This window comes from Acomys minous (assembly GCF_964271855.1).
Source record: "Acomys minous genome assembly, chromosome: 9".
Taxonomy (NCBI): Eukaryota; Metazoa; Chordata; class Mammalia; order Rodentia; family Muridae; genus Acomys; species Acomys minous.
This window is the reverse complement of record NC_140490.1, coordinates 91,353,628-91,597,420: the sequence shown is the minus strand read 5'-3', so window position 1 is coordinate 91,597,420 and position 243,793 is coordinate 91,353,628. Positions and strand designations below refer to the sequence as shown.

Below are 243,793 nucleotides of genomic sequence, written 5' to 3'. Positions count from 1 at the left end.
AGAATATGCTAATCATCCCCAGTTAATTCCCAATCAAGATTTTCTATATGAAACCACAGATGACGTTTCTGGACTCCCTGAGGGATGTGCCTTACGAGGCGTGCCTTCATGCTGGGGATAGAACCCACATGGAAAGAAAGGCGGGGATGGGCGGAGCTGAGCGACAGTCCCTCCCGGCTGGGTACATTCCTCAGGGGTCTCTAGAGGAAGCTCTCACTGGTGCAATGGACATATATTCAAGGCTGGGATTGGTTAGATTGGCCTACACCATTTGCTCTGGGCCATCCCACAATGGCTGTCTGCAGACAAGGTTATGAGGCTGGGTGCCTTGGCAGTAGTTCCAGCGTGGCAGTGAAGGCTTGGCGGGGGTTGGGGGTGGCATCCCTGGAGGGCCAATGGTCTTCATCTATGTCAGAAGGCTGAAGAAGCTGGCCTCAGGTGCCAACAAAGGACAGTGCAGCGGCAGTCACAGTGCACGAGAGCTCTTGACACGGCAGACACACTCACCAGCAGGGGCGAACCACAAGCCAGCAAAAGAACAGAGTTTCCTCCCCCCCCCCCCCCCCCGCTGACTTCCTTATATCTGGGCTGACACAAAGGTACTGCGCATGTGTAGGATGGATCGCCCCACTCCAGTTACCTAACAGAAATGATACTGTGCGCAGAGGCTTGTCTCTTGAGTGATTCTAGATCTTAACAAATGGACAGTACTAACTGTCACATAGAATAAGTCACTGGGATTCCTCTGTTTAAAGGGCTTTAAGATTCCCCTGTCCCTTGCAATCCAAGCATGTTTCAGTGCCACAGAATGAATTTCACGGAGACTCTCTTTGTTTTTCAAGACAGGTTTCTCTGTGTAGTCTTTGCTGTCGCGGACTCGCTTTGTAGACCAGGCTGGCCTTGAACTCACAGAGACCCGCCTGCCTCTGCCTCCCAAGTGCTGAGATTACAGGTGTGTGCCACCGAACGCAGCTTCATGGAGACTTTTGAGGAGAAAAACTGATAGCGATTTAATAGAGTTTTACGTCCAGGCTCCCGACTTAGAATAAGAGGTGACCCACGCCTTTAAACCCAGCACTTGGGAGGCAGAGGCAACTGGATCTCTGTGAGTTCGAGACCAGCCTGGTCTATAAAGTGAGTCCAGGACAGCTAGGGCTACATAGAGAAACCCTGTCTTGAAAAACAAAAAACAAAACAAAAACAACCCCCCCCCCCACACACAAAAAACCCAAAACAACAACAACAAGAAAGAGTAAGGGATAGAATGGAAGAGCAGTTCTTGGGTAGACCTTGAACTTACTATCTTCCTGCTGTAATCCCTTCAGAATCCTCCTCCTGGGATGACAGATGTGTGCCGCCAGGCCAGTCTGGAAAAATACATGAACAGGCTGGTAAGGCTGCTCAGCAGGTAAAGGCACAAGACACCAAGTCGAAGGACCCGAGTTCGTTTCCCGGGATCCGTATCTCTGGAGAGAGCCAACTCCTACAAGTTGTCCTCTGGCCTCTGAAGGTATGCTGTCATGGGCACACAGCCCTAATCCCAGCACTCGGGGAGGCAGGTGGATCTTTGTGAAATGTACCCCCCCCCCCCCCCATGTAATGTTGCTAAACGGGAGTGATTTAAGTCACCAGGGCAGAAGAACCTTGGTCACCATGATCAGTTAATGAAAAGGACTGTCCTTTTGTCTTTCCACCTTCTGCCTTATCAGCGCAAGGTATTATTTCACTTCTGGGGGCGGAGGCAGGGTGAGGTGGGGTGGGGTGTCACAACTGAACCTGTCAGCAACTTGACCTTGACCTTCTCAACCCCTAGAATTATTAGGAAATGCATTTCTGTTATTCATAAATTACTCATACTTAGGGGCTGGAGAGATGGCTCAGAGGTTAAGAGCACTCACTGGTGGCTCTTCCGAAGGTCCTGAGTTCAATTCCCAGCAACCACATGGTGGCTCATAACCATCTATAATGAGATTCTGGTTCCTTCTCTGGTGGGCAGGCACTCATGCAGACAGGATGTTGTATATATAATAAATAAATCTTTTAAAAATTACTCATACTTGCATATTATTCCTTACAGTGGTGGTGGTTTTGTAATAAGTTCACATTGTTTTGTTTGTTGGTTGGTTGTTTTGAGACAGGGCTTCTCTGTGTAGCCTTGGCTGTCCTGGACTCACTTTGTAGACCAGGCTGGCCTCGAACTCAGTGATCCGCCTGCCTCTGCCTCCCGGGAGCTGGGATTAAAGGCATGCGCCACCACGCTCGGCCCATAAGGTCTCTTTGTTGCACAGGGTACCTGGAACTCACTATGCAACTCGGGCTGGCCTGGAACTCATGGCAAATCTCCTCTATGCCGGCCTCCAGAATGTGGGGATTACAAGCCTATTTTTAATTTGTATGAATTAATTTTTGTTGTTTTAATTAGATAGATGTGGGGATGGGAGGTGGGGTTATGTGCATGTGACTGCAAGTGCTTGTGGAAGTCAGAGCTGTCAGATCCTTCTGGAACGGGGATTACAGGCTGATGTGAGGCTGGGAATTGAACTCAGGTCCTCATGAAGATTATGTGCCTTTAACCACTCAGCTATCTCTCCAGCCACAAGTATACTCTATTTCATTATCACAAATGGACTTAAGACACATTCTGACTTTTTATAGAATTTCACTTGAATGAATGGTTCTGAGGTTTTAATATTCCTGGCCACTGACTGCTCATCAAATTCTGTTCCAATGACCTGCTAAATTATTAGATAAATGATTTTTGACAAATTTCCCCTTCCATAAAGCAGCATTCTCCAGTATGTCATAATACTAACCTTTCTTTACATTACTTCATAGTGTCCATTGTAGAACCCGACAGCCGAACCACGTCACATAGACAACCATCCAAGTGACTGCTGAACCTAGACAATAGTAACACCCATCTTCAGAGACTTAGAGCTCAAAGCACAGAGCTGGAGAGATGACTCAGTGGTTAAGAGCATTGGTTGCTCTGCCAGAGGAGCCGGGTTCAATCCACAGCCCTCACATGGTGGCTTGCGACATTTGTAACTCCAGTTCCAGGGGATCTCAAACCCTCTTTTGCTCTCCAGGAACACCAGACACATGTGTGGTACATGCAGGCAAAACACTCATACACAATATTAATAATAAAATAATAATGACAACAAACTCAAAGCATCAATAAATGTGATTTTTTTATGAGACTCCAGTTTTTGAAATACACAAAATTTACAGCACAAACACAGTATTTACATTTCAAGTTCTCCTTACAAAAATGTGCGCCCGTTTTGGAGGAATCCCTTTGAGATCATGATCGAAGACATCTGTCAGAATTCAAAAAGGCCTCATGGCATCAGGGCTCCACAAAACCACCGCAGAATGACATAACGGAGCACAGCTAAAGTCAGGGTTTGCTTACTCCTATGTAAAAACCAGGCTGATTCTCCAGTCTGCCAACAATGGCCCATGGGTCAAGTCTGCCTGGGGCCCTGCTTTTGTGTAGCTGCAAACTAAAGCAGGGTTTTTTTTTCTTTCTTTCTTATTGAGCTGTCTAAAAATAAATAAATAAAAGAAAACCCCCCAAAATCAACAACAGAGAAGACCGTGTGATGTGACAAAGATGGCCATGTCTCGAGTTATTTGTTCTTTTACGGAACTTGGCTGACCTCTGCTCCATATAAACTGAGAGTGAGCTGTTGGGAAATACGGTAGATTTTCAAGTGGACGCCACAGTCATGTGCTGGGGCTGTTTCTGAAATGAGGCACTTTTGTTTGCAAATGTACATTTCCAAGACATAATTACATCTGGTGAGTAGCAGCGCTGCTTGACACTAGCCCTTTGCGACCAGGCCCGCACACACCACAGTGTCCTAGGAGACTGAGCCGAACGAGCGCAAAGCACTTTCGACGTCAATCCCCGAGCTCTTCAGTAGCTGTTATTCAAGACCACTTGAATGTTAATAAAAATCAATAATTTAGATATGCTAGGAGGACGTGGCAGTTCCACATTATTCTATCCAACATGTTTTGACATCCTGATTCATTATTTTCAGAAGTGAGAATAACTAACTTAGTAGCTACTTTTTTTTTTTTAAATGGGAAGTGAATAAAAGGAGGAGAAAAGTGAAAATTTATGCCAAGAGCTTTGGAATGCAAACACTTGCCGTTCCCCAGCGCTTGCTCCTGAGCTGGCCTGGCTTCTTAGCCTGCAATGATTGGGGGAGGAAACCAGCAGCTTGCCAGCGAGGGCTCATCAACAAGTTGGCAGGTCCTCCAGCAAAGCCTTTAAAAGTACAAGCTGAACAAGCTGTCCACACAAGTTCCCAGAGCACTGATCAACTCCAGGGCAGGAGGCTCTCTTCATGCTGCGGAGGAACACGCACTGCATGCCGTCCCGTCTTCCCACCAGGCTGTCTACGTGCCACGTCACGGGCAACACCCTGTGATGTCGAAGAGGTGGGAAATGCTCAGATGACGCTGAGGTAGGTGGTGACTTTCTAATGAAGACCTTCTACACCCTGATCCGGTCGGGACTAGCTTCCTTGTGTACCCTCCTTCTGGGAAATATCTTCCGCTTCAGAGCAATTATCTACGGGATGGAAGACAGAAACTAAATAGTGGGTTTCCATAGTGATGAAAGACTCTTAGTGAGGCCAGCTTTCCTTCTGTGACCCACATGTTCTTGATCATTGCCATAGTCTGATACAATGACAAACAAAACAAAAAACACCAAAACAACAACAACAACAACAACAACAATTTCTTTCACACTTCCCAAGACAAAAAGCAATCGCTAGCTTTGCTTATCGCAGTACTTGTGCTTAAGCATGTGCCCACAAAGACACAAGACTAAAATTATGCTGGCCCACAGCTCACTTTTGGAAGAGCCGTAACAACAGATTTTATATAGCCATTGCTAAAGCTGTTTATTTCCAAGACCTTTACACAGTTTTGGTTTTGGTTTTGGTTTTAATTGAAAGGAACTACCTCTGCTTAATTATTAGAACACCGATTCTGGGTTTGAATAGACTTTTTTGTAAGACAGTTTTTTAAAAAAAGCTATGTTATTAAAATTCTATCATTTTTCCCCCTATACTTATCAACAGTCATTTGAAAATAAAGCTAATGGTTAGGAATGGGTTGCAACACAAAATGGTCATTTGTAGGTGCTGGAGAGACGGTTCAGCACTTAAGAGCCCAGGCTGTTCTTGCAGAAGACATGGGTGGGCTTGATTTCCAGCACCTGTATGGGGGCTCACTACTGTCTACAACTCCAGTTCCAGGGAATCCAATGCCCTCCTGTGGCCTCTATTGGTATTGCATGCACATGGTGCATAGGAACACACGCTAAGGAAACACCCACCTACACATAATAAACAAACAAACAAAACCCCACCTTCTTCTTAAAGTTCATTTCTAAATTTGTTGTTCAGAACCTGAACAAATACTTCTTTTCTCAAAGACACATGTGCTATACCTGACATGGAAAACCTATCCACCACGGTAAAGCTGCTCTGAGGAAAAACCCAGCTACCCTTCTAGTTTCCATTTGGGTCCCTCATGTTGACGTTACCTTTCCTTTCCCCATCTATGCAGGACCCAGCCCTGACATCTGTGCATTTTCCTTCAGAGGTGGAGACTGGCTAGGCCTTTTGAGCAGTTCCATCAAGGAGCTGGGACTGGCTGCTGAGGGAGGAACAGAGCTTTCTATCTGTCTGTGAGGGTGGTAAGCGGTGGGGACAGAAGGAAGGATGCTGATTTGAGTAGGAAGGCAAGGGGCTGGAGAAGCACGGGAGGGAATCTTCCTCCTCCTCCTCCTCCTCCTCCTCCTCCTCCCCTCCCATTTTTCCAGCTCCCTGCTCTCTGCTAGTACAAAGGATGCAGGAGGAGGCTCGGCCCTCATGTCCCTCAGTGGCTCGGCTCAGCCAGGCCGCTCTCCTTCATCTTGAAACAGATGAGAGCAGATTGCTAAGTTCCTGGGGGACCCATATTCTAGAAGCAGGTGGGGTGTGTGTGTGTGTGTGTGTGTGTGTGTGTGTGTGTGTGTGTATTTAGTTCTTTCCCCCCTACAAGATCGTGACAACAAAGATCAAGAAAGGTCTTGGCACTTGGGAAGGTGGATGGATTTTATTCTGTCTGTGGCAGGAAGCAACCGTGTCTCCTCAAGCTCTCAGTATTTATACGCCTCCTTGGCAGTGCGCATTTCCTGGGAGGGACAAGCATCAGTCACTTCGCTGGAGGCTGAGGGGGCCTCTGGCCTTACACCAGCCGGTGCCCACTTCTCTTCTCTGCTCCTCCCCTCCACCTTTTTTCTTCACAGTGTTTCCCACCTGTAGCCCAGTTCCTCATCACTTTATTATCACCCCTGACGCCTTGTTCTTACTTCTGGACCCTCAGCAAAGAGCCTGGCTGGAGCCCAGGTGTAAGAGGGCGATGGCGGAGGAAGAAGGACAATGCGAAGGGCCATAAGCAGGGGCTGCTGGTGCGTGTGGAGTGACACCCGGGACCGTGGGAGCCTGAGGAGAAGACGCTGTGGCTTCTTTAGGAAGGCTATAGGAAGAAAGCTCAGGACCAGATAAGGACTCTAGGAAAGGTTTGGGTTGGAAAACCAACTTTTCCGCTATATTCTTTTTTTTTTTTTAAAGATTTATTTATTTTATTTATTGCATATGAGTACTTTTATCTGCAGAAGAGGGCATCAGATCACATTATAGATGGTTGTGAGCCACCATGTGGTTGCTGGGAATTGAACTCAGGACCTCTGGAAGAGCAGGCGGCGCTCTTAACCACTGAGCCATCTCTCCAGCCCTATATTCTTAAATCTATGAGTTAACCCACTGAGTTTCTAAGTAAGAAGGAAGACAAATGAAGAGAAGGTCGCCAGGCTAGCTGAATACTGCATGACTTTACATGCTATGACATGGAGCTATAAGGCAACAGGAAAACGTAAATGCTCTGTGTGCACTGATTTTCCTTACTTTCCCTTCTTTGGGGGTGGGGAAGAGAAAGGCTGGTGGTGCAGATTTTCAATGCAAGTTCTGCGTAGCCCAGGCTACCCTCCAACTTGTGATTCAACCTCCTGAGCACTGGGATCCTACACCTACGTGTGGGTGTGAGTTTATATCGTTTTCTAAAAGGCCACATGAAACAGAAAGCTTACCTGTTCAGCAAAGAATGAGAATACAGTAAATATAATCAATGTTGCTAGCACGCAGTGGGTCCAAAACTTCAACTTGTCTCGATAGGCCCTCCTGTTCGGAAACAGAGGAGTTACTCACCGCTTGTTTTCTACAAAATCACACTGTGCATATTGTAAAGCAAACAGGAATTATCCGGTCAGTGCTAAAAAAAATAGTACAATATACATTCTTAACACTAGTTCAGATCTGTTATTTTATAATAAATGCTGTACTACAGGTAGTAAAAGTTTCCTCGGCTTCAAAAGAAAAGTACTTACGCCTTAAGATATCATTTATTTTCATTTTATTTTATTTACTCATTCACGTTCACATATTCCAGAACACAATTCCTGTGGATACAGAGGGATGAACAAGACTAAGTTTCTACTTGAAAATGTTTAGACACTCGGAGAGTCACTGACATGCTGTCAACCAGGTGGCTGGAAACACGTGTTAAAAAATTTAAGTCTTGTAGAAAACCCCTAGAAACAGGGACAGCTGTAGAGGGTTTTTCCTTCGTCTTGAGTGAGAAGCAACATGTCTGGCTGAAAAGGGTAAAATGAGTGGCGGAGGCCAACAGTCACCCAGAGTCCTGCAGAACTGACGGGCTGGTGAGGCTCTGGGAAGAGCTGAACGACGGGAAGGCAGTTGGCAGGACCCGACGCTACTCTGGAAAGGAGGTTTGCCTGGGAAACTCTAAGAGGAAAGGAGATGAACCATGGGGGTACTGCTGTGTCGCACAAGCAAAGTGAGAAAGGAGGCGGCGTGAAGGGCAGACGGGTGGACAAGCAAGGCACACAGCCCGGTTTTAGCTGAGGCGTGGCACGGAATGCGGGGCTGCTCCATGAGAAGGAAAAGAAATAGAGCAAAGGTCATGTTCTGAAGGTAGGAGGAAGGGGACCTGGAGTTGACAAGAGCTGGGGACAAAGGGAGGGAGGTGCAACAGTTTCTCATCTGTTACTTGGAGATAATGAACTGTTAAGAGCACTCAGTGAAAATGCTTAACATACAGTTAAATTAACTACTACACTCGGCTTTTTACCTAGTCCCAGATTGTTGGAGGCTGGTCTGGTGTATTTTGATGCTAATTACTGCTTGCTGTCCCAGTGGCCCATCTGTACCTTTCCTAGAGACTAAACTGTTTGACCAATAACAGGCCATCACACCTGGGCAGGGATAGGCTAAGGTTCCCAGACTTGGGGAGACAGAGAGGCTCTTGGGAGGGAGAGACCAGAGGAGAGAAGAGAGGAGAGGAGAAGGCTGCACCATCATGGGTTAGATGGAAGAGAAGCACATGGCCGGCGTGGATGGAGGATTTGGCCCAGATGAAGAACATTAGCAAGTATATGGGATTATGGATGGGAGGTAGCTTCAAAGACATTATTAGAAGAGGATGGCATGGGATTGGGGCAGGGATTCCATACCTGCCCCACTATGGGAGGGAGTTTAGGGAATTAACATCTGCCCTGCCCCAGGTTAACTAAGGCTATTTTAAAATATAACAGGTGTTTGTGTCTTGATTGATTGCTGGTGGGTTAGGAAATACTGCCATAATAATAACTTAACCGCAACACCAGATTCTTACCGCTCTCTGGGAATATAAGTCTCTTCTAGTTTAAGTCATAATTTTCCACGCAGGGTATTCCCTATGTTTCTAATATCTGTGACCAGACACAGCCGGCTCAGTGGACTCAAATGTGTGCCGGGTCATGCGGACTCTGCGTGGGCCTCGGAGGTACTCGCCACAGCCGCGCCTACCGCTGTACTAGTCAGCAGCTAAGCCATGGAAGCTGCCCGGGTGTCCATTAGCAGGTGAGGGGATCAAGAAGGTATGGACCATATGCACAATGGGATTTACTGAGCCATAAAGAAAAAAACAAATGAAATCATGATATCTGCAGGGGAGTGGATGCAAATGGAAATTACCAGGTTAAGAGGAAAAAAAAAGCCAGACTCAAAAAAGACAAATACTGCATGTTTTCTCTCATATGTGGGTCCTAGATTTTAATCTCTCTATATTCCTGTGTGTATGCAGGCCATGAAGCCAAAAAGCTACCAAGAGAGGGAAAGAAAAACTCCTATAGGAGTTGGGGGTAGAAGCAGTTGGGGAATATTCTAGAATGTGTAAACAAGAGCCAGGCTTGACTACCGAGTTGCCAGCTACTTCAGTGTGATCAAATTACTCCCAGTCTTCATGAGGCCGAGGCAAGGATCAGACCACAAGTGAGACCAGCCTGGGCTGCAAAGGGAATTCGAGACCAGCGTGAACAACATACAGGAGCCCTGTCTTTAAAATCAAGGGCTCAGGGTGTACTCTGGTCAGAAAGCACTTGCCTGGCACGCACAAGACCCTGGGTTTGAGCTTGTCACTAAAGAAAATAATTCCCCTGAAGTGGAAGAAGTTAGACACAGGAGGTCACGTGGCCCAAGCCCTTACCTAAGCAGTATTCAGAGCAGGCAAATTCACAGGGAGAAGGCAAATAACCAGTCACCAGGGGCTGAGGTGATGGGAAAACGACTGCTCAGAGGCTATGGGGATCACTTCTGGAGGGACCAGGAAGTCTTCAAACGAGAGCAGTGCTGCACAGCGAGCACCATGAAGGTGTCAGTGCCCCGGCACTGTATGCTTGGAGATGGTGAGGCGTATTTGGTGACCCCCCACTTCAATTTTTACTTGTCTTCATCCTTCCCAGTTACAGCACACAATTTCTACACAACGCTGCCCAGAAGTCAGCCTTTCAGACAGTCTCTACCAGGTTCCCATTGGTTCTGAGAGCTGGCCTGACTGACGGTCTGGTCGGCTCACGCTCACTTCACGTTTGGCACCGCACAACTAGATCCTTCCACGTTAGTGCTGCTGTTCACTTAGATATTGGTCAACAAACAATGGAATAAATGACGTTTCATTTAGCAAAGCCGGAAAAAAAAAACAAAAACCAGTTACGTATTTTTTTTCAAATCTCTTGAGATGCCAGTAAATGTCTTTTAAATGTTTAATAAAACAAAATTGTTAATGTTTTCCTGAAGAAATTAGACAGCAGACAGCACACTGAAGAACTGTCAGCAATCCAAAATCCAGATACAAATGTATACGCAGATACACAGGCACACACAGACACATGGGCACACACACTTACTTTTGCACACACATGAACGCACTCACGCACAAAAAACAAGAACTTACCATTCCTGCAGCTCGTGCATGTGAAGGAACCGGTTCCGATACTCTCTTGGCAGCTCAAACTGGGAAGGTACGGGGAACATGGATTCATAGAAGTCCCTGAGGACAGCCTTCACTGTCTGGGCGTCTTTATGATTGTGGTCAATGTTATCATTCAGACAAACGAACTTCCTGAAACAACAGAGACTCATTGGCCATCACACACAGGAGCCTGAGCTAATAAAATCTGCATTCTGAAAAAAATATTCCAACGCGTCAGCTCCCCGGGTTGGTACACTCGCTGATACTGTTCCCTGGAGGAGGAGTGTGTTGTAAAATTTCCTTGCAAATTCCTTCCCTGTAAAGGGAGAGAACCAGGCCAGGTAACTGTGAAAAATCCCTGTTACCTATGGGAATAAATAGGCGAGTTCCAGTGAGTGTGGCTGGATGTATGTGCTCAGTGCGTGTATCTGACTGGCTGCACAGTAGGGGGAAACTTAGTAAGCACCTAAAACAAGTCCTGTTATATCCGGCCCATGGATGACTGAAATGCAGACGATGTCCTACAGTCAGACGCTCTGAGTTTTGATTTAACATATTCCCAACCAAGCGGTGAGAGGCTGGGGTTCAGCAAAAGCAGGTTAGGATCGTGCGACTGTCTTGTCTCAAGTTTTCTTTAAGGGAAAAGTCACTAAACCATGGTCCCATTAAGATCATGACAAGTTGTGACAACAAGACTTTTGAAAACAACAATTAAAAAAAAAACCAAACAAATTTAATAAGACCTTCAGATCCAACTACCAATTCTTGGAAAAACAGAGGGTATAGGAACAACTTAAGAACTTCCAGAAAGAGCCGGGCATGGTGGTGAACGCCTTTAATCCCAGCACCCCGGAGGCAGAGGCAGGCAGATCTTTTGAGTTTGAGGCCAGCTTGGTCTACAGAATGTTCCAGGGCAGCCAAGGCTACACAGAGAAACCCTGTCTGGAACCCCCTACCCCCTGAAAAAAAAAACAAACCTTATCCAAAGAATGAAAGAGGGAAAGAAATTCCCTAAACATAGTGGCTGCTGCCTGTATCTCAGGACTCAGGAGGCTGAGGCAGATTTGAATTCCAGGCCAGGGTGGATTAGTGGGAACTAGTCCTGTCTCAAAAATAAGATTAAATAAAAACAAAAACCACAACCACAACAAGGGCTAAGAAGCCTCAGGCTACCAAACAGCCAATGAATTGTCCTAGCAGTTAGCTGGTCCCTCTTGCGTGCTAGGAGAGCATCAGAGCCTAGGTCTAACTGCCATGGCAACCGCTCAGGAGGACTCTTTTTAGGGATACTGAGCGGAGACCCCGCCTTGTGCCCCACCCCCCACCCCATCCAACCTGCTCTGGGCCTCACTGAGCAGGGAGCTGGTGCCACCAACCCTTGGTAGTCTGGGTGAGGCCCTCTGTGGGGAACTCAAAACTTAACTCACAAGGCCCTCCCCTCCCCCCCCACCCCCCCCACCCCCCCCCACCCCCCGCCACTTCTGTTCAAACCGGGCTGAAACACCATGCCCTTCTACCACGGGGTTTCTCTGTCCACTCCTTACTGAAGTTAGCCGCCCACTTCTCGCTAGTCCTGCTTGTTCCCCTCTAAGTCATATTTATTAAAAGCCCACAGTTTTATAATCAGTCAGAGAAAAATTATAAAAAATTGTACCTGGGGTTTTTTCTTATGTCATCCAACTGGCCGACCACGTGAGAGACATTGGTACGAATCATTTTGAAAGCAATTTCTTCTTCTCCCATGATTTCAAACCTAATTGTCAAACGCGTTGATAAGAGTTTACTGAATACATGGAAAGGAAAAGCAACATCTCAGTAGGAAAAGCATTCTTGCAAACCCCGGTGGACTCGGCGTGAACACAAGTGGATTATGATTATGAGATTCTGAGAGGAAATCTCACGTAACCTTTAAAGGAATGTACAATTAACAGAACACAGTAGAGGCATAAACATCCGGGACCTTTATGACTACTTTTTCTTTTCTTTTTTTTTTCCCCGGAGACAGGGTTTCTCTGTGTAGCCCTGGCTGTCCTGGAACTCACTCTGTAGACCAGGCTGGCCTCGAACTCACAGAGATCTGCTTGCCTCTGCCTCCTGAGCACTGGGATTAAAGGCACGCGCCACCACGCCCGGCTGTCTAACTACTCACAAGCTGAACAAACGCCCGGGCTGCTTACCTGTACTTGTTCTTGTCTTTATACGCTTTGTGGATTTTGTCAGTTACCGGTTTACAGTTGGTGACAAGACTTTTAGTGACTGGGGGCTGTGAGAAAACACAAGCAGGTCAGACGGTCCTTCGAGGGCAAGACAAGAGAGAGCAGGTGAGGCCCTTGCCTTGGGTGCTGAGGTTAAGGGGTCACCAAGAGTTCACTGGACTAAGGCCATATTGAAGGGGAACCAGCACCCTTTCCCCTCTGCCACCATCTTAGTCACACTCTCGAGGTACACATAAAGATATGTGGACAAGTGATAGGGCTGGCTTTCCATTCCACCCTACATGCAGAAAAGGTGTGCTGATGAGCACACGAGTGAAAAATTAATTACCCATCTTTGGCCTAATTAACTAATTATTCTTTTGTCTTCTTAGCATTTCCTGATGAGGTCTTTGCTGACCTGGAACTCACTAAGGAGACCCAGGCTGATTTCAAACTTGTGACTCTCCTGCCTCTGCCTCTCATGTGGTGGGATAACAGATCATGTACCATCAGGCCTGGCTTAAAATAGATCAAAACAAACAAATAAACAAACAGCAGGCAATTAACCTGTAAACGTCTTTGACTATATTAGCTTTGTTAGAATTGGTATAATTAAATCTGGGGAAACTTTTTAAAGGAGTTATTGTCTTTAAACTCTTCTGAAAACGTTCTTTAGCCTGTACAATTTAACTTCTCTGTTTTAAAAATGACTTTGTTCTCTCTAGAGGCAGAAAATGCCTACTGTGACTATACAGACACACACACACACCACATACATACACACACCACACGCACCCCTTTCACTGATTAAGAACATCCCATGAACCGGCTGTGTTTCTTTTAGAACTGGGGTTACAGATGGTTGTGAACCACCATGTAGGCGCTAGGAACAGAAGCCAGGTTCTCCCTGAGAACAAAAGGTGTTCTTAACCACTGAGCCACCTCCCTATCATAGTTATTTATTTTTAAATGGAATTTTATTCTGATAATTCATTGTACAAAAATACAGAACATACAAGTAAGACAACAATACTAACGTTTATGATTCAGGCTGGGTGTGGTGGCACACACCTTTAATCCCAGCACTTTGGGAGGCAGAGGCAGGCAGATTGATGTGAGTTGGAGGCCAGCCTGGTCTACAAAGTGAGTCCAAGGTTACACAGAGAAACCCTGTCTCAAATACCCCCTGGACACACAAAAGTTTATGAGTCAATCTCTCTCTTTTTTAAAAAAGATTTATTATGTATATACAATGTTCTGCCTGCATGTACACCCGCACACCAGAAGAGGGCACTTGATCTCATCATAGATGGCTGTGAGCCACCATGTGGTTGCCGGGAATTGAACTCAGGTCCTCTGGAAGAGCAGCCAGCGTTCTTAACCTCTGAGCCATCTCTTCAGCCCGCCTAGTATATCTCTTGAAGTACGCATGTTCTGTGTACTCATATAGGAAGTGGACTGTAGTTGAGAATTTTTGATAATTCAACTCATAGTGTATGCTGTGATTTTCTAAGCATTTTCCCATGTATCATATGCACTACTTATAAAACCATGTTATATACTGTATAACACATTCCCTTTTATCAATTCTGAGGTGCACTTATTTTCACTACTCTATAATGGGGATGTCTCTTGTAGTTAACACGCTTCTGATGACTCTGGTCAGGTGACGTTACAACAGGTGTTGGAGCTCATCACTATTCCCCATAAAACCCAGGAAGGGCCCTGAGGGCCCCATCTGACTTATTTCTCTGTCCAAAAGAGAGCTCTGAGGTTCTTCCGTCACCAGAATGTCTGTTTATGGGATCTAAATGACCAAATGAACATTATTAGCCCACATGCTCACAGAGTGAAAGACGGCCTAAGGCACGATGTGAGTGAGTGATCTGAGCCTCTGCTCCACCTCTGCTTTGGAAAGGCTGGAGACACACCTGATACGGAGCAACATGACACTTACCAGATTGGGATCATAGTATGCTTCCTGAGTTGGTGGAATACTGTTTAGTTGAGTGAGATTAGCAGGGAGCGTTTTTGAGCAATTTATTAACATGTGTTCCAAACCTGTCAGATCCTAACAAAGAAAAATACAAATCCATTATATACAGCATAGATAAAACTGTGGTTTAAAAATAAAAGGTATGTGCACACAAGAAACATTTACACACGGAGCAGGTTGTATTTATGTATTTAGAAATATATGTGTATATCCATATACATACATGCATCTAACAAACATTAAATGGGGGGAGGGGCCGGCATGGATTTGAAAGAGCATGGAGGGACATACATGAGAGGACTTGGAGGATGGAAACGGACGGGGGAAATAATATAACTATGTTATAATCTCAAGTAATAAAAGGAAAAATCGTGCTGGGCATGGTGGTGCACATCTTTAATCCCAGCACTTGGGAGGCAGAGGCAGGCAGGTCGATGTGAGTTTGAGGCCAGCCTGGTCTACAAAGTGAGTCTAGGATAGCCAAGGCTACACAGAGAAACCTTGTCTCAACAAAACAAAACAAAAACAAACAAAAAAATGAAAAAAATCATAAAAAAAGTATGAGAAAGTCTAAAAATGGCTATTTTAAATGGCTCAAAACCAATAGAATTCTTATGTAAAAAATAGAAAAATTTCAAAAGAGCAGAGTAAGACAATACAACAATTCTCCAAACATTATACCAAACCAACTTTGAAGTCATGTTTTCTGCAAATAATTTTTGATGCGCACCTGGCCTAGGACTCAGCTGCAGTCAGTCACATCTCCAGGCCCTGAGTGAATTTGTTACAAGGATCATATATGCAGCTATCTACCACCTGAGTCTCCCCTCAGATAACAGACAGCCTCAATGCAAGGACACACACACACACACACACACACACACACACACACACACACACTCCATAAAACACAAATTTCAAATATTATTTTAACTCTGGCACTAATAAATGGATGAGTTACTAGCCAACACATTAACTATTCAGAATGATCTTCACTTGAAATACAGTAGAAAAAGAGGTAATATTTTTCACTTGACATGTCAGAAGGTTAAGGCTCAAATAATGTTACCTGCAAGCTTAAAGGCAAATCGTGAATTCTGGTAGCCAGCGTTCGGATTTCTCTGTCAGACAAGATGCCAGATTGGTCTGTATCTACTTCATCAAAGACTTGAGAAATATTCAGGGGCTGAACTGCACTCATGAGGTAATAAAAGTAGGAGAAGGCGAACTGCATGTCCTCGGAGTGGCGCACCTTGTGAAACGACGTCTTGTCAAATTCTTCAGGGAACCTGCCCAAATACAACACACAGAGCTAGGACATCCCCAGGACCTACTGTATCGGGCATTTGTGAAAACAGGAAGTCTGTTCATGTCGTATTGATATGGCGTCTCTGACACATCAAATACGAAGGCCATAGGCTCAGCAAGGCAAATCTGCGGATGCCGGGTACACAGGCAGGCGCCAAGGGCACAGCGGGAGACTTACATATCTTGTAGCTCGTGCATGACGATCCTGTCAATCATGTGGGGCATATGTGCGGGGACTTTCCTGGAGGTGAATCCAAACTTGCTGTTCAGGATTTTATTGACATATCGGAGTGAGTCTGCAAACGTATCTTTTAGTTGCCTCCCCGTATGCTTGCTATCTGTAAAGTATGCCAACTGTGTCTTCAGCAACTCTTCCTCCTGAAAGGAGAATCCGTGTAACTCAACATTGTGTTTAGTCCAGCCTGGGTTCTATTAACAGGAGATAAAGGTGCCACCATGCAGCGTTACAGAATGTCGGCTGGTCACTACCAGTCCTTGAAGGGGAGTGGAGCGTATGCTGTTGGGTGTCTCCAAGGATCTTAAGGACAGCACTGGCTTGAAAATAACAGTGATAAGAGAAGCATGGGAAGCCGGGCGGTGGTGGTGCACACCATTAATCCCAGCACTCAGGAGGCAGAGGCAGGCGGATCGCTGTGAGTTCAAGGCCAGCCTGGTCTACAAAGTGAGTCCAGGACAGCCAAGGCTACACAGAGAAACCCTGTCTCAAAAAAAAAAAAAAAAAAAAAAAAGAGAGAGAGAGAGACGCATGGGAGAATGGCAAAGTTGAAGGATCCAGAGGATCCTAGAAACCTACAAGAAGAAAATTACGATAGGTAGATTTGGGCCCAGGGGTCCTGCTCAAACTGTGGCACCTGCCAAGGACAATACAGGCCGTAAACTTCAAACCCCTACCCAGATCTAGCCAATGGGCAGGACATTCTCCACAGTTGAGTGGAGAGTGGGGGCTGACTTTCACATGTAATCTGGTACCCCATATTTGACCACCTCCCCTAGATGGGGAGACCTGGTGGCACTCAGAGGAAGGACAGCAGACTACCAAGAAGAGACTTGATACCCTATGAGCATATACAGGGGGAGGTAATCCCCCTCAGTCACAGTCCTAGGGGAGGGGAGTAAGGGGAAAATAGGAGGGAGGGAGGAATGGGAGGATACAAGGGATGGGATAACCATTGAGATGTACTATGAATAAATTAATTTAAAAAAAAAGAAAAGAAAAAAAGAGAAAATAACAGTGACATCATGGGCCAGGAGTGCACCAAAAACTAGTTGCGGAAAACATGACTTCAAAGCTGGTTTGGTATAATGTTTACAGAAAATGAATTAATACAATTTTTGACGTGCCCTAAATGGCAAGCTACTTTGGCTGGTGACAAAGGAGTGTGTATTTGAGTCTTGAATAGGACTCAAAGAAACTGAGCCCACCGTTATGATAGAGACGAAACCAGCTAGGCAAAGAAAACTGGCAAAGAATTTGTGTACACTTTAATAGAAGAAACTTTCTGTGTCCCAAACTGAAGAAAATGACCAGTGCTGGTTGGCGTGTGGAACAGCAAGCGTTCCTGTGCGTGGCAGGAGTGTAAAGTGGTGCCACACTTCAGGACACAAAGTTTTCAAGGATGAAACCTACCAATTCTACGTATGGGAATACAAACTCAAGGGTGCAATATGTGAGAAAATGTGTTGAGCTGCTAGAGCTGTAAAATACTGCAAATGCCCAGCTGTTGGAAAGAACAGAGAGGAACTGCCAAGGGCTCCTTTCTTACAGGCAGGGACACGTGGGTGGTGTGGTCACCACTGCAGGGCAGAAACCCCATCAGTGGCACGCTTATGCACCTACAGAAAAGACTGGAAGGCCTCCCATCCATCGTTCTCAAGGAGGAAGATTCAAGAGCTTCCCTGGCCGCTTTTGTACTGCTTGAAAATTTCACTGGTCTACAGTCAGTCAAACTTCCATACTTTTAGGAAAGCGTAAAAAGAAAACACAGGCAAGTACCCGTCACCCTCTACTCAATTAGTAAGCGCCCAGTGTGCAAGGCAAACAGATACCTCCCCGAAGCTGAGGAACAAGACAAAGAGGCACCACTTCATCTTCTTCTTCACTGTCCAGCCTCGGCCACACAGCTGTTCTTGGCCTGTCTGTCAACCCATCTAGGGTCAGCTAACGGGCCTTGGCTCCTGGAAGCCTTCCCTAATGCCTTGGGCAAAGCTGAGGCCGTCTCCTCGCGAGGTACCTCACGACTACAACTATCAGCTTTAAACCTGTCCTTAGTGGGCGTTCAGTCTTCCAGAGCAGCGTGACTGTGGCTGTATTCCCCAGTGTTTATCACTGTGGCAGCACCCGGAGGAAAAATGACACCATGGCCCCTATGACACCGGGGGTGGGGGTGGGGGCAGAGAATGGGACGGGACGGGACGACTAGATAGGGACACAAAAGCCCTAGTTTTGAGGTTTGGCTTACACCGCTGATTGCGTTGATGTTGGAGATACTAACCAACTTATCAGAACCTCAAGTTTTCTCAACAGTAAAGCTGGACTAGTACCAGAGTTACAGGCTAAGGAGGGACAGGATGTCAGCCCTGCTCTCCCACTTGCCAAGTCTCCATCTCTAGCTAAAATCCTTACACGTTTTAAGTGGCATTTTTATTATTAGGGTTACTCGGAAAAATTAAATGAAATCACCCAAGAAAAGCACTTACTTCAGTTGTGTGGTCACAGAAGAATGCTAGGTAAATGGCAGTTACTATTATATTATCCCTTACAAAAGTTATTTCTGTTCCTGGGCACGAGAAAGAATAGGGCTGGGTCTAACTTACATCAAGAAGGTCTTGGAAATACTTTTTTTTCTCCCAAGGTAAAAAGCCTGGGTAACTCTGTGTGTGCTGCTGCAACCTTCTTCCGGGAACTATTTCATTCACAGCTACGCGGCTGTCAGCGTTGCCCTGCGCTCTGTCTCTCTCCTCTTCTACCCCTGTGAGCTCTGCTTTTGTCACGTGGCTTTCCGGGGGAACGGCCTGCGGTAAGAGGCTTTCTTTGGATACACCCGTGCCTGGTGCACGTTGGGCCTGAGTTTCCAACTTAAATCTTGCCCTCGTCTCCAAGACCAGGGGTGGAGTCAAATCATGGTCAGGACCATTCATGTTCACTGTCCCCGCTGGGGACGTCCATCTCTCTGGTCTGTGTCCAGCAACAAAGCCACGTGGGCTTTCATGAGAGGGCTTTTCCTGTGAGACCTCCAAGTTGTCGCGTGTCTCATCAGTCCTTCCGGCTTGCCGTTTTTCTTTAGCTTCTGGTGAGTTGCCCAGGTAAGAGCTCAGCAGGGCTGACTTGGACACGTTGTATCCTTTCAGAGTGAGGTCTCCCTGCTGTAGCTGCGAGTCCAACTCCCTCAGTTTCACCTGGGCCTCTTTTGGGAGGAGTGAAATGTTTACCAGAGGGATTTTCACCTCCTCTTGGAGTCTCCCTGTTGCATTTACCTCCCGTCTCCTGACCTTGGGGAAGCGTTTCCCTTGGGGTACATCTTCGAAGGGGATTTCCGCCTGGGGAAGAGGCGTCACTGGGCTAACCAAACTTTCATAGGCCTTCTGGGTTGTAGAATTCAGTTTTGGCACCTCCCTCGTGTCCACCTCTACTGTTATCTGGACTTTGAACTCTTCGTCGTTTGAGTTTTGCAGTGTGAGATTAAAATGTATCACGGTCGCATTCATCCCACTGTGCAATATGAGGTGTACGGTTTTCCACTTGTTTGCAATGGATGCGTGTCGGATTATTGGATTGTCACTGTAGGTACCTTCGAGTCCTCTTCTGGCTATTTTTGCAAAGCTGAAATAAGACAGGTATTCACCTTTGGGGATAACGTAGTGAGTCTGGTTTGGGAGAAGAGTTACTTTGTACAATTCGTGAAAATGATCTAGAGGGAAAAAAAAACACACATGGTATCTTTTTAATTAGGCATTTTTACTCCCTTTCCTTAACTCTCTGGGTTCAAGTTCTTATTTTCTAAGGGCGGCTTTAAATTCATTTTAAAATGCTCACAAATTTTAATACAAGGTTTGGATATGCACACATACATGCACACACATGCATGTACGTGTGTGTGTGTGTGCACGCGCGCGCGCTCATCTTACCATTTGAGGTGTCCACAGCAATTTGCATGGAACGTTTTCCCTGACTCACTTAGAGACGTGCCATGATTTTTATCAATAAATTTCAATGACTAATTTCAAACTTTTTTGCCTCGCTGAGAAGAACTACTTTAAACAATGGCGGGCACCAAGTGCACCTCTATTTGTGGGCTGGGCCCTCTGCTTCTAATGTTCCCACTGCAATAACCATACCTTGTCCGCAGTCACCAGCATCAAACCCACAGGACAAGACGTTGCAGGCTTGGTCGCAGAACTTATCAGCGAGCCAGGAATTTGCACATCCTTGGTTACAGTACGAGACACTGTTTATCCCTCCACCGAAATGCCAGGGCTGTCCGACTCCGATATTCCCGGTACCCCCACCTCCTCCTGCGTAGCGACTCCCCCCACTGTTACCTGGAGAGAGGAGGAAAGAGGAGTATTTGCTGGGCTTGCTGCTGGGAAGGAAGGCAGAAGCAGCCTCCCCGAGCCTTACGGAAAACCCCCAAAGGGAGCAGCATCAGCTGGTAGAGGACAGGCAGTGTGGTCAAGACAGGAGAGCAGAGCTGGGAAGGGGAAGATATGGTTCCAGGGACCATGACTGTCAGAACTCCCCAAACCACATCCAGACACAGGCATTAACGCTCTCAAATGTTGGCGCTGACCAGGGCTACTTTGTACACCTGTGTCCTCTCCCTGCGGCTGCTTATAGTCTACAGAAGCCCACCTGCCGGAGAACACTGAAGGACAGCCTGGACATTTTGTTTCCTCTGATAATTGGACACACTCACAAGCCCATTTCGTCATCTGGAACACCAGGATGATAACGTCTATGCACTCTCTTCCTCAAAGCCCCGGATATTCAAGTGGGTAATGAATAATGTTCTAGGATTTAGTGCCTTAATGAACTGAAAGGTAGCGAGCAAACATTTTAAAAAAGCACGAGCAAACATTTTAAAAAAGCACCAGCATCAAGTCCAAAGGTGAACCGAGATGTGCAGGGGCGGGCTGGGGTTGGGGAGGGGGAGGGGTGTGCAGGGGTAGGGTGGGGAGGGGTGGGGTGGGAGTAGGATGTTGAGTGTTGTATAGATAAGAGCTGTTTATTCTGCAACTCTGATCACTTCAGGGCCTACTGCAGTTTCCTGCTGAAAGATCCTGCCACGGACCAGTGAGAGTGATCCTGGGCTTTATATAACTAAGAGTACTCTAGATGCTTTAAGTAATAAGGAAAGATACTTCCAAGTGCGTGGAATTTTTCTGGGCAGAGGTCTGAGTCAGCCCCTCTCTGGAGAAGCCAGTTTTACCTGCTCTGGATAAGGAGAAGCAACTCCTTCCTGCTTCCAGAAAGAAACCATAACATCCCACTGGCAGAACAGTGTGATTATTTTGGCTCCATTTGGACACTTCAAAGCAGCCCTGCACTGACAAGAGGCCCGGGAGACAGGTGCCCTACTTTAAAAGCCCAGGCTCCCATCGGAGAGCTCTAGGACAGAGAAGGGGGCAGAAGGCTTGGGGTCGGGAGGACAGAGAAAGGGCTTTTCTTTATTTTTTCTTTTATCAGTTTAGCTCTGCGTGAATTAAAGCCTAGTTCTCTGTTTCTCTGCTGTCTTAATTTTGGCTAACAGCGCTCGGCTACTCTATACTTTCCCAAGCCTAGGGCCCTCTTTCCATTTGGAAGGGCGCAGAAGTGTAGAGCTCCCTCCCGCCTGAGAACCAGCACAGGCGGCCACATTCACCCACCCCACCCTGTTCGACTTTCAGTGTGACCACCGGTTGGTTCTTGGGACAAGCCTTCCCCAGAGCCCTGAGGAACAGAAGCTGAGGAAAACCACCACAAGGAGGAATGAACCAACAGGTGGTCTCCTCCATTTGCTCCTCCCTGGGGGTGGGGTGGGGGGGTGGGGAGAGCAATCTGTCTGTCTGCCCTCTCCTCATTCTTTCGGTCCTCCCATCCGCAGGACCCCTAAACTGAAGAGGAGGACCAGAAGGCCCTACATCAGAGGCATGTGTTCAACAAAGCATCCCATGAATCATCTGGGCCACGTGGACACGCTGACCAGGAATGCCTGGATGGTCGATTGTCAACCCCGTATTCTTAGGACTAAGGATGGGAAAGTGAACAGGCCACATTTAGCGGGTCCTCACCAGAGCAATCACCACCATCCCAGTCACAGGCTGAATTATTACAGGCCTTGTCACAGTAGCCATCTTTAATCCAGGAGCCTGGGCAGCCCTCTGCACAATTTGGCACAGGCCATGTCAGATAAACCTGTGATAAAGTCAAGGAGACAAACACAATCATTTTTGACACTTTTTTGACTCTTTTTGTTTTGCTTTCTTTTTTGAGACAGGGTTTCTCTGTGTAGCCTTGGCTGTCCTGGACTCGCTTTGTAGACTAGGCTGGCCTCGAACTCACAGCTATCTGCCTACTTAAAGGCGTGTGCCACCACTGCCCGGCTCTTATTTCCCGCTTTTTTTTTTTTTTAAAGATTTATTTTTATTATTTATACACTATTCTGCCCACGCGTGTACCTGCCCACCACAGGAAGCTCTCATTACAGGTGGTTTAAGCACTATGTTAAGCTAATTTTCTATGTTGGTCGTTTTGCTGTCACTCTTAGCTGCACTTCTGTTGCAAAGTGACTTTGCTATAGCAGAAAATAGAAAGGTTCAAGGAGAAAAAAAGGTGTGTGTGTGTGTGTGTGTGTGTGGTGTTCTGTTTATCTGGCACTGCAGGAAAACAATTTCCCACTGTAGTTTTCTTACTGCCTAACTGCTAACTTGGAAGTCATAAATGCGTATTTGCTAACACTTGGATACAGATATGTGCACACAGATTTCCTCATCTCCTAGGGATTGTCTAGCTAGGTGGCCGCCCATCTTAGCACTTACCTTTTGACCTTTGGAGTGACTGTAAAAATCATCCGGCCAAACATCCTTACCGAACATGACATCATCGTTTAGATAAATAAACTTCTGTGACAGCCCTTCGATGCGATGGATGTGGCTTTCAATAGCAGGTGAGCTGAAAGTGGGGAGGTGGCTCAAGTTTCGGAAAATGTCCTTTTAACAGAAAACACACACGGAGGGTAGCTATGAGTTGTGTTGGTTTGGCCGGGCGTTTAGAAAGAGGGAAGGGGACAGACTGTCATCATTCAGGAGGCACACGTGGAGTCGGAGAAGGTGCGGGCCATGAAGAGGTCACCCACTGTATCACACTGGAGGGGAAGCCACAGCTTTGTGATCCCTGCAAAGTCACCCACCTGGTGGGTTACTATTGTCACTCGAGGGTTGTCAAGGTTCAGCCAGGATGGAATCTGCCCGTTGGTGACAATGAAAATGTTCCGTACCCACGGGGCGTGCCTTTCGACAGAGCGCAAGGAATACCTCAGCTCTTCGTTATCTTCGAAGCGGCTGGCAGACACATCTTCATCCTGCTTGGACTGCGGGGGGGGGGGGGGGGGGAGAGGTACTTGACACATAAAGTCACGAAGTATCTACCCTAAACCTGCAGCTCTGTTCTGACCCTCGGCCTGCTCTGCTCTAGCCTGACACAAACTGGGGTCATCTGAGGAGGGGACCTCAACTGAGAAGACTCTCCATAAGATCAGGCTACAGGTAACTTTGTTGGAAATTTTCGTCGACCCCCCCCTCTCTCATTTTTTCCGTTTGTTTGCTTTTCAAGACAGGGTTTCTCTGTGGAACCTGCTTTGTGGACCAGGCTGGCCTCAAACTCACAGAGATCCGCCTGCCTCTGCCTCCCGAGTGCTGGGACTAAAGGCGTGCGCCCTTCCCCGACCCCAATCACTATCTTACAGGACTTTTCTTAATTAGTGAACCATGGAGGAAGGTCTAGCCCAGTGTGGGTGATGCCATCCCTGGGCTGGTGGTCCTGGGTTCTACAAGAAAGCAGGCTGAGCAAGCCATGGGGAGCAAGCCAGTAAGCAGCACCCCTCCATGGCCTCTGCATCGGCTCCTGCCCTGATTTCCTTCCATGAAGAACAGAGTCTAAGGCAAATGGGCCCTTTTTTTCCCTAAGGTGCTTTGAACATGGTGTTTCATCACAGCAGTAGAAATCCTAATTAACTAAGACAGGGGTTCTGGCTGACCTCTGTGCACTTGTGCACCCATGGGTGCGTGTGCTCTTTGTTATGTTACACAAAGGGTCTTATCCCGATTGGTCTTGTGGGCCTGGAACTCACTACATGGACCAAGGCTGGCCTCACACTCACAAAAATGTGCCTGTTTTTGCCTCTAGAGGGCTGGGGTTACAGACACATATACCATCCGGCCTGGCCAATGCTTTATTTCTATTTACATTTAATGTGTGAGTATGTGTGTATGTGGGTACCCTTGGAGGCCAGAGAAGGCGTGAGATTCCTTGAGGCCAGAAGGTTTTAAGCTGTCCAGTGTGGCTGCTGAAGCCAAATTTGGGTCCTCTGGAAGAGAACAGGAAGTGCTGTTAACAGAGGAGCCATCTCCCTAGCCTTGTTCTTTTCTTTTTTCTTTTTTTAAAGGTTAATTTAAAAATAAATCTTTTTTTTAATTTTTATATATGCCAGAAGAGGGCACCAGACCTCACTATAGATGGCTGTGAACCATGTGGTCGCTGGGAATTAAACGCAGGACCTTTGGAAGAGCAGCCTGTGTGCACTTAACCTCTGAGCCAACCTTCTTCAGCCTACGGCTCTTACTCTCTCAACGGAGCTACTCTGACAGAGGCAGGCCTTCTGAGTCTCTGAGTGGAGCAGCAGAAGCCTCCACCCCTTACCTGGCTGATGGCGCTCAGGTCCCACAACAGATAGGCAGGGCTGATGGTCAGCTCCTTCCCGTTGATGGTCATGTTCTTCTTGGTTTGCTTGGTCAGTTCTTGGAAACCTCTGGGGTTATTCAGTTTTAGAAGAGCAACACTGGCCTCGGAATACAGCTGCAACTGACAGGGGACAAGAGACTCGCATGGGCACCCAGACCTCAACAAATAAACACAGATATGCCTTTATCTTATTTTATTGAGACAGTATGAGAGGTCTAGGCTGACCTTAAACTCATGGCAATCCTCTTGCCTTCCCAAGTGCTGAGATTACAGGTGCGAGCCACCATGCCCAGCTTTTTAACTTTTAGTCTTGAGATCACGGGTCCAAAGTACTGCCCAGGTGAATACAGCAGGGAAGAGGAGGGGACACTGGACAGGGCGCCTTGGGCGTCACTGGACAGCTGTAGCCACTCTTCAATGCCACTCTAGATCTCCTGAGGTCAGACTCTTTTACGAAATCCTCCTAACTCTTCAGAGTTGGCGTAAATGTTTTGTTTTGTTTTTGGCTTTTTGTTTGTTTTATGAGACAGGGATACTCTGTGTATAGCCCTGGATGTCCTGGATTCACTCTATAGACCAGGCTGGCCTTGAACTCAGAGAGACCTGCCTGCTTCTGCCTCCCAAGTGCTGGGCATGTACCAGCTGGGCTACACAGAGAAACCCTGCCTCTAAAAGCAACAAACAAATAAAACAAAAACAAATAGACAAACAAACAAAAGGCATGTGCCACCATGCTCATTAAATGTTTGATTTTTTGGCAGGGCATGGTACACATTCCTTTAATCCCATCACTCAGGAGACAAAGGCAGATTTCTCTGAGTTTAAGGACATCCTGGTCTACAGAGTGAGTTCCAGGACAGCCAGGGCTCTGTAGAGACACCCAGTCTCAAGGTTTAAAAAAAAAAAAAAAAGGCAGGCGTGGTAGCACACACCTTTAATCCCAGTACTCAGGAGGCAGAGGCAGGCGGATCACTGTGAGTTCGTGGCCAGCCTGGTCTACAAAGGGAGTCTAGGACAGTCAAGTCGAGAAACCCTGTCTCAAAAAAAAACAGAAATGGGGGTGGGGGGTGGTGGTGGGTGGAGGGGAGGGAGAGAGAGAGAGAGAGAGAGAGAGAGAGAGAGAGAGAGGGGAAGAGAGAGAAATCATCGGCCAGTGTCAGAGCAAGAAAATTACTCAGCGTGGCTGGAGAGCAAAGCAGGAGCCAGGCTTCCACCAGGTCCTGTGTGGAATTTTCATGGCACGCCTTCTACAGAGTCCCAAGCCACCCCAGAGAAACACAGTTAACTATCCCTGAGAGGCTGGGCATTTCCATTTTCAGACGAACAAAACAAAACACCATATCTTTTTTTTTTTAAACACTGTTAAGCCAGTAAATATATGTGTTTACTCTTGCTGCTGCTGTCTTACTGATAAAAGGAGGAACCGAGCAGAGTGTGTGGCTCAGGCTCAGTGTGTGACTCTCGTGCGTAAGACCCTGGCTTCCAAGCCAGCCCCAGCAATGTACAAAGAAAGATGGTTCACAGAGTCCTAAGACACCTGAGAACTGTAGTAAAAGAGCCAAAGACTCACAGCACTATTTCAAAATGATAACTAATTTTATTTCATAATTTGTATTAAGAACTGCAACAGGGGGGCTGGAGAGATGGCTCAGTGGTTAAGAGCACTGCCTGCTCTTCCAAAGGACCTGGGTTCAATTCCCAGCACCCACAAGGCTGCTCACAACTGTCTGTAACTCCAAAATCTGATGCCCTCACACCAATGTACATAAATTAAAATTACATAAAAAAAAAAAGAACTGCAACAGGAAAATTATTTTTAAATTATCAACCTTTAAAAGTGCACTTTAAAATCAGTAATTTTCTTTATTTTAATAATTTTAAAAATGTCATTCGTGTGTTTTGTGGGAGGGAGGGGGGTGTGCCACAGTGCAGTCAGAGGACAACTTGAGGGAGTCTGTCCTCTCCTTCCAGCATGGGACTTGCTAAGAGGACCAGATTTAGTCCTAAGATCAGGCGACAAGTACCTCTGCCCACTAAGTCATCTTGCCAGCTCATACTAGCAACCACCTAGGGCTGGCTTCTAACTACCTCAGCAAAAACCAGAAAGAGGTTCTTTTACCAAAACCACAGAATAGAGATTAAAAAGGAAGAAACTTTAAAAGAACATTTTAAAAGGGGCAGGGTGATGAACATGCAGTAACCTCAGCTGTCCACTAGGTGGCAACCCAGTCCTGCTACTCCTGATTCCTTGTAATAGAAGCCTCTTTTGCTGGGAAAGGATCTGCGATTCTCCTCAACGCTAGATTATTTTTTGTTTTTGAGCAAATGTCATGTTGATTTTTGGTATGGGTTAAATAGCTGTGGTTTCTAGTCAAGGATGGAGTTCTTAGCTGGAATTCCTGATGGTTCTGCTACCAGCTCTGAAAAGCAGGACCGCGGCCCTCTCTGTGTGTCTACTTTGAGCAGTGTTAGGGACCCAACTCCAGGCCTCTGGTCTGCTATGCTGCCATCGACCTATTGAGCTCTATCTTCAGCTTTTGAAGATTTCTGAAATATCCCTAAACACGTTTCTGCCATTTGCACTATTTAGAAAGTAGAATTCTTAGCACTTGTGACAGAGAGAGAAAGAGAGAGCGAGGGGGTGGGGGAAGAGAAATCAAACAAAAAGCACTGAAGACAATAAAAACATTACAAGAGATGGTGGTGCCTTTAATCCTAGTACTCAGCAGAGGCAGGAAGCCCTCGTGAGTTTGAGGCCAGCTTGGTCTATAGAGTGAGTTCCAGGACAGCCAGAGATACACAGAGAAACCCTGTCTCAAAAACAAAATACTAAAAAAAGCAAAACAAACAAACAAACAAAAAGAAAAACACAGAAGGAAGATGATGATTCTGTAGTACCAACTCTGGCCAGAATGTAATTATTTATGACCATCTCAATAGTATAAAATTGGTTTTCAAAGCCGGGCATAGTGGCACGTGCCTATAATCCCAGCACTTGGGAGGCAGAGGCAGGCGAGTTCAAGGCCACCCTGGTCTATAAAGTGAGTCCAGGACAGTCAAGGCTACATGGGAAAACCCTGTCTTTAAAAAAAAAATTGATTTTCATCTTTGATGAAAAGGTAAAATTACATGTATACCAAGAAATTATTTGAAAGTGAATTTCCTGGGCTGGCAAGATGTCTTAGTGGATAATGGCACCTGCCAGCAAGCATGTGTGACATCACAAATTTGATTCGCAGGATCAAATTTTTTCCTTATAATTTATTATCAGTAAACATATATCTATTTCCTGTATCTATATATGTAGACTCATGTACAAACTTCACAGGTCACAAGGGTTGTGGGCGGGAAGGTTGAGGAGGCTCTAATGCAGAGATCGGAGGCCTAGGTGCTGCTAACATCTTCGGAGCGCGGGACACCTGCACTGGGGTAAGACTGTCAGGCGGGCAGCAAGCAAATCTGTTCCAGAACAGCACATCCCAGAGCAAGGCAGAGCTTTCCTGTAAGACGTACGCCCCCAGTAACTTTTTAAAGGACTCAGAATCTCTCAAGATACAGCCTGCCTTTAAATTTGGGCTGATTTGATTTGTACGTTATTAAGAAGCCTTTGGGAAGCTAATTTTGCCGTGGTGATGACAACTAAAGACTCACAGTTGGGGGGGGGGGGAGAGAAGGCTTCAGTGACAACTCCTACCCCCCGCCCCCCCCGAAAAGTGAAGCCTAGACAAAAAGGAGCCATTGGAAGAGAACTCTTGAAAATTATAAGGATGCTGAGGTGGAGCTCTCCATGGTTGATGGCTTCTTGTGGGATGGGGAAGGACCCAGTTTTCTTTTCTTTTTTGTTAAGACAGGGTCTCTGTGTGTAGCCTTGGCTGTCCTGGACTCTCTTTGTAGACCAGGCTGGCCTCGAACTCACAGTGATCTTCTTGCCTCTGGCCCCCAAGTGCTGGGATTAAAGGCGTGTGCCACCACTGCCCAGCTTGACCCAGTTTTCTTTAAGGCGCTGGCCACTGGCAGTCTGACCATGCTCCAGTGAGTACGGGGTAACACCAATAGAACTTGGGTTTTGTTGTTTCTCTCTCTCTCTCTCTTCTGGGGGTGTGGGAGGTCACAGGATGGTGGGGGGGCAGTTGGGGGGCAAACCTAGGAGGACAGGGACGTGAATGTGATCATGGGGTGTATTACACAAATATGTTGAGAAAAGAAAAGAAAGTCTTCAGGATAAAATCACTTCTGCTACTGCTAACTGAAAACCAAGCTGGCAGCACCTTTTACTGATTTGATAAACGAAGGCTGCTAGGCTTTAAGATGCCCAGAGGGTTGTCCCGAAGCTAAAGCTAGGTCCATGTTGTTCCTTCAGCTGCAAAAGGGGAGGTTGTGCATTGAAAGCCATGGAAGTCGCTGTTAGCAATAGTATTGCATGGCCAAGATTCTTCTATCTAAAATGCTTGGGACCAAGCAAGAGGGCTATTTGTTTATTTTGGGTTTGTTTGTTTGTTTGTTTGTTTTTGAGACAGGGTCTTATTGTATAGCTTTGGTGTGGCCTGGAACTTGCTATGGGGTCCAGGCTGGCCTTGAACTCAAGATTCACTGGCCTCAAGGTGTGCGCCACTATGCCACCATGCCTGTCTTGTTTCAGGACTGGCACGATGGCGTACGCCTTTAATCCTAACACTCAAAGAGGCACAGGCGGTGGATCCTGAGTTTGAGGCTTAGCCTGGTCTACACAGTGAGCTCTAGGCTAGCTAGGGCTACATAGTAGGACCCTGTCTCAAAAAAAAAAAAAAAGTTCCAAACATTTCCATCTATGTGCGATGAGCTATGTGGGGGCTGAAACTCAAGTCTAAAACTGAAATTTATGTTTCATAAACCTTATACACATGGCCTGAAGATAATTTAAGATGTTCTAAATAATTCTGTGTGTGAAACAGTTTCATATGAAGATAGGTACCCAGTTTTACACTTGTGGTGGTCAAGTTGGTGCTCAGAAAGTTTTGAATTTTGGATGTTCTGATTAGAGGTGTTCAGCTGGTGGCACAAATTTTGGTGCCCGTAAGCAGGTCCTGAATAGAACTGGGAAGGGGCAGAACGTGGCGAGTCACTAGGCTGTTAACATCTGGTCTGCCCTCCCTTCCCTCCCTACCTGATCGGCTTAGGTAGCCTTCAGAACAGAACTAGTGCACACTTAGTCTGAACCACGCAGGCCTCACAGATTCCACGTGTGCACTGGATACTTTTTGTGTCACTGTGCCGTGATGCCTGACGGGAACATCTTAAGGGAGGGAGGAAGGATCGACTGTGGCTCACTACTTGAAGGAGCTGTCCATCGTGGTGCAGAAACGATGACGTCAGGAGTGTGAGGTTGCCTGTTCCCCGTCTCAGCAGATCAGGGGGCGGAAACAGACAGGAAGCCAGGCTGGCCCGTGAGCTCCCTGGTTACCCACCTCACCCATCTCCTGAAGGTACCACAAAGCTCACAATAGCGCCACCAGCTGGGACCAGGATGTTCAAAACACAGGCACCTTTGGGGTACGTTTCTATCCAAGTCATAGTGGGCCCCTCCGTGGTTATTCAGTTATGCATTACTCACCACTCAGGACCTGCCCAGCATGTGACTCCTGTGCTTCCAAACAAGGTTTAAATACCAGAGGGCAGGGCGCGCATGCGCGCTCGCACACTCTCAGGCAGGCAGGCAGGCACGCACGCACGCACGCACGCACACACGGACTCCTGCATACCCACTCAGCATTGCCATCACTGGCTTACTGTGAGCACTTCCTTGTGAACTCTGGGATAATTTCCCATCCGCCCCCTCACATGTTGTAAGGCAGAATAAAAGCAAACCCAAGAGTAAATGGTCGCACCCCAGCGAGCATGAACACGCCCCAAACCACAGAAGGATTGGTAGTGGACAATGGGTGGCTTAGCAAGAGAAACCTTGTATTTGTCACATCTAAAAACTCCACCGATAAATTCGTAGGTAATTATAAGAGGACTCACCTCAAGGCTTCTTGAAACAGAAAACCCTAGAGAGGGCTGTTTGTTAGATAGGATGAGAGTGGATGCAAAGCTCGTGGAAATTCAAATCCATTCTTCCTAGTCCCACTCCACCCTTTAGAGCCACACAAAGCATGGGCCTTCAAGCAGGACACGTGAAGGCGAGGGTGTGTGCACATGTGAACCACTGCACACGGCATCATCACAGGACCCACAAGCTTCCCCTCCTGGCCCAAGGCCTGCACACTATGAGTGCCCTCAGGAGTGTGTGGCGGGACAGAGATGGACCGGACGATGCTCCAAGATGCAGTCTGTGATGCTGGACACAGCTGGGCCCTCCCTGGCCGACTCCTGGACCACAGGCCTCAGCAAAGGTCTCCTGGGGGCGCAGCTCGGGAGCATGAGGCAATTAAGCTGCTCACATCAAGTCCAGTGTCTTAGGTGCAAAGCTCCAAACCAATCTCGTTTTCTCCCACCGCATTCTGTGTGGCTGATGCCATCACTGCCACCTTCGCTGTGTCCACCCGGCTCCTCTCTCCGTCTTCCTGCTTCCCAGCGGCTTGTGGACATATGCTTTTGAGTACCTTTCAGATGTTTGGGGAACTACTCCCATCACTGGCATCCCATGCAGGAGGCCCTTGAACAGGACTGTCTTGCAGGACGGAACTAGTTTCCTTGCTTCCAGCTTCCTCCTGCCTAACACCTTCCACTCCTGTCCCTACTCTGCGCCTTACACAGAGACCAGATTGTCATCGTCTTCTTCCTGCCACAGCTCCCCGTGCCTCCAGGATAAGGTCCAGCAATCTCGCCTGACCTCTCTTCCCCATCCCCACCTCTATGGAAACCTGTGACAATCTGGCTCTGACACTCCCCAGACACGCTCTCTACTTCTAAGACTGGGCTGTCCTCTCCGCACTGGCTTCTCAACCCAAGAACAGTGGCTGTGTTTAGGGCCCAGCTAAGCTGCACCACCTGTCCTAACTCCTGATGTGCCTAAAGCCCAGGCGTTCTTGGGCACTTTATATTACTATTTGGAAATGATCACGTCCCAAGGAAAAGCTTTAATACCCTCGGTTCTCCCTCACGCAGTCCCGGGCATATAGGAGATATTTGACAAAAGTCATCTGGATGGACTAAGAACCTATGATAGGAAACACCATTCTCAGAAGAAACATAATACAACTAGAAGGCAGAGCCTAAGGGGCTAGGAAACAGCTCCACGAGAGAATGAGGACCTGAGTTCAAATCCCCAGAGCCCATGTACAAGCTGCGTGTGCCTTTAATTCTAGCACTTGGTAGGGTGCTGGGAGACAGGCAGACTTCCCTAGAGCTTGTTGGTCAAGCAGCCTGGCCACGTGGTGAGGCTAAAGACTTAATGAGAAATTCTGGCCAACAACACAAAACACCAGAGGAACAGTGATCAAGGAAGCCGTCTGATGTCAACCTCTGGCTTCCACATGCACCCACACCCATACACGTACACGTACACACACTCACACTCACAAGAACAAGTATTGCCCTCTCGCCACAACACACACAGATCTGAAGAACTGGACTCAAATGTCACCACATCTGTTCTTCCTGGCTCTCAATTTCTCTGGCAACTCAAGTCACCAGGACACTTTACATCCACCTGCATGCACCACGCACCTGGCCACCCAGGAATAGTTTGCGGAGGCCCGCCGCTATTTGGAATTGTCACCTTTGTCAGTGTATACCAATCACCCACAGGCACGTCAAGTGTTGTCAGTGCTGAGGGGCAGGTGGGGTACAGCACAGCAGGATGTGACGTGTCCATGCTGAGGGGCAGGTGGGGTACAGCGCAGCGGGATGTGACGTGTCCATACTTGAGTATAAGATGGAGAGGCAGAATGAATTCCTAATTTCATTATAAAAATTGATTAATGTGGACTTACAGAAAAATAATCAAGAAAGTCATTCTTCTTATAAAAGGAAGATGAGCTGGCTGTGAAAAGGACAAATGTACACGTGTCTGTAGTCTGAGACTAGCAACTAAAAAGCCACAAAACAAAAGTTAGTCTATGGTTTTAATTGCTCAAATCAGTACTGAAAGTCCCTTGGGGGAAGCAGGAGGTGTGGTATCTATTTTAGAGTAACTGCAGATTCACCCCAAATTCACCCCAAATATAGCCGAGTGCTGTTCCAATCCGTACAAGTACAGCATACTAACTGGTTGCACTTCCGGAACGCCTACCATATAGTTCGAAGTGCAAGGAAGAAAAACTACGAGGGACAGCCAGGCACAGTGGCTCACTCCTGTAACCCCAGTACTTGGGATGCAGAAGTGGGAAGCTTCCAAGCTTGAAGACAGCCTCATCTACACAGCAAGCTGCAGGCCAGCCAGAATGACACAGCGAGACCTGTCTCAAACAAAAATGAAGAGGAGGGGGAGGAGGAGGAAGAGAAAAACGGACAAACACATAAAGCAAGCTAGCTATGAGCGAGATAGGAAACAAAGAAAAACGAGGCGTCATTCACATCACCATTTTCTTACAAACGCGACACGTGGCACCTTAACCCGTAAAACCCAGTGAAAGGAAAAAGCAGTGACTTAAAGGGAACTTTGGGGTGGAGTGGCTGATGTAAGAACTGAGTAAGAACCCCCTTACTCTATCACCCCACCTTCTCCATGCTCTCACAAACTGTTAGATGGCCAAAAAAAAAAAAAAGGGGGGGGGTGGGGAAGAAGTAGGAATCAAGCAAGCTAAACCTAGTGGCAGAATTCCACAAATTCAAGAGCCAGATCCCAACACTTGCAGAAGCAAGGACTCTATGGCCTTTTCTCTAGAGAGAAGATGCTCGCGTTTATCCCTTGGAATGTTACAACACCAAGATAGAAGGCCAACTGGAAACAGAAGACGCATCCGCACGGACTGTGTCCTGAACCTACCAGGCAAATGATTCAGAGAACAAGAAATGTTCAGGAAAAGGCCAGTCACCAGCCAAGTCAATCCTCAGAAACAGAATGGTCAGAGCTAAAGAGGGTAAGAAATACATTTACATCCTAAACCTATCAACGGCTGGATTTGCTATCAATCAGAGTGTCATATTATCAAACATTATAAATATCAGAAACATGACCCTTTATGAATGAAAGCTTTCACAAATATGCAGTTCGGAGTACTTGGTACTTTTATGACTTTCCCCAATACACACACACACACACACACACACACACACACACACACACACACACGTTAATGACAAATTATAAAAATAGTAATTTCAGAGCTTGGTTTGAAGGTACAGATCTGTACTACCAGCACTTGAGAGGCTGGGGCAAGAGGACGCCACAAGTTCACCATCAACCTTGCTGTAGGGTAAAACCTAGTCTCAAAACACAGAGTAGGCGGGCTGGAGAGATGGCTCAGCAGGTAAGAGCCCTGACTGCTTTTCCGGAGGTCCTGAGTTCAATTCCCAGCAACCACATTGTGGCTCACAACCATCTATAATGAGATCTGGTGCCCTCTTCTGGTATACATGCAGGCAAAACACTGTGTATCTATGATAAATAAATTTAAAAACAAACAAACAAAAATGAGTAAGCAAGGAGGACCTCCTGTGCAGATTTACCTTTCTGACAGCATACTGTGGCAGGGCAGAGTTAGCCTTTTGTAACTGCTGGCTAAACTTTGGACAAAGTGCAAAGTGAGTTGTGACAGAAGGGTCACACGTGAAACGAGATGTGCCATGCTGGTGGCTCCGGTTCTGTTCTTACCAGTTTTATTTTGGAAGACAGATTTTCTGGCAGTTTTGCCTTCAGTTGGCTTGTCTCCTTGAATGTGGGTGGGAATCCGCTCAGGAACACCAAGTCGCGCATCAGCACTAGGCCTGGGACTTCTTTGTCTGTTGTCTAAAATGAAAGGTAAAGACATGGCTTGCCTCCCATATCACGGAGCTGGGAGAAGCTGGTGCGCTCCTGCTGTGCTCCATGGGCTTCAACTTAAGAGTACCACCTTAGCTGGGCACTCACCGGGCTTCAAATTAAGAGTACCACCCTAGCTGGGCACTCACCAGCACCCATAAGCTAGCTTCAGAGAAAACGTTCTTAAGGAGCAGAACACGGTGGCCCAGACTGCAGTCCCAGCATTCCCAAGGCTGAGGCGGGAATATTTCAAGGTCAAGGCCAGCTAGGACTACTCTGTGAGACCTCAGGTAAGGAGCTTTCTTATTCATACTTTTATTCTAGTCCAGTGCAAAACGGGCAATTAGACTTAAAGTGACATACCAAGTAGGCTCTCCAGACTGTCTGCTTGCTGTTCCCCTTAATCAGTCCAGCGTGGGCATCTTCAACTATAACAGACAATGCAAGAGGCAAGCGTACGTTTAACAGATACTCACCTATACTCCCTGGCAGAACACTGTACAGAGCATTTAGGGAGCTCTTAAAGTAGCATAATACATGGTTCAAAAAAAAAAAAAAAGTAGTTAGAGAAGGTAAAACCATCACATTTGACAAAGGCAGCACCATGGAAGGAAAGCTGAGCATAACTACACACTAAATCCTGCATAGCCATGAGATCCACGCAGGCCGTGGAAACACGTAGTGCTCTGTGGGAATAAACAAACTTAAGCTGGACCACAAGGAAGAAATGGAAGTGGGGGACATAGAAAAACATCCCAGATAGAAGAGCAAACCTGGATGAGAAAACGGAAAGCGTCATTTGACTGACTACAGTAAAACCTCTGGGGCCGTCAGCACCAGCAGATATGAGCAGCCAGATGAGGGAAGGGGCCTTGAACAACAGGCAGAGGTATTTACGGAAAAGAAAGCAGCTGCCTTACACGCCACGCTCCAGTAAAGAGCAGCTTTCCCACAAGGTGCTGTGGAACACCGCTGGGGCTGATGGGCTCTCAGCTCCAAGAGGAATATGAGGACACGTGACCCAGCGAAGGCGCTGCTGACACCCAGCATCTGTCTCCTGAGTCTTTAGTGGTAAAAAAATCGAATGGTTGAGATTTTCATTCTTTTTTTTTTTTTTTATAGCAACAGCTGGGAAATTGGAGAATTCGAACAGGTTTGGTACATGCAAAAATATATACATGCACATAAAATCTCACCAGAGTCTCCACAGTGTTCTTACACCACCTTTATTTTTAAGAGACATACAGGCTAGAAACTCAGGAGAGAGTATGACTGCCCTCTTCTGACTGAAGGACAGGAATCACTCAGCTGTAGCCAACCTGGAAAAACACCTGAGTGCTTTGCCACGGTTCTTGTCTCTACGAACTCGACATCAAAACAAAGTTTTGAAAGATATGGGAAACGTGTTTGTGAAATTACAGACAAAGCTGACAGGGATTTTTTTTTTTCCTTTCGGGACAGGTGTGACTGTTCCGGAACTCTCTCTGTTGACCAGGCTGGCCTCGAACTCATGGAGATCTGTCAGCCTCTTGCCTCTCGAGTGCTGGGACTAAAGGTATGCACCACCATAGCCCAGTGTGATTTCTTATCCTAGATGACAGACTAACAACTCTCCAAACTTGTGGTTGCTTACAGCAGTGCATCAAATCTAGCAAAATACAGTCTTCTACAAAGGTATAATCTGTAAATGGGCACCACAAGCCAATTATACAAACAACCATCGCGAGAGGTATTCACCAAGAAAGCTGGGTGGGCAGGCCTTCAAAATCGGCCGAATCCAAACGCTTGTCACTTCCCACGCACTTCTGCTGAGGCACACTCACTCCTGCCTGGACTACGACAACTGTTCTCCCTCCTCAGTCTACTCTCTCTACCCACAGCAAACTGATCTGTACAGAACAGGAGTCAGACTGTAGCTCTGGTGATCCCCATTGCACTATGGGCTAAAGACTCTGGGTTCAATATGGCTACCGTGCCCTTCACCCCAACTTTCCAGGCTCGTCGTTCTGCCTATTTTTTCTTGTGTGGCTTCTTTCACTCATGCTGGCCTCCTGCGCCTGCAACATGGTAGCCACATTCCTGCCTTTGTAATAGCTAGTCCACCTCCCTGGTAAGCCTTTAGGCAGTCGTGTTGCTGGCACCTTCACCTTCCTCACATTTCACTAAAAATCACCCTTATCACAAAGCCTGTCCCTTCCACTCCGTTTAGAATTTTCACCCTTTTCTGACTGCCATTTCCTTTTCCACTACCCCCACTTCAGTTCTTCTCCGTTCCAGGGTTTTTCTGTCCTGAACTAATTTTTGTAGACCAGGCTGGCCTCGAACTCACAGCAATCCACCTGCCTCTGCCTCCCAGGTGCTGGGATTAAAGGCGTGCACTGCCACCACCTGGCTTGTAGCATTATTTTCTACAGAGTATATGATTTACTTATTTGTTGACTATTTGCCAATTCAGGGCAGAAAATACTGCCACCTGCTCATCCGCTGTATCTCCATCACTGAGGACAGTACCTGACATGTTCTAGGCATGTAACAAAACACTGTTAAGTGGGCAGGCCTGCTCTCCCTGCAGAGCAAGACACAGGAAATACAAAGGTCATGTCCAGGTGGGCACTCTTCCCATAGTGAGCTTACTATATCCACCAAGAACTCACAGCTCAAGAATGAAAGGAGCATCATGGGAAGGAATTAAATCCCCGCTCTATGTGCACTGGAAACACATTTCATCTGTGTGTGAGAGAACATGAGGGAGCCATTTGTAGCTCTTCCTAAAAGCCAGTTTAGTCCAGACGTAAAATGAGCTGCCACAAGAAGGCATTGGTTCTTATAACTCAAGGGATGTAAACTTGACTGGAAAAGCCACTTTGCTTTGGAGTCCCAGGAGCAGGCTGCAGGGCTGGACTGAGACACGGCTGACCACGCCTCCCGTCTGCAAGGGGAGGGGCTTGTACGCAGAAAGGTCAGAATTTCCTTCCACCGAAACACAAACTAGGAGCCAAGTTGTGGCGCTCTTTCCAATATAGACTGGTGTGTGGCAAAGCTTTGTCTCAAACAATAAATTACTCAGAATGCCGTAAACTCCCACGCAATTGTAGTTAAAATATGAGATACATCACGGATACCGTGGAGGTAGGAAAGCAAGGATAAAAGCACCATGAATGTCCTAGTTCTCCCTTGGAAGAGATGGATGGGGAAGACCGGGAGACGGCTAAGAAAAGGCTGTGGCCGTAGCGCTAGCCCACCACCTCCGGCAGCCGAAGCGTGAGGAAAGATAGACGGGGAAGAGAAAGGAGGGCACAGCCAGCAGAATCTACACCACCAGGGACAGGAAGGAGTTCACACCCATACGAAGAAGAGCAAATGCACTGTCACTGAAGTACGCTCCTCTAAGGGCGAGTGAGCCAATGAGATGGGGGTTTTCAGTCTATCTGCCAGTCTGTGCTACGTAGGGTACTAGACGGAAGGAAAGAACAGCTCCTGCGTCTGTTTCAGGAGTGTGTGAAGGACATGAAACAGATCCAGGGGTGGGGGTGGGGGCTAAGAACTGTCGGCAAAACAAAAGCAACTGACAGGATGGGGCTACCTATTACGTCGGAAGGAAAAAGCAAAGCTAAAAAGCGGGGCTGCAGTGGACGACGTGGGCAAAATGGCACTCCATAATTGTCGAAGGAGCTTGCGAGCCTTCGTGGTATCCACATGAAACCCACAGCACCTCCTCCAAGTGGGGCTGTCTGATGAACAGTTAGGCTGTGAGAGAAGAGATGCCAGGGCTGGGACATGCGTGTGGCCTCAGCAGCACAGGGACAAAGCAGCTTCATGCAGGAACTAGTTCCACCAGCTGCTGAGCAGACTGACGGACGCCTCACAGTTGTGGCGGTAGGAAGGCCAAGTGCAGGCTCCAGCGGAGTTGGGCTCTCGGGAGGACCCTCTTCCCAAGTGCAGTTAGGGATCGGCTGGTTAACTCCCCATGGGGAAGGGCTGGGGTCCTGTAGTACTACTTGTGAAGAAGGCTGAGTCTTCCCGCCCTGATCACCTCCCAAAGGTCCCACCTCCCGCCTCCCGAGCCATGCCTTTGGAAGTCTGAATTCCACTGTGTGTGAAGCAGAAGGAATCTGAATAAAGAGTATGAATGCTCTGGTATGTCATATGGTTAGGAAAAAAAAAAGTCTCCAGATGACTTTGAGCCAGGAAGAGGTAATTCTGAGTACCAGATTGAAGGGACTCATGGGAAATTCAGAACACAGGGTATGATGTGTCTGCGAGATGGAAGGAGTGTTGTGCAGTCCTTTTCTGAGATGCGGATGGTTTACAATGCAATACAATAGTGGCCCTTTGGCTTTTCTCTAAACATTTTTAGTTTATCAAACCGTTTCTAAAAACTGAATCATTTTCGCTGGGTGCAGTGGCGCACACCTTTAATCCCAGCACTTGGGAGGCAGAGGCAGACAGATCGCTATGAGTTCGAGGCCAGACTGGTTTACAAAGCAAATCCAAGACAGCCAAGGCAACACAGAGAAACCATGTCTTGAAAAACCAAAAACTGAATCATGTGTTTCATTCAGAATTTTGTTATTCTGAATATCAATGATAATAACATGGTTTAAAAATACATGCAGGAGCCGGGCGGTGGTGGCGCATGCCTTTAATCCCAGCACTCTGGAGGCAGAGGCAGGCGGATCGCTGTAAGTTCAAGGCCAGCCTGGTCTATAAAGTTAGTCCAGGAAAGCCAAGGCTACACAGAGAAAAGAAACCCTGTCTCAAAAAACCAACAAACAAACAAACAAAAACCACAAAAAACACATGCAGGGAGCTGGGCATGTGGCTCACACACTTAATCTCAGCACACAGGAGGCAGAGGCAGGTGGATGTCTGAGAGTTAGAGGACTGGTCTACAGAGTGAGTTCCAGGACAGCCAGGGCTACATAATAAAGAGACCGTGCCAACAACAATGAAACCTCTAAAAAATAATAATGAAAATAAAACAGACACAGGAGCTGGAGAAGGTGGCTCAGGAGGCAAGAGCACTGGCTGCACCTCCAGAGGACCTGAGTTCAATTCCCAGAACCCACATAGCAGCTTACGACTCTCTATAGCCCCAGTTCCAGGGGACCCAACAGCTCCAAGCATGAGGTGTACATACATGCAGACAAAACACTCATACACACAACATAATAAGTAAATCTTTTTTTAAAAAAGGAAAAAAAAAAACCTCTTACCATCCTTAGTAGTGTCAAAAACGACAACTGACACGTTGGTAGAAGGGTTTTTTGGTTTTGCGACATTGAACATGTCGCTGGCAGCGTGAAAGGATGGGTACAGGGCCGGCAGGTCCTTCAGGGTGCTGTTGGCGGGCAGGGGCGGGTCCAGGACGAGCATGGGCACCTTAACGCAGTGTGTCAGCAGACACTCCAGCTGCTTCTCGCTGCAGAGACAGACAACACCCCAGACAAGGAGAAGCTTGTGGCCCCCACTCACGGAGGGGGGATTTAAAATCCCACAGCCTATATAAAATTACCACACCTTACTAGCCTCGTTCATCTCAAGGATGTAAGCCTAAACCTTCTTTTGTTGATGTTAGTAAGTATGGGATGAAAAATAACAGGACACATTTTAAAGATACAGTTTTCAAACTTTTACTAATTACAGGAGTAGCAATCGAGTGGTGATGTCTCCTACTTGAAGGATGAGGCAAGAGGGACGATTATAAATTCTAGGCCACTTTGGAGTACATCGTGAAATCATGTCTTAAAAAACACAAATAAAGTAAGTTTGGCACCAAAATTTACTAACTCAAAATTCATGAGATATTAAGTACTTCAGTGCTACCATTAAAAAAACTATTTTTAAGTCCACTGAAGCCCCTTGTTAGCATATTAGGAGAGAGATTCTGGCTCATACAGTCTATCCACCCCAATTAGAACAACATGAACTACAGTGGACATTACACTGACACAAATACCAGCAACGTAACCTGGTTCTAATGTGTGCACGTAGGAGAGCTTTCTATCTGAGTGAGGGCAGTGGACACATAACATGGCCAAAAAGTTCACAAAGCTGGAACCACAGCTAGCACAATGATGTGTTAAACCATTCAGCCTTCTTAGCTAGTCACAGAAATGCAGAAGAAAGCACCCTTGGCTCAATCAGCACGCCTCAAAACTGATGACTCAGGTTTAATCCAAGCACTGTAAATCTGTCCCTCTCAAACATTTCTGGCCTCAGAGCCTCAGAGGTATGAAAGATGAAAGTAAAGCAGGAGACTTCAGGTCATGACTATGACTGACAGTTTTGAGCTGGGCGTAGCCGCACACTCCTATAATCCTAGCACTTGAGGAGGAGGCAGGAGGGCCGGGAGTTCAAGGCTACGCTCAGCCACAGAGAGAATGTGAAGGCCAGCCTGAGTTAGGAGACCCTGACTCAAAAGACAAAACTAAACAAGCAAAAAGACTGTAGAGGAGCGAGGGGGTCACAATCATCTCCACAAAAGCCTTATTTTAAAGTCTAAGTGGGAAAGGAGCAGTGAAGACGGTTCTGTTTGTCAGTCAGAACTGTTTTAAGGACTCATCAGCACCGTGCATGATTGAAATCAATATATTTAGCAAAAGAGATGCATCGTTGGGCTAAATCACCTTCCAGGTCTTTAAATATATACAACGTGACAGCTCCCAAAGATAAGGACAGATTACGAATGTACAAATAAATGGTGGGAATGAATTTTATAGTCAAAACACAGGGTATAATTAGTTTGAAGAGGCCAAGGGAACAATGCATCAGGATGGATAAATGAGCACTTCTCCCCTTGCCAAAACCGAGCAGGACTGGGTTGGCCAGCACACAGACGCCACGAGTGCTCAGTCAGTACGCTGTTGAGCACTGCAAATTCTCTCTAATGCATGCACTTAACTGGGGTGTCAAAAATCGTGGGGTAGGGGTAGGGGCACTGCATCTGAGCGGTAGCTTAAATACAAAACAAAACAGTGTATGCCCACAAGTGATAATCTGGACACTTCGTCTCCTCAAGCTCTATTCCCGAGAAGAGACCAAAATGCTTACCTCTTCTTCGTTGGCTCTGTTGTGTTCTTCCCAAGGATTTCCCTAACAAAGAGCAAACACAGCTTGTTACACAGGCACCAGCCAATGCAAGCCCCAGGTGTGGACAAGGGAGACTTTACAATGCCGACTTTCTTGGTGACTTCGCTGGGACTAATATGCCAATGGGACAGGTCACAGCACTGAAAACGTAAACAAGTCATATGCTCCTGCAGTGCACTGGTGATGCTTATAAAGAGGTGGGGAAAGACATCAGCAAATCTTCCAGATGAGAGAGTAACAGTGAACCAACCCTGAGTGACCACTTCACCCATCTCAGATGTGCACCTGCGTGTCCCCGCAACCATACTATGGCCTTCTTTTTAAGCTGGTTTACCTCATAGCTTTCTGCTCTTCCTCCATTTGCTCCCGGACCTGCTGGAGTTCCTTCAGCAGCTCAAGGTCTGTGCCGTTCACCCAGGTGTAGACCACATCGATTGGCATGGGCAGACAGAGCCTAGGGCACACCACAAGTCCTCTGGCTTAATTGTGGGTTTTTCAGAACACTTGAGGAAAAGATTATAGCACAGCTTATATTTAAGAGTGGTGGCACACCTTTAATTCTAGCACTTGGGAAGCAGAGACAGGTAGTTCTGAGTCTGAAGCCACCTTGTTCTATAGAGTGAGTTCCAAGACAGCCAGGGTGAAGCAAAAACCAAAACCAACCAACCACTACCACCACCACAACCAACAACAACAAAGAGTTTAAATGTAGACATTATCAACAAAAAGGCCACAGGACTATGGCATGCCCGTGTGACAGAACTGTGTGCCGTCCAGGGGCCACTGTTGAAGGAGTGATGTCTATCAAATACCATCTCTGTGAACTGCACTGTGTTAGAAACGTCATGGAATTTGGATGATTTGATCCTCCTGTAAACAGGTTGAATGTCTTTCCTTCCTAAAGGTTACCTGAGGGGCTATTGAGAGAGAGCTCAGTGAGTTCAAGGTGCTTGCCACACAAACCTAAGACCCCAGTTCGATCCCCGGAAAGGTAAGGAGAACTAAATTAAGTCCTGGATGTTATCCTCTGCCGTGCCACCCCCACCACCAGGCATACACACGACGGTGGTGATGATGGTGATGGTGGTGGTGATGATGATGATGGTGATGATAGTGATGATAAATGAAAGATTAATGGAGGAGACTCTAATAGACAAAAGTCGGTCCTTGGAGACCCTAGAGCTCCGGTGGAGCAGACAGTGACTGGTCATCAGGCACAGGGTTTCTGCTTAGGGTGATCCAAGTCCTGGGACCAGACGGTGACCACAGCCCCTCAAACAACTGTGAATGAATGCCATGTGGTGCTGCTCTCAACCATGCACTTTAAAAATGGCGGAAATGCTAACTTTCGTGCTATGGTACGTTTTACTTCAGGAAGATGTCAAGCAGAGTGAGAATAACTTCTTCCCATTGAGATTAGATAATCTATCACTCATACAGTCCACAAATACGGGATCAGTAGGACAAGTGTGGCAAAGTACAGAGGGTACTCAGAAGCTTAAGGAGCAAAGACAGTGATGTTATCAAACAGTCCAGGCAGGAGGCTTGGCCTAAGAGAGCCGTTCCAAGTCGGGCCCTCCTCTTTTCCTTTGCTTCAGAGCCCTTCAATATCTTTCTAATAGTTAGATGACTATCAGTGACATATGTCCAAGAAGGCAGGCGACCTTCCTGCTTTGCCGTGGGGGTAGGGTAGGGTGTGAGGTGTGTTTTTTCAAGCACCTGCTCTTGTTTTCAAATCATCTGCAAAATAAGGAATGAGGGAGGCCCAGCCTTGTTTCTGTTCGGGTTTAATCCCTCCAAAAGAATGTTTCTCCTCTGGCTCACCAACTTACCAAACCAAACCAAACCAATGCCCGCCCCATCCCCAACCACCACCTCTCTGACCTATGACACAGACTTCCTGTCTGTTTGGGTTGTTGGCATTTTAGATTTCCAAACAAATGGACATGTTTTGTTTGTTTGTTTGTTTGTTTTGTTTTGTTTTAGGGCAACTCCCAAAGCCTGCCCTTTGTGGTAGTTAATTCTGATTATCGACTTGATTAGATTCAGAGAAGGCCATCCCCGTTGCCTGGGGTGCCAGACTGAACAGAAATGGCTAGGAGAAAACCAGCACTGCATTTCCTGCGGTTGTTTCCTCACCCACACCTGCCCCACACCTGCCCCACCTGTCCCACACCTGCCCCACACCTGCCCCACCTGCAAAGCCATTCAGGCCACCCTGCCTTCCCCACCATGAATCAACAGCCAAAATAGGCAAATAAATCTTTCCTCCCGTAGGGCGATCCTGGTAAGGTGTGTAGTCACAGCTACGAGGAAATACACGCTCCTGTTCTTCTTCTTGCAGCCTGGGCACAGGATTAGACTTCTGGCTGCAACTACATTTTTTTTGTCATCACGGATTAATTACTTCATGGGAAATAAATCAGTCGAAGTAACCACCACCTTCTGCTTTAAAGATGTGAGCGTGAGATTGGTGGCACGTACCTGTAATTCCAAAACTATAAAGAGGTGTAAGAAACGAAAATACAGGGCTGGAGAGATGGCTCAGAGGTTAAGAGCACTGGCTGTTCTTCCAAAGGTCCTGAGTTCAATTCCCAGCAACCACATGGTGGCTCACAACCATCTATGATGTGATTTGATGCCCTCTTCTGGCCTGCAGGTGTACATCCAGATAGAGCACTCATATACATAAAATAAATAAATGTTTAAAAAAAAAAAAAAAGGAAGGAAGATACTGAGTCAGCCTGGGTTATGCTGAGACCTTGCCCCGACTCTATCTCCAAAATGATGTGGTGCTTATATTCTAGATGAGTAAAAACAGAAGCAGCTGGGTGTGGTGGCGCACACCTTTAATCCCAATCAGGAGGCACAGGCAGGTGGACCTCTGTGAGCTCAAGGTTGGCCTGGTCTACAAAGCAAGTCCAGGACAGCCAAGGCTACACAGAGAAACCCTGTCTCGAAAAAAACAAAAACAAACAAACAAAAAAACAGGAGATAAACTAAATAGATACGAAGCCAGAGATGTTAAATGTCACAGAGAAGATAACAGAAAATTTAGAAACCATTTATATAGGACTATTTTTAGATACAGATATCAGCTGGTCTTACAGAGCAAGTAGGTTTGGGTAGGAATGTAGCTGGGTGGTAGAGTGTTTTTTCAGGATGCAAGAGGTCTATGGTTCTAACCTCAGCTCTGAAGGGAAAAGTGCTGGGGATACAGCACTGTAGAAAAAAAGGCGTAAAGTGTGGGAATGAGCCAGTTTGGAAGCTGGAGGAGGAAGAAGGCTGGGAAAAGGTGTTTTCATGTGTCCTGAGACACGTGCATATCTGGCTTGGCCAAGAGATTAGGAAGGACCAAGCAAACGGGAGACCCTAACTAGAAACAGAGCTCAGAGACACCAGGGGTCCCAGCGCTGTCAGGAAAGTGACGTCACCTATGTGATAGCTGAGTGGTGACCGATCATCACTGACCCCAGCACAGACGAGGCCTCACAATATGTTGTTCTTGGGACACCCTGGCTGCTTCCCCTCCCCTTATATGATTAAGAACTCACAGTAAAAGCCAGGCACAGTGGCACATGTCTGTAATCCCAGCAGTCGGGAGGCAGAGGCAGGGGGAATCTCTGTGAGTTCGAGGCCAGCCTGGTCTACAAAGCGAGTCCAAGACAGCCAAGGCTACACAGAGAAACCCTGTCTCAAAAAAACCCCCAAAACCAACCAACCAACCAACCAACCAAACGAACGTGGAGGATGCTTTGGGTTGGTTCCACTTCTGCCTTCCTGCATCCACTCTCCCTCGTTAGCCCTATTCTCTTGGAAGAGCGTTGACTCACAGTAGGCACCTTCCCCAGCACTTTATTCTTGAGGGGGTTGTTACTCCTCTTAGAACTTCCTACCTACTCTCTTCCACGTGATAGCCAGGACCCAGGGCACGAGTGGAGCTATGCATCCTGGGTCCTGCTTTAACTACACACTTATTTTTCTCTCCAGCATCTCCGGGCGCTCTCTCTTCCCACTGAGACAATATCAGAAACGTTCCCTCTAGGTTTCCCTGCACACATCCTTCAGTGATTCTCACACGGTAACTGGCAGCTACAAGGAGGACTGACTCATCAGCAGGCTGCGGCTCTCCGTCAGGCTCTAACTGGGCAGTCAGGGTGGGGCCTCAGAAGGCTCTCCTCCAAGTTCTCAGCTAATGCGGCCACGGTCGACCACACAGCTGCGTTCTACGGAGCTAGGCTACACTGCCAGTCCTGTACGGAAGATTCATGAATTCTTCTTGTTCACTGCTATCCACCTAGGGTCTTGAAAATGCTGTGCATAATCTCATTAAAGTTATTATCGTTGTTGCTGCTGTGTGTGGGTGTTTTGCTTGCACGCATGTCTGTGTACCCTCTATGGACCTGGTGCCTGCAGAGGCCAGGAAAGGCTGTTGGGTCTCCTGGAACCAAAGTCTGGAAGAGGCATCAGTGCTCTTTACCGCTGAGCTATCTCTTTAGCCCCAGGAACTGTAATTCCTTCGGCACATATGTATGTGTGTTTCCTGTTAACATCTATCTGACTCAGTATACCCACATACAACTTATCCACGGTCACTCCGGCTCCCGGTCTCCCAAATGCTCTTATTGCAGAGTGTGGGATGGGTGTTTGTGTTGATGGGGGTGGCTTGTTTGCGGCAGGGAAGGCACATGCTCGCGTGTGGAGGGCAGAGAAGAGCCTTGAGGTGTCAGTTCTCACAAGTCATTAGGTTTGTTGTGTCAAGCATTTATACACTACCCTGTGAGGAGGAGGAGGAGAAAGGGGGAAAGAAAACAAAAGGAAAATTAAAAACCCTGCTTGATTTAATACACTTTTCAATGGAAATGTGGAAAAGGAGGGAAGAGACTGCATATTCTGTGGTTTTCCTGGCAAAGTAATTACTCGTTCTTAACGTTTTTTAATAGATTCAGGAGATATAGGTAAATGTCCAGCTGAGGAAAACAACTCAAGTTCTTCAAATGAGCCTGGTGTCACATGCCCAGTTATCTCATGGGTTAAACTGAAAGCCCGAAAGACATCACATGATCAGCTCATGGCCGTGACTCAGCTGTCTGGCTATCAAGCATGGCAGAGATGAGGCTGGGCCTTTAGTTTTATAACCACTAGACCGTGATCTTGGTTTCCAGATGACGAGGAAGCCTGTGACTCAGAATGAGAAGTGATGGTGACAAAGATGTGATACAATTTGCACTCAAGTCACGATGTAAAAGGAACTCCTACGGCCCTTTTGCAGACCCTTAGTTCTACAGTAGAAAAACAAAAGAACAAAAAAGAAAACAAAAAAGACAAAGCAATCCAGAACTTAAGTAGTTGGGATTTACAACTTAATACCCATGTTTTAAACATGATAAAAATCCCAGAACTTAGGAGGCAGAAGCAGGTGGGTCTCTGAGCTCAGGGCCAGCCTGGTCTACAGAGCAAGTTTCAGGACAGCCAGGGCTACACAGAGAAAGCCTGTCTTGAAAAAACAAAACAAAGAAGTACAGAAACTAACAGAAGAATAGAGGCTTTTAATAAACATTACAGTACTTAGTGAAACCCCAAAATGGCTGACACATCATTCCCAAAGATCTTAGCCTGCAGTCTCCCTGCACTTGGGAGGCTGAGGCAGGATTCTGAATGTGGAGCCGGAGTGGGCTACATATCGAGACCTGTTTCATAAATAAATACGTAGTCAAGATTTATAAAGTTCTTTATAAAGGGGCTGGGTGTGGTGGTGCACACCTTCAATCCCAGCACTCAGGAGACAGGGCAGGCAAGCTTGCTTTACACAGCAAGCTCCAGGCCAGGCAGGCCTACATAATGAGAGACTGTCTCAACAAAACAAAAATCCTTCAGAAAGGAAACAAGAGTATCTGATTAAAACCACTGAGCTTGGGCTCAGGTCTAGGACACACGCATACCCTGCTCTCAGGGAGGATGTGGGTTTGGCTCCCAGCAGCCAGATAGCTAGCAACTGCCCTTAATTCCAACTCCGAGGGATCTGATGCCCTCTTCTGGCCTTTATGGGCACTGCATTCACACATACAACCCTTCTACCCACATACACACATAACTAAAAATTAAGACAAACAAATTAATTAAAAAAAAAAATTTTAACTACAGCCGGGCATGGTGGCACACGCCTTTAATCCCAACACTCAGGAGGCAGAGGCAGGTGGATCGCTGTGAGTTCGAGGCTAGCCTGATCTACAAAGCGATTCCTGGACAGCCAAGGCTACACAGAGAAACGCTTTCTCGAAAAACAAAACAAAACAACAACAACAAAAATTAACTAAATTCAAAAATTCACATTTTCTAACAACTTAGTTTTCTTAAAAGTCTGGCATTTCTTCAAAGCAGAGACATATTGATCTGTGCATTGTCACAACAAGACGTACATAGTAGGTGCTCCATAAATGTTGGGTCGGGAGAGAATCAACTGTTGCTGAAGGGCAAGTCAGCAAAGCATGGAAGTCACTCCATGATGGGCACTTTCATGAGGACTCAGCTGACCTGCAGCCTCAGGACCTCCAGGAAAGTGCTTAGAAAGAAACTCGAGTTCCAAGAGACACTCCGAGACCTGCAGACTCAGCAACTCTGGGGTGGGAAGAAACTGCCCTTTGCTCACACCCTCCACTGCACACAAAATTGAACAACCATCACAGGGAATGTTTAGCAGCCTTCCCTGAGTCTGCTGGCTGTAAGACTGAAAACTACGGAGGCCCACAAGACCTTTGGCTCATAGGTTATAATTGTTCATGGTCTCCATATTTGCAACATAATGGGACGTCTTAAAGCAATGAGCTTCCTCGCCTGTTAATGGTTATAGCTTCTCCAAAAAATTAAAATAAAAAAAGATAAAATAAAGCCAGGCGTGGTGGCGCAGGCCTTTAATCCCAGCACTCGGGAGGCAGAGGCAGGCTGATCACTATGAGTTCAAGGCCAGTCTGGTCTATAAAGTGAGTCCAGGACAGCCAAGGCAACACAGAGAAACTGTCTCAAAAAACCAAACCAAACCAAAACAACAACAAAATAAAACGTTTATAGCTTGTCATGAAAAGCACAATTTTCTTGGGCCAGGGGATAAAATGACTGCTCTGCCAGCACAGGGGGTTTGATCCTCAAAGCCCCAAGACCAAACAATTAAACTATTATTTTCTTGTGTATGTGTGGAGGAGGTGTGTGTGCACATGGGCCAGAGAAAACCAGGGTCAGGTGACAGTCACTTTTTTTTTTTTTAAAGACAAGGTATCTCACTGGCCTAGAGCTTTTATCAATAGGTTCAACTTGCTGCCAGCAAGCTCCCTACACCTGCTCGCCTCTGCCTCCCCAGCACTGGGGTTACAAGGGTTCATCCGGCTATTTTGCCCTGGGTTCTGGGGTGGGGGGGCGTCACTCTGGGTTCTTAAGCTTACTTGCAAACACTTTATGGACAGATCTATCTCTGAAACCCAGAAGCTGTATTTTCTAGGCAACAACAGCAAAACTTAGATAGAGGCGTTACTGTGGTTTCTGAAAATTTCTGTTCGGCTTAACAGAACCAAGCTGGCATCTTATAGCTTCCAGTTTCAATGTGTTGACATATGACACTTTGGTTAGGCAACCGAGGGAGAAAAGGGTTTTGGAGAAAAGCCCTGATCACACAGACATGGGAGGGGCATCGTTTGCTAGCCTTTTCAGACAATAGATTATATATATATATATATATTCTCCTCTGATACTAAAACCAAAATCAGCCATAGCGACTTAAGGGTTGCCTGCAGAGTGGAATCTGAAAATATACACGAATGCAGATCTGCCAAAAGCTGATACCTTTTATTGATCTTTTTACATGGTATTAACAGGTGCGATTTCAGAGATGAGACCAACGCTAACCAAAAAGAACTGTGAAGCTGTTAGTGTCTCCATGTTGGAAGCAAGTCCTATAACCCTGAAAACATAAATGGAGTCATCACTAACAAATACCATTATGTGCTTTCCTTGAAATGACAAGATGACCGTGTTCACTGCCTAGAAATAGAAGTAATTAAGTCTGAGTAGTCATCACACTGTCGTCTGCTCTATAAAGTAACAGGAATTGCCATGAAAAAGATGGCTGGTTGGACTTGTGACTCAGCCGCCTGAGGGCCTTTTACTTAAGCAATCAACAGGTAGCTAGTGTGCACATTATCTAAAGCAGTGATTCTCCACCTTCCTAATGCTGAAGTGCAGAAGATCTGATATCCAACCCCAAAGGGTCTTGGACCACAGCCGCTGATCTAGGGTATTAGCAAGATACGCACTCAAGGGTCAACCTGTCATCAGGCTAACAATTGCTCTACTTCATCATGAGCATTTGTGAATACAACCTTCCTGTTCTGTTCCCTTTAATTAATGCAATGGTAGACTATTAGTGTGTAAGCAATTTTACACACTATTCCTAGACCATTCACTAATGCATATAATTTTTTATTTTTATTTATTTATATATTTTTTTTTGGTTTTTTTGAGACAGGGTTTCTCTGTGTAGCCTTGTCTGTCCTGGACTCCCTTTGTAGACCAGGCTGGCCTCGAACTCACAGCGATCCACCTGCCTCTGCCTCCCGAGTGCTGGGATTAAAGGCATGCGCCACCACACCCGGCCTGCATATAGTTTTTTAAAAAGCAAATTCCACACAGGCATTTGTTATAGAAAGATCTTTAATTCCACTGGACCCCCTGGGTGTCTTTGAAAACTGCTGCTTTAAAGATTCTAAGAGGGGGCTGGAGAGATGGCACGGTGGTTAAGAGCACTGACTGCTTTTACAGAGGACCTGGGTTCAATTCCCGGCACCCACATGGCAGCTCACAACTGTCTATAACTCCAACTGACACCCTCACACAGACACATATGCAGGCAAAACACCAATGCACATAAAATAAAAACAAATTATTTAAAAAAAAAAAAAGATCCTGAGGGGTCAGTGGTGGCACACGCCTTTAATTCCAGCACTTGGAGGGCAAAGGCAGGTGGGTCTCTGAGTTAGAGGCCAGCCTGGTCAACAGAGTGAATTCTAGGACAGCCAAGGCTACACAGAGAAACCCTGTCTCAAAAAACAAACAAACAAATAAATAAATAAGAAAGATAGATTGATTGACTGGACCTAAGAGATGGGTGTCTTTTCCTTACATTGATTACATCTCTCTCCCACTACTGTTACAACAGATACAAACATCTCTATGTCTAGAGAGAGTTCATCTTTGTGGAAGATGTGCACTAAAGACCAAAGTGGGAGCTGAAGGCTTGAGCTGGAGCATTGGCTCAGTGGTTGAAAGCACTTGCTGCTCTCGTAGAAGACCTGGGTTCGGTTCCCAGCACCCACTCAGGCAGCTCACAACCACCTGAAACTGCAGTTTGGGAGAATCTGATGCTCTCTCCTGGCTTCCATGGGTCCTACATGTAATTACACATAGCCATATACAAGTACCTAATTAAAAAAAAATATATATATATATATAAAATAAGCAATAGTTTTCTAGACCAAAAAGAAAGGGGGGAGGGCAGGGGTATGTGACTAATTTTGTGCACAGGAAGTATAATATTGGGGTAAAAATTGCTTCTGAGAGCCGGGTGTGGTGGCTCACGCCTGTAATCCCAGCACTCGGGAGGCAGAGGCAGGTGCATCGCTGTGAATTCGAGGCCAGCCTGGTCTACAAAGTGAGTCCAGGACAGCCATGGCTACACAGAGAAACCCGGTCTTGAAAGACCAAAAAAATCAAGCAAACAAAAAGACAAAAGAAAAAAAGAATAAGGATTTCATCAGGAAGCTTGGCCTAAACAGAGAGATGCTACCGGTACTTCACAGAGGCAGGAAGATGTGATGACCAGGGCTGGAGAGATGGCTCAGAGGGTAAGAGCACTGTCTGCTCTTCCAAAGATCCTGAGTTCGATTACCAGCAACCACATGGTAGCTTACAACCATCTATAGCCTCTAATGTCCTCTTCTGGACACTATATAATATATATATATATATTTGTATCTGTTGTAACAGTAGTGGGAGAGAGATCAATGTAAGGAAAAGACACCCATCTCTTAGGTTCAGTCAATCAATCTATCTTTCTTATTTATTTATTTATTTATTTATGTGTGTGTATATATATATATAAAATGAATATATATTCATATATAATATATATTTTAAAATGGGATGGGCAAAAGTGCAAGGACCAGCCTGGCAGTTACTGTGGGCATGCCTTGGTTGACATGGTGATGTTAAGCTGGCCAATGTTCCCAACTAGCTGGGTAGTGGCTACCTGGTTCCCATATCCTGTACCTCAAAGGACTGGAGAGATAAAATGAGTCCATGAAAACTAGTCTATTCAACACTGCAAGGCAAGATTATTTCTTGGACATCAAGATTTTTCACCTACAAAATAGAATGAACTAGAAGGTTTCTTCAGGTGGGTGTGTATCCTCTGAAATATATGAACCAAGTCACACCTCTACTAAAGCATCGACATGGATAATGAGTGCTTAGAACTTGTAGAGGGTTAGGATGTTGCAGATTCAGAGCCAAATCCTCTTGGGCGATTTCCAATATCCTTAACTGCCATCCAGTGCTCACCTCTGTGTCACATCTAAGATCCTTGTCACTACCAGGTAATATGTGCAGGTAAAAAACATTTAAAATGTGTTAACAGCTGGGCATGGTGCTAAGTCTAGGACAGCCAAGGCTACACAGAGAAACTCTATCTCAGAAAAAAAACAAAACAAAAAAATGTATTAACAGATCACTAGTTTCCATCAATCCAAAAGCTAGCACTGCCATCATCTGAAACCGAGAGCAGAGATTCCCCCAGTTTACTACAAGCCCTGTGGTGGTTTGAATAGGAGTGGCTTCCCCCCCCCCCCCCAGACTCATGTGTTTGAATGCTTGGCCCACAGGGAGAGGCACTATTAGGATCTGCAACCTTGTTGGAGGAAGTGTGTCACTGTGGGGGGCGGGCTTTGAGGTCTCCTATGCTCAGGCTCCACCCAGTGTGGTATACAGACCCCCTTCGGCTGCCTTCAGATCAAGATAGAGTAATCTCAGCTCCTTCTCTAGCACCGTGCCGGCCTGCATGCCGCCATGCTTCCCGCCGTGATGATAAAGGGACGAAACCTCTGAAACTGTAAGCCAGCCCCACTTACATGTTGTCCTTTGTAAGTGCTGCCTCGGTCACGGTGTCTGTTCACAGCAATGAAACCTGAACACTCTCACTTACCCAATGTTCCCATCAATCTGGTTGAAAAATACATTCATTACTTCCTTTTGCTACATAACTATAAAAAAAATCATAAGTCATTTCCACATAGGAGTATGCGACTTGACAGTTAGCATCCATGCTCCTGGCTACTTATATCTGCCTCAAACAGTAACCAGTTTATTTCCTCGGAGGTGAGAGACATGTTTTGTATCGACACAAACAACCTGGAAAGATCTCGTTAACCAACCACCATATTTAAAACACGACTCGTTATTTGCGTTCAGATAACAGAAGCCCTCCAGGCTCACTCTCATCTTACCGATTCTGAAAGGATTTGCCAGCAATATTGTCTCTGTAGGAGTCAAACAGAACGTGGTACTGATCGCGGCTCCATTCCAGAACCACCTAGAATAAAAAGAAAAATACCAATACTTTCTGTGCATCAAAGGCTAACAGATCAATACAAAAGCCCACTTCAATTCATGAGCAACTGCTGAGGGAGCAGATCCAGCAGTCCAAGGCGCCCACCCACACCCGACACCCTGCTGAAGCCAGTAAATTAGCTAACATTGTGGCTTAGACACCTGAGAAGACTGAGGATCTCACTGACTGTGGGGCAGGGCCTGGGAATACAGAATGTTTAAAAGGAAGTGATTAAAAAAAAAAAAAGATTTGTTATGTATACAGTGTTTTGCCTGCATGTACTCCTGTACGCCAAGAGGGCATCAGATCTCATTATAGACGGCTGTGAGCCACCACGCAGTTGCTGGGAATTGAACTCAGGATCTTTGGAAGAGTAGCCAGTGCTCTTAACCTCTGAGCCATCTCTCCAGCTCTTGGAAGTAATGCTTGAATGGGGTCTTGAACGAGGATGAGAAAGGGAATGGGAAGGGTGTTTGGAGCAAGTTGCTTGAGGGCACCTATGAAGTTGGATTTTTCAATGTTTTCTTTTTTTTTTTATTACATGTGCATTGCTGTTTTGCCTGCATGTGTGCCTGTGTGAGGGTGTCGGATCCCCTGGAACTGGAGTGGCAGGCAGGTGTGAACTGTCATGTGGGTGCTGGGAATCGAACCCCGGTCCTCTGGAAGAACAGCCAGTGCTCTTAATCCCTGAGCCACCCCTCCAGCTCCATGAGGTTGGCTCCACTACCCCTACCCCTTCCCCAGACAGGGTTTCTCTGTGTGTAGCCTTCCTGTCCTGGGCTCGCTTTGCAGACCAGGCTGGCCTTGAACTCATAGAGATCCACCTGCCTCTGCCTCCCTAGTGCTGGGATTAAAGGCGTGTGCTACTACCACCCGGCTTGTGGTTGCCTTTTTCTAGCACAGAATGGGTAGATAGAGAAAATCAAAGCTAGGACAGTAAGCTGGACCCCGACTATGACCTGCCTGCCACGCATGGTTTAGCAGGCGTTCTGGAGGGCTGTAAGGCAGCCTGTGCGCCACCTGAGAACACCAACAGCAAGAGAAGACGCTGACATCTCCTGGGTGATGATGACCTCACCACCTGAGGCTTCCACTGATGGCCTTGCCACAGGAGCTTCCGGTGGGTGCTCCACAAACTCACCATACACAGATCTTGTTTCCCCTTCCACTTCCTGAGCACTGAGGAAGTGCTCTTGCTCGCAAACACCCTACCGCTGCGCATCTGCTCTAGGCCTCATCAACTCTCAGCTCCCGGCCCTCCCTTTCTCCTTCCTCTCAGTAGGATTTTGCCTACATACATACACACATGACGCGCTCCAGGGGCTCTGGGAAGCCTTCCCTTTACAGCCTTCTAGCTGATCTCCCACTCTATCCCAAATCCTCTATAGCTTTCAACGGCATCCACATTCTTCTAGAACCCTCAGCCCTCTCCACCGCATCTGCCCTCCCCCATCTCAGTGGTCTATGGAGGCTCTACGCTGTAGAGTCCAATGACATTTGCCGGACCCTGTCATCGTCATGGTGAATGAAGTTAAAGACTCACGCAGCCGTCCTCCAGCTGGACTTCAAATTCCTAGAGGAGGAAGAAAGAGCTCTCTGTCTTTGATATCAGGCAGAACCAAGCCCGTGGCTACAAAATGTCACCTGCCCTTTGAAATGCAGGTGTGCCCATTTTCAGTCGTTGATGCCAACTCACTGAGTACAGACAAAGCAATTCTCCACCAATGTCTCTGTGTGGTCTGCCATGGGACAACTACTTATCACTCTTGAAAAACAAGCCACAAAAAAATTAAGCTAGGAAAACTGTGCTAGCTGGCTGTCCAGGAGACGCAATGGGGGAAGGGAGGGTGTATGACGTCACCAAGGGTCATGCTCAGCTGATAGGCTTAGCGTTCCCTCACCAGAAAAAACCAACCTCGCCGGTTCCAGAGTGCTTCGGTAGACTAGGAAGAAATAAGGAAACCCCTTGTTTCTTGGCTCAATCCAAATGCCCCCTTCTTTCTCCAAGCAACTTTTACCTTGACTGCTGACTTGGAAATTAGCCGCCCACTGTCTGTAGTATTCCACGCCTGTTAGCATTGTTGTTTTTATTTATTTTTATTTATTTCTGCCTATATCTATGTCTGTACACCACATGTATCAAGGCCAGAAAAGGGCACAAGATCCCTCGGACAATTGTGAGCTGCCATGTGGGTACTGGGAATCGAACCCAGGTCCCCTGGAAGAACGGCCAGTGCACTTAAATGTTGAGCCACCTCTCGAGCCCCAGTTTTGCTGTCCTCATTGACTTTTTCTCCTGTGTTAGCCAGGCATACTAGACACTGCATGGTTTCTGGAAATTTCATTGTTGTAATGGCATGATAGTTGAAGCATTATATGGCACTAGTGCAAATTAAAAATTTTTATATGGAAATTAGTATCACTTAAAAATATTGTTATTTATTATGTATACCAAAAGAGGGCACCAGATCTCATTATAGATGGTTGTGAGTCACGAAGTAGCTGCTGGGAATTGAACTTAGGGCCTTTAAAAGAGCAGTCAGTGCTCTTAACCTCTGAGCCATCTCAGCGTCACTTTTTTGTTTGTTTGTTTTGCTTTTCAAGACAGGGTTTCTCTGTGTAGCCATGGCTGTCCTGGACTCACTTTGTAGACCAGGCTGGCCTCGAACTCCCAGCAATCCGCCAGCCCCTGCCTCCTAATGTCACTTTTTACAGATGAAATGTACTCAAAACTTTCCCTCCAGACACCACCCTCTCACCCAGCGGTTCTTAACCTGTGGGTCCCCTCACATCAGGTACTCTGCATACCAGATGTTTACATGAGGATTCATAACAGGAGAAAAATTACACTTATAAAGAGGCAACAAAATAATTTTATGGTCAGAGCAACAGGAAGAACTGTATCAAAGGGCCGCAGCATTGGGAAGGTTGAGAACCACTGCTCTAAACCATTTTCCTCAGAATAATGTTTATTGTTAAACGATTTCCACTCATGAGGGTGGCTTGTTGGTAAAAAATCTGAGACTAGATGAACTATGATTCCATTTTTGAAAATGATCTGCAGTGGCGCACGCTCTGTAATCCTAGTACTTTGGGAGGCAGAGGCAGGTGGATCTCTGTGAGTTCGAGGCCAGCCTGGTCTATAAAGTGAGTCCAGGACAGCCAAGGCTACACAGAGAAACCTTGTCTCAAACAAACAAACAAACAACAACAAAGTATAAATACCATTAGAAAGAAACTTGTTATATTAGTTAAAAACGCTTTTGTGTGTATGTGTGTGTGTGCGTATGTGTTGTGCACATCTGCATGAATGTGTATATTTGTCAAAGAGCAACATGGGATATCTTCCTCAGGTGCTCTCTGTCTTGTTTTTTTGAGGCAGAGTCTCTCATGAAGCCTGGAGCCCACTGATTCTGCTAGACTGGATGGCCACTGAGCTCTGGGATCCGCCTGTCTCTACCTTTCCCTCTAGGACTGAGACGGAAGAGCCACGCTTCTGCATTCATTGTTAGTGTGGGTGCTGATGACAAGAACTCAGGGTCTCGGGCTTGCGGATTGGGTCCTTCACTGCCTGAGCTAACACCCACGTTCCTAGAGCTGCTCCCTACAGCCTTAGCCACAGGGCCACACTCACCTGGCTGTACCTTTGCCCAGGCTGCTTACTCAGGCACACTTGCAGCTGGCTTGTTAAATATACACGCAGCCACTCACCAGTTCTAAAACTGGTGTTTACCCAACAGACCAGACATCCAGAGACCCCAAACTACTTCCCTGAGATGGCCATAAACGATCACAGTTAAATAAAAAGAACATTTTCTTAGTCTGGCCTTATGGTTGCCTTTTTTATTTTTCTTTCTTTTTTTTTTTTTTTTTTTTTTTTCTCCAGACAGGGTTTCTCTGTGTAGCCCTGGCTGTCCTGGACTCACTTAGTAGACCAGGCTGGCCTCAAACTCACAGCGATCCGCCAGCCCCTGCCTCCGGAGTGCTGGGATTAAAGGCGTGCGCCACCACGCCTGGCCACCCTTATGGTTGCTAAAATGCTCAGCTCAAGTGAAGAGTTCCTCCTGCAAGTTGTTCTCTGACCTCCATATGCATGCCACGGCAATACCTGCATATGGACGCGACACATGCGTGTGCACACGAGCACACATACGCATATGTGCACACACATACATGTACACATACAGGTGCACACATATACACACAATAAATTAATTAAAATGTAATGGAAATTTTAATGTAAAATGAGAATATAGTTTTATTGTTTTTTTTTTAAGATGAAATGCATGCCACAGTAGAGTAATGGTAAGTGATAGGGAACTTCATCTTTCTTTGTATCAGAGGAGGGGCTAGGTGGGCTGAAGAGACAGTTCAGCAGTTAAGGCAGCCCCCCACTGCTCTTGCAGAGGAATGGACTTTGGTTCCCAGCTGTCCTGTAACCACTGGTCCGGTTACATCCTCCTGTGTAAGTCCAGTTCCAGAGGATCACATGCCTCCAGCCTCAGCCAGCAACTACACTCACCTGTAACACACACACCTAGACACTCATATACAAATGCACATAATTAAAAGTAAATACAGAAGAGGAGGAGGCGGAGAGGAGTCTGGAAGGATGGTGCAGTGGTTAACGGCATCCGTTATTCCTGCAGAGGACCTGGATTCAGCTCCCACACCTACCCGGCAACTCAGATTGCAGCTCTGGTTTCAGGGAAGTCTTCTGGCTTCCTCGGCATCCACGCAGCCACCTGACACACGCACACATGCAGGTGAAGCGCTCTTGTAAGAGTGTTTATATGCAAGAGTGTTTTAAGTGTATATAAAATAAAAACGATACGTGTTTTTTAGTGGGAAAAGGCAGAAGAGAACTGGGGCTGGGTATAGCTCAGGAGTAGAATATGTGCTTAGTATGTACAGAGTCCCGCATTCATCCCACATGATACAAAGGTCAAAAGATTTATTATCAGAAAATTTGAACCTGATACTTAACCGTTGTATAAACCTAGGACACTTTCCTACTTTCAATTTCTCTTTCTGTGTAATGACAATATTAATGCCACCTGCTTTATGAGACTGTCCAACATATTTACAGACAAACAGTTCACAGACTCTTCTCTCGGTCTCTGTCACTGTCTCTCTCTGTCTCTGTCTTTCTCCCTCCCCCCTCCCTTTCTCTGGTTTTTTGAGACAGGGTTTCTCTGTGTAGCCCTGGCTGTCCTAGACTAGCTTTGTAGACCAGGCTGGCCTCAAACTTGCAGTGATCCGCCTGCCTCTGCCTCCCAAGTGCTGGGATTAAAGGTGTGCGCCACCACACCTTGCTAACAGGACTCTTACAATGGCACTTATAATATTATAATTTAACTCTTATAGAACTTGCCAGAGCTTCTCCACAATGTATACATTTATCAAAACATCCCACAGCACCCCATAGATTTATGTGCAATTTCCATGAGTCAACTTAAAGACAGGATAAAGGCTGCCATGCCTGAGAGCCAGGGACTTGATTTCCAGAGCCTTGCCCAATGCCTACCACACAAATCAACAAACACGGCTAACAGATGAACAAGGGTGGGGCCTTGGAGGTGCTCACCACCCCCACGTTTCCTTCCAGAACTTTCCTGCTTTGGACCCACTTCCACGGAGTTATAGTGAAGCCGAGAGCCAGAACTTGAAGAGGCAAGAGCAGGCTTGAACACACGGCATATGGCATTCTCTGCAAAATGACGGCGAACTGCCCTGTGAAGTGAGAGGAGACTATAGCCTCCACACAACAAGCGTGGAGCCCTGTCTGCACAACACAGCTAAGGCTCTTCCTAGTGTGACACCCAGAAACCCAGCTCAACTACATTATAGTGCAGTTTTCAGTTTCAGACAACAAAATTTAGTTGTGTATTAAGAGGAAGTACAGGACCAAATGACTTTTTTAAAAAGATATTCTGGGGGCTGGAGAGATGGCTCAGAGGTTAAAAGCACTGGCTGTTATTCCAAAGGTCCTGAGTTCAAGTCCCAGCAACCACATGGTGGCTCACAACCATCTATAATGTGATCTGGTGCCCTCTGAATACTGTATAAATCATGAATAAATAAATATTTAAAAAATATATATATGTTCTGGCCTAGAGATGTATGGCACTTGGTAATGCAGCACTTTGCCCAGGTAAATAATCCTGGATTTGAGGACACTGGTTGTCCCGGGGCTTTTACAAAGCGTTGTACTTCAAAAGTTATAGTACTAAACCAAGCATGGTATTGAAACAAAAGCAGACACAGTGATCATTGAATTAAACAGAAGATCCAGAAACAAATCCACAAATCTACAGACATCCAATTTCTGATTAAAAAAAAAAAAAGGCAAGTATACATAGTATAGAGTCTGGGTAAAAGACATTTTCAAGAAATGGTGCTCATCAGACTAGATGTCAGCATGTACAGGAATCCAAACAGGTTGGGTGTGGTAACGCCTTTAACCCCAGCACTTGGGAGGCAGAGGTAGGCGGATCTCTGTCTGTGAGTTCAAGGCCAGCCTGGTCTACAAAGCAAGTCCAGGACAGCCAGGACCACAAGAGAAGCCTTGTCTTTAAAAAAAAGGTGGGGGGCAGGGGCTGGAGAGATGGCTCAGAGGTTAAGAGCACTGTCTGTTCTTCCAAAGGTCCTGAGTTCAATTCCATAGCAACCACATGGTGGCTCACAACCATCTATAATGTGATCTGGTGCCCTCTTCTGGCCTGCAGGAGTACATACAGGCACAGCATTGTATACATAATAAAGAAATCTTAAAAAAAAAAAAAGAATCCAAACTATTCCATACTTATCGCCCTGCATAAAACTAAACTCCATATCTTTCAAAGACCTCAACATAAAACCTGAAAGAAGAAAAGGGGAACCGCTTTGAACACATTGGCATAGGAGACAACTTTCTGAACAGAACATCGTTAGCACCAGCACTAAGATCAACAATTAATAAATGGGACCTCATGAAACCGAGACACTTCTGCATGTTTGGACAAAGTAGCAGCCTACAGAATAAGAAAAAAAAAATATATATATATATTTTAATCAACTACACATCAGATAGAGGAGTAATCCAATTATATAAAGAACTCCAAAAACTAGACATAAAAAAAAATAAAATAACCCAATTAAAAGTGGGGTACAAATCAAAACAGAGGCCTCAAAAGAGAAAACTCAAATGGCTGACAAACACTTAAAAGAAAGGTTCAACATCCTTAGCCATCAGGGAAATGTAAATCAAAATTACTTTGAGGTTTCATCTTACATCTGCCAGAAGGGCTAAGACCAACAAAACAAGTGACAGCTCATACAGCCCGTACTGTATGAGCTCATTGCTGGTGGGAGTGCAAACCTGTACAGCCACTATGGAAATCAGTGTGGCGGTTCCTTAGAAAGATAGGAATACGTCTACCTCAAGATCCAGTTGTACCACTCTCAGGCATATACCCAGAGGACACTTCATCCTACCACAGAGACACTTGCTCAACTATGTTCACTGCTGCTCTATTCATAACAGTCAGGAATCAGAAACAATCTAGATGTCCCTCAAAAGAACTGATAAAGAAAATGTGGTACATCTACACGATGGAGTAGTACACAGCCATTAAAAATAATGACATCATGAGCTTTAGAGGCAAATGGTGGGAACTAGGAAAAAAAATCATTTTGAGTGAGGTAACCTAGACCCAGGAAGACAACTTTGATATGTACCCCCCTTGTGTGTAGGTACAAGCTGTTAAGTCAATGACAGACAAGCTACAATCTCTAGAACCACAGAGGTTGGGTATAGGTAGCGTAGGGGACTAGGGGAGACAGATCTCATTAGAAAAGGAAGTAGACTAGATATTTACAGATGGATGAGAGGGTTGGAATAGGAGACTCGGGTGGGCATCGGGTTAGAGACCGCACTGAGGGAGGGAATACAGGGAGAGATGGCTTTGGGGAGGTATTGTAGAAACCTAACACAGCAGAAGCCTCCTGAAATATATATATATATGAATGCAAACTAAGTAAGAATCGCCAAATAATGAGGGAGTCAGAGTCCCAACTGGCCATCTCTTGTCACCAAATGTACGTTACAGTACCAGGATTAGGTCACATCTAACTGAGCTGTTGGCCAAAGGGGTCCCAGGGGAATCCGTAAACAACCCAGGCTGTTCCAAAGCAATAGATTGCTGAGGACGATGCCTACACAACTCACTGAACACATACACACACACACACACACAGAGGGGGGGAGGGAGGGAGGGAGGGAGGGACGGAGGGAAGGGGAGAGAGAGAGAGAGAACCTGTACTCCTGTGTCCTACAGCATCAGTTCGAAACACGCGGGTTGCAACTCTGGGGGGGGGGGATCACATTATCAGCTATCCTGCGTATCAGATATTTTCACTGCAGCTCACAACAGCAGCAAAATGACAGTTATGAAGCAGAAACGAAGTATGGCTTTTGGTTGGGGGTCGCCACCTCACGAGGCGCTGTACTGAAGGGATGAAGCAGTAGGGAAGCTGGGAAGCGCTGCTCTAGTGCCTTTGGTCCAGGAGGGCACTCTGCCTGCTGCCGAAGGAGGACCGCAAACACCGAACCAGGCCACAAGCCTTTGCCCTATAGCGGTGGCCCTGCCTGCGAGATGTGCTAGGGCCATGGTGGCACAGAGCTTGTGGGAGTAACCAACCCCACTCCGTGAGCTGGAACCCATACCCAGCAACTGTTTGGGTGACCAAAACCAGAAACTAGACAGCTCAGGGGCCTAAGGCAAAAACAAAGACAAAAACAGTGCCTCGTTCAGTCACCGTCAGAGGAGTTTCTTCCTGCAACGGATGGGGAGAAATACAGAGACCCACAACCTGCCATTATGCAGAAAGACTGATTGAGAGACCTTGGAGCCCTCAGCTGTAAATGGGATGTCTCCATCAAATCTCTCTCTTTGCAGCTCAGGGAAGCCTGGGGGACACCAAGAAAACCAAGCCCTCTAAATCAACATGAGCAGAGCTCATAGGAAGTCAGTCAGAAGGGGCACGCTCAGGACCTGGGACAGCTGTGCTGCGGGCCCTCTGCGTATTCATCACAGCCTCCACTTTAGTGTTCACATGGGACTTGTGTGTGCGCAGATGTGCGCGTCTCTGATTCTTGTGCCTTCCCTTGGGTCCTTTTCTTCCTATTGGTTTGTCCGGTCCAACTTTGACATGACAGTTTTTGTTTTATCTTTCTTACTGTATTTTATTTTGTTGCATTTTAGTGTTATCTCTTACGAGTGTGTTCTTTTCCAACGAGAAACAGGAAGGGGGTGGATCAGGACAGGAGGGTTGGGGAGGAGGAACTGGGAGAAAAGGAAACCGTAATTATGTGAGAAAAGAATCTATTTTTAATAAGAGGAAAAGAAAAAACACAACTTAAGAGGAAAACCTAGCTGGCCGTGGTGGTGCACGCCTTTACTCCCAGCACTCGGGAGGCAGAGGCAGGCGGATCGCTGTGAGTTCGAGGCCAGCCTGGTCTACAAAGTGAGTTCAGGACAGCCAAGGCTACACAGAGAAACCCTGTCGAAAAACTAAAAAAAAAAAAGAAAGAAAGAAAAAAAGAAAAGAAAAACCTAAATCATTAAAACTGGAGTGATTTTCCCCTGCTTCACACAAATTTAAACAAATGATCCAAATCCAAGGTAAACAACCACTTTTTGCTGTAACACTAACCAAACGCAACCTTTTCCAGATCTTGTCTGCTAAACAGATTTTTAAGGAGCACAAATGGAAATCTGCAAGCCGGTGGCCCTGCTAGGAACCTGTCACGCTCACATGAGGTGCTGCAGAAACACTCACTCCTTAGTGTTAGATCAGTGCCAGCTGAAGTACGTAAAACACACTCAGAAAAAAAGGGAAGAACTGTGGCAGCCTTTCCTGGGAGCGGAAACTGAGGCGCTGGAGGCAAAGCCCACAGGATAAGCCAAGCCAGGCTACACAAGCCTTCATTGCAAGAAAAGAGCGAGTTGGGGGGAGGAGGAGGAAGAGCGGGATTCTGCTGATTCTGAGTCACGGCAGCCATTTAGGTGTTGTCACCTGACTCCTGCTATAATCCATCACTTTGCTAAGTCTCTTCCTCCAGCAATGCACTGTCTACACTACTGCCACAGCGGTTGTTCAGGCACAGACTAGATTTTTCTTTTTCTTTTTCTTTCTTTTAATTTAAAAGACCAGGCTGGCCGGGTGTGGTGGCCCACACCTTTAATCCCAGCACTTAGGAGGCAGAGGCAGGCGGATCTCTGTGAGTTCCAGGCCCACAGGCCTCTCTCTCAAGGGCTGAAATTCATGTGTAGTGCCACATCTGGGGATTTTACCACACATTTATTTATTTTGGTTTTTCAGGACAGGGTTTGTCTGTATAGCACTGGCTGTCCTGGACTTGTTTTTGCTTTTGTAGACCAGGCTGGCCTCTAACTCGGTGATCTGCCTGCCTCTGCCTCCTGAGTGTTGGGATTAAAGGCATGTGCCACCACACCAAGCCTGATTTTACCACTCGTTAAAGAACTTTTTCTTTACGTTTGTTTACTTATTGTGTGTGTGTGTGTGTGTGTGTGTGTGTGTGTATGTGTGTGCACACACTTGGGACTTTTCCAACTTCATACCATAATACAGTTTTTTTTAAAGATTAGTATCAGCACTCTGGAGGCAGAGGCAGGTGGATCGCTGTGAGTTCGAGGCCAACCTGGTCTACAAAGCGAGTCCAGGACAGCCAAGGCTACACAGAGAAGCTAAATAAATAAATAAATAAAATTAAAAAACAAAAGATTAGTATCAAGTGATCTTGGCTAATATTTTACTTGCTGCTTTTTTTGTTTTCCTGAGACAGGGTTTCTGTGTGCAGCCCTGGCTATCCTACCCTGTAGACCAGGCTGGCTTAGAACTCACAGAGACCTGCCTTCCTCTCTCTGCCTCCCTAAATGCTGGGATTAAAGGCCTGTGCCACCACACAATGCTCTGCCTGCACGCATGTACACCTGTATACCAGAAGAGGGCATCATATCACATCACAGATGGTTGTGAGCCACCATATGGTTGCTGGGAATTGAACTAATGACCTCTGGAAGAGCAGTCAGTGCTCTTAACTTTTGAGCCATCCCCCAACCCCTCACCCTCAATGATTCTTAAACCACTAAAAGCTTTTCCAGTAGCGTATCAACAAGAGACTTGATGACAGTGGACTCAGCAGTAGTACCATCTAGATAGAGAGAAAATGGTCGTATCCCCTTCAACTGTAGGTTCTAAAGGTTTTGTTTGTTTGTTTTAAAGACTCATTTATTATTAATGTATACAGTGCTCTAACTGCACATACACCTGCAGGCCGGAAGAGGGCATCAGATCATATTATCGATGGTTGTGAGCCACCATGTGGTTGCTGGGAATTAAACTTGGGACCTCTGGAGGAGCAGTCCATGCCCTTAACCTCTGAGCCAGCTCTCCTGCCTGGTTCTAAAGGTTTTGAAAAGGCAGCAGCCAGGGTCCCACTGTGCATGGTGCTTCGACATTGTCAGGGTGTTCTGTATTCCATGATGACGTGAGGGTGTCAGATTCAGACTACGGGTGGCTGGCCAAAGGCAGTGTTACTCCTCACTGAAATGATGGCCAGCCTAGAAGTAGGCAGACGCCAGCACCATGGACTGCCTCCTTCACCAACAGTTACTCCCCCTAGTGGCCAACGTGAGATTCCCCCAGTGCTTGAGGGCCAACCCCTCATGCAGACAATCCCTTGCTACCATTTCCATTTGCAGTATCCTTCTTTGAGGAGATGAAAGTCACCATGCCTGGCTTGTATCGTGTGGCTAGCAAACCTCCTACGCGGCTCTCGAGAGACAGAGTTGCGTTCTTGTTTGGTATTCTGCTCACGGCTCTGGGTTGGTGGCGCAGCCTGTGGTGTGTGTAGCTGTCGCAGCTCTGTTCACTCTTGTGTCATTTCAGCCTTCCGCCTCACCTCCCTCTACAGCCTGGTTTCTTAGTCCTGACTGTGGTCCCCTCTGTCAACTTCTTTTGAACTTACTCGGCCTCTCTTTACCACTGTTGCCCTGCATAGATTTCAAGTCCACTCTGGCCGTCTCCCCGCTGCATTGTGAGGTCCTCAAATCCAGAAGGAGGCCTACCCACCGAGGACCTAACCAGAGCAAGCACCTCCGTCAGTCCGTCATGTGGACAACTTCTGAAATCTTGGTGAAGAGTCTTTATTAAGCAGGAATAAATGAGGAACAGAAATAACGCTAAAGGAGTGAAGTAACAAAGGATTAGCCGGGTGTGGCGGCGCATGCTTTTAATCTCAGCACTCAGGAGGCAGAGCTTGAGGCCAGCCTGGTCTACAACGAGAGCTCCAGGCCAGCCAGGGCTATTACACAGAGAAACCCTGTCTCAAAACAAAACAAAACAAAACAAAACAAAGAAACATAAAGGAAAGAAAAGCAGCCATGTAAGGGACAGGAAAGATGGATCCATGGTTAAGAGCGCTGGCGGTGTCTCCGGGAGCCCTGGGTTCAATTCCCAGCACTCACGTGTGGGCTCACAACTATCTGTAACTCCAGCGCCAGGGAATCTGATGTCCTCCTCTGACCTCCAAAGGGCACCAGACACACACATGGTGGCATATATACATGCAAGCAAAAGACGCAGACACATAGACTAAGTCAATCTGTCAATAAAGAGAAAAGGGAAAACAGGCAGAGCGAGGCAAAAGAATTAACTAGAGTCCTAAAAGAAGAAGCACACTTAGAAATTAAGCACACTTAAAAGTGGGCCATATGGGGGCTGGAGAGATGGTTCAGCAGCTAAGAGCGCTGTCTATTTTTCCAGAGGTCCTGAGTTCAATTCCCAGCAACCACATGGTGGCTCACAACCATGGATACTTCGATCTGACGCCCTCCACTGGTGTGCAGGTGTACATGCAGATACAGCACTCGCCTACATAAAATAAATAAATCTTAAAAAACCAAAACCTATAAAAAAAAAAAGGTGGGCCATATGGCTTTCTGTCCGATCTCTGAATGCTGCTCCCTCTGTCTGAAGGAGACTTAGTCTGCAGGATGTCTCTGAGAGCCCTTCTTCCTGTTTAATGTGCTGCACGTATGAATCACACCCACGGGCTGAATGATCACTCGCTAAAGATACTGCCATCTGCATCACAAGACTGGAACAAACTGTCCCAAGACTGGAGAAATTTAAACCGGCAAACTGTGAACAGAAGTCATCTGCCCCGAATACCGGCTGCCTGCACTCTAGGAGGAACCAGAGAAGCAACATCCACATAGTGATTATGGAAGCGCAAGCCGCATTATTAAAGTTCTTGCCCCTCTGGTATCCTATAATACAGCACATCCGGGCAATTCTCCTGGGCTTTTCCGCTGGGCCTAGGGAAAAACTGACACGCATCAGCTGAGAGAGTGGGTCTCCCGCTTTTGCCTGTGCGAGCATCGCAGCTGGAGGAGCTCCCAAGAGGAGACGTGTAAGCGCTTAATTAGTATTTGTTGGACTCTTTCCACCGGGCATTTTGCAAGGTGCCTTGTGGGCATCTGGCACCTCATTTAACCCACCTGGCCTCACTAGGCTTAGTCACAGCCAGTGTCTCCGTTTCTGTTGCGGCGACAAGACACCATGAGCAAAAGCAACTTGGGGAGGAAAGGGTGAATTCGGCTCACACTTCCACATCTCTCTGTTCTTCATCAAAATAAGTCAGGACAGGAACTCAGGGCAGGGCAGGTACCTGGAGGCAGGGGCTGATGCAGCGGCCATGGAGGGGTGCTGCTTCTTGGCTTGCTCCCCATGGCTTGCTCCTCCACCTTCTTACAGAACCCAGGACCAGCAGCCCCAGGGGCGGCACCACCCACGATGGGCTGGGTCCTCCCACACTGTCCTACAGTCTTGCATAGAGTCCGGTCCCTCAACTGAGGCTCCCGCATCTTGGAATACTCTAGCTTGTGTCGAGTTGGCATAAAACTAGACAGCGCAGTCAGTGAACGAAAACGGGTTTTGGTGCTCAGAGTATCCCTTCAACAGATGCTCACGGGAACACCTACCATGAGGGACTTGGAGCGAGAGCGCCAACTGGCTGTTTTGCTGGCTTTGGTTAATGGGAGATGTTAGCGGAGCGGCTGGCAAACACGCAAACACACACACACACACACACACACACACACACACACACACACACACACACGACTGAGTGCTCCCATTCTCCCTGCACCTCTATGCTCTGCCTCCAGCCTAGTCCAAGACTCCTGCAGACAACCCACAGCCACGCGCCTCCTCTTACTCGGGATTTCTCAAACCTCACACCACCGGGAAGGAGTCCAGCCAGGTTTTTTGGTTTTTTGTTTGTTTGGTTTGGTTTGGTTGTTGGTTTGTTTTTTCTTAGGGGGGCTGGCTTATCATTATTCAGCAGTATTCCAGGGCCTCAGCTACTAGATGCCAGAACAAAACAGCCTTTAATGGTTCCTCCAGGTGCTGGGGAAAAGGTCACCACAGCTACACCCAGCACCCTTACGTCAGCTTTGTCTTCCTTTCTATCTCTAGCCAGGAGGGCCTCCGCTGTCGCAGGCACAGCCCTCTCCCGGTTTATCTTTTCACTGGCTTATTTTGTGGGTGGCAGGGGCACGTGAGATCTCCAACATGTATGTATGTAGGGGGAAGGGGGGGCAGAGGGCAACAAGTGACGATCTGGGGGTGTGCTCTCTCCCTTCCACCACACACAGTCCTGGGACTCACACTCAGGCCCCCAGATTTAGTGACAGCCACGTTTATCCACCGACCCCCTTCATTTGCCGTTTTGATCGTTCTCCCAATGTCAAGGAGGCCTTTACTCCATTCCTTTGGCTGAGAGATGGTAGTTTCTCCATATCGGCACCACCACCGCCATTGGGCCTGGAGAGCTCTTTGCCGTGGGGGGATTGCCCCATAGAGCAACAGAATCCCGTGGCTTCTCCACAGTAAAGCCAGTAGCAGTACTATTTTCATTCCATGCCTAGTGTGATGTTCTGAAATGTCTCCAGATGTTGTGAAACATCCCCTGGGGGACATCTCACCGCCCGGCTGGAAGTGAACGCCAGACACAGCCCTGCCCTCCTCCTCTGTCCTCTGCCTGAGCTCTGCCCATTGAACTCACACGGCATCTAAAGAGCCGTCGTGATATGCCACGGGACAAGCCTGTTCTCACCGCTGGCCTCTCCCACCACGCCCTCTGCATCGTCTTCCGCCTTCGCAGCACTGCTCACAATCTGATGAAGGAGCATTTAATGAGGAACTGCACAAGCTCCTTGTCGGGGGGGGGGGGGGGGGGAACAATGTCTCCTTGACTGCTGTCTGTGCACCCCGGGGGTGGGAGTGGGGGCCGGGTTAAGTATTTCCTAACCAAATGAGCGGGCCAGTCATTCTGTGGGTACAGCGGAGTTTTAAGGTTCCAGAGAGAGAGAGAGAGATAGCATCTCTAAGCCTAGATCGCTGGGTACAGAGTGGGAAGCTGGGTTCTGATCTCCTGGGCAACAAGCTAGGGGAACTGGCACCAAGGAGCCGCTGTGAGGAGAAAAAGTAAGCATTGCTTCGGAAGTATCAAATATGAGAAACCACATTCTGAGGCCAAGTAACGGATGGAGCAAAACACAGCGTTCCCTACAGAGCGGAGAGGGAAATCCGTCCCAGCTGTGACATAAAGGTCCACGGGCTAGGAAGCTTTGCAGGAGTGCTGGGCGTTCGTTCTGTAACTGCGGCTCCACCCCTGCCCACCCCACCCCTACTCCTCCTACCCCTCACCCCTACCTCCCACCCCTACCCGCTACCCACCCCTAACCAACCCCCAGGCAGAGGCTAAGCAACCCATCTACATCAAAGTGACATTTGGTCTCCCCGGGGATGACCACGTGACAGCTCCAAGCATGGCAGAAGCAGTGGTCTCGGAAGGTGCCCTTTGAGGGTACTCGGGAGAAAACTAACTTTGACACTTGCCATATCTGAGGTCTTCACGCTTACATAGGAAGCACTTCCTGCCCTCCTTTCTCGCAGCCTTCCGGGTGCTCTCAGTGGAAAAGAGGCACACTGGGCTAGGAAGGGGAGGGGACCACAAATCCATCTCCTCTCCTTAATTTTGGGTGTGCTATCTGACGCAGGCCCAGCTAGGCGAGGCACAAAGGGTCAGCTTAGGCTCTGGGATCTGTTACCCACTGAGACTGGCCACTCTTATGCTGGAGTCATATTACAGTTTGTAATCTGAAGTGACTGCAGAAGTGTAACCAGGCTGGCCTCGAACTCAGAAAGATGTGCCTATTCCGGCTCCCCATTGCTGTAATTAAAGGTATACACCACCATGCCCAGGCCAAAAGGGAAGTTTTTGTTGCCAATGAGCAACACAGGTCTTGGGCCCAACTGACAGCCTACTATTCAGAGGCAAACACAGTTAATGGCCTGTGCTTTGTTTCTTATTCGTCTTTCATAAAGGGACCTCATCCTGTACAGGACAGATGTCTGGGTGCTCTTCCAAGCACGGTTCTGTGATATAACTGCTGACGATGCCAGGGATGAACTATATATGACTCAGACAAGTCGGCCTCCATTTCTGGGAGAACTCTGGCCCAGTGGTGGAACCCCAGACCGCTGCCACAAGGGGGCAGTGGGAGATATGTAACTAGGGTGTCAATCCCAGCATTTAAGACTAAGGAAGCCGGGCAGTGGTGGCGCACACCTTTAATCCCAGCACTCTAGAGGCAGCGACAGGTGAATTACTGTGAGTTCAAGGCCAGCCTTGTATACACTGGGAGTCCAGGACAGCCAAGGCTACACAGAGAAACCCTGTCTCGAAAAACCAAATAAATATATAAATAAAATAAAATTCATTAGTAAAAAGAATAGACCTAGCTGGCGTGGTGGCCCACGCCTTTAATCTCAGCACTTGGGAGGAAGAGACAGGCAGATCTCTGTGAGTTCGAGGACAGCCTGGACTACAAAGTGAGTCTAGGACAGCCAAGGCTACAGAGAAACCCTGTTTCAAAAAACCAACCAAACAAAAAACCAACAACAACAAAAAAGGATAGACCTCCATTTAAGATGCGGAGGCAGGCGGATCTCAGTGAGTTCGAAGCCAGCCTGGTCTACCGAGTGGGTCCAGGACAGCCACAACTACATAGAGAAACCCTGTCTCAAAAAAAAAAAAATAGATCTCAAAAGTTGCTACATATGTTATATGCATTCAATCACTGCTGGAGGTTTTATGAGGTACCCTTGAGCTGTACTTAGCAAAGCGCCAGGATAATGTGCCCATACAAGAATTTCAACAGCTTGCTGGGTGTGGTGGCGCACGCCTTTAATCCCAGCCCTTGGGAGGCAGAAGCAGGTGGAACTCTGTGAGTTCGAGGCCAGCCTGGTCTACAAAGTGAGTCCAGGACAGCCAAAAAAAAAAGATTTTCAACAGCCATGGCTGGTTACATCCATGAGGTAGAAGGCAAACAGTTATCACGGGCACAATACGGAGGCCAAGGGAAAGAAATGGGTTTGAACTGAAGCTGTATCTTTAGACATTTGTTGCTTCCGGCCAATCCTTCCACAACAGTCTGGCAACTATTCTCCAGGAGGCCGGGGTGGGGGTGGGGGGGACACCCTGGGGGCAGCAGCCCTCTCAGACCTTGTGGCTCAGCTCTGACTACCAGGCCTGCCCACTCCCAAGGCTCTGAAGCTGATCTAGGTGGGGTGACAGAGGTATGACAAGGGCACTCACCCCCAAGGCAAGGCAGGCAGATGGGATGTGGCCTGCCTTCCTGAGGAAGTCTCTGCAGTTAATAGCTGGAGGCCACAGCCATTTGGAGTAGACTGCCTGAGGGAGTCCTGACGTCACTCAAGCACCTCAATCCAACCTTGCCAGAGCTTTACCCCAAGCTCATAAACTCCCTTTTGTTCTTAAACCAGATCTGAGGTGGGATCTGTCCCTTGTCACCCAGTGCTACGGATAACAACCAGCAGCCACTGGCAGTGACTAGAGGTTCACAATGCAAAAGGGAGCACACACCGAGCCTCAACTCAGCCACTCCCAATGGTCTTACAGTCCAAATCATGCTTTCCTTCCGTCTGTCCACACGCCTACTCCTTTACAAAGTCAGCCTATAGCCTGTGCCTCCTGCAAAGGTCTCTGAGGTTCTTCTAAAATGCTCCAACCAGTGATTTCCTTCACCTAAACTAAGTTATTTACCTATCCACAGACTGCACTCTGTTTTTCCCTTAAACTATGTATTATGCAGTTCTTTTTGTTTTGTTTTGTTTGTTTCTTTGTTTGTTTGTTTTTCGAAACAGGGTTTCTCTGTGTAGCCTTGGCTGTCCTGGACTCACTTTGTAGACCAGGCTGGCCTCGAACTCACAGCGATCCACTTGCCTCTCTGCCTCCAGAGTGCTGGGATTAAAGGTGTGTGCCACCACGTCCGGCTATTATGCAGTTCTATCTCTAACCTGAAGGCGCTTCTGCCATACTGTGTGCATCCTAACTACAAGCCTCGGGTTTCTAAGAAAATCTTCCTAGAACAGAGATGAATTTCGGAACATGAAAATGGACACATTACAATCACATTGACCATGTTTGTAAAATACAAAGTAACCACACATTATATCAGAGTAGAGAATTTACCCTCATTGAAACTGTTCAAAGGATTCTAGGTAGAAATCCCCCACAAGCCAGTCCTCTTCCCACTGAGCTCCAGAATTTACTTGTTATCTTTTGGTTAATAAGCACTTTTCATTTAGCAAGAGTTGAGCAATGACTTAGACAAAGTCTTTGCTTTGCTAATTAGGTAGGCTCTGACAGTAGTGTCCCCCAAACAAAGTTGTTGGGTTTTTAAAGAAGATTTTATTTATTTTATGTGTATGAGTGCTCTATTTGCACACTAGAAGAGGGCACCAGATCTCATTATAGATGGTTGTGAGCCACCATGTGCTTGCTGGGAATTGAACCCAGAACCTCTGGAAGAGCAGACAGTGCTCTTAACCGTTGAGCCACCTCTCCAGCCCCAAGATTTTTTTTTTAAAGAAAATTCTGTGATCCCTAGCATTTTCTCCATAGTACAAATTCCATTTACATATATTAATAATATATAATAGCTCATGTTTCTTTTAAATTTTGTTTTGGGGCGGCGGTACACAACACACACACACACACACACACACACACACACACACACACGGGACTTCCTTCAGCCTGTCCATGAGTTCCAACTGTCAAGCATAGTTCAGGTTTCTTACGCACCAATACAAGAGTCCAATAATGTACATTCTTAAACATTAAAAATGGGAGGAAGGGGGCTTAGCTATGTTGGCTAGTAGTTTTGAAACCATTTTGTTGTTGTTTTAGGTACTGTGGTTTTGTAAGACAGGTTCTTACTACATAGCCTTGGCTAGCCCAGTGATTAATTGTAAATCTAGATCAGGCTAGCCTACTGCTGGTAGTAAAGGCTATGCAAAACCACTACCCAGCAAAACAATTACTTTTTTAATACACTTCTGCAGCTGGCTGGGCGTGGTGGCCCACACCTTTAATCCCGGCACTCGGGAGGCAGATCTTTGTGAGTTCGAGGCCAGCCTGGTTTACAAAGAGAGTCCAGGTCAGGTAGGGTTCCGTGTAACAGAGAGACCCTGTCTCAAAAAACAAAAACAATAGCCGGGTGTTGTTGGCCCACACCTTTAATCCCAGCACTCGGGAGGCAGAGACAGGCAGGCGGATCGCTGTGAGTTCGAGGCCAGCCTGGTGTACAAAGAGAGTCCGGGTCAGCCAGGGTTCTGTGTAACAGAGAAACCCTGCCTCAAAAAATAAAAACAAAACAAAACAACAACAACAAAAAATTTCTGCCAAAAATAAACCATAAAGCCATGAGAAGTAACCCTCAACGCATAGGATCAACCCAAAATTATGATGATAAACATGGAAGCAAAAGGGGCAGGAAAGTGGAGGAAATGCTCACACAGGAGCAGAGTTTAAGCTAGCCTACTGACTTTCTTTCTTTCTTTTTAAAAATATTTTTATTTAGTTTTAATTTATGTGCATTGGTGTGAGAGTGTCAGATCTTGGAGTTACAGACAGTTATGAGCTGCCATGTGGGTGCTGGGAATTGAACCCGGGTCCTTTGGAAGAGCAGGCAGCTCTTAACCACTGAGCCATCTCTCCAACACCCTCCCCCTACTCTCTTAATGTGGGTTAGTTTTGTTTCCACACACAGTTTACACAGAAAGTGAAATATTCCATGTAAGAGCAGGCACACATACACACATACTTGTGCACCAGTAACCTGCAAAGCCTTTATTCACAATCCTAAATCAAAAGAGCTCCAAAATACCAGTTCTGTTGTTGCTCCTCACTTGGCAGCACACTTGACCTGCCCTGAACTCATCTGGTGGTAAACCATAACCTAACTGACACGGGACTATTTATAGTCAGTATTTTCCTCCAGGAGGATAAATATTCATGCACTTCTATAGAGAGAGAGTGCACGCACTGGATGACAAGATAATGCAGGATCTGCAGAAGTTCCGGGAAACAGTGTGTAGACTTGTATATAAATGATAATGGCCTGAAATACATTTTCCCCTCAAAAGCAGGCCTTAAGACAGATAATAGCAATTTCTAGCACTTGAGAGGCAGAGGCAGATCTCTGAGTTCGAGGCCAGCCTGGTCTACAAAGCTAGTCCAGCACAGCCACAGCCAAGAGTAGGCAGAAAAACCTTGTCTCGGAAACTGAAACAAAAACAACAACAACAACAAAGACACACAACAGCAACTATAATAAGACAGAATAAATATTGATGTTAAAGCTAGAAGTCTCTTTCTTTTTCCCTTGGGTCAATGGGTCACTGTGTAGCCCAGGCTAACCTCTAGTTCAACCCTCCTGCCTGTCTTCCTGAGTGTAGTTATTACAGTCACGTTATACCTTACAAAACAGAATCAAATGTTTCTGAATTAAGGCACAGCTGCTCCAGAGTCCCTAAAGGACTCTAAAGGACACTGTCTAGCGCTTGACTTGTAAGAAAACCCAGGCTCCCAGACCCACATGACTTCCAACAAACACGGGTTTGTCCCTGCTGCCCTCACCTCAAGGTCACAGCAGCTGGGTCCCAGGGAGACTGGGGACAAAAAGCTAACTGTGGTGCTTATTAGCATACCAAAAGCATACCAAAGAGCTCCCTGGCTTCCAGGCTCTCTCAGCATCACCAGTACCTGCTAGAGAGTCCATGGCTCCCCTCAGCCTGTCTCAAAGGTCCCCTACCCTAAACGTCTGCTCATGGGCTTCCCTTCCCCAGTTTTCATTCCTACAGAAACCTGCCATTACGGCCAGGGCTCTCTCGGTTTTCCCTTCCCTTCCCACCTCTCCTCTCCCCCTTCATCTCTCAATTCCAATTCTTGGCCCCCTTCAGTCTACTGGTGGGTCACGTCTAGTGCACTACTTTCTCTCCCTGCTCTGGACCCTTCCAGATGCCTCTGGCAGTGCTCTCCCTCACACCTACAATAAAAGCCGTCTCTTCAACTACACCTCGTAGGCTGTCCTGTCCAACACCCTCACCTTCACCTTTGGATTCAGCTGTATTTCAGTTTTATCAGAATTCCCGAGGGTTTTCCCAGAAAGTACCTGGCTCAACCTGTGGGGGGAAAGCTAATTATTTAGTAGGTCCCAACCTCGATTCCATTTGTCTTCAAAATTTGGACAAGTGTTCAAATGGCTTATTAAAAAGCAACACCCCTACACAGAGAAACCCTGTCTCAAAAAAAAACAAAACAAAAAACAAAAAACAAAAAAGCAACACCCAAACTGGGCCTTTAATACAAGCACTTGGGAGGCAGAGGCAGGTAGATCTCTGTGAGTTCAAGGACAGCCTGAGCTACAAAGTCCAGGACAGCCAAGGCTACACAGAATAACCCTGGCTTGGGGGGGGTGGGGGGGAGGCGGTAAGCAACACCTATCAGGAGGTGGTGGCCCACACCTTTAATTCTAGCACTGGGGAAGCAGAGGCAGGTGGATCTCTGTGAACTCAAGGCCAGTCTGGTTTACAAAGAGAGTCCAGGGCTATTAAAAAAAAAAAAACCAAAACAACAAAAAAAAACCCAAAACAAACAAAAAAGAAACTCGGAAGCTGAGAGGGGTTAATTTCTTTTCCCAGACTGGATAAGCAAAGCCCGCCTAGGCTGCTTGAGAAACCACCAAGAGCTCTTGCCTAGGATGTACCGGGTCACGGGTTCAGTCCCCGGCGGTGGCAGTAATGAGATAGCTCCCGGGATAAGGGCCGCTGCCAAATCCCAGTTTAATCCCTGGGAACCACAAAGGGAAGAGGGAGAAGCACATGTACAGTGTTTCCCATGTGTACCCAAGTGCGCACACAGCGTAAGCAAATGCAATGTAAACCTATTTTACAGAAGAGGCGTTATTATGACGTGGGCATCAAAGCTAGTTGCTTCCGTTTGAAGCACATGTCTGCCACCAATGAACTGAGTTAACTTACGCAAACAGCTCAGTTGCATAACCTGTGAGGTGAGTAAAATAATACTGTGCGTATCAGATGATACTGTGAAGACTCAATTAGCCTGTAAGGCAGTTAGGAGAATGCCTGCTAAGTTATTATGTTCATTGCTGTCAGGGTTAGTAGTGACTGGGGCCTCCCCGTCAAATCCAAATTAGATCTACCTGGCTCTCCGGCCCACCACAGGCCACCTGCCACCTGCCACCTGCCACCTGCCACCACCTCTCATGCTACCTTGTGACACCCTTTACTCTTCATTTCTCTTGTTTGATCTAAATGTTAAGATATGTGCCCACAAGCCAGGCATTGTGGCATACACCTTGAATCCCAGCATTCTGGAGGCAGAGGCAGGAGGATCGCTGTGAGCACGAGGCCAGCCTGGTCCACAAAGTAAGTCCAGGGCAGCCAAGGCTAACACAGAGAGACCTTGTCTTGAGAGAGAAAAAAAGAAAGAAAGAAAGAAAGAAAGAAAATATTCCAGCCTGGCGTGGTAGCCCACTCCTTGAATCCGCCCAGCACTTGGGAGACCAGAGGCAGGTGGATCTGTAAATTCAAGGCCAGCCTGGTTTACAAAATGAGTCCAGGACAGCCAAAGCTACACAGAGAAACCTTGCCTCAAAAAAACAAAAGAAAAGAAAAAGAAGAAGAAGAAGAAGAAGAAGAAGAAGAAGAAGAAGAAGAAGAAGAAGTCTATGGTTTTCATTTTCTGTGATGTTGTCATTTTCACCTACAAGGGTGTTTTTTTTCTAGACCCTAGAATCACATGCACACCCAAAAACATACTTAGAAACATGCCGTATCATCGTTCAGCCAGTCACTAAACAAATGTTAGCAAGCATACAGTGGCAGTGCCTGGCACTGGGCTTGGGTTAGAGGTACAGCATTTAAAGTGATACCAACTCCTCTACAGAAGACCACAATCGTGTATGGCATCATTTTATAAAAGCATTCTGTTATACAACCCTTCAAACTTCTAACTAAAATATAGGCAAGAAATAAAACAGGGCCAGGCATGGAGGCTCACGCCTTTAATCCCAGCACTCGGGAGGCAGAGGCAGGAGGATCACTGTGAGTTCAAGGCCAGCCTGGTCTACAAAGTGAGTCCAGGATAGCCAGAGCTGTTACACAGAGAAAACCTGTCTTAAAAAAAAAAAAAAGAAAAGAAAAAAGAAAGAAAGAAAATAGGGAGTCATATTTCAAACCCTTTCAAAGCACATGTTTTCTTCCTGTTTCTAGAAAGTGTTTTGTTGAATCACATGCACGTGCCTGCACATACATTTTTTTTTACCTGCTCATAGCCCTTTGCATACTTAAGATAGAGAATACCAGCCCAGAGCAGTGGCACACGCCTGTAATCTCAGCGCTCAGGGAAGCAGAGGCAGGCTGATCGCCGTGAGTTCCAGGCCAGCCTGGTCTGCAAAGCAAGTCCGGGACAGAAGACTACACAGGGAAACCCTGTCTGGAAAATAAAAATAAAAATAAAACCAAAATAAAATACAATAAAAAAATAAAGAGAATACCATATCAGACTACCAAGAATCAAATAATTGTGTGATTTAGTTACAGAGAGTAATTTCAGTCCAAAAACATTCAAGGCATGTCTCCAAAGGACGACAAATTCATTTCACCTGGTGCTTCCCGCCTCCCCAAGCCGGTTGCCTGTGCCCTTTGAAGAGTTTACAATCTAACCAAACACCTTTCCTGCTTCCTCATGGATTAAGTGCAGGTGTCAATCCAAGAAAGACCAGCGACTTGAACTAAAAAGTATTAGCGTATCCCATGACGCAAGGGTCGGTGCTGGCGTCCAAGAGGTGCGGGGCTGGAGTCCAAGATCGGCCGGCAATCCTAGTCACCTGACAAGTGCCCTATTCTCAGCTCATCTGAGATAAGCACTTGGTGCTTTCCCATAAGCGTGTGCAGTAAGGCCTCCAGCCGGGGACATACAGCTGTACAAAACTGCAGAGTAATTTTGAAAAGGGGGAGGGTAAAAGTTTAAAAAAACAAAACAAAACAACAACCCAAAACCCTTACACTCTGCAAAATACACATGCCAAACCGCGCAATATTCACATGCAAAACCGCACGCGCCTCTTAGACAAACTATGCGATCCAGCAGAAACGGGATTAAGAAGACAAGGCGTTTTGTCAAAGGTGAAAGATCAATAGGGTGGCACCAAGAGGATTGGGTCTGAAGCGGGGCCAAGGAACGGAGGACCTCTACAGGGAAGGGGGGAAAAAAATGCAAACTGCCCATCTATCCTGGGAGGGAGTTTCACCGGCGCAAGGCCTGAGAGCGAAAGCCAAATGACTGAAGGACTCTTTGCGGGGGACAGCCCCGGGAAAGAAGGGGACCCACCGGCACGCCGACATGCTGTCCAGCTGCTGCAGCCCAGCCGGGTAGAGGATGCGCGCTCTCCGCCCGCGCCGGGGAGGCAGGGGCTGCTGCAGAGTGCCGGTCCCCAGGCTGCAGGGACGATGGGGGAGACCGGAGGGAGACGCGGGGCGCCTGCACCGCGCGGGGCTCGGCCACGGAGGACTGCGCGCGCGGCTCCGGGTCTCCGGGCCCCGCCACTCACCTCTCCGAACTGGAAAGCCGAGACGATGGTGACAACGACGCCCACGAAGCAGACGTAGAGCCCATACCTGTGGGATAGGCAGGTATAGGTCTGTCTCTGCAGGAGCTTAAGCAGCATCACCCCGGCCCCCGCCGCCCCACGCCGGGAGGAGCCCGCGCCGCGCCACCGCCTCAGCGAGCCGCCATTCAGGGGCCCCGGCCGCGCCGCCGCCGCCGCCGCCGCCGCCGCGCACAGCTCACAACCCCCGGCGGCCGCCGCGCATGGTCGCTCCGGCGACCGACAAGCCCGCTGGGCTCCACGCCGCGGCCGCCGCTTCCGGGAGCCCGGAGCCCACGCCCTCTCGGCACGGCGGCGGAGGCGGACCCGCGGCCCGCAAGGCGGCCGGCGCCGCCCCGGTTGGCCTCGGAGAGGCGGCGGCGGGTCGCCAGCGCCACCTGGAGGGCGGAGGGGCGAGGGCAGGCGCTCTCCCCCTCCTCCGCTCTGCGCGTGCGCCGCGGGCTCTGCCCTCTGCGTCCTACCCGGCAAGACCCACTAAATTCAACAGGTGACCGACTGACAGGGCTGTCCCCTGCAGTACCTCCCCGATGGGCAAAGCTGTTGAGTGAAAAACACAGCTCTTGCCTTAAGTTTATTCTGGAGAGAAATGTGAGTGACCGTGGCTTGGGACCACACACACATCAAGCTTGCTCCAAATGACTTAATCAATGCTGGACATTCTTAATGAGGTTTAGTTTTAGGAAAAATGAAAGTCACCAGTCAATCACAGCATTTCCCAAATACATTCTCTTTTTTTCTTCTTTTTAATTTGTTTTTGTTTTTCGAGACAGAGTTTCTCTGTGTAGCCTTGACTCTCCTGAACCCACTTTGTAGACCAGGCTGGCCTACACACAGTGATCGGCCTGCTTCTGCCTCCCAAGTGCTGGGATTAAAGGCGTGCGACCACCACCTGACTCCAAATACATACATACATACATACATACATACATACATACATACATACATACATACTTTTATTGAATGTCTATGATTTACACATTGTGCACCAAAATCCCTCTCCTCCCCCCAGTAAAATAAAACAAACAAAAAGTCTTGTCACAGAAGCTGTAGTGTATCACGCAGTATAGCCTTTTGTCCACATATGTTTACTTTCAAATGTTCATTGCTACGAGTCATGGGTCTGGTTGGAGGCCTACACTATCGTTACAGGATCCTGACTGGGACTGCTGTCGGATATCCTGTTGTTGCTGTGTGTCAAGGAGATTCTTAATCTTTGAATCTGTAGGTCTGGCCCCTTCATGTGTTCCAGCAGGTCATACGTGGGGTAGATGTTGGGGTGAGGTTGACTCAGAGCTCTGGATCAGGGCCCACTCACTCCCTTGTCCTCAGGGCAGGGCCTGCTCTCTTGCTCCCGTGTCATCATGGCAGGGCCAGCTCCCACGACCCCCAACCCCCACACGTCATCAGTAGATTTTTTTATTTTTTATTTTTTTGAGACAGGATCTCTCTGGGTTAGCCTTGGCTGTCCTGGACTCGATTTGTAGACCAGGCTGGTCTTGAACTCACAGCGATCCACCTGCCTCTGCCTCCTGAGTGCTGGGATTAAAGGAGTGCGCCACCACCAGTGCCCGGCTATCTCCCTCCACACCCCACCCCCACACATATTTAGTTATGTTTGTGTATGCACGGCACTCCTGTGTGTGCTCGGGGTGAGGGTCAGTTGTTTCTGTCCTTCCGTGCTGTGGGTTCAGGGAATTGAACTCAGGTACTCAGGCTTGGAAGCAAGCACCGTAACCTGCGGAGCCAGTTCAGGGACCCTCACATACCACTGAGCAGTTGTATCCTCACAAGGTTACTAGGTCAGGCGTAGACACTGGAATGGCTTTCTCAAAAGAACCAAAAATACCCCAAGATGGCCTGGCTCCGGCTTGCAGCAGTGGTGACTCTCCATAATGATAAGGGTCTGTCATGTTGGCCTCGTGAAATCTCTTAACACTGGCACAGCTTTTCTTTCTGGGAACTGCAATTTACAGTGCCATGGATATTTTTTTTGTGCATACGACTTTATCTGGACTGGAATGTAACTCAGTTGTAGAGTTTTTTTTTTTTTTGTCTAACATGGATGAGGACCTGTGTTCACTCCCAGCACCAGAAAGAAAAGGACAAAGCAAATGTTACCAACAAAATACCTTTTCTGTACTTAAGTAGGAAATCATGATTTATACAGGGCACTTAAAGAAGAGGCTGAAGGAAATTCCATCCTGACCCCCTTACACACTGTCATATTGTTGGAGGGACCTTTTGGGCTAATATGTAAAACTCAACTTCACTCATTCACTACACATAGATAGATAGATAGATAGATAGATAGACAGACAGACAGACACCTGGCATAGTGGGAAAGTATCCATCAGGTATGGATAGAAGTAGAGATGGTCAGCCGGGTGTGGTGGCGCACGCCTTTAATCCCAGCACTCGGGAGGCAGAGGCAGGTGGATCGCTGTGAGTTCGAGGCCAGCCTGGACTACAAAGTGAGTCCAGGACAGTCAAGGCTACACAGAGAAACCCTGTCTCAAAAAACCAAAAAAAAAAAAAAGAAGTAGAGATGGTCACTGTTACCTGGGAGGATAATTACATAAACCACTAGATAAAAAATAAATGTTATGGAACAAACAGGGTATGAACAAGAGGGAGACCAACAAAGGCATGGCCAGCTTATACGTTAGCATTACGCCAGCTCCAGACCCCAAAGTAAGGGGGCAATAGGTAAAGGGCTAAAACCTCCAAATATATGAGTTGAAACAAACTTTTATGGCTTTATTTTATTTTATTTTATTTTTGGTTTCTCCAGACAGGGTTTCTTTGTGTAACAGCCCTGGCTGTCCTGGACTCACTTTTGTAGACCAGGCTGGCCTCGAACTCACAGAGATCCACCTGCCTCTGCCTCCCTGACTGCTGGGATTAAAGGCGTGCAACACCACGCCTGGCAAGCCTTGAACTCTTGATCCTCCCGTCTCTACCTTCCAGGCTACAGGCACCTGCCACCAACCCAACTCTTTCTTCTGACCTTCTACTTTGATGTTTTGTGCCTTTATCTTTGACATCTCTGTTCTTCCCCTCCTCAGTTTGTTCTGATGTTGACTGTTTCTCAAACTTAGTTTATTTCCCGCCCCCCCCCCCAGTACTGAACCCTGGGCCTCCCTGCATTGGTTCTTATAAACCTTATTAAAAGTACAGATTTCCAGCGAAGCACTGATTTTATTGCATCTCACTGAGATTGGTATGGAGTGTAGCTCCTCAATGAAAGTTAGGGATGGCGGGAGGTGGGGGTAGGGTTGGGGGGGATGGAGTGGGGAATTCTACATCAGATGTCGGGCCTGGGGCACCCTGTGTCTTATGTGTGTCTCTATCAGATGGCAGGGAGGTCAGCAAACCCACACCAAGATGGCAAGGTCATGAGGACGTGGCTAGGGCAGATCACCACAGCCGCTGAGAAACAGCAAGCAAAAAAGCCACACACTAGAGTCCCCAGGAAGCAACTGCTTCGTTCCTGCAGTATTCCTTTACTGCCCTCTACTGGCCAATCTTAATACCACATCCACAGCAAAGGTGATCGCCGTGAACACACAGCTGGTTTTCAGAGGTATCAATTTGAAGCAGATAGATCAACAACTGAAGGCCTTTCTGGTCTATACAGTCAGAACTTGTCTCAACAAGCAAGCCACACCCTGTTTCCCCTCGGCTCTCACATGGTAATCAACACAGAAGACTTGTGAAGTCAAAACATGTGACCTCGGGCTGGAGAGATGGCTCAGAGGTTAAGAGCACTGACTGTTCATCCAGAGGTCCTGAGATCAATTCCCAACAATCATATATGGTGGCTCGCAACCATCTATGATATCTGGTGCCCTCTTCTGGCCTGCAGGTGTATATGCAGGCAGAACACTGTATACATAATAAATAAAAACATTATGAAACAAAAAACATGTGACCTCAAAACATGTGGGGATTTTGGCCCACTGGCAAGCATAACTTCCCATCCAGGCATCCTCCACTCCAGTTAAATTCTGATACTAGCGTAGTGGCGGATCCCAACGGCTCTGCCCAGGGGGCCGTCTATTCAGATGCCAGTCGAAACCCCAGGTTTATCCGCACTTATGGACAAGGTGCAAACGGGAGTCCACACAGCTCGTGCAGCCCGTATCTCCCCAGGTTCAATTAATTTGCTTGAGCGGCTGGAAGAACTCAGAGAATAGTCACTCACGCTGCTGCTTTATTTCAGTGTGTTCATAGTGTGGTTGCGTGTAGCCTTTCCAACCCAAGGGTGCAAACCAGACATAGGCTACCATGACCTAGGAAGAGGGAGGTCTCCATCAGACTGGCTTGGGAGCGTGTCTGCAGGGCATTTTCTTGATTAATAGTTGGTGTGGGGAGGGCCCTGACACTCTGGGGGCAGTGTGACCCCTGAGCAGATAGTCCCATGCTGCCTAAGAAAGCAAGCTGAACAAGCCATACAAAGCAAGCCAACAGAGGTTAAGAGCACTGGTTGCTCTTCCAAAGGTCCTGAGTTCAAATCCCAGTAACCACATGCTGGCTCACAACCATCCATAATGAGATCTGGTGCCCTCTTCTGGCCTGGGGGAGTTACATGCAGGTAGAACGCTGTACACAGCATAAAGAATAAATAAATATAAAAAACAAAGCAAACAAACAAACAAACAAAAAGCAAACCAATAAGCATCATTCCTCCAGGTTCCTATCCCGAGTTCCTGCTGTGGCTTCCATGGCTGATTGACTGTGACCTGTAAGGTGAAATAAACCCATTTCTCCCCACATTGCTTTTTCACCGTGGTGTTTATCATAGCAACAGAGAGGCAAACTAAGGTACCAGGTGTGCTGGTTCACACCTGTATCATCTCATCCCTCAGGAGGAAGAGATGAAGGATTACAAATGTGAGGCTAGAGCTGGAGAGATGGCTCAGTGGTTAAGAGCACTGTCTGTTCTTTCAGAGGTCCTGAGTTCAATTCCCAGCAATCACATGGTGGCTCACAACCATCCATAACGTGATCTGATGCCCTCTTCTGGCATGCAAGTGTACATGCACACAGAGCGCTCATATACATAAAATAAATAAATAAATCTTAAAAAAAAAAAAACCAAACAAACAAATGTGAGGCTACCCTGGTTGGAGAGTGAGACCGTATCTCAGAAGACCAGGGTCCAGGAATAAAGTGTTTGCCAACTGTGTGCAGGTCCTGACCTTGATAAAAATGAAGAGATGAGCGGGGAACGGGGTCTGCAGTCTTCTTGCCCTCCTCTTCGGGTGTACCAACTTTTAGGAGCCAGAATATGTTCAGCCCTTGGGGTTTTATAGAGATTTCATCACACAAGATTTCTTCTAGACTGGGAGGGGAGCCCTATAAGGTCCATCTGTTCTGATCCCCCTTTCTCTCTCCAGGTATCCCCTCCTGGGTAGGGAGAGTCTGTGATCTAGTGTCGGACAGCACAGGTCAGAGAATTTCTTTTTGTTCCTTCCCTCCTTTCTGTCTTTCTTTTTTTAATATTTTATTTAATTTTAGTTTATGTGCGTTGGTGTGGGGATGTCAGATCTTGGAGTTACAGACAGTTGTGAGCCGCCATGTGGGTGCTGGGAATTGAACCCGGGTCCTTTGGAAGAGCAGGCAGTGCTCTTAACCACTGAGCCATCCTCAGCTTCTGGAACTTCAGAATTACAAGTATGTGACACACTACCCATTCAAATAATTATTTTTTTAAGAGTAGCTGTATTAGTTGACTAAAATACCTGACCAAAAAAAATTTCAAAGGTGCTAAAGTTTCTTTTCTTTTTTTCACTTTTGCTTTTTCCAGACAGGGATTCTCTGTGTGGCTGTCCTGGACTCGTTTTGTAGACCAGGCTGGTCTCTAACTCACAACGATCCACCTGCCTCTGCCTCCCGAGTGCTGGGGTTACAGGTGTGCACCACCACACCCGGCTTTTTGGCTAATATTTCTTAAGAGTCTTCACCTTTAGCCCTCAATGCTATCTCTAGTGAGATAGTGCTGTCTCTGTCCTCTGTGCGCTGTTTTAGTTATCACCACAAAAGCCAACCAATCAATGATCCCACCCTACAAACTAACTCTCCCTATTGTTTTTCTTGGTAAAAATCCAAACTCTTCTCCCAGCCTTTGTGTGTTCCTGCCACACAGGACCACTTAGCTTCTCTTAGACAAATAAGGTTCATCTGAACCCCATGACATCGTTTTCAGGCGCTGGGTGCTCTCTTTGTGTATCCTTAATCAGAAAGCACAGTGTTTGGCAAAATAAAAATCCTCAGTCGACGTGTTTTTAGATGAACTAATCTTACATACTGGGTTATTGCCTACACAACAAAAACATTTATCGTGACACAATGTATTTTATCATCAGTAAAGAAATCTCTCCATCCAAAAATGGTTTTAAACATTTTAGATTTTTGATTTGTGTAAGCCCTATTTGCACATGTGTTTTTAGGTGCCCATGGAGGCTAGAAAAGGTGAGCATTGGATCACCTGGAAATGGAGTTTTAGGCAGTTCCTGTATAAGCTGCCTGATGAGGGTGCTGGGTACTGAACTCTGGCCCAAGTGCTCTTACCTCTTACCCTCTGAGCCGTCTCTCCAGCCCCCCAACCCAAACTTGCTTTTGATTTTGGAGATGGAAGGCAAGCAGTTGCTGCTGGCCTCATGTTTCTATCATTTTCTTTCAAGTATTTAAAAGTGTGTGTGTGTGTGTGTGTGTGTGTGTGTGTGTGTGTGTGTGTGTACCCAAGCACACATGGAAAATTTGTGCGAATCAGTTTGCTCCATTTTCCACATGGGTCTCTTGGGACAGACTTGGGTCTCAGGCTTGGAGGTAAATTCCTTTCCCCCACAGAGTCACCTCCCTAGCTTTTTTTTTTTTTCAAGTGTCGCTCAATGCTTACAGACTATCAAGAGAAGAGACAGAGGCCCTGACTTCCTCTCTGTGAAGTCTGCGTGACATAGAATCTCTCATGGGATACCAACAGGCAGATAAGTCAGTGTTGTCTTGGTCTTTATAAATGGTGATACTACCCCCTTGGGATTTCAATAGATAATAACAACTGAACATCATTTTCACCTAAAAAGAAAAGCACTATACTATATGCACCAGTGCCGAAGCCAGTAAAGATTGGAGGTTAGCCAAACTGAGAAACGCAGATCATGTGAGTTCCTATATTTGTGACTGAATCTAGAAAGTGTGCATAAGAGGAAGGGGGTTGGGGGGGGGGGAACTGACCTCTTAAAAACTTTCAAAAATTTCTCAGTCACTGTCATAATGGAAATCCCCAGATTTCTCAAAAATACTTTTTCTCAGCTGTAATAAAAAGCAGTTGCTAGAAATTTTCCTGGAAGTGAGTAGGTGCCAGATGACAATGATGTGAACAATTCATTATCGTTACCATGGTCACTAAGGACTTCGATGCTTTGTCTCTTCAAACAGCTGACATTTGCAAACCACCTGTGTTTCCTTTGAACGTATTTGTTGTTACTATTTGTGTATGTGGGTGTTTTCCCCTGCATGGATGTCTATGTACCACATCCATGCCTCGTGACTGTGCAAGACAGGACAGACAGACAGATCTCTTGGAGTCACAGATATTTGTAAGCTGCCAAGTGAGTGCTAGGAACTGAACCCAGGACCTATGGAAGAGCATCCAGTGCTCTTAACTACTGAGCCATCTCTCCGGCCCTGAAGATCTAGTTTCATTTTATTTCATGGGTACGGGTATTTTGATTGCATACGTATCTATGCAAACATGAATGCAGTGCCTGTGGAGGTCAGAAGAGGGCGCTGTATCCTCTGTAACTGGAGTGACAGATGGTTGTTAGGCATCCTAATTTCTATGCTCAATGCCATAGTACCTCTTAGGAGATACTAACTGGCAGCTGGTGTGTACAGATGTAGAAAGTCAGGTTATCTTGGTAACACATTAAACTGGTATCAAGCATTCACTTCCATATATTGTTTTAAGCCGGGTGTGGTGGTACATGGCTGTAATCCCAGCAGTCAGGGAGGCAGAGGAAGGCGGATCTCTGAATTCCAGATCTCTGAATATGCCTGGTCTACAAAGCAAGTCCAGGACAACCAAGGCTACACAGAGAAATTCTGTTTCAATAAAACAACAATAACAACAACAGCCCCCAAACATATATTGTTTTAATAAGTATTTATTAATCAATTAATCCGTGTCAGCTACTGGCACTGGACACAAAAATATAGCAAGTTCAATTTTTATTCTCAAAGACTTTAGTTTCCAGTTGGTAGGGTGCCATGGCAACATTGTGGAATATGAGACAGAAATAGAGCCCTGGGGTGCAAAGAAGTGGCTCAAAGGGCAAACATCTGTGTTGGTAGGGAAGGTTTCTGAAAAGGCTATTTCTGAGGCAAAAGGCTCAACACAGGGCCATGAATCTCCTGCGTCAAGCACGACATCTGGAAGCATGGCCATGAATGAGCCTATGCATAGGAGAAGAGACCCGAGGAAGAGCAGAGTTAAGCAGAGCAACATTAAAAAAAAAAATCCACATCTTTGGGGGCTAACTATAAAAAACAAATGAGTACAGACAGTTTAGATGCCAGAAGAAAAAAAAATACATATCAAGCTTGCTGTGTAATCTCTGTTGAGGACATGTTGAAATTTCCTGACTTTCTGTATTGAAGAGCAACTTCCCTGAGTATCTGGGAACGGAGCCCAGAACTCACTCACATCTAAGGGACCTCACCATTGGAAAATATGTACAAGTGTGTGCATGCAGGGCCATGTAGATACAGACAGACCCACACAGACAGACAGATAGACAGACAGACACACACACAGTTAGGCAGACAGACACACACATACACACACACAGACAGACAGATGACAGATACACACACACAGACAGATAAACAGACAGACAGATAGACAGACAGACACACACAGACAGATAGACAGACAGACAGACACACACACACACACACACACACACATGCACAGACAGACAGACACACACACACAAGGGGAGAGAGAGAGAAAGAGAGAGAGAGAGAGAGAGAGAGAGAGACAGAGAGAGAGACAGAGAGACACAGAGAGAGAGAGAGAGAGAGAGAGAGAGAGAGAGAGAGACAGAGAGACAGAGAGAGAGAGAGAGAGAGAGAGAGAGAGAGAGAGAGAGAGAGAGAGAGAATGAATATCTGTCATTCACATAGTAATTGTTGGCAGCCTTGCCTGGCCAGAGTCTTGACTCCCTACTTTGATTTGGGTTCTTTTTGTCGTTTTTGTTTTTGTTTTGTTTTTAGTTTTTTGAGACAGGGTCTCTCTGTGTAGCCTTGGCTGTTCTGGATTCACTTTGTAGACCAGGCTGGCCTTGAACTCACAGTGATCCACCTGCCTCCCAGGTACTGGGATTAAAGGTGTGTGCCACCATACCTGGCCTCTTTTTTTCTTTTCTTTCTTTCTTTCTTTTTTTTAAAGAAATTTTATTTATCAATAATTTCATTTTATCAGTCTGCCATTCTCAGGTCTAACTCCCCCAAACAGTTCTCTAAGAAGCAATTTGAGGCCGGGCATGGTGGTGCACGCCTTTCATCCCAGCACCCCGGAGGCAGATGTAGGCTGATCTCTGTGAGTTCAAGGCCAGCTTGGTCTACAAAGAGAGACCAGACCAACCAAGGCTGCACAGAGAAACCCTGTCTCGAAAAAACAAACAAAACAAAACAAACAAAGAAGCAATTTGAGAAGCACTAGTAACCCCCCCCCCAAAAAAAAACCCCAAAACCCAAGAATACTCAGGCACAAAATGACTCATAAAGAAAGGTCACAAAGTTCACTGAGTAAAGCAGTTAATCTGAGCACCAGGAAGGCTGAGACAGGAGGGACTCTCCAAGTTCCTGCCTTGCCTGGGCTACAGAGTGAGATCCTGTATCAGAAAACCAAATCAAAAGGAAAAGAATGGGGGGGGGAGGGGGGGAGGGGTTGTTTGGTAATATATATAGGCCTGAAATCAGCCCCTGGAAAGTGGAGGCAAGTTGACTCCCTGTTTTGAAAGCATCCGTTTCCAGGAGTCCCAGTACAGGTGAAGGATTCTATGCAATCCCTTGTCTTCAAGAGCACGTCTTAAATTTCTTCTGACCACAAAAAGACAGCACGCACAAGGCCCCAGGTTGGAGTCCCAGCACCACACACAAAAGGAGAGACTAGCATATACGGTTTAGGACGGATAATATTGCCAACTGGGTAAGGTCTAGAGTCACCTGGAAGACGAGTCTCTGGACGGACCTGTGTAGGACTGTCTAGATTGAGCTGGGGAGGACCTACCCTGAGTGTTGGGAGCACCATCCTACGGGCCCGGGCTCTGGACTGCGTCAAAGGGAGAGAACAGCCAGAACGCAAGCATCTCTTGCTTTGTGGATGCAATGTGGCCAGTTGCCTCAAGCTCCTGGGGCCATGACTTCCCAGCTGTGCTGGACTGTACCCTTAAACTGTGAGCCGCAATAAACTCCTCCTTAAGTTGCTGTTTAATCAAAGCATTGCATCACAGAGCCGGCAAAAGAAGCCGCTACCGTGGTGCTCTCTAAAGACACTTGGGCGTGCTACTGTGTAAAGTTATTCATGTCAGAGCAGTGGCGTACACACACCCAGATATGTGTGCTTCACAGGACTCTCTGGAGGAGAAATAACTTGACAGTACTTGAAAAAGGCTATTTTGCTTTTTTTCTTCCCTTCTTCTTCTTCTCCTCTTTCCCCCTCCCCCTCATCCCTCCTCCTCCTTGTTTTTGGTTTTTCACAGAGATCCCCCTGCCTCTGCCTCCCAAGTGCTAGGGGGGAACGGTGTGCGCCACCACCGCCCAGCTAAATATATTGCTTAATCTTTGTAAATTTCACATATGCATTCCAATCCCACTGATTTCCCAGTCCTTTCATATCTGTCCTCCACCCTTGCAACCTCCCCACCAAAAGAAAATAAAACAACAACAACAACAACAAAAAACCCATCTGCGGTGGAAGCTGCGGTGTGTCATGGTGTGCCACACACTATACTCTATTTTTTTTTTCCCCAAACAGCTCTACTTGCAAATGTTTATGGCAATGAGTCATTGGTCTGTTCGAGGCTTTTGGCTTCTGCTACACCATCAATCCTGGATCCTCACCAGGACTCTTCTTGGATGTCCTGTTGTTGCCCTGTGAACACGGAGATTCTGCAGCTTTGGTTCTGCAAGTCTGGCCCCTTCACAGGGTCCAGCAGTTCAGTGGGGCGGGGCAGGGTAGGGTGGGGTGGGGTGGCGACATCACCATGGCTTCGGGTGGCCCAGACCACGAACTTCCGCTGCACTTTGGTGGTAGCGTGGGCCACAGACATTGACACAGACCCCTGTTGCGTTAGGGGCCACGGACCCAGACATGGCCCTAGATGGAAGCTTGGGCCAGGTCATCACCACGGCCTCAGGTGGCAGTGCAAGCTACGCACATCGGCCTGTTCCTCGTGGCGTCTTCGGTTCCGACTCTCTCCACGGCGCGCAAACCGCTCCTCTTTCTCTCTCATCTCTCCATCACATACTTGCTCAGCATAGTGCCACCAGTCCCGCCCGCCCACACCGAGAAACAGCAGGCTGCTCCTTCACAGTAGTATTAGCATCCAATTGATGCTGTGAATCTAGAGGCCACGTGATAGTACAACCCTGTCCAGCTTCGCTAGACATGATCAGTCAGGTGTATCCAAGTGAGTGGTTTTGTTTTTGTTTTTGTTAGTGGCTTGTGAGCGGGGTGCCTGGCCTCACACAGTCCTTCAGGGACCACGACCTGTGACTTCCAAGGAACCTGGGCATGAGCATTATTCATCCAGCAGACGAAGGAAGACAGGTGAGAAAGGTACAATCGCTTTTTTCTCCGCCCTTTCCGGTCTTCTATGGGAGAAGTTCGGATCCTCTGGGTCTCAAGGGCGCATGGGAAATGAAGTCCTGGCTGGAAAAGTACCATTCCTAGCAAGCAGTCACAGGAGAAAGAAAACAGAGTTTTTCTTTTCTTTTTTTAAAAAAATTATTGTAGGTGGCCATCTCCTACAAGGGATTGGATCTAAAACCCTCCACACTGAACACTGACCCCCGCCCCTGCAGCTTCTAGTGCTATTTTTTTTTTTTTCGAGACAGGGTTTCTCTGTGTAGCCTTGGCTATCCTAGACTCACTTTGTAGACCAGGCTGGCCTTGAACTCACAGCGATCCGCCTGCCTCTGCCTCCCAAGTGCTGAGATTAAAGGTGTGCGCCACCACCACCCGGCTTCTAGTGCTATTTTGAAGGCGGTGGAAGGCCCGGCACTAGGGCTGTGTGGTTGAGCCCCTAGTTTCGCGTGCTTACTCAGTTTCCTGGTCTGCTGCCATATGAAGTCTTCCCACCAAGGAGTGACCGAGCCACGCTGCTATGTCTTCCCTACCACAGTGCCTCCTCCCCTGAAACCATGAGCCGAAACAAAGGTTCCCTCTCTCAGGTGGCTTCCGTCAGGTATTTTGGCTGCAGCAACGGACAGAGTAACTTAATACTGTATGTTTTCTGCTTATAAAAAGCAATATGATTGCCGTAGTGTGACTCTTATGTAGTCCATGCTGTGCCCTCCTCTCTAGCCTGAACCTTCAGTGGAATGGTATTAGAAGGAAAAGCCAGTTGGGCGTGGTGGCACACGCCTTTAATCCCAGCACTCAGGAGACAGAGGCAGGCGGATCTCTATGAGTTTGAGGCCAGCCTGGACTACAAAGGGAGTACAGGATGGCCAAGATAACATAGAGAAACCCTGTCTCAAAAAACAAAACAAGCCGGGCATGGTGGCACACGCCTTTAATCCCAGCACTCAGGAGACAGAGGTAGGCGGATCTCTATGAGTTCGAGGCCAGCCTGGACTACAAAGGGAGTACAGGATGGCCAAGATAACATAGAGAAACCCTGTCTCAAAAAACAAAACAAGCCGGGCGTGGTGGCGCACGCCTTTAATCCCAGCACTTGGGAGGCAGAGTTAGGCGGATCGCTGTGAGTTCGAGGCCAGCCTGGTCTACAAAGTGAGTCCAGGACCGCCAAGGCTACACAGAGAGACTCTGTCTTGAAAAACCAAAAAAAAAAAAAAAAAAAAAAAAAAAAATGTTATCGAAAATAACCATTAAAACCATGATCCCTGGTATGAAGCTTCTTTTTCTTGAACTTTTTCTTGAAGCCCCAATCAACCAAAGAGGACTTGAGTGCCTGCACTCATGAGGCCCACTGACAGTGCATCCCTTTTTGGTTTATTATTGTGTATTTGCTGTTGTTGTTTTAAGATTTATTTATTTATTTTATGTGTATGATTGCTCTCTGCATGTAAACCTGCAGGCCAGAACAGGGCATCAGATCCCAGTATAGATAGATGGGTGTGAGCCACCATGTGGTTGCTGAGAATTGAAGTCAGGTCCTCTGGAAGATAAGAGCCAGTGACCTCCTGGTTCTTTTGTTTTCTTTCTGTCTTTCTTTCTCCTTCTTCTTCTTCTTCTTCTTCTTCTTCGTTTTTTTTTGAGAAACGGTTTCTCTGTGTAGCCTTGCTGTCCTCGACTGCTTTGTAGACCAGGCTGGCCTCGAACTCACAGCGATCCACCTGCCTCCTGAGTGCTGGGATTAAAGGCATGTGCCACCACACTCGGCTTGTTTTCTTTTTGTTTTTCCTTCTTTTTCTTTTTTCTTTTTTGAGATAGGGTTTCTCTGTGTAGCCCTGGCTGTCCTGGAACTCACTCTGTAGACCAGCCTGACCTTGAACTCAGAGACCCACCTGCCTCTGTCTCCTCAATGCTGAGATTAAAGTTGTGCGCCACCACACCCTGTCAGTACATCCCTTTTTAATTTTTACTATTATTTAGTTCCAAATAAATTTATTTTGTTTCTTTTGCAAATTTGCATGATTCTTTAATCTTTTTTGTTTTGTTTTTTTTTTTTTTTTTGGGACAGGGTTTATCTGTGTAGCCTTGGCTGTCCTAGACTCACTTTGTAGAACACGCTGGCCTCGAACTCACAGACATCTGCCTGCCTCTGCCCCCCAAATGCTGGAATTACAGGTATGTGCCACCACCCGACGGGTGAGTAATTTTTTTTTTGGTTTTTTGAGACAGGGTTTCTCTGTGTAGCCTCGGCTGTCCTGGACTCCCTTTGTAGACTAGGCTGGCCTCGAACTCAGGTCAATCCACCTGCCTCTACCTCCCGAGTGCTGGGATTAAAGGCGTGCGCCACCACGCCCGGCGTGAGTAATTTTTTAAAACTTTCCTCCATGAACCTGGAAACACCCGTTCCCAACCCCAAGCCTCTTTTCCTAAGGTCAGGGACTTTGTACTCCAAGATGGCTGCCAGAGTCCATTGTAAGACAGCACCCCCAAAACAGCATTTTTTATAGAGATTGTGAAATGCTTCTTATTTCACTCATGGGCCCAAATCAAGTCAAATAGCATCAGAACTGCTAGGGAGGCTAAGATCTAGTGGTCCTCTGGAGAGGTGAAAAGTAAGTAAAGATTCTATCACTGAAAAGGGGAAATTAGAAACTTCAGTGGGTAACAAGTAAATTAATACAGCTAAATAAGCAATCACCGACTTTAAAAGGGAGTAGAGGTTAAACCTTAAAGCCAGCAGTCTGTAGTTCCAATGGAAATGGAAGTGACATTTGACCGACACACCCATGCTAATGGAGGTGAGTTAGGGTGTTTACAGAGTTTAAGATGCTTGTTTGCTCTTTTGGCAGGGATCTAACTGTTGGGAATATAACTGAAATGTTCAAAGTCAAAATATCTCATGCCATTTTAAATACAGCAGTAAGAGAGGGACGCCCTGCCACACATCTGTAAAACTAGTTCTTGGGAAGATCTCTCAGAGCTGTTTGACACCATATGCTGTACACACACACACACACACACACACACACACACACACACACACACACGGTTGTTATGGTTATATACCTATGTGGACATCCAGCTTGCCATAACTGCTGTCACGTGGGTAATGACTGCTATCTTGCCTGCTAGGTGGGCATGGCATGCATTCTGTTTAGTTTGGTTTCTCTCGCTGTGATAAAATAGTGACCAAAGCCAACTTGAGGAGGAAAAGGGGCTTCATCACAGAGGTCAGTCATGTTCTAGATATTTCCTAATAGTATTAAGTTGGCAACTGAAATGAACCATTATGCCGGCAATCCTATTTAAGAAATATATAGGTGCCGAGTATGGTGGCCCAAGCCTTTAATCCCAGCACCTGGGAGGCAGAGGCAGGTGCATCCCTGTGAGTTCGAGGACAGCCTGGTCTACAAAGCGAATCCAGGACAGCCAGGGCTACACAGTGAAATCCTGTCTCGAAAAACAAAAAACAAAGAACAAAAAACAAAAAAAGAAAAGAAAAGAAAAAAAAGAAATACATATACAAATGTATTCATTGTGATTAACAAAATGGATGACTGGTAAATAGTCTACATTTGTCCTTGAGTGTACACCTTTACCTTGTAATAAACTTCATCCATATTCCTTAAAACAGCAGCATCAGCCAATATTGTTGCCACCATGGTCAGACTATTCCTTATATTCAATATTTGAAGTGATTAGCAAGCTGGCTGTGGTGGTACATACCTGTAATCTCAGCATTCTTGAGGCTCAGGATTTTAAGGTTTGAGGCTAGCCTAGGCTACATGGAGAAACCCTGACTCAAAGACAAGCAAAAAATAAGAGAAAAGCCCCTAAACAACAGAAATAGTACTCAAATTGGAGTTTGTAGAGAATTTTGGTTTTTGGTTTTTTGAGACAGGGTTTCTCTGTGTAGCCTTGGCTGTCCTGGAACTCTACCAGGCTGGCCTCGAACTCACAGAGAGTCACCTGCCTCTGCCTCCTGAGTGCTGGGATTAAAGATGTGCACCACCACACCTGGCTTGTGTGTGTGTGTGTGTGTGAATGTGTGTGTGGGGGTATCACAGCACGTGTGTGGAAGTCTAAGACAGCTTGAGGCAGTCATGTCTGGCCTTCCATTCTGTGGGTCCATGGACTGGAACTGAGGTCATCAGCTTGGCAAGCAAGCACCTTTACTCTCTGAGCCATCAGAGGGTCCGGGTTTCTATAACCTTGAAGTCACCAAGGGACTGGTGCTCTGGAAGATACAGTGAGTTCTGGCTGAAGAGTTATAAACAGGTCCAGAGAGTCTCTCAGAAGTCATGACTGAGTGATATTTGAGACAGGATCTCTGTAGCCCAGGTGTGTCTAGAGCTCAGTGTAGCCTCGACTGGTTCTGAGCTCTTGGCTCTCCTGCTCAGCCTTCCAGCTACTGAGACTGCAGATGTGAACTCCACATCTGGCTAAAACCAAATCATCCCTTGCCTTTCTTTTCTTTTCTTTTTTTAAATTGTCTTAAAAGTCTTAAAGAAACAAGCATTTTCAGTCTGTATATTTATGCTATTTCCTTGGCCTGACAAGGAAGTCTCTCTCTTTTTCTCTGGTTAATTATTTCCTTTTGGAGTTGGGTTATGTGGCATGGTGCTGGCTGGAGGTCCTGTATTCATGCCCAGATTTCCTCTGGAAAATTCTGTTGTCTCAAGACCTCTCTTGACTTTCATCTGAGTCCTGGTTTTAGGTCCCCAGTTCTGATCTGGTTTATTTCACTTTAAAAAAAAAGATTATTTATTTGTTATGTATACGTGTTCTGCCTGCGTGTAACACCTGTGCACCAGGAGACACCAGATCACATTGTAATAGTTGTGAGCCACCATGTGGTTGCTGGGAATTGAACTCAGGACCTCTGGAAGACCAGCCAGTGCTCTTAACCTCTGAGCCATCTCTCCAGCCCTTATTTCACTTTTTAAATCCTGTTCTACCCAGCCAGTATATCTAATTCTGATGGTGCTCTTTAAGCCCTGTAGGCTGTGCCCTAGCACAGTGTGGCACTCAAGACACGTTTGTGTCGCTGATATGTACCCATATTAGGTCATTTATGGCCCAAAGTGGGGCTTAGAATCCCCAAACTATAGCTCAGATCCCAAAGGGCTGGCCTGTGCTTCAGCTTTGGTGGAGTCTGCGATGGGTCTGGTCATCTTGTCTTACAGCTAGGAAAGAAATACTCCGAATAGAACCGTGGGTAGTAACCTGGGCAGTCTAGGCTGGTCCACTGGATCCAACTCTTCCTGGAACTTGCCATGCTGAGGGACTGAACCAGTGCTAGGCAAGTGCTCTACCGCCGAGCTACATCTCCAGCCCTTTAGAGACCGTCTCAATAAGCTGCCCAGGCAGGCCTTGAACTTTTGATTCTGGTGCCTCAGCCTCCTTAGTAACCAAGCCACGGCAGACAGACCTGTACTATCAAGCTTATGCGATTTTGGTTTCTCGGTGCTGATCACTCAGGCATATGTCACATCCATGGCCAGTGTCACAAACATCACTGAACCCCTGCATCCACTGCGTGTGACCTGATTGGGTGGGCATCACTGGTGGGCAGCCCCAGGGGGTGCTGGAAAGAGGCTCAGGGGTAACCTCCTCCCCTCCCCGCCTGAGGGAATGAGTTGCTGGGAATCAGGCTAACCCAGCAAGGCTTGCGCAAGAGCTGGCCAGCCTCGCGGGCTCCGGCGTCTCCCGCTGCACCCCAAGCAAAAGCTGTCCCAAGCAAAATCGAAAGGAAGCCGAGCGGTCCTGCGTGGCGTGGGCGGGGAGGTGGCCTCGCGCTCGGGACCAGGCTGTGGCTTTATGACTTCACCGGTTTCGCAACAAGCCAGGACGGCCCGAGCCCCACCCACCCAGCTGCCTGTCTGCACTCCGCCCTCTGGCTTGTGAGCGTTTCCCTCCCTCCGGGGCTGGGCCTGCCTGGGCTGTCCCGGAGCCACCTTCCTGCCGCGCGCACGTTAGCTGTGTCGTGGCCACCGCCTCCAGGCAGCCCGCAGCAAGCCAGCTTCGCAGCCCTACAAGCGCAGAGCCCTCTCACCGCGATGCTGTGCTTCCTCAGGGGAATGGCCTTCGTCCCCTTCCTGCTGGTGACTTGGTCCTCCGCAGCCTTCATCATCTCCTACGTGGTCGCGGTGCTCTCTGGCCACGTCAATCCCTTTCTCCCCTACATCAGGTGAGAGGCAAGCAGGGGCGTCAGGGACGAGGGGAACAGATCGAGTGCATGGGACAGTGATACCGAGAAGGAGGGAAGGCGTCCAGGCTAGACAGAGTATGGTCTTCTTGAGGTGGGGGCAAGGTGTGACAATGAGAGATTATCTCTGTCATCCCTGGCATGTATAGAGAGGCTTGGAGCACGTGTCGGTTCTGCCTTTATAAGAAACAGTGCAGAGAGCAGCATTAGGGGGGCCGCCAGACAGCCTGTAGCACTTTTAGACCTGAAGTATGGGATAAAATCTTGGGACAAGCCTTCTTTGGTGACACTGAGACAAGGAGAGTTCCTAATGGATGCCAACCATGTGCCAAACTGCTCACCCGTTTCCCTTCCACTTCCCAACAACTACTGGCTCCACTCCTTCCCTCTGTCTTCCTTCTGTCTCTAAAACTACATCTCACGACCTAGCCTTGGCTGGCTTGAACTTGTAGGCTGGCCTCGAACTCACTGCTTCCCTAGTGCAGGGAGTAAAGGCCTTCACCACTACAGTGGGATGCACTCCTCAATAGCTAAGATTATTTTCTATGAAAAACAAACAAAAAACAGTGGATGTTTAAACTGGGCACGGTGGCACACGCCTTTAATCCCAGCACTCTGGAGTTCAAGGCCAGCCTGGTCTACAAAGTGAGTCCAGGACAGCCAAGGCTACACAGAGACACAGAGAAATCCAATCTTGAAAAACCACACACACTGGAATGGAGAGATGGCTCAGCGGTTAAGAGCACTGACTGCTCTTCCAGAGGTCCTGAGTTCAATTCCCAGTGACCACATGGTGGCTCACAACTGTCTGTAATGTGATCTGATGCCTGTCTCTGGCCTGCAAATATATATGCAGGCAGAGCATAGTAATAAATAAATAAATCTATAAAAATAAAAAAAAGGAAAAACCACTCACACACCACACACACACACACACACACACACACACACACACACACACACCCCAGAAAGAAAAAGAAAGAAGGAAAGAAAGAAAAAAATGGAGGTTTAAACCAATGAAGATACATCAGTAGGGCATTAGTGTGAAAGCTACCAAAAGACAATAACAGAATTCACATCCCAGTTGGGTTGCCTTGTGTCAACAGCAGGAGCTGCTACCAGAGCCTCAGGAGTCAAATTTAGAATGGACCCGCCTCAGACTCCTCTGGACCTGGTGTGTCTAAAGTCAGAGCCTTCAAGCTGTCAAAAACTGACATTTCTTGGGCTGTTTTTACTACTTTCTGTTTCCTACTTAATCTCTGCCCTTCCCAGGGTCACTTTATTCATGGCAGAGACAACAGCTTGATCCTCTTTAATGTCTATGTAGAGATAGGGGTAGCTGTGTCCTTTGAGGAAGACTTTTTAACAGCTGGCTTCTCGTCCCTGAAAACACCTTGAGACATGGTTTTTCAGGGCACACCTCAGTCCCAGGGGCCAGCATCTGTCTCACTTCTCTCCTGTCTGAATCAAGATACACTCCCTGTTACCCTTGCCTACCCTCACGAGAAGATAATAGCTGTGGTTTTCTCTGCATCTGAGGATCGTCCCCAGCTAGTAGGTGATACGGATTGACCAGGCTGTCAAGAGGCAAGGCTGGGATCTTTTGTGTCTGATGTGGTTATGATTGGCTTTACCTTAAAGTGACCCGCAGATGGGAGATAACCCAACTGGAGCAACACGTGTGAGAGGCTAAAATCACAGACACTCCAAGGAAGGGGCTTACACATTAACGAGGAAGGCTTTGAAGAGGACTGAAGTATGCGACTTCCGCGTCACAGGACGGGACCCCTCATGGCTAGGAACCATAAGCCAAGACAAACACACGATTGCCCAAGCGTGCGTGGGGCTTGGGGTTGTCTGTGTACTCTCTTTCTAGGAGTGGAGGCACTGGACTGTCTCTTAAGCCTCTGACATAAGGGCCAGACGCTGGCGCTGGCTGTAAGCTACACATTGGGAAGTGATGTGGGGTCAGTGGTGAGCGCCTTTAGTCCCAGCACTCTGGAGGCAGAGGCAGGTGGATGTCTTTGAGTTCCAGGACAAACTGGTCTACAGAGGGAGTTCCAGGACAGCCAGGACACCCTGTATCAAAACAAAACAATCAAAAAATCATCTGCCCTCTCAGTTTACGATTTATCTCAGTGGATCTCTTCCCCTCCCCCTCTTCTTCCCTCTCCTCCTTTCCCCTCCCCTCTCTCCCACCCTTTTTCTTTTTTGAATCTGGCCATCCCCGCCCCACCCTTTCTCTCCCCCCCCCCCCCCCCAGCCCATGCTGGTGTCTCCATCCTCTTGACTCAAGCCCCCCAAGAAGCTGGGGTGAAAAGCCGTCGTCCAACTCCTGAGTCCGTCCTCTTCATTTTTGTTGTTGCTTTTGGTGCTGGGGCTGGAACCTTGCAACACACAGCAAGCGCTCTCGCTAGGCGATGCCTGGAGCCCTCCTTCCTATGTTGAAGACACATGTACACCTCTTCACAGTTATCACACTGGCTGCCTAGATTTTTCTACTTTCTTTATGTGTCATCTTAGCAAAGCTTGGCCTTTTTTTTTCTTTTTTGAGACAAGGTTTCTCTGTGTAGCCCTGGCTATCCTGGACTTGCTTTGTAGACCAGGCTGGCCTCAAACTCACAGGTGGCCTCTGTCTCCCTGAGTGCTGGGACTACGGGTGTGTGCCACCACATCTGGCTAGCAAAACTTGTCCTAATAATTTCTGAAAGGGTAGCTCAAGATTTAAAATTATGCGGGGCGGCGGTGGCACACTCCTTTAATCCCAACTCTTGGGGGCGGGGGCAGAGGCAGGAGGATCTCTGTGAGTTCGAGGCCAGGCTGGTCTACAAAGTTAGTCCAGGACAGCCAAGGCTACACAGAGAAACCCTGTCTCAAGAAAAAAAAAATTTTTTTTTAAATTACACCCTACTACTCTTGGGTTCCTATAAGCAGTCTGTGTAGTGCATGTGTATATTTGTGCACACATGCGTTCCAAGGCATACAAGTAGACACAAGAGGAGTCAGTTGGTTGAAGTCAGTTCTCTACTTGTGCTGTGTGGCTTCCGGGGTTCAAACTCAGACTTGTCAGGAAGTGTTTTGGCCCACTGAAACATCTTGGAGGCCTTGTGCTTGCCGTTTTAATATGCCCGGTTCACACATGTGGTTTAAGGGCCTGTGGGTCTCCAAGGTGTTTCTTCCGGCTACTGAGTGGCGACCACAGCTGTGGTCCTATTGCTTGAAGGTGTCAGAGGTCACCCCCATGCGCTGTCCCAGTGCATTACTCACCCTAACACCCACTGCCTTCTAGGGAATCAGGAATCTAAGAGCCATGAAAGCTCTGAAAGTGGGATGGAGGCCAGCGGTGAGAGTGACTGCCTAGGTCTACAAAGCGAGTCCAGGACAGCCAGGACTACACAGAGAAACCCTGTCTCAAAACAACAACAACAACAACAATAACAGTGACTGCCTAGTATATTCAAGCTCCCATGTTTGCTTGTTGTTTTTAAAGATTTATTTATTTATTTCTTATGTAGCTGAGTGTTCTGCCTGCATGTACACCTGCAGGCCAGAAGAGGGCATCAGATCCTGTTATAGAGGGTTGTGAGCCACCATGTGGTCGCTGGGAATTGAACTCAGGACCTCTGGAAGAGCAGACAGTGCTCTTAACCGATGAACCAGTCCCACTAGTCTCCAGTCCCCCCACTTGCTCTGATTCCCAGCTCAACATAAATACACGTGGACACCACCCACCCACCTACCCCCGCGCCACAGCCACAGTCTGTTTACCCAGGTCATGGTGGATCTCTGTAGGGCAAGACCAGTCAGTCAGGCATTTGATGCTCAGTCCCTCACGATGAGTTCCCTTCACTGTTGGGCCATTTTGGTGGTGGTCTGGTATTTTTAGCACATTTATGAAGTAAGAGGGGAAACTGCTTTCCAGGGTGACCTTAAAGTTAGCTTCCTTATCAGATGACTTCTCTTTGTGATACTGTGGGCTTTTCTTTCTTTCTTTCTTTCTTTCTTTCTTTCTTTCTTTCTTCCTTTCTTTCTTTCTTTCCTTTTGTTTGTCTTTTGAAATCAAGTCTCAAGTAGTTCAAGGTGGCTTCAAACTGGATATGAAGCCAAGGATGATTTTGAACAGTTTACCTTCCTGCCCCCTCTCAAGTGCTTGGATTAATAGGCCTCCTTTTTCTTTGATATGTTGCTTAGATGTTCAGATGATTCTGAGACATGGAATGATACTCAAATTCACACATAGAAATCATTCCAATTGGAATTCACTGATGCTGTTTTTCATTTGTTAACACTGTTCTTGAGGTTTGGGGCAGGGAGGGGGTAGGGGTGGGGGCCAGGACAGACCATAGATTGCTCCTGGGAATGTAAATTAATTGTAAATTTTCTGAGTCCAGCCTGGTCTACAAAGTGAGGCCAGGGCTACACAGAGAAACCTTGTCTCGAAAAGCCAAAAAAAAAAAAATTTTTTTTTTCATGTGAATGGGTGTTTTGCCTGCATGTACGTATGTCTGTGCATCATGTGCGTGCCTGGTGCCCCAGGATGCTGGAGAGAGATGTCTGATTGGAGTTAACAGGTGGTTGTGAGCAGGCCTATGTGTGCTGAGAGCCAAACACCTGGCCTTCTGAAAGAGCAGTGTTTTTAATCATTGAACCCTTCTCCCCTGCCCTTGATTTTAAATTTATGGAGGGACTTTAGCGTGGTGGTGCACACCTTTAATCCCAGCACTCGGGAGGCAGAGGCAGGTGGATCACTGTGAGTTTGAGGCCAGCCTGGTCTACAGATGGGGTTCAGGACAGCCAAAGCCACACAGAGAAGCCTTGTCTCAAAAAACCAAAAAAAAAAAAAATTTTTTTTTTTATGAAAGTAATAACACATCGTGGGATGTAACAGTTGCCTCTTTTTTTTTTTTTAAAGTATCCTGTAGGTTTGCCTGCCTATGTGCTGCCTGTAAGGTAGTTCACAGTGTTGTTTGTAGTTAGTCATTTAGTTATTTGCTGTGTATGGTAGGGAGAAATCTCAAGCTCAGACTGTGTGGCAAGGTCTCTCCCATCGAGCCACAGCACTGTTTTCAGGAAGCTTGGAAACCGTCTAAATAGCCATGGCAAAGAACTTGCTAGAAAAATAGATTAGCCAAAGAGTGCAATAAAGGGCTGTGTGGGATCCTCTATTTGAAGCGCTGCGTCCCTATGGCTGAATCTCCAGGATACATTATTACATGGAGAAAAAGCAAGATGCAGGACAGAGCTTGCTTTTTCAGTTTTTCGAAATAGGGTTTCTCTGTGTAGCCCTGGCTGTCCTGGACTCACTTTGTAGACCAAGTTGGCCTCAAACTCACAGAGATCTGCCAGCTTTTGCTGTTTTTCCAGTGATCCTGAATTAAATTCCCAGCAACCACATGGTGGTTCACAGCCATTTATAATGAGATGTGGTGCCCTCTTCTGGCATTCAGAAGGAACACTGTATACATTGAGGGGGGTGGGGCAGAGAGAGAGGAGAGAAGCAGAGGCAGGTGGATCGCTGTGAGTTCAAGGCCAGCCTAATCTACAAAGGGACAGCCAGGGCTACACAGAGAAACCCTGTCTCGAAAAACCAAAAAAAAAAAAAAAACCAACAAAAACAACAACAACAACAAAAAAAGCAAATGGTGCCTGGCGGTGCCACCTCTGCACACAGCATATGCTCATAGCCTGCCTTTGCCTCTCGTGCGCTGGGATTAAAGCCATGCGCCACCATGCCCCGCTCGTGTTTTCAATATTTTGAATAGGCTCTCTATCCTATGGCAAAATTAAAAACATGGACTCAGATGCCTGGTACATGTAAGAAGTTGGAGTACTAAGTGGTAGCCTTCCCCCAAAAGTGGTATTTGTGTGTGTGTGTGTGGTGTGTGTGTGTTTGTGTGTGTGCATCATGCACCCATTAATGCCAGGGCATCAAACACAAGAACAAATAAAAGCCAACCTCATGCAGGGTGTGGTGGTGCATGCCTTTAATCCCAGCACTCGGGAGGCAGAGGCAGGCGGATCGCTGTGAGTTCGAGGCCAGCCTGGTCTACAAAGCAAGTCCAGGACAGCCAAGGCTACACAGAGAAACCCTGTCTCAAAAAACCAAAAAAAAAAAAAAAAAAAAAAAAAAAAAAAAAAAAAAAAGGAAAATTCTTTTAAAAGTAACTTGCCCAAAGCTGCATAAGTGGGAAACCAGCCAGGCGGAACATCTAGAACTATCTAATTTCAATGAACACAGCCCACTCTGTGTTACATTTCCTTAAGCATTTCCCCATTCACGTGCGAGCATAGTGTCCTACGCTGGCCGTCGTTGGGGTGGAGGGGGGGGGTGTCTTGCAGCCATCGTTGAGGAGTTTGGCTGACTACCATGGTTCTTTAACGAGTTCTTGAGAGACCAAAAGGTGAAGAGGACTTCGGAGTGTAGCTCTCTTGTTTTCAAGTTGAGATTGCTAACTTAGGCTTGCAAGTTAACAGTCAACCCAATCCTCGACCTGGCAGGGCGTTTTGTCTCTTTAGAAGGAGACAGAATTCTTGTTAATTCCCCAGGCTGACCTTGAACTCCTGACCCTGCTGCTTTGGGCTCCTCAGGTTGGGATCTGCAGGCATGTACTGTCATACACAGTCACCCAGTGCCTTTATTTTTATATTTGTTTGCTTACTTATTGTATATGTTGCATATTCAAGTGAATGAGGTGCGTATGAACCTAAAGGCCTTCTTCCATTGAGACATGGTCTCTCACTGAACCTGGCGTTCTATTACATCTTTTTTTGTTTGTTTGTTTGAGACAGGGTCTCTCTGTGTAGCCTTGGCTGTTCTGGACTTGCTTTGTAGACCAGGCTGGCCTCAAACTCACGGCGATCCAGCCTGCCTCTGCCTCCTGAGTGCTGGGATTAGAGGCGTGTGCCACCACGTCTGCTCTAAAATGTTACGTCTTGTGCTCAGCATCTACAGCACCCCCCTGCCCCCGCCCCCATAGGTCATACCCCTGGCCTCAGGGATGGGAAATCTCACATATCTGGTGACAAGGACCATCATTTGACCACGCTTGGGGAAAGTTATGCACTATCAGGCACGTGTTGTTTGTACTGTTCCAGTATTAAGTGATTATTCTCTGTCTTGGCAAAGATTTAGTTTGGAGAGTGCTCCTCACATTTCTTGGAAATTTCTAAAGTTGGCTTAATTTACATAAATGTAAACTCAGGAAATGAGGTCCAAATTGATTTCCCAGGAACAACTAGTTTTGAAATCAGTGTGTATGATGGCTTCAACAATTCCTAAACCTCCCGGGCAGTGGTGGCACACACCTTTAATCCTAGCACTTGGGAGGCAGAGGCAGGTGGATCCTTGTGAGTTCGAGGCCAGCCTGGTCTACAAGGCAAGTCCAGGACAGCCAAGGCTACGCAGAGAAATCCTGTCTTGAAAAAACAAAAAAAACACAACAACAACAAACCTCCCCCCACCCCCAAAAAACTAAACAATTTATTTTCTTTCTTTTTTTTTAAGATTTATTTATTTATTATATAGTATCTGCCCAAATGTGTGCCTGCATACCAGAAGAGGGCATCAGATTTCATTATAGATAGTTGTGAGCCACTATGTGGTTGCTGGGAATTGAACTCAGGACCTTTGGAAGAACAGCTAGTGCTCTTAACCTCTGAGCCAATTCTCTAGCCTCTAAAACTAAACAATTTCTAAACCAAGGGCCAATGAAGCATTGCTCTCTCTCACCCAACTGCTGCTGTAAATGCCTCCTTAATAAAGCCAGTGAAGTGGGTGGGATCAGGGCAGGGCCAAGCACTCTAGGAAAAATGTACAGTGATGTGCTGGGACCAAGGTGGAACACTTTCAGCTAGGTTGGAAAGCACCTGGTTTTGCCCCCTCACCTTCCCCAGTTTCTTGAATCAGGCACCCAGATATACCTATGTCAAACAGATACATCCCTTGGCATCTGTGAAGGACTGGTTCCTGGACACCCTAGGGATAAAAAAAAATCTGAGGATACTGAAGTAAGTGGCTGCTCGAATGTGTAATGCAAAACGGCATAGGGTTGCACATGATCCTGCACATCCTCCTGTAATCGTTAGGTCATCTTTAGATTACTTAAGCTACAAAGTAAATACTATGAAAACAGTTGTTGAACAGTAGTGTTCAGGGGATAATGACAAGGCAATAAAAATGTGTTTTGGATTCTCCTCCTCCTCCTCCTCCTCCTTCTTCGAGAGGGTTTCTCTGTGTAGCCTTGACTGTCCTGGACTCACTTTGTAGACCAGGCTGGCCTCGAACTCACAGTAGCGATCCACCTTCCTCTGCCTCCTGAGTGCTGGGATTAAAGGCGTGCGCCACCACTCCTGGCCCATGATTTGGATTCTTGCTTTGTTGAATCCATGCATATCTATGCTGGCATACATACGGATGGGCAACTGCTCTCCCTGTGACCTTGTGTGATGCTATCATTTAGTTTGAGCTTAAACAAGAAATAACAAGAGGGTCCCCTGTAAGTTTTCTTGACTGCCCCTCGCTGTTGCAGTCACTGTATTTCCACATCATGTGGAAGGTATTACTCACCGTTTACCTGCCATGTAACATGTCATACCAGAGACTTGACAGATTCATGAAGAGTTCTTTCCTTTTTAAAAATTAAAAATTTTTATTTTAGACAGGGTATTGTTATGCAGCTGTGGCTGGCCTGAAACTCACAGAGATCCACCTGCCTGTGCCTCCTGAGTGCTAGGGTTAAAGGCGTGCATCACTACACCCAGCATGAAGATATTTTTTCATTGATAATAAGAATAAGAACTTTAGGCCGGGTGTGGTGGTGCACGCCTTCAATCCCAGCACACAGGAGGCAGAGGCAGGTGGATCACTGAGTTCAAGGCCAGCCTGGTCTACAAAGTGAGTCCAAGGCAGCCAAGTCTACACAGAGCAACCCTGTCTCAACAAACAAACAAACAAACAAAAAACAAAACAAAACAACCCCCCCCCACAAAACCATGTCTGGTGGATAGTTAATGTTCAATAAGTAATATAAGTAATATATATTAGGTCTTTTTTTTTTTCAAGTTCTTGCTATTTAGCTCAAGCTGGCCTTGAACTCATAGCTTGTCTAAGCCTCCGAAGTGCTAGGATTACAGGTGTGTGTCTGCCAAGTCTTGACTAGTCTTTCTGGGGGTGGGGAGTGAAAGTGGTTCATTCAATAAACACATCTGTAAATAAATGTTATTTACAGAGTGCCTTATGTCCTGCCTAGAGCGAATTGTTTGTTTGTTCATCTATTTTTTTATTGCCCAATTGAGACCTTCACATTAACCACACACTCCACCCATGGGCCACATCATACTTAATGGTTTGAAATACATAAACAGGAATAAAATGCCACTCTAAACTTCTGAGCTTTTAGGTCACATGTTCGATGCCATAAAGACTGTGTATACATAGAGGCTTTTGACATGCCTTGGTCTGCCATCGATAGACGATTGCCCAAGTCTAGTTGTTTTCTCACGACCTTTCAGAATGCTTTTAACTCCCAACCACATACTTTCCTGAAGATCATCAACCCATTATACTGTTTCTTTCCCTTTCTAAACACACACACACACTCACATACAGACACAAACATACATACACACAGACACACAGACACACACACACACACACACACACAGACACACACACACTGCCTTAGCTCCTGTCCCATGTAGGTGGTGGATGAGTGCCAAGCACTGCGAGGTTCCTCACTGGTGGTTGATTTTTTTTATACCCTAAGGTGGAGACAGGTGGGAAGGCGTGACGTTCTTTCACCCCTAATCATCTGGGAAACCTGCTGCCCTAGGGCTCAGACTGTCTCTGACTTTATTCTGTTCCTGGTTCTCATCTCTTCCCCTGGCCCACTCCGCCCTGGGCTGGAAAGCACGCTCTGCGCCTGGGTAGCTTTTTGCAGCTCTCCTTGAGTGTAGGAATTGTAGGAACTGGGGAGTTGGGATATTTCCTCCTTATCAGGCTCCCACAGTGAGATGGAAACAGCAGGGAGTCTAGGTGCTAGTTAGGAGCCACCCAGCCTTCTTACATCCCCTTTAAACGTTAAATGTTGGCAAAGCTCAGAGGTTCCTGCTTTCTGCTTGCAGAGGCAGGCTTCTTGTGGAATTTTCCACATGGCTGGCAGTGTGGCTTTTCAATGGGATCCATTTTCAACATATACATTTCAGAGCTATTTTTAAAAGTGGGTGTACTCCGAACCAGTGCGGGTTGTTTCATGTTCGGATCACCTTTTCCCAACATTGATAAACCAGAAAGGTAGCCTGTGGGCAGCCAGGCATTTTGTAAGCTGGCACTAATGAAACGAAAAGAGAACATGCCATATACTTTCTCCGACTGGAGCTGCATGCTAGGCACTGTGATACTGAGCCCTGCTCCCAGGCCTTAGCACTGCTTTCTGAGCCATCTCAGTAACTGACAGACTACACCTAAGATTCCTTTTTTTTCCCTCTTGGCCTGAAGGTTGCTTGCAGTTGAGGACAAGTATGAATGAAGCTCCCTTCAAGTGGGGTTTTTTCAGAAGTACTTAGACATGATCAAAAATTATCACTCAGCTCTTATTATTATATTGTGCATAAATCTAGTCATTAAAGATTAAAATGACACATTTATATGCACTTATTGTCTCAATCAGAATTTTCTTTTTTTTTTTTAATCTTTGTTTTTGGGTTTTTTGAGACAGGGTTTCTCTGTGTAACCTTGGCTGTCCTGAACTCATTTTGCAGACCAGGCTGGCCTTGAGCTCACAGCTATCCGCCTGCCTCTGCCTCCCAAGTGCTGAGATTAAAGGCGTGTGCCACCACGCCCGGCTTCAATCAGAATTTTCAAGCACATTTTTTCAGTGGCTTTTATTTTCAAAATCACCACACTCAATTCTTCAGTGAGAACCAACACATACTGCGCTTCTCGAGTCGGGTTGTTTGGGAAACAATCATGCTTTTTGATGTAAACACCTTCTAGCTTTTATTGGTGTGTACAGAGGGTCTTCATGTATGTGTGAGCACAGGTGTGGGTGCCTGCCTGTGTGTACACTTACTTGTGGAGGACAAACTCATAAATTCAATCGCTCATGGCAAGATCTTTTTTTTTTCCCCCCCCCCCGAGACAGGGTTTCTCTGTGTAGCCTTGGTTGTCCTGGACTCACTCTGTAGTCCATGGCAAGATCTTTGTCTTAGGGTTTTTATTGTTGTGAAGACACCATGACCCTCATAACTCTTATAAAGGAAAACACTTAATTGGAGCTGGCTTACAGTTCAGAGGTTCAGTCCATTATCGGCATGGCGGGAAGCATGGTGGCAAGCGGGTGGACATGGTGCTGGAGAAGGAGCTGAGAGTTCTGCAACTGGATCAGCAGAAAGGAAGAGTAAGCCACTGGGCCTCTGTTGAGTTTCTTAAACCTCAAAGGCCCCCTCCTGTGACACACCTCCTCTTCTGACAAGGCCACGCCTCCTCCAAGGCCACGCCTCCTGATAGGGCCACTCCCCATGAGCCTATGGGGTCCACTTTCTTTTTCTTTTTCCTTTTTCTTTTTTTAAAATTATTTTTATTTTTACTTTTGTTTTTTTTTTTTTTTTCCATTTTCATTCAGATCACACAGTGTCTCACCAATCAGCCAGGCTAGCTGGATAGCTGGTGAGTCCCTTACAAATGTGAGGTACCACACCTAGATTTTCCATGTGGGTGCTGGTGATTGAACTCAAAGCCTCATGCTTTGTGCAACAAGCACTTTACTGATGTAAATGTAAATTTTTTTTTTTTTTGAGACATGGTTTCTCTGTGTCATAGCCTTGGCTACCTGGACTCGCTCTGTAGACCAGGCTGGCCTCGAACTCAAAAAGATCTGCCTGCCTCCACCTCTTGAGTGCTGGTATTATAGGAGTGCGCCACCAAGCCTGGCTAAATCTTTTATGGTAGAAAAATCAATTTTAGGTTTCTTCAGAGCCCAAACAAAAACACTTTAGGATGAATTCAGGTCATACTGTTAAAACTCAATGTCTGAAACCTCAGAAAGAGAAATATAAAACGGACCAGTTATCTGCCCAGGGCTTGGAATTGAGATTCCTTTTGAAATAATTCAGATATTTTATTTTCTCTCTCAGTGACACAGGAACGACACCTCCAGAGAGTGGGATCTTTGGGTTCATGATAAACTTCTCTGCATTTCTTGGTGAGTACGTGGTTATCATAGATGAGGAATTTACAACCTTGAGTGAAATAAAATGCCATCTGTAGTTTGTGTACTTAAAAAAAAAAAGCACAACCTGGGCAGGGTGTGGTGGCACACACTTGTAATCCCAGCACTTGAGGCAGGGGGATCTCTGTGAGTTCTAGGCCAAGCTGGTCTACAAATAGAGGCCAGGGCAGCCAGGGCAATTACACAGAGAAACCATGCCTCGAAAAACTAAACCAAACCAAACCAAAAAAGCACAATCTCTGTTACTAGAAATTTGCAATACTTTGAGAAGCTAAGCCATGTTTTTAAAAATCCACAATTGTGTATAGCCTCCTTTTAGAACTATCCTTACCTAGTAATCTGAGACAGACTTTCTAAAAGGTGTATATATATATATATTTAATTAATTTATTCATATTACATCTCAATTGTTATCCCATCCCTTGTATCCTCCCATTCCTCCTTCCCTCCCATTTCCCCCTTACTCCCCTCCCCTATGACTGTGACTGAGGGGGTCCTCCTCCCTCTGTATCTGCTCATAGGGTATCAAGTCTCTTCTTGGTAGGCTGCTATCCTTCCTCTGAGTGCCACCAGGCCTCCCCATCCAGGGGACATGGTCAAATATGGGGCACCAGAGTTCGTGTGAAAGTCAGACCCCACTCTCCACTCAACTGTGGAAGAAGTACTTTTAAATCCCAAATTTCTGAAATGGAGTTAAATTATTTTTTATTTTATCTAATATTTATTTTTATGCCAGGTGGTGGTGGCACATGCCTTTAATCCAAGCACCATGAGTCAGAGGCTGGTATCTGTCTCTAAGTTCCAGGCCAGCTTAGTTTACAGAGTGAGTTCCAAGATAGGCAGAGCTACACAGGGAAACCTTGTCTCAAGAAACAAAAGTGAAACGAATAAAATTTATTTTTTATTATTTATGTGAGTGTGCATTCACAAATGTACATGTGTCAGTGATTTATTTATTTATTTATTTATTTATTTATTTATTTTTTATTTTTTGGTTTTTCGAGACAGGGTCTCTCTGTGTGTAGCCCTGGCTGTCCTGGACTCACTTTGTAGACCAGGCTGGCCTCGAACTCACAGCGATCCGCCTGCCTCTGCCTCCCGAGTGCTGGGATTAAAGGCGTGCGCCACCACGCCCGGCTGTGATTTATTTTTTTAATGTTCATATGTATATACAAACATGCATGTGGCAGTGGTTTATTTTTTTACTGTTTGTATGTATATACAAACATGCGTGTGTCAGTGACCCTGGGGGCTAGAAGAGGGAGTCTCTTAGAATTAAACATTTGTGAGTCACTTACTGTGGGCACTAGAATCTGAGTCCCCATGAGAGAGCAGCAAACATTCTTTCTCATTAAATAAATTTTTTTAAAAAATTTATTCTCTCTTACAGTACATCCTGACCACAGTTTCCTCTCCCTCCACTCCTCCCAGTCCCATCCCCTGGCCCCAACCTTCCCTTCCCACCTCCTAGATCCACTGCTCCTCCATTTCCCTTCAGAAAAGAGCAGCGCCCCTCCCCCAACCCCAGGGGCATCAACCAAACACAGCATAACAAGATAATAACCAGAAACCGGAAACAATTAGATGTCCTTTAACTGAAGAATGGATAAAGACAATGTGGTCCCATGTCCCCTGGATGGGGAGGCCTGGTGGCACTCAGAGGAAGGATAGCAGGCTACCAAGAAGAGACTTGATACCCTATGAGCATATACAGGGGGAGGAGGTCCCCCTCAGTCACAGTCATAGGAGAGGGGAGTAAGGGGAAAATGGGAGGGAGGGTGGGAGGGAGGAATGGGAAGATACAAAGGATGGGATAACAATTGAGATGTAATATGAATAAATTAATAAAATATATTTTTTAAAAGAGACAATGGCCCATTTAGGCAGTGGAGTATTATACAGCTGTTAAAAATGACACCCTGAAATTTGCAGACAAATCGATGGAACTAGGAAAATAAAAAACAAACATCATCCTGAGTGAGGTAACCCAGACTCAGAAAGACAAAGATGATATGTACTCACGCATGAGAGGATATTATCTGTTAAGTAAAGGTTATCCACAGACCCAGACAGGCGAAGTAACAAGGACAGCTCCAGTCCAGTAGGGGAAGCATGGCTCTGTCTGGGGAGGGGAAAGAGAATAGATTTTGTGGGTGGACTGTGGGCGAGTGGAGACGGCAACTTGGGATGGGAACAGAGGGGCGGAGCGACGACTGTAATGGGGTGGGAGGCGCGATGGGAAAACCTGGTGCACTAGAAACTTCCTTCAATCTATGAGGGTGACCCTAGGGAGGACCCCTAGGAATGGAGGCTACGGACCCTGAACTGGCCATCGTGTGATGGGACTGGGACACCAGCCCAGCCACCAAGCTTTTGACCTGCAACAAGCATTCTTAAATGCTGAGCCATCTCTCTAGCCCAGGAACGGATTTTCAGTATAGTTTAGTTTAAAACAAAACAAAACAAAACAAAACCAACCAACCAAACAAACAAACAAGAGTCATACCTGAGACAAGTTCAAACTACTCTGGTTTTGTCGTCCTCCATTTCTCCTAACTACGCGGCCGGCAGCTCTCAGTCTGTAGAGAGCATCCAAGTCCCCTAACCTGTTTGCTCTTAATTTATGTTCCTAAGGATTGAACCCAGCGCTGGCCATATGCCGATGGTGCATTCTACCAGTGGGCTTCACCCTGGCTCCAAGTGCTTATTTACAACAAGTAGTCCCTAGCCAGGCGGTGGTGGCGCATGCCTTTGATCCCAGCCCTGAGGAGGCAGAGGCAGGCGGATCTCTGTGAGTTCGAGACCAGCCTGGTCTACGGAGCAAGTCTCGGACAGCCAGGACTGTTATACAGAGAAACCCTGAAAAAAAAAAAAGAAAAGAAAAGAAAGAAAGAAAGAAAGAAAACAAAACCCACATTCCCTGAGCCCCACTTAACGTTCTTGATTGATTAGAGGTAGCTCCGGAACATGCTTCTAACCCCAGGTGCTTCCGGGCAAGCTGTCCTCACGGCACATTTTAAGACACTGCCTTATACACTGGATTAGACAAGGCCTTAGCTACAAAAAAAAAAAAAGTTGTTGGAGTTTTTCTGGTTTTGTTTTTGTTTTTTGTTTTTTTTCCAAGACAGGGTTTCTCTGTGTAGCCTTGGCTGTCCTGAACTCACTTTGTTGCCCAGGCTGGCCTCGAACTCACAGCGATCCACCTGACTCCACCTCCCCAGTGCAGGGATTAAAGGCGAGCACCACCATGCCCGGTGTTGTTTGTTTTTTTCAATGACTCAAACGCTGCAGAAGAAATGGATGTAGTGCAATCTCCACGAGCCGAGTAAAGTCCTATCCACGGATTCCAGTTACTGCCACTGATACAAAACTCCCTCTACGACCAGAGGCTGCCGGTGTCAGATGTGCGGCTCTCAGTCCTTCCTTTCTCCTCCAACCAGTGGAACCACGGGGGTGTGTGTGTGGGGTTTCCTATTGCATAACCAAGACTCACTTCCCCCCTCTCCTCTGTAGAGTAGGCCAGGAGGACTTCTGGGAATCCCACTGGGGGAGCCGGCAGCCGTAGAATTTTGTTTGTGCAACTTGGTGGGAAGATTTTCTCGCTCTCTCACTTGTGGGCTCTTCCACCATGCCTTTGGCGGTGAGAGAGGGGAAGGAGGAAGAAACACAGGGCCAGTCAGTTCCAGTGCCTTTTGTGCGTCTTTGAAACCTCAGAAGAGAGAGTAATTGTTTTACTACAATCGATGATAATAAGTTCAGGCTTTTGACTTTAGACAAAGTATATGACATGGCTATATTCACATTTTAAGATCGGGATAAGCAGGGCCAGGCGTGGTGGTGCACGCCTTTAATCCCAGCACTTGAGAGGCGGAGGCAGGCGGATCTCTGTGAGTTCAAGGCCAGCCTGGTCTACAAAGCAAGTCCAGGACAGCCAGGGCTACACAGAGAAATCTTGTCTTCAAAAACAAAACCAAAACAAAAAACAAAAACAAAAAAAGAAAGAAAAAAAAAGATTGGGATAAGCATTCACTTTTAGCTTTTTCCCTTCCAGATAAGGTCTTGCTGTCAGGCCCGTTTACATTTGTTATGTAGCCCAGAGGTTTCATAGAACTTGCAGTTCTCCTTGTAAAGGCTGGGAATACAGCCATGTGTCCCCACACCTCTCTTAGCCTCCTTTTCATTTTTATTTACTCAAGTTTTTACTTTTTAAAATGTTGAGATATAAGATCTCTTTTGAGTTGCCCAGTCTGGCCTTAACTGTGTCAATTCATATAAAGCCCATTTTATCACAGTAAGGGCTGTGTGCCTTTCACATTAAAAGCAAAAACAAAACCAAACAGACCAGAAGAAAATGTGTAATATTTGCAGTAGTAGACAGAATTCTGGTTTGCAGAACGTGTTAACGCCACTGACATTTAAACCCAGGGAGCAAAGGAGAAATCCATTTTTTATTTTATTTTATTTTATTTTTGGTTTTTCGAGACAGAGTTTCTGTGGGTAGCTCTGGCTGTCCTGGACTCACTTTGTAGACCAGGCCGGCCTCGAACTCACAGTGATCTGCCTGCCTTTGCCTCCCCAAGTGCTGGAATTAAAGGCATGTGCCACCACGCCCGGCTGAGAAATCCATTTATAAGAGAGGGGTGAAGTAAAGATAGACTCTCACAAACCGTGTAGAAACCTCCTGAAAATGACAGTGTAGATTTATCTTGCGATGCTTTGGAAATCTTCATGGTACATTGTTAAGTGAAAAAAGCAAGTCATGGAAAAAAACACATGGCGTGCAAGGCCTTCACATGGAAATAGCCAAGATGGTGTGCGTGCGCGCATCTGCCCTCTGCATAGGGCAGAGAATAACGGGAAGAGCAAAATGTGTTGCAATCGTGACTGGTTTTTTTTTTTTCCTTTCTTTTCTCGTGCTAGAACTGAAACCTAGGTTCTCAGGCTACACACACACACACACACACACACAACTGTAAAAACAAAAAATAAAAAATGACTCATGTGTTCTTGTCTTCCGTTGAAAGAGTCAAGTACCGCACTTCACTAGACTGCACTTCTTTCTTTCAGGTGCAGCTACGATGTACACAAGATATAAGATAGTGGAGAAGCAGAACGAGACCTGCTACTTCGGCACCCCCGTTTTTAACTTGGTGTCGTTGGTTCTCGGATTGGTGGGGTGTATCGGAATGGGCATCGTGGCCAATTTCCAGGTATGGCCTGAGTGTGTTGGGTGGGGGAGGATGGAAGTGTGAGCAGAGAAGCCAGGAATGCGAGAACCCAGCTTGCCCCCCAAAAAGCTATGGATTAGGATTGGATTGGCTTCCCCCCCTCCCTGAGACAGGGTCTCTCTGCGTAGCCTTCGTTGTCCTGGACTCACTTCATAGACCAGGTTGGCCTCTAACTTAAAGTGATCCGCCTGCCTCTGCCTCCCGAGTGCTGAGATTGGCTCAACTTATTTATTTATTTTCGAGACAGGGTTTCTCTGTATGGCCTTGGCTGTCCTGGACTTGCTTTGTAGATCAGGCTGGCCTCGAACTCTCAGAGATCTGCCTGCCTTTGCCTCCCCGAGTGCTTAGGACTAAAGGCGTGTGCCACCATGCCTGGCTGATTGGATTGATTTTTAATATGATTGTTAGTCTTGCCTAGGAATTGGGAAAGAATGGGTTTATATCTGCAAGATGAGAGTGTATACCTCAAATAGTGGCACAGGCTCAGTGGCGCTCCCTGATTGCCCTTTTTTAAAAAAAGAGATTTTTACCCTCTCTTTGGCCCAGCTTGGCCTGGAACTCTTTTTTTTAAAATGTATTTATTTATTATTATGTATACAGTGTACATTAGATCACATTATAGATGGTTGTGAGCCACCATGTGGTTGCTGAGAATTGAACTCAGGACCTCTGGAAGAGCAGACAGTGCTCTTAACCACTGAGCCATCTCTCCAGCCCCTGGCCTGGAACTCTTGGCAGTCATTTTAATCGCATGCATGCGCATGCACATATATGTTTTAAGCTGAAAACTATTTAGTGCTGGGCTCTTCTGACTCAGCCTTCTGAGTACCGCGGCCAGCTTCACCGTTCATATTCGTGTAGTTTGAAGCAAGAGCTGCTTTAGTTTTGTAAGCGGGTTCTCCCCGGAGTCAACGCTTACGCCTCTCCCATTGGACAGGATCCATCTGGTATTCAAAGAGAGGCACCTGATCCCCTCCCTTTTGTGGGTGAAGGCTTGGTTTGTGGAGGTGACACCAAAGAGAGGCTATTTAATGTCTTAGAAAAATCCACTGAACCCCATGTTCATACCACTGATGGTACCCACCTTACAGGACTGTCGCAAGGCCTGGACAAAAGAGTTGGTGTAGAACAGCCGCCACCAGTCTGTACTTAGTGGCTGTCACAATCACAGCCAAGCCACTGCAGTGGTCCTATAGTCTTCCAACCTGTTGTCTCCATGGGAGAGCAGGATGGATTACTACAGGAGGCCTTGTACTGCCCAGGGGAGATCTTTGTATGATGCTTGCTTTTACAAAAAGATGGCAGGCATCACCTTTAGTGAGCTACTGCGGAGAGAAAGGATGCATTCTCTAATGATGTCTACTGTATCCCGGAACTGGACCATGGTCAGTTTGACATGACATACATCTCGTGAGCCCCCACAGATTTACCGTCTCTGTGCTATCTGTCAACAAGGGGCATCATGCTAAAGCACACCAGGAAACTCAGGGCTGTTTGCCAGCAGTTACGGCGAAAGGTCCCCCGTCTTTATATGGTACAACATGTTCAGGATGACCCACAGGCCAGGGATGGTAAAGGTTCTTAGAACCAGTCCTTGGTTGACAAAAGTGACAGCACAGTTTACTGCTCCATGCTCTGAAGCTATGAGAAAGGAGGGGAGGGGACTTAGGGCGACGAGAATTATTTATGCAAACATGCACCATCCAGTGGGAGAGTAGCATGCAGTTTATCACATCACTTTCTCCGTGAATAACATCATAAGACTTGTAATACGACCACGGCAGGGTAAAGAGTCCCCAGGGAGCCCACGAAGCTTGCAAGCTTAGCTCCAGAAGCATGTGTCAAGATGGCCAGGGTAGAGGGAGGAAGTATTCAAATTCAGGATGTCCACGAGTACAAAAAGGAAAGTGGAAAGTACCAGAATTCTGATTATTCCTGAAAGTGACTCATTAGCAGATGATGTGTTGGTTTCTGTTTTACCCTTATCCAAATATACCTCCCATTCAAGCGACAAAAGGGATTTGTTTCTCTTAGTTCTTTTAAAATAATTTTTTTAATGTGGAAAGGTATACATAATATAGAATTTTCATCTTAAACACTCTTCTTTATATCAGTGATTATTTTCCTGATTTCTGTAAGTACTTAAAGGGGCACACATATTTTAAAACATAAATGTCCCTTATCCAAATGCCCATGTGAGATATTCCAGTTACAGAAAGTAATGTGATGCATTGCAGAATGTGGATGCAATTGTGCCTGGTACTTGCAGTGATTCTCCTGCCTCAGTCTCTTGAGTCCTGGGATTACAGGACGCAGGTTAAGCTGCCTCACCTGGTTTTTCTAAATGCAGTTTTTAAAGGAAATGCTATTTTCCTTTAAAATTACATGGTTTTCACTGCAAGCATCTAAGATAGAAATGATTACAGACCAAGATGGGGGTTCTAATTAAAGTCATGGTGGAGTTAGAACTTTTACTTTACAAGAGGCAGGCTCTAAAACTTACCCCCACAATTCTTCTCCAGGGTGGATGCTGTCTTTTTCTTTCTTTTGTTTTTGTTTTTGTTTTTGTTTTTGTTTTTTTGAGACAGAGTTTCTCTGTGTAGCCTTGACTATCCTGGACTTGCTTTGTAGACCGGGTTGGCCTCGAATTCATAGCGATCTGCCTGCCTCTGCCTCCCAAGTGCTGGGATTAAAGGTTCTTTTTTGTTTGCTTTTATTTTATTTTGTCTTTTTTTTTTTTTTTTTCTGAGACAGGTTTCTCTGTGGAGCCCTGGCTGTCCTGGAACTCACTCTGCAGACCAGGCTGACCTCCACCTGCCTTTGCCTCCCAAGTTCTGGGATTAAAGGCGTGTGCCACCTGTCTTTTTATTATCTCATGTGTTTTGTTTGGTTTTTGTTTTTTTGAGACAGGGTTTTTCTGTGTAGCCTGGGATGTCCTTGACTCCCTTTGTAGCCCAGGCTGGCCTTGAATTCACAGAGATCCGCCTGCCTCTGCTTCCGGAGTGCTGGGATGAAAGGCAAGCGCCACCACACCCGGCTTGTTTTTTTCAGTCTCGTGCTGGAGTAACTGTAGAGCAGGTTCACCGCTGGGCTAAGATCATAAGAAAACACAGATATTCACATTACAGTTCCTAACAGTAGCAAAATTACATTTATGAAGTAGCAATAAAAATAATTTTACGGGGGCTGGAGAGATGGCTCAGAGGTTAAGAACACTGCCTGCTCTTCCAAAGGTCCTGAGTTCAATTCCCAGCAACCACATAGTGGCTCAAAACCATCTATAATAAAATCTGGTGCCCCCTTGTGGCTTGCAGGTGTACATTCAGGCAAAACATTGTATACATAATAAATAAATAAGTCTTTTTTTTTTTTTTTAAGTAATTTTATGGTTCAGGGGTCACCACAACATGTAGAATTGTATTCACGGGTGGCGGCAGCCTTAGCAAGGTTGAGAACCACTGGCTTAAAGCATCCCAGAATGAGCGAATGAGCGCTGGTGGCTCGAGATGAGTTAGCACCCCCTCCCCCACCCCCAGTAAGACCCCGCCCCCAATCTGTGGTCTTTGCAGGAGTTAGCTATGCCGGTCGTCCATGACGGTGGGGCCCTTCTGGCTTTCGTCTGTGGTGTGGTTTACACGCTCCTGCAGTCTATCATATCCTACAAATCATGTCCCCACTGGAACAGCCTCACCACGTGCCACGTGCGGATGGCCATCTCCACTGTCTCCTGCGCAGCCGTCGTCCCCAGTATCCTTTTCACGTGTGGATTGTAAAAAAAAAAATAATAATAATACGGCGAAGAAGAAGGAAAATTGGCCTATTTTGGGCCATAGCAGTAGTTGGACTAAGGGCTGCTGAAGCGGGGTTCTGCAGTAGGGGAGATAGGGAGAGACTCCCCCCGAGTCTAGCCAGAAAGGGAGCCTGGGGGTCACCAGGTGGAAGAGAACCGCGGAGTGGCTGAACTTCCCTGATGGGATTCTTGCACAAGACACTTCAGGGAAATGAGACAGCCTAGGGCGCGGGAGGCGGGAGGCAGGAGGCGGGGTGGAGGGGGTTGTGGGGAGGACTCAGATTACCAGAGATCATACCAGTGAGGAAACTGGTGTTTAGACCTGGTGTCACTGTGACTATAAGACTGGCACAAACAACTCAAGGGCGGTGGGGGTGGGGGTGGGGGAAGGCTTTATTTTGCTTTACTGTTTCCGTGGTTGCTGGGACCCATGTGCTCAGGCAGAACACTGTGTGGCAATCAGAGCATGTGGGGCCCGAATGTGTTCATTACGGACAGGAAATAGAAGGCAAGAGATAAGGGGGGTGGGGGGGGGGGAGGAAGAGGAAGAGAAACAGGAACAGAAAGAGGAGGTGGAGGAGGGCCCAGAGACCTGCCCCAGTAATCTGCTTAGTCCAGGTAGGTCCTCGGTCTTAAAAGTTTCCAGAATTATGGGGCATGGTGGCGGCGCACACCTTTCATCCCAGAACTCCGGAGGCAGAGTCAGGCAGATCGCTGTGAGTTCGAGGCCAGCCTGGTCTACAAAGCAAGTCCAGGACAGCCAAGGCTACACAGAGAAACCCTGTCTCGAAAAACCAAACCAAGGGCTGGAGTGATGCCACAGAGGTTTCCGAAGGTCCCGAGTTCAATTCCCAGCAACCACATGGTGGCTTACAACGACCTGTAATGAGATCTGGTACCTTCTTGTGGTGGGCAGGCACAAATGTGCGCAGAATACTGTATAAATAATAAACAAATCTTTAAAGGAAAAAATATTGAAAAAGAAAGAAAGAAAAACCAAACCAACCAAACAAAAAGCCCTCAAAGGTTTCCAGAATCTCCCCCAATAGTGTTGCGATCTGGGGCCAAGCCCCAAGCAGCCACATGAAGGTTTGGCGGTAGGATGGAGACAGTTTGTATCGGTCTTAGTTACTTTTCTATTGTTGTGGGGAAAAAAAACAAAACAAAACCAAAAAAAAAAAAAAAACCATGATCCAGGCAACTTATAGAAGAGTTTATTTGGGGCTTACTGTTTCAGAGGGTCAGAGTCCATGACTGTCATGGTGTGGAGATTATGGCGGCAGGCAGACAGGCAGACAGGCAGGCACACAGGGCACTGGAGCAGTAGCTGAGAATTTGTACCTCAAACAGAAGGACGAGGCACAGGAAGGTAACTGGGAATGGCATGGGCTTTTGAAACTTCAAAGCCCACCCCCTAGTGACACACTTCCGGCCAGACGATACCACAGAATCCTTCCCGAGCAGTTCCACTAACTGAGACCCAAGCATTCAAATAGATGAGCCCAGGGGGGCGCTCTTCACTCAAGCCACTAGACTATCCTTAAGCAGGATCTAGTTAAATTGATTTTATATTCTATCTTTATTTACTTATTTATTTATTATTTATCTAATTTTTATTTTTTGGTCTTTTTTTTTTTTAAAGCCAGGGTTTCTCTGTGTAGCTTTGGCTGTCTTGGACTCACTTTGTAGATCAGATCGGCCTGCCTAATGCCTCCCGAGTGCTGAGATCAAAGGCAGGTGCCGCTACGCCCGGCTATCTTTATATTTTCATATGTATATTCCAGTTAGAGTGTTCTTTATAGTCGAGTGGGCCCAGGAGAAGATTTAGGATCCTGGCTACTACATAGTTCAGCTAAGCAAAGGATCTTTGTCATCCTGTTCCAGCAAGTTTGGTGCACTCTCCTCACCCCTGTTCCTGAAGTGTCTACACTCTTCGGAGGAGCAAATAGGAGAAAAGTGGACAGGATCTGGGGGGCCGGAAGGAGTGAATGAAGAAGATGGAAAAAACACAGGGGCACTTGGAACTGTTTGCTTTCCGTCGCACGGGTCGGTTCCACAAGTCCTGTGAAAATATTTAACTTTTTTGTAGTGCTTGTTTAAAGACATCAGATGAAAGAAATCGCTTCATGGCATCCCAAGAGCCCAGACTCCATGCCTCTGGGGACATGGCAATTTGACTTACTAACCTGTACTAAGGGATTTCATCTGATACTTCTGTCATGCATGATCAAGTCAACCCCAAATATGTCTAGCCTCTTTGTAGTTACTGATCTTGTTTTCAGTATGAAATTCACTTCATTTTCTAATTTAGCAATGAAAAAAAATGAATGAAATAAGTAATTATGTTTATATATTTTCATTTAAAGGAAATGAAGGTGGGGCATGGTGATGCATGCCTATAATTCTCTGTTTGTTTGTTTGTTTTGTTTTTTCGAGACAGGGTTCTCTGTTTAGTCCTGGCTGTCTTGGACTCACTTTGTAGACCAGGCTGGCCTCGAACTCACAGCGATCTGCCTGCCTCTGCCTCCCGAGTGCTGGGATTAAAGGTGAGCCTTCACCATCCAGCTCTCCCTTTATTTCTTTAATTTAAACTAAGAAAATGAAAGTGATATGATATTTCAAGGGTGGAAAATTTTCCATCTTTTGATCTTATGCCAGATTGCAGGAAAAAAAAAAGACACTGTTTTGTAAGTAGTATAAGCCATATGGTAGTCAAATTTCAGAACATACCATGTCCTTCTAAACCTGAGCTCTGCATTTTTCTCCTAAAATAGAAATTACACCAGCCAGACTAAGTACACAATTTTGCTTGGTTTTATTTCTTACTGTTTTGGGATAGGGTGCTACTCTGTAGCCCAGGCTGGCCACAAACGTGTGACAATCCTTTCCGTCTCAGTCTCCTGAGTGCTGGGATTACAGGCACGTGCCGCCCAGCTGGCTTCCTCTTCCTGGTCTTGGGGAAATTTTTAATTATAAAATTTATAGTCAGAGGCCAGGCGTGGTGGCACACACTTGTAATCTCAGCAGAGGCAGGTGAGTTGCTCTAAGTTCGAGGCCAACCTGGTCTAAAGAGAGTTCCAGGGCAGCCAAGGCTACACAGAGAAACCCTATCTTGAAAACCTTAAAAAAAAATTACAGTCAGGGAAGAAGGAACTAAACCCCAACACTGAGAAATTCATCAACAAATGGCACGCCTTTGTTTTAAGACAATTCCTCCCCCATTTCCTTGTCCTGGTAATAGTTTGAAAGGAGCCAGGCCTGGTGGCGCACACATTTAATCCCAGCATTTGGGAGGCAGAGACAGGCGGATTGCAGTGAGTTTGAGGCCAGCCTGGTCTACAAAGGGAGTCCAGGACAGCCAAGGCTACACAAAGAAACCCTGTCTTGAAAAACAACAACAACAACAAAAGTTTTCAAAGATGTTCATAATTTCTATTAAAATATAATTCCTTAACTCAATAATTTGTGTTGACTATAAAGCCTATTTTAAAAAGTGGCATTTGTAGTGTTGTAAGCAGTTTCTCTGCTTCCAACTCCTAGAGGCAAAGCTCTGGCTACTAAAACCACAGAGTCAAGCACAAAGGGACACTTTGGCCTCAGTTTCCCATCGTGGCAATCTCTTAGCCAAGCCAAAGGGTCAGAGACCAAAATGGAAGCAGGTTAGGTACACGCTTGCAACAAACTAACCCGAATGAATTCAACAAACCTCCTCATGAAAAAAAAAAATCTCTGGCCTCAAGCTTTTCTGCAGTGGAACGTTTCTCTGGAATGAACTGACAGGCCCCTTAACATGCCCGCCCTTCTCCGTCATATTTCTGTGACACGAAACAGCCTCACCGACTCCTGAAGAAACAGAGAGGCCAGCCCTTTCATTCTTTCTCTCACTCCTTTCCTTTCTTTTCTCTTTTGAGACAGGGTTTCTCTGTGTAGCCCTGGCTGTCCTGGACTAACTCTGTTAGACCAGGCTGGCTCCTCTCTCAGAGATCTGCTTGCTTCTGCCTCCTGGGTGCTGGGATCACAGACGTGTGTGGCCCTCCTCCACACCCCCCCCCCGCCCCCGACCCCGGCTGTACTGTAAGGTCAGTCATTTCTTAATAGGTTTCTAAATTTCTCCTGTGTATTGGCCCATCTTGCCTCAACTTGTAAAGCTTTCAAAAACTTCACATAAGCAAGGCATGCTGGTAGTAGTCCAAACGGAAGGAAGGAAGGAAGGAAGGAAGGAAAGAAAGAAAAGAAAGAAAGAAAAGAAAGAACAAGGCTGGTTATGGTGCCTTTCTCCTTTAATCTCAGCACTTGGGAGGCACAGGCAGGTGGATCTCTGAGTTCAAGGCCAGCCTGGTCTACAGAGTGAGTTCCAGAACAGCCAGAGTTACATAACAAGACCCTGCTCACCCTTCTTGCTCTCCGCCCAAAACAAACAAATAAAAATTAAGAAAAGAAGAGAAGGAAAGGAGAAGGAGGAAAGTGTGCTCGCAGGCCTCTTGAGGCACACGATCTGAGACTTCCTGTTCCCTCCAGTCTGGTTGTGACACACTTTCCCCTCGAGGCATGGTGGTGTCCTCTCCTTTTCCCTTTCCTCCTCCCGAGGGACTGTTCTAGACCTGGGCTATTGCTCCATCACGGTAGCCGTTGTGACCTTTTGCATACTTAAAATGTGGCCAGCCCAAATTGAGATCATTCATAAACGTAAAATATACACTCACTTTCAAAGACTTGATCAGAAAAAAAGGAGTGTAGCTGAGTAGATGACCTCATTAGTTCTCTCCCTTTCTTCTTTTGCCTTTTTTGTTTGGTTTGTTTGTTTTGGTGGGGGGAGGGGCCATGAGTGGACTTAAATTCATTGTGTAGCCCAGGCTAGCTTCCAACTATTGAGTCTTTTACGCTAGCCTCCAAGTGTTGGAATTACTGACGTGAGGTACTACACCCAGCTTACACTAATAGTTCTGCATATTGTCATACATTAAAATAATATCACCGATACTTTATCATTATTTTTTAAAGTGTGTGTGTGTGTGTGTGTGTGTGTGTGTGTGTGTGTGTGTGAAGCCGTCTCCAAAAGAAGGTTCTTCAATGCTCATCATATTCTTTGAGGTAGGCTGGAGGTACTTCCAGGAGTTGATATGTCTCATTGTCAAAGAATCCTTAAAGTAATTTAAAAAAAATCTTTAAATGCCAATTTCTGTAGGTCTCTGAGATTTTTGATGTTCACCTATTTTTTTTATTTTTTTGTTTTTTTTCTTTTCTTTTTTTAAAAAAATTATTTTTACTTAATTTCAATTTATGTGCATTGGCATGAGGGTGTCAGATCTTGGAGTTATAGACAATTATTAGCTGCCCTGTGGGTGTCCTTTGGAAGAATAGGCGTTGCTCTTAACCACTGAGCCATCTCTCCAGCCCTCACCTATTTATTTTTACATAATCTATCTATAGAATTCTTTTAAACCTAGGATATATATTCCTGTGATAAGAACAGACTAATACTTGACATATGTGTGTGTGTGTGTGTATAAAAGATAACTTTAAATTTTACACCAATGTATCAAAATTAAAGTTACTTTTGGATTAATATACAAAATTCTATACCAAGACATTAAAAATAACCATATTTGTCAGTAACAATTAAGGCCTTAATTTGAATATATATATATTCAATTGTTGTTTGTTTGTTTTAGACAGGGTGTCTCTGTGTTAGCCTTGTCTGTCCTGGACTTGGTTTGTAGACCAGGCTGGCCTTGAACTCACAGAGATCCACCTGCCTCTGTCTCCCGAATGCTGGTATTAAAGGTGTGCTGCCACCATGCCCGCCCCTCTTGAATATATTTTCTATATTCCCTAACTCCAAACCTAAGAAAAAGAAAAGAGAAAAATCCCAGAATCCAACCTCATTTTCTCTCTGAATAAAACCAGTAATAACTTATAACCAACTCCCAATGACAATAAACATCCATAGCCCAAGAAGACAAAAACCTACCAAACCCCCCCTCCCTAAGGTAAATGGGGTATCATTCTCTTTTTAAGTCTGTTTCTTCACTGATTTGGGGAGCATTGATTTAATGGGTACCCAAATAAAATTTGGAAAAATGATTAAGTAAGCTAGCATTAACATAAATCTTGTTTGGGACAGTCTGAAATGCTGGGCCAATTGAGACCAGCAACTGTCTTCGAAGCTGTCCTGGAAGCAGGCTCTGATGACGAACTGCCATCAAAGCACTTGGGGCTGGAACATGCAGGACGCTGGAACAGATGTGCCAGCATCTCAGCATCCTGGAGGATGAATCCTGTCAGGTCTGACCCAGCTTCAATGTCATGATCTTTTGTTCTAAAAGCATATAATTTCTCATAAGCATTATACAGTCCTTAAGTATGAAGTGTGCACAGATCAATTAAGGCTGGCTCTCTGCTCTTTGTATGAGCAGAAGAAAGACGTCTGTAAATCTTCATTCATGCCATATGAGGAATGGCATCTAATCATAAGTCACAGGGATTCTGTAGCCAATAAGAAGCATTGTCTATGCACAGACATTCATGTCTCAGCCAGTATCAGAGCTATTCCCATGTAATGGGATTAGCAATATAAGTTACCTGCTTGCTCTGCAGTTTGATTTCATGTAATTATAGACTTAAGTTAGCAGTCCCATTTTGACCTCTTTCAAAGAGGATGTATAACATCACCATTACCAATGGACATACAATTATTATATTGAAATCAGAACAAGATTGTGTAGTTCTAAATGTCCTTCTCTAGGCTCTATGGCACCTGATGTATAGGCCAGACCGCTACCTGTTTACCTTTTTAGAGACAGGCCGATTGCCCTGAGCAATAGAAAAGGCATTATGTTTTAAATAAACTTTATATAAACTCCCATTTAAGTTTAGAGTTTAAACATACCCTAGGCAATTTGTACCTGGCGTTTACATTTGTTTGGGGTATTTTTGTCTCATCTCTACTTTCCATAGGGGACGGACATGTCCACCCTTTAAACATATGAATTGTAGGCTTTGAGCATCTGGGACCTAACTAGGCTGGCATGTACTTTGTCACCTGTAAGTCCCATGTTTCTTTGCATCAGGCATGACTGCCACCTGTCCCCCATGAAAACTTTTTTTTTTTTTGGATAAGCTGGCAGCCAGGGCAGTGTGACACTTCAACTCAGCATACAAAAGCTTTTCGACTGAGAGAGACTTGCAGTTTGCATGTCTGTCTCACAGCCTAACTGTGGGTCCTTACATTGACCAACAGAAGATATCTTAAGCCAAATTACCCTTTGGCACCAGTTCCCTGATGGAAGCCCCACTTTCAGGGAGATTGGCTGGCCTTTTTAGAGCAGTGTGACATCATTTCTCCTTCCATAAACCTCAGAGTGATGTGTATCTATCTTTTAGATTTGGATACATAATTCATTTTTAGGCAAAAGGAACTTACTTAGTAATTTTAAGGAAATTTTTGTCATTTTGAATCCTAGACTGTTTTTGTAAGTAGTTTATCAGCATTTGGGAGACAGAGGCTGGAGGATCACTGTGAGTTCAAGGCCATCCTGGTCTACAAAGCAAGTCCAGGACAGCCAAGGCTACACAGAGAAACCCTGTCTCAAAAAACCAAAAACCAAAAACCAAACCAAACCAAACCAAACAACAACAACAACAAGAACAAAAGTTTGGTTATCTTTCTGGGAGCTATTCCTCCTGTTAAACTGTGATAAACATGATTGAAAAAAAAAAACAAAACAACAGTGTGGCTACTTGAATTTAGCTGGTCATCAGTATGTTGAGGTCAATTTAGAAATAGGGCCTAATGTTTATTATTAGCCCTACAATTATTATTACAGAAGCTTTTTGTTTTGTTTTGTTTTTTGAGACAGGGTTTCTCTGTGTAGCTTTGACTGTCCTGGATTTGCTTTGTAGACCAGGCTGGCCTCACACTCTGCCTCCCAAGTGTTGGGATTAAAGGTGTGCGCCACCACCGCTCGGCTCCCCAGAGGCACTTTCTAACCTGCTATCAATCAATAAAAACACGGACACCTGTTATATTTTAAAATAGCCTTGGTTCACCTGGGGCAGGGCCGATATTAATCCCCTAAACTACCTCCCATAGTGGGACAGGTATCCCCCACGCCATCTGCTTCTGATAATTTCTATCAAGCTCTCTGCCATCCAGAATCCCAAGTACTTGCTAATGCTCTCCATCTGGGCCGAACCCTCCACCCACGCCGGCCGTGTGCTTCTCCTCCACCTAACCCTTAGCCTCCACTCCTCCTCATGTCTCTCTCCTCATCTCTCTCAGTCAGTCTCCCTAAGCCCTGAAACCTTAGCCACACCTATCCCATTTGCCCTGCCTGGGTGTGTTGGCTTTTTATTGGTCAATCAGGAACAAGGTTTTAGGCAAGGTTACAAACATTTTCGGGTACGGTGAGTCTGCTCATTTGGGCAGCAACCAGACCAACCTCCAACACCTTCTTAGGCTTTTTGTTTGTTCTTCAAGACAGGGTCTCTCTGTGTGGCCCTGGCTGTGCTGGATTTGCTTTGTAGACCTGGCTGGCTGCCAACTCATAGAGATCCACCTGCCTCTGCCTCCCCAAGGGCTGGGATTACAGGTGTGGGCCATTGTGCCCAGCTACCTTTTTAGTTTTTTTAAAGCATGGCTCCTAGCAAATTTTAAAGATTTATTTATTTATTTGTTACATGCATTGGTGTTTTGCCTGCATGGATGTCTGTGTGAGGGTGTCAGATCCCCCAGAACTGGAGTTACAGACAGTTATGAGTGGCCATGTGGTGCTGGGAATTGAACCTGGGTCCTTTAGCAGAATAGCTAGTTCTCTTAACCTCTGAGCTATCTCTCTCCAGCCCCATCTACTAGCAAATTTAAACTTACACATTATAGCTCCCTCCTTCCCTCCCTCCCTCCCTCTCTCTCTCTCTGTGCCTCTTATAGAGAGGTCTTCGGATTTCATAACTCAGATAAAGCTGAACTCTGTGACGCACCCCCTCCCCCGTACCCCCAATGCCAGTGCATATGAATTAGTGGTTCTTCATCTGAGCCATTGCTGTTTCCTGCTCTGTCCTCCTTAGCACGCCATGTTCTCTGGGCTTTGTCTGATGGGACTTTAATATTTCTGAGTGGTGAGACCAAGTCTGTTTAGCTGGACTCCCCGGCTACTCACAGACAGCGTGGTACCGAGTGCTGAGGAGGGAACTGAGGAGTAAAGAGATGAGAGGATTAACAGGCTTCAAAACGAGCAGGAGCAGCGTCAGTGTCATTAGATGATGAAGGGATCGTCTATGCTCCCGGCTGCTTTTGTTCTGAGAAAAGTGAGAACAGCTGAGCTCTACGGAATATGAAGGGAGGGGCCGGGAACTGCCTTGGAGTTCAGCAGAGAAGGCTCAAAACGTGGCTGTGGCTCAGCACTTTATAGATTCCCTGTAATTTTAAGAACAGACCTTTGTTGGGCAGTGGTGGTGCACTCAGAAGGCAGAGGCAGGCAGATCTCTGTGAGTTTGAGGCCAGCATGGTGTACAGAGTGATTCCAGGACAGCTAGAGCTACTCAGAAAAACCCTATCTCAAAAAACAAAACAAAACAAAACAAAACAAAACAAAACAAAAAAACCAACCAAACAATCCCCCCACAAAAACAAAACAAAACAACAAAAACCCTAAAAAAGAACAGACTTTCACTGGTCAATGCCACAGTGTCTTTAATCCCAGCACTGGAGAGTGGATCTGTGAGTTTGAGGCCAGCTTCTAAGTTCGGGCCTGCCCGTGTGAGTATGAGGCAGTAATGCTCAGGAAAGGCAGGGGCCTCTGGCTGGCATCTCTCTCAGCTCTATAATTCTTAGTCAGGAGGGAGGGGGCTCCACTTCTACCCAACCACCCGTTGAAAGTCTGTTTTTTAAAAAGTAGTGGTTTGAATTTGAAAAATAGCTTCTTTTTTCTTTTTTAAAAATTATGATGTGTCTGTCTGTATGTATGTCAGTGCACCAAGCTTATGTGGTGCCCACAGAAGCCAGAAGAGGGCATCAGACCCCTGGAACTGGGATTACAGTTGGTTATGCACAGACGTGGGTTCTGGAAATTGGAAGTCAGGGCCTCTGCAAGGGCAGTCAGTGCTCTTGACAGCTGAGCCAGCTTTCCAGCCCTTTTGCAGCTTATTTTTGGTACATGAAATGTTACTTTTTCACAAAAGCTGTTACCTTGAAAATAGCATTCTAGAGGAAATATGTTTTTTATTCAGTAGCAGGAATTAGTAAGAAGACGACCTGTCCTGGATTCCTGCGTCAGCTAATTAGGTAGCTTTAGGCAGCTTGCTCGAGGGGAACACCCTGAGGCGCTCAGATTGAAACGGGATGTTGTCACAGCTTAGAATTTTACTACACACATCAGTGTCATAGTCACTGTTCTGTCGCAGTGAAGAGACACCATGATCGTGATAACCCTTCAAAAGGAAAGCAGTTAATTGGGGCTGGCTTACAGTTTTAGGGGCGTATGGTCCCTTACGGCATCTGGAAGTGGGACGGCAGGCATGGTGCTGAGAGCTACATCCTGATTCATAGGCTGGAAGAGAAAACAAAAACAAAAACACTGGCTGGCTGTGGGCTTTCTTGTTTGTCTGTCTTGTTTTGTCATTTTCCCTTTTTCTTTTTCTCGGGACAAGGTTACTCTGTGTAGCCTTGACTGTCCTGGACTCACTTTGTAGACCGGGCTGGCCTTGAGCTCACAGAGATCTGCCTGCCTTCCAGAGTGCTGGGATTACAGGCGTGCGCCACCAAGCCAGGGAAGTGAGTGTGGACTTTTGAAACCCTCAAAGTCCACCCTGACCACCACACTTCCTCTATCAAGGCCACACCTCCTAATCTTTCTAATACTATCAAAGAGTGCCACTCCCTGGAGACTAAGCGTTCAAGTATATGAGCCTATGGGGGACTGTTATTATTCAAACCACCACAGCACCCAGAAAAGTATTGGTAAGGAATAGCTGCACGTCAGTGCTATAACTTATTGATTTATGTATTTCCTTTATGGTACTGGGGCCTGAATCTAAGGCCCTAGACATGCCAGGCAAGGTTTGTACACCCCTGTTGGAACTTAGCTACTGTCATGGTTGAGGGCCTGAGATCACAAGATGTTCATATGGCTGGCTGGTTTGGTTGTAGAAATGTGTTTAAAGGCTGCGCAATGTTAACAGTCATCTTAATAGTCAAATTTTCTTCGGCCGTTTCCTTAACAAGCTTTTCTTTTTATAAGTGATTGCCTGTGCTTCCCTAATTTCTATAACCAAGCTGGAATGGAACCCAAAAGAAAAGGTAACCGTTTGCCCTCATTATAGTTGCTGGTGTCCGGTCTGTGACACTGTGGGTGGTGAATCCTAGGAAGCGTCACTGTCCTTTCTCAGGATGGGCTGGAAAATGTGGAGTCATTGTGACATGGGATAGGCACACTGCTGCGTGTGATAATAAGTTCCAAAAGACAGCATGGAAGCAAACTTGGTTATAAGTGCAATTGGCCTTCCTTTGCACTTTATGAGTATAAGGCCGATCTAGTCCGGTCTACAGACTAGAATAGGCACTCCGTGGCATTTTAGAGGAAATATGCTTTTATCCAGTAGCGGGAACTAAAAAAAAAAAGTTGTACTGGGCTGTGGAAGAAGTAGTTCTGAGGTAGAGACCAGTGTGCACACATGTACGTACACACAACACACAGCACGTACACACACACACACACACACACACACACACACACACACACACACACAGTGGAGGACACCATCGGGACAATTGGGCAGTAGTGGGAAAATGGGATTTGTTGTTGTTTTGGGTTTTCTTAAAAATGAAAGGTCTTCTTTATTACCCTGACTCGGGTAAATTGGAATATTTTTGGAGAAACTGGTCAGTCTGGGGCTCCACCTGCCTTCCTGGTGTGTGTCAGTTTGGCCAGAGTGAATGGATGACGCTCAGGACACAAGGTAGATGATAGAGATTAACAGGGGACCGAGGGGTTCAAGGGCAGAGAGAAGAATGTCTTCAGCCAAAAACACCAGACGAGGAGGTGTGGGCCGTGGAAGAACAAGAGCTGCGCGGGGCCACTAAGGTGGTCCTCATGAACTGCTTCCCAGCCAGCCGCAGGAGTCTGTGGGGAAGGCTGGGAGGAAGGACAGCTGTGGGAATGCAAGTACTCCAAGGAAGCCTGGAGTTCAGTGGGTAAAAGACTGTGGCCATCTTTTGCCGAATATAGTACTTTGAAAGTAGGAATAATTCTGAACTGAGGTCCAACAGCGTGTTATGGACGTACAGAAGCAATAGTTAATTCTCACCATGGACTAGGACGCGGTGTCCCGGAGACCAAGAGGAGGACCTTTTTTTTTAAAAAACGGTGGCCATGACAGATGAAGCTAAGTGGTCCAAGGAGCGAGGGTCCTGAATTTGAGCAGCGAGAAAGTCGTGTTTTTCAAAAAGCAGTTTCAGTAAAACGTTGAGTTAGAAGCTGAAGGTAAGAGGTGAGAGGAAGGGCGTGGATGCAGTGATGTGTAGAGGGGACGGCGTGGTCAGGGCAAGGCTTTTCAAAAAGCGCAGAAGATTCTGGCACCCATTAAGACAGCTACAGGGACGATGCTGAAGAAGAGAATGCTCCAGCTAGGATTTTCGAAAAGTGCTGCTTTTGGCTCATAAGGTCTGAGTGGTGGGGAGGTCGCCTCAGATGTACTTCAAGCCTCAGCCACTAGGTGGCAGTGCTTCACCACTAATCAAGTGCGCTCGAGGGCTAGGCGGGGCGCAACTAATCATTTTCTTAGGCGATTGGAAATCTGTTAGCTTCTTCCATTTTCTATCTGAAAGTGTGAAAAGGAGGAAGGCAGGGTGGATGGCTCATGCTTCTGATCCCAGGACCCCAAGGGCCGATGCAGAAGGAGCACTTTAGAACCAGTCTGGACTACAGAGACCTTGGCCTTAACAAAAAGAGCATAGGAGTATCTAAGAGTCTGGCTTTCCCTTTACTATGTCGGTCCCAGCACCAATTGAGAACTCTTAAAACCAATTGTCTGGGTAGAGCAGTAGTCAGGCACTGCCCTGAACTCCCATGTAGCACATTAGAGCTTTCTCTGCACACTACATATGGCATACGTGAAGGAGAGAGTGAGAGCTGTAATTGTCATTCCTACGTAGCCTTTCCATGCGGAGAGGAAGACATTGGGACGCGGGTTCGGTGACCTCCGGCTGCAAGGCTTTCGTTGCATCTGGTGTTTCCTCAGGGTTACGGTTTACGTTCATTGGACAGCTCTGTCCTCTGGTTCTGAGTATTGTGTATTTCAGGTGACTTCCTTCACACTAGCCCTTTTAGGCTAAACTCTGTTTCTCTATTGTGCCGCTAGGACTACGTGTATCATGTAGTGAGCGCCATCTGTGAATGGACCGTGGCCTTTGGTTTTATTTTCTATTTCCTAACGTTCATCCAAGATTTCCAGGTAAGGATTTAATCAGCTTAAGTGTAACATGAAGCTGTGATGATTAGGGTTAGGAAGAACTTAGAAAAGCTTTTACATTTTGGGAAACATTTTCTTTTTTTTACCCTTATAATGTGTTTGGCTGGGGGGCGGGGGCAGGGGCTGTGTACTATACAACATTAATAGCTTGTTTCCAAAGGGGCGGGAGACACACGTTAGATACATGTCTAACAGGTCACTTAACCAATGAAACATTCAAAGGCCAGGTTGTGTTCAGGGAGATCTCCCTAGCTCCAAAACCCAGAAAATATGCCTGTGTAAAAAAAAAAAATATGTTGTCAGGAAAACATTCGCAAGATCAAGGGTTGGTAAGACCTTAGTGTATTTGACCACCAGGAGACTGTCACCTTCTAGGACAAGCAAGTCACTGGCTAAAGTGATGCACAAAGCCAAGAGGCTCTTTTAGGACCCGATTCAAGCGAGGCACACTAGCGGGATGGATGGTGGGTGGTGGGTGGGAGAGTGGGGGTTGGGGGGGGCTGGGGTGGGAGGTGGGTCACCTCTTAGGGAGGCAAAACTTCTGACATGTCCTGGTGGATTCTGGAATTGTTCCTGTCCCCTCTTCTCTGCAGAGCGTCACCCTTAGGATATCCACAGAAATCAATGATGACTTTTGAAAGGGCGAGAATCCTGTCTCACCCAGTGAATGTCACACCACGCAGTTTCTGGAAGTGGCACAGAGGACTTGACAGGCTTGGATGTCACCCAGATCAGGACACATCTGTGGCACATCCGGGACTTGAATTTCATTAAGAATTCCTAGTAGTTGTTCTATTTACAAAGGTATGTTTTCCCAGACAAGTGGATAGCATCGATGGCACGGTAGCAATATTTTTATACCTACTAAGGCACTCTTTATATGAACAAATTCATATATGCAGAAAAGATGAGGCGTAACAGAAAATGGAGGATTATTTTTATATAGATTCTTTAGACTTTATATAGGAATGATTTATGAAAATACATGAAGAGAAAAAAATGTTTAGTACTTTTTTTAAAAAAAAAAAAGCCAAATCAGGGATATTCTTTTTTAAAATTTCTTTTTAAAAAATACAATGACCAGCATATGTTTTCATCACAAGAACATGTATACAATTCAGTTCATAGTGACTATATATACCCTAATGGTATAGATTTAGTTAATACATCAACACTGAATTTTGGTGCATTAAACAAAATGCTTTCATAGTTAAGGCCTCAAAACAATTTACTATGCACATTAACCAGTGACTGTGGAAGGACCTGGGTCTGAAAAATCCAGCTTCCTCATTTGCCTCTCCCGGGGAGCCATACCTCTCTTTATCAGGAACTAATTGCAGGACAGCTTAGAAATGATAAAACTGCCTTCCACCTTTGACCCAGAAGTGAAACTCCCTTTGTGGTTTCCCCGGTAAGCCAGTCAGAGAACTCAGACCCCTGACAGGGAGAAGGGAGAGAGCCGATAGAAACTTCCAGATGCAGGCTGCTGTCCATTTGCTCCTTCCAAAGCCCTGAGGCCACTGTTGTATGGCACTACAGGAAAGGTGAGTCAGGCCCTTGCCTAAGCGAGGCTGGAGAGCCCCCCTTTTCATCCCGTTCCCCAAAGGCAAAAGAAACACCAGCTGTTGTAAAGGAAGAAGTGGCCTTGGAGGTGCTGACAAGACCATCTCACCCCTCCCCCCCAAGTTCCATATCTAAGTCTGGGCAAGTGGGAGCTGCCCTTAGGGCACAGGCCAAGGGCAGAGCAGCCCTGTATGGACAGCCCTGGGGAGTGGGTACCCATGCGCCTCAGCAGCCAACTCTGCGGTGACATCCCTGAGCCTGCCGTAGTGGAAACTGACAACCATTTCTGAGCCCACTGGAAGTTTTCACACTGCCACGCGTCCCCACGGTAACGCTGGAACAGAAAGACAGTGACCGTTTGTCATTCTGAAGAGGCAGAGGCGCTGGTACCTTTCCCGTGGAAACCGCGGTGACTGAATCTATAGCCTTCTTTGCTGTGAGCAGGAGCCGTGTGGATACTTCCCAGAATGCACTTCCACCGATGACCCAGCCCTCCCTCCAGGGCTGAGCACGTGCCCTTCCCCAGGGTTGAACACAGTGCCTTCTGGTACATAATAGGTGCTTAATAAATACTGGATGTATACATGCATAAAGGAACAAATCAAGTAACGACGAGGGGTGTTTGAGGTGCTGTCGTAAAAGGTTTATTTACTCTGGTTCACTAGTTACTTTGATGTCAGCAGCCAGTCTGTGCCACCTAGTAATGCTGTCCGTTTTTGCTTTGTGGGCTGTACACGTTTCAGTTGTTTGGGCTTCATGATTCTGTGACAACTCTCTTCTGGACAGATACCACAGAGATTGTTACGTGGGCTAGACCTGTCTTGGCAAACTGAGAAGGCCCCAAATCACCCCAAGTCACATTCTGCAGATTCCATGAGACTTCTAACGTTTTCCCCCCGTTTTGGCATTATGTTTAATTTCTACAAATGTGTATTCCCTTGGACTTCATACTTGAGAAAGTAAAATAAAATATTTCTTTAGTAATTTGTCTTTGTTATATTATAAACCGTCGCCCGGGGGCCATTTATGAAGTGTAGTTAGCTGGGCTGGTTCTAGTCTGTTGGGCGTTTGTTGTGAGAGCGTGGCTTGGCCTGGGGAGATGACTCAGGTGGCTAAGAGCTCTTCTTGCACGTGCATAAACATAAAGGTGTGGCCTAAACCTCTAGTTTTCTCAGTTCCTGCAGTGCTATACGTGGGTATGGCCAGCCCATCTTTGTAGAGGCTCAGGCTGTTTCAGAAATTGGTTATCAGTCGAGATTCTTGGAGCTACAGGCTTCCAAAATCCCTTTCTATAACGACGAGGGCGTCGGGTCACAGAGCAGAGCTGGTGTAGGGGGTCTGCAGGACCGAAAGGCACCGTTGGGACTCCTGCTGCCCCTGCTTTTTTCTCGGTCGGCGTTTTCAGGCAGCCTTTCCTCTGGATAGGGAGACTTTTAGAATCCCTCCCTCAGGCTCGCAACCTGTTCTGGCAAGGAGAGAGGACTTCTCTTACAGGGAGAGAAGCTACCTGCGCTACCAAAAGCGCAGATTTGAAATGTTGCCCCTGATTGGTTATCTCAGGTCACGTGGCTGGGGTGGGTATGCTCTGATTGGTCACAAGTCTACCTCTTGGAAGAAGGAACAGTTAGCATCATCCAAGCCCCCCTGGCTTGATGCTGCGTAGAGATCTCCTTAGAAGAAAGGCTTTGGACAGGTTAAAAAAAAAAAGTAAGAGCACACCATTTCAGGAACACATATGCCTTTTATTAACGTTTAAGTCAACACACTTATGCTTCTATCCAACCTCTGTAAAGCCGACTAGGCAGTTATCATCCCCCCCCCTTTTTTTTTCAGATGAGGAAACTAACACAGCGTGGCCCAGCGACCTGCGACCTGCGAGGAGCAGCCTCCAGCCCGATGGCGACAGACTCCAGTCCGGGTCTCTGTTTTCCCGACTTCTATTCAACTGAGCCCCTTTGTTTTCCCCCCTTTTAACACTAACAGAGGATTCCACAGAAATTGCAAATTGCATTTTATAAACCAAATTAAGTACATCAGTGCCGAACTGTGTTTGAGTTTCCTAACAACCCTTTACATGTGGCATTGTCCCATGTTCCCATTTTTTTTTTGTCTTCTTGTTCACTTGGGAGACACACTGGTCTGGTGTTTGGGCCTGGAATGAGGAAAGGGGAGTGGGAGGGAGATAAGTGGTCCCCTCATTCTCTCCCTCTCCCTGATTCTGGCAAGCTGGTAAGCCCAGCTGTCTCCCCACACACATACCCTTGGTCTGGCCCGAAATGCCTCGCATTCTCAAGTCCAGAATGTCATGCGTCTGTATCGTGTCGGTTGCACAAGAGAGCAACCGCACTGAGGCCCTGGAGGGGAAGCTGCTGGCTCCCTTTGGTCACCCCCAGCAGATTTCGCGTCCTAAAATGAAGGGCAGCAGAATCCCCAGGCTCATATTGGAGATGGCAGCGACCTCTAAAGTGGATGCTTGGAAAAGGTGCAGTGAGACACTAGCCAGCTGGGTAAGGTGAAGCCAGGGTGCCCAGAGGTGCCTCCCAGCAGGCGATTCTGTGTGCTCTTCAGAATCCACCTCTGTGCTTTTTCAGCAGAAGTAGACTGTTGCTCTCTGACACGAATACATTTAAGAAAAATGGAGAGGATCTAGTGCTATAACCCAGGCTGGCCTGAACCTAGTTTCCTAGGCAAGGCCTTGGCTCCTCCTTGCTCCTTTATCCCAAGTGCTGAGGTTACAAGTGTGAGCCACGAAGAAGCTCAAGCTACGTTCCTGACATTTGAACCTGCAAAACTCCCAACCGATCCAATATGCCTGGGAGTCCTACCAACGACAATTCTGTGACCTGCTGGTGGTCACTGTGTGGGCAGAAAATAATTTCAAGATAAATGAGATTTGGTCATGTACACTGGCAGTCCTTTGAATCATTTGCTCTTAAATGTTTTGAGTAAACAATATATTACTGATTTAAGCCTCACACCCACATCGGATGACATATGCTCCTAGAAGCCATTACTTTGTGGTATCTACATTTATTCAGTTTATTCCTTTCTTTAAAGATACCTACTTTAAGAATTAACTCTCTGTGGGTGTCTGTAATCTCAGCACTTGGGAGGTAGAGGCAGGCGTGTGTTGTGAGTTCGAGGCCAGCCTGGTCTACAAAGTGAGTCCAGGACAGCCAAGGTTACACAGAGAAACCTTGTCTCGAAAAACCAGAGAGAGAGAGAGAGAGAGAGAGAGAGAATTAAATCTCAGTGAGGAGAGGGCAAAGAGTGGGGAATGAACCATGTGAAACCTATAGCTGGGTTGCTACTGGTAATTGACAGCCACAGGGAGAGAGTCAGTCTCTTTAAGAGTAGAGCCTCTGGTGAGTCAGGCAACCTAATCAGAAGGCAAAAAGGAAAAAAAAATGGGGAGGGAGGGAGGGGAGGGGTGGGCCAGGAGGAGGTATGATCAAGAGCTAATAAAAATTAAAAGAAGAGAGGAAGGAAAGAGTTTGTTAAACAAACAAACAAACAAACAAATAAATAAAGCAAGCAGGCCCAGGCAGGAGAGAGGGCTCCGAGGTTAAGAGCACTGACTGCTCTTCCAGAGGTCCCGAGTTCAGTTTCCGGTAACCACATGGTGGCTCACAACCATCTAACATGTGATTATGTGCCCTCTTCTGGCAGTATTTTTAGCATACAGATAAATAATTATGCCTTAGGTACTTCGGTTGGTTAATGTGCACAAACAGCTTGGGAGATTGGATTCTCCAGACAGAAAATCTTGTGGTTAAAGTTTTGTTCGGCATTAGTTACTTTACACATGGTCGGGGCAGGATAGCCACCAAAGCAACTTTAAAAAGGAAGGATTGCTTTTGGCATATATTTTGAGAGGACGTTGTGGCAGTGACTTTATGGTGGTTGGAGCCTGTGTCGGCTGGTCATATGGCATCTGAAGCAGAGAGTGGCACGATGCTGTGCATAGCTAGCCTTTTCCATTAAAACCATTTTTGTTTTAAATTTATTCATTTTACATTCCAATCATAGCTCCCTCCCTCCTCTCCTCCTAGCTCCACCCTTGTCTCTTCCCCTTATTTCCCTCGTTTTCTTCTCAGAAAAGGAGGACTCCCTCTCCCAATCAACTCATCCCAGCATATCAAGTCCCATCAGGACTGACTGGGCATGTCCTCTTCCCTGTGGCCTGACAAGATAAGCCCATGAGGGGGATGTGATCAAAAAGCAGGCGGCAGAGTCCACGTCAGAGGCAGCCTCCCCCTTCCCCTTACTAGGGGACCCACATGAAGTCTGAGCTGCCCATCTGTCACATCTGTATAGAGGACCTAGATCCAGTCCGTGCATGGCCCTTGCTTGGTGCTTCAGCCTCTGCAAGCCCCTCTGGGCCTTGGCTAGGTTAACCTGTCCCTTTTGATGAGGCCTAAGATCTGGGATGGGTCTTCCTCCATAATTAACATAGCTGATAAGCTCCTCCACAGATAGATCCAGAAGTTTGTTTCCATGGTGATTCTAAATCCCGTCAAGCTGGCGATCAGTATACACTATTAAGTTCTCTCAAGCATGAGAATAAGACTTCATAATTCCTTTGGAATAGTTACTATCAGTATACAGAAACAGACTGGGAAAATATGCACCAGTAGAAGATCATGGTGGCACATGCCTGGAATCCTAGCACTAGGCAGGATGAGGCAGGGAGAGCTATAGTTTGAGGTCAGTTAGAGCTACATAGCAAATTCAAACCAGATCAAACTACACAGACTGAACCACAGAGAAATGAAGCACCCTGTGCTTCTCTCTGAAGGGTGCAGAGAGCTTACTTAGTACATACAAGGTTCTAGGCTTGCATTCCAGTACCACAGAATGGTTGTGCGTTAGTAGAGACACATGCATTCACACCCCGCTCCTGTCTTTGTTCCCTTATTTGCAGCCTTCCTACAACAGACGTATAGATTCACTTGACCATCCCTCTCCAAGGATGTAAAGAGAGAAAGGACAAGCAATGTCTGACCAGAGTGACCAGAGGTCAGGGGATGTGAGTTTCTGCTTCCTCTTTCAGTGTTTTTGGAGGTTGACTTACATGTCTACTTTTTTTTTTTTTGAGAGAATTGTGCTCAAATGGCATCACACAGCTGTGTTAGTCACTTCTCCTCACAATAACCAAGATGACTTGATGAGTCAACTTAAGGAAGCCTTCACTCTGCCTCACTGTTTCAGAGGTATCCCCACATTCTGATGGTAGGAGGGAGGTTTCCCTCATCTTATCACACATGGTAAGCAGACAGAAAAGGGGGGGGACTACTGGAAGGGACCAGAGAGAGAGCTGTAACCCTAGAGCCAGTTGTTCAGGGACCTACCACTCCCTTCAGCCCACCCCCACCTCCATCCTTGCACCACCTATCAGTGATGCCATTGTACTATGACTCTATCAAGGACGTCATCTGTCCATCAGGTCAGAGCCCTCAGGGTCTGTCTGGGGAAACTCCTCCTCAGACAAACTCCAAAGAGTGTTTCACTGCTCTCCTAGGCATTTCTTAATCCAGCCAAGTTGATGATGAACAGGAAATATCACAATCTCCCGGGCTGGCCTTGTTGTCCTCTAGTGAGAGCACACACACACACACACACACACACACACACACACACACACACATACATACACACATATAAACACACACTCACACATATACACACACACACATATATATGCACATACACACACATAGATACACACACACATACACACACACACACACACACACACACCATGACCCTTGTTGAGAACTGTGCTTTGGTAGATATCAACAGTCACTTTAAATCTACCCTCTCTCCCTTCTGCACAAATGATTAATAGCAGCCCCAGGGGAGCCGAGGGACTTTGTGAGCCCCCTGGAGCCCCCAGGAGGTACTGGGGGAAAGAATTAGGGTACCCTACTATTGAGAACCTTAAAATTGTGGGTATGAAGCAATAATAAATGGGCATATAATAAATTAAATCTCTACGATATTGCCTTTTTTTGTTTTGTTTTCGAGACAGGATTTCTCTGTGTACAATATTGCTTTTAACAATGTCATTTTATGTGTATGAGTGTTTTGCCTGCATGTCTCTGTCTCTGTGTCTCTGTGTCTGTCCCTGTCCCTCTCTCTCTCTCTCTTTCTCTCTCTTTCTCTCTGGAATTACATGTGGCTCTTAACCCCTGAGCCATTGCTCCAGCTCCATAAAGAAAAGAGAGCAAATTTGAGAAAACGGGTGAAATGTCTCACTTGTTTGCTGTTTTAACAGGGTAGATCTCCTGGTTGGATTCCGGGTATCAGAGATTGAGGCCTCAGGAGAAACAACGAGGAGAGATGACTTGAGTGCTAGGCCTGTTGTCTGGTGGGGCTGTCATCAGTTCTCTAACACCCTTGGACTTGGAGGAGACGCTCTGAGCTGATCAAGGAGTTTGCTGGACCTGGAGTTGGGGGTTTCAGTGTTTTTCAGGCCCTGGAGGCTCCACAGGACTCTCCACGTCTAGTGTTTTTGCTTTCGGGTGGCACAGCAGGATGGATTGCCAACTAACTGTGTTTGGAAAGAAGTGTATATTTTAGAATTCTTAAAAGAAGAGTCATGGTGGCCCAAAAGGGAAGAGCATTTATTCCATTCCTAGTCCAGCAACCCAAAGAAATTCTTCAGTGGTTTCTCATATAGACCAGGCTGGAACTAAAGTCATTAGCTGAGGCTGACCTTGAATTCCTGCTCCCGCTCTCCCTAAGTGCTGGAATTATATGTATATACCACACCCAAGTGCTGGAATTATATGTATACATCACTAGGTTCCGCTAACACACACACACAGACACAGAGAGACATACACACACACAGACACACACACAGACAGACACACATACAGACATACACACACACACACAGAGACACACACACACACAGACAGACACACACACAGACACAGACACACACAGACAGACACACACACACACACAGACAGACATACACACACACAGACACACACACAGACAGACACACATACAGACATACATACACACACACACAGAGACACACACACACACAGACAGACACACACACAGACACAGACACACACAGACAGACAGACACACACACACACACACAGACAGACATACACACACACAGACACACACACAGACAGACACACATACAGACATACACACACACACACAGAGACACACACACACACAGACAGACACAGACACAGACACAGACACACAGACACACACACACACACACACACACACACACACACATACACACGAGGCCATTAAACAAGGATTCTCCATTCTTCACTCTCTTTAGGCCCTAGAAACCATCTTTTAACTTCCTGCCTCTAGAACTTGGAATCAAATAGTCCTTTTTGTGACCGGCTTGTTTCACTTAGCATGTTGTCCTCTCTGCTCTTCAGCCTCATAGTATATGACAGAGTCAGTAAGGCCAGATAATATCTTGCCGTATAAGATTCCACATTTGGTTCACGCAGTCACCAGCCAAAGGGCATTGGATGCTTCTGCATTTAAGCTACTATGTACAATGCTGCCAGCAACACTGGTGTAGCGATATCCTTTGGCCTCTCTGCTTAGTGTATACTCACAGAAATTGCTTTATTATGTGGTGATTTACGTTTCACTTTCTTTCCCCCTTGGTTTTTTGAAACAGGGCCTCACTTGGCAGCCTAAGCTGGCCTGGAACTCACTGAAATCCTCCTGCCTCAGCCTCCTAAGTATTGGGGATGAAGTATGAGCCACTTCAGTCTATCTGTCCTTCTGTCTGGTTTTGTTTCTCTCTCTCTGTCTCTCTCTGTCTCTCTGTGTCTCTGTCTCTCTGTGTCTCTGTGTCTCTGTCTCTGTGTCTCTGTCTCTCTGTGTCTCTGTGTCTCTGTCTCTCTCTGTCTGTGTCTCTGTCTCTGTCTCTCTGTCTCTCTCTCTCTCCCACTCCCTCCCCCCCACCCCTCTGCTACTGAGAGAGAGCTTGCAGTTTCTCTTCAAGCTTCTTATGTTTTGCTCTTCCCCCTGAGGTTTTTGATAGTAGCACCATAATGGGTATAGGATGGTGTCTCATATTTTTCATTTGCATTTCCTGAGTGCTTAGAGGGCACTGGGCATAGTTTTTTTTTTTCTCCTTGTGTTCATTGACTTTCTGAGCATTATTTCTGCAGGAACGTCTAGTCAAGTCCTTTGGAATTGGGCTGTTTAACCCAGCATGCTCTTTGGTGGAACATCCAGCTGTGGTGTCTGACTTCTGGGACACAGCATAGGCTCTCTGAACTCAGGGAGCACTAGCTCATGAAGACCAGGCTCCAGCAGCTCTCTTACTGTGCCTTGTTTAGCAAGACAATAGTACAACCAATGATGAGAAAGCCTAGAAGGCAGTTTCACCCTTATTTTTCCCCCACAATACTTCAGGCCAGGTAACCAGGGGAAGCTGGTTCTAGGTACCATCCCAGTTATCTGATTCAAGACGAAGAGTGGTATGTTCAGAACTGGCCAGCACCTGGACGGCTGCTAATAGAATCATTAATATGTGCATCAAGATGAACAGCAAACTGTTCAGTCTTTCATTTCTTCTTACTGCCTGATAGCGAGGTATCATTTTAAAGTTCCCTCAGAAGGTGCCGCAGGTGGATTTATCCCTCCAATTGCTGGCATTCAGAACCATTAAGTTCTTGAAGGCACCTTGAAACTGAAGCCAGGAAAATCCCTTGTCACTTGCCAAGAGAGGGAGCACAAGCCTGTCTCCTGTTGTGATTGCTGACATGCCAGCGATGACTAGGGATTAGTAATGGCCTACAAATGAGGCAGGATGTGTTTGTGTCCCTGAGTTCTGGCTTGGAACTGTCAAACCAGGCTAATGCATTCTGCTAGCACAAACAGCCAGGCCTCAATGTGTTAAGTAGTAAACACTGGCTGTGTAAATGACCACGGTTTAACTGGTCTGGTTCATTTGGAAGACACTCAGAAGTCAAGGGACATCAACAGAAGCGGACACGCAGGTGACCTGGAGCGAAGAGGAGGAGGAGGAGGAGGAGAGGAGAGGAAAGGAAAAATGGAAACCGGACCAGACTAGGCTTTTGTGACGCCTCACCTTCACCTAGGCTCACTAGCCAACAGGGCAATTTCCCTCATGTCTCAGGGATGAATTCACTTATGAGCTTCCCGGAACATGATCTTGCTCTTTCATGCCTCCAGCTGTGTTCCAAACAGCACCCATCCGTGTGTCTCCCACACAATCCCATGCCATGCCATGTGCTGCAAAGTGCTAAGCACTTTGCGATAATTCTCCAACTAAAATGCATTTAGAGAAGCTGTGGCTTCATCTCCTGGCCAGGCTAGTTGGGTCAATGTCAATGGTATTGCTGTCCAGCGTGTCACTTAGGGCAGAGATTTGAGAAGCCTCCCAGACTCATCTACAGCTCCTCAGATCTTCAGGGTCTGTTAACTTTATCTTCCGTGGACAGAAAAAACAAACAAACAAACGTGTAAATACCATCTGAACCAGGCACTTTGGGGAATGAGAAAGACAGTGCCACTAATTGTACTCAGAATAAGTGTGCTGGAGCCAATGGAGACGCATGATTAAGCCATCCACCTGGTCTCTGTTTTGTTTTTGTCTTGAGAGAAGTCCTGTCCACATGGCTTAGGCTGGCCTCCGACTTGAAATCCTCTTGCCCCTGCCGCCCAAGTGTGCCACCACGCCTGACCAGACGCTCCCGTATTCTCTCCCCGGCCCCACCATCGCCGCTTTAGTTCGCACCTTTCTAGTTATTTGACGAACATCCCAGTAGTTTTGGTCCTTTTCTATACATTTCACCTCTCTCTCTCTCTCTCTCTCTCTCTCTCTCTCTCTCTCTCTCTCTCTCACACACACACACACACACACCCTTTAATATTCTCCTGTGCTTGCTTAAACCTTTCAGCTGCTGCCTATAAGTTGATCAATTTCAAATGATCTTAGCATAGCCTGCAAAGCTCTTTGTACAGATTTCTTTTTATTCCTCCAGCTTCAGAGCTTATTCATTTGTTCATCCATCCTGCATTTGCTGAATGCTAGTCTGGGCCAGTCACAGCTCTGGATTCTCAGAACGTAATGAGGAGATGGAGCCTGGCATGCATGAGAACCTGTCTCAAAAAAAGAAAAAAAAAAGATGGGAAAAAAAACGATTAGAGTATTACATTTTGTTGTATTTTCCTTAAAAATCTAGTACTTTAATCTGAATAAATTAAATAAAAAATTAAAACAATCTAATATTTTGCTGTCTAAAAAGACTTCATTTTTCAAGTCCCAGCTCCATCCCCTTCCTTGCCTTGACATCCCAGAGGTCAGGTACTTGCTGACCCAGCTGGATTTTTTGTCACATACTAAGCCTTCTGCTCCCGTCTCCTTCAACTGTCTCCTCTCTCTCTCTCTCTCTCTCTCTCTCTCTCTCTCTCTCTCCTCCTTCTCCTCTCCTCCTCCTCTTCCTTTCTCTGTCTCTGTTTCTTGTCTTTCTCTGTATGTCTATCTCTGTCTCTTCCTCCTCAACCCCCCCCCCCATCTCTCCCTCTCTCCAGCACTGGTTTTCAACCATGGCTGCACATTAGAATCACCAAGAGAGCTTTGACGAACCCCAGAACACAGACCAATTACAGTGGAATCTCAGAACCTGGAGCTGGAGGCACCTCTAAGGCAGAGCCCTGCAGCTGCAGCTCCAGCTTGGCCAGCCAACATCACCTGGAGGGCACAGCGGGACATGAGTCCTGGGCTCCAGGCCCAGGGTCTCCAATTGAGCAGTTAGAAAACAGCTCCCAGCTTTCCACCGCTGCCGCCTTTCTAACTGCTCTTTCCTTTTGTTTGCGGTCTGCACTTCCTACCTCCTTCCTAACCACCTCTTCCAGACCCACTACTAAAATGCTTTTGGGAAAAGATTTGCCAGCAGCTTTCTTGATGCCAGTGGCTTCCATATTTACAGACGCTGCTGCTTTACACACAGTTGACCATCCCTTGCAAGTCTCTCTTTTGAATTCAGGCCACCGCTCTGAGGATTTAATTTCCTTTTTATCCTTTCCCCCTCGTTTGGAAGCAGAGACTTCCATGACCATTTACTTGGATCTTTATATTTATTCCTTATAAGAGAGCAGGTCTCAGGCGGCTGCGGTGGCACACGCTGGTAATCCCGGCAGCGGTAGGTGGATCTCTGTGAGTTCCAGGCCAGCCTGGTCTACAAAGTGAGTCCAAGTCCAAGACAGTCAAGGTACAAGAGAAACCCTGTCTCAAAAAAAAAAAAAAATCAAAACAACAAAACAAAACAAAACAAAAACCAAAAAAAAAAAAAAAAGGAAAAAAAAAAAAGAGCAGGTCTAGGATGTGAAAAGGACCTGATTTTGAGAATTTATATGTTCATATGTGTGTATGCTCACATGTGTGCCCATGTACATCCATGGATGTATATGTGTGGAGGTCAGATGTTTACATTGAGTGTCAATTTTATTTTATTTTGGGATAGGGCCTTTCATTGAACATAAAGCTCATTTGGCCCAGTTAGAGTGGGCTAGCCAGTAAGCCCCAGGGATGCCCCTGTCTTAGCCTCCTCAATGCTGTCACACCCAGATATTTTGAATATGAGTGCTGGGCATATAACTTAAACCTTCATGCTGTGTAGCAAGCCCTTTACTGGCTGAGCCATCTCCCCAGGCCCAGATACGACTTCAAAAAAAAAAAAAAAAGAATTTATTTTATTTGTAATTGTGTGTATGTGTCTCTGTGCGGGTATATACAGTGAGTGCAGGTGCCTGGGGAGGCCAGAGGCTTCAGATACCTGTGCAGGTGGGCTTGCAGATGGTTGTTAGCCTGATGTGGGTGATGGGAACTGAACTTGGGTTAACCAATGAGCCGTCTTCCCAGGCATGGCTTTATATTTTCAGTGTTCACTCTGAGCATTCTCTTCCACTATAAAGTCTTGGGTGACTTTAATCACAACACGGGAAGTCCTTACATCCCTGCAGGCAACACCTGACTCTCAGCTTTGTAGGGTCCCATCTTTAAGCGCTCTGCCTGCATGCGAGCCAGCAGGCCAGAAGAGGGCGCCAGATCGCGTTATAGATGGTTGTGACCAACTATGTGGTTGCTGGGAATTGAACTCAGGACCTCTGGAAGAGCAGCCGGTGCTCTTAACCTCTGAGCCATCTCTCCAGCCCGTGTCCCATCTTTAAGAACATGCGATAATTTACCCGAGAAGAGAGCCCCAGGTTTGGCTGGACTAAACCATGAGATGCAAATAAACTGCATGGAGAAAATAAGCCAGGGATTAGCAAAAGGCAAGGAGATCGTCCTCAGGTCCTGCCAGCAGGCCTAAGCAGACAGGGAGGTGGTAGACGGAGCCTGACGGTAGGACCCATCCAACAGAGTCCCCAAGGCTGCATTAAAATGTGAACAAAGGGCTGGTCAGCGCTCTGGGGAGGGTGTTTATTCACAGTCCTAGGATGGGCTATGAAACGGCCCCAGAGAAATCTCACAAGGAGGCTTCAGCCCGACAGCTGGAATTCAGTCACTCTGGCAAGAAACAGTGATAAGGAACCTGTTATGCTCTGCAGCATTTGTTACAGTTGTGTGCAAAACACGGCTGCGTGTGTGTATGTGTGTGTGTTCTGTGGGGGCTCTCGTTACAAGATAAAGTCACCCAGAGCCGTTTCCTGTCTGTGTTATTCAGCGGGATGGCTCACATATTGAAATCTGAAACTCCTTGGGTGAAAAAGCTCTCTGAAGGCTATACCAGATGTTGCTTGCGGAGCTCCCCAAGCCCAGAAAGATGAGTTAATCCTTGAAGGAAATTATTTTGAACTCGTATCAAACTCGGTCGGCTTTGATCCAACAGGCCATAACAACGGAAAACAAGGCTATCAGAAGAGCTGTGGGTGGCAGGCCGGCCTCCCAACAAGGACCAGGCTGCTGGTCTGCAGGCAGTGCCCCAGAATGGCTCCAGATGCACATGGGCCTCACTTGGTGTGATGTTGTGAAAGTACTAGATGCTAAACACATGCACTTGTGAGCTCCCACCCTCTCGAAAGACCCTGCAAAACCACTGATGTCTCCAAGATGCCTCCCTCCCTGCTCCCGTCCCCAGTACGTTCCCTGGCTTTTCTAACTTGAAACTTCTGTCCCGTCTTGGATGACACACAGCTTGCTACACGACTGCTCCCCAGGTACAATTTCTTTCTCCCAATTATATGATGCATTGCTAAAGGTCCCGGGCCAAGTGTTATCTTACATTTCTTTGTGCCTCTGAATGCTTAGTCCCCTGAGAAGCACACTGTTTACAGAAAAGCACGAAGAGATGTCTTCATACATTCCTAAAAGCTGGGGCAGACCCTCGCCTAGAGCACACACTGAGCCAGAGGAGAGATATTTACTAAGGTAATGGCATCGTGGCTTGACAGCTAAATTGAGCTGCCACGTGTATTTACTTTTCTCCCTTGGGAGAAGCATAAGGAAAGGAAACGATTTCCAGGAGAAAGGGTTCGCTTTGGGGTCCTGGCTTAAGCAGATACCTATCTATCCATATTGGGTGGAGCCTGGACTTCTCCCTGCAGAATGTCTTCCTAGACCAGGAAGTAGGAAGCCCAGGCTGGAACCAGGCGTGGGTATCATTTTCAAAGGTCACCCCGGCAACTCACTTCTCTTACTAGGTTCCACATCCAGGAGACTCTAACCCATCCTGGAACTGCGCCACCAGCAAGAGAACCAAGGAAGTACCCTCACATTTCAGACACACAGTATGACAACTAGGAAAGAAGAAAGCAACAGACATCCTTGCATTGGTTGCCTAGCATTCTATTTCCCCTTTCCTAGAGGTTTTCCCTCTCTGACCTCCGTGTGTGTGTGTGTGTGTGTGTGTGTGTGTGTGTGTGTGTGTGTCCCGACAATAAACTGCTGAATTGTCTTATGACTCTCCAGGTCAGACTGACTCATACTGTTTCAAAGAGGTCTTTCCTGGAACTTTTTGTCTTGGAACCAGAGAGAATGTTTAGTCTCTTGGTAGGGTATGAGCACATTTGGGAGGTGTTGGCCCCTATGTCTTTTACCACATGGGAAAACCAGATCTCTAGCAGGAGCAAAGGGTGGGGGAGCCAAAAAACAATGGGAGAAAGAGCTGGGTGGTGGTGGCTTTAATCCCAACGCTGGGGAGGCAGAGGCAGGTTGATCTCTGTGAGTTTGAGGCCAGCCTGGTCTACAGAGTGAGTCCAGGATAGCCAAAGCTATACATAGAGAAACCTTGTCTTGAAAGAGAGAGAGAGAGTGAGAGAAAGAGGAGAGAGAGAGAGAGAGAGAGAGAGAGAGAGAGAGAGAGAGAGAGGTCTGATGGTGTTCAAAACCCCCAGTTATAGTTTTTTCCCCCAAGCCCCAGGCACATCCCTGTCTACGGGACTGAACAGCCATAAATTATCCTTTTACCATCCCCTCTCCTCCACTTAGATGAATTTGACTTTGGTCCCCACCACTTGTAACCAACCAAGTCCTAACACAGAGATGCCTGCTGCACGGGGACATTCAAATGAGAACAAATGGATGAATAAAGTCTCACTACTGTCAGGTTAAGAAGTTTTGCGGGAGGAAAACTTCAAAATGCCCCGTGCTTACTTGTGGTTTTAACAAGCTACCTTTTGCACTTCCTCATGAAGCTCGTGTAGGGTTGCGTACAGAAGAGAAGCATCCCATGCCAGGATGCTATAGGGTCTGGATGCTTGATTTTTTTTTTTTAAGACAAGGTTTCTCTGTGTAGTCCTGGCTGTCCTGGACTCACTTTGTAGACCAGGCTGGCCTTGAACTCACAGCAATCCACCTGCCTCTGCCTCCCGAGTGCTGGGATTAAAGGCATCCTCCACCACACCCGGAGGTGACTTGATTCTTTTTTTTGTTTTGTTTTTTTTGTTTTTGTTTTTGTTTTTGTTTTTCAAGACAGGCTTTCTCTGTGTAGCTTTGGCTGTCCTGGACTCACTTTGGTGGCTTGATTCTTAATTTCAACGAGGTTTTTCTTCCCCCTGCATATGCATTCATCTCGAAGCTTAAATGTCTGAGGTTGTAATGCATGATGGGAAATGTCTATAAGGGGTGAAAGGTCATAGCATATGTACTTAACATGGAGGGATATTCTTTGAGGCAAATGTCACTGACATTTATTGATTTATATGTTTGCTGTTCTTTCTCTTTTTAGCTGTCAAAACTTTGTTCTTCCTCTGTCTCTCTGTTTTTGCTGGGGATTGAACCTAGGGCCTTATGTATTCCAGATAAATTCTCTCCCACTGGGCTACATCCACTGGGCAGGGTGGGGGTTTGTTTTGTTTTTGAGACAGAGTGTCTCTATGTCACCCTGGCTAGCTGGTCTGGAACTCACAGAGATCCTCTGGCCTCTGCCTTCTGAGTGCAGGGATCAAAGACTTGGGCCACTGTGTCGCCCCCTACCTCCTTCCAGCCCTTTTTTTTTTCTTTGACACAAGGTCTTGATGTGCAATTTAGGCTGGCCTTGGATTGGTGACCATTTTGTTTTATTTTCAAAAGTGCTGGGATTATAGGCATTGGTCTCTGTGCTTGGTTTTGAAGTCTTTTTAGCATAAGAATTTGACTGGAGTAGGCACTCTGGGAGGCCCAGGCAAGAAGTTGAAGAGTTCAAGGCCAGCTTGGGCTACATAGGAGACCTTGTCAAAGAAAACAAAGGGAGAGAAGGAAGGAAGGCGTCTTGGGGCTTCTACTGCTGCAACAAAACGCCAAGACAGAAAAGCATGCTGGGGAAGAAAGGGTTTATTTGGCTTAAAGTTCCACACCCCTGTTCATCACTGGAGGATGGCAGGACAGGAACTGTAGCAAGGCAGGAGCTGATGCAGAGGCTATGGAGGAGTGCTGTTTACTGGCTTGCTCAGCCTGCTTTCTTGTAGAACCCAGGACTACAAGCCCAGGGGTGACATCACCCACAATGCCCTGGGCTCTTCCTCCATCAGTCACTGATCAAGAAAATGCCCTACTGATGTTATGGAGGCAATTTTTTCAATTGAGGTTCCCTCCTCTTGGATGACTCTAGCTTATGTCAACTTGACGTAAAACTAGGCGGTGTAGACTGGAAGAAGGAAAAGAATGAAGAAAGAAAATGAAAGATAATCGAGAAGATGAAAAGGTAAGTGGATCCCAGCGCTTGGGAGGCAGAGGCAGGTGGATTACTGTGAGTTCAAGGCCAGCCTGGTCTATAAAGTGAGTGTAGGACAACCAAGGCTACACAGAGAAACTCTGTCTTGAAAACAAAACAAAACAAAAAAACACAAAAAACAAAAAAGAAAGAAAGAAAGAAAGAAAGAAAGAAAGAAAGAAAAGGTAAGTGGAACAGAGGTGGGACGAAGGAAGGTAACGGGAGGATTAGGACTGAATTATTACCTCATGCACATGTGTGAGTTGTCACAATGAGACTCATTCATTATGTACTATTAATATAGGCTAATAAAAGATTTAGAAAAGAATGAAATGCAAACGACATTTGAGGCGGTCACTAAAAGCAGGCGGTAGTGGGCACGTGACACACAGAACTTGGTTGCCTTCTCGGGTCCATTCCTTCATATTGCTATCTGTCCTTGTCACCTGTCTCCAGTGAAACTCTCAACTCTTTGAGGGCGGGCGCCATGCCTGTTATCCCAACAGCAACAATAATGCAAGTGGTACATACCCACTAAGTTTCCTCTGTATGCTAGCCTTGTACTAACCATCTTGTGGATATTAGCGGGGGGGGGGGGGGGGGGGAATGGTGATGGTGGTGAGGACCCCCAGCCATAAAGTTATCTTGTTGCTACTTCTGAACTGTAATTGTGTTACTGTTGTATTGTAATGCAAATATCTGATATGTGACCCCTGTGAGAGGGTTGTGGCCTGAAGGAGAGAGAATCGTGTTTTCTGTTTAGATCACAAGTGGGGGGACGAGAAAAAGACTTGTAGGAGAGCAGGTGATGTTAGAAGTTGAGCCACAGCATGGGGGGAGATTAGCTGTTAACCAGCTGAAAAACATCCTTGAACAAATTCTGAGAGGAGACATAAATGTGAGCCAAAAACAAGAAGCGGGGCCTTTGGAGACTTGGGATAGTTTTGGCTGTTCATCGCTCCACTTCAAGATACTCTTAGAGAGAACTGCTCGAGGGAAGGCTTCAGGGCTCTGGGCTCCAGCAGAAGAAATCCTGCCGATTACGCCAGGAGAACCGTTCCTTGGAACTGATATCCTTTCAGTTTTGTTGTTGTATTCTTTAATCTCCTTTTCCTATTGTTTAGGTTAGTCAGGTTATAAGTGAGGTACTCTTGGTTAATAAGTTCGTAATAAAATATATTTTCTAAGAAAATTGAGCTTCCAGTGACCCACAGGTTGAGAACTGATGCATTAAAGCCTCAACATAGTCTGTCAAAGGAGCTGCACTCAGTCCCATCTTATACACGGGAGTCAGCCTCTTGAGGATGAGAAACAGCCTGTCCAAGAACCAGCTAGCACGGGGCAGACCCCGAACCCAATCTACCAAACCTTTGCTCTTCTTGGACCATGCATTGTCTTGTCCTTGTTTGTGTGTGTGTACTGTCAGTACTCAACTATTTGTTGAACAGAGAGTTTTATATAACAAAAAGTTTTTTGTTTGTTTGGTTTTTTTTTTTTCGAGACAGTGTTTCTCTGCATAGCCTAGGCTGTCCTGGACTCTCTCTGTAGACCAGGCTAGCCTCGAACTCACAGAGATCCATCTGCCTCTGCCTCCTGAGTGCTAGGATTAAAGGTGTATGTCACCACTGCCCTGCCTTCTTTTTTTTTCAGAACAGAGAAATCAAAGTGAGTGAACTGGAAACAAATTTTCTCTGAACAGCAAAGTGAACTTGATTTCCCAGAGCAGTTGGTCAAAGGCAATGCCATTTTTGGTGGTTCTGCAAATAACCATGCTTTACAGCAACACTGAACTTCCCCCCCTTACTTCCTGGGACCCAGGTCACAAATTTGAGTGACAAATTTCTTTACACTTCCTGCAGGCAGCTGATCTGTTGTCAGGCAGTGGGAAATACCCTTGGGAGATATAAACTCCATGTTGAATGCTCTGAGGAATAGCAGAAAATAACCTTCACATTTAATGTTTGTTGAATCCTATTTAACCCAGAATTTTCTAACCCCTTTGCCTTACATATTATGATGGCCAAAGCTACTTCCACGCTTTTCTCTTTCTTACTCAGCTGACTGCTTTTGAGGGACACTTTCTAGTATCCTGTAAGGCCACGAGGTAATCACGGGACGTGCCTTCCAGTTGCTCCTCGGAGATTCAAAGCTGCAATTATGATTTTGAAATTCTGAAGTTTTGTTAGAAAGGTTGAAGAGGTTTGGCAGTTTATGGGTCATGGCTAGTTTCCTGAGCTGGACCATAGGGGGCGCTAGTGGACTGTCATAATGACCGCCACACCACAGACTTGGCAAGGGAGGGCAAACCCCTAGTTGTGGTGACCAGCGGGACTTGAGCGGTTCCGTTTCCAGCTGAATGGAAAGCTACTGAGAACTAGCTCCTATTCTTTTTAGGTTTCTATTTCTTATGGACAGGGAGGAAAAAATAGGGACAGAATGAAGTGGAGAAATATTGTTTGCCCTTTATTCTCAGAGATAGGAAAAAATACCCCATAAAGCAAAAACTTTTCGTCCGTCCATCAGTGGTTTGTGCTCACTTTGGGCCAGCTGCAGTTGACTGTGGAAGGCCTTATACTTTTCCTGGTAAATTCTTTTATTACAAATTTAAAAAGGAGTAGGGTGTGGCATGCATAATTCTGACCCTGGCAGTCGGGAGGCTGAGGCAGGAGAATGGGGAATTAAAGACCAGCCTGGGCTTCATATCGATATGTACACAGAGGAGGGACAGAGTTCTTTAGAATATGCATTATTTATTTATTTATTTTTGTTTTTTCGAGACAGAGTTTGTGTAGCCGTAGGTGTCCTGGACTCGCTTTGTAGACCAGGCTGGCTTCGAACTCACAGCAATTCACCTGCCTCTGCTTCCCAAGTGCTGGGATTAAAGGCATGCGCCACCAAGCCTAGCTAAATAGAATATGCATTTTTTAAATTAAAAAAAAATCCCAACATTCTATAACTTGGCTTCTTTTAATGATGTGGAGGGCTGTAAGGGGCTTGGGAGGGTGTGTAAAATGGGCATACGTATCCTTTTAACATCTGTGTTTGGGAAGCCCTACTTAACTTACGAGGTGACTTTCCCTCTTTTGGGTGCTGGGGATTGAACCCAGCGTCTTGTGTGTACAGAGTAACACTCTACCACTGAGCTACAACCCACGCCCTCTGTGGCTACTTGACCTAAAGCCATGTTGCCGGCAGCAAACGCTCAGGCACGTTACCGCCTGCTTTCCATGTACGTCCAGTCTTTGCTCCCGATACTCCCTTATGTAAAGCCCCCACTTAAGATGACTACTTCACAAAAGCTTTTTTCCCAGAAGAAAAGTATATACAGAAACTGGACGGTAGCCCACAGACACCAATGGTGGATAGATTAATGTTTCCAGCCATAGATAATCTGTATGTGGCTGGTTCCGAGGAACTTCTGAGTTTAGAGGTTTTTAGCGTTCATGTAACGGCATTTATTTTTTATTTTTTATTTTTATTTTTTTGTATACAGAAGGTGACTAGGGTCCTCAAGTGAAATAGATGGGTCCCCACAAGTGTCCAGGATTCCGACTCCTGTTTCCGAAGGTGGGCGACCCGCCTCCCGCCCCCCCCCCCCCCAGTACCACGACAGACCTAGGCCTGAGTGGGATCCCAGGTGCTAACCTTCCCAGGCAGCAGCGGTTCGCGCCACCGTGTCACACCCCACCAGGATTCTACCACCTTGTGAAGCAACTTGTTTTTGGACAATTTCATCTTCGTCCCAATGTGGAACAGAAGAGAAAATGCAGTGTGAGGGTCCACTGACACGGACGGTCGAGCCCAGCCGCTGGCTTCTCATCAGTCGCCCCCACGCACCTCTCGCAGGAATGCTGGGAAGGACTTGCAGGCTGCAGAGAAGGCAGTTTATTCTCTCTCTGTCTCGGAAAGTTACTGGGGCCTTAGAATTCCAGGAAGTGCTGAATCATAGAGGCACGGGCTAGGGAAAGCTTCATAAGAAAGAAAAAACAAAACAAAACCAAAAAAAGGATGAAATGAATATCTGTTGAACACCTTCCATAAAACCGGGTGTGTATGTCACTTCACCCCCACCCCCACCCCCCCAGTTACTCTGTTCAGGGCGAGGAAACTGAGAGTCAGTGTGGTAATAAAAACTTGGCCCGAGTTGCTGCACCAGTAAGCTAGGATTTGAACTCCGGCAGGTCAAATGGAAGCCGTTATAGCAAGACTTCCTATTTTCACTTCTGTAGTTCCTACGGGAGGTAACGCCGTGCGTGTACCCTTAGCCTGCACACGACGCCCCTTCTTTCTTCAGCGCCTCACCAACAGCCAAAAGCTCTAAAACCCGCTTGTCTTTTACAACCACCAGAGTGAAAAAGTTCTTCCTAGAGGTTAACTAAAGTCCCTTCAGAGGCACTGCTGGCACTGCCCTCAGGGACACCGAAAATGGCTGCAGCAGTTCCAGCAGCAGCAGCAGCAGCAGCAGCAGCAGCAGCTTCCTTGTCTGGCCTCCAAATTGCTTCTGTTAAAAGAATTGCCAATTCAAAACACATGCACTGTCTTCAAGCCGGGGCCCCACCCCAGATGCTCAACTGTTGTTTGTGCCCCTTTCAGTTTGAGCCCTAATGTCACTCAGAACCGGGCCTAGGGGATCTAGAGTGCAGTCAAGATGGAGTGAGGCTCATCTTCCGGTCTCGCTCTCGAGCCAGGGCTCAGTTGGATCTGCTGTCTAAGGCTTACTCTAAGAGTAACATTTTATGTAAACACGCGAACACGCGAAGGGCCTCGTCCCATCCCGGCTCTGCCAGGAATGAGAAAACAGCAGTTCTTAAGTAGAGACTTGCACATTTTCTACGTGTCTTTACTAATAGAAAAACCTAGTCCTTTAGAAAGAACGTCCGCGGATGGCACACAAGAAAACACAGTGTACCGCGCTGCAGTGGTTTGCGTTGAAGAATAAACGAAAGCTTGTGCGAAACACGTAGGGGTTTTGGAAGTGAGGGATCTGTGTTTAAATACTGCCATTGTATCTTAGCAACTGTGTAATCCTTGGCTTGACTTCTCTGAGTATCAATTTTCTTCTCTGTGAAATAAAAGTAATAATACCTAACTCCCTGGGCATGGTGGCATGTGCCTTTAAACCTAACACTTGAGAGGTGGGAGGCAGAAAGATTGTGAGTTCGTGTGCTGGGACACATAGCTCTGTTCAGGCTAGCCTGAGCTATATAGTTAGACCCTGCCTCAAAATAACAATAATACTAACCATTCCATTTACTACTGCTATGGCCACATTCTGGTTTTCTTTCTTTCTTTTTTTCTTTCTTTCTTTCCTTCTTTCTTTTGTTTGGTTTTGTGTTTTTTATTTTTTAATTTTTTTATTTTATTAATTTATTCTTGTTACATCTCAATGGTTATCCCATCCCTTGTATCCTCCCATTCTTCCCTCCCTCCCATTTTCCCCTTATTCCCCTCCCCTATGACTGTTCCTGATTACCTCCCCCTGTATATGCTCATAGGGTATCAAGTCTCTTCTTGGTAACCTGCTGTCCTTCCTCTGAGTGCCACCAGGTCTCCCCCTCCAGGGGACATGGTCAAATGTGAGGCACCAGAGTATGTGAGAAAGTCATATCCCACTCTCCACTCAACTGTGGAAAATGTCTTGTCCATTGGCTAGATCTGGGTAGGGGTTTAAAGTTTACCGCCTGTAATGTCCTTGGCTGGTGCCTTAGTTTGAGTGGGACCCCAGTTTTGTGTTTTTGAGACAGGGTTTCTCCATGTAGCCTTGGCTGTCCTGGAACTCACTTTATAGACCAGGCTGGCCTCAAACTCACAGAGATCCGCTTGCCTCTGCCTCCTGAGTACTGGGATTAAAGGCGTGTGTCACCACACCGAACTTTAACCTGCATTCTTCTATAACCTAGGACCCACCTGCCCAGATGTGGCACCTCCCACAGTGGCCTGGACCTTCTAATATCAGTCATCAATCAAAGAAATGCCCAAAGGGCTTGTCTACAGGCCAGTCTCAAGGAGGAGCTTCCTCAGCTGAGATTCCCTCTTCTAAGATGCTTCCGGCCTGTGTCAAGTTGACAAAATAAAACAGAACAAACAAACAAACAAACAAACAAACAAAACCTAATCAGTACAGGTCTTGGGCATGCTTAGCACAAGCTCTGTCACTAAGGAGCATCTCCAGCCCAATATTTAAATGATATTACTTTTATTAACTATTGCTATTACTATAGCAGTTAAAAAAAAAACAACTTGATCAGACTTTAGAAAATAACCTTCTATCTTGTACCTTTGGGGAATATCTTTATTTATATATTAAATAGCTGCAGTTAAGATAGTCCGTATATGCTGGGCAGAGTTGGTACACACCGGTAATTCCAGCACTTGGGAGGCAGAGGCAGGTGGATCTCTGTGAGTATGAGGTCAGCCTGGTCTACAGAGCAAGTTCCAGGGTGAACATGGCTACACAGAGAAACCCTGTCTCAAGAAACAAAATAAAAACAAAACAAGGCAAAGACAAAAATGAAACAAAACAAAAAGATAGTCCCTATTTATTGAGTATTCGCTACCTACTAGGCTTTATATATCTTAAGTATTTTATGTTTTAGCTCATTTCTAATGATCATAGAAGGTCTAATGATCTAATAATGTAATGGTCATGCCATGTTTAGCACCCCCACTTTACAGAAGGGGAGAAGTAAAGCCAATTCACTAAAGGCTATAGCTTCTAAGTAGCTGAACCTAGATGATATTAACTCCAGAATCCACACACCTGAGCGATGTTGCAGTGAGGACTCCTCCATTGGTGGCAGGGCCCAAAACAGCATGGCTTAAGCTTTTCATAAGCTCATTTCTTTTTTACACTAAGACCAGGGGTAGACAGTTCAAGACTAGGGGCTCTGCTCCACTCAAGGCACCTTCTCTGCCCCAAAGCTCTAAATAAATATATGGTACATGACAGCTGGGTATGGTGGCACATGCCTGTAATCCCAGTACTTGGGAGGCAGAGGCAGGTGGATCTCTGTGAGTTCGAGGCCAGCCTGGTCTACAAAGTAAGTCCAGGACAGCTAAGGCTACATAGAAACCCTGTCTCAAAAAAAAAAAAAAAAAAAAAAAAAGCACATGACAGAGACTCAGCCACTACCTATATAGTCCAAGAAGTAGGGTGACAAAAGGGACAGGAAAGGGATAGACATATGTTGGTTAGGGTTAGGTATTACAGTCTACTCCTAGAAGCGGCCCTATGACATCAATTGATCCCATTGGCCACAGTCGCAAAGATCAATACAGACACTCTGTTGTATGGCCTTGTGACCAATTAAAATGAAAGGATTTTTATTGCTGAAAGAAGGGGAAGGCAACAAAGGCAGGTTGTGTGTGTGTGTGTGTGTGTGTGTGTGTGTGTGTGTGTGTGTGTGTAGAGTAGCCAGGCACCCAGCTGCATGATGAGAATTTACTGAGCCCATACCTTGCACAGCTCTTTCCAGGAAGGTAGGGGCATGCCTGGAAATCCATCTGTTAGAACCATTGGCAAGCCCTCTGCAGCCTGGCCATAGGGAACTCTTACATGTCTATCTTGGTGCCAACAGGTACCCACTAACTCATTCGGTAGACTCTGACCCATGTTCTCAGAGAATCCAGAAAGAGGAGGTGTGTGGCAGGGTCCCACGACAGGTCACAGGCTCTGAGTGGCTTTCGACTGGCTTCTCAGAACTACTGGAGGGGCCTTGGAGGTCAACCATTAGAAGGCAGCATGGACCAAGAAGAGACTTGATACCCTATGATCATATAGAGGGGGAGGTAATCCCCCTCAGGAACAGTCATAGGGGAGGGGAATAAGGGGAAATTGGGAGGGAGGGAAGAATGGGAGGATACAAGGGATGGGATAACCATTGAGATGTAACAAGAATAAATTAATAAAGGAGGAAAAAAAAAAAGAAGGCAGCATGGTGGTTTCCCAGGCAACTGCCCTGAGAACACCTATGGGAGTGGGAAGGGCTGCTCTGTGCTGGCTTTGCCGATGAGAAAACAGGAAGACACTGGCTAGGACGAGGTGATGGGTTAGCAAGTTTGTCTTTTCTGAGGATACTAGGTAGTGCTTGATTTAAAAGAGCAACCTGGAGCTGGGAGGTGGCTTTAGAGGTTAAGAGCCTTGACTGCTCTTGCAGAAGACCTGGGTTGGGTTCACAGCACTCATATGGTAGGTAGCTCACAGCTACCAGTAACTTCAGTTCCAAGGGATCCAATGCCTGCCTTGACTGATGTCGTCAGTCTCCTGAATGGGCACATGGGCACTCAGGTACACACACACACACACACACACCCCTTAAAAAAAAAGCTTAGGGTGGTGAGTGACCAGTGGTCACCACACCTAGATCAGATGAATCATAGGACTCTATGTTTCATTTTTTTTATTAGCATTTTGTTTTAGTATAAAAAAAACTTAGAAGGAATAACTACTCAATTATGTATACACAACCCCATATAATTATTACTTAGTAAGACTATAGACTTCATAATGACTGAAGTATGGCTGTCATTGTCACTGTTGTAGCTCTCTGCGTGACACACTGTAGGCATCCAATAGGTGTTATAGGAGAATGGATTAAAAAAAAAACATAGGCAGCTAAATTTCTTGGAACCTACTTCTTCAAGCACCATAGAATAACGCTGAGCACAAAGTAGAAGGCGAGTTCTATAGGATCTCCAGTGTACAGCAGCTGACGTAGGGTCTGGAACCCCTTGTGAGTCTTGTGACAGATGTACGGGTGAAAAAAACCCACTGGAGCAGTATGGGAAGGGTGGCAACGTGAGAGCAGGAGGGCACAGAATCATGTTAGCTGCACAGGCATGAGCATACAGTAACAGTGCTCATCAGAGAAGTCATCCTGGTCTCTTTGCTCTCTCAGGGTCCTGTTTCACTGGGTTATAAAGTGAAGTTCATGTACATTTCCATTTTAAACTTAAAAAACAAAAACTCCATTTTACAGACGGTGGTTGAACGTCTTGCCCCAGGCTATACAGAAAAGTGTTAAAACTAAGGTTCACACACGGGATCTTGCGTCTTACAGTCTCTTGTTTACTTCGTGTCAGCAGGGTCACAGCTCGGCCCCCTCCCCGGGGGAACAGAGGAAGATCTCTTGGGTAGGTGTCCCATATAGCAGTTAATCTACAGATGTGACTCTGCCACTCGACACTGCTGTCACAGAAAAGTTCTGCTCTGCCAAACTAGATCGGCAGAGAGGAACATATGTTGACCTCAAGTGTTTACTTTCCTTACAAGCACACATCTGTTTCTGTTAACGGGGAGGAGGGCAGTCAGCAAGCTCTCGGGAGCAGGCGTTCCTAACCACGGATGTCTCCCTCAGTCTGGGAGGTTTCATCATGCTGCAGGCTGCCGAGCCAGTCACTGACAAGCTGCCTCGTGGAGCCCAGAGGCTTCTGGACTCTTCTGTTTTCTCTAAAGAGCCTACCCGCCTCCCCCATTTTTTTTTTTTCATGTCTGGATTGGAGCCATTAGGAGGCCTGGAAAAGTAAAACAGCTCAAGGCACTCCTGTCTGATCTTGTGACAATCCAAGTTCCTTACCAGGTCTTTACTCCCCAAGGGCCTCTTTCTCTTTTGTTACTGTGTGTGTGTGTGTGTGTGTGTGTGTGTGTGTATGTGTGTGTGTATGTGAGTGTATACGTGTGTGTATGTGCGTATATGAGTATGTGTGTGTATATGTATGTGTGTGTACATATGTATATGTGTGTATGTATGTATATGTATGTGTGTGTATGTGTGTGTGTATGTGAGTGTATACGTGTGTGTATGTGAGTGTATATGTGTGTGTATGTGCGTATATGAGTATATGTGTGTGTATATGTATGTGTGTGTATGTATGTATATGTGTGTATGTATGTATATGTGTGTGTGTGTGTGTGTGTGTGTGTGTGTGTGTGTGTGTTGGCAGAAGGGCACATTGGCACAGTGTCAGAGGACAACTTTCAGGAGTCCATTATCTTCTTCCACCCAATAGGGTCCAGGGATTGAACTTGTGTTATCAAATCTGGCAGCAAGCACCTTCTCTTCTGAATCACCTCGCTGTTCCACCTCTGCCTACTTTTATATCTGTAACTCGGTTTCAGTACTGGTGGGTGCACAGTGCACTTGGAATTGTTTCCATTTTCTCCTCTGTCTAGGAACCTTTGAGGAGTCGACTCACTCTGAGAGCAAGGACACCTGGGGCCTCTCAGGAAACTGGTACCAGCTGCCTTTGTTCTGTTTCTCACTAATTCTTCATTTGAGGTTTCGATGCAAGCAACGTGGCTCCTGCTCAGCTGACCAATGTGACTCAGGGCAGGTGAGACAACAGATGGCCGGTCAGTGGGTTTCATAATGGCTTTGCTATTTTACTCTACTCCCTGACCTGAGTTGAGGACAAGACTATTCTCCTTGGAAGCAAGCACCTGTGACTGGGTTTTTACACATCTGTCCGCTGCCTTAAATGCTGACAGAAGCCAGACCCTTTGAAGTTTGATGGAAGTAAGAAAGTTCTTTTCCAAAGATGGGTGTCTGAAAAAGTGTTTGGGGAGGGGGGGACTACAGAGGCCCCCTGTGGTGTACTGAAATACACCATGAAATGTCTTCAGAGTTTGACTTTATATTACATTTTGTCTTAATCACACTACTGATCTTTCGCTGGTGTTGAGTATGTAATCAGGTGCCTGCTGGGGAAGTACTCTACTGTGGAGCTATATCTCTGCCTTTATTTATTTATTTTCTTTGATTATAAAAAAAATATGGAGTCATGGCTTAATACGAATGGATCAGATTTCTTTGACCTTTGGCATTCAAATTACTTTTTGTCTTTACTCTTGCTTTTTGAGATAAAGTCTCAGCATATAACCCAGGCTAGCCTTGGATTTATGGCAATTCTCCTGCCTCAGCTTCTTGAGTCCTAGGATTATAGATATATACCCCTATATCTGGCTTATGATACATTAATACATATATACGCACACATTTGTTTTGTGTTTGTTTGTTTTTGTTTTTCAAGACAGGGTATCTCTGTGTGGCCTTGGCTGTCCTGGAACTCGCTTTGTAGACCAGGCTGGCCTCAAACTCACACCTGCCTCTGCCTCTTAAGTGCTGGTACTAAAGGAGTGCGCCACCATGCTGGGATACATACATCTTTTGAAATAGCTGTTTATTCATTTGGGAAAAACATGCTAGAGGCATGTAGTCTCTTGTCCCCATTCTCCAAACCATTTCCTCAAATCTCCCAAATTATAACCTTGCTGAGCACAAAGAACTAGAGAGCTACATCTCATTAAAAAAAATAGTGCTGACAGAAGGTTGCATTGGGTAAACAGCAGTTAAATATTTGAACAGCAACTCCAAGGTCTCCAAGTATAGCATCTTCAACAAGATGTGTGTAGGCTTGGAAGCCCAGCAGTAATTCAAAGTCACAGGAAACAGGTAAAGTTTCTCTAGGCTCAGCATAGAGGAAGATGAGTTACCAGTACAGAGCTCCCCAGTTCCCACCATCCAACAAGGCACGGACTTTCCCTGCATCTGCAGGGAACAGAAATGGAATATTTAAACTTCCTGCCAATTATGTCCCAAGGGACATTCAAGTTGGATTTAACTTAATATAAAAAAAAATCACATATACTCTATTGTGTAAATGTTCTTAATAACGTATGAAAAATTCAACATCAATTTGCAAATAAATTAAAATTTAATGAAAAAAAATCCCCAGTGGATGAACAAAGATATTGTAAAGAGTTGAATTCCAGAGTGACTAGCAAGTGTTGGTTACAGTGTCATGGTTGTGTCTACAAGTTTTATTACATATCTATTTTCGCTACATGCATCTAAAGAATGCATGGAAACATGATCACGTATGTACACACATGTGTGCGAACGGCTACGACCTTTTAGCACATAATTTAGCACATACGAAAAGGCTTACGTTTTGATCTAGCCAATTCTTCACAAGTTACTATCACAGTGTGAGCGCCTATTATTAGGAACCACTGGAAACCTGGCTAGCAACATATACACACAGATGTTTATGAGAATGTTACTTAGGGTTGTAATAAATGTGATGTCACACATTTGGTAACAGTGTGATTCTGACAATAAGAAACTGGTTTAATAAATTACAGTGCACTCACGTCCTTTAAAACTGAGGTAGGCGCCGAAGCTCTGCCGAAACACCAGGCAGGGCTCCTTCTCAGACTGGAGAATGTGATGTTGATAAGCCAGCTTTTACTGCATGACAACTCCGACATTTAGTGGCTTAAAACACTCTCAAGGGCAGGTATGGTGGTTTGAAAAGGCATGGCCCCCATAGAGTCATCACTCATGGGTTTGAATGCTTGGCCATAAAGAGTGGCACTATTAGGGGGTGTGGCCTCGTTGGAGTAGGTGTGGCCTTATTGGAGTCTGATCCAGTCGCTAATGTCTGTGTCTGTAGGGTATTTGCATCTATTATTGACTTTGGTTTCTAGACAGAGAAATGACAAGAGCATAAACTCTACGTGAGCGGGAACTGTGAGTTCTCCAGTTGATTTTCTAGGATTTGATGCTCTCTTAAGTGGTGCAGATGGGGGCTGGAGAGATGGCTCAGAGGTTAAGAGCACTGGCTGCATGCCTTTAATCCCAGCACTTGGGAGGCAGAGGCAGGTGGATCGCTATGAGTTCAAGGCCAGCCTGGTCTTTAAAAAAAAAAAAAAAAGAGCACTGGCTACTCTTCCAAATATCCTGAGTTCAATTCCCAGCAACCACATGGTGGTTCATAACCCTCTATAATGAGATCTGGTACCTTCTTCTGGCCTGTAGGTATACATGCAGGCAGAATACTGTATTCATAACAAATAAAGAAATATTTTTTTAAAAAAGTGATGCAGACACACGTTTCACTGGGGAAGCTTCCATGACCCAATGGGCTGCCCTCATCCAACAGAGAGCTGAGTGCCTAGCCAGCCAGGGCTTGCTTGACACACCTTGACAGTGGCACTGCCCCATAGTACTCTGCATATTCATAGGAGAAGGGTGCTGGCTGCATCGGACATGCAATATAGTGTTGTAGAAGATGGCGCCTCCATTTGTTCTTCTGTCAAGCTAACGAAGACACTCCCAGCCAGATTTATGCTAAGCCACCAAGAAGGCTGCTATGACTTTTCTTGGGTGCTATGTAGAAAATTAGTCATTCAGGAAGTGGTGAAGCCGTTACTGCTCGGAGAAAACTCTTGTCGGTTTCATTTACTCTCTCCCCACCAGCTGGCTATGAAAATGTGATGGCCAGTCTTGGTTGTCAACTTGGACCATGTCTGGAATTGCCCAAACCCAAATGACTGGGCACACCTGTGAGGGATTTTTTTTCTTAATTAAATCATTTGAAGTGTGTGTGTGTGTGTGTATGGGGGCGGGGATCCACTTCTAATCTGGCTCTTTTGGGGTGGGAAGATGAGCCTTTAATCTGGACCCCACCTTCTGCTGGCAGCCTGTGTAAAGCACATGGAGGAAGGATGTTCTCTCCTTGCTTGCCTGCTCTCCCGCTCACTAGCAATCTGTCCCTCCGCTGGCATTAGAATGTACTTCTTTGGGATTCCAGCATATGCTGAAGACCAGCTGAGACATCCAGCCTTGTAGACTGAGAAACTGCTGGATTCTCGAACCTTCTGATCCTAGGCAGCTGTTGTTGGAGCAGCCTCTAAGTCATTGTAGTAAGTCCCCGTATATAAATACATGTGTGCATATACATATATGTATATGTGTGTATATGTGAGTATGTGTATATATATGTGTGAATACACACATATATATATATGAGAGGATATTCATTCTATAGGGGTTCTGTTCCTCTAGAGAACCCTAACCCTGATAAGTTCCTTGGGAGCAGATGGTCTGCTTGGGACCAAGGAGTATGCCTTTGCACCTGTTCTCTTCACAGGGGAGGGAGTAAGCGAATTAGGTGCCAGAAGCTATGACTGCACTGGGGGGGGGTGGTCTTTAGGCTGGCACACCAGTGAACATCGTTCTCCTGTGAGGCAGAATAGGTAGTGCTGGAGAGGCCTAGATATAGAGAGACTTGTTTGGCCATCACTTCCTGCTCCTCATCATGGTTCGAAGCAAGAGTGACTCCACGTGCCAAGGAGAACCCGAGAAGCACCTGTGGGAAGGTCCAGCTTGTTATGGCATGCTGCCCCAGATCCAACATCAGAGGCATGCTTCTTTGGAGATGAGGGTTTTTTTGTTTTGCTTTTTTAAAAAAAGAACTTATTTATCATAGTATTATATATGGTATATAAAGTATTATATATAATATAATATATATATTATAGTGTTCTGCTTGCATGTACACCTGCACGCCAGAAGAGGGCATCAGATCACATTATAGATGGTTGAGAGCCACCATATGGTTGCTAGGAATTGAACTCAGGACCTCTAGGAAGAGCAGGCGGTGCTCATAACCACTGAGCCATCTCTCCATCCCCTAGAGATGAGCTTTGAAGCCAGGACTGTATCAAGGGTGAGCTGGTGAGCTCTGAAAGCTCCAGCACCCGGCTGCTCCTGAGACACACAGGGAACAAAAATGGAGCTCCTTCTGCCACACAAATAGAAGAGATGGCAGGTTTCTGGAGCCATGGTGGCTGGTGACAGGCTTTGGAGGAGTTCTGTCTCTGAGGTTGGAGTGTCAGGACTCAGGTAGTGCAACAAATCCTTGCCACAGCAATACAAAGAGGTGAACAGTGTTGGATTAGCCGACATAGCTTTGTAGGGAGAGATTGTTTCTGAGCAATGAGCGAAAATGTACTGTGAACTAAGGGGCTGTTAGGGCAGGGAGACTTTGAAGTCTCCTAGTGATATTTGGACCCATGAGTTCACCAACCGAAGGAAAGGTCAATATGGTGCATCTACCACTATTACTACCAATGGGCATTAAAATTCACTGGGTTAAAAGCTGTGCAAGGGTTTGTAGTTTTCACATACCCTTCCACATGACCCTATAAGGCAGGCACACAAGCAAGACTGTGTAAATTGTACAAGGTAAAATGGACTGGAGCAGCTAAACCCGGAACAGAACGTGGTGACGTCAGAGTGCTGCGTCCCGAAGCGTCACCATCACTCTGTTCTGTGTGTGCGCCTCAGACGTCTCAACAAGAAGTAATTCATACAGCCGACCCGTCTTCCTTCAGCGAGTGCCACGTGGCAGGAATTCTGTTTTTCTTCCTCCCCGCTGCGGTCCTAACTCCTTGAACAGAGCTCGGCCCCACACTGGGTCCTAGTTACATATTTGTGGAGTGGAAACGGGGATGTATGTGGACGCAGCAGAGAAACCGACAGTCTCTTTCCTGAAGTGAGGATGAGTTATAGTCTCCTTCCGGGTCAAGGCAAGGAGACCACGGCCATCAGGCTGGCTCTGCTTGATCCAAAGCAAGCATTGCTTTCTGATCAGAATGGACCACAAGGTCGCGCATCACACCTTATAAGGCTTCTTCTTCTTCTTCATTCAAAACGCCGCTGGTGCTTTACTGGACAAAGTGGAGCAAGCAATAAATCCCAGGGCTCTACAGAGTTGTCATATACCCTTCAGTGATCCCAAATCAATGGTTGGGAGCGACAGGATTCCATGCGTGCGTGGTGCGTGCTTGCGTACGTGCGTGTGTGCATGCGTGTGCGTGCGTGCATGTGTGTGTGTGTGTGCGTGTGTGTGTGTGATGTATGTGTGGTGTATGTGTGTGCATGCACCCACACTCGCATCTAGCATCTCCAAAGTCTCTCATGCATTAATGAATTCCTCATGGGTTGCATGTTTGTGCCGCTGAAGCAGAACAAAGGGCTAGGAAGAATTTTACTTATATAAACAAAACAAATTTCAAAAGGCTTCACTTTGAAAAGGCAAATTTTATAAGAGAGCAGAGGGGGAAAAGAACCCGAACGTAGCGGAAGTCTTAGAAACGCGCGCGTCAACAGCGCAAGAGGAGGCTAGAATGAATGTAGGCTGGGCAGCCACGCCAAGCCAACGAGCGAGGGGATTCATCCGTGCTCAGATAGCAGAGGCGGGTGGAGAAAATGAGCCAGAACAGACAGTCTATGAGTAGGGATGCCAGCTCATGGTGAGAGGGGCCGGTGGAGGGGGCAGCAGCAAGATCTAGGAGGAACAACACTTGCAAATTAAAAACAACAGGCTATTCATAACATATCCCTAAAATCTGTATACTGAAACCTGTTTATATTATCCCCAAACTAATCGTTCAGTTTCCAAATTTCTGTGTCCTGGCTGGGGACCCACCAACCGTTTCCTTGCTCATTTCCTTAGTCTTTTGAGAAAGAAACAACAATAACAACAACAACAACAACCCACCAACAATAAATGAGTGTCTCCATTTGTAAAGCGGCCCTGGGATGTCTCCTTATGTCATGGGGCCTGGAAGGTCAACTCGGGACACAAGAGTAATGGGGGTGCCCTGGGCCAGGCCCAAGAGGAATTTTTTTTTTGTGATTGTGAGGCAACTTTTCATCCCATTAGCTGATGGTTGACTGACGTCTTGGAATAAGATTTTGCAAGAGACTAGGGAGCACGGGAAAGGCACTTAAAAGACTGAGGCGGCCGGAACTAGCTGAGTGCTCCCAGATTTGAGGACGATTTTATTATTGGACACAGAGCCGTGGTGTGTTTTCAGCCTGGATCTCAGAGGCCCAGTTTCAGGGGCCTCATTAAGGTCTTCTTATCGGAGTTATACTGACCTTACCCAGCATGCTGGCCCTCGGAGAAAAGCTAACTTTCCACTCATATACGTACTTGTCTGAGTTGAAGACGAGGTTTTTAGAGGAAGTTAAAGGAAATATAGCTTCACATGCCTGGAAATTGTTTCCAAGAGAAGTGACACGGGGTAAAAATAACCAGTTCTGTGAAAGGTCGTCTCCCTTCCTTTGCGCTGCTTTTGGGCGGAGGGGGGGGGGGAAGTCCTTTGTGTAAGTGAAGCACTTTGGGAGGTATGTTCTTGGCGTTTCCTCCATATTCCTGTCAAAGGCTGAAGACTGGTTGAGTTGAGGCAGATCTGACGATTGTGCCATTTGTTATCGAAAACGGTTAAGTACGCTCTGCAAAATGTCAGGAGGCTCTTTAGAAGGTGCTGGAAATCGGAAGGAAGGAGGGGAAAAAGAAAGAAGGGAAGAGAAGGGGTTTGCAGCTAGATAGCCAGGGCTTAAAGACTATATAGTTAATGCCTCTGACTGGAAGACCTTGGTAAACCAGTTAGCTTGTCTCAGTCTCAACTCAGGTGAAAAAGATGTACAAGACTTCTGTGAGACCCTAGTAATGTGTGTGAAAAGCTAGCTGGAGGTAGGTGTGTGGTAAATGCCCATTAACTGCAGGCTCTGCCTGTTCTCTTTCCTATTCCCACACCTGCTCTCATAGGCCTTCTCTCTGCTTATTGACAATCTTAACCCGTGGCAGAGCATTTCCTTCCATGGTTAAGAGTAAAAAAAAAAAAATGCCAGGTGATGGGGGCTCATACCTTTAATCCCAGAACTCGGGAGGCAGAGGTAGGTGGATCCCTGTGAGTTCAAGGCCAGCCTGGTCTACAGAGCAGGTCCAAGACAACCAGGGCTACACAGAGAGACCCTGCCTCAAAAAATAATGATAATTTATGTAGCGTGGCATAAATAAATGTTGTGTGGGACCTAAGCACTAACCATACAGTAGTTTTAATTTCATCTGGGCTGGGGTAGCGGTGTACACCTTAAATTCCGGCACTCGGGAGGCAGAGGCAGGTGGGTTTCTGTGAGTTTGAGGCCAGCCTGGTCTACAGAGTGAGTTCCAAGGCAGCCAAGACTGCGATAATCACATCTCCTAAATAAGTGCATTATGGCTATATTAAAGAGGTCAGAGAGACTTGGGGCTGACCGTGGCTGGCTTCCAGAAACAGAAGTCTGAGAAGAATTTTAGTAAGAGGAGGAAAAAGAAGAGTAAGAGGGAATAAGAATAAGATCAATCAGTAGACAGTAGCTGGAGAGGAAGGGCAGGGCAAACCAGGCCACGGCAATTTGGGAGTCAGTGAGCTAATTAATAATTGATTTAATGATTGGAGCATCATTGGCTACTGATGTGTGTTCTAAAGTAGCACGGAGAACCATAGCACTGAGTGAAGATGTTCACAAACCGAGTCCCAGCTGTGCAGGCTCTATTCTGACATCAGCTGAGGGCAGATGCCCAGAGCCCTCTCAAGGGCTGTGTAGGGAAGATGCTGGCCGAGGAGCTCCCATGTCTGGCCCAGGTGCATCTTCCTAGCCTCATCTGGAAAGAGGATGGAAGGCACACGGAAAGCCCTGTCCTCATAAGCTTTTGCATGGTACTCTCTAGAAAGCTGTTAACCCAGGTTTCTTTCTTTCTTTCTTTCTTTCTTTCTTTCTTTCTTTCTTTCTTTCTTTCTTTAAATCATTTTTCAATACAGGGTTTCTCTGTGTAGCCTTGGCTGTCCTGGATTCACTTTGTAGACCAGGCTGGCCTTGAACTCACAGCGATCTGTCTGCCTCTGTCTTCCAAGTTCTGGGATTAAAGGTGTGCGCCACCACCACCACCAGCTAACCCAGGTTTCTTATTGTCACTCTATGCCTGTGCTTCCTGTTGAAGTTCTTGGGGATTTTTTATTTTTTATTTTTAAAGTCATTCAAAGGAAACACCAGCCTCTTTTCTTCTGAAGGAGGCTTGAATTGTTCTCATTTGCAAAAATCTTTTCTCTGCACATAAGAAAGTGTGACTATTGTAGTTTTTTTTTTCATGTAACTTACAAATGTTTAGAATCCCTGTCCAGAGACTGAACTGAGAGCAGATGTTTCCTGTTGTGCTGTCCCCTCAGCATTTCAGATTAGAAAACAGAGCATTTTCAAGTCCTACTAAAAGCATTTCAAGAAAAATAACATTTGCTGAATGCAAACAAAAATAAAGGGTGGCTTTATTTATTTATTTACTTATTTATTATTATTTTGGTTTTTTTTTTTTCCAAGACAGGATTTCTCTGTGTGGCCTTGGCTGTCCTAGACTCACTTTGTAGACCAGGCTGGCCTCAATCTCACAGAGATCCACCTGCCTCTGCCTCCTGAGTGCTGGGATTAAAGGCGTGTGCCACCACACCTGGCTATTTTTTTAAAATTAAAAAACAAACAAACAAACAAACAAAACCCAGGATTTAGTGCTAAGGAGACTGGCCTAGAAGTTGAAGGTCACACAGTGAGCTTGAAAGCCAGATAAAAATCTGTCCTTGGTCCTCTCAAGTCCCAGCCAGATATACTTTCTATAATCTATGCAGTAGATTGATTGGGAAAACAGACCTACCCCGTTGCACCGCCTTATATCCATATTCTTTGCAGCACAGCTTTATATCAACTCTTATCTCAGGTTAAGCTGTTTGCGACTGTTCAACTCTGGGCAGGCCTTAGGATCTACTTGGCCGTAGGTGTTGGAAACGGAAGCACCGAGATTGTTTACAGTGTAAAGGTGCTCGCTCTGCAAGCCTGAAAACACGAGTTTAATCACTGGGATCCAAAGCGGAGAGAACCAATTCTTGAAAGATGTCTTCCACCCATATACCACTACTGCCACCACCGCCGCCACCACCACCACCACCATAATGGCAAGTAAAATTAGCATGGGAGAATGGGGAAATAGAAGGATCCAGAGGGTCCTGGAAACCTACAAGAAGAACATTATGACGGGTGGATCTGGGTCCTGGGGTCCTGCTCAAACTATGGCACTAGCCAAGGAAAATATAGGCAGTAAACCCCTACCCAGACCTAGCCAATGGGCAGGACATTCTCCACTGTTGAGAGAGAGTGGGGTCTGACTTTCACACGAACTCTGGGGCCCCATTTCTGACCTCGTCCCCTGGATGGGGAGGCCTGGTGGCACTCAGAAGAAGGATAACAGGTCACCAAGAAGAGACTCGATACCCTATGAGCATATACAGGGGGAGGAGGTCCCCCTCAGTCACAGTCATAGGGGAGGGGAGTAGGGGGGGAAGTGGGAGGGAGGGAGGAATGGGAGGATAAAAGGGATGGGCTAACAATTGAGATGTAATATGAATAAATTAATAATAAAAAATAAAATCCTGTTAGAGCATAGAGACCCTCCGTTTCTGCTTTCTGTTGAATTGTGCTAGCACTGTAGGTGGATTGGGCATCTTTGTCTATTCCTACTGCTGTAGCAAATTCCTGAGACTGAACAATTTTTAAAGATTAGGAACTTACGTCTCGGAGCTCTGGAGGCTGAGACACACTAGTTTCTCTTCTTCTCAGACAATGGTTTGAATGCTACTTCCTCTAGAAGAAATGAGTGATGTGTTCCTCTGTGGTGGAAGGGATGGAGTATTGCCCCTCCCCCACCCCCACACAGAGGGCGAACATCTCAGGAAGCTCCATACACATGATTTCATCATGGCTTAAACGCACCACCTCTTGACACCTTCACACTGACCATCTGCTAATCATGATGGACACAAGAGTGAGAGTATAAAGGCCGCCCAGCTGACTCATGGGTAATAACGTGCACTTGTGGTATTAAGTAGGACTTCTTCCTCTTTCCTTTCCTTTTTGAGTGTGTGTGTGTGTGTGTGTGTGTGTGTGTGTGTGTATGTGTGTGTGTGTGTAGGCTCATTATCTCTGTGTGTGTTTGGAGACGGGAAGTGGACCTCAGGAACCATCCTGTAGCCAGGCATGGTGATGCACACCTTTAATCCCAGCCCTCAGGAGGTAGCAACAGACAGGCAGATCTGAGAGTCTGCCACCAGCATGCTCTTCATAGTGAGTTCCAGGGCAGCCAAGGCTACATAGTGAGAAATTGCCTTAAGTAATAAAATAAATATAAATTAAATTTACGAAAAGAACTCATCCGCCTTAGTTTTTGAGACACGGCCCCTCGCTGAAGTGGAGTTCACCGCTCACTGCTTCAGCTAGACTGGCCGGCCAGTGAGCCACTGGAATCTGTCTGTCTGTCTGTCCTGCTCTGCTGCCCTGTCCTAGGGTTATGCTGCACACAGCCAGCTGTGCCCTGCCTTTATGCAGGTGCTGGGGATTTGAACGAGTATTCTCACGCTTGCATCGTAAACACTTTACTCCATGAGTCATCTCCCCAGCACTCCCCCACCCCCACCTTTATTTTTTCTAAAGGGCTTGAGAGTAAATATTACAGGCAGCTAATGAAGCCATTGTGACTCTGCTCTGTAGTTGCCAAAATAGACACAGGTGACATGTAATGCAGACACTACTACTGTGCCCAAATACATTCATATCTACCAAAGCAGGCGCCTCGCCCACAAGCTTACATTTTCTGAACCATGACCTTAAAGCTATTGAGTCTGCAATGAACTAGCCCCTATAGAAGAACTAGCTGACGTGCATGGATGAAAAGGTCACAGTGAAACCCATCTTTTGTCCAATTAACATATGCTTATTAAAAAAAAAAAAAAGAACTAGCTGATATACGATGCTGAATAGCCATCCCAAATAAAATGTCAAAGAAAATGCAAACTGTAATGGCTCTTGAATAGTACCTCCAAGTGCTGTTGAAATTTAAATTGCCCTTGTGATGAAATCAAGAGGTGGGCTCTGATGAAAAGGCAGGCTTGGCTTCTATCCCCTTTCTCTTTCTCACCCACTCGCTTGTCTTTCTGCCTTATTATGGGAAAGTATGAAGGCACACATCAAACGCTGCCTTTGAGCTTGCATGGAGCAATAGTTTCAGGTTTCCTGTTTCTCTAGCTCACAGGAAGCCTGTTGCCTCATCTACCTGTCTGTCCATCCATCTATCTTCTATCTATCTATTATCTATCTATCTATCTATCTATCTATCTATCTATCTATCTATCTATCTCCTACCTACCTTCTTACCTATCATCTATCTATCCATCCTAATTTGCTTGCTGCTTACGTTGTCACTGGCATTAAAGTGTCCCACAATGTTTTAGTGCTGCTATTATATGTCAGGAACTTTGGTATGTATATTTACTATTGGGTTATCTTGCTGAAACACCACTGCTCTTTCCATCCTTTGATGCAAGAGTGTGGGACACGGACTGGAAAGATGCCTCAGAGGTTAAGAGCACTGACTGCTCTTGCAGAGGTCTTGAGTTCAGTTCCCAGAAACTGCATGGTGGCTCACAACCATCTATAATGAGATCTGGTGCCCTCTCCTGGCAGGCAGGCACACATGCAGGCAGAACATTGTATACACAGTAGAGCCTTAAAAAAAAAAAAAAGGCATGTCCCACGAAAGTCTTCACTTACCAGGAGATTGGGATAGATGTGAGGGCATCCTACTGAGACTCTAGGTAAGAGAAATATAGGAGATGGGGAAATAGAAGGAACCAGAGGGTCCTAGGAACCAACAAGAAGATGGTGGATGGGTGGATTGGGGCCCAGGGGGGTCTGCTCAAACTATTGCACTAACCCAGGACAATGTAAATAGTAAACACTGAACCCCTACTCTGATCTACCCCATAGACAGGACATTCTCCACAGTTATGTGGAGAGCAGGGACTGACTCTGACATGAACTGACAGGTGCTCCATATTTGACCACCTCTCCTTGGTGGGGAGGCCTGGTAGCACTCAAAGAAAGAATAGGCAGGCTACCAAGATGAGACTTGATAGCCTATGACCATATAGTCGGGGAGGAGGTCCCCCTCAGTCATAGACCTAGGGGAGGGGAATAGGGTGAAAGCAGGAGGGAGGGAGGAACGGGAGGATACAAGTGATGGGATAACAATTGAGTTGTAATCTGAATAAATTAATAAAAATTTAAAAAAGAGTGTGGGACAATAGCTAAAGTACGTGAGGAAGAAGGATGGAGCCTACTCTAGCTGTAGATCCCATTCGCAGAGTTCCTAGTTCAAATTTCTACCCCACTGAGATGTTTCTCGATTTCCAGGGCATGCGGTGCTCTGACCACATCTTCCTCGCCTCCCATTCTGCTCTTAGCGCACCTCTCTCATCTGGTTCATTAGCAGAAACTCCCCCTACAGATCTGCCCTTTTTTGTGATACATTTCAGTTCCTCCTGGGCCCCATTATCATTATGCACTATAGCAGCAAATCTTAATGAAGCAAATTATACAAAGTGCCTACCAAACTTATTTACACACTAGAAGCATAACAGACATATAATTTGAGCAAGAGTCTTAGGAGTCAATGCCCACCACCCCCCACCCATCCTTGTTTTTCTCAGAGTGACCGTGCCATCCAACCACCGAGAAGCGAAGCCCATGACTCCAGCTCGCCGAATGGGACCTGTTATATCTTTGTCCAACAGAATGACAGACGTGTTTACTGAATGAATCCCTTAATTAGTGTGCCAGTCAGCACATTGCCATGTGCTCAGTAACCTCTCTGCCTTTCTTCCCGTCCCCTCCTTCCCTCAGCACAACTCCCTTCTACTTGGTTTTGAACCGCTCTCCTTTACTCTGGGTTCTTGCCTGGTGTATTCAGTCTGGACTGACCCTCCTCTCTTTTTGCACACATGGACGTCTCAAAGCCCAGCTCAATCTGTGCCTCTTTTGGATGAATTTTCTGATGGCTCTGTTCTCCAGGTCCCGCCCCATACGACTGTGCCGCTGTGTTCTGCATACCTCCAATATGATCTCTGCTAACCAGAACACACACTGCCCCTTCTAGGCTTTTATGAGGCATAGCCTAATCCACAGTCACAAATAGCTCTTGTTTTCTACCTGTCTTCAATACAATTCATTATTTTGTTCCCTTAAAAAAAAATGCTGCTTCTGGGCCTGTCCTGCAGTTCCAAAGCTGCAGAATCTCCATGACACAGGGCAACAACAGGTTATCTGAGAGGAGTCCCAGTGAGGATCCAGGATTGATAGTGACAGAAGCCAGAGGCCTCAGACCAGAACAATGAGTCATTGCAACGAACATTTGCAAGTAAAGATGCATGGACAAAAGAGTATACTGCCTGACACACTGCAGCTCCCATGATGAGATGGGTTGTTTATTATTATTATTACTATGGTCGTCGTCGTCGTCGTCATCGTCATCATCATCATCATCATCATCATCATCTTCTTTTGCAGGGGAGGTTGCAAGGGATATGAAGGGACAGGGAGGTGAGTGGGATTGTGGTGCATGATGTGAAATTCACAAAGAATCAATAAAAAGTTTTTTAAAATTCTACTACATGGCAAGTAGTGATTAAAGACTACAGGTGCAAACATGAGAGTGGTATCAGATCTTGACCTTGAAACGTTCAAGTTTGGAACAAGTAGACATGTAATGTGGAAATCCCTCTATTTCACCCACATTCCCCTTTGTATTAGAGTTGATTAAGTGATTTATTTCAGTGCATGTTTTTGTTTAGACAGGGTGTCTCTATGGAGTCCTGGCTGTCCTGAAGCTCACTATGGAGACCACGCTGGCCTCGAACTCACAAAGATCCTCTTGCATCTGCCTATCCAGTGCTGGAATCAAAGGCGTATGCCACCATGCTCAGCTCAATTGCTTATTCTTTTTTAAAAAATTAATGTATTTATTCACTTTACATCCCACTTGTAGCCCCCTCCCCCCTCTCCTCTGAGTCCCCACTTTCCCTCCCTCTTCCCCTTATCCTCCTTTTCTTACCCCCTCAGAAAAGGGGAGCCCCTCTGACCTACCCATCCTAGCAGGTCAAGTCGCATCAGGACTGAGCTCATCCTCTACCGTGCTGGCCTGGCAAGGAGCCCCAGTCCATACATGGTCCATGGTTGGTGCTTCAATCTCTGCAAGTCCCCCTGGGCCCAGGTTGGCTCTGTGGATATTCTGGTGGAGCTCCTGTTCCTCAGGGTCCTTCTATCCTTCCTCTCTCACTCTTCCACAGGGCTCTCTGCGCTCTGCCCAATGTTTGGCCGTGAGTCTCAGCATCTGTTCCTTTGCTGGGGCCTTCAGAGAGCAGCTTTGCTAGGCTACCGTCTGCAAGCATAGCTCAACTGCCCATTCTTGAGGGGGGAAGTCATGTCTTACTTTATCATGGCCCACAATTAACATTACGCTTTGAATCTGCTAGGGGCTTAGACAGGGCTTATTAGATGTACCCAGGAGCTGATGTACCTGGGTAACTATGGTAACCGTTGGTTGATTCTTTTTTTAAAGATTTACTTTTATTTATTTATTTATTTATTTATTTATTTATTTATTTATTTATGCTTCTGTATGTATGATGTCATGTGTGTGCAGGTATCTGAGGAGGTCTGAAGAGGGCACCAGATAGCACACAGCTGCAGTTACAGATGGCTATGAGCTTCTCAACATGGGTGCTGGGGAACCGAACTCTGCTCTCTTCCTGGAAGAGCAGTAAGTGCCCATAACTTCCGGGTCATCTCCTCAGTCCCTGTGTACCTATTCATCTGGATCACTGATAACACATAATGCTCAATTGAAATTGAACATTTTGGTCCCGGAAGTGACTTTTGTGTGCTTACCTACCACATTTCTTCTGTTTGTGTTGTTTTTTGAGACAAGATGTTGCTGTGTAATCCAGATTTGTCCCACCTCATGATCCTTCAGCCTCCGCTTCCTATGGACTGGCATTACAGATGCCTACTGCACACCCGACTCTCCATTTCCTTTTTTACTTGGCATTTAGCCAGTCTGCATTTTCCCAGCTTGCATTGCGGTTAGGTTATGGCCATGCATCTAAGTTGTTGCCAATGGTACATGCACAGAAAGTAATAGGTATCTAGCCCCGGCCAATAAAACCCAGTGCTACTGGGAAAGAAAATGTGGGAAGCTTAAGGAGTTGTTTTCGTTTGTTTGTTTGTTTGTTTTGATTGATTAGTTGATTGACTTTTGGCAACCGCAGGGCCTTATTGGGCAAAGCAACATGAGCTTTTGCCTAAGTAAAAGCACATCAGCTGGGCATGGTGGCACACACCTTAATTCCAGCACTTGGGAGGCAAAGGCAGGTGGATCACTGTGAGTTCGAGGCCAGCCTGGTTTACAAAGTGAGTCCAGGACAGGCAAGGCTACACAGAGAAACCCTGTCTCAAAAAACTAAAAACAAAACAAACAAACAAAAACCCCACACCATTGTTTGAGTGACTTTTTACTTGAGGAAAACCTCCACTTAACAAATTAGCTGTCATATATTTCTAGTAAAAGAAAGAGGAAGCGGGGGGGAAAAAGGGTCACTCACGACAGTCCTTTAATTAATTATCTGCTTTGAGTTGGTGACTCTGTCCTCTTAGGCTGCCATAGTGTGACACTTAGATCATGGGACTATTCCAACAGAAACTCTGGGCAGGAATGACAGCTGGCCCACAGTTCTGTATAAATGGGTTTAGGAGAATGTGAGATTAGGTTTTAAGAAAATATGCTTGTTCTGGGTGTTAAGCTTAGCTTGATAACTGCTTTTGGGTTTCAGGAAATCATGAATTACTTCTACAACAAACGTCCACCTGGCTACGTGGATGGCAGGAACAGAAAAGCCCCTCTCTGGTGGAGTGACTGGAACTCAGGGCTAGACTCCATGGCCAAAGAGCAAAAGCAAAGTGCTCCAAGCAAAGATGGCACAAGAAGCTGATGATGACAGAAGGAGGGTAAGCAGCCTGGGAGCAAAGAAACCAAAGAGCATTCAGTAGGTGAAAGAGGTAGGAGTTTCAGCTGCACAGAAACTCTCATATTCATCACCTAGATTGATCCAATACTAACATGGAGCCATACTTCCTTGAATACGTTCCAGTGTTACTTAAGTGATTGTTTCAGGATCAAAGAGGAAGCAGGAAGAGGCACAGAGATGGGACCCAGGGCTCTCCAGCACTAGTGCCCAGGATTCAAAACACACTGCAGGCCAGGGCATCGCGAGATGAAGACTCTGCCAGTGAGAGCTTGCTTATGTTTCCTCCAGCTAACACGTGTGGCATAATGCTTGCTCTTAGTAAATCCCAATACACCAAGAAAATAGTGAGCAGGAGGAATACATAAGTACGGCAGGAGAGGAACTACAATGAAGGCTCTCAAGCCTCCCAACCCTGCGACCCTCTAATACGCTTCCTCATGTTGTGGTGACCCCCAACCATACAATATTTTTGTCATTACTTCATAACTTTAATTTTGCTACTGTTATGAATGAATCATAATGTAAATAGTTGTGTTTTCCAGTGGTCTTATGAGACACTTCCCCTCCCCTCCAGGGTTTGTTTGACTCCCCCAGGTTGAGAACCGCTGACATAGAGCATCGAGGAGTGGACACAGCATTTGAAATGATAGCGTTGAGTTTTTGTTTAGATAAAAACATTAGGAAGAAGGGCTTTGTGTTATTTCAATACATAAATAGCAAGAATCCACACAAACTTTCACATACTTTTTTTCAGAAAAGGATACTTTCTGCAGGTGAAATTGATTGTGCCCATGTGTTTAAGCCAGCCTATTGCAAAGCAGGGGCACACACTTTTGAGGCTAGAAAACAGCGTGTCACCACGCTCAGCATGAATTCTCTATTTTAAAAATAAAAAGAATGAAACAGGGAAAGAGTCAAATGTCTCCATTCTCTTCATTCATATGAGTCTCTTTGAGGCCTAATGCTATAAAGAAAGCAGCTTTGAGATTAAATAAAAAATAAACACCGAACAACAGCTTAGAAACATTTTGAAGAGGCAAGTGCCACCCCACCCAGTGTCACCAGGCTCTCAGGGTAAGACAGAAAGCAGAGCAAGAATTCTCTGTTCAATTAAGAAAGCATAAAGCCTGGAGTGGTGGTGCATGCCTTTAACCCTAGCATTCCGGAGGAAGAGGCAGGTAGATCGCTGTGAGTTCAAGGTCAGCCTGATCCACAAAGCTAGTCCAGGACAGCCAGGCCTACACAGAGAAACCCTGTCTTGAAAAGCCAAAAAAAAAAAAAAAAAAAAAAAAAAAAAAAAAAAAAAAAAAAAAAAAAAAAAGAAAGAAAGAAAAAAAAGAAAAAGAAGAAGAAAGGATAAACACTGTCTTCACATCAAGTCAACCTTTTGTCCCTATCCACCGGCTTTCAACTATTAAAAAAGACTGCTAAATTCCCAGGGAAATAAAAATCAAATTTCATCCAGATAAGCCTGTATGTTAAAAAAAAAAATGCATTGTATTCCATTCCAAATATTTTCTCATCAAGGAGTTTGGAATTTAAAAAAAAAAAAAGTCTAGTTGGTCTGTTATTACAGCATGAATATCTTGAATGACTTCCAGTAACTTTGCTCAAAAAAAAAAAAAATCCAGTGTCTCTATGACATTCCAGTGACAGCTCGGTATTAATGTGCATACACTTTGTTATCTGGCAAGGTGCCCCATCATAGCAACTGATTCCAATTGCCACCTTCATGGATTCCATTACACGCTTGTCACGGTACCCTTGTCCTTGCCCTCTACGCTTATATTAAAAATCTGTCTTATCTATTAAAGTGCAGAATGAACTAAGTGATTACTGTTTTAGTCCCAAGTCAATATGTGCAGTCTTGGAAGGACTCCAGTCTCTTTAGCCTTTGTCCATATATTTGATAGATAAGAGTACTCAATCATTTTTATTGGCACTTATTTTATATTCTAAATGTAAGAGTTGTTGCCATGGGTGTGAAGACTATTATTTATGCACGTGGTCCAAATAAAGAAATGGATATAACATTAGTTTCCTGGACTACAGAAGAACTTTGTAAGAAATATGCATATTTTCTAAAATTAGGGAGAAACAGATGTTTTTCCCCAAACTTTTATGCATATCAGAATCTATTTGAAGGCTGGTGAAGCGGGAGGCCTACATCCACAACCAGAGATTCTTTCCAAATATTTACTTTTATTTTTAATTATGTATATGCATCTGAGTGTGTGCGTGCACGCACGCACGCATGCGTGTGTGTGTGTGTGTGTGTGTGTGTTGGGAAGGTATGTACACATTAGTGTAGTTGCCTGTCTGGCCAGAAGTTGTCAGATATTCTGACTATGACAGACTGTTGTGAGATGCTCCACACTGGTGTAGGGAAACTGGACCAGGATCTTTTGTAAGAACAATAAGTTCCCTTAGCTGCTGAGCCATTTCTGCAGCCCCCACAGCCAGAGATGATGATGATGATGATGATGATGATGATGACGATGATGATGATTCTTGTTATTTTTATAGAGCTGTGTTTATCTTTCAGTTTCTCCCATAACCTCGCCATCACACAAATAACTGAGACTCTTTTATATGTTTAATAATAAGCTTCACAACACAGTAACTGATCAGTTATTACTCTAGTCTTAACCCTCTAAGTTAATCTGGTTTCCTCTCAGTGTACATCCCAGAGATACTTGCACTTTTGTAGCTTTCCTTGCTCCAGCTCCTGTCTCTGATGTCACCAAACTTCTATGGCTGAATCCCTTACTTCCTCTTCTAACTTCTCCCTTGACTGTCAGGAAGTCCAACCCTGCACAGTGATTGGTTGTAAGCTGCTTTATTGGCATATCAGGGGACAGATGGGGAGCAGAGATTATACAACATTGAGACAGGAGCTTCCCAGAACAAGGCTTGCAACCACATATGGGGAATATAGAATCAGCATTTGAATTACACAATAACCTTATGTCTTCTTTCTTCTTCCTTCTTCCTCCTCCTCCTTCTTCCTCCTCCTTCTTCCTCCTCCTCCTTCTTCTTCTTCTCCTGTTGTTCCTCCTCCTCCTCTTCCTTCTTATTCTTGTCTTCAAACAAGGTCTCACTATGTAGCTCTGGCTGTTCTGATGCTCACTATGTAGACCTGGCAGGCCTAAAACTCAGAGATCCACCTGTGATTAAAGGCATGAGCCACCAAGCCTGCAACCAGAGATTCTTAATCAAGCAGGTCTGGGTAGGGTTTGAGGTTTCTAGAAGGTGATGATATTGTCTGTTCAAGGGCCACCCTTTGAGCAACAGTGGGAAGGAATGAAATGGCCAGAGCAAAGGCTTGAGAGTGGAACAGTCTTGGGTTAAAAAATCTTGCTTTGCCAGTCATAGGACCGTTGAAACAAGGTAGGTAGTTTTCCTTAATTATGTCTACCCTTTAATTCACTTGTTCAAATGGGTTTTGTAAGGATAGTCTTGGTCAAACACCTGAGATGACAGCTATGATACAACTTGTGTCCTGTATCATAGGATAGCTGACAACTGTATTTATTACTTGTAGGGTTAACCTAAGAGTTATCTGGCTGCGAGTGAGCAACTGTTCGGGATCTGAACTGCTTAGGCAAACACTAAAACAATCGAAAATTCAAAAGGAATTCCAAATAAGCACCACATCAGGATTTTGTTTGATTATGTCCCTTGAATAATTTCCATATAAATGACTTCATAGTCCCACACCTATGGCTCTTTATGAATGATTTTTTTTTCAAGAACATTGGTCTATTTTCAAAATCAAACTCAAGTCTTTGGAGACTAGTATCTTTTCTCTCCATATTTTGCTACTAAGAGGTCTGGTGTTCTGCCAGGGTAACATATTAGTATATTTAAGCTTGCAATTTTCCTTGTCATGTGAACATTCAAATTGGCTCCCAGTTATACAAAGCAGCCAATTCAACAGGATATGTGTATTGGATTTGCAGTGAATGTGTCCATGAACTAATGACTTTAAAATCCCTGATCTTATGATTTGTTTTCAATTTGTTAAAAAAGCATGATCTAACAGTTACAAAGATCCTAGCCAATTCAGAGCAGGTTTATTTTAAGGAATATATAATTTTCTTCTCATATTAAAATATGAATTTGCTTTGTAGTCAAACACTTATAAAGTTGTTCACTAAAATTCCATCTTTTTGATAGAGCTAGATACTGGGGCAACAGTATATAGTCTGGTGAGAAAGGAAACAGAACAGCTAATAGAAACTCAGTGTAACTGCCACTAAGTCCCCGATTCTTACAGTTAAGCTGTAGGACATATTTTTGTTCATACTCAATGAGTCCGTTAACCATCGCCCAAAGTGTTATCAAAGCACCAGCTGGTGACTCTTAGAAATAGGATTCTCCAGAGCTCTTAACCAAAGGAAATATTTACATTTCCTATGGCTTTGTCTATAAAATAAACATAGAGGAGGCAAATCAAGTCAGCCTTACAGCTCACAACTGGCCGTCATGTAAACCCTCTAGCAAAATAACTGACTAAAGACAGACGCCATCTGACACTTGAAGTGGGGATTCACATTCATATTATGCTATGGAGAAAATGTTGATTTCCCCTAAATCTATAGGTTGTAGCCTCAACACAAATACGATGACTTTTGGAAGGGTAAGGTTAGATGAGGTCCTCAGAGTGATGTTATCAGGCTGGGAAGGTTAGCCACCCTCTAGCTTACTATCTCTCCTGCATGTGAGGACACAGTGAGAAGTATGTCACCTGAAAACCAAGAAGGCAGAACCTTCTAGAAACAAATAGGTCAGCACTTTGACTTTGAGCTTGTCAACCCCTGGGAGAAAAAAGAAAGAAACATCTTGTGTTTGAGCCATTCGGTGTATGGTGTTCTTTCCTTATGGCAGCCGAAGCAGACTGAGACATGATCTTGGACACGTCACAGAGTCTGCACAGAACTGTGAAAACGTTCCAAAGTTATCTCTTAATATTTCCAAGCGAGGCCCATGGCTCTGCCAGGCCAGCTTCTTAACATCACTCGAACAAAATTTGCTCTTTCTTGACTCTAGCTCATCTTCCCCCTGTGCTGTTTTCTTTACCCCAGATGACCTCCTCAGATCTCCCACTTTTAGCTGGGAGGCACAGCTCTAAGAGCCCTTCTTAATTACCCATGATCCTTTTCACGAACGATGTGTTACTGTCTTACCATCCACTCCTTTCCTTTGCTTCTCATCCACTAGGGTCCCTCAGGGAGCTCTTCCCTGCTCAAGCCGACTTTCCCCGAACACCTCTAGGACAAACCTAAGCGCTACACCCTCTGCATCCTCTCGTGGCCCACTTGGAGTGTTTTGCGAATGACATGGGAACAAAGCTTTACTGAATGAAAATTGAACTAGATTCTTGAAGCCAACAAATGTTCTGAGCCTAATGAATCCAGCAATATAAGGCTGTACAATAAAATCCTGGCTTCGGAGGCTGTGTTTGGGGGTGGGGTGGGAGGAAACTCGTTCTGGATAAATGAGTTTAATAGCTCGCCAAGGACTTATCCTTTTAAACAGCACAAGTTTTACTTTTAATTGCCTAGGATGGAAACATTTCCAATATGTTCTTCTGAAATAATACACTGTAAACACAATTCGGCTAGAACACTTGGGGGTTGTCATTAAAAGTAGGTACTGAGCTATAACCCTGGGAAGCCCTCTGGCCTTTCTGGAATATGTAGAACTGCTTGTCCCTGTTCTAAATGGCCACAGATTTTTGTTTTTATTATTATTGTGGTGTGTGTGTGTGTGTAAGCTTTTTAAAACTTTTATTTATTTATCTTATGTATATGAGTGCTCTGTTTTCATGCATAGAAGAGGGCATCAGATCTCATTATAGATGGTTGTGAGCCACCATGTAGTTGCTGGGAATTGAACTCAGGACCTCTGGGAGAGCAGACAGTGTCTTAACCTCTGAGCCATCTCTCCAGTCCCTCAGTTAGCATTTTAGGCCCTTTCTTGCTGTTGATGTCAGTCTTCCCGATGCCTGTGTAAATGATTAGCCATTGCCACTGCCTGCTCCTAATTAGTTGTTTCTCGCCTGCAGTAAGTTTGGAAATCAGATGTGCAATGTCACTGTGGTTGTTGTGATTGTTATTGTTAGAAATGCATACACACCGAGAGCTAAGGGCTCTGTGTATGTTAGGGCTTGCCAAGGTCTCTGTGGCTAAGTGGGGTCAGAGTCAAGTGCATGTTGGAACTCCTGCTTAGACCGACTTGAGATTTTTCTTGCTCTTCTTTTCTGAAAACAGAGCCAGTCGGATATACCGTTTTCAAATAGATGAGGAATTTAGTCATGTATTCCACCAATGCCCACTGAGCAGAGTAAGACATATATGCTAGGTCCAGCAGAGGGACATGTGACATAAATACCTGTCTTCCTATATCTCATGCCATAGATAAGCATTAATTGAATGAGTGGACTTCATAGTCTCATCATTGAAAAGATGCTACCACGAGACACACGGATCAGCCTACAATGTAAACGGCAAAGGGGATCAACGTAGACCATCCAAGTAAAGTAGAATCAAGGACCGAAAGATTCTTTCCTGCTGGAAAACCTAGGAGGAAGACTTCCTAGAAGAGGTAGTAGTTTTGATTGGGACTTGATGGATTGGAGTCACATCTCAATCAGCAAGACTTTAGGCAACTAAGAAGAAGAAAAAAAAAATACAATTGCTACAGATACAAGGCCCAGACCCTGGAGTAGAAGGCATGGAGTTGGGAGTTGATTAATACTTTTTGTCTGGAGTTTACGTGGGGAGGAGGAGGAGACCACATTATGATGTTGCACTAGGCTCGCAGCATGGGTGGGCCTTGCACATCAGGCAGAAGGATTTAGGCTGTGCTATTAGGCGATGGAGAAAAGATGAATATCTGTGTCAGTTGGAAATGTGCGCCTAGAGCTCAGTGTAAGGCTACTGTGCCTAACGCTGGGACTGTGTAGAAGAACACGCAGTGAGTGGAGGCTACGCCCATTCGGAGCTTACAGAGTTCAAAAGGACAAGCTTTAGAGGAATGAAGGTGGGTTTGAGTTAGGGAAGGCTGAAGGTGAGAGAACACTGATGGTTAAAAACACGACCGAGGAGGTGCTCTGAGCTACTAAGAGAGTACTCGGTACTCCCAAGATTAGTGTTCATGTGGGCTTGGCTCTTAAAAAGAGGCCCAAAGGTTCATATCTTAGTTTTAGTCTCCCCCCACACCCTGCTTTTTTCATAGCTATATTTAGAAATCACTTGTTCTTATTTTTCTTTTCTTTTTTAATTTTTTGCTTTTTTTTTTTGACAGGGTTTCTCTGTGTAGCCTTGGCTGTCCTGGATTCACTTTGTAGACCAGACTGGCCTCAAACTCACAGCGATCTGCCTGCCTCTGCCTCCTGAATGCTGGGATTAAAGGCGTGTGCCACCGCTGTCCGGCTCAAACAGCTCGCTTTAAAAAAAAAATTATTTATTTTTATTTTATGTGCATTGGTGTTTTGCCTGCATGTATGTCTGTATAAGGGTGTCAGATCTTGGAGTTATAGACAGTTGTAAGCTGCCATGTGGGTGCTGGGAATTGAACCCAGGTCCTTTGGCAGAGCAGTCAGTGCTCTCAACTGCTGAGCCATCTCTCCAGCCCTTCAAATAGCTTTTAAGTGAACCATTAAAGGCTTTGCCCGAGAAGTTACACTTGGTACGTGTAGAGTCCTAAGACAGAAATCAGAGCATTTACCCACGGAAGGCATAGCAGCTCCCTGAATTAGAGAGGGAGTTGTTTTTAGATGACCAGGATACTTCCTGTCGAACAAAAAGCTGGTCTGGGATACACACCGTGTTCCACAGAATGGACGAGTAGGGTTTTGACGCAAATCCAAGGAGAAGCAAGAAAAGAAGGTGTCTTGCAGTGTAAAAGGCACGTGCAAAAGACGGTGTATGTAAACCTGGCGTGATTAAAAAGTTATATACATGCTCCAAAGGTGGCAAGAAGTAACTCCCACATGGCCAGAGAGCGTGTAGAATGCACGCGGGAGAGATATCACCTGATGGCTAATTAGATGGCTGGCACTGGATGCTGTGAAGCCAGTGACAATGGGGCAATAAACGTGTGAATTAAGCCAGTGCTCAGCCTGTAATGGACTTAGTGCTGTGTGCTGCTTGGGAAACTGGATGGGTTACGGTAGCTTTGAGTCCATCAGGATCTTGAGGGTTTCTTCTTGAGTGCAAATCGGCATCAGTGGTAGGTTGCTCGGGCACGGGTCTTCAGCTGAGGAAGGTTCTAGAAGATTAATATTGTAGGTAGTAACCAAAATTCACCTTTGGCTTTGGGGCAAAATACCTGCAAGTTCTGGCGAGCCTGTTTCCTGGTAACATGAAAAGAACCAGGGGTGGTCAGTCTGTGCAGGAACCTCAGGCCTTAGGGGCCAGAGAGCAGGGTCTGTTTAACTTCTTAACAGGAATGAAAGGAAAATTGCAAGGGCTCTCCATGAGGAGATTCTTCTTCTCCTCCTCCTCTTCCTCCTCCTCCTTCTTTCTCCTCCTCCTCGTCCTCCTCATCCTCCTCTTATGGTTTTTTGAGACAGGGTTTCTCTGTGTAGCCTTGGCTGTCCTAGACTCACTTTGTAGACCAGGCTGGCCTCAAACTCTCAGTGATCCGCCTATATCTGGCTCCCAGAGTGCTGGGATTACAGGCATGCATTACTGCATCCAGCTGACTCTACTACTTCTTGAAAAACAACAAATATTTCTCTATCCAACACAGTGGCCACTAGGCCATGTGTGGTCACTGAACATTTGAAAAAGTGGTGAGTTCAGAGGCTCCAGTGGTGGGATTCTTGCTTAATGCTCATGGAGCCCTAGGTTGTAGCGACAGTATCTTATTAAATTAGAATTAGTGGTATAAGAATGTAATTCTAGGACCAACAAAGTGGGGGCAGGAGAAAGTCTAAGACCATTCCCAGTTACATAGGAAGTTGCAGGCCAGCCTGGGATACAGGAGAACATAGCCATTTCCCAAGACAGTATGAGGAAAGTAATGCCAGAAGCTCATTCATACATTCTTCCTGGCTTTATGTTAAAATACTAGGTTAGAAATGTTGGGTTAAATAAAACGTTGAAGTAAAGTTTAAATATTTCTTTTTACTTCAGTATTCGGATGCAAGTAAATTTCAAATGAAATACATGGCTTATATTTGCCTTTTGTTGGACAGAACTGAAGAAAAGCCATGGTATTTTCTACTGCAATAATAAAACGGCACCATCTCCCTGATTCTCCTCACATTTTCCCTTATAGGGAGCTTGGCTAACATGAACACTAGGAAGACATTAAAAGCCTAATAAACAGGTTAATGCATTCTTATCTATTGTCTGGGGTTGTTTGTCTGCACTTCAGTGTTTCCATGGAGATCAGCGTAATTGCAAGCTTGTTTTAATGGTCACGATGTTCTGTACAGTTTGCATATTATAAAAATCAGTGAAACAGAAAACTTGAAAGGCCTCATTACTTTTGGTCATTAAAAAGCAGAAAGACAAAGAGGGGGGAGTTCTCATATTAATAACTTTCACATCAGGCAAGTTGTTTTCTGACATATTCGGATGGACTCACCCTTTCTAAAGAAGTTATTGCTAAACTCTGCTCTCCTGCAAAGAGCTTGGAGCCAGCATCTGTTAGAACACAAAACAACAATGGCAAAGCCTCAAGAGACAGTGCTTGAAGGCTCGTTTTGCTTCCACGTTAGTGAACAGCAGGAGGCTGTCAAAAAGAGATTCCTGGATTCAACTGCGGGGCCTCCAGGCTTTTCTCAAATGGCCTAGAAGAAATGTAAAGTTTGAGCATCACGTTGACTTTTAGCCTAATTTGCCCCAACTTCATGAACTTTCCTACTTTACACCAACAGACTCCTAGGATTCCACGAATTTGGTATACGTTAGCATTTACGGAATGTGGAATTGCCTCAAGGAATTGCCACCAAAAGGAACTGATTATCCAATAAAAATAAACTTAGCGAGAATCCGAGATACCATGTAAAGCATCTTACTACATTCTGCAAGACTCTCCCCGCTTAGGAAGCGAGTTTGTTTTAAAACGCAAACGGGCTTTGTTAAAAGTAAAAACCCAAAAGTTAAGTTATGGCTTTGAAATCCAAAAGGGAGAGTTACAACTTGAGGCTTGCCTGCCACACAGAGCGTCTGCTCTGTTTCAGAACAGTTGGGAGCAGTTTATGTCCGCGGATGGTCCGAGAGCACTCAGCGGACAGCGGACCTTTTGGAAGAACACGCAGTCCTTAACTCCCTGTCACCAGCAGAGCAAGATGAAGCGGAAGGGTGCCTTTGTTAAGGGTTTCGTCCACTGGTACAGCGACGATGACTTCACCGTGCAGTTAGCGAACAAGCTGTTCTCTTTCACGCCGTCTCTTCAGGGGGGAGAAACTCATTTGGACTTTCTCTCTCTCTCTCTCTTTTCCCACACTGAATTTTGTAACCTTGTCGACTGCGACCTCTTCGGCTCGATAATTACAGTCAACACTGAAAAGCTCTGCTCTCAAATTATAATGATTAGTACAAATAAAAGGAGGGGAAAATAAATTAAACCCGGCCCTTCCATGCCAGTGTTGCAGATGACATCCGCCCGTGCTCTGGAAGTTTTATCATTAGCATGACAGATTACTCAAGATATTTCTTGAGTACTATTTCATCTGTAAAGTCAAGATGGACTCGGGGCTGGAGAGGTGGCTCAGAGGTTAAGAGCAGCATCTGCTCTTCCAAAGGTCCTGAGTTCAATTCCCAGCAGCCACATGGTGGCTCATAACCATCTATAATGAGATCTGGTGTCCTCTTCTGGTGTGCAGGTGTACATGCATGCAGAACATTGTATAAATAATAAATAAATATTTAAAAAAGTCAAGATGGACTCTTTTAAAAATTTTTGGTAGGTGTCTGTGTATGTGTGTGCATATATGTGTATGTGTGTATGTGTGTGTACAGAGGCTAGAGGTAGCCTTCAGTGTTGTCCACCTCATTTGTTGTTGTTTGTTGTTATTTATCTTGTTTTTTTTTTTTTTTTTTTTGAGATAGGGTTTCCTAGTCTCTCATTGATCTAGACTTGGAAAGTAGCCTAGGCTAGCGGGTCAGGGAGCCCCAGGAATCCCCGTGTCTTCCTCCTCAGTACTGGGATTGCAAGCATGCACCACCATGCTGGGCCCTGTCTTACGTGAGTTCTAGGGATGAATGTAGCTCCTTATACTTGCACAGAAAACCTTTCTCTGACTGAGACATTTCCGTGGCCTTCAAACAGCCCTCAATTTTCCCTTTACTAAATTAATTCTACAGAATTTTGTATTGCATCTGTCTTGTTGCTTTACTGGTTTGACTGAGCTGCACACTCCAACAAGCTGAAAAATAATTATGAATATTAATTGAGAATAATAATTGGTTTTTTTTGAGGCAAGGTTTCTCTGTGTAGCCCTTGCTGTCAAGGACTCACTTTGTAGACCAGGAATGCACAGACCACCCTTGAATTCACAGGGATCCAACTTGCCTCTGCCTTCCTGAGTGCTGGCATTAAAGCATGTGCCACCACTCCTGGCTCTAAGAATAATAATTCTTTTATATAAAGCAAAGACATTCTATGGAATCTATTTCCTTCCTATTAAGTTTCAGCTACCTAAGGAGAAAGTTGGGAGAAGGCAAATACTTATAGAAATATATGGCTCCACCATATAAGAATATACTTCCATTTTCTACAAGGTTGTCAAATGTAAGTAGCCAAAACACCTTGATGTAATAGTCATATGATCCCTGATTGCTTTGTTCTTGTTGCATGTAATTTTTATACTTATGAGTAATAATATAAATGTATATACCAAAAATAAAAATAAAATAAAATCTTTAAAAAAAATTCCACACAATGTGTTAAAAGCACCTATGATGTGCTAGCTTCTTTAATATCTGATTCTTTTCATATTAAAGTCATTTGGTAAACAGAAAAGAGTATGTTTCTATATTAACAAATATCTCAGAAGAATGAAAAAGCAGACTGTGTGTTTTAATTATGTCTTGATGGTAAGCCAAAACTAAAAAAAAGTATCTTCGACTTTCAGGCTTAATCTGTCCTGCTAATGATGAGCTCCAGGAGTTTAGGGATGAGCAACAAAGTTGCTTAAACAATGCCAAGGTTTTCTAAGTCTTAAGGATCTGCAACACTATAGCGAAATTTAAAAGTCAGAGTAGAGCAAAGGCTACTATAGAGACAGCCCCCTTTATAGCAGAGGTAAACCATCATCTGCTGCTACGTGCCTGTAATCCCGGTGCTCGGGAAGCTGAGCTAAGATGACTGTTATGAGTTCAAAATCAACCTGGGCTGCACAGTATCAAGTCAGTTAGAGATACATAGCAAGACCAATTATGAAAACAAACTCCAGCCAGGGAAGCAGGCAGGCTAAATGTTGACCATTACCACCTCTCCCTCCTCTCCCCCTCCAAATTCAAGGCCACAGCCTTTCCCTCAGCTCTGTAGCAAAATGCCTGCTGTGGCCTCCCTGTCCTTCTGCCCCATCTCCAGTGGATCGCACAGATCTTCTTCTCCAATCCTCCTTTCCTGGGACTCATCAGTTCATCCCCGCCCCTAACTCCACCTGACACCCCCTGGGAAGCCATTGGCCGAGTGTGCAGGAGAAGCAAGCAGGAGAGCCTTAGCTCTTCGTGTTCCTCCCTCTGCTGTAAGTCCCCAGCCTCATCCCTAGCATTGCGGCAGACCACCTTCTGTGGCCTCTCCTCACGCTCTGCTTCTATTCCTAATCATCTAAGCAGAGCCTGGTAGAACCCTCAGCTCTCCTGTCTCCTGTAGACTCATTTCCACCCTCCCCCATCCCAAGCCCACTTCTAAGTGTCAGCTGTCAGTACCCCCTCCCACCCCTCGCCCCCAGTGACAACTCAAGGCAGGATCCCAGAAGCATTCCCTGTCAGGCCACCCACAGGCACCATGCTCTCCTAAGAACCAGAGAGGGCAGCAGAAACCAACAAACAGAACACCTACCCAATAAAGACAAGACCGGACAGCAGCACCTAGAGTTACAATCATACCAAACCCAGATGCCTATACACCAGAGTGAAAACACCATCACAGCCAGGACATGGTGTCTCCATTAGAGCCCAGGAACTCTAGTGCAGTATTTTCTGAGAACTGTAACACAGCTGAAGCACAAGACAAGAACCTTAAAAGGCTTTATGAGTAATGATATAGATCCTTAAACAGGAAACAAATATATTCCTTAAAAAAAAAATCTACGTGGAAAGAGATGAATAAAATGTTCAAGGCCTGAAAGTGGAAGAAAAGTCAATAAAGAAAACCCAAACCAAGAGAAATCTGGAGATGGAAAATTTAGGAACTCAAACAGGAGCTCCAGAGGCAAGCCTCACAACAGAATACAAGAGCTGGAGGAGAGAACTGCAGGCAGTGAAGACGGAATAGAAGAAATAGATACCTCAGTCAAAGCAAATGTTAAATCTAAAAATCTCCTGGCACAAACCACCCAAGAAATCCTGGGACATTATGAAAAGACCAAATCTAAGAACAACAGGAATAGGAGGAGGAGAAGAAACCCGGGTAAAAGGCACAGAAAATATTTTCAGCAGAACCGTAGAAGAACGTTTCTCTAAGGTAAAGAAGGAGGGTGCCTATCAAGGCACAAGGAGCACGCAGAACACTAATCAGACTGGACCAGGTAAGAAAGCCCTCTTACAACATAATAATCAAAACACTAAATACGCAGAACAGAGAAAGAATATTAAAAGCTGCAAGGGAAAAAGACCAAATAAATATGAAGTCAGACCTATTAGAATAATACCTGACTTCTCATTGGAGACTCTAAAAGCCAGAGGGCCTGTACAGATGTTCTACATACCCTAAGAGAGCACAGATGCCAGCCCAGACCACAAGATCCAGCAAAGATTTCAATCACAATAGATGGAAAAAGTAGAATAGTCTATGATAAAAGCATAGTTAAGCAATATCTATCTACAAATCTGGCCCTATAGAAGGTGCTAGAAGGAAAACTTCAGCCTAAAGAAGTTAACCACACTCAAGAAAAAAAAAAAAAAAACAACAAAGAATCCCAGACTAGAGAATCAAGAGGGGACACATACATACATACATACATACACACACACACACACACACACACACATACACACACACACAATGATAACCATCACCACTATCACCAATTAACAGGAATCAAACACTGTTCATAGATAACTCTCAACATGAGTGGTCTCAATTCCTTAATAAAAAGACACAGAGTAACAGAATGGATGCAAAAACAGGATCCATCTTCTGCTACATCTAAGAAACAGACCTTAACATCAAGCACAGACATTACTTTAGGGTAAAAGGATAAAAATTTATATTCCAAGTAAATGGAGCTAAGAAGCAAGCAGGTGTAGCTACTTTAATATCTGGCAAAATAGACTTCAACCCAAAACCAACCAGAAGAGATGAGGAAAGGACACCACATACTCATCAATGGAAAAATCCACCAAGAGGACATTGCAATTCTTATCATCTATGCACCAAACACAAGTACACTAAAGTTCACTGAAAAACAAAACAAAACACTACTACACCTTAAGTCATATATTGACCCTGGCACACTGATAGTGAGAGACTTAATATCCCCATTCTTGCCAATAGACAGGTTATCAAGACAAAACCTAAACAGAGAAGTGCTGGAGCTAACTAGTGTTATAAACCCAATGGGCCTAACAGTTCTCTTCAGAACATTTCACCCAAACAGAGATGACTATACCTTCTTCTCAGCACCTCATGGAATTTTCTCCAAAATTGGTCGCATACTTGGACACAAAGCAAGACTCAACAGATACAACAAGATTGAAATAACAACTTTAAAATTTTATTTATTTATTTATTGCTTATATAGTATTCTGCCTGCATGTGTGCTTACACTCCAGAAGAGGGCACCAGATCTCATTGTAGATGGTTGTGAGCCACCATGTAGGTGCTGGGAATTGAACTCAGGACCTTTGGAAGGACAGACAGTGCACTTAACCTCTGAGCCATCTCTCCAGCCCCGAAATAACGTCTTGCATCCTATATGAGAATTACAGATTAAAGCTGGATATCGACAACAAAAAGCTTACAAATGCACGGAAACTGAACAACTGTTTACTGAATAAAAAAATGGATCAAGAAAAAAAATTAAAAACTTTCTAAAATTGAACAAAAATGAATACACAACATACCCAAACTTATGGAATATAATGAAGGCATCTCTAAGAGACAAGTTCATAGCACTAGGTGCCTATGTAAATAAATAAACAAATAAACAAACAATAGGCTGGGTGTGGTGACACACACCTTTAATCCTAGCACTTGGGAGGCAGAGGCATGTGGATCTCAGTGAGTTCGCAGGCAGCCTGGTCCAGGACAGCCAGGGCTACACATAGAGAAAACTTGTCTTGAAAAACAAACACACACACAAACAAAATGGAGACATCTCATACTAGTAACTTAACAACATACTGAAAAGCTCTAGAACAAAAAGAAGAAATCACATCCAAAAGGGGTAGATGACAAAAAATAATCAAACTCAGGATGAAATCAATAAAATAGAGACAAACAAACAAACAAACAATACAAAGAATCAATGAAACAAAGAGTTGGTTCTTTGAGAAAAATTAATAAGATTGACAAACACTTATCCAAACTAAGAGGAAAAGAAATAATACTAAAATTAACGAAATTAGACATGAAAGGGAGATATAACAATGGAAATCCGGGGAGTCCTAAGAACATACTTTAAAAACTATACTCCACCAAATTGGAAAATCTAAAGGAAAGGGATAATTTTCTTTATAGATACCACAAACCAAAATTAAATCAAGATCAGATAAGCAATATAAACAGGCCTATAACCCCTAGTGAAATAGAAACAGTCATAAAAAGTCTAACTGAAAAAGAAATCCCAGGGCCAGATGGTTTAAGCGCAGAGTTCTACCAAACTTTCAAAGAAGAGTTAGTGCCAACCCTCCGCAAACTATCCCACAAAACAACAGAAGCAGCAGTGCTCAGTTCATTTCCTGAGGCTATAGTCACTCTGATACCCAAACCACACAAAGACTCGACAAAGGAGGAAAATTACAAATCAATTTCTCTTAGGAACATAGAGGCAAAATTTTTCTTTCTTTCTTTCTTTCTTTTTTTTTTTTTTTTTGAGGCAAAAATTCTTAACAAAATACTTGCAAACTGATTCCAAGAACACATCAAAAAGATTATCCACCATGAGAGGAGGCTTCATCCCAGAGATGCAGAGATGGTTTAACATATGTAAATTGATAAATTTAATCCATTACATAAACAAACCAAAAGACAAAAACCTCATGATCATCCCATTAGATACCAAAAAGTCCTTTGACAAAATTCGACATTCATCATGATAAAAGTCCTGGATAGATTAAGGACATAAGGATCATACCTCAATATAAAAAGGCAGTTTACCACAAACATGTGGGCAATATCAACTTAAATGGAGAGAAACTCAAATCAACTCGCCTAAGACCAGGAACAAGACAAAGTTATTCATTCTCTCCATACCTATATTCAATACTGCACTGAAAGTATTGTCTAGCTAATAAAACAACTGAAGGAGACTAAGGGGATACAAATTGGAAGGGAAGAAATCAAAGTACCTTTATTTGAAGATGATGTGATAGTATACATAAATGACTTAAAAATTCCACCAGGAAACTCCTACAGCTGATAAACACTTTAAAAAAAAGATTTATTTATTTATTTATTTATTTACTTACTTACTTACTTACTTACTTATTTACTTACTCATTCAGTATTCTGCCTGCACATACACCTGAATGCCAGAAGAGGGCACCAGACCTCATTATAGATGGTTGTGAGCCACCATGTGGTTGCTGGGAATTGAACTCATGACCTCTGTAAGAGCAGTCAGTGCTCTTAACCACTGAGCTATCATTCCAGTCCGATAAATACTTTTAATAAAGTAGCTGGATATAAAATTAACACACAAAAACCAGTAGCCCTCTTATGTACAAATGACAAATGCTCTGAAAAAGAAATCAGGGAAACTACACCTTTCACAATGACCTCAAAAAATATCTGGGGTAACTCTAACCAAGCAAATGAAAGACTGGTATGATACAAACTTTAAGACATTGAAAAAATAAATTGAAGATGATATCAGAAGGTGGAAAGATCTCTCCTGCTCACGGATTGATGGAACTAATATCGTAAAAATCACCCTCCTACCAAAATAAATGTACAGATTCAATGCAATGCCCATCAACTCCTCACAGATATGGACAGTTAACACAATTCTGAACAATAAAAGAACTGTTGGAGGTATCACTACCCCTAACCTCAAATTGTACTACAGAGCTACCGTGATTAAAAAAAAAAAAAGCATGACTATGCCATAAAAGCAGGCATGTTGATGAATGGAATCTAACTGAAGACCCAGATATAAATTTGCACACCCACAGACACCTGGTTTTTGAGAAAGAAGCCAGAAGTACCCACTGGAAAAAAAGACAGCATCTTCAACAAATGATGCTGGTTGAACTGGATGTCTGCCCATGGAAGAATCAAGATAGATCCATACTTAGCACCCTGCACAAAACTCAAGTTCAAGTGCATCAAAGACTTCAACCATAAAACCAGATACACTGACTTGATAGAGAAGAAAATCTGGAATATCCTTGAACGCACTGGCACAGGAAAAGACTTTCTAAAGGGAACACTGTTAACATAGGCAGTAAGATCAACAGTTAATAAATGGGACTTCAGGAAAGTGAAAAATTGGCAAAGGGCACCATTATTTGGACAAAGTGGCAGCCTACAGAATAGAAAAAGATTTTACCAACTACATATCCAATACAAGCTTAATACCCAAAATATACAAATAACTCCAAAAACTAGGTATCAATAAAACAAATAACTCAATTAAAAATGGGTTTTAGATCTAAACATAGTATTATCAAAAGAGGAAACTCAGATGTTTGAGAAACAAACAAATGTTCAGCACCTTAGTCATCAGGGAAATGCAAGTCAGTGCTACTTTGAGATTCCATCTCACACTATCTGGCTGAAATCAAGAAAACAAATGACTTTCCATGCTGGTGTGAATGTGGAGTAAAGGCAACACCATTGCTGGGGGAGTTTGTACAGCTACTATGGAATTTAACGTGATTTTTTTTCAGGAAGATGGGAATCTATCTACCTCAAGATTCAGCTATAGCACTTGTCTTAGTTTGAGTTTCCATTGCTGTGAGGCGACTCCATGACTACGGCAATTCTCATCAAGGAAAACATTTAATATTGGGGCTGGCTTATAGTTTCAGAGGTTTAGTCCATTATCACCATGGTGGGAATCACGGCAGTATGCATACAGACACGGGGCTGGAGAAGGAGCTGAGAGTTCTACATCTTGATCTACGGGCAGCAGCAGGAGACTAACTTGAGCTTCTGAGACCTCAAAGCTCACCCCCACAGTGACACACTTGTCATAGTCAAGAGTGTGGGAGCCCTAGCCTGTTGCTAAGAACAGGCAAGTTAAAGGGTCCTGGCCCTTTCATGAGCTCACTGAATTGTAGTAAAGCTCATCACATGTTCTAGAGAAAACGAAAACCAAAGGAACAAAATCAAGATAAAAACAAACACCAAACAAAAACCATATCAGTAGTAGGCCATTAATGCTGTAGCCTGTTATATGGGTTCTTCTATTGCACTTTAATTTGGGAATAATATTAACAGAAAATATAGTTAAGTACAACTATTTTTACTTCAAAATGTTCTTCCGATTAATACCACAGAAGATTTATTTTTCTTTTCTGGTTTTTCGAGACAGGATTTCTCTGTGTAGCCCTGGATGTCCTGTAACTTGCTCTGTAGACCAGGCTGGCCTTGAACTCGGAGATCAACCTGCCTCTCCCTCTTGAGCACTGAGATTAAAGGTTTGTGCCACCACCATCCTGCTGGTTGAGTCTTTTTTTTTTTTTTTAAGTGAATTCTTTTCTTTTTCTCTTAGTGCTAGAATGACATGTGTCACTTCACTCTGGTCATGTTCCTCTGGCTTTTAAAGGGGCAAATGTGCTGACAGGGATGTAACAAGAGTAGCCGACGCATGGCAAAGGAAGCCCAGTGCGTGTGTCCTAGCACAGGCATCAACTGCGGACCAAATTCAGTTATCCTTCAACAGGATCATTACAAGGAAATGGTTTCTTAAGGCAATTTTAGAAAATGGTCTGGAAAACACAGAACCAATGTGCCAATACTAGCCATTCCTAGACCTTTCCGGTCTTTGGGACATGAGTTATAAAATCAGATAAGGGCCAGGTAATTATTTTGGCAGACGCATTTCCTCTGAAGACAATTCAGAGAATTGCGTTAGACATAGCCACATGACTGTAATTGCCTAGAGATTCTATCAAGAAGGGGCCTGTATGTTCATGTGACTTTCTTAGTGGTTTCCCTAAACATTTAGGTTTCCCTAAACGGAAGCATATTGATCACAGCATGATGGATATTAAAGACGAGTTCATGTTTCAGAGGGCAGAACAAGAATAGATAACATTCATGGCGTATGATGCTAATGGGAGGAAATGGGGCCTCACTCATGCCATAACTGTCGAATAGCTCCAGCATACAAACCTCCATTCTACAAGTCAGCTTAACTGAAAAGGCCGAGGTTGCAATTAAATTAAGTCTAATTAAAGTTGAAACTGAGAGCTGGAGAGACGATGGCTCAGCAGTTAAGCGTCCTTGCTGCTCTTCCAGAGGAAGGATGGAGGGCAGGGAGGCACACACACTCAATTCCCAACAACCATGTGGCAACTCATTAACTCATAGTTAATAACTCCAAAACGCTATGTTCGTAACTCCAGCTCCATGGGATCAGATGCTTTACTGGCATGATGGAGGAACAGGAACAAAATTCATCTTTTCTTTAAAAATGAAAAACAACAACAACAAAACTCCAAAAAAACAAACAAATAAACAAACAAAACTCCAAACACCGAGTTTTGGATATTGCAAATCAGGCGGTACAGGACAGAGATCTCCCCACGGAAACACTGAGGAATGGTGCAGTGTCCAGGACACTGCAGAGGGAAGAAGACCTCAGGGTAGCTTGGCCATCTCCCTGAGTTGGGCAGGAAGAGTTCAGATGATAAAGATGCTCAAGTGGTGGAAGTCAGGGCACGGAATGCTAGAGAGAGGAACTGGACCAGGATGCTGACAACGAGTCTCCCTGGGACTTTAGCTAAATTGTAGTTGGCACACGGTTGTAAACAAACTGTCAAGGCTAGAAAAGAAAGCAGGGGACAAAGAGCTGGTATATCCTCAGGGTATAGGGGGCTGGTACACCCCCAGAGTACAGGGGGCTGGCGCACCCCCAGGGTACAGGGAACTGGCGTACCCCCAGGGTACAGGGGGCTGGCATGCCCCCAGGGTACAGGAGACTGGTGTACCCCCAAGGTACAGGGGGCTGGCACACATGAACTGAGCTGAGCCCTGAAGGGAAGGAACTCACCTTGCCCCACAATCCCTAATCTAAAAGACACTTTGCAACCACAAAACTTAGGAGGAAGCTTCAAGCCCAAGTAGCTAACTCAACAGTAATTCCAGTACAAAGCCCAAACATTAAAACCCCAGGAGGCCCAAACCTGATGGTGTGCGTGCGCCAAGCTCCAGACTGGCTGCATCCCTTCGATCCTGGATAACAAAGTGCTCCAAAGTAAAACTCTCACCTGTAATTACTATTTCTCCTAAACCTGTTCTCTTTTGAGCTATTGAATTCAGTAATTTGTGTTTGAGGGAGGGGGCCTGGACTTGAGATGGAGTTTTGGAAGAATCAGCTTATTTCCGGGAAAACCATGGGCCTGGACAATGAAGGACATGCACTGACAGCAGTTCAACATATAGTAGTTACTATTTGTGTTGATCTTCCAGTTTTTCTACACTCAGTCAGTGGAAGCCTGTTCAAGTTGGTCGTTTTGTCTTTTTGACTCCCGCCTGGCTTGTTTCTAGTATTAATAGCTCCCTTGCCTTCTCATGATAGTGTGTTCCAGGCATGTGCGTGCGCGCTCTCTCTCCCTCTCTCTCTCTTCCCCCCCCCCTCTCCTCTCTCTCCTTTCTTCTACACACACACACACAGACACATCGACACACACACACACACACACACACACACACACACACACACACACACACACACACACACCCTCCCTAGGCTTAAAGCTATCTATTTTTCCTTAGAAGCCACATTACCTTTTAGTGGGAAATGTGTGCTGGGGCTTTCAGTTGATTTTACTGTACTGACCTTTATATCCTATAATCCTGTTACACTTGCCTGTGGTCTTTAGAAGCTTTTAAACATACCTTTACCATGGACTTTCTAAATGGACAGTGATAGCATCTGTAAGTAATGGCAGTTTGACTTCTTCACATCTGTCCATCTTTGATCTCTTCTCTTGCCTCTCTGTGGCAGTACACCCTAGAGGTGTAGGGGTAGCGACTGTCCTCGGAAGCCACTCTGTCCTGGTGGGTTATGGAAGCTGCCTAAGCAAGGGTCTCTATCTGGTGGACCCCGGGGCCCCATAAGCTCCCCTGCAGCTCTTAGGGCATTCACTGCTATACTGCAGCCTGGACGACACGCTGGTTTCCCTCTTGTTCTTGTTCTCTCAATTACGCTTTCTGAGATAATCTCACAAATGACCTGCACAGACCAGGGCCTTTTCTCAAGTGCTACTTTCCGGAGATCTAAACTAAGAACCTGATTAATTAAAAGCTTTTACATATCTTTCCTAAGCATTTTAGAAGCTTTTCTAGGCCATGTTTAGGTACTTATTTATGAAGATTCACTTGCACGGTGATACGAGAACATTTTAACTTTAGAAATTTAATGTTATGTCAGGGCAAACAAGGAGCCAATGACAGTGAAGACTGCTCTCCCAAACCACATTGTGATCACCCCAATAATTCTATCTGGTGATAGGTAAAACAAAATATCTGATTTTGATAATATATAAACTGTTGTCCAAGGCATAAAAAGATATATATGCTATCAAGTACCATCAATGAGTTCCATAAAAGATATGTGTATGTTTTAAACAATGTCTTTCTGCCTGAGGTGTCTTCAGTAAGTTTGCAAAACAAATGTATACAATAATTTTCAAACTAACATATTCACTAAAGTGAATAATTTACTTAGGCACATTCTCTTGTTCTTATGTGAAGTCGACTTTTGGCCAGTAAGCCCAAACTAACTCCATTTTAGAATGTTCACTGAATCTATCTTAGTACTTGTAGCACTTGAAGCAATTTATGTTGTTCTATTTTTAACTTCAGAGCATTTTATTTGGTCAACAAACCATATTGGAAGGTTATAAATGCTTTATGTATTTTTTTAAACAGAGGACGGATGGAATAGTTATGTGGCCATTTAACAATTTTCACCAAGAGCTCGAGTTGAGAGGCCTCCACAGAACATAAACACATCATTTCACATCCAACTTAGTCGCTGAAGGAAGACTCACTATCTGAACTTTCTTCTATGGCTTTTTCACTTTCACCATTAGGCACTGGAGCATCTGGCTTCCTGAAAAAGAAGGGAAAAATTTAAAGGTTTTTCCAACTGAAGGCAAGCACTTACAAACTGTAAACTAGGTTCATCTTGAAATACTGTTGGGAATAAATCTGCCGCGCCTGTGTCCCTTACCAGGAACCTCCAGCAGGACACCACAGTACGCGCTCTCTGGCTCCTGCGCACTGGCTGGGGATTAAGTGCTATTCCTGCAGAGGCCACAGCACTCTTGGCAGCCCTTACACAGTGTACTCCTTCATCTCATCACCATGGAGACCCAACTATAGACAGGGATGTGATCTGAATAGGCAGCCCTGACTGCACACTAAGGTACAGAGAGGAAAGTAGGAATGGAAAGAAAATGAAAGCGGTGGAAACTTAGAAGCAGAAAGGCGTTCAGGAATGGCTGAGAAGCTCAGGCCACATGGAAACCTTGCGGGGGAGGAGTGCATGGTCAAGGAAGGCTCTTAATGTCCATGGGACGTTGTTTGTGGTTTTACTCTAGAGAATGAATTTTAAAAGTATGAGTTGGTTAAAAAAGACTACTGTGTCAAAGACAGCCCAACAGGGAGCACAGACTGCTTATACCCCAACTTTGTAGGAGTGTGCTTTACTAAACAAAATGACAACTCAACAGGGCCTTTCAAAGCCACTGGGAGAGGCTGGGCAGATGGCTCAGTTGGTAAAGCATTTGCCTTGCAAGTGTGATGATGAGAAGTTCGGGTTCATTCCCCAAACCACCGGAAATGGTGATACATGCTTGTAATCCAGAGCTGGTGGGGTGGGAAGTGGAGACAGGTGGGCCGGTCCGTCTAACATACTTGGTAAGGTTTCAGGACAGCAAGAGACCTTGTCTCAAACAAAAGGTGGAAGAAGGCGCCTGAGGGATGGCACACAAGGTTGTCCTCTGGCCTCCACTGGACAAGCACACATGTGCGTGTCTGGACCTACACCCAGAAACATGTACCCATCTCCTCACACTCCCAAGACACGTAAAAACTGTTTTAAATGGGCCTCAGTAGTGTTTTGCCAGGAGACCATCAACCGAACACCGATGCGCTCCTCCTTAGCCCCTGTTCGCTTTTACCAGAAAGCAGAACAAGCAAGCACAGTACCCAGGGGGGAAAGCAGAATAAGCAAGCACAGTACCCAGCTGGGAAAGCCGAGAGAGAAAAGGGAGAATAATGAGATGCTATGCATTCCTAGCTGAAATTACCGGATTTATTACTGCCCCTTGGTTCTTACTAAAGATTCAGGAGATTTCACTGATAAAAATTATCACTAAAATGAGGCAATGCATAGTCTGCTTGTTACTTATAGCTCCCAAAAATTACGGCTAAAATATGGCCATTGATTTTAATATATTTGGTTTGTTGTCAAATAAAAGAAAATGCCAGCACTGTTCTGACCTATCAGATATAAACTAACTTACTCCCTGAACAATTTTAGACGATGCCTTTGAGTCACATGGACTCAACAAAGAAAAGTTTCAAAGTTCTGAAGTAGCATTTCAGGTTTGGTTGACGCTTTATCTGCCTAAAATACTAATCCAGGCTCATTGGCAGCAGTGGGCAGCGCCAGGCATGTGCTTCCTGCCATGTTCCTTTCTGCTATGTGGTTCATTTCTAACACCTCCATTTCCAGCTCTGGAATTCGCCCTGTAGACCAGGCTGGCCTCAAATGATGCCTGCCTGCCTCCATCTCACAAGGGCTGGCATTAAAGCATGCTCACCTTCCATTTTCATTAACTTTAAAGGAAAAAAAAAGTTACTACAGGGAATTGTTTCACTACTACATCCAATTTATGTTAGCATCTATGTCAGCTCAAATAAAGCAGTGTATACATTTCTCTAAAATGAATGTTACATAAGAAAAGGGTTAGCTGGGTAGGGTGATACATGCTTACAATCTCAGTCTTTGCTGGGACAGGAGGATTGCTGTGAGTTTATGGGTCATCTTGGCCTACACAGCAAGATCTTGTGTCCAAAACAAAACACTTTAAAAAAATTAAAAGGGTAAATATAGTTAAGTCTAGAAAGGAGCAAAACCTAATGTGAAGTGCAATGTGACCATCTGAAAAATATTAGTTCTGCTGAGCCACAACCTGAGAGGTTGTTCTGCCATCTCGGATCTTCTACAATTTTTGACTCTGGTGACTTATAGTTTTCATTGTTATTAACATCTTTGGGAAAATTTACGCCTAGGTTTGATTTTTCTGTTTGTTTTGAGGCTGTCATAAATGGGACTGACTTCTTAGCTGTTCTTTTCCAGTGAGTCAGTGAGTGGGAAGCAACCTTGATCCACCAGCAGGTCCTCTGCACTTCCTGTCCCCTCATCTCCTGGTACCTAACACGCTCACCGTAACCTGAGACTTTGCTGAGAGTTCGAGGACTTCTGGTGGCCTCGGGGTCTTTAAAGTGCATGATCATATCATCTGCAAACTGATGATAATTTGCATTGCGCAGTGGCTACAAGCATGGATCTAGGGCCAGGCTGTTCCAACCCCAGCCTTGATACTTCCTTGTTAAACAACATGGCAGCGATTACTTTATCACTGTGCCCAGGTGTCTGTCCATATGGACATGATGACATCGTTAATAACTCTCAGGTACTGATTGGAACCTGCCCACAGAGAACACTGATGAATGTCACCTGTATTACGCGATCTCACCATCACACACCTACACCTACACCACACACCTACTATTTGCTAGGGGCTACGTTCCTACAGCTAACATGACCACCACTGGGATCTTGCCCTAAAGCAGCTAGTTTATTACTGGGGAGACAGAAATGCAAACAAATTGTTACAGAGTGTGATCGGACCTGTTGGTAAAACTGGCTTAGTTCAGAGCGGACTCAAAAGAGATGAAAACACCTGTGGAGAGCTTTCAGCTAGCAGGAGGGTTTCTCCAGAAACAGGAAGTGGTGGAGACAGGTGAAATGAGCGCACTCTGGGTAGGCAATGAAACGGGAACACTGTAGCACCGTGCACTTGGGATCGCAGGACTTTGGGTGGCTACCGTGCTAGGTTATTGAGGCAAACAACAGACATTAGGACCTGTGGCAGGCCCAGCAGAAGGGCGGGAGGCAATCCTCCAGTGTTAGGTTTTCACTGAAATGGCGTCTCCTGAGACTCCTAAGTTCTCATTTCCTTTAGAACTGACATACAGTTCAGATACTAGAGAACTCGCCATCTTAAGTGCCTGTGATGGGCTTTGGTAGATGCATGAGGCTGGGCACCACCACCATGATTCAATTCTACTTTTATGACAGGGAACAGAAGCCTCTACACATTTCCTTTTACCCCTCACTCGGGGGAAATGAACAATGAGCTTCTTCTCCTAAGGATCTGCCTGTTCTGGCCATCTCATGTAAACACGATCACACAATGCCCGTTTGTTGTGCCTGGGCTCTTTCAGCCAGCATGGTTCCAACAGTGGCCATCCATGCGGCAGCATCACAGCATACCGCTCATTTCCTGGCGGATACTGGTCTACTTTATACAACACCACATTTTGCTTATCCACCACCAAATCAAGGACATGCAGGTTGTTTTACTACTGTGTTATACAAACCACGTTACTCTGAGTATTTGTGTCCAAGTTTTTCCATGAACACACATTTCTGTGGTGTATGGTAACTGTGCACCTTAAGAAACTTCTTCAAGCGTATTCCTTGTACATGTACTACGTTACAAAAGGATACTTCATACAAGGATAAATTCTATGTTGAGCACACTCACCCTATACTTTTTTCTCCCACCCTACTCCCATGTGTCCCCTTGGTTCCCTGGACAGTCTTGCTTCTGCTTTCATGACATACATACATTTATGACTACATGCACCTATATATAATCCAGGAATCAAGCCAAGAGAGAACATGTTTACCTTTTAAAGAAAGACAGAGGTTCCTATTTAATTAAGAGTATCCATATAGGTCTGAGTGTGGTTTGTGCCTGTCTGCAAGTGTCTGCAGAGGCCAGAGGAGGGTGGCAGGCCTGCTGGAGCTGGAGTTACAGGCAGCTGTTTGTAATTCAGGTTTTGTTCTATGTTTTTAGTCCTTTGCACGCTGTAGATCTCAGGCCTTCTGCCACTCTACAGGCTGTGTGCTCCCTGGGCAAACCAGCTCCTTCGCCCACAGACCTGTCTAGTCATCGGCTCCCACTTCTCAGTTGTTGGCATTGTTTCCTAAGTGTCTCTGTCTTATTCAGAAAGCTCCTGTCTGTGCCTGTATCTTAGAGTGATTTCCCCACATTTCCCTCTAAGGGTTTCAGAACTCCAGGTCTTACATTAAGGCCTTTGATCCATTGGACTTGACGTTTATACATGAGGAGGGAGGGAGGAAGGGAGAGAGAGAGAGAGAGAGAGAGAGAGAGAGAGAGAGAGAGAGAGAGAGAGAGAGACAGACACACACACATAGTGAGAAAGAGAGAGAGAGAGAGAGACAGACAGACAGATAGACACACACACAGAGAGAAAGAGAGAGAGAGAGAGAGAGAGAGAGAGAGAGAGAGAGAGAGAGAGAGAGAGAAAAGACAGACTTTCATTGTTCTACATGTGGCTATCCACTTTGTTGTCACCATTTTTTGAAGCCGTCTTTTCTCTAATGTGTATTTTTGTCATCTTTGGTGCAATCAGGTGGCTGCCACTATTCGGGTTTCTGAGTCCTCTGCTCTGTCACTGGTCTCTATGGCATTATTAAGGCTCTGTAGTATAAACTAGAGCCAGGTTTGGTGATCCCTCCACCTTTCCTCCCTTTGCTGTCTGTGAGGAGAACGTAAGTGTCAGTGAGATAGCTGTCCCCAGGGCAAACGTCAGCTGAGCCAGCTCTGTTTAAGGCCAATATAGCAACATAGCAACATGTCTCCTGGTTCAAATCCATAGGAAGCACACTGTGCCCTCCCCTCTAGATTGAGAGTGTGGCCAGATGAATCTTGGCTCCAGGAATCTACTCCTAGGGCGGTGTCTCAGCTAGGGTTTCTGTTGCTGTGATGAAACACCATGACCAAAAAGCAAGTTGGGGAGGAAAGGGGTTCTATGGCTTACACTTCCATATTGTAGTCCATCACTGGAGGAAGCCAGGACAGGAACTCAAACAGGGCAGGAACCTGGAGGCAGGAGCTGGTGTAGAGGCCATGGAGGGATGCTGCTTACCAGCTTGCTTCCCCTGGCTTGCACAGCCTGTTTTCTTATAGAACCCAGGACCACCTGCCCAGAGATGGCACCACCCATAATGGGCTGGGCCCTCCCTCACTAATTAAGTAAATGCCCTACAGGCTTGCGTACAGCCAGATCTTTCAGAAGTATTTTCTTAATTGAGGCTCCCCCCTTTAGAATGACTCTACCTTGTGCTGAACTGACACAAACTAGCCAGCACAGATGGGTGCTGTGCCTGACTAGCTTTCTCAGCACCAGATCTGATCCCCAACATGGGGGAAAAAAAAAATGTCTATTCTTTGCTACATATTTGGAAGCAGAGATTTTCAGCTTGAGAAAATAGAGTATAGTTTTAAGTGATGATATTCTGTGTATGAAATACACCTGTTGAAAACATGATGCTACAGGAAACCTCAGGACTGTGTAGAGTTTGCTACATATTCCTCATTAAAACACTCAGAAATCACAGCCAGCACCATTAAACACTCGCTGCTGTCCAGAGCTCTCCTGAGCACCTACATCCTTACTGAGGAGCTGAATCTATTTCCCATTTGACTGATGGACCCATGCCTACAGAGATAGAAAGAGGCAGGGCAGACTCCAATCCCAACTGCTGCGTGCTGACTGTCTCTAACTGAGCCTGAGGGCACTTGCTCCTAAGATGCACAGGATCAAAGTCCAATCTGCCATCCCAGAGACACAAACACAGTCATTCCTGTGCAATACTAATGTCGGTTCAGAGACACAAAGGGGTGAAACGTTTGTTTCTTGGTAAGAAAATCTAGGCACTGATTGAAAGAAGCTTAAAAGCACAATTTACTCATTCTGTATTTCTGGATACAATACTAAGGCAGTTTAATTTCTGAATAAATATTAACAAAGAGTTTCAATTTCTTCCTCAAACTCTTAAGTATGACAGTGACTTTCTCATGTCTTTTTTATGTCAGTAGCACCAAAACTAATTTTGGGAAGCTGAGGATTAAAAAAATAATAAAGTATCTAATTAAAATAATTAGAAGTATCAAACAAATACATATTCAGTAATTATCAAACATCTTTGTCGAATATCTCAAATTTGAGGATAGACATGATGTCTAGTAAAACTGCTGATCGTCTTTATCATATGAACTTTGCTTTAGAACAGCGTGCTTCTACCTTCCAACTTTTGACGTCCAGCAATGAGTCCAACCACCTGCTTACTAATGACATTTATTTCTCCTCCATTTCAGTGCGGCTACCTGCTCAGGACAGACAGATCTAGACTAGCTCTTGACAGTTATATGGATTTGTTGTTACTGATGCTAATAAAAACAGAAAGTATATGCTTAGCCTTGTAAAGAAAATAAAATCAGGGCACTCTTTACTGAAAGTTCTTGAATGAGACTTATTTTGTACCTAAGATTCTAAACAAAACTGCCCTCCCCTTGGATGGCACACTTCCTTCTTGCACACTACGTCAGACTTCTCGGGTGATGGTCTCTAACTTGTGTGACCCCCAACTCCACAGCACCAACGTCCTCTGTGGACATGGTGGCTGTTCCACTTATATTAACCTAAGTGGAGATGGAAAAGTTTGCAGTGGCAATTGGTTAAGAGTCAGTCCACTTCAATCAGGGCCCCTGGTGGCCATCGGCATGCACCTATGAGGTAATAGGTCAGAAGTCAGCCTCAAGGATGTGGTTACTTACGGAATGGCTTTTCTGTAAGGCCATGCTAACCCTTACTGGAATCCTACCCTACAACTTGGCACCCATCTCATCACAGATGAATGTTGCTCAACATTTATAGACAATGACATCGACCCACATTTGCTAAGGGTAACATAAGAGCACACTGGGTGTGTGTGGGTTTCTCCCCTGGATCGCTACTTACAGATCTCTTAGGTGACAACACCTAACACTCCTGAAGAATAAGGAGTTACCTAGGCCCAAGAGAGTGGAAAGGAGTTCCGAGGAGAGTTAAGACAACAACAGAAGAAAGGCCAGAGGGAACAGGAAGATGATCTGTTCAACGAAGTGCACCTGCAATAGCTGCACAGAGTAAACACTACAGAAGTATCAGGAGCTTGAGAAATAACCCAGAGCACGGTGGGAAAAGCGTTTACATGTAACAGTTAGACGCCATATGTTGAAGGCAAGAATGAAGATGCAAACAAATGCACTTGGCTTGAAAGAGGACACAAGAACAATCACGTGCTACTGCAGTAATTCAGGAGAAACGAGGAGACCCAGAACAAACAGCAGTGGTATACAGGCATGCTACCATGTGTAAGGGACTTGAAAAATGAGGAAAGCCATAGTGACTGATGTCACAGGGGTAGGGAGGAGGGAGGGAAGAAACGAAGATGATCTGCATGCTGCTTGTGTGAACAGCTGCTTCAGTGAAGGTGCCATGCATCAGACTTCGTTTGGGAGGGACATGAAAGGAAACCAGCAGGAAGCCAAAGACTGGACACAGAGCGAGTGCAGGTGTTTACAGGACAGCGGCTCTCCTGCTTCTCCAGCGTGAAATGGCATCATTTAAAGGTCATTTTTGATTTTTGTTATGATTTATGGCCTATTCTATATATTCAGAAGCAAAAGGAGTCCCAATTGATGGGGAACGTACTTATAATTACACAAGGGTACCAAAACAGATTAAATCCAAATGTTCAATTCTTATTTTAAAAAGATGCCACAATTCATCTATTTTTAAAATGCCAGAAACAACTTCCAGAACACATGTTAAACATTCCAGATATGCTTTTGCTCAGGTCACCAAGCCACGATATGGTAGTCAATCCTTCTGCCATTTGGACTCACACCAAATGAACATACATGTTGGAAAATCCATTGTTGGCAGCTTTAAAGGCATTCTTAAATTTCACATTTTTGAAGATAAAATATGAGAAGATGACTTTTCTGGTGCTCCATTTCTAAGACACACACCTTTTCCTGAAGGGCTGGAGCCAAGAACAGTTCCAAAGCTTACTGCTAGCACAGTCTGAAAGCCTGGGTGACACAGGGGCGAGCGAAAGCTCCAGCTAGAAAGACTCTTTGTGAGCATTTGGAAACTTGTAATGCAGGAGAGTTGTGAAGAACCCATGAAGATATGTACTCTACTGAAATGAACTACATAGCAAGGTTGGCTCAGATGACATGAGCTACGGTCAAAGTTCTGAGCCGTGATTTCTCAGCACTTCTAAAAAACATTTTACGACACACATACGTTGGCATCTATTTCAGAATAACCATTAATGTGCACCCAGGACTCTATTTATCCTGGTCACTCCTCAGTCTTGCTTAATCTAGCTCATGGTAGAACACATTTCTTATGTACGACAGCCTTAAGAAAAAAAAAAAACAGGTAGATAATATCTTATCACATCACCCCCCAAAGAAAAACCAACACGGGGGAAAAAACCCCAACAACCTCCCCCACCATATGCCCAGCCACCCAAATCTGGCCAGATTCATCGCTGAATTTCATCTCCTGAAGTGTTCAACGGCTGCTTTTAGTAGCCTAGGACATTTCTTTTTCTTTTCTTTTCTTTTTTTTAAATATAGCAGGGACATGATTTATGATGATATTTCCAACCATAAAACATTGTATAGGAAACACTAGAGATCTTCAAGTATGTTTTTGTTCTAATCAACAGACTTACTATCTTATCCATGTGATTTTATTAGAAATATTACTTACTCAAGAAGCTCCGGATCCAGCCCTTCTGATATCATTTTGTTTCTGATCGCCATCACTGGAACACCCTAGGCAAAAGACAAAAGATAATAATGATGCAGCTATAAGAAAGCCTTCGTCATTACTTCCATTAACAAACAAGGAGGAGTCATGGAGGAGCCTCACTGTGTAAAGCAGCTGTCCTTTTGTGTCTGCGGATGATGTGCAAGGCACCATCCACATAAGCCCAGACCAAGTCACATGAACTATCTTGTCGCTGCTGAGGTTGCGCAGGACAAGTGGACTGCATGCTCACCAGAGGATGGAGAGCTCAGAAGATGAGGAGTTTGGTAAACAGACAGAATGAATAGTTGACTATGCTTTTCAAAAAAAAAAAAAAAAGATGGTGGAGCTTTTCAAAACATGACATATAAGTGTAAATGTTCACACAATAAGCAAACACCCTGATTTCATGTAGACACCTTAGGGATGCAGAATCCAAGCAACATATCTGTATGTCTTCCCAACAACACCGCAAACATGAAGCAAGGACCATATAGGCGGTAAACTGGAAAACACTGACAACTGAATTCAGGTTAAGAATACCAAAGCAGTAAGAAAGGGATGTATCAGAAAGGACCACAAATGCATTGGAAAACAAGAACTCACTTGATGAGTAAACCAACTCCACACCTTCATGTTGCTGAATGTGGATGTTACAAAGCCTTTGACATCAGTAAACGGTTTCTGATAGTAGTACTCTCCAAAATTAATTCAAAATAGAATGCACAGTGAGTCTCAGGTGTTTCGGTCAGCCCTCGCCCGTGTTGCAGCGCGTGGCTACACTGAAGCCCTGGCCCTCCACAGAGCATGTATACTCTGCCCTGTGCAGACAGTCCCGCTGCATGGCAGTAGGATGCTACCTGAGACACTGCGCTTGGGTTCAGGACTACTGTATGCTAAGAACTGCAGTGCCTGTTTAACATATAAAGATTTTTGCTCTTATAGAAACAATGCTATAATTATTGAATACAAACTTTTGTCATATTTTTCCACTGTTGTTCCTCAGCACGTAAATGTCAAATTAGTGTAATTTCGGTTGCTGTGTGTTCAAATGTTTGAAGGTAAGAATTGCTGTTTGAGTTTCATGAAAAGAATAGGTTGGGTGGGAGAGATGGTCCAATGGTTAGGCGCTCTGGCAGCTCTTCAGAGGTTCAGAGCGTGGTTCCCAGCAGCTGTGTCCGGCAGCTCACAGCCTGTTAGGAGCAATGAGGTACTTGTGCTCAGGGCTGAGCACTAGGAAACCAGGAGTATTAAACAGGGTTGTCTCTTCGATGTAAGAAATGCACAACCCGCTTTCTCCCAGAAGTCTGGGGATGGAGGCTGCCAATAGCCCAGGTGACCCTTGTGCTATCTGTATTGCCAGGGGCTCCCCAAGCTCCCACACCCTGGAACAGAGGTGGCTAGTAGCCCAGATGATCCTGCACTGTCTACGACTGAGACCCTGCCAGCTCCTCCCTGAGGCCCTTAGGATAACACATGTAGCCTGTCTATAGAGCCGCCTTCATGGAAGAAGTGACATGAGAAGAAGAGCTTTGATCTAATTATGTCTCCTTGTGTACATGGGATTGTGTTCTGTCAGGAAACCTTTTTCCAATTTGTACTGTACTTAAATATACTGTTTCTATAAGTCTGAAGCAACAGCAGCCACCGAGCTGTGCTGAGCAGGATTTCCTTCTAGCCTCACATGGATCATTTCCCTGCTGGCCACGGTACTTGCAGAGACACCACACCAACTCTCCCTAACTCTAGCTCTAAAGGATCAGACACCCTCACCTGTACATACCCACACACACAAACACACATACAAACACACACACAGACACACACACAAAGACACACAATGTTCAGAGAATTTTGGTTTGTAGTTAAAACAGAATTACCAAAGATTTCTGAGATACTTTTAAACAGTTTTGTTTATTTTTGCTGTTCCCTAAGCACTGATATTCTAAGGATAAAAGGGGGAAAGAACAGAGTTCATGCCATATTTCCTAAAAACAACAAGAATCAGACAACCTCTACTTCGATTAAGTATGATTTGATGTCAGAAGGTCTTTCTACAAACACAACTGTGTGATTTATTTATCATATGTTAGCATAAGCCACAGGACATCACTGGAAAGGTTACAAAAATAAATTACAAACCCAGAAAGCAGAAGAGAAGAAAAATGAGGTTACCCCCCCAAAACAAAACCCCAAATAAAATAAAAAGCAAAAAACACGAACACCAGAATCTTCTAAAATATAGCACAAAAAGTATATGTATGGGGCAAAAGGGAGGGGAGGTGGGGGAAGTGAAAATCAGAGATGTTGGTAGGATCAGAGAAACTCTCCATTTTAACACATTCACGGAACTGATTATACTGAAAGAATAACAGACATCTGAACTTGAAGCTCCATTTTTTTACCTTACTTTTTTGGAACTGGTTTCAGAAGGAGAGCACGGAAATACCCAGAGCGCAGTGAGCCTCTGTCCCTTCCATGTACTGATGACACAGGCAAAGGGGAATACACCAGTTTCCAACAGTCTGTCCTGCGGAAGGTTCTAATCACACCTTAAGAGAAATCTCACATGGCTTGACAGAAAACAAAGCCACTCACTGGGCCTGTGTCCCGAGGGTGCGCTCCAATAGGACCTGCTGAAGTATCTGCAGGGAGGCTGCCCAGCTCAGGCTTCTGCTATGTTCTTGCTAGTACGTCAAGTAACACAGCTTGGTTCCTTAACCATCAAGAAGTGTCCAATTTCTAATCTCAAAGAGACAAAGCTACTGGTGGTCTAAGGAGAACACAGGAGACCTCGAAACTGAAGCCGACGGAACTGTGGGATTGTTTTTGGCAAGCGGTAAGGGCAGTTTGTCCAACATAAGTAATGAAGGAGAGAGAAGGCAGCCATGGGTCTGCTGTTCCAGAAATTCATGTCTGCATTTGCGTCATTGGACAAAGTCTGTAAAGAAGCCACGCTAATGAAATTAGGACAGCAGCACTAATGGTTAAATACTAGTTTCTTATATCACAAAAACCGTTTGAAGGTTTCCAGGCCTGCCAATATTTATACATATCTGTTATTGTGTTAATGAAAACCAAGCTACTAAATCTCTCTATAAATCATGCTGAAATTTTCTTAAAATTTTAGACCTGAAGGTTGGGGTGAGGGGGGAGAGGACTATGCTTCTTGAAAAAAAAAACTTATATTTTAGGATTTTTTTCCCTTTCTCTCATTTTATGAATTTGACTCCAACAATTTAGTTGTAAGAAGTGGAAAATAAGAAGTCCTTTCCTTGCATAGGACAAGCATAATAAAAGTTGACTGGGTGCACAGGAAGAGAGGGACATGTTTTGTAGAGGGAGCAGCGCTGGCACCTGTAACCCGAGCACTCCAGGCTTGGGCAGAAGATCGCAAGGCTGGGGCCAGCCTGGGCTACACAGCAAGGCTGTCTCAAACCATTCTCATTTGCAAAGAGACAGGTGTGTAGAGGTAACATGCTATAGGCTGCAAAGGAGCCCCTCCACTCTAATCAGCGTCCGTAACGTGGTGACATGGACTCAACCAGAGCTTCGCCTTCTGCTGTTTCAGAGGTGCTAATTTTAATCATTTACTTATGTTTGTTCAGTTGTTTATCTTGAGACAGGATTTTATGTAGCCCAGACTTATACAGCTTGGGGCTGGCCCTGAATTCTTGATCCTCCTGCCTTCACCTCCCAAATTGCGGTATTACAGGCGTGCATCTCTATGGTTAAGAATGCCATTTTAAAAACACATTAACATTTTATAAAATGGTATGGACTTATGTTAAGGATATATTTTTCTGATAAAATACACACAGACACACACACATACACACACTCACACACAATCTGTTTTCTGACCAAATCATGAAACAAAATACATGTTCAATGATTTTTTTTCTCTTGGGAGCTTCCATAAAGGAATATAAAATTAACTTAAATAGATATCTTCAAAACTTTAACATAATATAGCTATTGGGGCTGGAGAGCTGGCTCAGAGGTTGAGGGCACTGTCTGTTCTTCCAGAGGTCCTGAGTTCAATTCCCAGCACCCACATGGTGGCTCACAACCATCTATAGTGTGATCTGATGCCCTCTTCTGTCATGGAGGCAGAGCACTGTATACATAATAAAAATGGATAAATCTTTGAAAAAAGGGAAAGGAAAGAAGGAAAAAAAAACCCCAAAGAACATAATATAGCTATCTAAAGAAGGAAGTGCTGTTACTAAGCCTTCTCTCCAGCCCCTGAAATTTATTATAAAGTCATTTTGGAATTTGTTAACCAAATTACAAGTCTATGAGTTCAGATGTCAAAAACATGCACATATTATTCATGTAAATTTAAAACCATTTCTCCAAATATGACAATGAAAGCAACAAAGAAGATTCTAGTAATCGGACCCAGAAATTTACTTTTGAGTTAATTTTCCAGCTGGGGTAAGGCATTTGGACAGCAGTGTTATGATGTTCTCATTCTTTGACTTTGGGGATCCATACGTACACAAAGAAAGATGGTCAGGGTCGGCACCCATCGGGGCTCCTGAGCTGCAGGAAAGAGCCGTGGATCTGGTGATGTCGCGTCATCAGCCTTAGTCTAAGCAAAGGATTGTAGGTCCTTTGTGAACCTGGCCCAGGAAATGAAGGTGTCCCTGTGTGCTGGAGGCACTTGGGTCTGGACCTGCGGATAGGCAGACCTCTCCCTCCTGAGGGAGCTTGCCTCCCGTGACAGCTCACCTGGTCTTCTGATCTTTATTTCTCCTCTTGTAAGTTAACCAAACTGCTAGATAAACAAGTTAATAGGAAAGGGGAGCGCTGTGTACTTCTAAAAGGAATAGACAAAGGGAAGTAACTGTTTAGGCTCCAGCGGCTACTTTCCCCCCTGACCCATCGGGAAAGCTTTCAGGTGAGGTCCTTTATTTCTGGCAGAGGTGGACACTGAGGAAGGAAGAAAGGCCTGACGAGTCAAGGCTGCGTACTAAAATGTACTGGCAGGTCCAAGTGAAGGAAGGACTCCACTTCCAGCAAACACAACTGTGCCTTCAGTTAGATGCCTTCTAGAGAGCTGGGAGAGGTTGTGCGATGAAGGACATGAAGTCAGAAGCGTGTGTTTCTGTGCCGGGGGAGGACAGGTGTGCTACCGTGGGCTAACACAACCGAGACCGGCTTTATTGGCACTGAGTGATGTTAAATGAGATGGATATTTGACTTGAAGAGGTTATTTCAAACACTGCATCTTATGTAGTCTCTAAATTAGTTTAATACGAAACTCAGATGACTTCATGAATAAACGCATTCTTAGCATTTGACTTTCAGGCAGGTCACGGGGACTGAACAGGTTAGGCTTGGCAGCAAGTGTCTTAACCTGCTGAGCCATCCTGTTGGCTCTCAGTTACATTGTGAATATTATTTTGCATTTTCTATTTTCTTACTTTTCATTTACCCTTTTTAAATTACTTAGAAATTTTACTTTACTTTTGTGTGTGAGCGGCACATGCGTGTGCACATGTTTGTGTGTGTGTGTGTGTGTGTGTGTGTGTGTGTGTGTGTGTGTTGTACTTGCTGGTGCCTGCAGTGGTCAAAAGATGGTATCAGATCCTCTGGAGCTACAGTTACAGGTAGCTGTGAGCCCCCTAATATGAGTGCAGGGAGCCAAACTACAAGGGGAGCAAGAACTCTTAACTGTGAGCCATCTCTCTACTCCTGAAACTTGCTTTTAATTAAAATTAATTTTTAAAGTATCTGATAGAACATTAAAAACAAAGGACTCAAGTGTGTGGTAGCCAAGTGTCGCTCAGCAACTCCAGGAGAGACTGGCCTCCGTGGAAGCACATCAGTTTGTTGGCATGTGGCTGTTCTTCACATGTGACCTTTCATAGGTTCACAATCAAACTGGGTTTGCCAAGCACCCTGAGCACCAGGCATAAAAGCAGCCTGGCAAACAAAACAAGTGAACACCTTGATAAAAATGCCACACTGAAAATTCTAAGACACTAGCATGGAAGGCCACTGAGCTGGAGGAGCCCAGTGACAGTGACATCAGAGACAGAGGACAGTGGGAGAATCAAGGGAGGCGTAAATAACAGTACCAAATAGGCCCTGGCACCCACAGGATGCAGTGCTCAGAGTCTGCTGCATGGCAACCACTTCCCGCTGTCTTCATGGCACCTCAGGAAAAACATGAATCTTAAAATCTGAGTTAAATTTACTATTTATTTGCTAACATCCATTAAAAAAAAAAAGCTGGATAGGTGACACAGGCCTGTAATTCCAGCTACCTGGGAGGTCAAGGCAGGAAGATAACGTGTTTAAGAACTGCTTGGACACAGAATGAATTCAAGGCCGGCCAGGAAACTCAGTGTGAGACCTCATCTCAGAAAACAAAACAAGTGCCAGGAGCAGTGCCTCACGCCTTTAATCCCAGCACCCAGGAGGCAGAGGCAGGCAGATCTACAAGGTGAGTTCCAGGACAGCCAGGGCCACACAGAGAAACCCTGTCTCGAATAAACAGACCAAAGCAACAAGAAAAAAAAAAAGAAAAAAAAAAAAAACCTAACCTCCCCAAACTAAACAAAAACATCCCCTCCCCAATAAACCCAAAGTTAAAAAGGTTCCAACCTGAACCTGAGACCCACCCCATGGGAGAGAGCCAACTCCTGACACTATTAATGACACTCTGCTGGGCTTGCAGAGAGGAGCCTAGCATAACTGTCCTCTGAGAGGCTCCGCCCAGCAGCAGATGCTGAGACTCACAGCCAACCACTGGGCAATAAGTAGGGAGTCTTGTGGAAAGGTAGGGGGAGAGAGAAAAGGACCTGGAGGTGACAGGGGCTTCCCAAGAAAACCAACAGAGAGGCCTGCTGAGACTGAAGCACCAAGGACCTTGCATGGACTGGACCTGGGGCCTCTGGTGAGGGGAGCAGGGCTGTCTCTGACATGGACTCTGTGGCCTGCTTTTCCATCACTTCACCTGGCGGGACTGCCTTGCCAGGCCACAGGGGGAAGAGGAGAAGTTCAGTCCTGATGGGACTTGATGAGCTGGGGTGGATGGGAAGGGGGGCCCCTCTTTTCTGAGGAACAGGGGAGGGGGAAGAGGGAGGGCGAGGGGGACTGGGAGATGAAGAGGGATGGGACTATGACCAGGATGTAAAGTAAATAAATAAATTAATTAACTAAGTAATTAAAAAATAAAAATTAATTTTCTTTTTGGTGTTTTGAGACAGGGTTTCTCTGTGTAGCCTTGGCTGCTCTGGACTCCCTTTATCAACCAGGCTGGCCTCGAACTCACAGTGATCTGTCTGCCTCTGTCTCTTGAGTGCTGGGATTAAAGGCGTGCGTCACCACGCTTTGCTTAAAAATTTTAAGAAGGTTATACATACAGCTTAGAGGTAGAGCTTTTGCATAGCATTTGGGGGGCCTTGGGTTCAGTTCCCAGCACTGAAGGAAAAAAACAGCCAATAAGAACCCCCCCCACACCATTATACAAAGGCAAATGATAATTTTGTTTTGGAGACAGGGTCTCACTGTATAACCCAGGCTGACCTGGATCTTATGTAGCCCAGGATGTCCTTAAATTTGTGATCTTCTTACCCTGGCCTCTGGGATTACAGAATATGCCACTATATCAGGTAGGAATGTGCCTTAACATTAAATTTATGTACACTGTGACTTGCTCTGAGTGCCCCATCTTTCAAGACAACATGAAGATGTTTAAAAGAAAAGCAAAGTGATTTATAACTAACAATCTTTATAGATTTTATAACTGGCATGAAGTATTTCACAAATAGTATTCTTAGGAATTCAGTTCACTGGCATTAGGAGGACATCAGTAATTTTTATATTTATCAAAAGCATGACAGAAAGTTTTCTTTTTAGGCTCTTTGATAGCATCATGGCAAAGGACGGGCAATATCGTGGGTGCTAGCTTATCCACTTAAGACAAAGTTCTAGCTAGTTTCTGTACTTGCATTAAGGTAGGCTCTAGAACAAAGCGGCTATCGGAGGCCACCTGAGCCCCTTACTCCAGCTCCCAGTTCCTCCTCATGGGTCCACTGCTCTACAGACCTGCGTTCTACTTATAGTTAAACCAGCACAGCAACGGCTTTGCTGGCACAAAGTAGGAAGCTTGTCAAATCACTGGCTGTGTGGCTTTTACCTTCACTAAAACAGTGTGAGATTGTCCCTTCACCTTACAAATCTTTCTATGTTCATAAAAAAAAGCCTTGACATCTATTATTGTTATAAAACCTCAGGTATTATAAAAAAGAAACATGTATTCATACTTAGAAGTAACATATACTTGTTAAGCTAAATCTGGAACCAATGTTGGCAGCTGGCATCACTACAAACCATAACTCTGTCTTTTGGACACACTGTTGATTAGTGAAAGCAACCTATCCTGTTGTCACCTGGACCGTGGGAAGCCACACTGTACCCATATAAAAAGGGTCCGAGTGCCAACTACTCGTATGATAACTCTACCTTGCTTGCTATCTAAAGAGAACTTTACATCACGCTTGATGGTGTACCCAGGGCCAAGGTGTATTGCCTCTTGAACATCTTTAATAATCACTTGGAGACTCTCTGCCCTTAAGTAATGGAAGTCTCATTTGCCTAGGCCAGTGTTCACTGCTGGCAATGGACGCATCAGAACCACCAGAACCAGAGACTCTTCAAGCCAAAGAAAATAGAGCTTTGAAAAGTCTAAGTGTCTGAAGAGCCTGTTTTGGCAAATATGGTTTCAAAAAGCACAAGTCATTAGCTCCCTTAATGTGGAAGTAGGACTTTCCCAATGCACAATTTATTACTGGCACAAGATTCACCAAGCTCTGCCAGTAAAAGGGGGGAGACTTGTTGGAAAAGTGATCTACGTACACTATTCCAGTTAAGTTATAAAAGCAATATGTAACTTAGCAGAAGCTGGTGCCACACTATTATGGTAACAAGCACTAAAGCAGAATCAATTATCTGCCACATTTGGAACAAAATGCTATTACTCACTGAAAAATCTTGTATAAAACTTAGTTTAAAAGGAAAAGAAAAAAAAAAGTCAGAAAATGCCTGCAGGTGTTCCAGGAACCTTTATTAATGGCAAGGTCTAAATCTGAGGATTAATGAATAGATCATAAATCTAGAAGGAAGTTCAAGTCTCAGTTTATACATGAGGAAACAGGCTTCAAGGTGACAAGGTTTGAACAGGGTCATACATGTGTGAGACAAGGCTAAGAAGCTACACTGAGTTGCGTTTCAGGGGCACACATGCTTCTAGGCGCTCAGCCCGTCTCTCAGAACAACTGCTCTCTGCAGTGGAGAGCATCCTGTATCCCCCAGACGTGTACCCGAAAAAGATGCAGGAGCCAAAATGCAAGTATTGCTTCCTGTTCTGTGGACAGGGACTTGGGAAACAAATGAAAGACCATGTTAGTTTCCATTGGAAGACATTTATATTGGTTAACATAATTTATTAGGCTTTAAAGTAGATCTATGGGGCTGTGACAAGTGAGGAAGGGCAACTCTAAAAGCAATACATTCCTGGAGAGAGCCAGGACTTAGGTACAGTGAGCTTTCATGGCACCTTATGGAGGAAGGCCCCACCCCCATTATAAGCGCATTTTATTACTCAGAGGGAGCTTGAAAACAGAAGTGATGCTTTTGTAACCTACAGGACTTTCCTATGGTGACGAGAGTGGTCACTGCATGGGTAGCCTGCAGATTCAAGCTTTTTATACTAGAGAAAACATTGAGAAGGTTTGAAAAGGGCCTTTGTACCCTCTAGTTAGAGGATGGAAGGGTTCTAAACAATTCTGGGAGGAAGCAGAAGAAAAGATAACAAGGTTGCTGAGAGTATCCTGCAACAAGAGCCTACTGAGGATCTCACACTGTGGATAAAGATAAGCTCAGCACAGGTGGGCTCACTTTATGAGTAAGAACACATGGCACTGAGATGGAAAGAAATGGCAGTGTTGTCCCGATGTGAAGCTGTGTGGCACCACTGGCCCCCTTTTGAGAGTAGGATTCATACTGTGATGTAAGTACTGTGAGGTCCTTTGTTAGAAACAGATTTGTTGCTTTAGCCCAGGCTGTCTTTGCTTTTGTCAATACAAATACAAATAACCCCCTAATAGCTAAGATGTGGGCTTCTGTGATCCAGCTTCAGTGGCTTACAATAACGCATGCAGTGGATGGCGAATTGCTCGAGACTGTATCTATATACAAGCAAAAGTCCTTGGTTCTTTGCCGTCAGTCTTCCTCTGCATTAACAGTCTTAGGAAAGCAAGAGACGCAGTGACCCTATGAAGCTGAGAAAAGTAGGGCATTTCAGGAACATGTCCAAACTTTCAGGCAGAATAAAGTAGGTTTCACCACCTTAAGGCAATTTACAATGAAGGAATGCTCTAGAATTAGCTAGAGTTAGGCTGCTTTGGGGGAGTAACAATGTTGTAGTTAGGGTTTCTGTTGCTGTGAAGAGACACCTTGACCATGGCAATTCTTACAAAGGAAGACATTTAATTGGAGCTGGTTTACAGTTCAAAGGTTTAGTTCATTACTGCCATGGTGGATGGCAGGTGGACAGTCTTGGTGCTGGAGGACCAGAGAGTTTGACAGCTTGATCCACAAGCAGAAGGAGACTGTGTGCCACACTGGGCATAGCTTGAACATCTGAGACCTCAAAGCCCACCCTCACAGTGACACTTCCTCCAACAATGCCACACCTCCTAATTGTACCACTCCCTGTGGGCCACGCATGCAAACATATGCATCTATGGGGGTCATGCCTATTCGAACCACCACAGCAGTAAAGTATGTTTACCATCTGATCTATATGCACTCCACTCTGCTTATTTCCACATGCAAGGAACTGAACCAACCGAGGAGAGTATACAACTGATTAGAAGGGCAAGAGAAAACAGGAGGGCATACCACCACCCTGGATGAGGACAGGTCTCCTCCCATCCCTGATAAACTGAATGAGTAGACGCCATGGCTCTCTAATGACTCTACAGCCAGGCATTTTCTAAAGAAGGTGGTAGTTCCAACTTTGACAGCTACTCACAACGTATGTAAGAAACACAAAAAGTATTTACTTATAGATTAACAATTTGATGCCAGAGATTAGTGTTAACCTTGAGAGACTCCTCTTGCCTTGGCCCTATAAAATATTTAAAACCACCAACTTGAATAAACAGGAGCTATTGGGCTGGAGAGATGGCTCAGAGGTTAAGAGCACTGACTGCTCTTCCAGAGGTCCTGAGTTCAATTCCCAGCAACCACATGGTGGTTCACAGCCATCTGTAATGAGATCTGGTGCCCTCTTCTGGCCTTCAGGTGTACATGCAGGCAGAACACTGTACTTAATAAATAAACTTTAAAAACAAAAACAAAAACAAAAAAAAACCAGGAGCTATTTAGACATTCTACATGACTTTAAGCTGGAGCAGAGAACAGGCAGGTGGCATCACGCTGTGGTTGAAAAGATGGATTGAGCATCTGTATAGTGCTATCATGGCTGGGGTTCCTATCACCATGATGGGATAGGACAGTGGCCCTAAGCAACTTGAGGAGGAAAGGGTTTCTTTCAGCTTCAACTCTCAGGTCACACTTCGTCTCTTAGCTTGCTTGCCATGGATTGTTCAGCCTGCTTTCTTATGGAACGGAGGACCACTTGCTCAGGCTGGCACCACCACAGTGGGCTGGGCCCTTCCACATCAACCATTAATCAAGGGAAAGCCTGACAAACTTGCTATAGGCCAATCTGATGGATGCACTTTCTAAATTGAGAGTCCTTTCCCCAAGTGACCCCAACTTGCGTCAGGTTGACAAAAAAGTCAACCAAGGCTACTTGCTATTTTTCCTCATACAGTTCCTCCCTTGACTTGTGATATTTTATACACACACACACACACACACACACACACACCACACCACATACAGGACAGGTAATTTATACAGACTCTATGTCATGGGTCTATCACACACACACACACACACACACACACACACACACACACACACACTTACTTTAAGTAACTAATAACAGTATTGCATACAGTCAGAGAAAAGAGTATGAAATAACAAATTCCGCACTGACTATAAGAATGGCTGAGTAGGTCAGTGAAGGGAGATGCTGTTGCAGCTTCATGCATTGGTAGGTTCAGAAGGCAGGATGTGAGATGAGTGGGATATGAAAATGTAGTGATGAAGAGAAGCAGAATCTAGGTTCAGAGCTGGAAAGCATCGTGCTTATGTGAGGAAGGACTTGTGGTTTGGTTTGAATGAAGAATGGAATTCAGGACAAGGAGCAGTAGGAAACAAAAGTTGGGTAATAAGAGTCTGGGATACAGGTTGGCACAATGAACTAAAAACAATAAAATTAAATTTAACTTGGATGGACTTCCAGTTTTGGAATGGCAGGATAAAGATATTGCTTCTCCCTTTCTTCTTGAAAACCACCCCCAAACAATTAGAAAACAACCTCTAACTCTACTGACTAAGAGGCATGCAAGAACCACAGTGCTTGAAAATTAGAAGCAGAGAGAAGGATGATTGCTGAGGCAGGGTAATGGAGGACGGTCAAGTCCATGTGCCCAGGGGGAGGTCCCACAAAGGAGCAGCCCTTCCAGGAGCATGGAATGCCGAGAACATGGGACACCTGTGCCACAGGCTAGGGGAGGCAGGGGCTTCAAACAGGGAAAAGCTGAGGCCGATCAAACTGGACCACTGCTTATGCTCAGGCCGAGAAGCAGAAAGTACAGTCTAGAGTAGAGCCAAGAAGCACTTCTAGAGAGTTATGGTTTTTTTTTTTCCTTAACAAAACATTTATTTTTTAAAAAAACATTTTAAAACAAAAATTTATAAAGACATTAGTAAAAATATTTTAAAATATTTTAATATTAGAGACCATTTTAAAAGCACATATGGTCTGGCTCTAACTTCCACATCTAGAGATTCCAGTTGTGTGGGGTGGAGACATGAGCCTGTATTTTATAGACCTCTCATTCTAAAGACTAGGGCAGAAGACACTGTCATTTAAGGTAGGGTGCCTAAGGGAGTTCTCACTTAGAATTACTATTTTGAGTGAAGATTTGAATGTAGTCAGGCAGCTATTGGGGAAAAGTATTTCAGGCAGAGAATAGTTGATGTGAAGGACCCCAACAAAGATACTGAGCACACACCTATCTAAGAGCACAACAGAGGCCCAAGGAAGATACTGAGCACACACTTATCCAAGGAGCACCACACAGGCCCAACCAAGGTACTGAGCACACACCTATCCAAGGAGCACCACAGAGGCCCAACCAAGGTACTGAGCACACACTTATCCAAGGAGCACCACAGAGGCCCAACCAAGGTACTGAGCACACACCTATCCAAGGAGCACCACAGAGGCCCAACCAAGGTACTGAGCACACAATTACCCAAGGAGCACCACAGAGGTCCAACCAAGGTACTGAGCACACACCTATCCAAGGAGCATCACAGAGGCCCAACCAAGGTACTGAGCACATACTTATCCAAGGAGCACCACACAGGCCCAACCAAGGTACTGAGCACACACCTATCCAAGGAGCATCACAGAGGCCCAACCAAGGTACTGAGAACACACCTATCCAAGGAGCATCACAGAGGCCCAACCAAGGTACTGAGCACACACCTATCCAAGGAGCATCACAGAGGCCCAACCAAGGTACTGAGCACACACCTATCCAAGGAGCATCACAGAGGCCCAACCAAGGTACTGAGCACACACCTATCCAAGGAGCACCACACAGGCCCAACCAAGGTACTGAGCACACACCTATCCAAGGAGCACCACACAGGCCCAACCAAGGTACTGAGCACACACCTATCCAAGGAGCATCACAGAGGCCCAACCAAGGTACTGAGCACACACCTATCCAAGGAGCACCACAGAGGCCCAACCAAGGTACTGAGCACACATCTATCCAAGGAGCACCACAGAGGCCAGGTGAGCTACAGCAGAGTGAATGAGGACTACGATTAGAAAGGTATCAGGGCAGGACCATCACACGAGAGAGAGAGAGAGAGAGAGAGAGAGAGAGAGAGAGAGAGAGAGAGAGAGAGAGAGAGAGAAACAGAACTCATTTTAAATAACAACAAAAATCAAAACTGCAAGTAGCCTTCAGTAACATTAGTTGGCTAAGTGTTTAGTAAACACCTGTGACAGAGGCAGTGCTCCACCTTGCCTGCAGGAGCTCTGAGGCTGGCCAGGTGTACGCCTGAGAGGACTGAAGCTACTTACACATCCTGCAGTCTGTAGCAGCCTGTCTCATAACTGCGGTGACTAATAGGATGTATGGAGCGTGTCCACAGTGTGGGTGCAATGGGTAGGGGAGGTCACTTTCCAGGAGAGAAAGCATCACAGCAGCAAATCATTTAAAATGCATGAACTGTTTACTTCGGAAACTTTCCATGTGGTATTTTGAGATAGCAGATGACTGGTTAGCTGCAGCTGTGGGAAGCGACAGCACGGACACCGAGGACTGCTATCCAGCACTAAATAGTTTTTCATTAAAAGTTTCAGAAAACTCAGGTCCACGCTTTCGTTTCTTATATTGGTTAGGCCAGAAGACAGTGACACAAAAAGCCTTTATGTGTCCTTTTAAAGGCTTTTCTTTCTTATTTTGAGAGTCACACAGTTGTTAAGGACTCATCACTATTCATACTCAAGCTAAACCCTTTCTTGTTCTTATTAAAAATGTATATTTTTATCCCGCACTCCACCTTACTCCACAAACCCAGAGGCTGGGACCCTGACTGTCAGAGGGCCTCTTTAAAGCAGCACATCTGACACACAGAGCAGAATGTGGCCGCCTTTTGTCACCACCCAATCAGAGTTCTCTGGTGTCACATGGCAGTATTTGCCTTTAAGTCGTTTTGGTGGTAAGCGATGTTACTGGCTGTGAAATAAATTTATTCTTTAGTGTCTGGAAAGCATTCATTTCCCTCTCCCCATTAATTTCTGGATTATCAAAAAAACAATAATTTTGTTAGCTCTTTTCAGGTTATATGCAGTAGGGCTTTCTATAGGTACGGGAATAAGTTAGCTTCTGTTATAGACAGCCAACAAACATTTTTTACATTATACCATGCATAATTTCTTAGAAAAACATAAACCATAAAGGGGTATAATAGTAAAACTATTATCTTATGTAGCCAAATTAGCTGTGTTCTTTTTTATAGACCAAATTACTGATAGATGAACATCAAAATAACATATATTTTAAAACCATATTTACCCTAGCATATGGGAATCAACTCAAGTACTGATTTACCAGAAAAATAGCGCTCTTTCATGTTTTTCTGATACAGCCAAGATTTCAAATATAATACTACTAATAACAGCCCAGATTCACCCTGAGCTGTGTCAACCCGCAGCAGAATGGAGATTAGAGGAGAAGCTTGGACTTCCGACTCCTTTTATGAATGCGCTAGCTAAGTAGGAAGAAGCAAGAGAGTGGAAGACTTGGGCATTTGGGTTGGCCATTTTCTCAGACTGAAAGAAAGTAAACTAACAGTGAAGTCTCCAGGGCTAGATAGGGAAGACGGACCAAATTAGCTTACCACTTGGACCATCTTGAGGTATCTGGCATATCGTGGATCCTTGGCTACAGTTAGGACATTTTCTGATGGTGCTTCACTTTCCTGTGCCGCGGAGTCTTGTGTGGTATTCTGCTGCAGAGAGTTTTTATGTTAATCTTTAGGCAATTCACAGAGAGGGTCCATAGTGCTACTTAAAAGGAATGTTTACTTTTTAAATTATGAGGTAACAAATATTCAAAAATTGTATTTTTATATTTAAATGCTAATAATTTAATTATGGGATATATGTTTCCAAATTATCTATAAATAGGTATAAGCTAAACTTAATAGCACCTTGTTGTTGTTGTTGTTGTTTTGAGACAGGGTTTCTCTGTGTAACCTTGGCTGTCCTGGACTGGCTTTGTAGACCAGGCTGGCCTTGAACTCATAGCGATTGCCTGCCTCTATCTCCCGAGTGCTGGGATTAAAGGCATGCACCACTACGCCTGGCAATAGCACCCATTTTTAAAATGCAAATATATTTCTATGAAACAAGATGGGTGGATACATCAGGAAACTAGTAAAACAATTTTGTCAACTGCTCAACTAATGGACAGTGAATTACTTTTCTAGGTATCTGCCACGTATACCATTGTCCCTCTCACTTATTAAAGCCTTATATTCTAAGTGGATATGGTGATTCTAGGTTCTTAGAAAGCAATGAGCAGAGATTTCTTGGAGAAAAGCAGAGTCTCTGTGTATATGTCATGTGTTGATGAGCAGTTAGTAATGGTAATAAAGTTAACAGAGTGGCCAGAATACTACATACTAGTTTCAGTGACAAATACTTAGGGATTATGTTTTTGAATTACGGCATTCCTGACTCTGCACAGCACTGTGGACAGACACTCGAGCCCAGTGAATCCCCTCTTTGCTTAGGTGGGAAGCGAAGACTCACACAGCACACAGTGCTCGGCTTTTCTACCAATCTGAACACTAGAATAAAACTTGCTTTTGTGACCCTCAATCAACATGGCTGTAACTGCTACAAGGAACTTCTTCCACAGATGCCTTTAGTTTATGTAAATGAATCTATGCTAAAGTGGAGACAGATCAATATTTTAAACATCTTCAGTTGGGCAGGGTGGTGCACGCCTTTAATCCCAGCACTCAGGAGGCAGAAGCAGGCAGATCTCTGAGTTGGAGGCCAGCCTGCTCTACAGAGCAAATTCTAGGGCTGCCAAGGCTACGCAGAGAAACTCTTCTCAAAACCCAAATCAACCAACCAACCAACCAAACAAAAAACCTTCAGTTTTTAGAATATGAACAAAGTTATACTTATATATTGAAGCTTTTCTAATATAATTTATATATAAGCCAAAACTTTTTAAAAAAGGAACTCTGAAGCAATAAAACAAAACCAAATTCTTTTGGTGGCTTCCACTATGTAATACTGTTAAATGTTACAAAAGCAAGTGAAAATATTTATGAATATATATATATGGTCTGAAAACGCTTATATACACAAGTCTAAAACATTGTTAAGCATAAAAAGAAGTAAGAGTCAAACCTATTTTTAAAGTCTTTATGCACAGCTCATCCAAAGCCCAACACAGAGCAATGAGAAGAACTCCATTGCAGCCTAACAGCCTCCAACTTGGTGCAACAACCGAGAGCTCCCCCGGTTTAGTTACTTATTTATGCAGCAGCATCCCGTCACTACATGAACGGCCCATTCAGCCGTGTGGTCCTTTCTCTCAACTGTCCTTCACTTCATGCTCAAATTGCTGTCACTCTGTCTAATTGGATATTCTACTGTGAACAAAGGTAAGATCTGAGCCATGAAATTAATCAGTATACAACCTCAGGATTTTGACTCACAGTATAGAAATAGTGACAAATGGGTGGTTTTGTTATTATGTTGTACTATAGGTGGCCTCCAATTCACTACCGAGCCAAGGACGACCTTGATCTCCTGCCTCCACCTCCCATGTACTAGGGCTACACGTGTATGCCATTGCGAATTTTCAAAAGTACATAGCTGAGTTGGCTATAATAGTCATAAAAAATGTTTTAAAGCAGTATTTTAGTTCCTTTCAAAATATTTCATTTCATTTATTTATTTAGGTTTTTTGAGACTGGGTTTCTCTGTGTAGCCTTGGCTGCCCATGAAATAGCTCTGTAGACCAGGCTGGCCTGGAACTCACAGAGATCCGCCTACCTCTGTGTCCGAGTGCTGCGATTAAAGGCGTGCGCCACCACTGCCTAGTTTCAAAATAGTTCATGTAAAAATATACTAGTTAATTTCAGTGGAGAAAAAGAGAGAAGTTGATGTGAACGCGGATATGCTTGAGAGCCATCTTCTCAGGCGATCAGCAGAGGACTGCTACCACAGCTTTAGAAATGCAGGGGGGCTACAGAAACCCCAAACACTTGAAATGAATTCATTTACAGCTCAAAAAATTTCAGACATATAACAGGTGGTTCTGAGTCTGCAGAGCACATTAAGGAATTCAGGTCAGTAATCAAGCACTGGGTATTCGGGGTCTGCAGGGGACTGGCTCTGAGGCGCCAGGGACACTGAAATCTGCAGCTGCTACAGTCTCCCATATAAAGCGACGCTGTGTCTCAGCGTGACTTACTCTTACCCTATAATGTGCCTTAGGCACCTCTAGCTCACTTATAGTACCTGTTACAATGTAAAGTCTTATTACTGAAGGAGTGGAGACAAGGAAAAGAGTCCACATACGTTCAGTACAGACACATTCCTTTTTCTGAATACTCTCAGTGTGTGCCTAGGTGAATCCCGAACGCGGAATCAGGCACACAGGACCAACTACATAGGGTCATGGGGCCGTTCTGAAGACTAAATGCATTCAATTATAAAAATGCACTTTGAAGGATGCATGTGCTGACACATGGCAAGCTCCCTTCATTAGTTACTAGCTTTACTAGCAACATCATTATGACCTAAAGGCACTGTGTGAGAATACTTATAGGGAGAGATGTAAAATTCACCTACTTAGGGTGTTTACTTCATTGATAATATTTTACTGGGTCACCATTTTGGTGAAATTTGGTTTCATATTTAAGTACCTCACTGAGGTATGTATATAGTGAAGATTTTGAGTAAACAGTAAAAAAAAAAATAACCCCAAACCCTTAAATGTATAGAAGCATAAAAGAATATTACAGCATAAAAGCCAAGTGGACAGTGACTCTTATTATCATATAGAAGTGGCTCTAATTAGGATGCTGATTCAAACAAATCAACCTCAAAACTACATTTTTTTCAGTTCATCGAAATATATAGACTTGGGTCTTGTTAATTTTGGTTTGAACATATATGTATATATATGTGTGTGTGTGTGTGTGTATGTGTAATTTAATATGTATATGTAATAAATATATAATGACATTTTAATAAAATTAGAAAACAAAATAGCTAGCTTCTTTTTCTCAAAATGTGTTTTGCATCTTAAGTTTTTATGATTTGATCCCCAAGAGTTTCACACTTGTTTAAGCGTCAGATTGCCCTGTTCAACCCAGATGTCCCACAGCTCTTGTGACTCAGATGCTTACCTGAGGTTGCTCTGAAGTGGTTTCAGAATGTGTCCCGTTCGTGACGGTAGCGACACTTAATGGAGACACTTCAACTGTGACATCCTCCAAGCCTGGGATGGATGACAGCTGAGAAACACGAGTTAGTGTTGACATATGAAGATCATTCTGGGTACGCAAATAAGACTTTTCACCTGTGGCTTCCTACTTAGCACTATACAATTGTATAGGTTCACAATGTTCACCTTTAATCTCCGTGTCATAAGTTAAAAGTGAAAAACATTCACCATACCTTGTTAGAGTTTTTTCAGAAGTTTAATTCCGCTGATAACAATTTCCCTACAGGTTACGTTAGGATGGCAGAGTGTTCCAGTGCAAGGACTGATAGCATGGTCTTCGGAGTCTGACTGCCCAAGTGTACTAACCTACTAACATGCCACTGACCCCTGGCCCACCTTCCTTATCCCCCTATTTTTGTTGCCTGTAATGGGGATGAAGAATTTTTCCTTATAAAACCATTTTAAATATTTTAATTAAAAATGCCTTGCTAAAGACAAGCACTCTGCAGCACACTGTGGATGCGCATGAGTGGTGTATGTACGCTGTGCCTGTGTGGGGGTGAGCAAGCATGTGGTGTGTATGCAGTTGTATGTACGCTGTGCCTGTGTGGGGGTGAGCAAGCATGTGGTGTGTATGCACTTGTGCCGCGACCCTCAGTGAGCCTGGCGCCTTTCCTTTGGCTGGATTGGCTGGCTTTTCCTTTCTCCCATCTGCACTGGGGCCCTCAAGCTTGTGCAGTAGGTACGTCACCAAATGAGTCCTCTCCGAGCCCTCTAGCACATTTTAACTTTAATTATACGAGATATGTCTTTACATATTAACGTTTATCATTGGATGTTACTAAATGTGCTTTCTTCATACATGGCACAGTGGCATTCTGTCAACATTCCAGACCAGAGCAGTAGGCATTTCAGAACAGAAAAGCAAGCATTTGGGGTTAGATTCCTAAAAACTCTTCCTGATTTTGTCTTGGTGAGAGGTGATACGTGTTTGTCAGCTGTTTGGCTTACTGTGAGGATTATACTGAGGCTAGGGAAATACTAAGGTTAGCTTGTCCATACGGAAATGTAACTTGTGTCCTTGGACGGCAGCACCGTAACATTCCCCACTGCTAAGACACAGTTATAAGAAGGCACCAGTGATAGGATCTCAGGCAGCAAAAGTCATTGCGAAGTGCTGACTGACGGCAGTGCTTTGCAAAGTGGCAGTGGCCCCAAAGTCACAAGCGGGTAGAACTGTGACTGCTAGAATTGTCCCCAGCAGGTTCAAGGCCAGGTGTTCTAAGTTTCTATGCCTGAGAAATGTTCTCAGGCAACAGACTTGCTGACGTCCACAGGGGGCAGAGAAAGTACAACCACACCTTTCCTTCCTTGTTCTAACATGAACATAAAAATTTTCACTTAAATATTTAGTAAATATTTTGATCAATAAAAAAAATTAAATTCACTTTTGAACTTACACATAAAAACATAGCCATTGTACACTTTTATGGGATAACAGGAGGAGAGGATTTTAAAAAATCACAAAAATACAGTAGAATTTTTTTTAAAAATCAGTACTTTTCCTTGAAAACACATGTGCAACATTACAAATTAAACCACGTTAAATGTGCCCTTTATTAATCACAATCTTTATGCTTCAGAGAGTATTTTCCCAGGTAACATGGGACCTTTGGTTTGTTGTTTTGTTTCTTTAATTTTTCTTTTAAGATACAGTCTCTCTGTCTGTCTCTGTGTGTGCGTCTCTCTGTCTCTATCTCTGTCTCTGTCTCTCTCTCGCTCTCGATCCGGCTGGCATCAGACTCACTATCCCCCGCCACAGGCTCCTGAGTGCTGGGATTATTGGCATAGATTACTGGAGCCAACTTCTTGGTAATTTGTGATTTCAAACAGGTATTTTTCATTAACTTTCAAGATATTTACAAATGATTTTACAATAAATTCTGCTCTGGAGAGATTTAAGTTTTATTCTAATTATGACATTATTGTGCTACTATTACTATACTATAACCACTAAAATAAAAATGTGAGTTTTCATTAACTAGTGTGAACAACACAACAGCTTAGTCTGTTAACATGTTGTTTGTACTATACATTTGTAGACCTGGCATAATAAAAAAAAGTGAGAGTTCATTTGAAATGACTGAATTAATGTTTATAATGAACACCAGCCTTGCAATTATATTTTTAATGTACCACACTATATTGCTTCACAGATGCAGGGGCTTGACTGATCTCATCCATTTACATTTTAAGTATGACTGAAAAAGATGGCATTCACACAGAAAATCTTACCCTGTACTTAGAGATACACACCTTCGCATCTAAAATATTGAGAGTTGTTTCAATTTGTTGAATACGAAGAGAAAGGTCTGCCAGTTTCTAGAAAAGTTAGAGACATAAGAATAAAGTATTTTTTTTACAATGGTGAAAAAGAACCATGAAAAGCAGATTTACAAATTATAAAATACATGGCTTAAGTATTTCTCACTTTCTCAAACATCACTGTCTTCACAAGCATAGCATGTGAACTCTACATTATTAGAACGTGTCACAGATTTTCTAGATAGTCACTGACAAACGCTAACCTTTCAGCCTTCTTAAATTCACTATCAGAACAATAAGCCGATAAACCAAAGCACAAAGCCCACCTAGTCCAGCCTTTCACTCACTGCTGCATTCCCAGTACCCAAAACAGCACTTGGAATGTAGCAGCGGCTTAATAATCTCATACAAATGAATGAATTTTTCCATAGAAAATAAGAGAAAGAATAAAAATTAGTCAGAGATAGCCTTACATAGGATATTTGTGTAGAAATTTCTTAGGCAAATAAAATTTAGTCCAAATTCAAAGTTTGAAAAGTAAAAGGTGGTGGTAGTGAAAGGGGAAGATGAACAATTCATTTTAGAAAGAATTAAAAGAGAAAAAGAGTTCCCAAGAGGCAAACGACACACCTACCGTGAAACCTAACATAAGCCAGCTCAAAGCACATCATTCCATGTGACTAATTATCTGCCTAGCCCTGGGGACATAGTGACTATTATCTGCTTAGCCCTGGGGACATGGTTTAGGGCACAAAGCACGTGTTACTCAAGTGTGAGATGGGAGCTTGCATCCCCGCAGCCACACAGAAGCCAGGCCGGCACAGTGCCCCCCACCCTTCACCCCCCATAACCCCAGCACTATGGAGGTAGAGACTGGATTTCCAGAGCAAGCTGGATAGTCAGAACAGGCACATATATACGTTCACAGCTAAAAGCTAGCATAATAAAGTACAGTTCACACAAACATTCATTGAATACCTTGCTTCTACATGTTATCACATTTAGTTACACATTCCAAGAGGGCTGGCCAGTCTACCCCATGGCACAGAGGCATCTCTCTGTCTACTACCTGGGATAATATAAAAATCCCTATTAAAAGGAGAACCCTAATGCCTCCAGGTCATTTTGGCCACAGCGAGGAGTAAAATGCTGGGCACTGTTATAGAGCACTAAGTGTTTCTTCATAGGATACTTTGTTGTTTTACGACAGGGTCTGTGATGCTGCCTATGCAGGTCTCAAACTTGCAAACAGCAGGGCTGGCAGCCTATGTTACTGCACCTGAGTCTGCCATCTGAAATTAAATTAAAGCTTCTTTCTTTTTATTTTGCCTATTTTGTATTTTGTCTCCTTCGTCTTTGAGAGCTGGGATGAAGATGTATGAACCTCATCCTCAATCTTGGGGATGACAATAAAAGCCCTTGTGGATGGAGAAGAAACAATACAAGAGGACACGGTAGAAGAAGAAACGGCTCTTGGATACAGCAGTTGCTCTGGTAACTTAGATCAACAAGACTGGTACACAAGTGAGACACATGCTTCAATATTATTTAACTCACATGTTGCACTTTATCACACTATCATACCCCTTTGTCATACATGATGCAAAGTGTACAATTACAGAACACATATTTTTATTTTATTAAAGATAAGGCTTATTTTAAATTACATGTATGTCTGTATGTACACTTGAGTGCAGGTACTAGTGGAGGCCAGTAGAGGGAGTCAGATCTCCTAGCTCTGACAGGTAGTTGTAAATCACCCAGTATGGGTGCTGAAAACCAAACCTGGAACCACTGAGCTATCTCTCCAGCCCCAGAACACCGACTGTTAACATGATCATCTTGACATCTCCAAAAATGCATCTGGAAATTAAACATCTGAAAGTGAATTTTTGGTTGTAGTTTCTTTCTTTCTTTCTTTCTTTTGGAGATAGGGTCTCACTGTGAAGCTCAGGTTGGCTCCAAACTTTCAGTGCGGTCCAGGCTAGCCTCAAATTCTCAACACTCTTGTCTCAGTATTCCTGGTACTCAGATTGCAGGCCTATATCCCTTGGATAAAATTTAGTTTTAGTGGCACCAATGCTAAGTTTAACTTTTGAAATTTGTTCACAATAAGCTGTTATGTAAACATAAATACAAGTTATAAAACATGTCATGCTATCCAAATTATCGGCACATTCCTGAAAATCATGGAAATTCAATTTTGACAAATTTAATAAGTCTTTTAATTCACTAGAGAAGAAATCTTACAACAAATTAATTTGTAAAATGATAAATTCCACTTGTGAAAAATGAGCATACTGGCTTAAGTAAAATAAACATAAAAAGAAAAATGAGTTCAAAAGCTAATATTTTGTACATGTATGTATATATACAGGTTCATGTGTGTGAGAGAGTACACATGTATGTGTGTCTATGTGGAGGAGGCCAGAAGTCAACACTGACATCTTCCTTAACTGATCTCTACTTTAGGTTTTGAGATAGACTGTCTCCCTGCCCACAGAGCTCACTGGTGCAGATAGACTGGTTGGTGAGCAAGCCCTAGGAGTGCCCCTCCCCCACGTCTCCGCCCTCTCCACACTGGGATTATAGGTACATGCCCCTGCTTGAGTCTTACATGGGCTCTGAGAAATAGGGTCCTCATGGTTTCGTGACAAACATTTTATTGACTGAGGTATCACCCCAGTTCCCCAAATTTAAGCTTTAGGCTTTAATATATTCTTATAAATATACGCTTTTAAACATCTGATATTATAAACACCTGAGCACTTGTGTATGAACTACTTTATCTACAACATAGCATCCAAACCCTCACACCACCTCTATGAAGTAGGAACTATTTTGCTAACTTTAAAATAACTCAAACCCAAACACTTCAAATCCAGAGCTGACAGAAGTTTGCTATGACAGTGATGATAAATCTGGGGGCCGCAGACTATTGCTCATCACCCAGGGTTAGTCAACAATTGACCAGCTTCTCAGCAAGCTCTGGACTATACAGACAGGAAATCAAGAGTTTGTGATCTCGGAACACTTACTAAGGTGGATGCCATTCACCTGCTATTATTTTTTAATCAGTGTCAATTACTCTCGTGATTAGACTATAAAGCTAACTTGTCACTGAGCACTGAGTTGGGGATATACATAGGGTAGATTGGAAATGGAAAGATAGATCTTAGCAATTAAGGGAGTAAAGATGTTTGTTTGGAAATCTACCTACTGACTAGAATGAAGATGCTAGGAAAAAAAAAGCATCATTTCAGTGCAATAATTTTCTCTATCTCTTTGTATGACCTGATTATTCTGGTACTACCATTCTTTCATTTGGAGCTAATTTATCTATTCTCATCTGCTACTGTCATGGCCTTGGAAGGCATGAGTGATTTATCTTTGCCAGACATGAAAGACACTGATATAAACATCAATATATATTTGTTTATAATCATTTATCCAAATACCTTTGGTAATTGTGGGGTCAAGTATTTTGAGCAGTTGTCTTTTCCTTTCTATGGCTACTACCACCTATGCCAAAGCTAGATAAACCAATGGAAACATAATTTCAAGAAAAAACAAAACAAGACAAAACCAAACCTTAGCAGTTTTATACTACACTAAAGTTCTAAAACCCCCTCCAAGAGTCTAGTGAGGAGTGCTGTGTTAAGAAACAGTTCTTGAGGGATAGAAGGATCTGGAGGGGACAGGAACTCCACAGGAAGACCCACAGAGGCAACAAATCAGGGCCCAGGGGGCCTGGCAGAGACTGGTGCACCGAACAAGGACCATGCATGGAGTAGACCTAGGTCCTCTATACAGATGTAGCCTATAGGCAGCTCAGTCTCCATAGGTGTCCCCTAGGTAAGAGGAGCAGAGACTGTCCCTGCCATGGAATCTGTTGCCTGCTCTTTGATCACTTCCCCCTGGCGTGGTGCATTACCAGGCCACAGAGGAAGAGGATGCAGGCAGTTCTGATGAGACTTGGTACAGTGGGGTCAGCTGGTAGGGAGAAGGGCTCCTCCTCTTTGAGAACTAGGGAGGGGAATAGGATGGAAGAGGAGGGAGGGTGGGACCAGGAGGAGATGAAGGAAGGGGCTACAATTGGGATATAAAGTCAATAAATGTTTTAAAATAAAGTTAACTTTAATCCCAGCACTTGGGAGGCAGAGGCAGGTGGATCTCTGTGAGTTTGAGGCCGCCTGGTCTACAAAGTGAGTCTGGGACAGCCAAGGCTACACAGAGAAACCCTGTATCAAAAAACTCAAAACAAACAAAACAAAAAATAAATTTAAGTAAAAAATAAATGCATGTTGTAAAACTCAGCAGTGTGAAAAACATGCATGCTTGTGAGTCACAAGAATTGGGGCATACATTTATTACTAATGTTCAGGCACATCGCACATTAGTGCGAAATCTCAAATCCTTACTTATCCAGTAAGTGGGCTAGCGTTTCTGAATTTACCATGTGAAATTCAGTGTTTTGGGTAACAGAATATTTAACCTGAATTTCTGTGACTCCCGAAAACGACCAGATGACATTAAACTTCTTTGTGCATGATTTTAGTTGTGCACATGTAGAATATTTTACTTTTTTCTATATGTCTTTGGTACTGAATATGTCAATATCACCCCCCAAGAATAAACTGGCTTGCATAAATGGAAAAAGAAAAAAGAAAAGAGAAAAATAAGTGATTCTCACAAGTAATAAAGAACAACAGAAAGTCCACAAACATTGAACATCTGAGATTCTCGAAACAGCTTAGAGAAGGTTAATTAATACCACTGTGAATGATAAAGTGATCTAACTTTATGATTACAAAATACTCGGTATGCATAGCCTTGTCTCTAAAAGAGTGTTTTAAAGTAGACCCTAGTGTACTCTGCTGTATTGTGTATCCCAGAAACCAGCACGGGAATCAATCCACGTCTTTACTAAGCTGCATAGAACTCTTAAGCCTCTCCACTATAAAGCTGTGGCAAAAACCAAAAAAGGCTTTAAGAAAGACATCATTTGTTTGAAAGTTAAGTTCAATGGGGGCCTAAAACTTGGATATAAAAGATAAACACTATAAATTTGTTAGATGAAAGTTCTCAACACCTTCGCCTGAATTTAAATTTTTTTTCAGAAGAAAAAGATCAGAAATGATTTGAGATCCAGGATGTATTGTGTGTGTAATCAATCTGAGTCAAGATAAAACATCTGCACGTCTTGTTTACATGGGGTGCTTGACCCTGTAATTCACAGTCCAACAGAGTCTGCAGATTTTACTGCAGTGAGAACTGAGTTGGCCCTGTTGTCCAACTGAGGTGGACGGCCCTACAATTCTGCTGACTGGAGCAGGAACAGAAATGTTCGCTAAGGGTTTGTGAAGGAAGAGGAGATGACCCTAATCAACTTTGTAACTTGGGTCTGATTCAACTTCTTTCCTTTGCCTGGCCTCTGGTCTTAGCAGAAGGGTTATTTACAAAGTAGCCTAGTATGCACAACGTTTTAAGAAAGTTGAGTTCTTTAGAAAAAAATAATAAAAGAACAAAACAAGACAAAACAAAAAAAGAGTCCTGTACTGTTCTCTTTATCAGAGAACTCTTAAGAAACAGAATAAAAGATGGAGAAAGAGCTTAATTTGTTTCAAATTTAATCCCAACTTGAGGCTGAGTGTTATATTTATGCTGCACTGAGATCATTTCTAAACAAACAAACAAACAAAACCCAACAACAGCGATGCTCATTTTTGTTTATTTGTTTGTTTTCTGAGACACTGTAAAAGTCCTGGCTGTCCTGGAACTCTCTTAGTAGACCAGGCTGGCCTCAAACTCACAGCGATCTGCCTGCCTCTGCCTCCCGAGTGCTGGGATTAAAGGGGTGTGCCACCACACCTAGCTGCTTCATTTTTTTTTTCTTAAGGGAAACAGTCATTTTGGTTTCTGTTAAGGCGTGTGGAACAAGGGCAATGGGCTTCCTAGGGGCTATTAACATTAAAAATGGTTCCAGAAAAGCAACGTTGAGATACATATAAATATCTTCCGAAGTTATCATATCCACAAAGACACGATATCCAGTAGATGTAGAACAACAAAGTGCACAATAAGGAGTGGAGAGAAGTGTTTAGCATCGTCACTTAGACCAGAGCTTGAATGCCAGTTTGGCTCCTTTGGCTCGGTGCTTCTCTCTGCAACTTCAGAATGCATCACAAAGCCAGCTACAAACCCCAGGGACTCAAAGAGAATGAGTGGATAAAGACGGAACTAGGTCCGACCCCTGTGTCTTAGTTTGTGGCTATGTCAAAGAGATGGTTGGACCTGCCTTAAATGGCAGGGCTGTGATGATTAAAGGCATCTATTTCACTTAGTGAGCAAGTACACAGTAAATATTAGCTACTGTCAACTCTCTGAGCAAATAGCGTACAACTGACAAAAATATAAAAATTGCCAAAATATCATTTGTAAATAATGAATCAGCTAGGCGTGGTGGCGTATGTCTTTAATGCCAGCACTCGGGAGGCAGAGGCAGGTGGATCGCTGTAAGTTCAAGGCCAACCTGGTCTACAAAGTTAGTCCAGGACAGCCAAGGCTACACAGAGAAACCCTGCCTCGAAAAACCAAAAACCAAAAACAAACAATAATGAATCATAGTCAATTATCAAACATACAGCACAAAAGGGCAGGATACCAGGAAGATGGTGACCCAGGACTGTCCAGTACCCATCCACAAACAAAAACATTGATTTAATAAAAGAGCCACAGACAACAACACTTTCCCAAGGGTGGTGTGTGCATGTGCGCATGCGTGAGTGTGTGCCGAGGACAGCTTCACACTACTGGGCGTACCTCTCACCAAGCCCCAAGCAGCGCAGCATGGAGGAAACAGCTCCACCTGGGGAAAAGGGCACAGAGGTGTGAGTCCCACAGTCCACCTCAGAGCTTAACACAAGGCCTACCCCAGGCTAAGTAGGCACTTACAAACCCTGGTGGTCTATCATCCTAAGATTCAAGACAGCCCAAGGGCCAGGATAGTCCTCACAGGTTCTACAAGAGAGCCACGCTGCTCCAGAGGCCTTAGGGTCTGAACTGATCTCAGAATGAGGCTCCCCCTTGGGACAGGATGAGCCCCGACTCAGCCTTCAAGCTAGCTTCTCTGAATGCAGACTTCAGGTCTGCTCCGAATTCTAGCCCAAAGCCAGGCAGACCATACAACCTAAGCCTCAGGCCTGTCTCAGCTCAGGTTTATGCCTCTGACTCGAACACCCAGACTGACACCCAGGAACACAGCCAGGTTGTTAAATACAGTTTTACTTTCCAGTCTGGTTACAGAGCTTCATGTTCTGGTGGACTAAGGCCAGGACAACCCTCACAGACTTATCGGTCAGGCCGTCATCTGTAGCCTCTGGTTGGTTTCCACAACCCAAGCTCCAGCCCATCAAACATGTGTCCCTTAGCATCAGCCCACCAAACATGTGTCCCTTAGCATCAGCCCAGCACCCGTTATCCCATACTTCAGAGCAGCACTGGGGATGCAGGTGCTATCCCTGCCATAGTACCAAACTAGCCACGCAGGCTCAGAATCCAGGCAAAACCTAAGACACCTCAATGCCCTCACAAACCAAAGCTCTCAGAAGATCCCAAGAAGACCCAACCACCAGATCATCCAGAGTGGACTGGGCCTACCTCCTCAGACTCAGGTTCAGAGCCATCCCAAAGGACCCAGGGATCAGGGCTGGCAAATTCAGGCTCAAGGCCAACCACAGTTCCATGTCAGTCTCTGTAGACTTGAGGTTTAGGGTGACCTCTTGGAGTCCTAGATGCTAGGTAGTCCCTTGCAGAGCCACATCCAAGGCTCACCTCATACACTAATCAGTAAGTCCATCTCACTGGCTCCAAGCTCTATGCAGGACCAGGAATGTGAGGTCTGGGTAACAAATGCCATAAAATATTGATGCGAGAAAATGGGATACAAATAAATGGAAAGATATCCTGTGCTCGTGAGCTTGAAGAATATTGTTCTCCCAACAGCCACCTGGTGGAAGGGCTACCACACAGGGCTACTTTCTTCCTAGAGAGCACAACGTTTTGACCCTACTAGAATAGAAACTTCTTCTTCCGGAAATGGATTAGCCTTTCCTGCAAGTAATCTCTGCCAGAATGACCTCCTGTGGGTTTAGAAATGCCGTGTCCAGCATCATGGTGTTCCACACAGCATAGCCAGAGCAGTTCAACAGTGGGCCCATGCTCACGGAGTCAACGAGCGTTCTCTCCCATCCTGAAGCAGCTGGCCCTTTGAAGACACACTAACAGTACCACCTGGGTTGTAGCAGCCTGGAGGGCTGAGGCAGGGTTCCCTAGAAGGTAACATGTGTTCCAAGTCAGCACCTGATACTCAGTACAGTTTCTTCCGTAGCTAGGATTCCAGGATTCAGGAATCAAGGGGGAGAAACGGGAATGGCTGCAGTCACTACCACTCCCTAGGGACCCACTAGAAAAAAAAATTCACTTCCTGCTCTGCTAGTGTAGGTGTTTACCTGACTTAGAAACTGACAACAAAGCTGTACAGCTGTACAGTATAATAGTGATTAAAACATGCAGAGGGCCACAGGATGGGGCGCCCAAAAAAAAGCCAGGCATTTATGATCAATTGATGTTCCCAAACATGCCAGGAACACACAATTGACAAAGAGCGCCATTTCTGGGGGCTAGAGAGATGGCTCAGTGGTTCAGAGCACTGACTGCTCTTTCAGAGGTCCTGAGTTCAATTCCCAGCAACCACACAGTGGCTCACAAGCATCTAAAATGTGATCTGATGCATACTGTATATACATAATAAATAAATCTTTAAAAAAAGAGAGTATTGTTTCTTCAATGAATGGTGTGGGATATATGTAAACACAAGCATAAAATCAGACCTCACACACCACGCATGAAGGTAGAGACAAGGCAGCACGTCTATACTGTTGGTAGGAATGTAAGCTAATATAGCTGCTTTGGAAAAACAGTACAGAAATTCCAAAAAAGACAAAAAGAGCAGCGTAACTACTTTAAGCTCTAATGATCCCCCTTCTGGTTACAGCCCAAGAAAGTGGCGACAGTATGTGGCAGAAGCGTCTGCACTGTTTTGCTCATTGTTGCATGACCGCCAGGCAGGACACAACGTAAGTGTCTATGAACAATAACTGGATAAACAAAATGCCATCCATGTTCACAAGGGAAGACCCCAACCTTAGGGAAGGAAAGCTGTCACCTGTGACCACAGGCATGAACCCAGAGGGCACTAATGAGTGCACTAAGCCAGGAACAGAAGACAACACTGTAAATCTCATTCCCATTTGTATTAGAAAAAAAAAAATGCCCCTTGGCTAGAGTCTATGAAGTTGAGAGTGAGCAAGTGTGTGTGTGTGTGTGTGTGTGTGTGTGTGTGTGTGTGTGTGTGTGTGTGTGTGTCTGTGGGGGTATGGGATATGGAAAGAGTTGGAGGGCGGTCAGGGAAAATGATGTAATTATAGCTTAAATTTTTTTTTAAATAAAAAAAGTTCAAGCTCAAAAACAGAGTAAAATAGTGATGAGAGTTGGGGATGGGAGAGATGGGAGGACCAAGAAGCTGTTGCATCCCAGGAGAGAAGGTCCAACATATTTACTTTACATTACGGTGACCGCAGCTAATAGTAGAGTATACACCCGAGAATGAAGACACCACAATTTATATTCTTTCCACACACAGAAAAGCAACATGAGGCAGCCCGCATGAGACTTATATATTCCACAGTGGGTACAAGAATCAAAATGGCATGTTTTGCGCAATCAAGACATACAATTTTTATTTGCCAAACTACATATATAAAAAGGGGGGAAAAGAGGAATAACTAACTGTACTTGAGCTTTTCATCCAACAAGCTTCTACCTGGAGCTCAAGGAAACAGTAGGGGTTACCGACCAAGGTGGGGAAAGCTGAGAGCGCAAAAGATGGAGGGTGAAGAGGCGGGTCATAACGCATCCCTTCATTCATCAGCCGTCAGTGAGGTGAGACTCACGGTCTTTGATCCTGCCTTTGCCAATGAGTAGCACCCACTCTCCAGACAGCGGCTACAAAGGCAAGGGGATACCCTCTCCCCAGAGCGGCTTCTAGCAAATTGCTTCCTGACCTGCGTTTACTACCTTTACTTTATTCAGTAAAGGGCAACTGCACCACTGTTGGCTATGAATATTTGCTTATTTCTGCTAAAAACCTACAGTCTCTATATACTCTAACCTAGAGTAAAAGGGGTGATAGAAGAATCCAAAGGTGACCGGGCGGTGGTGGCGCACACTTTAATCCCAGCACGAGGGAGGCAGAGGCAGGCGGATCTCTGTGAGTTCAAGGCCAGCCTGGTCTACAAAGAGAGTTCCAGGGCAGCCAAGCTACACAGAGAAACCCTGTCTCAGAAAACAAAAACAAAAACAAAAGAAAGTATCCAAAGGTGAAAGCCTTGGCGTACTGGCTTTTACTCTCCTATTCAGAGAGGCAACAGCTCTAGAGGAAACTGGAAAGAAGGCTCAGCAGTCGGGAGCACATTTGGGAGCACTCGTACTGGCAAGAGACCCAGCAATGATTGGCAGCACCCACATGGTGGCTCATGACCGTCCATAACTACAGTTCTAGGGGATCTTATGGCCTCTTTTGACCTCCACAGGCAGCAGACATGCATGTGGTGGACAGACAGACATGTGTGCAAACCACACAAACACACACAAAATAAAGCAAGTAAATCTTAATTGTTTAGAAGACCAAAACTCAAAGAGAGAGAGAAAGAGCGAACTGACTGGAAGCAAGGACCTAGTCTCTGGGGCTGTTGTTAGTATATAGAATACACAAAACTCAGCTCCTTGCTGGATCAGTAATGACGTTTTACTTTCGCATGTCTCAGTGGAACGGCTGAAGGAATTTTGATAAAGAAATAAAAACAGCTGGAGCTGGGGTTGTCGCGCAGTGGCAGGGTGCGTGTCTAGCACGTTCAGGCCTTAATCACGATCCCTAACAGAAACTGCTCGAATTTTACACAAATGAGAAGTTTCTTGTCTCCACACAGTTCTGATTAACAGCCACACATCTAACATAAACTCCATTTTGTTCAGGATATACCTTGCATAAGACAATATAATATTAAATTGATTCAGCTACGATTTGTCTTAACCTTTCTATTTCATTTCTTAAGATCTGTTTCAAGATATATCCGCTATTTTCCTCATCCATATATATAGATATGATATCTCTATCTATCTATCTATCTCAAATAAAACCTTTTTTAAAGATCAGGCGAAGTTCCTGAATCTGGCACCTAACTCTTAATTATGTACTTAATTCTCACTCCACAAGTTATCCAGTCATTGGAATTTAAAAAATAAAAAATGTATTTCCAGGCTACCTTTATGAACCTTTTTTTTGGCTCAAAGAATGCAAAGCAACTCAATATAACCCCAAACAGATATTGAAAATACAAATCTCTGGAGTTGGAAAATGAAAAAGAAACAATTTTTAAAAAATTCAATCGAGATTCTGGATTTCCTTTTGTTCTCATGGTCATAATAAACTTGACTGGGCTATCTCACAGAAGTTTCTAGAATACGAATTCAGTTGAGGCACCGCACAGGGCTGATGTAACAGAATCACAGAGGTGCTAAGGGGTCTTAACACAGCTGAAGAGGGTCATGGCAAAGTGAACACATGAAGGCTCGAATTCTTGTTTCACCTCATTCGTCAACACAAAAGGTAGAAGGTGACTTCTCGGCTACTGCACAAACAAGTAGCACAGGACCTACCTCCTCACAAACTGTGGAAAACCGGTTGAGAAACTGCACAGTGTGCACCACAAACTGGTTTAGAAATGCCACGGTTCTTTTCTGCTGAATGGCTGGCACCTGTGTTACGTAAAAACAAACACGAGTCTTACAGGTGAAACATACACTGCACAATCCTTTGGACATCTGCATTTCATAAGGGCTATGGTTTTGCCTTCTGACATGAATTTCACGAAGGGCTGAGAACAGTCACTGATTTCCTGAATCTTGTGTCAAAGTGACAGGGGCTGCATAAAGTTTGAGAAACACACACACACCAGCTTTAGTGTTAGAAGTTCTCACACACACACACACACACACACACACACACACACACACACACACACACACACAGCAGCTTTAGTGTTAGAAGTGGCACTATCTCCAGACTGTCAACCTTGGCCATGGAGACACGTGATATGGGGAGCAAAGGCTGAGAAGCACACCAACTCTTCACACAGCTCAGGAGGGACCTCTCTGCAAGTGGACTGCGGGGCTCCCCCTTCCCTAGGCTAGCAAAAAGAGGGACCAGGGTTGGGCCTGGGGAGGTGACGTCTCCCTAGGAACTGGGGGCCCCTTGGCCAAGCCTCCTTTCCTGTTCGCCGGAAGCTCGACTCTCTCTTTTACAAACCTTGGTCAGGTCTATGCCTGACCCCATGAGAGGAAGCCCATCCTCATCCATCTCCTCAGCAGATGGGGACCCCGGGACTCAGGCACAAGCCCCTCCCAGGCCGGTAGAGAGCCTCGACTCGCTTTCCAAACTCCTGCCTCCGGGGCCTTTCCGGAAGAAAGCGCCTGTATTCACCAATCAATCGGCGGCTTCGGAGAGCTCGCCCCGCCCCTTTGCTCTCGCTCAGCATTCTGGGATTGGTAGTTCGTCGTGTGGCTAATAAAGTTGGCCCAGGAATCGCTGTTGAAGAGCAGTGTGCACAGTTGCTGATTAAGCTGTCAGTTCCGAAAAAGATCTGAAAAAGGGAGAGCGAGGAGAGAGACACACACACAAACGGAGAGACACTGACAGAGAGAGACAATTAGACACATGGGGTAGGAATGGGTTGAGGTTGACAAAATTAGAAGTTGAGCTGCATCTATTTTGAGATTTTACCTTCTTAATCCTGTCATCCAAATCTGCAATTCACTGAAGAGCAATTCTCTTTTGTTGGTCCTACTAAGTGCCAGGTAATCTGCTAGGCCTTGTCAAGAATTTAGAAATTGATCAGAAGGAGTCTGAGCCTCATGCCCTGGAGATCTGTTTCTATTTGTTTGTTTGTTTGTTTGGTGTTTTTTGTTTGTTTTTGACATAACATACAGCTGAGACACAAAGCTATGAAACCGATTGCCGCTTGCATCAAGTAAAAGATCTTTGCACCCGGAATTTGAAGATCTTGGTTCAGAATTTGCACATTTTCACCAGCTATGTGACTTAGGACAAGTCACCTAAGCAAAAGTAAACCTTTTTACTGTACCAAACAAGTACTGAAGAGAAGGAGGGGCTAGCCTCTGCCTTCAAAGAATAGTATAGGGAAGACATGCAGAATTCTGATGTGCAAAATTTAGATGGATGTGCAAATAAAATCCTGTGGAAGTTGCGCCATTGCAAGTTAGCGGGTGCAGACACGTGTACCCACATGGATACAAAGCGCCGTGGTTCTGTTGATAATAGGGGTTTCTCAGTTTTGAGGAAGCCGACTTTAGTAGCTACTTAACATTAAGAAGTATGAGCCTCTGTACAAACGAAGGCACAGAGGCATGAGGGCGTATGGTACTTAGAGCAAAGGGAAAGCTGTTGGGTGGTGTAAAAGAAATGCCCAGCAGTGGAGATTAATGAGAAATAAGGCAGAAGTAGACACAAAAATGCTGACAAGGGGCCTCTTGTGCCAGAATTAAGAGTCGTGTTTTTCTAAATGTGATTCTGAGCCCCTGGTTAGGGGATTAGCCTCTGACACACCAAATCAGGACCTCTTCTGCATTTTAATACTGCGCCCTGGAGTTTTTCTGAATTGTGTTGTCTTCAGCAAGAGAGGCTTACTGTCTAGGTCTACCAGACCTCACTGGCCAATAGCTCTAAAGGAGGCAATCCATTCCTAGTAGTAGGCTTTTTGTTAGCCTGCAGTATCTAGTAGGAGCACTGTTGCTTTGTAATAGGGTAGTTCCAGTAAAATTATATATACACATATTTCCTATCTTGGTGCCTCTAAAATTCTGAATGTAAATCAATATCTATCATTTCTCATCATTATCAATTTAAAACATCTACCTAGACCAAAAAAAACATCTTAAGCCCTCAACAACTAAGTTTAATTGTAAAACTAAACTATCTGGTCTTCGATTCCATCAGAGACTTGAGAAGGGATAAAATTAATTACCTGAGTATACAGTGAGTACATGTGAGCAGCTTCCAAAATGAGAAGATGACAAGAGACAGTTTACTACCTGAGCAGTCACCTAAAACTCTCTATAATGTTGGAGCAATGTTATTTTTAATTCGCTGGCATAGAATTTTGTATATAGATACAAAATAAGTTTAATTTTAGATAAAGTGGTATAGAATTCAAATTCTTCACACACATTATATATATACATATATATACATATATATACATATATATACATATATATATATATATATTTGTACTCTAAAATGTCGTATTGTACCCATATATTGTACCCATGGGGCCTTCAATTACAATAGAAGGTTTACTTCTAATACTTTGAAAGTGCTATTGCAGGCTGTTTAGGATAAATAAGTTATACAAGTTAACTGTTAGTTGATCAAAACATGGCCATATCAACTACTAGTCTATTTTTACCACAAGGATATACATCTTAGGTGCAACAGATAGATATGATTATATAGAAAGATGAGGTAAAATAGTTAGATAAGGTCTTCAAAACCTCAGAGACATACATGCTGCAATGCTAACTCCAGTCCTCTTGCTGTTTCTAAAGCATCTACGGATACCTCCTTCATTGACTCATGAATCACCTCAAGCCATCTGTGCTGTGGAATCCACTTCCTGCAAACTCTCCCTCCGTCCCTCCTTTTGAGACTGGCTCTCCTATAGCCCAGGTTAACCTCAAGCTAATGCAAAGGAAGATGATTTTGAACTCTTGATCTTCTAAGAGCTGACATTACAGGTGTGTGCTACCATGGCCAGCTCAACTTTTCTTGACACTGACATTGTGACCTCTGCCCATGGATCACAAATGTTCTTGGCATTTAGAATGTAGGAAGTCTTCCTTGGAGACTTTTGGGTTATTTTGCCAAGATCCACAGGAACTGGTGTTTAAGAGGTAGCCTTACTAATTTG

The 243,793-nt window shown here is 45.2% G+C and overlaps 3 protein-coding genes and 1 long non-coding RNA gene across 8 annotated transcripts; 1 reads left to right on the top strand and 3 right to left on the bottom strand.

Annotated features, from left to right (window-relative positions):
* Positions 1 to 3,176: 3,176 nt before the first annotated feature.
* Positions 3,177 to 78,765, bottom strand: GNPTAB (N-acetylglucosamine-1-phosphate transferase subunits alpha and beta). 3 transcript variants are annotated; one of them, XM_084795272.1, is made up of 21 exons: positions 78,540 to 78,760; positions 53,357 to 53,442; positions 42,145 to 42,264; positions 41,772 to 41,813; positions 39,935 to 40,140; positions 35,082 to 35,146; positions 34,572 to 34,706; positions 24,794 to 24,955; positions 23,286 to 23,465; positions 22,915 to 23,085; positions 22,168 to 22,291; positions 20,236 to 20,439; positions 18,715 to 19,808; positions 16,058 to 16,257; positions 15,641 to 15,860; positions 14,533 to 14,646; positions 12,558 to 12,643; positions 12,035 to 12,133; positions 10,363 to 10,530; positions 7,160 to 7,250; positions 3,177 to 4,588 (listed from the first exon to the last, which is right to left on the bottom strand). In XM_084795272.1, the coding sequence occupies exons 1-21, from the start codon at positions 78,654 to 78,656 to the stop codon at positions 4,511 to 4,513; spliced, it is 3,762 nt and encodes a 1,253-aa protein (XP_084651398.1). In that variant the 5' UTR covers positions 78,657 to 78,760; the 3' UTR covers positions 3,177 to 4,510. The 3 variants fall into 3 exon arrangements, with proteins under 3 accessions (XP_084651398.1, XP_084651399.1, XP_084651400.1); XM_084795273.1 differs by lacking the exon at positions 23,286 to 23,465 and having other exon boundaries at positions 78,540 to 78,765; XM_084795274.1 differs by lacking the exon at positions 53,357 to 53,442 and having other exon boundaries at positions 78,540 to 78,727.
* Positions 78,766 to 90,468: 11,703 nt separating this feature from the next.
* LOC311605280 lies at positions 90,469 to 91,188 on the bottom strand. Its single transcript, XR_014781877.1, has 2 exons — positions 90,929 to 91,188; positions 90,469 to 90,554 (listed from the first exon to the last, which is right to left on the bottom strand). It is a non-coding gene; the product is annotated as an uncharacterized lncRNA (long non-coding RNA).
* Positions 91,189 to 96,340: 5,152 nt separating this feature from the next.
* On the top strand, positions 96,341 to 134,984 carry DRAM1 (DNA damage regulated autophagy modulator 1). Of its 2 annotated transcripts, XR_014781768.1 has the most exons (8): positions 96,341 to 96,655; positions 108,806 to 108,873; positions 113,968 to 114,110; positions 117,698 to 117,875; positions 129,156 to 129,214; positions 131,275 to 131,367; positions 131,979 to 132,189; positions 134,782 to 134,984. XR_014781768.1 is itself a non-coding variant. In XM_084795308.1 (7 exons), exons 1-7 carry the CDS (start codon positions 96,525 to 96,527, stop codon positions 132,021 to 132,023), a joined length of 717 nt encoding a protein of 238 aa, XP_084651434.1. In that variant the 5' UTR covers positions 96,341 to 96,524; the 3' UTR covers positions 132,024 to 133,932. The 2 variants fall into 2 exon arrangements, 1 of the variants encoding a protein (XP_084651434.1); XM_084795308.1 differs by lacking the exon at positions 134,782 to 134,984 and having other exon boundaries at positions 131,979 to 133,932.
* Positions 134,985 to 197,622: 62,638 nt separating this feature from the next.
* Positions 197,623 to 241,276, bottom strand: WASHC3 (WASH complex subunit 3). 2 transcript variants are annotated; one of them, XM_084795309.1, is made up of 7 exons: positions 241,114 to 241,276; positions 240,465 to 240,563; positions 228,678 to 228,743; positions 226,324 to 226,431; positions 222,784 to 222,894; positions 207,163 to 207,227; positions 197,623 to 198,337 (listed from the first exon to the last, which is right to left on the bottom strand). In XM_084795309.1, exons 1-7 carry the CDS (start codon positions 241,162 to 241,164, stop codon positions 198,253 to 198,255), a joined length of 585 nt encoding a protein of 194 aa, XP_084651435.1. In that variant the 5' UTR covers positions 241,165 to 241,276; the 3' UTR covers positions 197,623 to 198,252. The 2 variants fall into 2 exon arrangements, with proteins under 2 accessions (XP_084651435.1, XP_084651436.1); XM_084795310.1 differs by having other exon boundaries at positions 222,784 to 222,891.
* Between the last annotated feature and the right edge of the window lie 2,517 nt (positions 241,277 to 243,793).

Coding starts and splice junctions, on each gene's coding strand:
- WASHC3 (XM_084795309.1), bottom strand. CDS start 241,164: ATGGATGAGGATGGGCTTCCTCTCATGGGGTCAGGCATAGACCTGACC. Junction 228,744..240,464: donor TTTCCACAGTTTGTGAGGAG/GTAGGTCCTGTG, acceptor TAACTTTTCTAG/AAACTGGCAGACCTTTCTCT. Junction 222,895..226,323: donor CCACTTCAGAGCAACCTCAG/GTAAGCATCTGA, acceptor AACTCTCTGCAG/CAGAATACCACACAAGACTC.
- DRAM1 (XM_084795308.1), top strand. CDS start 96,525: ATGCTGTGCTTCCTCAGGGGAATGGCCTTCGTCCCCTTCCTGCTGGTG. Junction 96,656..108,805: donor CCCTTTCTCCCCTACATCAG/GTGAGAGGCAAG, acceptor TTTCTCTCTCAG/TGACACAGGAACGACACCTC. Junction 131,368..131,978: donor CGTTCATCCAAGATTTCCAG/GTAAGGATTTAA, acceptor TCTTCTCTGCAG/AGCGTCACCCTTAGGATATC.
- GNPTAB (XM_084795272.1), bottom strand. CDS start 78,656: ATGCTGCTTAAGCTCCTGCAGAGACAGACCTATACCTGCCTATCCCAC. Junction 23,086..23,285: donor TGACAATAGTAACCCACCAG/GTGGGTGACTTT, acceptor TTCTGTTAAAAG/GACATTTTCCGAAACTTGAG. Junction 15,861..16,057: donor ATGCACGAGCTACAAGATAT/GTAAGTCTCCCG, acceptor GTATTTGGGCAG/GTTCCCTGAAGAATTTGACA.